Consider the following 288,358-nt stretch of genomic DNA (forward strand, 5'->3'; position numbering starts at 1 on the left):
CAGACTGTGGAAGAACACCATATCCAATTGAAGTGGCAGAGGAATGCAGCAGACAGAATGTAATTACTTGTGTAAGAATTTGCCTAGGAAACTGAAGCTAACACCTCTGCTCCTTTGAAAAAAGTACTTTTTAGCATATAATCGTTTAACTTTAAGCATATAATTGTCTAAGTTTCTTTGCTAGGTGAACATTGCACTGTTAGACTGTTGGCAGTAAAGTTATGGTGAAAAAAACCCCCATATATCATAAACTGTCTAAGGAAAGAAAAATGGACATCAAGGGAAAACAAGGTTTGGTTTGGGCTTCACATATTTCTGAACTTCTGGAAGCCAGGGCCAGAGGCAGAAAGAACCCAGGATACTTCTGACCCAGGAAATGCTAAACTCCATGTGAATGCCTTTTTTTCCATTAGGATTTAAGACCTGGGAATAGACTTACATTTGGAATCTGTTTAAAATGATTTGGCAATTCGTTATGGTTTTGATGGGAGCACTCAAATGTTTAAAAAAATATCCTGGGATCATTTGGATGCCCTTAAGTCCTGGAAGGAAGGTCTTAAGTCTATACACATTAATAAAAGCAAAAGTCTACATCCAGAAAGTGATTCAGGGGCAGCATTGTGAGGATGCCTGGTGTTTAGAAAACCAGCACTAAGCCCTGCGATGCTGGGCTCCTACTGCCAGCCACAGTGCCGGGGGTGGCTGCAGGGAATCACATCCACCTTGTACATTGCTGAGACTAACACTGAACAGAGAGCCTCTCTGGCTAGAAAACATGGAAAACCTGAGGACAGGCACAAATCTTAACTCTGTCCTCAATAGCCCGTGTGTTGTACTAGGAGTTATTGGAAGGTGACTTCCCTTTTTCAAACCAAAGTCCCAGTATGTAGGAAAACAGTCTGAATTACAGCAGAGAGCAGAGGTGTCCAGCCATGCTTTGCAAAAATGACCCCTGGACAGTCTATACTGATCTGGTTGACACTTGGAGTTTCATGGGAAGTGGCTGACTGCTACTCACCTTGGTCCTTCAAAACTGAGAGAAACAGGCTCTGCCCTTCCCTGTTTGTTTGGAAAGCTTCCAAAACCACCGTGCAACAGAAGGACAGATGCTCTTGGACAAAGGGACAGCAAGTGGCAATTTATACACTGTGTGTAGAGGATGAAGAGGGGTAGCTGTCCATGTTAACTTTAATCCCTTGGGCCCTGGAAGCAGCATAGCTAAAAAAAAGCTAATTAGTTGAAGCACAGCACATGCAGAGGAAGCAATATACCCTTTCATCCAGAAGCTAACTTGGGTGTGCAGAGTCTACGTATGCTCTGTAACCAAAGGAGAGAAAGGATAGGGATACTTGGCTTCAATTGCTGCTTTGCTCATCAGTTTGTTATGCTGTCTGATTTTACACAGGTGATAAAAATGGGGTGTTCTGGTATCTGAACCACAATGGTATACAGCTGTAGCAAGAAAGACAAGACACTGGGGAGACAAGCTTGACATATAAAATTAATTTTAATGGCATATTATATTTTAGGCCGTTCTCCCTTCACAATGTTCCAGTCTAATAGAGACATTTACAAGCATGGAGTACATACTTGGAGGAAGCAAAGAGCCCTTTTATTCCAAGAAATTGAGAGAAACTTTCCACACACACATATGCACCCATGTACTCACAAAATCTCAAGTGCAACTTTAAGAGAAGCAGCAGCATTTCTCGGCTCGGATCAGCCAGAACCATTTCATTTTGACTGAAGAGAGGAAAAACAACAACAGTAAAACTCAAACCACTGGGTTCAACAATATCGGCCAAGTCCTAAAAATAGCCATAAGAAACTGCTTTCTTAAGGAAAGAAACACCAAAAAAAAAAAACCCACCCCCAATCCAAAACAAAAAATAAATTAAAAAAACACCTCCCAGAAGATCTGAACTGTTCTCAAAATTGTCTGAATCTGGTGCCAAGCACACAGGGCAGCCTAATACTCAAAAACCCACCTGTGCCAGCTCTGAATCCCTCCAGTAACTAGAGACGGTATATTCAAGACTGGGAAGTGACTATGGAAAAAAATTCTGTTTTCTAGTGGGCAAGCTGTCCAGCCATTTTAACCCTTGCTTGAACTCTTGCCTTGACGCCTGACAGTGCACGGTCTTTCCCCAACAGACGGCCTCCAGCTGCCAGGCCTGGCAGCCTGGCACGGTGCTGCAGCAGGACCAGCCGCTGGCACCCACCCTCCGGCAGTGTGTGGGGTGAAGTGGCAGCTTCACTGCTTGCGAGGAAAGGGTTCAGCTGCACTGGCGAAGCTGGCAGCTCCAGCTTTCCCCACTGCCCCAGCTGGGTGTCCTTGGTAGCATCTGTCTACGAGAAAAGAGGTCATTCAGCCTGAGGCTCCAGCCAGAGGGTGCTTGCTCCCACCATCCCCGTTGGGCACAGACCATCCCTTCTGTGTCCTCCCAGCAGGGAACAGAGCATCACTGCTGGAGAATGGATCTGCTTTTGCACAATAAATCACTGCTGTGAATTATCTGCCTGAAATTATCAACGTGGAGCAAGGCCTTGCAGGGCTTGGCGCTGTACAGATTCAGAAGTGTTTCTGTAGGACTGAAGAGGCACAGGGCTGTGCTGTCAGTGGCATGTGAAATAACATGAAAGGAAAGGCAGTTTCCTGTTTCCCTGCCTGCACTGTTCAGAATGGGCAAAGCACAAACAATGATGTTAAGAAAATAAGTAACAAAGCAGCTTACATTTATCCCCTGTGAGGCTCCCTAGTATCTTACTAAGAACCAGGCAAAAATACAGCTCCTCATGATTTTGCTTTCATACTTTGCCCAATCTCAAAATGTATGCTACTAAGAGAACGCATCTCCTTCAGGGACAGAATATAGAACAAATACTTTCTGCACATCATACTGGCAAGAAATGCAGGTCTTCATTGTCCATGCAGGAAGGTGGGAATCTGGATTGCCGCAAATCACCAGAGAGCTTAATGCTAAAACACCTGCAATGTCACCACTGACATCTGGTAAATGAGTTCTCAACTCTTATTTGCACCTCCTTTTCCTTCTCTCTAGACCCAAGACCTAACAGATGTTTCTCCAAAACACCTGAAGGTGCTGCCTGCAAAGGCTCAGGGAGGGCAGCTCCACTACCTCCCTCTGCAGTCCTTCCCAGACCCTGCTGTTCCTGTAAGGCATTTCAGTTGTGGTCCAAGGCAGTGATTTTGACTTTTGCCTTTGGTATAAAAAGTTATTAATAAAAGGTGTATAAAAACATTCTTAGTAGTACAATGTCACTTAATCTTCATCAGTTTTATTGCTGCTAAACAGGCTCCATTGTAGCTCTACCAGTTTCCACATGACTTCCAGATCCAGTCCTAACTTCAGTTTCCTGAAAACCTTTGTTAGGGTGGCGGGATAAGCTACTTTCTTCCACTCCACGTGGCTGAAATTTGTAGGAGGAAGAGAGGCCAGGACATTTAAGGAAGAAAGGTCACTTTTTTTAATGTAAAAAGGGTTTTTAAGAAGCCAGAATCCCAGCTGCATTTTTGTATGCCAAATACAAGAAATATAGTATGAAAGAAACAGAAGTGCTATTTTGGGTCACATAAGTATCATATTCTGAATAATCCTTTTATTAACAGGCAGCCCTTTCCTGCCTCTTCTTTCTCTCCAGCATTTACAGACCTCAGGCTCATGTATTTCCATTGCTGCTGTGAGGAGGGCATTTGTCAACATCTTGTCCCTCAAAAAAGATAAGTAAATTTGGGCTTGAACTTAGCAAGAAGCATATCACAAAGCACCCAGCAGAAACTCTCACAGTTGTTTAAAAAATGTGTTTTCAAGGAGAAGGTCAATATTTTTTATATTAAATTTATCTTCTTTCTAAACGCCTGACCCAAATAAGTAATCAAAAAGAACGAAAGCCTAAAGCAACCCGTTCAAATTTCATCATGTGATTCTGGCCTGGTGTGTAAGAAAACACTCCATTAGCTTAACAAGCAAAGTGTGCATTGGAAATATTATTCTAAGCATTTAATGGAGTTGCATGACTCATGTGTGTTTAGTAGAGACAGTAAAAGTAGTCAAGAGAAACTTTTTTTTTCCCCCATAAAAGATGTTCTTTTATTTTAAAAAACAAAAGTTACTTATGCTTTTTACAGACATTCAGTATCAAAATGCTTCTGATAAACATTATCAAGGCTCTTCAGGAAACTTGTTTAATAAAAATAGTAATTAAAAAGTAGTTTATTTTGAACATGGTAAAATAAGAATTGAAACTTTTTCTTGCCAAGTTTTCTTTCTGGACAGCTGTCCCAAATACTTTCACTTCAGAGCACAGAGTGGTTAAATTTGTTTATGTTAGAGTCTGAATAATTAGGGTATTTTCTCCCACCCTGTCTTTGTAAGTTCAACCCAATGTATAAGTTTAAAAGCTTTCATATGATTTGGACCAATTACAGAAGCCCCTTGGAACTGAAGTTATGCCTGTACTAGGCATGGCTCCGACACCGAGGTTAACCGAGCGAGTGGAGAAGCATTTTTAATTACAGCACCACCCTATGCATTTATGATTACTTAAGTGCACTTGACCCCACCAGTTGTCTAATCCTTCCTTTTAACTTCTTCACGGTCTATTAAACATCCACATTTACAAGACTCTCTGCTGGAATCAAATCCTTGGTGGCTGCAATGTCTGCCTTTCCTGCTTACAGTGTTCTGACAGGCCTTAACGTATTCCAGTCCAGATCTGACCTCTCAACGGTACATGTCTAAATTGAGTCAATCTCACTGACAAAGATCAAACTGCTACTTAAAGTGTCTCGTGGCTGGATTTCCTTCCCAGCAGACCCACAACTCCAAGCTGAAGTAGACATGAAAGTCTGCACGCAGCTGCAAGCTGTATTAGGTAGGAGAAGAGTGCAAGCCTCACATGATCTGACCAGCAAGTGCTCTGGCGAGGGCGATATGGGGAGAAGGGAGGCTCCTGTCCCTAGAGTAAATCCATGCCTAGAAAGCATGATGGTGATACTCGTCCATGCACACTGGCAATACTCAACCGCCGCACCACTCATGCACAATGATGATGCAGTCAGCACTAGACACAGGTTCTCCGAACAGAAATGAAAGATTTTGTACTACTTCCCTTCTTTGTGGTGTTGCTTGATTAATTTGTACTTATGGCTCAGAACTTTTCACAAATACTATTTGGAAAACCCACTGCCCTACAAGCAGTACAACATGCAGTATAGGTCTTCTGCATGGAAAACAGATTTGCTGCTTTCAAATGCATAAAGTAATTAATGAATGCTGTCCTGAAGGTGATTGCCAGTTGATATTAAAATAAAATAGAGAATACAATTCCTACTGTTTTCCACTGAAAAGTCACAAACACTGTAGACAAAATCACTGCTTTTGCAGGGAGATTAAGAAGCTAAGCAAAGAGCTATAACATCTACAGTTTTATCTGTGTTTTCATTATTAACATATTATCAGGCATTTCATTTTCATTTGAAATTATATCCCCTTCTTTCAGACAAGGATTCTAGCAGGGAGAGAGGAGAAAGCTCATGATTTTACTTTCTTGAAAAGGCTATTTTTCCATTAATATGCTGGAAAAGAGCCAACAACTATCCTCCTGCAGGGCCTATAGAAACAGAACTAGTACCGAAAAAAAGCCTTTGAATTAATTCTTGCAATACCAATGTAAAAGAAAATCACGTGCTTGCCAGACAAGTTCTTTAGGCCTAGTACTGCCAGAATGTGTACTTTGAAAAAGAGAATCTATTTCCCAGATAATAATGTTCTTTGGAAAACATTCCATGCTCCTAGAAATCTGTGAAGTTTATTTTCTGGCTATGTGGGTGGGGGAACACAGATCCAGGAAATACATGCATCATTCTCAGTGGATTAGAAATGTTAATGCCTGTCTCGCACAACTCTTCTAACCTTCCTTGTTCCTCTCCTTATATTCCTAGTTATGTTTTTCCACTTGGTCCTACAGTGACTCTGATCTCACTGAACGCAAACATGTCACTCCTGGATTTCTTCATCTACATCCCACTCTTGAAGAAATGCGTAGAGCTGTTATTCAAAACCTAGCGAGTTCAAGCACCAAGGAAAACAAAACTGGAGGCTTGATAAGGTCTCACTAGGTGATTGTGAGGGGTTGGGACCACTAAGGTTTTCTCAGGTTCAAGTGCTAAAAGAAGATACCTCTTACTGTGCTGGTAATGGAAGGGAGAAATCAATAAAATTGGGGGTTTCAGAAAGCAACCCAAACCAATTACTTTAAATTGTGTACTTATAAAGCAAAAATGAAACCAAGAAGTAAGTAAGATAGCAACTATCCTGGGGTAAATAGGTAAAGAACTGTTCTGTACTATATCCTAGCAGTGAGAAAACTGCTATCTGATTTCAATAAATATATATGTAGGTATATATAGCAACCACTAATATAATATATCTCCTAAGAAATGTTTTCTTCTTCACACACTACACAACAGGCTGAAAAGTTTTTACTACCCCCTCCCAGCTTTGTACTAGCTCTCCTCCCCACCAGGATGAAAAACCTTGTGGCATTTCAATTCCACTCTGCAGTTAAGCATTTTCAATACTTACTGTATGTTTGTTGCCTTGAGTTAACAAAACCAATTTGTTAATTTGGTTGTTAATTCAGGGGGAGAGAGGAGTGCAGTTTCATGGCTTCTGTGCAATTCTCCATCCCTTAGCTATGCCTGGTTTTCTTCCAAATGTACTGCGGGGTTTGGTATTTGTATTAAAGATGAGAAATTATTCTAGGATCAGCTTTTCCTTTCAAAAGGTATATAAATCCAGGTATCTGGCTAATATTTGGCAATTATTACTTAGAGATTAGTTTTTTGTTAAATCCTGCGTTGCACCTGGTGCAATACCCTCAGTCACTGTGCTGAAAATTTCAACACACCCCACGTAACCAGTTCCTAATGTTTCTGAGCTCCGCATTTCAACACCTTTCTTGCCCGCTATAAAATGACAGTGTATAATGGCAGCACCTCCCTTTCTTACACAATAAAAGGTGATGGCATCTGTCTGCAAGCACACACATAAATCTGCTGGAATTGAGTATTATGAAACATTTGAGGCAAGATGTCCAGTATCTCTAGTATGATAATATTATGCTGTAGAAATAAAATGTGTAATAGGATTAACAGTATCTGAGACACTAGCTCAGAATCTAGGCAGAGGCGAAGTAGCATGCAAATTTCTTTGCATTCAGTATGACTAAGTCTTTGACTAATTTAAGCATTTTAAAAGCATTTCGTGTGTATCTCTTAATTCCAGGAACAAAGCAAGCCTTTTGCTGCATTGCTGTTTGGATGTTTTAAGTGCTAAATCCTGCATGCTATGTAAGCATGTGCTTCTATTACAGTTGTTCTGGTTCCCAAGAAACAAAAACCTCTGCTTTTAAAAGTCTCCTCTAGTTTCTTTTAAATTCTTTTAATAAAACTTGTGGAACATATTTCATTTGCATAGGATTACCACATACATTTTCCTGTGACTTGTTTCTGAGAGCATTATTTTTGGCTGTGCAAAAGCAAAATATTTGTATTTTACAATATTAACATAAACTGTCAGAATACCAGTCAGTCTCTGACTTGACCTTCTCCTATCAAAAACAGGACAACAGTAATGTATGACTCGATTACTGAGCTAATCTTCAGGGATTTCATTTATTCTTTGCTGGACTCCTGGGTAGGACAGAAATAATAATTATTACACATCAGAAAAGCTGGTTTGATAGTTTTGACATTTAGACCCACTGAGAGTGGAGTTTCCTGACTTGAACTGACACATCTTATCCGAGCTAGCTTTCACCTATCTGAAGACTGAAGATCCTTCCTGAACCTGTGAGGCAAGGTCTTTGTGCGTACCATTTTTCAGTTCCTCCTTTTAGCTCTCACTTCTTATAATAAACTGTTTCTCGAAAGCTCTATTCAAACCCTTTTTGTTCTTCTCAATAAGTGAGAATTCAATAATGAGACAGTTCTATTTGCTGTCATTGAACTCTAATGCTATTCTTTGCCTGGGTCTTTTCCTCCTTCTAGCCATTTTGTTGGGTTTCAAGGGCCTGTGTTGCTTTGCTCAGTTAGTGTTCTCCTCTGAGGAGCTCAGCTTTACCCCAGCTGCTGAAATACAAAACAAGGCAAACAAAAAGTTGCCTTGGTTCCTTCATATTTTTCTGCAACTCTTCTCATTTTCTCTTCAAGAGCCTTCTTCCATGCCAAGATAACAGAAATATTCTCTTTTCCATGTCATGGATTCCAAGAAGCCCGTTTTCTTCCAACAACCCTTCTCACCGTCTTCCTTTTGGGACAATATACCCCTTTGAGCCTATCTTGTCTATCTGCGCGGCACTGAGACTGGCACACAAAAGTTGCCTCCTGCTCACCTATACAGTATCTCCTGCGCCAGCACAAGTCCTCCTCAGCTCCAGTGCTACTTCTTCCCACAAAACTGCTCAGTTTAACTGGCTGGCCAGGGAAGAAAACTGTCAGGTATATTACCTTCAAGGTGCAGTTTTAGCGTGACAGGCACAGGGGAATCATCAGTCCTGCCTGAAGGATGAACCTTCAATATTCACATTTTCACAGGAACTTTCTTGCATTTTGGAAGTGCTTTTTATATGTGTTCCCTATTCTCATTTCTGTCTAGGTTTCAAGTTTAAGATTTAAGTGAAATAAATCAGATCAAATCAATGAACAATTTGCTAATATGTGTGTCTCAGTCATTCTCAAGAAAAAACAAAATGAAAGTTTTTTCAGTTTGTTTTCTGCAAGCATAGCAAAGTAATTTGGCCTAGGTGATTCATTGTTTATTCCTTTCCAGATTCAGTGCTCACAATGAAAAAATTAAGATCTTTCTTTTAAATGCCCTGCAAAACAACACTAGCTGTTTTCAAAGCCTAAATATTGTACTCTGAAGAAATATTGACACAGGAATTGAATTGTCAAGACTCTTCTCGGTTTCTTGTATCATATGCACAAAATTTTAGCAAGTTCAAAACATGCTATTTACATACAGAATGTTATTTTAAATGAAGCACATGCAGGAAGGAGCTTAACTGACTGAATGAGCAGAAGCACAGCTTCGAGGAAGAATCCTGCTTTAATGGAGATTCTATCTTTCCTAATTATTGCTAAGGCATTAATCACTGCAGCTCGTAAGGGCAAAGCAGAACATTAAGACAGAACATGATCATATTACATTTAGAAATCTTAGGTACCACCCTGACTTTCTTATGTCTAGTTCCACAGGATCCTGATGTTTTTTGTTAATCCTGAATATACCTATAACTGACGTTAGAAGTGGGTCTAACTGGGACAACTTCTCACAGGGGACCTTGGCAGGAAGAATGCAAGAACAAAACCTCCAAAAGAGGTTTCTCACTGTGTATGGGATCGTTACATGAGACTTTCTTCCAAGATGGGATACAGATCTGAAGCAGTCTGGTTCTTAATATCCAGGCTAAAACATCAAGAACAGCACAAACCATGGTATTTAAGAAAAGTAAACAGCAATTTTCAGTCATGTTGTTGCTCTATTCTAACGTGCTGTATGCTATGGCTGAACCATCCAACATCTGGACTGTGAATATGATACTGCCAAAGCTGCACTCGGAGGTTGCCAGACTGCTGAGCCCACGTGTGGCTTCACAGCTTGATATCCAGAGAGCTCAACTATGATTCAAATTCTGAAAAATCACCAGGTCTGTGTTTGCAATATGATTCAGCAGTTTGGAGGAGAGCCTTCTTAAGGAAAAAAAGAAAACAGCAGCAAAAAACCCCACAACTGACCATATATGGCATACAACTCTTAACAATGAAGTAAACACCTTGAACACCTTCACTTCACAGTTGTTCATAACTTGACTGGTTGGTACAAAATATGGTTTATCACAAGCATCAGGGGATAAATTCTGCTCTCCAAACAACTGTGCAAACTCAGATGAACTCCACTAATTTCAATGGTACACCGCCTGTTCAAATAGGAATGTACAGAAGCTCCTTGACATGCCTCTTGCTGGCACCATTTCAGGTAAGCTTGAAATAATTCACCAGGTAGAGAGCAGCTTCCTTACCAAAGAAAGCCTCCCGTGGTATTCCAGGAACATAGCTAGAGAGGTGGACTCAATCCCTAGCACACAAAGATACTTGATTTGTAAATGAATTAAGGCTTGTAAACTGACAAGGTACAAAACCCTGGGTTCTGCACACACACAGAATGCACTGCGAACCTCAGTCTTAACTAATTGCTCTGTGTGCTCCAGGGATGTTTACACACACATAAAAGGTGATCATAGCTTGCCAAAATGAGGTGCCTACTGGCCTTTTATATGGAAGAGTTCAGCTTCTAATTCACATTGCAAAACCTATCCCTCAAACCTGGCTCCTTGCCTTCTTGAAGATAAAAATAGTTAAACTGTGATTTTTTTTTTCTTCATTTAGTGATTGTTCAGATGGGCCAGCACTCCGCCAAGCCATGGGAGTACTCAGCCCTCATGCTGTGCTGCTCAGCCCTGCCCGGTCAGATAGGTCAGACACCGTCCATCCATCTGTACTGCCCTCATTCTTCTGGTGATGATGCCTACACTTCCATTGCCAAGCAGAGTAGCTTAACAAATACTCTCTAGTCCTTACCAAATATGTGCTCAGTCATTTGGGGGAAAAAAAAAAGAAGAAAAAAAAAAAGTGGAATAAATGCAGCTCCAGTTCAAGTTGAAAAATTTGTTCAGCGTTACAAAATGTTGCTTTAAGAAAGATTCCTTTTAATATAGTACACGAGACAAATGGAGCCCCTTTTTCTCATTCCCTTCTCTTTAACGGTAATTGAATGAAGTGGAGATTGTGAGGTAAAATCAAGCACATTTGGGTCAATTAGCATGGAAAGTCAATTCTTTAAAACCTGATGGATGCCTCTGGGAATCGCGCACTTCACAGCACGAATCTCAGTGCAGTGCAGCACTCTCAGCAACTCAACTCAATTAAGCCATTACGTGGCTCTTTAAATCTGGGGATCCAGGGGAATTGGTTAATTGTCTGCTTGTCGTGGTTCCTCCTCAGGGAGCATGTAAACGTCTTCTGTTTCTCCTATACATGTGCAGTGCACATAAGAACAATCCATTTTAGCTGACTTATTCAAAGCTTATTTCTCCCGTGGGAAAATTAATCTTCCTCCTCAAACACTGCCCAGAAGAACAAAGCTCTCCAGTGGAAACAAACCATGCCATCAATACGGAATAGGTTTTCAATGACTACAGTCAAGTTTATATTTCTTTTTCCTTGCAAGGTTCAAGTTTTTCTCCCCGCTTTCACAAGAAAACCCCTCAGGTCTGAGATGGGGTTTCACCGTTCTCTGCAGCTATGAGCAGCTCTGCTACACTCTTGGGCTTACCTAATGCACCGTGAGTCACCCACTGACTTTACAATCAGCAGAGCCTGAGCAAGTCGTCTAAGCATTCATGAAGCACTTCACTCCATGGACAGAGCTGAGCATCTTCAGAGGATTACTCATCCCACATCTGGATAGGTGGGCAGGATGACACATCGGGGGATGCTCATCTGTCCCCACTGAAAGTTGCTCCAGATCCACTGAACCAAGAGAGCCCACTAAAGAGATCTTGAACAACCAGCCTAAGGCAGACATTCCTCTTTCAGACAGTAAAACTAGAGGTTAATCCCACCCACATCTCCCCACTGCTGTGACTGTGACAACCACCCAGGAAAGAGACCGCTGTCCCTGTCTCACCACACCACATCAGTGAGCTTCTCTTCATGTGCATACAAGTGGCTGCTTTCACTCTTCTTTTGCTTCATGTTTCAGAGTGCTGAACACCCAAAATCTCTAGCTGGCCTCGGTGGGAGACAGTTACAGGGTGCTCAAGGATTGTGGAAAACATGTGGCCCCATTTAGCCCCTGAATATGGATTTAGAAGGCTAACTTTAGCTTCAGATTTTTTTTTAAACTTGGCATGGTATTAAAATCCATCCATGGGGCGAGTTAATTTTTTACCATCAAAGAGAAGTAAAACAACTTCTCCAAGGTCATACAGCAGGACGACTAGGATTAGAATGCCACAAATTCCGTGTGCTATAACCAGAAAATTATTCTGTTTCCCAAATGTAACATAATTGGGACATAGTCTGATAAATGGAGACTGAGTAAGCCACACTAAATCTACTGATGTGTTCTGCAATGTCTGGATGTGTCCCCAACCCTAGCTATGAAAGGAAATGTAATTATGGTAATGGGAAAGTGCAGTCCACCCATCATTTGGGTTACCACACACATACGTAACCGATTCCAAACATAGAACTGTAGTAATGTCTTTTACGCTCTTATCTCTCTTAGATCCCTTTTCCTTAAGTTATAAGCTTGCCATCTTTTCCTCTGACAGGAGAAACAATCTACTTTGCTGTATGCACACCAGCTAAAGGGCTGTCATGTCCTTTGGGGCATGGGGAACAGCTACTCAAGCCAGAGTGTTTGCTCAGGCGCAATGCTGGGGATCAAGGAGGGAAGCTAAGCCTGAGCAAGAAAGCTGAAGGAGGAGAGGAAGATCAGGAAGCCAGAAAATTTTATAAAGCACCCTTCTGTTTTGGACCTTATGCCAATTTTAAAAATGAAGCATATGTCTCTGAGTGCAGTCACAGCCATGAATGCAGGGCAGTGTAGAGATTCACAAGCCTTATTTAAACAGCCTAGTTTGGTTCTGGAGAAGCAGAACAGCACAGCACACAGTCCAGGCTAACTTACACAGCCTTGGCAATGGCAGTGTAGACCAGTCAGCTCCTCGGGTGTAAAAAGCTAAATTTACATCTGTGTCCTTAGCACGTATCACTCACTTGGTTTACATCATCTTGAGGACCTGTCTTCAGAAGTTGGGCAATACGTGTGTACCTTAAAAATTTCGGCTGCAGCCCCAGAGTACATGCAAGGCATCCTGATGACAAACTTTCTGGCTCTCCTGCCTGTCTGCAATCCAGGGACACAATGCCAGACACTTTTCCTCCTGCGGTGCACTGGCATGCAATTATTTTTGTGCACCTCAGCTTGGCTTGGTTACAGAAAAGAGAGGAAATATTCTATTAACTTTCATCTCCTAAACCAGAGTGTGGCAGATAGCTAGACTTCCAGTTTCACCAAGTTTTTGTGGGCAAAGGAGAAGTGGCTTATTGCCAGGTGTCTATAAAGGCATTCAGAGGTATCTGAACTTGAAAAAGTTCTGATTCTGACTTGAAAATGTATCTTTAGGCTGTCATGTCCACATGTTTACCATGAGTTACAGAAGTATAATCAGGCAGCAGAGGCAGCAGTGACAAGAACTAGAGAAAAGCATTTGACCCGCAGGTCCCCACACAAGGCTGTCTTCTTGGAAGTGCCTTGCTCTTGCATTGAGCAACAGCATGTCACAGCAACGTAATCCCAGCCATGGAAGGGGCAGCCAGTCCCAGAGTGTTGGTGGCAACTCCTTCAGCATTCAGTGCTTCTGGGCACCGTCACAAATCAGAGCTTTGTGTTGAAGGGACTCTGTTCACTTTCCACCCACAATCAAAGTAACACAATAGCTCTGTTCTCGGTGAAAATAACACTGATGCTCATGTATGTGCACCTGGACCAATCGTCAAGCTGTTGTGGACTCAAGATACTTTAATTCCCTTTTTGGAAAAAAAGGAAAGATAAATCAGCAAACTATCTCTTCTGCCTTCTGCCTTTCTTATTGCCTGGAATTCATCAAGATGGTGCCTGATCAACCATGGCTGGAAGAAAAACAGGGAAGGACTAGAGCCATCACAGTTAATTCAATCCAACCAAGTCAACAGTGGCTTGAAGGCTTTCTGAATGCTTTACAACACCCATGCAAGGAGTTTCCCCAGTCCACTTTCTGCTAAAAATGTATCTGCATCCCAAAGTTAATGCAGATAGAGGCCAGTAACAGCTGAATTACTTCTTTACCATAAGGTACAGTAGCCCCTCCAGTTGAATATACGTCATATACATGTTGAGGAAGGGACAGACTATTGCATGGCAACTGTGTGTAGCATAGCCAATTCCTGACTGCCCTGCATATTCTGTGCCATAGTCTTCTATCCCGGTTCAGAGAATGTGTAAAATGCTGCTACAGTGTTTACATTGGCTTCACTTTGATGCAAGGGACTACATGAAATGTCACAAACACATACAATAAAGACAGGCCTTCTTCCAGAGCTGGCAGCAGCAGAACCTTTGAAATGTTGTATATGTACCTTAAAAAAAAACCAAAAAAACAAAAACAAAACAAAAACAAAACAAAACAAAAAAAAAAAAAACAAAAGAAAAGAAAACAACAAGAAAAGAAAAGAAAAAGAAACTATTTGCAATGAATAAAATCTTGCTTTTCTGACCTCTTTCTTCAGAAACAGCTCTAGCACCCTCCAACACCCAGGGTAACACAAAACTTGGTATGTTCACCTTAGCATTACAAATACATTCACACACACAAACATACATACATATACCTACACAGACCCCAAACCCTCTCTCCCTGGGAACGTGGCCTTCCCTTTTCAGTTACATACCAGCAGGAATGCATACACTGAAGAAACAGAGGCAGAAAACAGTCATGTTTTTCCACACTGTCGTTTTTATTCTGCTTGCAGCAGTTCCTTACTTTTCCAGCCACAGGCGAGGGTCGAATCCAGATGAGCCAAAGGCAGTCTAGGCGGGATGTAAATGAGACCACACCTTCCAAACACCCTCCAATCATGAGGGAAGAGCATGGATGTAAATAAAACCACACCTTTGCTGGACCAGCCTCCTCTTCTTACGTAAAAGTTTCCATGTAAGTAAGACCACTCCCTCAGATGGCCTGCCTGTTTCCACTCCTGATGAGAGGCATGTAAGCAAGGCCAATCCTTCTTACAAACTCTTAAGCAAAACCGAGAGGAGTGTAAGTAACTTTTACCCTTCTCTTGCTCATAGAAAAGCTAATTTCTTCTTTGGAAAGCACTTCCTTGCTATGCGTGGGATATCATGAGCCAGCACAAAATTTTCCTCAGTCCTCCTGTCAGGCATTGAATACTGCTTTACGGAAAAATTGTCTGCCTATAGGAAATGGATACACATTTTAAGATTTAAGTTTTACCTTGCACTGACAAGCCTCCTCAACCTTCACACTGACATTAGATAGGTACCTTCCTTCCAACTGGGAGAATTAAAAAAATACAACAATGGAAACAGAGATCCTCCTGCATTTTCATTTATGTCCTTCTTTCCACATGCACATCCAAAGCTGATTTTGAGATTTCCATGCCAGATCAAATGCAAGAGGCTTGTCCCAAAAGGTAAAGAACTAAACTGCAGCCAGGCTTCAGTATAACTTTTTCCAGATGTCAGAACTCACTACAATCATCTCTAAAATCAATTCTGGTTTGGACCAACAAGCAACATAATTATCAGTAAAACATTACTGTCACTGAGAGTCATTTAACTACTTGGAAACACTTAGGAAGGAAAACAACTTGAAGGCATTATAAGAGGAAAAACACAGCTCTCATCTATGCTCCTCACAGTAAGAAAGTCCTGGAGAAATTAAATGGATAGACTCCAACTTCCTAGAACAAGATACATGAGACAGAATGAATGAAAGTGCTTGCAATGGCACACGCTTTAGCCAGAAAGGTGGTTTTTAATAAAATTGGGAAAGGGTGTACTGCATTCCCGCAGAAATGGTGGAAACACAGATGTTGTCCAAGTTTAGGAAAACAAAATTGTCCACATTTTTGATGTTTGCACCAAAGGCAAAACTACTGCTTTGAACATTTGATGGAAGACTATTAAAGGAAAACATTATTATTATCATAGCTTCCACCAGTGATACAAGGGGCCAGGATCTGTCAACATTTTCCTTACAAATCCACCCTTCAGTAGAGTCTACATTGGCCTGAAATAGCTAGTTGGTACCAAAATCTGGATTGTGAGATCTCTGGAAGCAAAACTGCATCTGGCTGTTTTCAAAATTCTAGTCTAGAGAGACCATGAGAGCGAAAGAGGGAACATTTTCAGTGATTAAAGCTATCTGTCTTGTTTGTGCTGCTTTACAGTGCTCATCAGTGATCAGCAACTAAAAAGGAACTTCAGAATTTGTGCTGATGAGCATCCAGAAGTCTGCATGCACATTCAGCCATCTCCTCATGCATTTTCTTCTGAAACATGCAGCTGCCACATAACACAGCCTGTCTCATGACATATCTGGAGCTCACATTTCCAAGGATGTTCTGGAGAAAACCCAGCAAGGACTGCAGCAGGAAAAGGAAGACTCCCAAACATCCTTGATTTTCAGCAAAGAATAATTTCATGCCTAGGCTTAAAGCTAGGCTTTGTCTAAAGCACGATTATTATACAAATTTAACAACCAAATTAATTAGGCTTGAAGGGTAGCACTCAAACCAAAGGACAGATGCGGTTTTCCTTTTTGAGTCAGCCTGCAAAAGTGCCTACCCCAAATCTCTATGCTTTAATGGAAGACAGAGAGGAAGTAAAATGAGAAATGCAGTCATAGGGCAAGTCAGATTTGGCAGATACTGCATTTTATGGACTGAGAATACTGGTTCCCGTTCACTGCTCCTGCATCATTGCACAGTTCCATGGCCCAGGCCACTCTTACATACATGTCACACACCCCAGCTGTCTGTTTGCTTCTACAGCTTCCTTCCACCCTCCCACTTCCATAGCCGTAAAACTTGAGAGTCAGTTGTGAAGTACATTAATGTTTTTCCTGCACCAAGCTAATTAGGTGTCAGGCAGAACAGCAATGTGCCCTGGTACAAAACCCGCCATGGGCTACTCTTTCAGTCATCCCTCCGTATGTTTTTCTGCTTTGCAGTTTGTTGATCTTTCCCTCAGCATTTTCCTTTCTTGCCATTTCTGCTCCAGTTTATGCCACACACCTCCTCTTCCTCTCTTTTCCTTCTTCATAATGCTCAGCCCCTTTCCAGTCTCTGTGCTCTGGTTGCTACAGTCTTGCCCTTAACATCCACCCTCCTATCAACTGCAACACCCAAAGCACATTACCTGCACTCTCAGGAAATACCCATTCCAGGTTATTGGTTCTCCCCTGTACTTTACCAGATCTTACAAGCTCTTTTATACAAACATGGTCTTAATCTGTGCAGCACAACTGGCAAAATCAGGACCTCAGTGTGGTCTCTTCAACATACAGGCTGTGTTTTACTGTGCATAGCTGCAACACTCTGCACAACTAGTATCCTTTACATACTAGTTTACGCCATCAATTATGTCTTAAACTTACTAGTTCAACAAATTATATAAATCCCTTAAATTTTAATCAGCTAATTAGTTTGATCCTTCATGAAGGTGGTCACTTAAACTCCTAAGCTTACGACAGAATTATTTTGTGAACAAAATCTATATAACAGTATCTGAGAGAAACTTTGAAACAAAATATTACAAGACAGAAAGTGCTGTTAGTAAGAGACCAATAAACACACTGTAAATTCTGAGGATTTGCACAAGAAACACTGAGTCGTGAATGACTATTCCAGAAATGGAAAAATAGAGAGTCTCTTGACATTCAAATAGGGTGAGCAGGCAGTGCTCCAACAAACAAATCAGAAGTGGAAAGAGAAAAACTGCCTTCTTGTATCCAAATATTTTCAAAAATGGAAACAGGGATTAAAAGAGAAGAATTTAAACATGGGAAGCTGAAGCCTATTCCCATATTTTATTGCACCACTTGAAACAAAGCTAAATGCAGGCTCTGTCCTGATGAGAAGCAACATCCTCTGTTTTTCTGCCAGTATAAGATAAGACTCATTGAAAAAGATGGGATGAGATTTAAATTGGTCCACAGAAAGAGAGGTCATGCCACTTCCCCTTCTTTTTCTAAATGCAAGGATGACTCTTCTAACCTGTGCACTTGGGAGGTGGTAGATCAGGTATATAAGGCTGCCACATCAGCTCCTCCCCATGCCAATCTGTAAAGCAGCGAGTCTGAAGGAGCAACTGCTGGTTAACACTGACAAGTGCTGAACGCAACTGCGCCTCGCTACAGAAGGCAGGGAAACCCCTGAAGGAATGACCTGCATCAGCTCTCAGACCTGCAGGCACCAGCAACGCAGCCCACACTTGAGCCCCCTGAAAATGTCCCTGGCACGTCACACTTCTGGAAGACGCTTGAGGGGATATGGCAGAAACCCAACTGTGACTGCTTTGGAGAGCTGTTCAGTGTTAGATACTTTCTGAAGGGGAAGTTAGATGAAACTTGATATAATAGTTATGAAGCAGCTGTGAGGAGAGGTAAGGCCTTTGTGTGCGAGTGCCATCAGAGACCAGTTTTGGTACCCTCAGGTCTCCAAAGGAGCTCTTGCTAGACTCAATCCCTCCCAGCCTGTGTCTCAGAAACTCCCCCTGCAACACCAATAATGAAAAATATGACATACAACTACCGTTTCTTTACAAGTAGCAAAGCTTTAGCCAACACCTCCAACTACAATGCGTACTCAAGCACAGGACTCAAGTAAAAGCACAGAAGATGCAGAATGATGGCTGAAGGTCTCCAAACAAGCCACCAGTGATAGTTCCCTACCTGTTGGACTCACTGGCCTGTTATCCAACACTGAGCCTTTGAACTACCCGGTCCAAGGCTCTATATTGCAGACATTCACAACAATAAGATTTGTTTTAGGAACAACTACAGCGATAGAAAACAGTAAAACTGCATTCACAAATTTGCTTTTACACAATAGGCTTTAATGACTAAACAAATCATAGAATATTTTTAAGTATTCCCTGATGTGGGCCATAAAATGGATTTTCTACTCCTTGAAGGACACTGGATTTTCAAACATCTCTTCAGCCCCACTTGCAGTGATAGACATTAAAAAATGTCCCTCAAAGTGAAAATATTGAAAGTGTTTTTCAGGCCAATGAAGACCAGTAGGTCATTGACACAAAGAGAATTTCAAAATAAACTCCCCTTATGTTTCTCCCTTACAAATCAAACCAGAACATCGACACATTTAAAACAAAAGAATTCCAACTTTTTTCTAAGCTTCATTTGGCTGAAAATTAATGCAAGCAATGCACAGGGTCTATTTCACCAGGATGCCTCTTTCAAATGAAAACAAACTTTGATTAAAGCTTCCCAGTTGCCTAGAAATTTAAGGAGAAAAAACTACAAATGTTCCTGGTGACTTTTTCTCTCAGTTGAGAAAATGATAGGCTGTATAAGTGGTGTAAAAGAGATTAATAGATAGGCAGGCAGGTGCCCCCCACTTTAAACACACACCAAAAATAAAAGTCCTGGAGACCCGAAGGGGATTTTTGTAGCCTCGCTGTAGTTCTGACCCGTTCTCTAAGAGGAAAATAAATATCTGACTTCCTTATATACTCTTGAAAAAAAACCCTGTCATAATTTTAAAGTGTGTTGATCATAGTTTATTTTTAGATCCGACAAACCACAGAAACATCTCCAAAAATATTCTAAAGAAACACAGTGACCTTTCCAGCTTGGAAAGCAGAGATGTTTTAATAACGTTATCCAAGCTACAGTACAGGCTGAACAAATCTGTAAGACCCCTCAAAGAGATACCAAAAAAGCCTCCCACATTCACCTATACATTGCCCCATAAAAACTTCTCACCGAGGCTAGCAAAGGTAGTCTTAACTACTAGCTCACACCCAGAAGCAGATCACCTATCAAAGAGGGGAGCATTGCTCTGAAGGCAGAAAAGGAGGTTCTTGGGAACTCAAGCTGAAGGCAGTGAGGAGTGATGGCTAACTTTACCTCTGTGCTTGAGAGCAAGCAATTCACTTAAGACCCAAGCAAAACAAGGAAAGGTGGTAAAAAGGCACTGAGACTCAGACTGCTCTAGGAATGGGAAATTAATGGCCAGGAAAAGGAGAAAGCTTCCAAAATTAACAGGGATTTGATACACAAATGATGCAAAAGTAAAGTGAATACTTTGCAAAGTGCAACAGGCAGAGGTGGGCAGAGAGGAAAGTTTTACCCCTTGTGCTTTGGTGATCACATGTTACAGCTGTCGATCAGAGTGTCACCACTGTCCTATGGTCAATCTGAAGCCAGCTATAACTGGGTACCGTATCACGTCTAGCAATTATCTCAGCCCCTACACTTACTTCCTTCCAAGCAAGAGCAGTCATTAGGCAAAAGGATCACAGATCTTGGGTCTATTTTCACTAGAAGTTGCCCAGCATCAATACTGTGGCCTCATATCACACAAATTATGGGCATTCTACTGTCTCAACCTTTGAAATGTTTTTCTCTCCACCTCCCTTGTTACTCCCATCTTAGTTCTCCCCAAAAGTCTAATGCATTGGTTGACTTAGTCCGGGACTATCGAATATGCTCTAAGTCCTGCAACTATGTTCCTGCTTGGCTGTCTTGGTAAATATCTGTGGGACAGAACTTCTTGTTACCTTGGCTTTTTTTTATTGCATATTATTTTTTTTTAATAATTAAGTGATAAGAATGTACTGCTCTGTGTTGGTCTGCAGGATAAGCAGGAAAAATGAAGGAATTTTGAGCAAAACCATAACTTTGGCAGGATTTGCTCTGATATCCTTCAAGAAACAAAAATTAGACACCTCATCCATTCATCAAATTATTTGGCTTGAAATACAGCATGTATGGGTTTCTTGCTGGAGTTATATCATAATGAAATAACCTTTTTCAAATGTCAGAAGTGCATTATGGATCAGCTTTGGACATAATGTACAATGAAGTCTCTGGAGGTATGAACCTGTGACCTCTAGCACTAGAAATACACATCTATATTGTTTCAACTAAAAGAATGATTCAATTAAGATGACCGTTCATCCTAAACCATGATGAAGAGTAGAAATAGAAGGGAAAACACATGTAGTCAAAGTGTTGGATGTGTTAAAACCTCAAAAAGGACTGATGTAATTTCCCTAAAACTTAAAAAAAAAATAAAATAACAATCCTGAAAAGAATAAGCCACATGATGCTGGTTTTGGTCTTGGTTTTGTCTTTGTACAGATATTGATTCTTCAAATATTACGAGACACACACCAGGTCCAGAACGAATACCTTGACATTGTACATTGGAAAAGCCTTCTAACCAGGGTCTAGGTTTTCATACTGTTAGGTGCCTGCCTTGTTATTCCCTTCTTTTACATACTCACACTTCATTGCCAATTTCCTCAGCCAATCTTCTAGGAAAAAAGCTTTGACAAACTAAGCTGAAAGCGCTTTAGGAAGAGTGGAACAGAAGTATAGGTATTTTAAAAACTGATTTATTTGACACTGTGACACTGACTCCAGTGACAGTGATCTCCAGATTTTTATTATGGCAAGAGTCCAGGTGAGTGCAATGAACTGTGGTACAACCTTCAGTATGTTTCTGACTTCAGTTCGTTCTATAACTCATGCATCATTGGAATTGAGGGAAAATTTTGAAGTTGCTCAAAATTTATTTATCTTTTCCTGTTTGCATTTTTATCTCTAGTTAACTCCCTGAATTTGTAACAACCACCCCTAAGAAAAACAAGAAACATGACATTTAGGCACAAGTTTGCCAAATGTATAAATGTTCTTGTTATCTTTGATGTTTATTGTTGAACAAAACCAGCTTTGCATTCCTTTGGACTTTCAATATACTTAACATAGTTCCATTCAAACCTAGATACATTACCTCCCAAAAGCAGAAACAAATTCCTTATGTTTTATTTGGAAACTGGACGATGAATTCTCTTTTTCTATGTATGTTAGGCACAAGGTTGTGGAATAGGCATTGAATTAGTCAATATACTATACACAAATAATGTAGATTTCTCCCAGGTTCCTTTTTATGATAGTTCAACAGTCCAGGAATCACAGATGTACAAAAAGCACGATTTCACCCAACAAATTATTTTCCTTCCCATCCTACTTTCACCATTAAAATCAAAAGCAAAGACCCGCTTGCCATATTTTCCTCTGCATTCTAAAGTAACACATTTAGCAAGTAATACACAGCATTGTTATTTCTCACGAGAGGTTACAGAAACATAAATATGATTTTTGCATTCCTTCTTTAATTCTTCCTTTTTCTTCACTTACTCTTTCTCATCACAGGTAGGTGCACTCAGATCTGGAGGATTTTAGAAAAGCAAATGTCCCTGATTCACTCCTTTCAATTGCTTTCCTGATCATTAACTAACTCCTGAAAATTACTTCTGTCTTTCTTTCCCAAAAATTGTTGACTAGGTTGTCCAATGATAAAACTCCCTACCACAAACCCCAAAAGCAAGAAACACATCGTCACTCCATGTGCCCCTTGATGCAGCCTGCTCCTGAGTGCAGCGGAGCAACCAAAACCAGACTGGAATCCAAAGATGCTCAGAACAGAAGCACCCAGACTTCGCTGCAGATGTAACTCCTCTCTTCGGGCAAATGAGTTTGCCGTGGTTGAACAGACCTGAACACTGTTTCTTGGTGGTAAAACGCTGTGAAGGTAGTGGGAAGGAAACTGCCAAGCCCACCTCATCCTTGGCTGGTTCTCTTGCAACGCTCGACACACCATTACCTCCACTTCCTTCTGTGTCCTCCCCCCAGCCCTTCCCACACAGACACATATGTGCACCTCTATCCTCAGCCCTATTTACCCTTTCCCGCTCAGCACCGTGGCTGGTTGTCTCTGGGCACAGGCTCAAACCAGACACGTGGGTGGGAAGCTGATAGCAGGGATAAGCCCCTTTCCACCTTCTTGTCTTACTGCATTACTCCAAAAGCCCAGCCCACTCCTTCCATGCTCACACCTACATCCCTGTCTCTGCCCACATCCCTCCTCCTCAAAACTGCACCAGGCCCACTGGCAGGGCAGGACGGTGGCTGACAGCTGCGCTGCTACCGCAGACTGTGTGCTGAGACCAGCTGTGGTCAGACACAGGCCAAGAGAGTATAACCCAGCAGCAGGGGCCAGGGTGTGAGGAACGCATCCCCACTCCCCATCCTCACAGCACAGGACACTCACGCTTTAAGCAGACAGAGCGGATTTCACCAACACAAACAGTCCCACAAGAGCAACCCTTTCCTACCAAATTGGCAAAACTTTCCTCGCTGTCTCTTCTGCCTGACAAAGATGCCTTGCCTCTGCCGAGCATTTTTTCTTCATTAGCAAATAGTCCCAACATGGGAAAAGCCTTTTGTCAGAATGACAGGGATTTTGCAAGTACTGTACAACTCTCACACGTCTTCTTCCCTCCTGAGGCAGGAAAACAATTCAGTCACATTCCCCTTACATCTGGACAGAAAAGCCGGTTGGAAATGAGTAAGAAAAACAGCGTGGTTTTGCGATGCAGTGAACCATTCAGCTTGTCCCAGCTGCACAAACCCTCCAGCTCCTTCCTCCAACCAACCGTTTCACTACTAGCACATCCACTCTTCTCCTGTGCCCGTTCTTCTCCCCGTGAGGGACTGGCCAGGGTATGCCTGTGGAATACACGCACTTGCCTCGATGGCTTCTTGGGCAGCACAGCCCTTTCCAAACTTCTGCTCCCCCCTGTGGCAGCTTGGTGGCAAAAAAAGAAACAGAAAGCACGCTTCCCACGTCACGGACTCTACCATCATCCTTTGCAGGCCATTTATGAAGGAAAAAAAATTATGTGAAGGCCTTGGGTGAGGTGTCGCGGAATTTAAGGGGGTAAGATAAGAAAGCTGTTCCCAGGGAATCTGAAATTCAACCCTCTGTATCTTGTGAGTGACAAAGGAGAAAGAAAAAGATACGACTAGTTCATACATGCTTTTATAACTCACCTGAAATTTTTCTATTACGAAGTTCCTAACTCACAGGGTGAACACTGGTTAGGACAGTTTTAGGATTTTCAAATATCTTTCAAATCTTAGGTAAGGAAAAAAGGCAATTGATGAACTGTCTTTTCACCCCATGTCATAATTGAATCTTTAAAAATCATACAGATCTACCATGCTATTAAGGTTAGACTTTTCCACCAGGTCCATCACAGGTAACTTCCTCACAAGAAATACACCACAAATAACTTCATAGACTCAATCTTCATAAAGACCCCGTTGTCTAAAACGGTCAACAAACACCAAGGTACAGTAAAAACCTAACCTTGATTTCTATTTAAAACCCCTTAATAAAAGGGTTATAAAAGGAGTAATATGCTCAGAAACACTTGCTGTTAGTGTAAGTCCTACCACGTTTACAACTTCATGCTTATTACTTAAAAGCCATTCATCACCAAGACATCTGTAGCAACATGGTTGTAAACTCTAGACCTGGGACCACTGCTGTTTAAAACAACTAAATTTCCTCAAATAGTTGCTGTAGGAAATCAAAATATCTAAGAAATATCCCCACTTCCTTAACAATGCACATTTCTTGGAGTATTAGCTTTTCTCAGCTCCATGTGAAAAACAGTCTGACAGAGAATTTCCCACCGACACCAGAGAGATTAGCATTGTAAGATGGTTTTCAGACCTGGTCCGGTAGTTGCTAAATTTCACACACATCCACGGGTCAATAAGGAAGCCACCTTGGCTGTTGTAGGTTACATCCTAGTTTCCCCATCTGCGTCACTTGTACAGATGTATTTACACAGGTCACATACCACACATCACTTGCTGAAAAAAACAGCCAGCCAAGCCAACAGCTGAACCATGGGGAACCATTTTCCTTGAACATTGAGCAGGGTCTAAAATCCGATGTTAATACGTTGAGGACATTACATTCCTTCATACATCAGCTGATGCAGTGTGCTTATCAAGCCTTCCAGAGGCATTATAGACCTATAAAATAACCCAACTCCCCTGCTTTTCTCAGGGAGGCCTGTGTAAACCAAAAAGCCCATGCTACACTATACCAAGGACAGTGAACTTGGGTTCCATCAAAAAGCAGGCAAGTTTTACAGACGCTGATCTCTCTCTTTCTCCGCAAATAAAACACTCCATCCGTTACTCAAATGTAAATATCAATTCTACTCTATCAGACAACATGGGCAAGGGTATCCCACAGGATTCTCCACAGGCCTCTACTTCTCTACAGCAGCTACAACATAAATTGAGAGATCCCACAATTTATGGCAGAGCAAACTGCATTTGTTAAGTGAAGTCCCTAATGTGGTCAAGTCTTAATTAAACATCAATGTCTCTCAGCTTGGGGGAAAAACCCCATAAAACCTCAAAATTTACACTGACAGCTCCTGAGAGAAGCAGGTTGAAAAACTGAAAATAAAATCACATGCATTTTAGAATAAGCAGATCAGATTCAGTCATGCCCACACAAGCCATGTCAGAGTGGAAGGAAGCGTTCCTTCAGCTGTTTTCCACATGGTTCCTCTAAGAGTCGGACCTCAGAGGATTTCTGGTGGATGTTCTGAATCAAGTCCCTGGCCACGTTTCCACTCCAGCCAGTGACACTTAACTGTTTATGAATTATTAACTATCTATAGGACAATTATCAAAGGAGTGGTTAGTGACTCGCTGCAGTCCTACACTAGTTGATTTACAATTGCAAGAGGTTGCGAACCTCAGTCAGATCTGAGAAATGTACAGCTGGAAGTCTCTTTCCTCCTTACGCACCTTTGCGAGCGGTGGAAGGGCTCTGCACTTCCCCACAAAAACCTAGGACACAGCCAACCTCTGCACAGATGAATGCTGCTCCCTACAGTGCCAGTAAGATCTACAGCAAATTTTTCAGAACAAAATCAGATAAACTGAACCTGAGGCTTGGTAAGCAAAGAATCTTTGCCTTCATGCTACTTACGTCTTTTGTAAAGCTTTACATGTGCTTCAAATACTTGTTTAGATTATTCTACTTCCATAATCATTTTGCTGCTTTAAGACCACACACATTCATAAAAACTCCAGTTACGTTTTAAAAACAAAACCAATTTAAAACTGTTTTAAAACAGCATTCTCAGTGACTCTAGAAGTAACAAAATATCATCTTAGAGCGTCTAGAACTGAAGTTTAAATAACGACAATTACCGAAAACAGAACTCAGATCTGCTGATGGGAATCACATCTGATGGTTTTACTTTGCTCATACTGCTGAATAGCTTTAGCTCAATGGACTTGAACTTCTCAAGTCCAAGTATTTTAATGGACAACAGTGCATTTCAGTGAATCTGCCCAACTGACCCTAGCAGAGAATCTGACCCAGTATCGTGAGGACCAGGTCCCCCAGTTCAGCGGTGAACATTTCCGTAGGCCCTATGCCATCCACTGCGCCACCCAGCCTTCTTATTCAGGTTCACTTTGGAGAAGAGTTAATGCCTCTCATTGGTAAGACTAGCTGACATGAACTGTCCTGGCTCCAAAGCGGAAGGCTTGCACCACATGCCTCACTCTAACAAAGCAATGCAAATGGCACGATGTAGGTAACTTGCTTGACAGCTTCTGGCAAATGTTGTTTTCTGTTTCAATTTGCCTTTGTTGATTCATGAGCTCACACATCCCTCCCAAACAGGATGAGCAAAAGTTCAGCAAACAGTTTACTTCAGAGCACTTTCTATGCCTACAGATACATAGAATAAGTTACCAGATGACTTCTAAGAAAGACAAATACCAGGCAACCACATTCACAATGGAATAAATCTTTATTTTTATTCTGTGTCTATTTCTGAGCTAGCAGCGTAAGTCTTGCTTGGAATCTGCATTTTAAGCAAAAGCCTGGTAACATAACTTCAACTAAACCTCTTCAGGATTTTGAGATATATTTATTACAATTTTTAAGAAATATTCCGGTGAACATTTTAGGAAAGGAACTAACTGGCATACTAAACCTGAGGCAAGCCAGAAATGTCTGAAGCCAGCTACAAGCCTATCATGATGATAAACAGCCCAGGGTCCAGATGTCCATATATGGCAAGACTTCCTATAAGACTGACAGTACTGTATGTGAATTGCGTATGGTTGTTGGATCAGATCCACATTCCTCAGGTATGTTTCTCTGGGAGCTTTTGATTTCCGCTTTGAGGGCTGGCTCAGACCTCCAGTTGCTCTTACAAAAAAATATCTGTGACTGAAAGTTGAAAATGTGCAAGATTCTTTCTTTAAGTACACAAACACTCCAAGTCTAGCCACTTTCCTGTAGTCTTGCCAGGTTTTCAGTGTGTCTGATACCTGATCAAGTGACTTTTTGGGGGGAAGGAGGAAAAAAAAGAAGGAAAAACACAAGAGAGGAATGCAGCATATCCACACCTGTACATTTTACAAGACTTCACCAAAGGAACTATACCGACTGAAACTGATGTAGACACACACATACCGTATATAGCTGTGTAAACAAGTCTGCAAGGCTGGTGCAGCGAATTCTTAGTTTCAGCAGAAAAAATACACTATCTTAAAAGCATGTGCTGTATAAACACCTGCATGGAAGTCAAAATTAGTGCATTTTAACCATTTTATGCATCAATGCCAAGATGTTTTTCTCCAACCCATGACACCCTGTCATCAGAAAGCATAAGCTGAAGACTGATTGCACTCTACCTTTGCTTCCAGGTTCCCTCTGCCCCTGTGCATACATACACATGCACAAACAAGGTACCCCATGAGTCACATCTAACAGCACAGAAACCGAAGTGACACAAAAGCAAACCTGATGGACCTTGATTCTTACCCACCTTCACGGGCTGGTACAACTTTTAATTCAGTGGGCTAATGCCCGATTCACAATGGTACAAGACCAGAATTAGTTCTCTAGACCAAATGCCTATTTAAGTCCTTTTTTTTGTTTTTTCTCAGGGCAGCAAATGGATGCAGCTTGATGTACTTGGCCTGCAGTGTGAGGACTTAGGACAGATTTATCCTTTAATTTTGGATTTCCGGGCTTTCTGATGGTTTGTTACTTTTAAACATACTTTTTCTGTCAGTGAGATTCTTAGGTTTTGTTTAATAAAATTGTTTCTTTGAAAAAAACTCTTACATGGAAATTTATAAAACATGTCAAGAGCCTCTTTCTCTCTCTCTCTCTCTCTCTCTCTCTCTCTCCCTCTCTGATGTTCTCCTACCATATTTAGGCATTTTAAAAAGGCATTCTGTTTACCTGGTTACATTTGCATTTTGGTATGCATGTCATACATAGTTTGGTACACATTATTTACCCAGTTCTGAGGCCATTCGAGTCCTTCAAGTAAATACAGATTTCAGGAAGCCTCTTAGGTCTGGGAACATATATTATTTACCATATAATATTTAATGTTAACTGTTCCCCTGATATTCTTTTTCTTTATCTTTCAGAGCCAATCTCATTTCTTTTAATAGAGAATTTCAAGTAGAAGAAATGACATCCAAACGACTTTACCAGTTGAAGTAGAGTGCTGGCAGAATATAAATAACAGTTTTACAGTACAATATATCCTATTAGCGCTTTACATGAAAACGTTTCTTTTTCCCCTCAAGAGTCCTGTGCATACATATTGCTGCATCACAGCGTGGAAGAACGCCTGCATATGGAGGGATGGAAAGAAGGAGGGGTATGGCAGCGGGAGAAAGCCTACATGCAAAAGACCGTATCTTTTAAGATAACCATCAGATTTCAGTTTGCCTAATAAGATGCATTAAGCCGGTCTCCCTCACTAAACACCAACATACTTCTATAGGTCAAAAGCCAAAATGCTGGCATTCCTTGCATTAAAGTGGAGGTCAAACAACATGACATCACTGAATATTCAGGTGATTATACATGGGGAGGTCAGGGAAGAACCATCCTCCTGGTTTAAAAAAAAAAAAAGAAAAAGAAAAAAGAAAAGAATTAAAAAGAGAGAGAAAACCATAACAGTTATCTGCAATGATTTAACAAAAGCCACAATGCTTAGGTCTTGGGTTTGGTCAAATACAAACCACAACATTCAGGTTTTGGCCGAGTGTGGTGGCATGCCAGTCTCTTGTTGTAATCCTGGGGTAGACCATCAGCAAGGTTGGGAAGCAGAGATGTGCAAGGAACGTGTGTTGCTCAGAAATGACAGCTGCACACAGGCAGTGGGAAAATAATAGCCACTTCTTCCATGCTTCTGACTCCATCCGCTGTGCCAAATATTTCAGAGTAAATAGGACTCTCTCTATTCATAGAGAGCATCTATTAAGGAAGGAACACATTACAAATATTCAGTATGATTCAGTGGTACACAGAGTCAATTTATACCCGGTAGTGTAATTATACCTTTTTTTGGTAGCACCAAAGGGCCGGGACCGTTCGCCGCCGGGCACCCCGAGGCGAGGGCCCCACCGGCCGCCCCCGGGGCCTCGGCCAGCTCCGAAACCACCTGCCTCCCGTCCCCTCTGCCCGGGCAAGCGACGAGGGGCGAGCGTGGACAGCTGAGGAAAGGAAATAATGGAGCCCCCCGGCCGCCCCCGGCAGCCGCGCCCCGCGCCCCTCGCCGCCGGACCCGCCGCCCCCTCCCAGCAGCGCGCTGCTGGGGGGAGCCGACGGCCGAGGGCTGCTGCAACGGAGGTGACTCACGTTTAAAAAACATCAGGATGAAAAATAAAAAAATGGGGGGGGGGGGCTGCGCGTTGGGGGGGGGGCGCAGACGGAGGAATGCGGGAGTCAGGGGTCAGGGCCGCTCCGGGGCGGCGGTGGCGGCGCGGGGCGGGGCGGGCGGCGCGGCGCGGCGCGCAGGAATGCGCGGAATGTCGCTGTTTGTCCGCGGCCCCATTCAGCCCATTGGCGAGGCCGCGCCGCCGCCGCGTATAAAGGGGCGGCCGCCCCGGCTCTCGGCAGTCAGACAGCCACTCTCCAGCTGCACTCGGAAGGAGCGGAGGAGAGCGGAGCAGCGCAGCACCCCGCAGCCACCCGACGGCCCAGCGCTCACCGCCACAGGCCCGGCCGCGCCGCTGAGGAGAACCGCCCGGCGAGAAACTCTCCTCTCCTCTCCTCTCCTCTCCTCTCCTCCTCACCTCGGTTCACCTCACCGCCCCTCCGCCGTGCAGCCCGGCGCCCCTGCCCGCCCGACGCCGCGTCGCCCACAAGCCGCCGACCGCCGCGGAATGGCCCCAGCCAGCCTCGCCGTAGCCCTTCTCCTCGCCCTCCTCAGCCCGGTAAGTGCCGCCGCCCGCGGCGCCTCCACCCTGCCCCGGCCGGCGGGACCCTGTCCCCGGCCCCGGCGGCCCTAACGCCCCCTCTCTCCCCGCCGCTCGCAGGAGGTGCAGGGCCAGGAGTGCAGCGGGCAGTGCCAGTGCGGCGCGGGGCCCGGCCCCACCTGCCCCGCCGGCGTCTCCCTGGTGCTCGACGGCTGCGGCTGCTGCCGCGTCTGCGCCAAGCAGCTGGGCGAGCTCTGCACCGAGCGCGACCCCTGCGACCACCACAAGGGGCTCTTCTGCGACTTCGGCTCCCCCGCCAACCGCAGGATCGGCGTCTGCACCGGTGAGTGGGGGCCGGGGCTGCCGCCAACCGCGGGGACGGGGACAGGGTCCCGCCGGGCAGGGGGACGGGGAAGGGGGAAGCCGGGGCCGCGACCCGTCCTCGCCGCGCCTGCCGGCCGCCCCCCGCCCCGCCTCACCCTCCGCCTCCTGCCCCTCGCAGCTCGGGACGGCGCCCCGTGCGTCTTCGGCGGCATGGTCTACCGGAGCGGCGAGTCCTTCCAGAGCAGCTGCAAGTACCAGTGCACCTGCCTGGACGGGGCGGTGGGCTGCGTGCCTCTCTGCAGCATGGACGTCCGCCTGCCCAGCCCCGACTGCCCCTACCCACGCCGGGTGAAGCTCCCTGGAAAGTGCTGCGAGGAGTGGGTCTGCGATGAGGCTAAAGAGCAGACCGCTGTGGGACCTGCTCTCGCTGGTGAGTGGGGGTACTTCTGTGGACAGCAGTCTAGGGGTAAGGGACACTCAGCATGGATGCTGAAGGCAGCGGGACAGAGCACCCCGGCAGCTGGAGTGCTGCAGTAAGTAGAGTTGTCCCACAGACTAAGTGTGGCTGCCTGAATTTCTTGGGAAAGAGAAGAGAGCCTTTAGCATGAGGTCAGGCACTGGTCTCATCTTGGTTGTTTGTCTCCTGCAGCTTACAGACTGGAAGAAACTTATGGTCCAGACCCAACGATGATGCGAGCTAATTGCCTGGTGCAGACCACAGAATGGAGTGCTTGCTCCAAGACCTGTGGCATGGGCATCTCAACCAGGGTCACCAACGACAATGCCTTCTGCAGGCTGGAGAAACAGAGTAGACTCTGCATGGTCAGACCTTGTGAAGCAGACCTGGAGGAGAACATCAAGGTAGATACTCATCTTTATGTATGATCTACTAGACTGCTTCAATCCCCTAGCAAAACCCCAGTGTCCTAACAAGAAGTGTCCGGTTCTGACTGGTAGTCTGTTTCAGGTGGTATTTGACTTTTGCCCCAGTGGTGAATAGTTTACAACTAAACGTCATTAATTTTCCCTCATGATGCATTGTGGCACCATGTAAGACACTCTTGTCTAATGAGGATATAATGAGGATTAGCGTGTCTGCTTGCCCTTAGGCTTTCCCACAGCACTAAGCTTGCAAGCTATCTTCTAAACATTTTGTATTCACTTATATCCTAACAGAAAGGAAAAAAATGCATTCGCACCCCCAAAATCTCCAAGCCCATCAAGTTTGAGCTGTCTGGCTGCACCAGTGTGAAGACCTATAGAGCTAAGTTCTGTGGTGTCTGCACTGATGGGCGCTGCTGCACACCCCACAGAACAGCCACCCTCCCCGTGGAGTTCAAGTGTCCTGATGGGGAGATCATGAAAAGGAAAATGATGTTCATCAAGACCTGCGCGTGCCACTACAACTGCCCTGGAGACAATGACATCTTTGAGTCTCTGTACTACAGAAAGATGTATGGAGATATGGCATAAAGCCAGAAGGAGGCACTAACTAGATTCTCAACTTGAACTGATTTGCATCTCATTTTGTAAACATGATTCAATAGCACAAGGTATTTAAATCGAGGTTTTTTTGGTGTTGTTTTTTTTTTTTTTAATTTCAACAAACTGCTTCATGTGACTTAAGACGATTTTTCTACTGACCCCAAATGGTGGTTTGAAGAAGAAGGTAAAATGGACAGTGGGACCACAGCAAGATACAGCTTCAGAACATGTTTTTTGTGAGGTGGTGTGAAGGGGTTAAGGTAAATAGGCAGGAAAAGCAGATTCAAGCAATTGTTACCTTAATGTGGTACAGCGTGCTTCATCTAGTAGTGCAATTGAGAAGGAGACCGTTAGCATGTTTGCTGGCGCTGGTTTAGTGACAGCAACAGCTGGAATGCAAACCCTCACCCAGCAAAGTGCTATGTAGGAGGTGTTCTGTTAGTCAGGACAGTAATGTTTCAGCTCCGACACTCTGATTCATGTACCTTGGTTAACAAGAATCAGAATTATGTCTATTAGACTGGACAGCTTGTGGCAGTTAATTTACCTGTAACAAGCTACTTTTTATTAATATTGTAAATACTGTGTGTATATATATTTGTACAGTTATCTAAATTAATTTAAAGTTTTGTGCCTTTGTTTAATGCTTTGAAATTTCAGTGATAGCCTTTTTTTGGAACAAGATAGGTAGGATTTAAAGCTTGTTTGACAATGCATTCAAAGCATGAAATAGATACTCTAGTGGAAATTGCTCAGATAGGGCCAAACGGTGAGTTGAGATCAAGATGGAGATGTTAGAGGTGCCTGTATCCTTACAAAGCATTCATCTGGCAAAATATGTTCACGTCCACTTTATTGGACAAGTGGCTTTAAGAGAAGTGGCTCTTCTGTAGCTCATCAGTCTTTCCACTGGAGCATTTGTTTCTTTCTTTGACTATGGCTCTTTCTGAACAGTTTATTTGTTGAGAAGTGTGACCAAAAGTTACATGTTTGCACCTTTTTAGTTGAAAATAAAGTATTTATATTTTTTATATAAATGGCTTGGTATTTCATTTACCTTTAGTCTTCCGTATTACTTTACATATTTCTAAAAGGGCTTGGCTTTGTGCACTAGATGAAAACAATGCATGGAGAGTTGGGGTCTCTTTGTCCAGAAGCACGTACGTTTCTGAATAAGCTAATGATTTATGGTTACTTTCTCTGTTACTAGTGAACCCACTGTAGTTTGTTACTTTTCTGAATTCAGAATGGAGGACAGGGCCAGGCTTGTGTTTCCAGGCCTGGTATTGCGCTAGAAAGTGCAGCAGGTTCCTCGTGCATCACATGTGGTGCTTTAAAATAAGCCAGCTGCTCACTATAGTGTTTGACTGCTACAGTAAAACGCCATGCAACGTGCTTAATGTCATTGAAGTGTTCCACTGATTAAGATTTGTTTTCAACTAAGGCAAGGAAAATGTTTTTAAAGTGTCTGTGTTGAGTGGCTTTTGACTAGAGTCAAATCCAGACGTTCAAAATTCAGTAGAATTCTCAGTAAAGAGTTGTATGATGACAAATCACAGACTAATACAGGTTGGAAGTGGCCTCTTAAGACTTCTCTGATTTAACCTTCATGCAGAGTAGAGCTAACTTAGATGTGGTTTTATTTGCATTAAGACCTTACTATGGTAGACAGAGCACTGAATTCAGACAGCAGATACTTGGGTGATATTCCTACTTGATGACCAAGGGCAAATCATCTTACGTGACAGTGTGAAATATTCATTGATTCAAACTCTTTCAGGCCCACAGGTGAGAAGTGTCATAAGAGCTACACATTTTGATAACAGCCTAAATGTTCTCAGATAAGCAAAAAGCAGTATAAGGACAGTTGTGAATCATTTACCCCATCCCCCTAAAGCTAAAAGGAAAGCTTAAGTCCTGTGCTAGGTCTTGCATTAACAGACTTTTTTTTGGCCCTTGATTAAGACAATGGGATTCTTTGAATTTAAAATTAACCTTTGCACTAGAAGCATTAGTTCTCGTTTTCAGAAAAAACACGTACTCTCCAACAAGAATCCTTTTCAGGCAAACAAGTTCAATCTGGAATTTTCTGGTGGCGAAAGAGTGTTAGCTTACAAAAATGTCCATCCTTCCTGAGCACCTTCCAGTCCCATTGATTTCAGCTAGCATTAGCAGCAGATCAGTGTAACACCAGCTTTGACTGATGATGGACAAGAGTGCCCTAAAGTAATGGGAAGTCAATGGGAGTCTTGCCAGTGGCCTCACCAGGCTTTGCACAAGGCCATAGAAGCATTTCCCCTTCCTCCAAAAATACGAGGAATTCTCTTGGCATGAGGAAGTGGCTTTCTGTGTCCCATATGAAATAGTTTTGGGTAGCCTCTGGCTCTTACGTTCCCTGAGACTCTTCAGCATTTTTTCTCTCTCTGTTCCCCCTCCCCCACCCCCAGGTTACGAATATGATGCAGCCATTCAGTTCAACCTGGAAACACTTCAAACACTCAAACCACAAGGACTGGTTGTCTGACTGCTACTGTGGCTCCACCCCCAAAAGAAAATTCATTTCTAGTTCCAGCAAGGACAGGACATACGTGGACTTCATTCATAGCCATCACTATAGAAGCTCTCAGGATCAGAAGAACAGAAAGAAGCACAATACATCTGCCAGGTTGGGATTGATGGTCTTAAGAGATGGGGTGTTTACGATGCTGCTCAAGCCTGTTCCTTTTAACAGCTCTACTGTAGGTGCATTCTTTTACAAGTTGGTATCAGACATTATAATGAATGGCCATTCCTTATAATGTCAACTTCTTGAGCCTCATGGCTGGCTCATGAGAGTCATTCAGGTTCTGCTTCCAGTCTTCTGTGGTGTGGGCTGTCTCCTATCTGTCAGACACCTAAGATGCACAGCACTGTGGCCTCCCCTGGCACTGTCCACCAGCTGTGTCTGGCATACCAGGCTGCAGGGCCAGAGAGCAGCAGCAGTGCTGTAGTTTAGGAAGGGTCATCTGTAACCAGACACCTACAAAGGGGGTCCCCCAAAACAGCTTGGGACCACGAACTATCATCCACCTGGTAACACAATGATGCAGCTGTTTTGCCTGCCATCTGACAAATTATCACACTACTTCACAGGCCAGAAGACACCTCCTGTCAAAATATTTTAAAGGCGGTTTGCTGTTGCCAGTGTGAATTCAGGAAGTATGCTGCATATGCAAATCTGTTTAGCAAGTTGTTGCTCTCCCCTAAGCATATCAAGGATCATAAATCTAAGCTATCACTTCATTATAATGATTTGCACTCCCTTGTTTTTTTCCAGGGACACATGTAGTCTTCTGACAGAAGCATGTATTTCACACCACTTTACAGGTGTTAGAGGGTTTTATCTCTGAAGGTAAGTAAATTTAAATACTTTGTGGTAAGGTCTCCTAGAGGTGTAGCTAGGCATCATACTGTTTGTGAGACTTTCTGTCAAAGATATCCTGGGAAAAAGGAGCCCTTGGGTGGAATTTATGGCATCTTAAATGGTGGTTAAAATGTGGGCCTTTCAACCATAAAGATTTTTCCTGGTTTCATTCTTTGTGCCTAAGATACATAGATGCAAGAATAAAAACTCGAGTTCAAAAGTCCAAAGTCACTTACATGGGAGAGAACATTGGTTCACATTCCTTCCAAAACACCTTGTTTTGGAAGTTTGTTTTTGGATGCTCAGAAAATCTTATTATGCAGGTTTGTTACTGTGCTTTTAAAATATTTTATTCGTATATGAAAACATATACCTTCAAATGACTGGCTTCTTAAAATGGATCTCCAGCAATACTAATAATGCAGTTGGTAAAGAACCACTGTAAAGTCAATACTCATTTAATAAATGATACTCAATTAACCATTAAACAGAAATTCAAGGTGTCTGGAGACCTGAATATCGAATAATTTGTGAAATAACACTAAGCCATCATATTTCAAATTTTTGTGCTATAACACTTTTGTATGGATTTGCAGCTTAGCTTTCTAACACAATACAGATGTGAACAACAGACACAGATTATAGCCCTTTCATATGAAATAGGCTCTACTCTCCAGATGGAAATTTGTCAGATTCCTCAGAGCTAAGGAACATCCAAAAGACACTAGTTAAGAAACTCTTCAAGAATGAGCCACTTTTAGTGATCCGTAACCACACAGGAACAAATAAGTCTTTGAACAGTATCCAGTTGTTTGTCTCAAAAAGACAGGGACCCAGCTGAGAAAACTGACTTTTTGGACACCACTAGAAATAGCATACTCTGAACTAGATTATTTGTATTTTTTTCATGTAGCATCACTTTTTCAGACATCGCAGTTGATGAAAGCATTACACTAAAAGGGACATTAAATGTAAGAAGGAACAGTAATATTCTTACCTAAATGTATAATAATTCAACCATTCTGACTTTGCATCCTACCACCAAAAATTAAGTTGTTTAAAAACGGTGCTTAAATGTGGCTTTAACTGACACTATACTGTGCCTACATATGGAAGTAGTTAGCAAGGAGAAGTTGGGATGAAATACCAGTGTAAGCTTTGCCCAAAACCCAAGAAGAATCTGAGCGAGGAAGTAGCTCAGTTAACTTATTTTTCCTCTAATTTTCCACTTTTTTTCCTCCCTGCAGTTCCTTTGATTCATGCCCATAAATGGACATACCAAAAGCCACCACATTCTCACAGTGTTTTTCAGCCTGCCTGGAACCAGGAAATACCAGGAATTTCTTCAAGGAACCTGTTCCCAAACTATATTAAAGCCCTCAACACATTTAGCGTTTGAATGGTTTAGAAGCATGACTAAGGTCCCATTGCCACTGCACGATCCAGCGACCCAGCATTGCTTCTGCATCAGAGGACAACTGCCTGCAGCCGTTACTGCTAGCCCTGGCTGTTTCAGCTCTTCTCTCTGCTGGTCTGAGCTCACATCCCCAGACAATTCTGAAAAGTTCCCCCAGAAACCTCTGACTGAGTGCTGTGGCAGCATTCCTCAGCTCCTTTCGGTTATTGGGGCAGTGCCAAATGCAGGAGTATTTACGTTTGCTTAATGGTAAGTAAATCCAACCCTAATAGTAGTATAATAGTGTTTATGCTGTGAGGAACAAAGCATCTTACAGCCTCACGAGCAGGACCAAAAGGTTGCTAACGTGCTACTGCAGTCTAAACACAATCCAGCGGTGCCTCCATTCATTACTCAGCCCCATTAATTGGACCGCTGAAAGAAATGCCCAATCTAAAGAAATGTTTGTTGTTTTAAATTAGTCCTATTAAAAAGCAGGTATTTAACAGCTTTCAGCAGCTATAAAATATGTTTTCCGGCTCCTGAGCTAAATGCTAAGAACTAGCTTTTCAGCCAATTCTCAGGACTTAGGTCAGCCTAGGTAATTGACATAACTGCAGTCACACTGGTTTAGACCACCTGTGGCCTAAAGTCCTGAGGCTGTACAATGTTAGGGAACTGCATGGGGCTGTGTGCCTGGGAGGGCTCCCAGGAGGACACAGGCTGACTCCTCTGGCATTTGCTGGGCAATAAGCACTTGCAGGAGCACAAATTTCACAAGAAACTATTCTATAAACAGCTAAAAGGGCAGCCTACTGGGGAAGTAAGCGGTAAGCCAGCGTATCTGCTAAATGAATGTGATGGACAAGGATTCAAAATAGACCTGAAATCCTGTTCAAGCTTTAGACAGTGTAACATCTGGGAAGGCATAAGATATAATCTTAATACACTGTGGTATGGTATGATGTTAATTATGCTTTCTTAATTACATATTTCTTAATGTATGCAATGAAAAAAAACCACAACTCTTTATTCTTAACCAAGGAAGACACCTGATGTCTTCTGATGAGAGAGAATGTCATCATGGACTTTGTAATTTGGCGCAATGCCATGCTCTGAAGGCACTTACTTTGCCCTAACTCTCAGGCTTTGGTTACTTCACATGGGCTGAGCCATTTGCTGATCCAAGAATATGTATGGCCCAGCCAACACGTCTGTAACAGTGCTCTGGTATCACACAGCTCCAGCCCCAGGTGAAGAGCCTGTTGGGAGGAGAGGATTGGTAAAACAGAAAACTGGTGGCCATCCCTCTGGGGTTCAGCTTCACAGCCAACGAGAGCAAGACAGAAAGACTACACTGTGCAAAACTTGCACCTTCGTCTCCGTGAATCAAGAGTGAGAGAGCAATGCCTGTTTGGTGAAAAGCATGAGAATTAGTTGAGGACCACTACACACTGTAAAGCCAGGGAGTAAAAGTAGACAGTCTTGCTCAGAAAATACTTGTGTTCAGATTTCCAGTTTCTGCCACCTTAAGGAAGGTCAGTGTTAGAGTTCATTGATCTCAGTGGAAAAGAGTATTTGTTTTTGACTGAATTCTCAAGAACACCATGTATGCAAGAGAGCAAACACGCAGAGCAATGGAAATACTTAAAGAGTCACATTTGACCTTTTCCATTTATACATATTGTTCTCATTCTAGGTTTGTTCTGAGGTCAAAAAGTCCAAGGTAAGTAAGTTGATCAAGCTTCTGAAATCTAACATGGTAGGAGTTAATGAAGAAGGCCAGCTCATCTTACCTTGGGAATTGCCATGAATGTCTCTCAATGGGTTTTCCCCTCAGTATCTAGCTGTAGTTGCCCATCTAGGGGAATCTGCTCAGCTGAGGTTTTTCTTCTGCTTGTGACTCCAACTATTTTTATAAGATGGCATAGAAATGAAATGTTTCTTTCTTTCCATTGATCCTTCTGGTCACAGCTCCACAGCCAAGAAGTAGCCACTTTGGGAAGTCCTACACAGATCAGAACATGCCCCAGCCAGTGATCCTGAATGGATCACAGCATAGCTAATGCCTCTGAGAAGCCATCTGGGATCAGCATTGCAAGGGAAGGCAACATTTGGCTTTGCTTGCTGTGTCAGAAGCTCAGCGTTGCTGCTCGTCCTTATGTTCCGTAGCAGTAATACACAGCACTGCAGAATTGCTGTTTTATTTTACAGTTATTTGATTAGATACCCAACAAAATGCTGTTAGAGAAGAACTGGCAATATTACCCACTTTAACAGCCAGAGTACTTGACTCTTAGAGCTAGTCAAAATGGGATACATCTAGTTATGTGCATATATGATAAATACATCTTTTATCTCATGAATGCGTTTAGATGAAAACTGATTTTTTGATGAGGCAATTTTGGAGCATGTAATTTCTATGACGCTGTAGGAAGTATGGCAATATATTCTAATATTTAATATAGCTAACACTTAATACACCATCTGAACCACTATCAGACTAACAAGTGCTGAAACAGCAAATACATCCTGTGCTGGGTGCTGCCCAGGCCCTGTCAGGTCCCAGCTGGCACCCAGCTCTGCTGCTGGGGGTTGCCAGACAGAGCCGGGTCCCAGGGAGGAGACCGGGCTCGGCTCTTTCTCTGCTTCACGCTGACACCGTGTGGCTGCTCTCCCACAACAGCAGCCTTGTGCTCCAGGTATACGCTTAGGCCTCCATACAAATGTAAACCAAGCTCATTATGCTCTTTTTGGTGGTAGGTATTTCGTTTCTTACGTGAAACAATCTGTGCTGTTTTGTTAAGAAGGATGGTGTGAATTAAGCATAGACTTGTTTGGAATACAGGTAATCTTTCTGATTTTCTCTAAAGGTGTTTAAAAGTCATAGCTGCACAGGTCTGAACACCATGCATTACTTAGACATATGCTTATACATTTGGCACATTATTGTTCCCTATATTAGAGATGCAGAAAATAAAACACCCAAGTATACCGTTAAGACTCCTCTGGAACCAACTGCAAGTCTCAGGATGAGGTCCCACTGATCCTCTTTCTCTCCTGCTTTGGGCTGTTGCCATGCTTTGAACTGGCAGCAGAACAGAAGCCCCTTGGAGACCCTCCCTGGGCATCCTCTGACTTCCCAATGGCACCCATCCTGGAGGAACAGATCACAATAATATGTTATAATGTCACAATAGTTGTGACCAGCAGATACCTGGAAAGATCATCCAAAAGAGAGGTTTATTTATTAAAGGCAACAATATATAAGAGTATTTTTTAAATGTCTTGCTTTTGATCTTGCATGTTTCTTAAAAACTAATCAACTCTCCAAGGTTCAAGGTTTAGGATGAGCAGAGCTTGCTTCTCCTCCTTAGATGGATACATAGGCGTTGGGCATCTGTCAGAAATCCATGAAATGATTTTATGTAATTGCATCTCTTTTTCCAGTTGACTAATTATGTTACAATAAGCCTTTGAGTTGAATTGTTGAAAGGGAAACTCATTTCCCTCCTGACTTCTTCAACGTGCATAGACAATGAGTCACATTTATTTTGTGTAAGTTTGGTTTGATAAATAGGACTTTGAGTCCGATGCTCTGGCTCTAACTGAAAGCTACTCTAAAGAACCTCTGATCTAGTTCCTTACTTGAGACCCATTTCACAGAAAATGTATGCTTGTACATACAAGGAGGCAAGAGGGCCGCTGTGCCTCGTCCTCTAGATCCTCTCTACTGCACATGGCCCCCCAACCAAATTGTGGAGCAGGGTCTGGTACATGGACAGCTACATTACTTAGAAAGTGGTAAGAAATGACGGGCGTTTGTTAGACGCATACGCTTCCTTCATAATTAAGTTTTTTAGAGCTTATTTGAATAACACCTTTATTCACTAGTAGCAATGATGGACTGGCCATTTTCTGTCACTCAGAACCAGAGATTCACCTGCGATTTGCTTTCATTACTCTGCTCTTTAACAGCACTGTACACTTGGTCTTCTTCCTGACCAAAGAAAAGAGGGTTTTAGAGACAAGTTGCCTCACATCACCTTTGCCAGGTGAACAGCTTCTAGCAAGGAGTCTTCACAGAACTTCAGACCTTTGCCACTGACTTAACTAAACTGGCTGAAAATGCTCAGTAAGCCTCAGACCTGGCACAGGACCCAGAGGCCTTGAGATACCAATACCACTGGGTCAGGCAGGCTTCAAAAAAAATTCTTCACTAGGAGTGCCAGACTCCTTGGAAAGGCGTGTGGACAGCCCAGCTTTGTGCTCACCATCAGCCCAGTCCTAACTGACCAAATTCTTCCGTGTATAAATCTCTACTAAGAGTTACATCCAGTAACTACCTGTGCACAAGTACTCTTAAGTTGCTGGTTTGAGAATCCAGGTTAGCCAAACATTTCCTTACATAGTTTGCTTTACACAGAAATCTCTCTACCCTCTTTTTTCATATTAAAGGTGGTGGCTCAGCTAAGCAGGTCTAAGAAAATAATTCAGGTTAACTTATCTTCTAAGCACTATATTCCCCACATAAATACTTTGTGCTGTGATTTAGCCTTAGCACTGCTGTTCCAGCTGCTTTCAGGATGGCTTTGAATTTCTTATCATCCGTACCACCCAACAAAACCATCATCTGCATAAAGTGTCAGCACTGCCCCTCTTTTGATGCCCTTTCAGTAATGGAGAAGTTGCACTCTTGATGAAATACCTACAGCTCTATGATTTTCGTGGACTCTGATATTAAGATCCACATGGCTTTTTCTTGTAGATAGGTCTTTTTCTTCCAATACTTTGGGTGTGCCATTATGTCTTTGATGGAAAATATGTCCGTATTCCATAATCTTTATTTTGGCATGGATGATGCTTTGGCAAATTGTCATTGCAAAAGAATCATTCTGGATGTTGCAGGTATCTCCACACTTTATTCAAAGAGCTACATGTCAAGAAGATCTGTGAATGTATCTTTCATCAAAAGCTGAACCTGAATGTCTGTCACTGTTTTCCCAGAGCTACAGCTCTCTATGCCCTCAGACAACAAAGCTATTGAGTCTGCAAGTCATTGTAATTCATGGTAAGGACTTAGAGCCAGCTGCTGGGTATGTCTAAGAATTGGTACCTTCTACCTCAAGGTGTTTTCTGATCTTCCCAAGTTTGTTTGCTCTGCCCTTGACACATACTGAGAAGTGTCCAGTCAAATGAAAACTCTCCTCCACGTGAACAGTGTATCAGTCCAAGTCTGGAACTTCAGATCTGCAGACAAATTTTTGGACTTAATGGAAGTACAGACCTTACCACCCAATCCATTAGCTGACTTTCCTCTGAAGCTGTGAGAGTTCATTGCCATACCACCCCACCTCTCATGTTTGAATCAGGCTATTTTGGCTCCAGCATGTTCTGATCTTGCAGTATATGGGGGCAAGGTGTCTGGGGTCATGCTTTTGCTGGTTTTGATTTCCTTTTTTTTGCAGAAAACTATGGACCACCTGGTTTATATTATGTAAACTTTAAGACGACATCCATTTCTGCAAGATATCCCAAGAACAATTATTCACCTCGGTGATGATGTGGTTGTTAAAGAGTGACACTGCATTTCTGCTCTTTCGAACTCAACAGAGGGAGTTAGCAATGTGTGTTTTAGGTGATTTTAGCTCATTTGTACAAGGAGAGAAAATTGTTAACATCTGTGGTGCAGTTAGTTCCACTGGTGTGTCTGATACACAGGATATACAATCATTTATATATAAAAAAACTTCCTCAGTATTAGAAAGTTACAGCATAACCTTCTTCTGCTGATTTTTTTGCCTGTTTGCACCCCAGTAATTCAATCTTCCCAGTGGTCTCATCTCTAAAAATTATAGTAGGAGTGTTAGCTAATAACAGGAATGTGAAGTATTTCCTAAAAAGCCTAGGAAAGCCTATTCTTTTCCAGCTGGTTTGCCTGAATTTCTCCTGTCCCTGGGCCATATTTCCTTAGAAAATGTACTTACTGAGCGCAACAGATCTTTTCCCAGCAATCTCAGACCAGACCAGAAGAGGGCCAGACACCACCACCAAATGCAGCTGCATTCAAAGTAAAATGATACACATGTGATTATCAAACATTGCACTTCCCTAAGCAATTTGTTTTGGACAGCAGAATCAAGTGTACATCATTCCTTTCTCCAGTGTGAAGAGGCTAAATACATTTTTAAACCTAGTTACAGCAATATAATAAAGAGTATAATTAAAATTTTGTAGTGGACTGTTCCATCTTATGCAGCCAACAAGTACAAGATTTCAAAGTGAATTAATCATCTGCGAACAGCACACTTTCTGCCACCGAGAAATTCAAAGCTCTGGTACAGATGCAGGATGACAAAGGTGAAGCTTCCAGCACAGAGATACAGAGACATAAACAAATGCTCTTTCAAGCCCCACAGAGAGGCTTGTGCTGAAGTGCAGTTTTTCCAGAGTGCTGCAAACACAGCGCCTCATACCATGTAGACTGACTTTCAGTCATGTCTATATGCCTTATGGACATGACCAGAGGGCGCTTCTGCTGTCTTCTGGTCAGGGGGAAATCAGTCAGGAGCTTTGGGGTGACTCGAAATGTTTCCATCTTGCTATATTTGTTTTATTTCAGCAGAGAAACTAAAAACAGAAAGGACTAAACCTGCAATAAAAGGCAACACAAATTTAACACATGTTGTGGCTGAGGAGGAATATGATAATTTGCAATGGCATCCTCTAAAATCTGTTGCCAGGCTTCCATAATTATTGCAAGTTTGTCCATGGTCTCCATAGAAGCCTTTCCTGAAGCTTGAGGCCAGTGTGGTGACTCACAGTGGTTCAGTAAGGGCCTTTACTCCTTTCCAAGGGAGTCTGAGTCACAGGATGCCAAACCTGGACTGGTTTCCTGTAATACAGAGGTTCCTGAGTGATGGCAGACATACCACTCATGGTACACAAGCCACCTCAGTGTGGTGCTCCAACACCTCCCAGATATTGCTGCATGGTATACAAGGGTAAGCAGGAGACATTGCTGCTGCTGCCACTGGCAATGGTGGTACCCAAACAAAAATATTTGGAAACTTCGGCTTTAATAAGTTGCTAGGCTCACACTAACTCTGTCCCTGAACTCCTAAAAACAGTTTACCACAGCACAGCAGTAAAAGAGCTGAGTATAGCCCTCGCCTTGAGCCCTGGGATGGTTTCCTGACCTCGTTAGTGGTGCTGCTGTGGGCAGTGTTACAGCAACTGCCCTGTGACCCTGAAGGAGAGGTCCCACACTGTGCTGTCACCCCTGAGCACCATGGGTATGATGGGCAACTTGTTCTGGCACAGGTGCTCCTCAGCAACAGGCTTGCATTTTGTGGCAGATCTTGGAAGAAGGGAGGTCAGAAATGAGATCTTTCCTCCCAGCTGAGCGCCCTAACCACAGAGTCACAGATTTCATCTTTTATATTCCTTTTTGTCTTCTGGTCCCCATGAATCTTGTTTTCCTGGAAAAGTGGGTGCCCTCCCAGGCAGCAGAAGGGTAGCTCCTCCCAGCTTGCCAAGCCTGCTTTAAAACCTTGTATTTAAAGGGATAATTTTGTACTGTGAATCTCCTCAGACTATGGAAAGGCAGAAGCCCAGGCCACCCACTCGCCGGATGAGACAGGGCAGCTCTGGCAGGTGCCGTGAGCAGATAGCTGTTGTGCACTAGGCTGGACACAGTGGTTTATTGGATGCTGGATGTGTCGAGAAGAGATTTGCCAGATGAAGCCAGTCTCAAATACAGGTAGTTAGATATTGCTTCATTTTCTTAAAATAAAGCAATCTGCAGTAGATCCTGAGATAAATAAGACCAAGAAACCTGTAATGCATTAATCAAGTGAATTACCTTGCAGTTACCAATGGGAGCGGCCAGCGATACAAATCTGTACCACCTGAATACCTCTGAAAGCACAATTCTACATGCATTTTTCCAGCAGCAAACCCATCCTGAGATGTCCCCTGCCTCTCCACTGATTCCTACCTTGGCATCCCAGAGCTGTCAGCTTCTTGGGTAGGTTAAGGCTTGCCTGCCCAAAATTGTGTGACAACCCATTTAATTCCTTAAGTAACCAGCCCACCCCACTGCTTAACTTGTCCCACAGTTAGACAGCCCATGCCTTAACCAGATGTCCACTGTTGCATCTTCAGGCCCTTTCTTTCTGAACTCAGCAGCCAGAAGGACTAGATTAGCTCTGCCCACCCTGGAACAATCTTTGACATCTGCGAAGGCTCCTACCACCTCCTTCCTCAGCCATCCTTTCCTTACCCTAAACATATATTGCTGAGGAGACAGACTGGTCAGCATCTTCCCTGTATCAGTGGGCACCAATTGCAGCCTACAGCATCCGCTGGTGCCTTCCCCAAGAATGCCTGGCAACACACAAAACTGCTAGGCACATCCAGTTCAATGGCCTTTAGTCTGCCCCTCCGCTGTCTTTTTTTTGCCTGCAAGAAGGCCAGGCTACACAGCAGCTAACATTAAGAAGCAGTTACACGTAATAATGCTGACAGTCATGTCACAACGGCATTGCTGTTAACAACTTCCAGCTTCATTAACCGAGAACGTTCAGTGGAGCTGCGGCACCATCCATCAGCTGAAACAGAAAATATTTTACACCCAGATAGACAAAGCTGTCAAGTTTTTGCAGAATTACAAGTTTGATGGTGGCTGCAGCATGCTCCTTGGGGCCCACTGGGCTTCAAAACCACAACACAGTATATGTCATCCTGTGTATTACCAGCTACTGGATACCATGACTAGCACCAGCATTTACTCACAACGCTCTAATATCACCCTTACAAATGTCTCTAAAATGCAAGGATGAAGAAATAAAATAAGCAAAACTATTTACACTAAGATCAAATCAGGCTAGCTTTCTTCCCTATCAAGATCACTTCTCAATTTCTGGCAGTCACATTCCAAACCCATCTCAGCCACTACCCTCTCTTTACGACTATAATGGCTTTCACAGCCACTCTCTCTTCCAAAATCCTCCCTAGGTCAGACCAGCAGTCATCTGCTTGAAGCCTACCCTGTTCCTTCTTTACCCAGGAACTAGGGTAGCCCTGCCTCTTAGCTGAAACTAGCATTGCTTCACTTTCTGAAGATGTAAACATCTGCCATTTGAATTCAGGAGACCGTACGAGTTCTAAAAATAAAGAACCTCTTGACCATCTTTCTTCATATCTTCCCCTTCCAATTATGAATGCAACTTCAACATTCCGATTGGAGATGTTATCTTCAACTTAAAGAGCAGGGATTGAAGCGAGCCTCTCCGCACCCCCCAAAAATAATGTGAAATTGTGCTCTATATCTGCACTAGTGTTTAACTAGCCAGTAGCACTTGGTACAGAAAGGATCATGAACAGCACGCTACTAATAATGTTTTTATTGGTCACAGGCAATGGTACAAAGCAGTTACACTGAATAATGCTGTCACAGTCATATCATAATGTGAGGTTGCTACAACACATTTAAATTTCACACAGTGAAACTACTGTAGGAAAAAAAAGTCATGCTTGTAACAGAAGATCAAGAATACATCTGGTTAGAAGAAAAAAAAAATATGGTCCCAGGATTTCAAACCACTCAAACTGAAGTTAATGGAAAAGCTTCCACTGACTTAAGCAGGCTTTGAATCCAGCTTCCAACATCCCCTGACCAAGCTGTAAGGTAAACTGCCTCTCTGCTCAGTCACAGGCTCTTCATTCTTCTAACATACTTGTGCGTGCTGTATTTTCTTCTTTTTAAATGAGAAGAACATAAATGTGTAATTGACTATGTCAAACTTTATACATAACAGAGCCAGTTTTGGCTCATCAGCTTTAGAGAGAGTGGGAGAATTAAAAAAAAATGATAGCATGTGTACTGGAAAAGGAGGGAGTTCCTACACTCCTGAGTGCCTGTAGCAGCTGTTTGTGTAGCCTGAAAGCTTCCAAGAAAGCTCATTACATGCTTCTTCAGAATTTGCATCTGGCAGTGTCTGCATTCCAGATGGGTAACTTCTGTGAGCTGAAATTTGGATGATGTAGCACGAAGAACAGCTACAAATGCAGCTAGGATCTGGTCATTTGCCACCAATGGACAACCAAAGGGGGCTGGAACTAGATGATCTTTAAAGGTCCCTTTCTAACCCGAACCATTCTATGACAGGCCTGTGGGCATTTACAGTAGCAATGAGATGTGCCATTAGAGAAGATCATCTTACCAGTCTAAGGCAACAATCTCACTGCAAAATTACATTTTCTTGACAAAAACGGGATTTCAAAACCATAGCTGACAAAATCATGCACCTAACTGAGAAAGACCTCTTTGGTTCAGGAAAGCAAAATCTTTTTTTATCAAATCTAAGTTTAATTTGAAGCAAGATAATTATTTCTCAGAAGTAATTAATTCAGGAAATCTCTGAGCTCTGATTTGCAGGTGACTTGACACATCCTACATATACCTGCTCATTCTGAGGATGCATAGCAAGCAGGTTGTGCATCACACCCTCCATCAGTGTATCAGAGCACCAGAGACACCAGAGGGCAGCAACATGCCAAGGCTGCCCAGCCAACAGCTGCATTAGCCAGGTGCCTGCTCATTTGGGGGAAGTTTCAGTTAGCAGTCTTACGTACCTCAGCATAGCTTCTTGCACCATAATGCTGCACAATTTTATGAGACCCACAGCTCAGAATGTAATTCATGCTTCAAGGAAAAGTGGAGTTAGAGGTGCTGTTGTTTGTATTTCAGTGGTCACCAAGAATGTAGTTATTTCCCAGAACCGTATTTGCTAGTTACCTAGATTTTTAAAGTAGAATATAGATCGTAACCCATGCTTTATAAACTTCTCCCTCTCCAGTGCATATAAAAAGATAACATTTTTGTTCGTGTCTCAGACTAGGATGATCAAATGCTGTTAGCATTTAATAATGGACATGGTTCTACCACATTCAAGTGGAAATGACAGGAGTTGCCATCCTGTGTTACACACGTAGTCCACCAGGAGTCCCTGAGATACAAATATGGCACCCACTCTCCTCCCTACTGGCATTTTGGTCAGAAGTTCTCAATAAATGTTCCAGCTTATTAAAAAAAGTTTTCATTCTATTTACAAATCAGTTGTGAAATGTATAGCAATATTCCATAGGAAAAAAATCAGACCATTTCAAAAGTTGGTAAATATGTTTTTAACTGTAAAATGTCAGACACAGGCTGTTTTCTTTCTTGATAGAAGCTGAGTCCAGTAATTAATTCTACATCTCTGATCCGAGCTGTATGAAACTTCATTCTCTCTTCAACCCACATAGACTCAGACTTGCCATCCTATTAGGACAGAAGGAAAAAGGGTTTGTAAGACATCTTTTCTTTCTGACGTACATTTAATCAATTAGCAAAAGACATTCTAATGTTTTAGAAAGATCAAAAGCAGTAACTGTTGGCAAACATCTAACAAGCAGTTAGTAGTACAGATAGTTATAAGCTTGCCTGAATTTAGCACTTGCTGTTACTTCTTCAAGGGTACAGAGCTTGCAGCTGCACCAGTGGAAGTTGGTGATAATGGGGAAGGGCAGGTGAGGTTCAGCATTAATCCACCACCCCTATGATTAAACTATTCCTGAAAGCTGTGCCTGACTTGAGCAGTGACTTGCGTAATTCTACCCTACAGGATAGGTCTACACAATCCCCATGTTTTTTTCCTGTTTCTATGGAGTGTAGCTATGTGCATTCCCATCACAAGGCCAAGGTACTTGATCTAGAAGCAACCAATGCTCTTCAGGAACATCTGTGTCTCCTTTTGAGTCCGCCTTTGGCCTAGCACTGACCCTTCTTTGTGGGTGACTCATCTTTTCCTAGAAGCCCTTCATCCTTCTCAGCTGTTGACTGGGTATTTGCTCTACAGAAGCCTATGTACACATCACACTGATGGTCTCAATGTACTCCGACTCTACTTTGCTAGCTGTTAAAAGTTTTGCTCTTCAAAGAGAGAACTTCTGTTTCAACATTTGAGCGTATATACAGACTTCAGTATAATTCTGTTTACAAAAATATTGTCTTCTCTCTCAAGACTACCATGACGGACTGTACTGCTTTTACAGTCTCTTAACTAGTTAATCACTGACATCCAAGCAAAACAAGCTCAAGCCTGACTTCAGGTATTTATGGGGACCGAGCAGACTACTTACTGCACAGCTTTCACTGTTGTCTTCTCTGTGAGGTACGAGGAAAGCCAAGGCATCTAGAGACTCTTCACACTCCAGAGGAGTTTCAGAAGTATTTTTACAACTAGTCAGCACAATGAAGAAGTGAGTTGGAATTGGAACTTCTGAGTTACCAGGGTGTCTGAAACACAAAGGATGTTTCTGTAAATCCACCAAATCATACTTGCACAAAGAATAAGTGACAGCAATCTGCTATATTCTGGCATATCAATTTTAGCAACCCACCTATTTAGCCCAAAGAAATCTTAGGCCTGGAAGGAAAACTCCAGATTACTATTTTGCAAATCAAGTTTGGCTTGTAGGCTGATCTAAGTAACATGTTTGGTGAGGTATAACAACAAACTGATTTATCATAAAAACATGTAAGAATCCAAAGTAGATGGAGAGTTCAGCCTGAGCCCAGAAAACCATCTGCCTGCTGGCCTGAACCAGTTTTGCCAACTTGTGTATTTGTACTCACAACTTTGTAGCGGAACACTACCAGCCTAGGAAGTGCTGACCACACCAGGGATAAGCCCCTGCTCATCCACTCCTAGAGACTGTCATAAGATTTCAGGCTAGTAGACATTCTTCTGCATGCAACATCTTCCGTTACACTTCACTTTCAGGTTTTAAGATCACATATTTTGAGAGTGCATTTTTCCTTTGTGCTTGTTGCTTATTTCTTAGCTTTACACTTCTGTATCTGTTTAGGGCTATTTGACTGTTTCTTTGAACTGATGCAGCCTCCCAAGGCCCCACCTCCACAAGATGCTTTCCTTGATAACAAGGATTGTAATTACTTCTTGACCACTAATAGGGAAAGGAAACAAAGAATTAGGATATGAAAGGTTCCTACCTTTTCACCTTTTCTGGGGTATCATAGAGACCATCAGAATCATAATCAAACACAGGACCACTGACTACATTGACACCACTCCTGGCTGCAACATATTCAGGTAGCAGGTATTGATGGAAGTAGTTCCATAACACTGAAACACAGTAATGGAAGTGGGAAACACAGTGTGCAAGGTAGTAGCTGTTAATATAATTCTGCAGAGTTTTCAGTGGAGTATAAACAGACATGATAAGCTAGAAAAATAAACTGTAAACACTTGTATAATTTGTTAAGAGATTGCATCTAAGTGAGCAGCAGCATGCACTGCAGCATCTCCTGGCATTGTGGTTTCACAGTCACCCTACCACAAACCTGACTGAGGCATACTGATGCTGCTACCCTGTGGCCTTGGGTTTCTTTCCTTGGAAACCAAATAATCTTGGCTACAGGACAGAAGGTGAGAGAAGACCATGCCTGCTTGGGTCTTCACCGCTATCAAGTTGGCCTGGCTAGCTTGTACAGCCACACCTATGATCTGGGAAGTATCTTACCTGTATGATATTTTTAATTACAGTTAAGAGTTGACCACTATTCTATTACAAAACAAGACATATCTTTTGTCCAGAGGAAGTGCCATAGTTAGCCTTCTTTTTGACCAGGAATATGCTTAAAGTCAGTCAACATCTCATGTTCCCTCTCACCTAGGAAAGGCCAGGTCTTCAGATCTTTTCTACTGGAGATGTGACTATTTTCCTGTTTCCTTAGTGATTCAGATCCTAGATTCCTGCCTGGAAACCCATCTGAGTTTAGAATGCATTCCTAAACTGGAAATTAATTGAATTCCCATAATTGTATGTGGTATCTGGATTCTCTAGAGAATATTCAATATAAACCCCTGTTTAGGTAGGGAGGAAGATGTAAACAAAAATGTCACACATTAAATGGAGACACTTGTACTATGCTCCCATGTAATGAGCCAGTTGATTAGGAATCGTAAGCTCACAATGGTGGGCCTTTTCCACATAGGTGATAATCCTACTTTAAGGAACTTTTCACTCAAGTAAGAAACCCACAGTTGGAAAAGGTCTCATTTTATGGAAGCAGCTGAACCAGGGGTCATTTGCATGGTTTGAAGGCAAGCAAAAAAACAAACACAAACCAACCCACAAAAAAAATCAGTAGTCTTTCTTACATTCAGCTGTGCACAAAAAACATGCATACAAATAAAATACCTTTAAAGGCAGGATACATTGGTACAATGTTGCTGGTAAGCAAGGCATCATAGTGATGTTTCTTTGCATCTGTCATAAAATCTAAAACAAAAAAGCAATTCATTACTTGGATTTGTTACTTTAAGCACGAAAACGCAAGTTTAAGGATTGGTGTAGTAAGGTGCAGCTGACCTAACTTCACTTTCCAAAGCTGATGTGGGTCTAAGTGCTAATTTCAGTACATGCTGGATCCATCCCAAATAAATAGTCTTAGCAGCAGCAGCAATTGCTCTTGTCAGATAAAAAGTGGACAAATTTTCATGAGATTAAAAATATCAGCACAGGCTTCTGAGTTGTGGAGAGGGGAATAAAATTCACTTTATGAATGTCTGACCAACTTTTTCTCACTGCAGAACCTAGGCATAAAAATAGGAGCTCTACTGGAGCTTTGCACTTGTTACAGATGTTTAACTAACCTACTACTCAGTACTTTATGCAGTAAATAAATTTAAAATGCTTCTAAATCAGGTCAGCAACACCTCACAAACAATTTAACCATTTGTAAACAGCTAAATATTTTGTAATATGTTTGAGAATCTGAGATATGCTCTTCAGACCAATGCTGAATTGCTTTACTAAAGACTACATATGGCACACAACAGTATATTTCACATAGAAAATAAACTTGTCAAGGCAGCTTTTTTACACAATGAAACATCCCTAAATTTTACTTTGGCTAGTTCCAATTAGCACCTGTCATACACAGTGAATTTGCAATTTACTAACTTGCCAGATTTGGGTCAAGGTTTACATGTTCCTTCCAGTTTCTTCTATGAGATGCCACTTTAGAAACCTTACAAGTTCCAAAGCTTTTGGGGAGTACTACGTGACCTTGGACAACCCCACTAACTGCTGGAAGTGCCTAAAATGTTTTTATTTCTCATATGCCGAACTGAACTGCAACAAATCAGCAACTACTGCTTCATACTCTTAGTTATCAAGAACATCTATAAAAGACTACACCCACCACACCACAAGTTATTTAAATCACATATGCTGTACAATGAAGGCTATGCACATACTTGGAGGAGAAAGGAATCCGTAAGTTAGGCGAGGATGATTGCTGTAGAACAAGCATGTCTGGTTATGATTAAAAGAAATACGAACATCCTTGTGTAAACAGCTGGAGGTAGCTTCTGTAGCAGAAACCCACTTGTCCTATTGAATAAGAAGAAAGTATCACTGGTAAAAGAGATACTTGAGTTACAACAACTCTCTTGGTGAGGGGGACTGCAGAACTCTAAATATTTAGCTGCAACTGCTTTTTATGGTGTGAAGGGACTTAACTAAGATGCAAGAATTGTTCCTTTTATCATCGGAAAACAAGCCATCCCATCCATTTCATATATTTTGGAAATAAAGTGAACAGAGTTGCAGCATTTTAATTGAGTTGAGAATAACATATTCCAAGAGAATTTAAATATGCCCATTAAAGATAACCTGATATACTGTAAAAGTACTTGTTCGTTCAAGCTAGGAATCAGAGGCAGCTAGATGTGGTGTTAGCCATCTTTCTCCACTGGGCCCCTTGTTACAGAAACTGGTTGCTTCATGCCACTAACTTCAAAATATTTTTGAGGAAATCTTGGAAACCTTGCCAGAGTTTAGTATAAATTTAATCGTAATAGTCATTGTTTAAAACCTGATTCTTAGATAATCAAACTAAAAAACATCCTCTACCATCCTAATTCCTTTTAAGGATGATGTGGCTTCTAAATTTTCTCTGAATGGGAAAGGCTAACTTGAAAAGCTCTGCATGAACAGATGTATCTTTCCTGCCCCGAACCCTATCCTTAAAGTGCCTTTTTTTGTTGTTGTTGTTGTTTCCGAATCAGGACAATTTTCTGAGAGAAGGATCAGATCAGGGCATGAATTGTTCAAGATAGTCCATAGATTTTTTCAAAAGGATCCTGCTACATTACAAACACTGCTTTAAGACCACAAAACCCCTGCTGAGATCACACTAAGGACAGCACCAGAAGACTGCTATAGCAGACCTATGCTGCCAAGCAGTAAGCCAGTGCAGACTCATAGGGTCTCTATATCAATGGCAACAGGCTCCTCACCTCCTGGTGGATCTGCTTGCTTTGGAGGCAAAACTGCAGCTCTCCCAGAGAAACAGGAAGAAGTCAAAGCCAATTCTTATTATAGGAAAGTGAAAAAAGCTCATACAAAATTCTTTTTCTCATGTAATTCTATATAGTTCCCTGGGAGATAACATCATAAGCAGATCTCAGAAGCATTCAGGAGTAATTGATATTCAAGCTTTTTACCTTTCAGTATAGCTTCTAACCTTTTTTCATATACTTACGTCTTTGTTAAGAGTATATGCACTCCAGAGAGGCATTCTGTAGTCTTTGCTGTATCCACTCACATAGCGGTAATGGTAGAGGAGGCAGTAATTATGCCTCTTCTGGAGAACCCTGGGCCGTCCATAGGGCAAAGTAAGTTTCTCTGTTTTCTTAACTGCAGCAGAAATAGTGCTTGTTACAATTAAAATCAATATTGGTTTTTAAGTATCTCCCTCTTTTACACACCTAACATTGGCAATTGGAAATTGAAGCAATCAGAGAACTCAGTAACAAGAATGAAAGTTTTTCTTGTTCTGTATCAAAGGTATATTTTCAATGCTAAGGCAATAAATTTGGTGACAAAGCCACTATAAAGCAATATAAAGCTTATACTGTACAAATTAAGTTTATATTTAAAACAAAAAAATTTACATTTCAAAACAGGAGATGGATTAAAGCTGCAAAGTTAAAGTCTTTGTTCACTTTGTATTTCAGTTTAAACACAATGTGGGATCTGCTTCCACATAATATTTAGATGGGACAGTAACCAATTGTGGCAATTTGAAGTCTGCTGAGGGGACTATTTTAGTAGAAACCAAAGTCATATGTAAAAGTGACATTTAAAAGAGAGAGAGATCTAAATACATAATCCAGTGAAGTACTGATTGGATTTTCAGACCTGCAAAGACTTGCTTTGTAATAGTGCGATAGTCACAAAATCTTCATCCTCCCTCTCTCTCATGGGACCACATCTCCTTAGAAACTTTGTATACGGAGAAAGGTATCTCCAAACCTTTAATACATGATACTGCAAAGGTTTTTTGCAGAGCTTTGCCAAAGGCATTGCCTGTTTATTGGCCAACTAGTATATCCAATGGAAGAGTGAAAGCTTTCCTTTAAAATTGTATCAGGAAGAACCCACGTGGGATCACCAAAGTGTGAAAAGCAAAGCAGAATTAGCAACAGAATTACTGTAGAGACAACTACCTTAAAGAACAAAAATTATCAAAACAAAGTAACAAAACATGTTTTGCCATCATTAGCGCAGTCAAATGTCAGTAGAAAGTTTCAGGGTTTAACTCCTAAGGTAAACTTGAATTTCATCAAAACTTTGAATATTTAAATTTTTGCCAAACTGGAAAAAAAGAAAAATAAGATTTTCACATTTTGAGTTCTCTGATGCAAAATAAAAATTGAGGAAAACTAGCACATCATTGAAATATTTTAAAATAAAAATATTACTTTGCCTTTGAAAATGCAAGTATTTTCAACCATTATATGACTGGAATTATAAAGATGACATCAGTATATTTTCCATTAAGGATGTCAAAACCATCCACAAATTATGCAGAACCATGATTTCAAAGTAACTGTTTTATATGGGGAAAGAATGTGAGCAATGAATGAATGCTGCAGTTGTTTTCCACAGTAATTCTACAACACACACACAAAAGACAAGATTGTGACGTTTATTTCTCCACCCATGAGGGAAAAGGCAAACCATTCTTTTTTCCATAAAACTAAAAATGCAGTTAATATTTTGTTGTTCTTATAGGCTATGAACTTAGGACAATCAATGAGAGAATATGAAAACCGAGGTAACTAATAAAGCCTGAAGAGTCATAAGGAGCATCTGGGCTGGTTACTAGAATTCTGTAATGTGTGATAATGCTTTTTGTATCTAATTAATAAGTGCTTAATTAATAAAATTTACAAGGAAATTACTGCTATTAAGACCAGTGCTAAGCCAGCTCTCACTGATAATCCAAGCAAAATCCTGCAGTGGCAAAAAGATAGGTTTAGAGCCTTAGGCTCCTACTCCTACAAAACAGAACTGAGACAGGCTATGCAGCTGGCCTTGCAATATTTCTTTAAAGCCCAGTTCAGCAAGGCATTCAGGCATCCACTTACAAATTAGCAGAGTCTGTTTCTATGCAACCGCTTGCACACTTAGGGGAAAGCACACCGTATCATACTAACTGGATTTAATTTTGTTTCATAAATGTTACAATAGTGATAGAGTTATTTTAAAAGGGTTCTGGGACACATTTTTAAAAGATGCCCTGGTTGTTAGCGGAAAAGAATCAAGAAAGCTCTATCTGCTTTTTGTGCCAGAACAAACTATACAAATTAACATAAGCATTAAATTAGCTCTGAATAAGCAGCAAATACTGGTTCCTGCCTGTAACTGGCATTTAAGTCCAGATCCTAATAGCGAGCTACAGTGGAGTATTGCCAAATACAGTTTATTTGCATAAGAAACAAGTTTTCATGAACATACATGAGGCAAAGTCTTTATCAACCTATTTCTGTGATAGCCTATCATCTTGATTTCATCTTTGAAAGTATTAGCACCAAGGGTTACATTTCATTTTGGACTTATGGCTTTCATTATTTACTTACTGTCCTACTTGCTTCATGCTCAAAATAGTTAATTTTGTTTTACAAATCATCAGCACATCTATAGCCTTGCAAACTGCAGCTCAAACACGGCGTGTAAACATCCAAAGAATGGAAATAAAGCATAAGTAAAAAAGGCAACATCTTAAGACCGTGTAGAATACACCTTACACTTCATTAAAAGTATTTTGCCACCGTGATGCTGGTATTTCCAGGGATTTCTTATCAGGTACTTTCCCATATCATGCTTTTGCTTCCCATTCTAGAATGGTCATTACTTCAGTGCTAGAAAAGTCAAAAGTATCACATAATACATGTGCCATAAAGACACATGCATAAGGTTAGACATTTATTTCAGAACAAATTGTTCCATAGGACTGTATTTGAAAAACTCAGAACTGTAGTCCCAGCAAGTATTTCAAAGAATATTTACCTCATGTACTTGAGTTACTCAGAAGCTTAAATATAGAACATTTTATTTTTTTAATAATTTTTGTTACCCTTCTATATTACTATCAAAAGTTCTTACCTTCTGTTTCAGTGAGATTTAAACGCTGATGGAAATCCCTTATTGGCAAACCCTACAATTATAAAGCAAAATCAATGAGATTCTGTTGTGTTCTACAAAGCATACTATAAGCCACTACTACATTTAACACACCAAACGTAACATCTGCCTTGCAAGTTATCCCTATACAGAACTCACTAATATCTACAGAGTAGGGCCACAGAGTTTTCAGAAACAAATAGTTTTTACCACAAACAGATCTACAGCCTTGAAAACCACAGCCCAAAACACAACATTCACAGAATGGAAAATTCAACATAATTAAGAGAAGCAAGCAAGAACTGAAAGCTTTCCCCATCAAAGCTTGCTTCTCTGGCATTTACTAGGTTTTTCAGAGCTGAATATGACTTAACATAAGAAAACTGCAAAATGAATATATTAACACAGGCTAGTACCCGCTAACTCCATGTGAGATTTGATTTGGAAACCAGTAGTAGGGGACTGCAAAACTAGTAGGAAAACACTGGAAAAGCCAGAGTTTCATTCTTTAAATACAACACAGATGTCTGCCTCCACAGCTTTAACCTTTTTCAGTACTTACCTCTGTCCTGCAGGAGCAGCCAAGGCTCACTGAAAAGGCTCTTTGTCCCACCACAGAGCAATCAGAAGGATGGCTTGTTTCTTTGGGATGGTGGGGGGTGTAAACAGGGTTCCTTAAAAGATGGTTTAGGCGTCCATGGGTTCCATTGTTTGGGGCTGGTTTCAAATCAAGCAAATCTATGAAAGAATTCAAGTGATATTAACAGGAGCACTGCTGCTTGTATTGCAGTTACAAGTATGGGTGAGTCAATAAAGCTGCACTGCTTGCTGCTCATAACACCAAAAAGGGAAAGCAATATAACCCTTTTAAAAGGGAGCATACATGTTCTTAGCTAGGGCTCAGGATGGTATTAGTCTGCTTGTAAAGAGGGACAGAACAGCACACACACAAAAAAAATAACAAATGAAATGAGAAGTGAGCTTGCAGCATCCAAACTTGCAGTGGGGAACAGAATGGCAAATCTCAAACACATGAAGCTAGTCGCCACCTAACATTGAAGCTTTGTGAGAATAAGTTTGGGGTCTTTTTGTTGTTTTGGGTTTTTTTTATTACCTGGAAATTAAATGCATAAGCTTCAGCTAATAAGTATCACTAAAGGGTAAAGCCACAGAAGAACCTAGACAGAACACTGTTTCTTTCTGCTTGTCACTTAGGTCTAAAATGTTAAGCTTCAGAAATCTCAAAGTAATCTAATCACAAAACCATCTCTGCCATTAAAGTAATTTAAACAACTAAAAGCTGCTTACCAGTAATGCTCAGAGACACTTCAGACACCTTCAAAATACTGAATAGATCAAGACCTGTGTCATGCTTAATCCTCACTAGCACTCATAGATCTATTGTTCTTCCACTTAACTCATACTGAATCTATGAAATCAGGTATTTTCAAAACATAACAGGTGATGAGACATGCGTCTCCAAATGCTTGGTGTCTAGATCACTCACCTAGAGCACAAGAATTAGAGCTGAACTTCCCTTCCTATGTGGGGAACTGAACACAATTCTCCCTGTACTGTGCCACTCAGATATGTTAATGGAATTCCCTCCAGATTAAGCTGTTTTGGTTTGGAAAGAATAAAACAACTTTTCCAATCCTAGCAGTCCCAGTTTCAATGAATACTTCACACAAAGCAGTGATAAAGCAAATCGCAACCAGTCCCAGAACTCTGATCCCCACTTCAACAGACAAATTACATTGTTACGTTACAATTACTTGAAGTGGAGCATCCAGGATTTCACAGTGCCCCAGAAAACCTGGTAATTTGGACACCTTGGAGAACATGAGTTGAAATCCCCCTATTCAGACAAGGCAGTTAGTGATACATATCTGGTGCTTACGCTTTAAGTGCTGAGATGTTGGACAAACAGGAGAGAGTATCTCTTCTCTGGCTGCACTTTGCAAGAAGGTGCAGTCAGGCACCTCTGAGAGAAACACTAGAGCCCCAAACAAGTGAAAGAAGATGCCTTTCTGCAGTCCAGATGGCACTTAGCCCTGGGTAAGAAAAAAGGTGAGTAAATCACCTCACATCATTTTCTATCTGAAAGTTAGTGTGCTGGCTTTTGCACATCCTATTCTTTTAATTCTTTCTACACAGGATGGAGGAAATATAGACCCCAATGACTGCACTTAAAATGTCTGATCTGTCACTGAACTTGCTTTACTGAGATGCCAGTAAGGACTACCTCTCCCATGCAGTGTACACAGAACAGATCAGGGGATTGCAAGAAGGTGGTTCAAGATCAAACATGACATAAGACAGCAAAGTACAAAAGGCTGAGAGCCACGCTTCCTGACAACGACTTCTTTCCTGTTCCAGCAAATTTAAACACATGGTTTAAATGTGGTATACCTGAATATCACCACTGATTTCGAGCGTGTGCTGTGCTCCTGTTAAGTGTTTTCTGGATCAGACCCTTTGGTAATACTTTGTCTCTCACAGATGCAGATGTTCGAGCAAGTATAGGTCCTGGCAAGAGAGAAATAGGCAGGAAATAATGGAAAACAGGTGAAGACCTCAAGGGGAATAAATGAATAGAAAGCAGTAGAACTACTGACAGACTTCTGGAGAAACCATGAAATACAGAATGAAAAAAAGGACAAAGGAGACACAGTAACATTGTGTTTGAAATGGAGGGGGGTGGGGGAAGGGGCCACAAGGCATTGAATTTTCCAGAAAGAAACACCACTTCTCTGGTGCAGTGTACTGTACTATGTCAGAAAATAAAGCTAAGAATACCTATGGAGTGGGCTGTCTGTGATCCTCAGATGCAGAAGCAGACTGCACGGAACAGAAATCAATCATGAATTCAAGAGTGACACCATAGGAGGTGTGAGAAATGGGAATTCCGACTATTGCAGATACAACTAGGTCTAGAGCAAGACTCCAAAGCAACAGGACTACAGACTCACAAGACTGTTGCAGTCCATTGAAAAAACAAAAAAAGCATATTTGGAACACCTGTTGCATTAGACAATGACAATGGACAAGGAAACATCCCAATCTAGTATTAAAAGATATAATACATAAGTTGAACAAGTGACACATGCAATGATGAATTTGGGAGGAACTGTATTACATGAATCAAGTAAAAAATAAGAGTAGTCTAAATTTTATCTGAACTAAAAACCTATTTATATTTAGTAATAAAATCAAAAATATGGTAAAGGAAAACAACAAATAAGAAAGCACATGACAAAATACAAGGAACTGTTCAAGTACATAGAAGGCAGAGGGGCTGACTGATTCAGGCTTTCTGGAAACGTGCTGCCTGGCACCTGCACCCATACCATTATAATGCTTGTTTATATACAGTTCTGCCTGGATAAGGTCACCCGAGCAACTGATCTGATAAAGCTTCTAGTTAGATAGAAAAGAAATATCCCCTCTTCTCAACAGTAAAGAGATTGTCAAGTAGTCACTTTTAGTAGGTGAGTCAAAGCACCAGCTCTGGAGCAGCCAAAGGAACACACCAAGTGACCAGTAGAGAGGAGAGATACAAGGTGGCCTGACCAGTAGATCCTAAACAGCTGTTACGCATTTAGAAGCTGGACCTTTCTGAGAAAGACAAACAGCCTTTTATTTGTGAGTATCAGCAGCAAGCCTTAAGGACAAATTTCTAAGGACACTTAAAAATCTGTTATTAGAAGACTTACAATGCCCATAAGACATTATATTTTATTGAACACAGATGACCCCCCATCAACTGTACTTACCACACATTAAATTATAGACTTCAATGTTTTCAAATGGGTCAACTTGAGTACGAAACTTGAATCCTGGTCCAAACCCAATAAAGATAGCCTAGGATTTACAGAGAAAAAATAAAGTGGAATCCTCTTTAAGATAAGTTAAAATGGAAAATATCTTGAAAGAAAATACCCTCTGTATATGAAGAACTTAACCTTTACTTCATCAACATAGTTTGGATCAAGTCAAAAGCATGTTTTTCCCCCCCAAAAAAAGGAGATGTGTAAGAATAATTTTAAGCAGTGAATGAGTATTAGAAAACCCAATTTGTCTCATTGTTGCCTTCAAAAAGTTGCCTTCAGCTATTTATGAAGTCCCTTGCTCTTTTCTGCCTTTGAAGAAGTTAAATTCATTTTCTTAAAGGCTTTAAGAGATTTAATGGAAATGTTGAGCCAAAGTAACCATCAAATTTCATGCCCTGTAACCAATTTAGAAGCTTTTAACTTCAGGCTATAAAAACATCTGTTGTTAATAATGTTTTAAATGGCTTAAGCAATGGCAAGATGCTAAGCGTCTGTGCCTGGTTTGCAGCTGTTCTTTCTTCTTGCACCACTTCCTGAGCTGTACTGGCACAAGCTATTGTGTAGCCATACAGTGAACCTGATCCAGGAATGCAGCCAACTTGAAAAAATTTTCTTTTTTTCCTGTTGGCTCTTTTCCTTCTGGTTCAGTTCCCCGACCTACTTAATGCTGCAGTCATGCAGAGCTTACACTAGCATAGAGCAGGGTTGGCTGCACGAGTAAGAACAGGGAGGCAAGGGAAGCAAATGCTTAAAAGCAACTGCTATCAAAAAGATTTTTTTTAAATTTATTGTGAGATATTTAGCTTATTTTTAAAGTAAGTGAAAAAGATTGCACCCATCTGCGGTATCAAGATACTGAGCGAGTGTTGGATAGCATCTTCCTGATCTCAAAGCTCTTTGCAAACAATGCAATTCTCAGATTTCATAGCTGTGTGGCAAAAACAGAGGCTAAAAACTCAACTCCAACTTCTTTCTCTAAAATTAAAGTATGAGGCAGGCTGTCATTCCATAACTGTTGATACTAAAATCTGTAGGCTAATGATTTACTCAACATGCCTAATTTGAACCAGATGAGGCAAGAACATGCCACCCCCTCTGTTGAATGAGGTGACTACAGAGTATGAAATTTAGGCTGCTGTAACATTAGTCACAAAAGGTTAAATTATATCTGTTTTAAGACCAACTAAGGATGCTATGAACTGACTATCTCAAGTCTGGCGTAAAGTTTGAATACAGTCAGCCTACTAAAATAAAAATTTAAAGTCAAACTGTAGCAGAGAGAGAATATACTAAACTGGCATTTGGCATCATGTGGCCTTGCTGGTTGTAACCCATTACCAGTTACCCTATCCACAGGTTTCCCATTGTCAAATCGGGGAAGAAAAGTAGGCCTGGAAGGGTAAACCAGTGAAAATTATCACAGGTTTTGGCTGACAGTTTTTTAATAAACAGTTTGATGCCAACACTACATAATTCTACAAAACACGAAAATAAGACTTTTAAGATAAATCTATGCTTAACACTATGTAGGTCTTTTCATAAAGCTTGTTTTCAGTAACTTTTTTTAATACAAGATTCTCTCTCTACAAATGTGTTTACACAAATTCACTGTAATAGTACCAAGCACCTCATGACTGTTAGTGAATTTTATCCTGAAAATAGCCTTTTGAAAAGTATTGCCTTTCGTTTTATTAATAGCAGAAACTCAAGCACAAGGATAGGTTAAGTGAATTCCTCAAATTAGATGGGGCTGACTAGGGAAATGTGGAATCATATCCTTCAGATCTCTTCCCATTTCTCATTAAAGAGAAGAATTTTGGGACTCTTATTTTGAACATGACTAACATGCTTTCTTGTGAACAGACTACCTCAACATATACATATTCTAATCATGACACTATAAAATTACAGAGTTGGGAAGATCATTTAGTCAACTTTCAGAAAAGACAGAATCAAAAGTAATTGTTATTTCTGACAGATACTTGTCTGACAAGTCACTGGCAATTCCTGTGGTGGAAACTCCACAGACTTCCAGGGAAAATTGTTGAACTCATGTTCTTTTTAAAAAAAGCTTCTCAAGAATCAAATCAATATTTCTTTATTGCAGTTTAAGCATTACTTCTGTTCTTAGGCAACCCAGAAAAAAAACAAGAAAAAAAACAGATTAGCCTTACAGACCTGGCTGGCAAGGGAACAGCTTTGCTTGTAAGAGCCTGGGTGACACAGTGGACAGCAAGCCAAACATGAGCCAGCAGCACACCCTGGCAGCAAAGGCGGCCAACAGCATCCCATGCTGTATAAACAGAAGCTCAAGGAGCAAATTGAGGGAAGGGATTATCCCTCTCTACTCAGCATTTCTTTAGGCCACATCAGGATACAGTAGCACCTCCAACATAAATTGGAGACACCAGTAAACAATCATCACAGATTCAGTGGAGGGCCCCCAAGGTGTTTGTGGGCGGATGCTCTTGCCCCATGAAGGGGAACAAGGCTTGTTCAGCATGGAGAAGAGACTACTTCAGGTGGATCAAACTGCAGTCCCCTAGTACCTAAAAAAGTCATCAAGGAGATAGAGCCGTGCTCTTCAGTACTCCATAGCAGGAGGCAGAGAGAAACACTGAATCGACAGCAGAAACTGAAACAAGAAAGGCTCTGGCTGGCTATAACTAAACACATTTATACCAACAGGACAGTCAGGTAGTAGAATCGGTTGGTTAGAAGCTGTGGAGCCTCTGACCTTAGCAGTTTCAAAGATGTAACTGCATAAAGCCCTAAGTAACATGATCTGGTCACACAGCTGACAGTTTTGAGTTGGAGGTGGGACTAGAGACCTCCTGAAGTCCCTCCCAATTTGAATTCTCTTAATACCTATAGTGGCTGTATTAGAGGATTTGATGTTTCCTCTTTTCCTGCTTTTAATGTTACAACAAAAGAACTTGGCACATTACAGTCTTACCAGCACAGTGAAATCTCTAGGGCAAGTCCTGTAGTACTTTTGCCCAACTCTTACATCAACAGAATCCCACCCTGTGTGGGTTACCCAGCACATCACAATAGCAATCCTACAAATACTTGATTTCCTTAATTGCCGATGGAATAATGTCACAGGTCTTAAAATAAAATAAAAATCAGCACCCAGCAAAGACAACGTTCAGAAACAGAAGGAGATAAAAATAAGACCTAACATATGTTTAAGTCTCACCTGCATACTGGTGAAGCGATTGTCTGAGCCATGGAATCCACCTGTGCAACTTTTAATCTCAAGTGGTTTCCTATTAAAAATGCAAAGTTTATATAACTCACATTTTACAAATCATGTCAGCATAAGAAACAGGTAGTGATGTATTGTTCATTTGTTAGAGTATTATTAGAGGTTTGTCTGTAGGGACTAAAAGGTCTTTAAGCTCTGGAAGAGAACGCCTTTAAAATCAGAATGATAGTTTTCTCTGCAAATGTTATCCCTTTGGAATTCTCAAGTATCTAGAGTAATTTAAAGTCAAATATCAGATGACACATGAACCAGATGTTTGTTCTCAGAATAACAGATTTTTCACATTACTGTCATTTGGGTAATAGACTTTTACAGTACTTTACATCCTTTTTTTTTATTATTAAAAAAAATAATTCTAATTTAAAGCATTAAAGCATTCAGCTGGGCATCTTAAAGTAATAAAAACAAATCTCCAACATATGCCAGGTCCATGCATATTATTTGAATCTGTACAGTTCTAGTAACCCAAACCTGATTTGCCTATGTTACTGGTGTTACACAACAGAACTTACTGAACATGTGGAGCGAGAAACTTTCATGATGAAAGCCCTGGCATACAACAGAGGTGTTTAAAATTATATTATTATAGCAGATACCACTATTCTGGGAGTTTTAAATTCATTGGTCAGAACATGTAAGGTCATTAACAACAGTGAGCTCAGTAAGTTCAATGTATGCCAGTGGATCACCTCCGAGACTGGTTCAGCCAAGTAGTTATGCATGTGAAGTCTGAGGAGACTCCTCAGGCCAGCAAGAACTGCAGAGAAAAGCATGCATCTCTTTGCTATGACAAGCAGGAATACCACACTCCAATAGCTGTCATTGAACTCTAAGCATCTTGAAGAGAAAAGTTATGAGAAAACAAGAAATTGTTTTTTTCTGTATAATCAAGTACTGAAAAATTTAACTTACCTAGCAAGCTGCCATTGGGAGTCTAAATAGAAGTGCAATGGTTCAATCCGGTCATTATAGGAATAATGGAAACGCTTGGGTAGCAGCTGTTTCATATAAGCTTTGAAAGGCTGATGTGGTTCTATGCACTGAAATGTTTAAATATAAAATGTAAATTTCACCAAAATTTTGCTCATGTCATGCACATTTCCTATAAAGCATCTCAATTGCAAAGGGTCTGCAACAACTTCCACTAAGGACAATGGAACTCCATCAGGTTTGGAATCATATGGCCTAGGATGTAAACATTAGTAACTATTTAAGTAAAAAAATATGACTGGTTTTCTGTTCAATAGTTATTAAGAGTATTTATATTGCATCACGGACATGACTAACTTTTTCTTACAGCCTACAACTGTACAAAAAAACCCCAGTACTCCTTAGAATTAGTAAATAATTACACCGACACATGAACATCATGACGCATGAACATCATGCCACTTTCACAAGTGGTAGGAGGCTACCCAGTGTAATAATTCTACAGCTATGTAATATGGAAAGTAACAGACATTCAAAGGGTTTTTAGAGTAGTCACTCAAAGACAAACAAATTTTTCACCAACTCAGGTCCATTAATGATTTTAAAATAACGCAAAAAAAAAATAAAATCAAACCACCAAAAAAATTCAACTAAGCGAAAAACCCTCTACTGTAATATTTTGAATAGTGAAGTCATCCAGACAAACAGCATAGCTCTCACCAACAGTAGTGTCTGCACAACTGAGGGGCAAACAGATTGTGGTGCAGGGATGAGAACAGAAGCCATGTACAGAGCAGAAAAGCAAATTCCTTAAGCTGGAACTGACAAAAAATATAAAATCAATATCCTCTCTCAAAGCTGTTTGTCAAAAAGGTGTGAGCAAGAAGATCTTATGCTTGTCCAGGAAATGGCACTGAGCTTTACACTGACTTGGCCCTCAGCCAGTATGATCCAGATACACAAGTTCCCCGTTTCGAAGAGCAACATAATATAGGTAGTGAAAAGAAATGAACACAAACACTTAGTTAACACACAACCACAGCCATATGATACCATACTCAACTTTGACCTTCCCTTCCCCTGCGCAGAACTACTTTTGTTGTTGTTACCTGTCTAGCAAATAGAAGGCCACTGATTCAAAGTCCAGATGCTACGTAAGTAAGCTCAACAAACAGCTGATGCTATAAAATACCTGTAAGTGTCAGTAGAAATTAAACTAGAACAGATACGACAACACTTACTGTGAGGTTTCTGACAACGCCTTCATAATTAACTGGAAGAATCATATGTAAGAATTAGTCACCTAAGTTAAAAAAATCAGATTTAAAATTAAAGCACTCCCATCACACAATATAATCAGCTTATTTTCAAGAAAACTCTGGACATCAATTATTTTTCCAGAATGAAGACCATATGAAGTAAAGCAATGACTAAGCTGTCAAGCTATTGCTTTTATTAAATTTTAGTTCACAGTCTCTCCTTCCTTTACTTATTTACAGCTTAAAATTTTTAAGCTGTATTAACCACAGTTTGAAAAACAATCTGAGAAATAAGTTTTCACAAAAGAGGCAACTAAATGCTGTGCTAATCAAGCTGGATTTCTCCTGCTTGCTAATACACTTCTAAGGAAAAAGAAACAAAACCAACTATCAGGACAGCAGTTTTATCTGGCAAGCATCCTTAGAAAGATAGCCAAGTGCAAGCTGGCTAAGATTCAGATGCTTAGACTCAAGCCAAAACGGACCATTACATCATTTAGTTTGACATTTTGTGTAACGCAGGCCCGTTACATTTCACACAGTTACTTTGTCCTGAGTCTTGATATCCAGTGCTTGACTAAAACACATAATGATTACAGTGGCAAGGGAACCATTAATAATTCCTGCATAGATATATGCAGTGCTACAGAGACAACAATGCTACTTCATGAAAACTGTGCATGTGTCAAAAGCAGGGGATACTCTGCTTTTCTTCTTCCTGAATTTGTTTCTCCAGGGAGAACCTGGAACTGCAGTTGACTCCATGTTCTCAAAGGAAGCATTTAAAAAGAGTTTAAATTAGCATCGAGCAATGAAGTAAACAGGACTTAAAGTCATTGGGGTCAAGGCCTACAAGCTTTTAAGGGCATGGAGAACAATAATCTAGATAGAAAAAAACCCCAAAACTATGAAATATGAAGGAAATGCCTGCATTCAACATTAAGTAGTAACAAAAACAGCAGACAGCGTTCACCTAAAATGTGACTGCATAATGCATCAAACTAGAAAATTTGTAAGCATGGATTTTTACTTGTTTATTAACTTTGCAGTTTACTCAACTGCTTCAAGCCATTAAGCCATTTTTCAATAACTAAGAATATAATATTTCTAAAATAATATGTAAATATAGTAACAGTCTAACATTTAAGACAGAAATATAGCAAATTTATACATAAACTGGTAAATCAGGAAATGAGTGGAGATGTGAGAGGAGGAGGATTTTGGGGCTGTCTTGAGCACCAAATACCCAAATCAAAGGACTTACTTTCACAAGGCAAGAGCATCTGCAGTTAGTCACTCTGAGGCAGCCCACAACAGCAATCTGTAGGATTCAGATATGCTTTCAGGCCTTAAAGTTAAATGGTCTTTAAAACCACAGGTACACTAGTCAGTATTTCTTCAGCATCCAGGTTGTCCCTAGCTGACCTTCACTCTGGTTTACCAATAGAATATATGGATCTTAAGTTTGTATTCATAAAGTACGAAAGCATGTAACTGAGTAATAAAAATTAGTTTAGCAATTACATACAAGAGAAATACTCATCTGGAACATTATTAGGTCTTAGGCGAGCTGCAGGACCAGGTACTACTATGAAATCTTGAACATTGTCCAGATAGCTGTTGAGATATGCTGTTTTTCTGCAGCTCCCTGCTTCCATCCCTGCAAAAGGAAACAAATTTTAATTAAAAAATGGGAATGTTAGTGTAGATTAGCCTTGTTACGGAGACATGTAACTGAAGTTGTAGAAGTCAGAAATTTAAGTTCTCAGATCTTTTTATCAGAATCCCCAAGATAACTAAACCAAGGAGACCACAACATGTATGGAAGAAACAAAAAACTGCATAGATATACAGTGTCAGCCATTTCCCTCAGCTGAGAAAGACACTCCAATTGAATAGACTTTTTTTTTCTCTGAAAGGAAGAAATCTTATAAGCCTAAGAACAGCAGCAATGCTTAGACCAGATATTGATTTAGTCCAATATCCTACCAGTATCCTACTGAACTAGTGTTCATAACATGTCTAGAGAAATACTCAATAAACCCAGCAATTATGGACTGATCTTCCTCCTATAAATGTTACTTATCAGTTTCCAGAAGTACATAGAAGTACATGCATTTGAACTCTTACTTTTAATAATTCTTGTGAGGTTTACCCTCAATTTATTCCATAAATATTTTTTAAAGCTGTATAGATGCTTGTCTTGGATCATTCCCACTGACAATGAATTCTGCTAGTCAATTTTGTGCTGCATGGAAGTGCACTTATATTTTTTTTGTCAGGAAAAGCAGCAGAAATAGATTATTGGTAAAATACATAACTTTTTACAAAAAATTAACTCCAGAAATAAAGAAAAGCTATTACAGGAATAAATCAAAGTTTCATGTTAACAACCCCCTAATAATGGATAAGGGAACTGATAACTCAAAGGAAGCTATGACTTATATTTTCACTTCAGCCATTTGCAAACAATTGCTGTGCAGTGTAGTTAAAAGACAGAATAAAATGAAATCTATTTTTACCAGCTCACATTTTATTTCTGTTATCAGCTGGTAATGATCACAAAAGGAATTAGAAATAAAATATGAAAATCATTTAATCTCCCCTTATTTCTCCACTTCTCCCCCCGCCCCCCCCCCCCCAAGTCTGATTCTCACCTACACTGCTTAGATCTTACACCATCTTGATAATACAAAATATAAATTCTAGGTATTAGCTGCTTTGTTAACTTTGTAGAAACATGCAAGTATAAAATCAGAATATTACTGTATGAAAATAGCTCTTCAAAATGCTGTTATACTTTATAAAATCAAGTTTACCATGATCTGATATAAAAATAATGTTCAGGCATTTATGCAAGTTCATTTGCTTGAGACCATCCATCAGCATTCCTACTATGCTGTCCACTCTCTGTAATGCTATAATGACCTGCAGGACAAAAACAGGAATGTAAAGTAAGTGCTAACTACTTCAATTAAAAATTTGGATTTATTTCTAGGGAGAGTGAATAAGTTTAAACTGTAACAGTATATGGTAATAAAGATTAAGAAGCAACTCACACACCATTCAAGGCTCGTTGCAATCCAGACATAAATGAAGGACACAGGGGACATACAACTGCGCAGTAACCCCCAAACTTATGAGTGGGAACACATATAGTGTGCAGCAACAGGAGGTACTGTGAGGACAGGATACTTGGAGCATTCTCAATAGACCATCAAACCTGCTTTTTGCCTATTCCTACTTCTCTCAGTTGCACACTCTTTAGATGCATTGTCTTTACATCTACTGAGAATGGACTCAACAGGTACGCCTGTACTGAGAATTAAAAATGGGAGCCTGCAGATTGCCTAGCACCTGCACTGCTCAGGGCTACCTCCATCTACAGAAAACCGGCTATATCTACACTACACAGCTCATTGCCCCATTTTTTTCTGGGCCCTACACCATACTAAGACATACTAAGATATTTCTGAGGAGATTATGTACAAACCCTCAGGGTCTTTCTCTCCAGAACATTCCTGACATACAGAACTTTAGATCCACTTATTAACCAAAGAAAAGGATAATCAAATTAAATGTTCCCTATACTGCAGTTCCAATTAGTTGTGTGCTACTGTACTTGGCACTTACATCCATCTGCCTGTTCCTTACAGTAGCAGTAACTACTCACACCTCCAGAGAAATTAGCAAGAGCTTTTTAATGTTGTCACCACTGAGGTCAACCACCCATTTAATATGCCCAAACATCCTGACCGTTCAAAATGGCAGAATTTTGTTCCTGAATGTCCAAGAGGTTTTTTTTCCTTCGCATTTTTCATTTTGGTTTGTTAAAATGTAAAGCTGCTTAATACTTTTGAGAACAGCAGCAGTCCCAAAGACTTCTTATTTATACAATAGGTACATAACAGATTATGACAGGGCAAATGTCCCTTTCATCACCCTTTTTACAAGCCACCATAAAATCTAACTGCAGGGAGATAAGACCAGTATTCATCTAACCTTTGCATAGAGACTGGGGGAAAATGAAGGACAATTATGACATAAATACTTAACCACCAAAGCTTGGACTACTGCTACAAAAAAAAAAAAAAAAAAAAAATAAAAATAATCATCTCTGTTCTTGCTAAATGGAAAGTATACCTTTCTGTCCCCTTCCTCCTCACTAAAATTAACACAATGAATTAGAAGACACAAACCATACAGAAGACATATCCAAACCTGCTTTGGCAATTTAAAAGTTACCAAAATAAAGAAAATAAAAGTTAGGCTTAAACAGCCTATTTAGTACATGCTTTGTATCAACGTTAATTAAGGATGGGCTGCCTATTCACAACTTATTTCCTAATAAGCATACTGAACATGGTGTTTATTAATCTAACATGAATTTTGGAAGTTCATTACAGAGTCAGAGAAAACCTTCAAATCTAAGAAGAAAAAAACTACTTACTCCACTGCTTACTGGTCCAAACTTATGGCCCGAGGAATCTGGTTCTTCTAAATACAGAGTGTAAAAGTGTGGTCTATATCAAACAGTACCAAAAATGTAATATTTTACATACACGTTTAAACAGTTTGAAAAGATTATATTTCAACAATGGATATCAAATATTGGAAACAACACTGTCATTCAGAGGAAGAACACATTAAAGGGAAATAGAGAATGTAACTTAAATAAAAAAAAAGTTTCAGTCATACAATCAGGATTGCATTAAATAGTACTTTAACATCATTAGAATAATGCATAAGATACTGTTTAAAAAGGAAGTAATATTTACAAAGTAATTCATTGCAATACCACTTGAACAGGAAGTTACACTTGCAATTGTATACCTACCTTTCATCTTCAGGTAACTGCAGCCAGCGAAGAACAGTTACCACCCTTTCTTCAAAGGGAATTGAGCTGTATCAGAACAGTATAAGATCAACCAACCCCATATTTTCAAGAGCTAAAAAATTTTAAGTCACATATTACAAAAATTAATGTACTTTAGCAGAGAAAACTGAGTTCAGCTGGATGCCATTAAGAGCTATTTAGTAGGATGCAAGTTTATCTATGCTAAGTGCTGTAACTCTACAGGAATTAACGGGAACTTTAGATTGGGCATTGGATATTGTCCCTATTGATTGCAATGTGATTATAATAAAGCTCCCAGTATTGCTTGTGTTTATTATACAAAGAGAATAACTTGGCTTCGAGGTGCAAAATGATGTACAGGTCTTCATTCCTGTACTATGTTTTGAAAAAGCTTTGGTTTGGTGGTAGGTTGGGTTTTTTTTAATGTTTAAACAGTTTGAATACAAGTTATCATACTATGTCACAAAGTAGATGCTCTGTATCAATTACTGAAGTAGACCAACAATAAGCATGTTGACATGTAATAACATAAGGCACCCATAAAGTTATTAATTCAGCTACTTAACACAAGTAACAATGTAGAAGTTCATGGGGGGGGGGGGGGGTGGGGGTGGGAAGTAGTAAGTCAAGAATCAGACTTTCCATGCTATATGAAGAACTTAAGAAAATAAAATGATCCTAGGAAGATAGAAATGGAAAAAAACTGATTTCTTGGGCAGGGTTTGAGGTTATTAAATAAATACCGATAAACAGATTTATGTAGAATTTTCATTAGGCAGAAAGTGTTACTTGCAGTGAAAAGCAATCACTAACTAAAATATGACTGCCTTAATGTGAAATATTTTAAAAAAATTACAAGGAAAATAGTTTTATGTTAGAACAATTTACCACAGTCAACAGTAAATTTTAGTTTTCATGGACAATACTGCACCAAGACCTGGTCCATTCACTGTTTGAGAGGTTTGGATTGAATGAACCAACACAAGATTTTTATAAATAGAAACAGAAAAGTACTAAAGCTTCAAAGCTGGCTGCTCTTAAAGATGATTTTTCCACATCTTTCCCTTACAATGTTTGCTGAGGAATGGCAGAACGATTAGACAAAGAATCTACACTGTAGTGAAACAAAGTTAATTGCATCCTATTTTGGTTTTTTCCTCATGTTGTGTACAACAACTTAGAAAAACAGGGAAAAAAATTATGCTTTCTCTGACATCTGTCCCATTACAACAGTTAAAGTAAAATATTAATCCAAGACACAGGAGTTTACATACCTATTGTATTTTTCATACAGGTTTGGGAAGGTTCCATTAACTGCCACATCTGACCCAGGCCAAAAGAATGTACCTGCTTTTAGACCTTGGTACATAGCCGTTAACCAGATCTGCAGGAGAACAATCAGCATCAGTAGTGCAAGTCACTGAATTAGCTGAGTAACTGCCAGATCTGCCGCCACCCCCACCAACTCTGCACCTTCCAGCAAGATCAAAACCTGAAAATATAAGTCGAGCACTCTGGACAGTCAATCTTACATGTCATGGCTATCTACAGTCCTTACCGCAAACAGAATTATAGAAACACTCACATCCCTTCTGCTACTACATCAGGGGGAGCCTGGACAGAAATAGGAACCATTAGCTTCCATGGATGGAGTGCTAATGCAATGGTAGAACCGTATCTGAAAACTAGGAAGAGGAAATGTCTCAAGAACAGCGAAGTAAGAAGGGATAGGAATGTCTGAGGACCTACGTCCCATATAAGCTGAAATATGGGACCAAGACTTCAGTTGACTCTTCCAATTTTACTGCTGATGTCATGATTTGCAGATTTCTGTCTGCTTTCTGCATGTTTTCCTGCCTGACTTGTACACCATGTTCTTCTCAGTGGTCTGCAAAGTCTACACTTGTGTGTTCCTTCCTCAAACAAAAAAACACCAACCCCAAAAAAAGCAAGCCACCACACACACAAAAAAACAGTCGTCTTCACATTACTAAATAGTTGCATCTGTTGCCTTGTTATTCTTCAGGCTAGCACTCACCAAAACTTCCCTATGCCACTTCATTTTGATAGTAGTCTCAACAAATTTGCCATAGCTATAGAATTAAACCTAGACATTTTCTTTAAAACTACATCTTTAGACTTAGCAGTAACTTGGGCAGAGTGTAAACCTTTACTATTGCTTATTATTAAAATTAACTGGTCTGTTGATTTCCTCAAAAAAGTTAACCACAAGCCTACTTCATGTTAAAAACAAAACAAAATCTGGTATCTCTATTAGTTATTTTAAGCTAGCTTTCTCCCTAGAGAAAATTCCATTTACATTCAACAAAATCTGTTACACTTAGTTACATTTGTCATTTTGCAGCTCTAGTATGGCAGTTCCTAATCATGCTGACTAATTCTCCTTGGCTGACTTAGAAGTACCCTCTGTACTCTTTCAACATCACTATGCATCCAAGTGATATTAGGTAACATAACAGGCTGATGTACATTCTCAGCAGTGTATTAATACTTACAGGCTGTCCTTGGTACCACAGTGGATTAAACTTCTCTTCACTTTTAAGGGTGAAGGATGCATTTCTTTTGGGGTCATACATCTTGTTATCAATTATACCATGAGATTCAGGATACAGCCCCTGTAATTGAAAGCATAACTTGTGGCAACACTATAAAGAAAAAGAACCTTCCAGCTACACAAACCGAAGTCCACTAGACAAGTATGTCCAGTGGATAAACTTCTACTCCACCGCTACCTCAAGACCCAAGTTTAACAGCATCACCAACCATTACTACCAAGCCCTACTTTAAAAGTCTTAATTGCTTCTCAGCAAAATTGGGGAAAAAAAAAAACAAACAAAAAACCAAAGGCAAGCAACTTGCTCTGGAATCAAGCTGAAAGACACTGTCTCAGTTGATGCATTTCTTTTATCTTTAGTACCAATGACAAAGCAATAACCTATGCTGGACCTCCATCACATCACCAAAACCTGAGGATTTCAAAGGAGAATTGCACATCATCAGGTAAAAGCTCTAGCTAAGAATCATGATTACATAAGCTGTTAAAGAAGTGCTCAGAGGCACCAGCTGTTAGGTGGTTTTAAGAGACTTTGTGCTCTGCCTTCAAATAGGCCAGCTCCTTTTTACATTAAAGGTATAACACCACCACCAGTAGGACCCTGATAAACACCACACCTGCTACTTTTCACAAGAGACAAAGCTCTGTACTGCACTTGGGGACACTCACATGGTTGCAGGGCACGATTAATGCCTCTCAGTTGAGTATACAATCATGGATATTTGTGAGGATTAAACAATTAAACTTCTCATTCCTGAACCTGTGTTCCTCAGTGACCAAAAGTCCTGACAAACTGCAAAGGGAAGAAGGAAGTGCAGATCCTCAAATATTTGATTGAATTTTAGTTCTGACATGAATAAACTAAGAAGGATCTGCTCAATTCCGACCCTGCATTCAGTGTTGAAAATCTCAATTATTTTTTTTTCCTCCTATACACAGGAGGCGATAAATTTACAAGATCAGCTTTGTGACATTCCTATCCAGGTTTGGGTAAAATCCATCACGGAGTCAACATCAACATGAAGTTCAAATGTTTCTTTTCATATGCTTCTTTACATCATGCCAAGCTACCTTAAAGTGTAACAAGGCTAGCAGTTTAAAAGAGCCACGTGGCTCTCGCTCTGAGAGCAAGCGAGCTGCTATTCAGTGGAAATTTCTACATAAAGGAGGAGTTGTAAAGTGATGTGACCTTCCACCTGTATGGGAATTCTTGCAGCTAGTCTTGGAAAGATTAGATTACTTAATCAGATTAGATCTGACCAATTAGCTGTAGTGTTATAACTGTTAATCTAAATTAGGTAGAGAGCATAATATATATATTTTCCTATTCTGAAGGGAAATCCTATTATTTTAACAATCCAGAGAACTACACTACTCCCTTGGAGACAACTTGATAATCAACATTCTTTTCAGTAGTGGAAACATAGTATACAGGAATTCTTACTGTGACAATGGAGTAATGATTAGGAAAGGTTTTTGAAGGATACACTGGTCTCATACTGGAAGTGTATGTTCCACATTTCTCTAGAGGGAGGAAGAAAGAAAATCAGCAAAGTTACAGAAATAAAACCCTTGCAAGCTTCTCTCATGAAGATATATACCTATTTAAAAAGAGAAAATCAAAAGCTATTTCCAGAAAGTTTTTGTTCTTCACAATTGTGGAGTTAATACTCCATATTTCTTCCCACATTCATTTACAAGCAACTGAATGGCTATTAAAAATTGTATGTACTCATAATGACTGCAATGGTCACATGAGCAAAACCTATAGCCCTTATGAAAAGCAAGCATAGATAAGAATTAATAATCAAAGAAATCACACCCTCCAAAGTTGCCCTGGTATGCTGTAAGTGACTCCTGCAGCTTGAGACCAACTAGCTACTTCGCCATGGGCCCTCCTAGAGATGAAATGGCCACTGGCAGTGGTGCCCCAGCTCTTTCAGTCACCTGTGAAGTCACTATTTTTCAGTCTCCTTTTTGGTTTTGGCTTGTTGTTCTGTATTGGGTTTGTTGGGTTGTTTTTTTTTAAAATAAAAATAAGCTCTTATTTTATTTATCTTAGCATATTTTTTTAAAAATACCAGTCTTTAAGAAGATTAGTGCACAGTATTTGCTAGTATCAAGAGTCATTAGCCAGGCCAAAGCACTTAAGCAAACCTTACTTAAGTTAGATGCCTAAATTTCACAGGCAAACAGATGGGCGGCGATTTAAAAAAGAAAAAAAAAAAAGCAAAAAAAAATGCCTTCATTAATTTCATAATTACTATGCAATAACCAAAACCACTTCAACTGATATTAAAGAGCCAAAAGCAATGACCCTATAGAAAGGCCACCACTAGGATGTTTATTGGCCCTCTGAGTCATTATATATAATAAAAATAAAATAGAAATGGAAGGTTTGATAACTCAAGAAGTGTTGTGTCAAGGCACTTTGAACTCATTGGATTGGGCATTTGGATTCGATCTCAGTCAAAACCCCCTAAACAACAGTTTGAGCTAATTAAGACAAAAAGACATCAAGACAGAAAAATAAATCCTCTCAAATTACATAAACATCCCCTCCCACATTTGCATTCTGTAGTAACAAATCATCAGTTATGCATTTTTTGCTACTGCAACACACTTGACATATTTCAACCATTGTTGAGGCCACTTTCCAAAATTGCAGGGTTTTGGTGGAGGTAGGTGGGGAGGTTGGGGTATTTTTTCTTGCTTTGTTTTTGAAGTAAAGAGAAAAAAATACACTAAAAAGCTTTCATTTTGTCCAAAATCATAGGATGTTTTGCTGGGACTTCTCCATTACAGTTATTTTTCTTTCTGTTTAGCTTGTTGCCTTCAAGGCAATTTAAGACAAAATGAGGATTTATCTAAAACTTACAATATTACAACATGCATACTTGAAAATGTCTTCTCTGAACCCCCTATGCACACGTGTCTATGCCAGGGTTCACAGAAAACCCTTAGTTCCATGCTGAACTGCCCACCTTTCAGCAAACAGCAGAGAGAGTGAGTGTGTAATAAAACTTGCTAGAAGTGTAATTAAGGTATTGTCTTACAGGCATCCGATCCAACATACTTCTTCAAGGAGACATCAGAATTTCATTGTAGGCATGGCTGAATTAACAGGACTAGATAATGGGAATACTTTTATCTAACAGAACGCTGCACTTGCCATCAATTCTTTTTAAAGTGGAAAATCCAGGGATTTTATGTTGCTCTAATTTAATAAAGAACTAAGCAGTCCAATAAGTTACTTAATGCAAGTAACTGTTCACTGCTTTGTAAATGCAGTCATTCATAAATGTTCAAAAAGAGACACAGTTTACTAGTCCTTTAATTGGCTAACTATGAACTTCAAAAGGATTCAATACAATTTTTCAGCAATAGTCAAGTAATTTATCAATTATTGTTACTTGTCTACCACAGAGGAATATATTTCATCACCCTTTCCTGCACAGTAAAATACTGTAGTAGTATTTACACTCATAGAAACATTTATCTTTACAATATAACTGCTTCCACCATTTTCAGTGCTTAGACGCATGGGATATGAAGTACATGGAGATTTGAAGCCACAAGCCCCCAGAGTGTCACATGATACATACCCCAGTGACACTAATTTTCATTCATAAGACTATTTTTCTCTTGCCGAAGAAAGTTTGCCTTATATGAGCTTTTCACCCACCATTTTACTATGAGGTGGGAAAAAAGCCTAGAAAGCAAGGTTTTGTAACAAGACAAAGCTGAAGATCCTGTAGTATATTGTATCACAGAAGGTTTCTACAAGATTACAAAAAACACCCCACAGTAATGTAGAACTGCAAACATAATGCAAAAATAATTTTTCATCCAGACTGTTGCTTATTTTGCTGTGTCTCAACAATGTGTTATTAAACATTCTGATTTTAGAATCCTTTAGAAACTTAAGTTTAGACCATCAAAACCTCCATGGTTCTGGAGAAGTAAAGTGACTTTGATGAAGATATCAAGATATTTCTTAGTGGTCTGAATCTATTATGGGAACAGTGGAAAGAGAAATACAATTTTATAATAGAAGTCAATGAGGGAAGTTGCACTGTAGCCTATCCTGACCAAAGAATGAAGAAACTTTACATGTGGAAGTGGATGTCACAGCCTAGAAGTCCTGCAGACGCTTTGTGGCACTGTTATCTTCCATCTCGGCCACCGCTATAACCATTTATTATAGCCAGCCTCTCCTCACAATGCCCAAGAAGTCTTCAGTTAAAATGCTTATAACTGCATTTAATGAAATTGTTTCAAATGCGTCATTTTATTCTAATGTGAAACAAAACCTCAAGTACATCTGTGAATTGTTATCCTCTGGAACAGATCAAGTTGTAAAAACCACTGTACAAAACAGCAAGTATTTTTACTGATTTATGTTTAGTCAAATTGAAGAGAGCCACCCCAGGTAGTAATTTATGAACAACAAGATTGGCAAATTTTTCAGACAAGAAACTCCATCAGTTCTTTACAGACCACAGCCAGAACAGTGATATGAAAAGTAACTGAAGTTACTTAGATGCTACAAAGTAAGACATTATAAAAGCTAGGGGCGGGGGAGGGAATAAAATGTGTTTATGAGGCTCTCATTTCATCTGAATTTTTTGTTAAATGAAGAATCTCTGAGATTCAACATATTTCTACCAGCCATTCTGTATCATCTGTTCCTAATCTCTTCCTTCTCTACCTTCTTTTTCAAATATGATCAAATGCTTTCTACCTTGCTTTCCATTTTGCAAAACTATTCTACCTAAATATTAGACAATATACAACACAGAATAAAAAGCATGTCTACTTCTATTTTGAAGCAATGAAGTACGCTCACAGCTAAAAGCATCCACCTCCTAAACATGGGAATGGCTACTTAATTTTTAAGGTTTCAATGAATATTACCAGCGCCCTTTCCCCATGCCCTCCCCTGGCTTTGCCCTTCTGCCCTCCCATACCTCAAGTTCTCTGTGCACAGTTGTTACTTAGAACAACAACTACAATTTCCATGGGGGAAGAGTGAGGATTTTAAAGGGTAAGCATAGCTACATCTATGTGGTTTTTTTTAGGTAAGACATCATGATATTTCTTAGACAAAGACTACTCACGTAATTTGCTAATAACGGGTAGAAGTCCACCCCAAGTCTGCAAATACTCTGCTCTGAAGCCATCCAATGAAAACAGTAACACTGGAGATTTGGTAAATCTGAACAAACAGAGATTCAAGTATTAAAAGACAGACTCTGAGAAATAATTTCCTACCAGCTATTTCCAGAAAGTTTCCCCCAAATCACGGGGATGTTCATTATGGGACTATAAACCAGGCCAAAGAAGTAAAGTCTTCCTAAGCAGGACGGTGTGCAGGCTGGCGCAGCCGTCAGAGCAGCTGTTTGCTCCCCTCGCTGGTAGGCTGGCACAGCAACCCTGCCCAAAGAGGCTGAGGGTTGCAGTAGGCCACGCACAGGGAAATCATGACAAGGCCTGATTTCACAAACACCCATAAAATAAAAAAACAAGCCAAGATGCTCATGTAATCCATCTGGTACTCCTTATCTTGACATCAGCTCCACCGGAACAACGCTCAGCCCCTCCAACCCCCCACCCCAAGGTAAGCAGGCAAAGAGAAAAGGCAGTGTGAAGTCATGGCTTTCCTTTATTCACTTAGTTCCTGAACTACTTGTAATCCAGCTGAAAAAAAAGGAATTTTCCTTTTTACATATACATGCACAAAACCGTAAGAAAGTCTGACATACAGGATATGTTAAATCAGCAATTGTAACATTTTCCCTTTCATCTTATAAAGATTATTTACCCAAGAAGAATTTGTTTACTGTACAAGAAGTACTAACAGTTTCCAAACTAAAAGATGTGGCCTACAACAGGAACACTGTAACAGTATTTCTGACTGGAACTTGACATGTAAATTAAGAATGTGATTTCACAGGAACCAGCAAAAATAAATTCTTCCCTTCCCTTCTCCACAGGGCCTGTGTTTTCCAGCCTTATCCCTGTTCAAACAATTTTCCTCCAAGTACTTAAAACATTGCATCACAGGCAGTAACAGTCATCAGTAACTTCTTCCTTAAGAAAAAAATATTCTATGTTTGACCTATAGGTATAACAACATGTGAGACTGCAAAAAAATCACTGCAGTGCAGCAACAACCACTGAAAATACAGATTGGCATAGAAGAATCAAATATATTTTACATGCCAATTACAAGTTTATTTTTCTTTTTTATGTTTACAAATTGTAAAATGAAAACGTTTTTCTAGAACTTTGTTGCACTTTGATTTCCCAAAATAAATGGGTGAAGACAGAAGACAAAAATTATTTACAAAGCGTTGACAATTTCTTTAGTGAGGTACACAAAAAAATCCAAATACTCACAACTGAAACATTTATAAGCCTTATTTCAGTCAAACAAACGTGACTGTATTAAGCTGAAGATCAGTTAGGCAACCAAAACATGTCTATTCAAGAAAATGTTAATTGACAATTTGGACAATGCTTCAGCCAAAATGATTTCACTAGTCAGAACCATTACATAGCCTACTCTGCACCCCAGGCAAAATAAAACATGATCAGAGGGCTGGAGCGCCTCTCCTATGAGCACAGTCTGAGAGAGTTGGGGTTGTTCAGCCTGAAAAAGAGAAAGTCCTGGAGAAATCTTATAGCAGCCTTCTAGTACCTAAAGGGGGCCTACAAGAAAGCTGGAGAGGGGCTTTTTACAAGGGTATGTCGTGATAAGACAAGAGGGAGTGGCTTTATAAACTGGAAGAAAGCAGATTTAGATTAGATGTTCGGAAGAAATTCTTTACTGTGAGGGTGGTGAGACATTGGAACAGGCTGCCCAGAGGAGCTGTGGGTGCCCCATCCCTGGAAGTGTTTCAAGGCCAGGCTGGATGGGGCTTTGAGCAACCCACCCAGCTGAAAGAGCTGCTGCCAATGGCAGAGGGGTTGGAACCATCTGGTTCTCTTCCAAGCAAAACCATTCTATGATTCTACGTATTTATAAAAATGTGGTTTTGTCACCCGGTTTTTATTTATATGGTATATTTATTACCATCTTTTGAAAATCTTAGTAGGGACAGTTAGGTGGGAACAAGTAGTGAATGATCCTTCAGACTGAAACTAAAGTCCTTTGGCAGAACAGAGTAGGGAAACTTTCATGTACTACTTTTGTCCATATTACAAGTATTTTTTTGCCCCACCAATTCTGATTTCTGTAACTTTTGCAAATACCTTCTCTGCCCGCCTGTCCCGCCCCCAACAAATGGATTCCCTCCAGTGCAGAGGTCTAAAAGTCTTCACTGCAAATTTTCCTGCAATAAAATATGAAATTTGAGGCAAAGACTGTTCAATATTGCTTACCAACAAGTCTAACCGGGAAAAAAAACCAAACACAAAAAACAACCAACCAAAAAAAATAATTTAAGACAACTCCTTAGAAGGGGACTTTACGCAACTGTTTCTGGTTTGGCATTTACAAGTAAACCAACTGTTAAGTACATGTTTTTATTGTCTGCAAATCTAGCTGCTGATCCCCTTGCACATGTAAAATTAAACCTGGCAAAACAGACCATTGCCACAACCAGGGAGACTGGCTGTTTCGCTTCTATATACTTTACACTGAGTGTGCTGAAACTCATAACTGCCCCGTGCTCAGGGAAGCAAAGCATGACAGACCACATTAAACTGCACTCTCTTTGGAACAGCTCCAGTAAAACCCCCAAACTGATCTGAGCTCAGTTCCAACATATATCAGCAATTTCACTACTCCTTCTGGTCAGTAGCCAAGGTTACACTACTTCAAAAATGTGCTACCATCAGTGAGCAAGCAAGCCTAGGAGGCTCAAGTTTTGGCCCTGCCAGTGATTCATGCTGGCTGTGTCCAAACAGTATGACAAGGGTGTTTCACAGCTCTTGGATAAATATGTATGCCACAGTCACATCCTGACTCCAAACTGAAGGAAATGCCATGGTAATTATCCCCTCCTATAAACTGGTTTCTATGGAAACAATGTAGGCAACACAGGCTTGCTGTGGTCTAGCAGGTTCACCAGTCTAGATGGTCAAGAGCTCAGAACCACAGACCACAATTAAAGGAAAAAAAAGTAGAAGAAAGAAAGGAAAAGAGAAAAAGCCCCCTTGAAAAGCTAAACATACTACACCAAAAACATCCTATCCCACACACACTACTGCTTATATACAGCCACAAAGCACAGGAAGTAAAGATTTCTTTTCCGCTAAACATACATAAAGGCTCAACGGGAGACATAATAGCAATCTTCAAATATACAGGAGAGATCTGCAAAGAGGAATGGAATCAGCTGCTCTTCCAGCTCAATGAAGATAGAACAAATAGTAATAGGCTTAAAAGTACAGCAACAGATAGTAAGACATCAGGAAAACCATCTAGCTAAGCACTGGGATAAACTGGTTAAGTGTGTTTGAATTTGCTCCTAGAACAGTGGGAAAGACTAGCTTACTCCTGAAATCTTACAGCCCTTTAGCTTTATGGTCCTATTAAACAACATAGAACTCAGTATTGGAAAGACTTAGGTGCATACTTCATTTTAAGCATTTGACCAGTCTCGTTGATTTCAGTGGGATTTCTCAAATTAAGCACCTCATTTAACACTGCAATGTCTTTTGTCTCTTCTGTACCACAAGAGCAAACCCAACCAAAACAGAGTAAAACCAGCAATATGAACCCACAAAACATTCTGTATTAATATGCACAGAATCAGAACTGTTATCTTGAGACCTCAAAATGAGCACTCTGCTGAAGTCACTGGCACTCCTGTCTACTTCACCATAGGAAAAAGTGAATTGTTTACAGAGTTATTAGTTATGGGAAAGGCTTGTGTGCTAATAGGCTGAGATGAGCCTTCAGTCAACACTTTGATTCAACTCTGACCACACATCACCCTTTCCTGGGCTGGGTTTTATTGCAATATTTTTGGTTTTGCCAGGATTAAAGCAGTTTTAGTAAACTACATATCCCTTTCATACAAACAAAAATAAAAAAGCTGAAACCAAGTTAACCAATAGGAGTTGCCATAGGGCATTCTACAAGGTTAATGGCATGATGTGCCCAAGGCTCTTGCTTGTTTATCCACCCTTTGGGGTTAACACTTCCTGATCTTTCATTAGTGAAATCAGCATCCTAAAGTCAGTTCCCAGCACACAGTCCTGAATGGCCCCTGACCTCAGAACAGGAGTTAGAGATAAAAGCTCCCAGAACCACCTGGCTACCACACTCCTACATGTGGGTTTATCAGGAGCTTTGACTTCAAGCTGGACAGCAGCTCCTATTCGTCTTGATGAAGGTTCTGAAATGTAACTATGTTTGTTGATGCTTGGAATCAGAATGAAAAGTGCTTATTTGGTATACAAATATTCCAAAAGGAAATGTATTTTGTCAACAGTATTATAACTCCAATGAACATAGCAATATATAAATTTTCTAGTGTAAGTCACAAAAAGTAGTGACATAAAAAATGAGAATTTTTTACTTTCTAGAAACATTTCAGCACGCCATAATTTCAAAATCATCAAGCTGAAGATAGTTTTGATTTTTTTCAAACCCTTTTCAGATAAAAACACAATTGAATTCAATTCATCCCCACAACATATCTACAAACTATTTTCCAGTGGAAGACTTTTCAATCAAGAATGTTTAAGTCATTTCTATTGATAACTTAGACATACAATCATAGTTTACAATGAACTTTAGCTTTAAAGTTAACTTGAAGATCCCACAGCAAAAACAGCACAAGGAATGCAGGCTTTTTTCCTGACTGGAAGCTTTGCTGTCCTATTTGAGCCTGAGTGCTGATGCCATAAACTACACGAGTCATCATTCCTCACAGAGTATACATAAATTGCAGGAGTGGGACCAACATGGAGCTGAGCTAGAAAATACAAGGATCACATGACAGTTTACACCTTTTAAAGAAAGTAGTTCAGACAGCTTGCAAATAACGGCTGTCCCACTGCTGGTGGAACTCGGACAGTGATTTGCCCACATTTTGCAGCTCTGGGGCTAGAACAGACAAGGGAGTGGAAAGGTCTTTAGAAGTGACTGGGGAGGGAAACAGTCTTAGGAGCCTGAGATTGCTGGATGAGTCCCACAATATTTAGGACAGTGGGTATTGGAGCACATGTAGGACAGTGAGGCTGGTACAAGGCAGAGCTGCCCAGAGTATACACATCTGTGAGAGACAGCAGGGTTCAGGAACAGGCATGTCTTGCAAGTCAAGCAAGTGCTGGAATATACAAGTGCTGCTGTGATCAGCAACCTGATCTGTTATGTAGTGTTAGTAAGCATTACCAAATGCTGGCTGAACAGGTGTTCTTCTCTGTCTAGTAGCTCTCTTGTAGTGGATAGGAAAGGCAAGCAGGTCCCAGAAAAGCACAGTAGGAAAAATAATCTCAAAAATGAAACATAAGCAAAGAGCAGAGCTAGGCAAATATACAATGTCCTCACCCTTTCGGACACTGAGGTTCAGTAATGTCCTCACATTCTTCTTCAACCCAGCTTGCCTCTCCTTAAAACAAATGAGTGCACTTTATTTTTTAAGACAGTACATTCTTATCGATAAATGCAAGGGTTTTTTTCATTTTAAAGTTGTATTATCCTTGCTCCTTTCATACAAATATGGGTACACATATGAGAGACCATAGGAACTTGTTGACGATATTTACCTTTACAAACAGCATGATAATTCACACAGCAATCTTTATTTTCCACACAATCATCCGAACAGGAACAATGATATTCTGGTCTCCTCTTCTCTCCACACCTGAATTTATTGCATGTCCATATATGGGCTAAAACACAGATGAGAGAAGGACAGCACAGTGATTAATACCAGAATAAACTGAGTGTTAAGTTCTGTCTCAATTACATACTACCTTGGAACTGTTTTTCAGGTATCTCATGCGTGCATAATATTGCTAGCTTTGGCACTTTAGAAAACAGAAACACCCATGGCTGAATAATCCAAGTGTACAGCCACCTGAATAAGATTATGCAGCATATGGTTATAAATATCAGAAAGAGTCCTTTCTACAGGCCTCCTTCAGATAAGGTAATTTATGTGAGTTTTATCTGGTAAATCCAAACAACTCCCCCAGAAAAGCCCCAAGTGTGACATTGAATTTGGAATGCCTTGAAAACACTGAGCAGCAGTAACTTAATCTAACTTGCACTGAAGTCACAATGGATTTTACCGGTCACCAACAGGCACTCCAGCTTCTTTCAGCATCTCTTAGGCACCGACATCACTGTCACTATTTGAGACTATATTCATAAGCTCACAGGAAGACCTACTGCTTTCAACTTCATTGTTGTTTTTATTTTTCCCGAGTCATATTGATTTTTCTGAACGGAATACTCCAATACATCATATCATTTTGTTATCAAGTGTAAACACAAGTAGATCCTTTGTAGCCAATGAGAATAAACATGAACTAACTGACCAGCTGAGTGAATACTTAAGTGAAGGTCTTAACAGAGACATGGAAGCCAAGTCTCAATGTTTGATTACAAGACAAATCAGCAATCTTTGTATGCTACTAGAAATCCCTAAAAACATTCTCAGGTTAATCTCAGAAATACTGAGCTTCAGTAACTTCACCAATATCAGTAGATCTTTACTTTTGTGAGACAGAAGAATCTATTATGGGTTTAGTTACATGATACTATTTGGAATTTGATTTTCCACTGATCTTAAGACTAATCTAAAAAAAAAACAAAAAAAAACCCACACACACCACCAAGCAATGATTCCCACTCTTAGTGCCAAGACAGATTCTCCAGTTTACTTCTAAATAATTCTTTAAACTGAGGCGAGTAGTGTAATGAAACTAAGTGAAAGATTAAAACCCATGCAACTGTTCTACAAGAGAAAGCTTTATGCAATTCAGAGGACCTTTTAATAACAGTTGATTGAAGCAGGGATCTAAGCTTAGTTTAATCATTTGGTTTTAAAAGTCAACATTGAATTTTTAATTTCAGGGCAAGACCACATTGATAAACTTAATAAATACACATAACTACTTTTCTTCTCACTTCTCTTTAACTGAAAGAAATGCTGCACATGAAGCATGAAGTTTAAATTAGAGAAAACAGTCAAGTTCTGTCCTTAGTGTTACTACCCACACTAGCACCTTTCCCTGTAAAATTTCTCCACAGTACTTTTCACACCTTTGCCTACCTGGCCTTTGCTTTCTGGCAAATCATGAGAACTGCTTCTCACTTTGCAATCACTCTCCACCTCTACAATCTGTTTTTTCATCCTGCCTTGTCCCAAAGGCCAGAACATGACCCTTGCTTCACACTTAAGCTAGGGAGTAGCAAGGCAGAGGGTCTGAATAGCTGTGTAAGGAGAGACAGCAGCTTTCACAGAGCTGCTCTGTCCTTCCCCTTTTTCACGTGGGTGATGACCAAAAGATGCAATATACAGAATGTTCTCCTATTCCTGGCTTTCTTGAGAATGTAGGAGTTGTCCCTGACCCCAAGGACAATGCAGGTCACTGTTCTCTCACTCCCATACAGAGAACAAAAGGCTGGCTGAGGCCATGAGTTGCAGTTTTTCATCCTCTTTCCAAGGGGGAGGGCAGCAGCACAGTCCTCCAAAGCCTCTCCCCCCACAGGAGCTATCGGAAAGCCAGCCTACTGGCTATGTCAGCTCCTATGTAGTCCAGCTGGGTGAAATACAAGCTTTGTGTACAACACGGCAGCTGCACCAGAACCATGAAGTTTCTACATGAGTTCCCAGTATCACCATCACCACTGAAAGTCCACCTCTGGTTGCAAGCAAGGGAGCACAAAGAGGGGGAGACTGCTGGCATCAACCACCCTGCTGTTCAGCAGCCCCCCTTTGCACTCAGAGCCCATCTGAAAGAAGTCAGGTATTACAGCCACCTGATCACAACTGTACTCACATATGTCACAGACCAGAGAGTTCGACCCCACAGCTTTTTTTCCATCCTTACCTGGTTGTATACATGTTTCCTGGTAATCTAAGCAGCAGTTTCCAAGCTTGACACAATCTCTATCACAACGACAGCTTCCAAAGGTCCTTTCAAAGCAACGACCTTTGCAGGTTTTCACTGTAATATTGGATAGTGTTAGATGTCAGTGGCTGAGCCCAAATCAGTCAACATGCAAAAGAAATGATTAAGGTCAGCATATGGAATGACATAGCTAGTCATTCCACAACTTAGAAAATGGCTGCAAACAGTGACAGCCAAAGGAAAAGTCTTGCTCTGACTAAATGTTTATTTTCCTATTGGACAAAAATATTTTTTCATGATGAACAAAGGGTTCTGTTCTGTTTTAGCAGGAACATGATGTTTCATTATTGGCAAAAACAAGTGAAATAAAAGACTACGATTCTAGTTGTGAGCACCCCACTTTCTGTATCACCAGAAGATACGAGTACAGTCATGCAGAATACAGATCTCTCTGAGGAAATCTGAACCTAGGTTTTCATTAAGGGTGCTCTAAACAGTGATTATTTTTTTTTGCAGAGAACATTAATCTTCATTTTCACATCTGAACATTCCACCTTCTTTAAATAATTAAACATTAATTAGAATCCAGACTGCATTGGCTACGCTTGCAACTCTCCCATGCTCATGCCCTGTTTGAATGACTGTTTTCATACAAATCAAAGGAACTGAAGGAAGCCCCAGTTTCACATCCCGCTGTACCATGGTTAAGGTACTATCTCAAGACACAGGAAGGGCTGTTCCAAACCAGACACAGGAGACACATAATTGAGTGTACTGCTCACTAGCTTAGTTTCTGTTCAGTTTTAATATACAAAAAAATCCCCAAACGTAGCATTCTTCCACTAGACTGGGGTTGCCTGGGAAAAAACAACTTGTGATGCGAAGCATTAACAGCACTTCAGTAGTTGGTCAGTCTGTTTCATCCTGTTCAATCACCAGAAGGGAGTGAGGCAAATCCTTCATCATTTGCCTTCTCTTCTCAAGAATCTTGAGGGGTGTGATATTAGGAAAATGAGATAGTGAACTAATATTGCAAAGTTGTAATAAAATAAGAAAAAACCTAAACAGATTCTGTGGGGAAACTAAGAATTCGAAATGTAGTTAAAAGTAATTTCAGGACTATTTGTTAAGCCGATCAACTTTGAAATTACTCTAGACAGCTGTTCCCGAAGTAAAGCTTGATTTCTTTAAATATCTTTCATAACCTTCTACCTGAAGAAACTTCACCACTGAAAAAAACACTTATTTTTCAGGACAGAAAACAGCCAGAGGAATTCCACAAGGAACATTTTCAGACTACAGTTCTAACCAATAAAAAAAAAAAAAAACCACACACCAACTTTTTTCCTCCCCCTAATTGACTGGAAAAGATGAAAAACATGTTCCAGGACAACATGAAATACAAATTGTTGGTTTAGAGGTTTTTTTTGTTGTTTGTTGAGGGGTTTTTTGTTAATGGTGAACTGAGAAAAGCCAGCCATGTGACATCACCACAGTGACAGTTGGGATACATGGAAGCTGCCAGCCCAGACACTGACTGCTAGGATCAGTTTACCTCTCAAGTACACACACGTAGAGTACACCTAAGGTTTGCTTCTCAGTATTTTCATTTCCCTCTAACTGAAACTGCTTCAAGTAATGCATGAAGTCTTCTTCCCACAGCAAGAAAGGATGGTGTTCGGATACTATCAAAATTAATTTACAAAAAGAAACAAAAAGGAATTTCTTAGAAATATTACTAAAAGGCGTATTAGTTACCATCTTTTGAACAGCTAGGCTTCAGGCCAAATATACATCCTAGGATTGTCGTTAACATGCAGACACAGAGTACCTGTGGGACAGGAAGGAAAAGAAAGTAATCTTAAATGACCACTGAATGGTTTTGAAAGACCTCATTTTCTCTATAATGTTATACAATTGCACTGAAATTGATAAACATGCAGACTAGGATGTCAATTTCACTGTCTTCACAGTTTTCACTCACACAATTAGTTACATTGTTTGCAACTAGTTACTGGTACATGACCATTCTTAAATAACTTGGTAAAAAGGAAATATGCAGGACCAGTCTTAACATAGACATGATGATGTATTTCTTTCTCTGAACAAAAAAAAAAAAAAAGATATTCATGGTTACACATATATCAATTTTATAGAAAACTTTCTTTGCTCCACTTCTTCCTTCCTCCTAGTTTGTTCTAAGAAGGTGAAGCGAAGTTTTGCCATTGACCACAGACTACAAACAGAAGGCATGGCCCTTAAGTGATACTTATAATTTTCTCAGGCAGGAAAACCTTTTCCCACTTCCTAGTATCCAGTTTGTACTAGATGTTGGTCCATACCATGGTAAGCAACTGTGGCGTGTCATATTAGACTGACCACAGTGTCTTACACAGACCAGAAACTATGGCCATGTTTATTTTGGATTCTGAAAGTTATCAAACAAGCACCGTATTGTACTTGCCCAGCATTTCAGGGGAAGACCTAATGCCTACTTAAATACACCAAAAGATTCCTTTTAACCTCATTAAATACTGAAATTGGTCCATAAACTCTTTAGGAAAAGTGTATATATTATGAATGCATATACAGTAATTAAAGAGCCCAGGAAAGCCAACAATGCACTTATGATGTCCATTCTATTCAAGTGTAGAATGTAATAAGGCAGTCTGCCAAGAGTCCTGAAAGAGAAGGGACTGTAATAATGCAGATTTTCTCATTCAAAAGCAATTGGGGTGGTATAGGTAGGAGAGAACGTACATGTTGCCTTTCCAGTCATTGTTTTCTGAGGAAAAACTGCTTTCAAGCAATATTTCAATAACTTCACATGCATGTCTATACAGTATCTCCCCTTCTTCACTCCTTCCCCATCAGCAAAAGCTGCCAAATCAGTCTTGAGTATGATGCCCGAGTCATTTTGTAATGTGGCAATAATTCATCCCATTTTAAAATGCACCTGATTATCAAGCTCACGTTTTTAAAGACTGAGTACTTGAGTAAATACAAAGTAACTGTGTTTTTAACAAATATATAGTTCACTGTACAATTTTGTTCACCGAGCAGTTAATAAAGACAGTAAAGCAATTTCTAGAATGTGTAGCATTGAAATTCAGATACTATTCAGGACTTGTGAAATGTAAGCTATCATACACCACATTAATCGATATAAAAATATTCCATATATAGCATTCATGAAAAAAAGGAATTATAGACTGGATCTGATGAAACTCTGGCCTAGAATTCTGAACGAGGCAAGTCTGGAATGTTAGATTATTCAGCGCAAAGTCTAGCAGAGAAGTAAGTACTTTGAGTTCAAATCTGTCTTTGAATTTACATGGAAAGAATGAAAATAAAAAATAATGAGGGAAAAAAATGGCATTATCAATGCACCCAGATATGCCACAACTGATAGAAAGGTGCAATTCTCCATCAACCCATCAGTCAAAAATGAACACAACTGCAGAGCTTTGTACTTATTTTCTAAAGAGTATACCAATATGTGCAGTATCAATTATATTTTCTGTTAAATTGGTATTAGCAGTAGTACTTTCCATATAAATTCATCTAGACCTTTGAAATCTTCCATGTGAAAGAAACACCTAATAAGAGCACGTGCACAGTCAAGTAGGTAGCATGTCAGATGCAAGATGTCAAAGCTCAGCAAAATCAGTGTACAGTGCAAAACCTGATATTGTCCTTTTAACTTCTTTATTATTTGGAAGTTACAAATTGATTGATTTGTTTTTAAAAAGCCAACTTGAGAACAGTTTTTCAGAGTGACAATATATTGCTTCTCTACTCCCACCAGGCCTTGCTACAAGGGTCAAAGAATAGAATGTCCTCTGACGTGACCACAAACATGCTTTAAAACAAACACCACCCACACCTACTCTATCTGGAAGAGCTTTATTCCCGTATCTTCAAATAGCTACATGACCTATGGGACTTACACCACCTAAGGCACCCTTGTAACAAAAACCCATTGCAGTGCCTCTAAATGGACTATTAATATTCCCTTATGGAGCTTCAGTGTAGGTAATGCATGGTCAAAACCCAGGAATTTAATTGTGACGCCAAATTAACATAAAAATTAAATCTAAATAAAATTAATTCCAATGTGGATCCCAACTAAAACTGGTAGATCCTCATTAAAGTTCTCACAAACAATTCCTGATGCTTTGGCACCAAATGTTCCTAAATCACAGTTCTGTATTGTATTCCAGATTTTCAGTGTTATACTTCTATGAACATAATTAATTCCAACAAGCAAAAACATGAAAGGATTATGTTCACTGAGGCATACAAGTGTTCTTTTGGGTAGGAAATACTACCAAGTGGTAATGCTACTTGATGCAGTAATGCAACTTGTTTCCTACAAGCAATACCCTGGAAACTTCACAGCATACTACAAATGCTCGCTGCATCTCTACTACAAACCAATTCTGCTCTCAAATTTCTTATATACACACACATCACGAAAAACATTGCCCATGTCCTTACCTGGTATACTATGTGTCCATCTACAACAAATGAAGATCTAGGAACTTCTATTGACTCATCACATTCAAGTCTTTGCTTTCTTAACATTTGTCCCACTAGCTTAAATTTTAGTCTTAAAAATGTCTTACTGCAATATACTAAAGCTTCCCCCACACACACTTCTTTTCTTTCTTTCACACTTAATAAAGAAGCTTCACAAAACTGGTAAGCTTAGAGGTAAAGCATTTCACAATGTTCAGGGACAGCCAACTAATCCAGCAGACTATACCATGCAATTGCAGCTTAGTGTAAAGGCTCTGAATCAAAGCTTTATCTTGAGCCTGAATGACTTCATTCATGTGCATATTATCCACACAAATGGCACAAATGTTCAGCTGGAACAATGTAAAGCAATTAATACTAGCCAACAGCAGCAGTACTCGACTAGGCACAACAAGAGGGGTTACACTAGCAGTTGACCTGTTGTTAGTTGAAAGGCTCTAAGACTACCAGCTCTTCAGATGACAAGGAATATTAAAGCTAGCCCTAAAGGTCACCCAGGCACAGAAAGTCATCTCACTGCTGCAGTCCAAGTGCAGAATAATTTACTTTGTCTCTTGCTATATGGGACCTTGCTGCAGCAGGCAGGTTACCAATATTACCTGAACTATTTTACATACAGGTAGCCCAGTTTTGCGGTGCTGCAGTCTGTATGAAGATTATGTATTCTTTAAATCTATATAAGAACAAGAAGTTGCACACAGTTTAAAATTTAGTATCAAGAACCCTGTTAGAACCCTGCAGCAAGTACCAGACTCAAAACTCTAGTTACCACCACACAGTCAACCTTACACCTGCCATCATGGTTTAGTCTGTCTTTTTAAACAAAAGGAGAAAAAAATCCTACCTGTCGTCTCTCCCATATTCTTCCCCTCAAAAAAGAGAAAGCAAGAAATAAGAAAAAGATGCGATTAAGAAAGAATATGGGAATCCAACATTTAGTAGGAAGACAAATAAAGAATCTGGCTTTTCTATACACAAAAGTAGCACATGAACACTTCATGATCTGTAACTTGGGAGATTGCGAGGACAAAATGTTAGGTTTGGTTTTAATACAGTATCTGAGAAAATTCTTTAAACCAACACTTAACAATTGCAGTGAAGAAAGTGTCCTTTTTAGTTTGAAAAATATTTTTTTTTAAAAGTTTGCTTTGGAATTAAAAAACATTGTCATCTAGGGATGAATCTCTCTCCCATCACCACTTCCTTTATGTAGGAGGAAGCAATAAAAGCTTTGCTTTGTAAACATTATAGCGGTCAGGAATAGGTGGTTAAGTGGAAAACTGCAATCCCCAAAAACATTTCAAAAGCCTTTTATTTTGAGCTGGGCAGATGCAAATATGATAACATGGTTAGAGAGCACAATCATTTCCATCACTCATCTCTAGAACTGCAGCTCAGGAAAATTTCTCAGCAGTGATTTTGGGGAGTTGGCAGAACAGCCACAAAACCAACAAGCATGCAGGCTGCAGACATCAAATCCTAAAGGGACTGGTCAACTGTACAGGTCTTAGCGACACAGAAAGAAATCTCTCACCAGCCTTAGATACCATCACCTTTTCTTTGCTATCATATTTTACTCTTCCTTTACAGTCAATGCTACTGTCCCTTTCTCTTCACTCTTCCCTAGCTCCACCTACCTCCCCTACTCATCTGTTCTGCATTTTCTTTGGCAAAGAATGCATTGATATTCCTTAAAAGAAATAATGATTCTGAATTAAGTTTATTTCTGTGTTGATCTTCCTTACTCTTTGCCTACCATGTACTCAGTTGCTTTCTGTCTTCCTTTCTTCATCCCTGGTACTCCATAGCCAACAAAATGCATCACTCCAAGGTTTAAGGTACTTTCATTAACAACTATGCAATTAAAGTAGTGGGAAGTAGTGGTTTTCCATTCTGATCACCATGATTGACTCTCACAGTTGTGTCACGTCTGTCCATGAAGGGAGAACGTCTAGCCTGGGTCTGTAATGCCAATATTAAAAAAAAAAAAACCATGGAATTTTCCAAAACTACTTGGATCTGTGAAGAACATACCATGTTTTCACCATTTTGTGTGCCTAGAATAGATGACTAATGATCTGGACCTTAAAACTGAGATGTCTTTGAGAAAGAATTTCATCTGAAAAGTGTAAAGAACAGAGTAATAAATAATGAATTTAAAGTAAGAACAGAGTCACCTTCTGTCTTAAAAGGTCATTGTTAGAAGTGCAGCAAGCATACTGTACAGAGAAAAAAACCAACTCATCTACACTTGTCAGGGGCAGTGGAACACTTACTTATGTTTCTGAAAGATTTTTAAACAGGGATAACCCCTCAACAGCTCAGTTTTATTCAGAAGAAGGGGATACTTAATGAAGTTTACTATACTGAAAGGAGGTAGATACTTCACTCATTCCAGCACAACTACATACTTAAAATAAGTCATCTAAATAAATAAATAAAAAATAAAGCAGCTATCAGTACTGAAACAAGTGCACCACCTCCTTCTTGCACCACTCATCTCTTCTTTCGATCTTTGTAAATATTTTTGTGCTCTTCAAAGACTTGCTTCTGTTGATCCACATTCCACACCTAGAGCCCAGGAGGAAGAGGAAAGCCACTGAGCCTCACAGGTCCTGGTTGTCTTGAAACACTGAAGGTGACTGAACTATCCTTAAGTCAGTGGAAGGAAAAGCTGGAGCTTCCACCCAAAATCTAAAGAGCTAAAGATTTACTCTAAAAATACATAGGTATTATTGTTTTTCTTCTCAAAGCAGCGCGCAGATCTATTCTCGCTGTTTCTATTGAATGTTCTTAAGACTACTATATACTATTGCAACCTATGGTCATTCAAAGGACAAGAATATTTTAGAGGTACCTTGAACTATTGTAAGATACCATAAAAAGCCCTCACAGAGCTTACCAAAGAGTGATTAACAGTTCATTTGCAGGAAGTTATCAGCAGAAGATATTATACTATAGCTCTCTAAATACCTTCCAAACCTATTAAAGTGTCTGGTTTTTAACAGGAAACAAACAAAAAGACAGGACCTAAAATATTTTTATTTGTTGCTCGTCCAACTGTATAGGTACGTTATTGTCTTAGAAGGCATTAACACACGAGCTGTTACTAAAGCACACACATTTTATCCCCTGGCTGTTTTGTTTCTCAATGCATTTAGTCATGGGAGACTTTACAGAGAAACTGAAGTGCAACTATACACTACCCAAAAAGATGAGGAAATATAACTTCTGGTTAAAGTCCCAGAAAACAGATAGCAGCTGACTGCTGTTTAACCAGCAGGTAGGTTTTTGTAAAAATCTAAGGATAAACAGGACTGAAAACCGATCTTGGTTTATGAGAAAGTAAGTAAATATTGTACTTTCAAAACAATTACTTTATTCAGCACAGCAGACCATGAACACCAAATAAACACCAACACATGCCACCTACCTTAGTGGCAACCACATATGAATGTGTCATTACACAGAAAGAGAAGAAACTGTCAGTATTATGCCAGCTCAAACCTGTCATCCAAACAAGCAGCACTTGACCCATGAATAAAAGCAAAACTGGAGAAGGAAAATATGGCCTTGAGCCATGTTCATGGTCTCCCTATTCCAAAAGTCCCTTTTCAAGAATAGCAGTGTCATGAGAGTTGTAACAAGAACAGTGTAAAAAGGAGACTGCTTCTACTGGTACTGATAGTACCACCAAATACACCAATTAAACTTATACTCGCCTCCATTTTCCTGTGGCAGATGCTGATGCTGCTGCCACCACGACAGCAACATTAGGCTGCACAGGAAGACACAGTGACCTTAAAAAGCAAGTAAAGAAATCCTGTAAAACACTAAGAAAATAAGGAGTGTCAAAAAATTGCAGAACCAAAATGGTATGGGAAGATGTGACAAATAAGCTTTCAAAGATATTTACTATGGGTCTTTACTTTTTAAGTTAATAGCTATCTCTACAGAGAGTCTAACCATTTAAAGTACTAATGTCTTCCTTATTTTAGCATCCAAGAGCCTTGCAGAACTGCATGGAGGTGCTGTTTGGACCTCCCTACTCCCAGCAGTTTGGCTGCCTTTGCTTGGGACCAGTTCTCCAATACTGTTTCAGCTGTTGAGAGCACTGTCTGGGAAACCTCAACAAGCCTTGAAGGCAGCTCTTCAACAAAAAGCTAAAAGAAGTCTCAGCAGAGTCACCTCTTACCTTGTGTAGCCAGCTCTTGCCTCCACCCCCTGCCTGAGCCATCCTACAGCCACACTGCAGTCATGCCCATCCTGGCCAAGCACTCTTGATCCTGACCCCAGTCACTCACCTGTTTTGCCTGAATCGACCAAATGGCTGATCCTAGCACACTACAGGCTAATCCATCAGCAGATACTCTACACTCAGATTCCTAGGCACAACGTGGATGTTTTCAGGCAGGCAAGCAGCCAGTGGTGTTGACAGAAGCACACAAGTCATACAGCTGGGTGTACTTCAGCCTGTTCCAAGCTTTGCAGTCCAGCTGGAATTTAGGAAGCCAGAAGCACTCATACACTGCACTGAGGGATGACCAAAACCTCCCAGATGGCTTAAATACTCCAGCTCAGCTACATAAGAGTATCTTGCAGCCTGTCCTAAACTCTATGCTGTTTTGCATATGCTGAAAGCAATACCTAAACTACCCACCCTAAAGTGAGCTTATTCTTAGAGAAGAAGTATTCTTAGAGAAGTATTCTTAGCAAAGTTGCAATCACACTTTTGGATGCAGCTAGGCCACAGTCAAAGTCAACCTAGTTTGGCAATAAAATTTAAAATGAGTTCTGAGTTCAATTATAAACAGAGATAGTTCCTACTCTCCATTGGTGAGGATTTTCATATAATTGGACTTTTTTTTTTTCAGTACAAAGGCAGCCTCAATTCCTGCAAGTGTTTCTTTGAAGAATATTTTTTACTTCATATCAGCTTTGTCATCTAGGATAGGATATGCCGATTAGCTCTGTGAAATAAAGTGCAATTAAAGCAAGAATACAAGTTAACCCTGGAAGCCCTACAGAGTTAAAATGGACTTGATCATCTTAAAAATCTTTTCCAACCTAAAAGGTTCTAAATATTTCTTAGCTTTTTACGGTGTGAGAGCGACATTATGCTTTTTTCTTCAATGCCCAGCATGAAGGCACCCACCTGAAGAGTAAAGAAATTTTGCATTTACAAGTTCCTGTGTATAATGAGAATTATTTGCAAATTCTTCCTTGAAAAATGAACTGACTGAAGACAAACATGAAGAGTTAAAATGGTCTTAAAATTCACCAAATGCCAAATTTTCTTTTGATAAGTTAAATTGGATAAAAATATAGTTATTGTATTTATAGCTACAATTACATTGTAATTCAATTCATTTAAGCAAGATAAACAGCAAATGCAATTAGTAAAAATTGGTGTTTAATAAAAGGTATTTTTTTGTGTGTCTTCTGAATTCAAAATAAGCCACTACTGGACCTAAAGAGCTGTAATGTTAACTGAAGACAGCTAAGACACTTACTGTAGAAAATCCTTGTTTCCAAACACTGGAATAGATTTTCCTACAAAATATTAAGATATTGGAGACTGGCCAAGAACTGATTTAATAATTTTGAACCAAAAGCACTTCAAAGTATTTAAACTATGGCCATCCTGTCACTGCCATTTTTTACTTTATATTACAAAGGAAGTTTGATGCTAAATGAAGTTAAATAGCCTAACAGTCAGGAACTGTAATATTACTGTTAAGATGCGTCAAATTACTTGGAACACAAAAGTCCCATCTAAGCTCAATCCAGCACTCTCACAGGAACAAGTAATTTCAGCAAAGACTACTTTTCCTTACTGAAAAAGGAAAAAAAAAGGCTAGGCACAAAGCAAAACAGTACAAAAATGGCTGAAATTGAATGATATGCCAAGGGCCAAAAAAGACTAGAGGAAAGACTGAATGTGTCACCCAGGCCTCCCAGACTCATGCAAAGTACAATATTATTGAATCCAGTGCTTAAGAACTGACTGATACCCACGAAAATACCCATGCTGAAGTTGGCTGAAGTCAATAACCATGTTCCAAACCACAGGGTTTGGGCACAAACACTTTGCTATCATTCTCTTTCCTCACATGAGTTATGTTAATTTCCAAGCCTGTATGATGAGCACAATGGGAAAATTCATGAATGCAGTCCTTACCCATGAATTAAGACTATGTTGCAGCAACACAGCAGCAATGGCAGAAGACAGAAGTCCATTCTGTTACTACACCCCTTTCAGAAGCCCAAACCCAAGAGCAGAACAAGCTGTTGAAGCAGCGTGTTGGCCCAGACCCTTCAACAGGTCCAACTCATTTCCCACTTGCTCTCTCACTAACTACTCCCTATCTCTACTTCTTCAACAGCACATGTAGAAGAGAAAGTAAGATTAAGTTGACAAAATTAAACGGGTATTTTCCATCTTTTCTGGAGAAAGAATATGGAAATGCATTATTCTGAATAACTACTAACCTATACAAAGGTTTAGGTAACCTCAGACATATTTAGGAGGAAAACCAGCAGCATTAGAACAACCAAACATGCAATCTTTCAGACAGATACGCAAGAAAATGTTGTTTCCACACCATCTCTGTGGGGGAAGAACAATCAAACCTACAGCTGTCTCCATAATCCTGACACAGCACACCCATCTCTCCCTGTATAAGCAGAAAGTCAACAGCTATGGGTAATTTTGGAAGAAAGTGAGGAAAAACTTCCAGGACTCTTATATAAGGTATCTTTATAGACAACAGATCTCTCTTCCATAGTTAAGACTCTCTCCTGACTGCAGCAACAGCAGATATTGCCAAGAGATATTCTCCCTTGGGCCTAAACTGTCTCACTTAACATAAATGGGGGTTTATGATTCAGATCTTACACATGAAACTTAATATAGAGACCAACGGGAAACTGGAAGCAGATTTATAGAATCATAAGGCTAGAAGGTACTTTAAGAGGTCTTCAGTACAATCTCCTGCCCAAAGTTGGGTCAAAACTGACTTCAGACCTGGTTGCTCAGGGCTTTATGCTGTTGAGTCTTGAAAAGTTCCAAGGGTGGAGACAACACAATCACTCTGTGCAATCTGTTCCACCACTTAAGTATCCTCATAGCAATTGCTCCCTGACCCACATCCAGTACCAATTTCTCCTGTTTCAATTTATTGCCATTGTCTCATTCTCTCACTGTGCGCGTCAGCATTCATCACACATCAACACACATAGGTGTTCATCACTCAAGCCATCTCTTCCCCAGGCTGAACCAATCCAGGTCCCTTGGCCTCTCCTTACAGGGGAAGGGCTCCGGCACCAGACCACCTTGGTGGCACTCTGCTGAACTCACTCCAGTTGAATTGATCTTTCCTGTACTGGAGGGCCCCAGGCCAAACAGAGTATTCCAGGTAGGATCTAACAAGTGTCAAGTATAGGGGAAGAAAAAACTTGGTTTACCAGCCCCTGGATACAGCCCAGCGCACTTAACTTCCACTGCTAGATAAAAGGGCAACTGAGATCAGCGCAGACGCTCCCAAGGTTACCATCTTTATTGTGGTGCCCTTCACTGGCTTCAGTTTGCAGATTACACCACCTTGTCCCACCCACTGCCTCAGTCTGATAAAGAGTCCACTAACCATCCAAAAGAAGAAGTAGCTAAACCTACACAGGAGTACAACCACATACCCTGAGGATTGCTTCTCACTGTATCTGCAGCTTTCCTGGCATATACACAGAGTTACACTGTCTCAATTCACTACCTAAAACTGTTTTAATTCACAGGTATTATAGAAGTTCTAGCTACCTTCTCAGTGAATTTCAGAAGGCAATTGAATAGAAGAAAGTTTCAGAAGATTTAGTTTGGCACATGCATAAAACACTAGTCTTAAAAAAAAAAAGAAAACTGGACTGCCTTAAAGGAACAAATAATCCCAGACAAATATTTTGTAGGTGTATTTCCACACCATTTTTTAAAACTTCACAATTTATTATCTTTACGCACTCTGAAATGCTCGAGTTACTCTTTAGAGGAGATTAACACACTTTCAATGTTTCAGTGTGGACTTTATCTGGAATTCTGATGATTACTTTTTTTTTTATAATCAGGAATTCTCAAGTTGCAAAAACTCCTTAAGAAATTTTTAGCAAAAGCATCTAAATGAGTTTTCCAGTTCTGACAAAGAAAGCCTGAAATACTCAAAAAAGAAACATTGTCTATTTTGTTACTTTTTTCCCCTCAATGTTTCAGCTGTTACAAACGCATGGAAAATTTTATTTTAATGGAATGAGTGAATCAGACCAAAATGCAATGCCTGAGAGTCACTGGCAAGCTGGAATAGAAAACCTCAAACCTAAGCAAGACCTACACTAGTCTCAGGCAGCAGCATGCTGCTCAGTCACACAACAGCAGCAAGCAGCTCATTGGACTTCGAGGGACAAAGGTACGAGCTCAGGTAATCGGCAAGATGCTAAAAGAAAATGTATGCACAGAAGCTGCACTGGATAAAAGGATCGCTGTCTGTCACAACTACTCAAAGCTGGATGTTTTCATTCTGTTGCCTTAGAGAAACACCATGAGTTAGTAAACCCTTGTAGGCCTGTCCCACTGTTTGCAGAATCCCCCCTGTACAGCAAGAAACAGAAGAGCTACCTGCATTGTATTCTGAACTTAATTAAAATGCTTCCCACAACACACACTGCTAGAAGTGGAGGTGACTACCACTTCTTTATCTACCTACACCCTCCCTCAACCAATGTACATTCAGTTAACAACTATGTACTGCCATGTAACACAGAAGCTTCTGGAGCAACCAGCAAAACTCATGGGTACGGTTCACATGGTACAACCTTTCATACATGGGAACTCTGCAGCTCATGTATGGAAGCCAGGAATATCAAAGTTCCATTCATGAACTGTACAAGCATCTACAAGTGGCAGGCACATGGATAAGAAGAAGGGAATGCAAGTAAGTTTGTTTTGGGTTTGGTGGTTGGTTTTTTTTCTTTTTTTCTGGAAAGCACAGTAATTCAAGTATTCTCTAATCACCAGAAACACACTTTTACCGTTTCTCATTGTCCAATCCAAAATGCCAAGCAGATAGGTCTCCTTTTTTACATCGGGGTGTTATCATAAATGCATTGGGCTTGTGAGAAAGTACAAACTGTCACTGCCAGCACCAATTTTCCACTTTCTAACATATTTCAGTTACATATATTCTTGTTTCACTCAATCCACTATCACCTGCAGCATACAGAAAGTTTTTCAAGTTCTCAGAATACTCTTAAGTTGTCTCAGTATCTGCATTAGCCAAAACCAATACCACATGGTCATTTATATTTAGAAATTTTTAATTATTTCTGTAGAGATGCCATATTTCACTCTGACACTTTAGTCAGCACAGGACGAATGTTTCTCCAGTTCTCAGGGAACAGCAGTTTGGAAAATAAGGCCTTATTTCAGAAGAGTAAGTACCTGCAAACATTTTAGCTTGTGCTCAAATCCAGTCTTAAAATGGCTATGTATCTCTAATAATTCTGTTGTATTAGAGCATAAAAAGCTCACAGTAACAACATTAGGTTATTTTCTACTATTACTACCAATTTCTAAGCCTGAAAAAAAGCTGAGCTGTTTTCACCAGCCAGCTGCAATGGCTTTTATGGCGCAACCTAACCTTCCTAGAAGACAGTGAAATAATGGAACAAGATACCTTTATTTAAGGGGACTTTTCATCAGAACAGTTGCCAAAAAAGCTTCTACATAGGAACTACCATAGACCCTTACATGAATTTTGATATTTTTCTTATCATGTTCTGACAAGCTTGGAAACGCAACTTACCACCCGTTACGTCAGGAAGTACGACCAACATGTAATCGCTGCAATATGGTGGATGGTTCAATTGAAAGAGTAACCAGATTACTAGGCTATCGGTAAATCTGTAAAGGCATCTTGATCCTTACACTTTAATGCACTGAAAGAGGACTACTTATGGATAAATATATATATGTAATAGAGTCTGTCACAGCTCTACTGAAGCTTCCACAAATGCTGCAGTTCTTTCACCTTTATAATGATTTTAGCCTCATAATGATCGCTCCAGGCAGTCTGGAAGGTCTTATTTTCCCATCTCTACAGGGAGGATAATTATAATTCAGAAGCATGGCTAAAACTGGAAAGTGACCTACCTGCTAACGATGGCTTTGGCCACCAGGGCCTCCGGACCAGCGCTGAAAGTGCCTCCAAGCAGCACTTGGCGACAATTTCAGTGCACGGTACTTCAAATTCAGTAAAAGCTAGTTATTGTACTTCCTCTGTCCTTTCAGCTCTTGACATTTTCAGCTTTTCTAGCTATATTTTCCTGGTTTAACTTGGTTTTGTCTTCCCTGGTGTCCCCCCTACACCAAACAGCTAAACCCACATGATGACAGATGGGACCACCATTAACGCTACGGAAGAATCAAGACAATCCAACCCTGAGCGCTATCAGAAGAATAAGATAGATCAAGTGAAAAATTACGACTCCCCGCCCCATGCAGGTCGCTGTCTACAGGAAAGAGCGTACGACAAGCACCGCGCCGCTGCCCGCAGCTGGCTCCTGAGGCGGGCGGGCGCCGTCCGCAGCACGGCGGGCGCCCTGAGGAGCCGCGGGTGCCCAGGGCGGTTTCCCTCTCCCAACGCCGCTCCAGGCCGGCCGGACAGATCCCCGGAGGCTCTGAAGGGCCCGCCATGGGCTACTCTCGCCCTCGTCCCCGAGCAGAGGCTTGTCCATCCCCAGCCCCGCGGGGAGAAGCACCTGCCCCCCGCCGCACCACTCCCCCCGCCGGCCGCCGGCGAGGCGAGCCCCGGGGAAGGCCCCCCGGCCCTTACCAGGGAGAGCACTTTGTAGGTGTTGGGGTCCTTGCTCTTGCCGCCCGGAGCTTTCTCCGGCTCCTCGGCCACCTCCATGGCCGGCAGCATGGGCACGGCCGCAGGCTGCAGCCCGCCGTCGGCCGCCCCTATCCCACCGAAGTGGTCTTCGTGGCCCTTCGCCGCCGCTCCTTGCCCGTTACCCTGCATCGTCCCCACCGCTCTACCCTCCGCCTGCCGCGGCCGCGGCTATTAATAGCGTGGCTGCCCGGCTCCGCCCCGCCCGAGAGCGCGGCTGCCGGCGGCCCCCGCTCCCCCGCCGGCCCCCGCTCCCCCGCCGGCTTCCCCGCCGGCCGCGGTACGGGGGAGGCGGCGGGCTGTTCCTCTCCCTCCCCGCCCGCCCCGCTCGGCCGCCCCACGCTTGTCGCCCCCTCCCCGCAGGTGAGGGCGGGCCGCGGCCACCCCTCCCTGCGGGCAGGGCGGCGGGGAGACGGGGCCGCGGAGGTGCGGCGGCAGCTCGCCGTGACATCACGGCGCTCCAAAATAGCGTCCGGGGGAGGGCGCCGGGCCGTGTTTATGAGGGAGCGCGGAGAAAGTTTCCGCCGCCCGACCCCCGCCGCGGGAAGCGGGCGGAGGCGCGGCCTTCCCCGAAGCCGCCCGGCGGCGGCGCAGGTGTGCGCGGCCCCGGGGAGGCGGGGGGTGCTGGTCCCGGCGCCTTTTTTTGCAGCCCGATCTCTGCTCGCCGGAGCTTTATTATGTCTTCCCTGGTGATCTCTCCCGCAGGCTGAGGGTGCTCTTCTCCCTGCCTGCTGGCCTTCGCCCCTTCCCGGGCGGCGGCTCCCAATGCCGGCCACGCAGTGCCCGCGGGGCGCCCAGGCAAGCCCCCCAGGCGGGGCAGCAGCAGCCGGGTGCTCGCACAGCCGGAGCGGCAGCTCGGCAGGGCGCCCTCAGTGCCCTCCGGGGGACATTTCTTCTCGTTTGGGGGTGACTTGGGGCTGACTGCCTTCCGGCCGGCCCGCGCTCAGGAGGTGCAGCCGTGAAACTCCGGTCTGGGTACCCTGCTGGGTCTTGGTTCTGGGCAGGCACCGTGTCGCTCCGTGGTGCCGCCTCCCGCCGATTCCCACTGAATTCAGCGCTGCCGGTGGTTGCCGAGGGGTCGGGGCGCTGCTGGCGCCGTTACCGGCCCTGCCTGCCGCTGGGGCGAGCCAGCGGGGCAGCCTGTCACCGCAGGGGCTGCGGGGGGGCCGCGCGCCTGCTGGCCCCGGCAATAGCTGAGCTGCTCCTCGTTTCTCTAAGAGATGGGCGAGTGTTCAGTAGTGTCAAGATTCACAAAGTATGCCTAAAATTGCTGCAACTATCTCGTTCTCCATTACTGCTTAAGTTGTAGCATGCATCGTTATGTGTATTGACATTAGACAGTCTTTCAGTTCTAACGTGCTGATGGTTTTGATTTCTTAGGGCTTGAGGAGTCTATGGTAGGTGTATTTTAACTGTCAGTGCACTCTGAAGAGTGGCACTTGCATAATTTGTGACAAAATCCTCCATGTTTTCTGAAAAATCGCAGTGGTGAAGTGAAAACTCCTGCTGGAAATTATTTTGATAGCTGTCAAAATGTTGTTGCTATGTTTTCTGTTTCAGCTGAGTTGCGCAGTCAGGCTGCCACTACAATTTTCCTTTAAAAACAGTTGTAATGATAGAGCATTTACTAACCGCTGCTGCTCCGTAGTACTGCTGCAGCTTACAGCATACTGAAGGTTACTGCAGAGCTGCCCTCAGGGGCCTGTTGTCATCTAATGAGGTTCCATAGGTGCAGTCTTGAGAATTTCTACACTGACGTTTCATTTGATCACAAAGGAAAAAAAATTAAAAAAAGGCAATAGAGTCTGTAAGAACTAAGCTCTTGAGTCTAAAGTCTCCTTTGTTCCATTAATGTTGCATTTCAAACAACTGTCCAACTGAGCAGTGAATTTATTATACCTTCAAGGATTTTGACATTTGAACAACTAAAAAAATGTAAATTGAACACTGATTTTCTAATATTTTTAAAATACTCATGAAAACTGACATAGCCAAATTGGTGAGGTTTTTTTCAGTGAGTGTGGTTTTAATAACTAGTGCAACAAGAGGCAGTAGCAACCTCACTTTTTTTTTTTTTCTCCTAAAAATGAAAAGATACTGCAATCACATTGGTTTAGGTTAAAATTTTCTTTTTCTTTCTGTTTTCAGTCACACTGGCAGGAAAGAAAATGCCCCCCCCCCCCCCCCCAAAAAAAATAATAATCAGGGAAAATTAGAAGCTTACAGGTGTTGTTGTTTTTTACAAATAATGAAAATCTCATTTTTTCATTTTCATGTTTTTGTATGTAGAAGGATATTTTCTGATAAATTTTAAGAATAAGTCAGGTGGAAATCTCTTTTCTTGTCCTGTGTAAATCATCCACTCAAAAGTTTGAATAGCACATGCTGTGTCCTGATGATTAGTGGAAGCTGTGTATAACTACATTACAGACAAAAATGTATCTTTTTTCCACAGAAAGAAAGGATATTCTGCAGCTGGAGCTAACTTCTGTTGTTAGTTGTTCATTCAGTAATTGTTAGTAACAGTTACTTTCCTATGTACGAGTATTCATAAAATACCCTCAATTTTATAATTTCTTTCTGTGTAAATACAAACAGTTAAGGTGCTTCAGGCTAGGTATAGAAAATAATTAACCAGCATGGAAAATAATTAACCTGCCAGTGAGGAACACTCATTTCAACTGACTGACAGGGTGTCAAGGTACTCTAGGCAGAAGGAGGGTGGAAAACCAGAAAGGATTGTTTTGATGCTGAATAACTCAGGTGAAGAGTCTTTTCTGTTGAATACTGGGGGAAGAGACAAAACATTTCCCATATTAAACCTTTAGAAATCTACAGTTACTTGATCTCTTTGGAATGAGATTGTTAAATAGCAGTCAATACCATTTTAACAAATCTGTGACAAAAGATGTCATTGCGCAATGAATTAATTGCGGGGATTACTGAGTTTGCAAATCCAAATTCCAAAAAATTGGCTATAGTCATTTCAACAGAGGCTGAGGAAGCTTTTGAGGAAGCCAGGGCTGCTGCCAGTGCAGCTGCCAGCTCCAGCTGTGTCTGAATTGAGCTGCCTCACCAAACGTCAAGGGAGAACAGCAGCAACACCAGCTTCGTGTTTCCAAGCCTTATCCATAAAGGGAGTCACCAGAGATTTTAATTTGTCATTCAGCCATTAGCGACTGCAGGATGGCAAACAAACATAAATGATGTAGTAGCAGAAAAAGGTAAACAGTGTTTTCCACGCATAGTGCTTTCACTTGTTTGGGTTTTTTTTTTTTTCCTTGATAAAATCTCCACCATATGTCTTGTTTCTTAGAAAGACCAGAACAAACACCAGCTACCCTTCTCTGACCGCCAGTTTGTAAGGTGGCTATGGCAAAAATAGGAACTATGGGCTAGCAAAAGGGGGTGTACATTGCACCTTGTTGCATGAGCAGACTAGCTACTCACTCCAGCCACAATGTGGAGACCCTTGCTAACCTGGGAGTAGGGAGACAGACTCAGCTTGCAGGCAGAGTAGTATAGTCATGATTTAACCCCATCCTACGAGACTGCCTATGATAAATCAACTCCAGACTGGCTGGGTCTTGACCCTGAAATTACAACATAAACCTCCTGGTGCCTGGTGGTTTTGGCAATTATTTTGTGTTGCATTGTCTCTAACCCTCAGCAAAATTTCCATACCCATTAAAAAAAACAGGAGCTCCACACTAAAATCCTGAAGCTGCTTGTTGAAGAACATTGCTGTTCAGCGTAACACTGGACTCTGTACCTTACAGGAACTAATGAAGTTGTTTCTCAGCTTCTGTGAGGACCTCTCTGGTGTTATTGCATGAGAGCTGCATTGTAAACTATTCTAAACATCCATGAAATATTAGGAATTACCTTAGTTTCTGAGATAGCCTTAGAGGGAGTTCTATTTATTGCTCAAAGTATGTCTGAAACTTTATAAAAATTGAAGAAATTCTTAATAAAAGGGACAAATGAAACTGGAGGTATATCTGAGACTATTGTGTCTGGCAGTAATGCCTAAGATGAAGGCAGAAATCATCACATTTATGGGCACATCAAACTGTGTGGACTGAACTGTGGTTTTCAGATTTCTATCTGTAAAACCAGCATGAAGGGATGGTACATAGCTGAGCAAAGATCCAAGACACAAGGGCAATGTGAAGTTTCAGGAGACAACATTGCAAGACAGGTTCTAAACTGTACATCACGATGTCTCTTTGGAAAAAAATTACTTTGTCCTCTACAACTACTTGTTTCAGAATGTGTTAGTTTTACTCACCAGCATGCACCCCTTTTAATAAATACAAAAAAAAAAAATACCCATTTTTTGGCTGTTATATCCGTTCTCAAGAAAAATACAACGTGATAATATACTGACCACCTAATATTTCCTGTGTCATTGAAAAATGGCATAATCCTGCCTGCTTTCAGTTTTAGTTTGCCATATATTATTGCAAATTTAAAAACTGTTACTTTAATAGCTGTTAGGTTGCTGGCAATAATACAAGCAAACGATGAAAAGCCTTTACATTAGCAATAGGAAATACTTGCTTGACAGTAATTGTCTTTCCAAGCTACACAATAATACCTTTATTTGATTTCAGAAAAAAAAAAATGCCTAAACACCTTTAAACTATAAAATCCTGACATGATGACAATGTATCGGCAGTATTTGCTTGGAAGCACATTGTAAGATGTTTGAATACTTTAATGCTACCCAAGAAAACACACATTATGCTGTTATCAGTATAATCTTTCCAGCAATACCAATTTTAATACCTAATCCAGAAACCATATCTAAGTGGTCTGCACAAGCAAGTCTATTACCAGGAAGAATACTTCTGTACCTATGGATGGCGGAAAAATTGTAGGATGTTCACCAATAAGAAGAAAAACAAAAAGAAAAATGCTGTAGTAGAGTAACTAGTCCAGTTGTTTCTTGAAGACCAGAAATGTTAATTCAATGCTGCTTCCAGTGAGATTAAAAGCAGTGCTCATCAATCTGAGAGGCATCTAGAACAATGCAATACTGTAGGTACTGTAACATCCGCTGCAGCTAGCTGGTGATTTGAAGAAGATAAATCTTTCGTTCACAAGTTAAATGATGTGTTGCAATTTAAACTAGAAATATAAATAGCAAGTATGTTTGTGTTCTCATCCATTTTAGTCTCTGCATCATGTAGACATGCTACAACAAACTCCTCTTTCAGTTCCTGCCTTAAAACCCATTTCTTCTGAGACATCTATAACAACTTGGTGGTCCAGAGGGTAACATAGAAAGGTTGCTGTGAAATTACATCGACTAACTCTCCTCTGAATCTGTTAGATGAATTCCTAAGGCCCAGGCTCACCATCCTAAATCACATTGAGAAATCCTCTTACATCTCATAGATTTTTGACAACTCAGAGTGAACAAGATTCAACACAAACAGGGATGGAGGGGAAAAAAAAAAGGCTTTGAAAATAGATGGTCAACTAGGGGCAGAAATTTAAAAAAAATGTGTAAGGAATTTTGCAATGTACATCCTGCATCTCCAGACAGATTTATATTCCTAAATCATACAAACAGTTTTGTAATCCACCTTTATTTCATGTTTAAGAGTACAACAACTGCAGTGTTAAATCAGGTTAAAGAGCGGTCAAAGATCGCAGCTGAGAACATTTTTAAGCCGGAGGCTGCAAAACACTGTTTGAAGTAATTTTTCATCATGTCTAACCACTTTTTGGACACACGGACACTTTTAGCATCTACTCCATTCTGCAGTAAGAAGTTTTGCAGTTTAATTCTTGGTGTCTGAAGAAATACCTCTTTAAATTTTAGTATTTATTGTCATCATGTAAAATATGTAGGTCAGCGTAATCTGAGAAAGTCCTGTGCCCTGTATAGTAGCGCTACCATCCAGATGCTGCATGTCTCCATTTCAACAGCTACAGGCATTGGCATTCACTGCCTTTTTACTGGAAGCAAGTGCATGGTATGCCAAGCTTTTATTTCACTGTTAGAACAACGTCTATTTCATATGAACATACTAAAATGTCATCAAAACAAAATTCTGGAAAATTCTTTTGAAAAGTACCCAGAATGATGTTTAAGGCTGACTGCACTGAATTATCACAGGGGGAAAAAATCGTGATTTTCACAATGCAAGTTATTTCTTCCAGTGTTCTAACAGACCATGAATGATCCAGGAACTTGTTGCACACTTAAGGAAACATCTGGTATTGTAAAATATGATATTACTCAATAAAATCCACACAAAATTAAAATACTATGTGTAGGGATAATGAGTACCATTTGTTATTCCTTTCAGAAAAAAAATAATGAAGGCATAAGACAGGAGTAAACATTATTAACGTTAATGTTATACTTGGCAAGTGTAACATTAAGACCAAGTGGAAAACTCAAGAGATAACACTCAAAGATCTCCAGAAGGGAGGGAGAGGAGCACACAGGAGGAAAGAGAGGGCAAGTTCTGTCTTTGGTTTTTAATGCTGCAGATGCAGTTTCTCATTCATCTGAATTTCAGTGCTGTATATGCAAGCATTGTAAGTTTAGGAGACGATCAGATTCAATAGAACAAACACCTAATGAAAACGTTTAGTTGTTCAGATCAAATTCCCCCTCCGTAAAAGGATATCTGTAAAGCCTCCAAGTAAATGGAATAGCTGTGGTATTTCTGTGCTTCAGAGTAATGACCAGAACAAATACTCCATGTTTCTGGTCTTGACCTTCACAGCCTTCACTAGACATCTGGTTCTGCAATCCTGACAGGTCTGTGCACAAACACTTTTGAAAGCTTAAACATCTTTTAAGAACATCTGTATATATATTTTTTATCGACCAAGTGTCTGAGAGCTCTCTGCTCACTCGTTTTACTTCTGTGCTGCTTTTGGCTTGATGTGAGCATGTACATATAGAAAATTCACCAAGCCGGGAAACCCTGTCTCCTGGTTGGAAATGTTCACACTCTTATCTCCAAACAGTGTGAGTAGATGTGACCAGTACCTGAGCTCACCCCAATCCTCCTTCAACTCTAGAGTCTTCAGCTCTGCCTTGTCACCCAGCTAACCTGTGCCACTTCCTCTTAGATCCCACAACAAAAAACTACCCAGGGAAATTCCAGGAAAACATTTTAGTTATGATTCTTTTGGGCTTCATAGTTTGCCTCCTCTGCATTTATGAAAACCGGTGTCCAGAAGTATTTATAAAAGTACAAGAGGATGCACAACATTGCTTCTGTTAAAGCTGCTTCAGAGTGATAAAATGAAATAATTTTCTAGGACATGGCCCAGGCAGGAAGCCCATCGGGAAAGGGAAACAATGCATGTTTATATGATTGTTTTAAAATAAACCGAAACAGGATGACATCTCAAGGATGCAGTAGGTGTTTTGGGGCAGGGCACTGCATTTACCCCTTTTTCCAAGAACCAGCAAGAAGCCTTTAGCAGACATGGCTGAATCTCTTCTACTTTAGGACCTGCACATATTATATCTGACCAAGGTATCATCAAAATACTCTTCAGAGATTCACCAGAGATAAGTGTTGGTAACAACAGCTAATTCAGGCTGTGGGGAACGCCAGGAATTGCATTATTCCAAGTTTGATTCAAGGTCTATACAAGGTGACCTAGGCATGATCTTCAGGAGCCCAGAAGATCACAAGGGATATCTTGCCACCCAAACTCAACCCACCGCCCCACTTTCAGAGCAGAACTCAAGTATGTTGTTATGAATCATAATATTGTTGGTGGACAAAGAGGTGGTGGACAAAGACAACTGAAGTCTGCAGGTGAGGCTGACAGACCCCATCTAGGGAACATGCTAAACCAGTCCTAAAGGGACACATAGTGCATTAGTCAATACTGGCTTCACAATCAGTTTAAAGAGATAGTGAAAATAAGTCTTCCAGTTCCTACTGCCTTCCTTTCATACCTTCCTGTAGCCCATAAATGAAGTGGAAGGCAATAATCTTGAATCTGTTCAGGAAGTGGAATAACAAAAAGAAGGTCTTTTACAAAGAGAGCAGCCACTCCTCTGCTGACTCCAAGCCTGCACTGAGTATTACAGCCAGCCAACTGTCAGCCCATTCCCTGCTCAATCCACCCTATGTTCCAGCTTAATTTGTGAATGAATCTTCTGAGAAGTTTATATCTTTTAAAAAAAATCTCCTATATCATTTGTCATTTGTTAGCAAACTTTTTTTTTTTTTTTTCAGATTTCTACATAAACTTAACCAGCAATGCCTACAAGAAATTCCTACAAGAAAAAAAGGCCTACACGAAAACTGGAGAGGGACTTTTTACAAGGACATGTAGTGATAGGTCAAGGGGGAATGACTTTAAACTGAAAGTGGGTAGAGATAGATTAGATATTAGGAAGAAAATCTTCACGGTGAGGGTGGTGAGATATTGGAACAGGTTGCCCAGAGCATCTGTGGATGCCCCATCCCTGGCAGTGTTCCAGGCCAGGCTGGATGGGGCTTTAAGCAACCTGGTCTAGTGGAAGGTGTCCCTGCCCGTGGCAGGAGCTTGGAACTAGACGATCTGTAGGGTCCCTTCCAACCCAAACCATTCTGTGATTCTGTGAATTCCCTTTTGTGGACATGACACAACCAGATTGTCTTCAGATGTCAGACAGATCTGCATATTCCATATTTGCTTCCCTTGCTTAAACTTGTTTGTCTCCAGTTTCTCAGTAGTCCATCACTCATGAGAAAGTCTGTATTACTCAGTAAATCTTGACTAAGAATCACTCACTGTAGGATATGTAATGCAAACTCTGTGCTAGTGTTGCCTTCTCACATATGAGGTCTTCCTGCTAGGACTAAGAAGCTGGAATAAAGGAAACTATCTGAAAAGATGAGTGTATGGAATTCACATGACAAAGCACTCTCCTAGAGAGAAACCTAAAAGCTCATTTTTTATATTTTTTTTATCCATTTGTATTTTTGTAAGATAGAAGGAAAAATTCCCCAGTTTTATTGCCGGCTCTTGTAGGGATGTTTCTTTAGAATGTCGCCATTTAAAAACCAGTATGTTCCACCAAATCCAACTATGTATTTTAAGGGAGGTTGAATTGACTGAACCAGGATGTTAATGGTGTCTAAAAGTCATTTTATTCTCACCCCAGAAGGAAACATGATGTATTTTTAGTAAATTTATTTCTGTCTGGGGTTCCTTTTTCATGTAAAGTTCAAAGAGTTCTATGTACCAGATATCTTGGCCACATACTTTACAAGTTATTGGTAAATCAGTTTGTCTCAACCTAGCTGTTTAAGCTTCTGAAGAATTGCTTGTCTTTGGAAGGTATCCTCCTATTATACTTTCAGGGTATTAACTCACCATGGGGTTGTTGCACTTTAGTCACCCTGGTACTTACTCTTACCTTCTGAATTGCAGCATAATTCACAGAGAAAGCATCTGAACAGTAGCAATAGCTGACATTTTGAAGATGGAAAAGCATTTGTGCTAAGGTACTTCTTTGTTAGTTACTCCTGTAGATTTGTTCAGCATCAATAATCATGGTAGTATTCATCGACAGCAAGTTGCCTCATTTTGTTGCCCTATGACACATGGCTAGAACTGTTAATCAAACAGCTAGACAAGATCTTATATTTTGAATCTCAAATCATGCTTTTCATTGAGCCTATTTAGAAAAAGGTCCAGAGTTTACTTTTAATTGCTCTCCATGGAGGAGAGGGATAGGGCAAGCAATTCCTTAAGGTTAAATAATTGTTTGACACTCAGAGGTCATTGCCTATATTCTTCTGGCTTAACCATCCACCATGCCCACGGGCTTTCAGAGCATGTACAAACAATTATGGAACAAGGAAAATTCTGGACATAGCTCCATGTTCTTGGCATTCTTGGAGGGCAATGGGAGTGTCTAAGAAGATTCTGTAAATACAGATTAGCTTTTCCACAGAAACAACACTGACTATTTCTCCATGTAGGCAAGCTATAGCTTCTTCATCTGATACCTCACAGAGACATTTCCTCTGGCTTTTGTCACAGACCTCTTCACTAGCAGCAATTTATAGCACAGGAGCCCCAAGCCTGTCTCTTTCCATGACTCGCATCTCTCACATGAGGAAATCCAACTCAACAACTCTGAGATCAATCAGGAAGCCTGACATGATAAGGACGCCTACTTACAGAGGATCAGCGCATGGGGGTCCCACTGTGGTCTGGTCTCTCACCACAACCAGCAGTCCCCAAAATGAGCTAGTCAGTTGGCACCAGGGAATAAGGTGGGATGAATCCCCAACACTGGTGGCCAGTCCCAGCAATGCCACTGCCCTTGTACTCCATTCAATCTATACTTTGTCTATAAACAAAAGCCTACATATTAGCAAATATTATTATTGTTTAGCTTCTCCACCATTTATTGGAAGTCAGATACCAATGGAATGGGTTTTGAGGATGCAAGGAAAATATAACTGTTCTCCTTTCTGTGTGTGAGCTTAAAGCTTCAAAGTACATGCCAGTAATCTATCTTTTTAGAAGTTTTATGTGAAGAGCAGAGATAAGTAAGCATTAATTGTACCCTGTGAACTACATAAATACTGGATCCTTGCAAGGCTTACATGAAAAACATTTGGAATAACCTTTTTATAAAAGCTACAAGGCAGTAAATCTGTTTATTCTTCCCCTTTGCAGTACAAAAATCCAAAGCGCCAGCATATCAGTTTTAGCTCATGTGCCAGCTGAAGCATATCAAACAATTTCCTTCTGATTTTCTTTCTGAGGTTATTTCTCAGCTATTGGTGTCTGTCATATACATTGTGTGTCCCCTAGATAATTGAACAGAGAACAGAAAAGTAGAATTTTTTTTTCCCCAACTACTCTGGAAGTCTGCAAACAATAGGACAGGCAGGACTTTCCACTGTCCAGCACCCTAGGGTAAGAGCTGAGCAGTCTTTTGTCACTAATGAAATAATGATAATGATGAATAGCGATCAACAGTTGCATCCTGTATCCTAAACAATAAAGAGGCAGGGATACAGCTATTATGATAGCCATGTAATAGTCACTCAGTCAATGAGCTCTCACTTCTAGATAATTTAATATATTTAATTGCCTTTGGCCTCCTGCATTTCTTCTCCATCTTCTGACTGAGTGCTCTCCATGGATATAAATGGAATGACTTGCAAGGCAGCTTCTCTGCAGTGAAAGCTTCTGAGCAGATCCAGTAACTACCATATCCTCCTTCATGTGTCTGGGCTTTTTTGTGCCTGGCTGCCCTGCCCCAGTCTCTGTATATGTTCCAACTAAAATTCACATACCTTTTTCTTATGAGGAGTTGGAATAGGATTTTGGCAAAGAAAGCAAGGACAACAGCATGCATTTTGGATGTGCTGAAGAGGAGAGCCATGGCAGAAATGCTGTGCTGGAAAAGTTTCCTGTCCTCGGGGAATTTTTAGGGCTTCAGAAACTCACATTCTGCACCACGTCTGAGCCATCTTTCAGTCAGACAGAAAAGCAACAAAACAAGTAGCAGGTTAACTGTTAAGACACTCAGTCAAGTTGTACAAAATCCAGCATCAAACTTATGTGTGCAAGCTGCTCCAATTATGGATTTTGACTGCTCAGCCAGCCATGGAGCAATATGGCTGTTAGCCAGAACTCAGTGAGTTCAGGTTGTTTGTCAGCTCAGAAGTCTGAAATGGAAATTCATGGGGATGATGTGCTGGCATCTAACCTTGTTCATAGAATCAATCATAGAATCATAGAATCATAGAATCATAGAATCAGAATCATAGAATCAGAATCATGGAATCATGGAATCATAGAATCATAGAATGGTTTGGGTTGGAAGAGACCTTAAAAAACATCTAGTTCCACTCCTGCTGCCATGGGCAGGGACACCTTCCACTTTGAGCAGGTTGCTCAAAGCCCCATCCAGCCTGGCCTGGAACACTGCCAGGGATGGGACATCCACAGCTTCTCCAGGAAACTTGTTCCAATATCTTACCACCCTCACAGTAAAGAATTTCTTCCTAATATCTAATCTATCTCTACCCACTTTCAGTTTAAAGCCATTCCCCCTTGTCCTATCACTACATGCCCTTGTAAAAAGCCCCTCTGCAGCTTTCCTGTAGGCCCCCTTTAGGTACTGGAAGGCTGCTATAAGGTCTCCCTGGATGCTTCTCTTCTTCAGGCTGAACAACCCCAACTCTCTCAGACTGTGCTCATAGGGGAGGTGCTCCAGCCCTTTGATCATTTTTTTGGCCCTCCTCTGGACTCGCTCCAACAGGTCCATATCCTTTTTATGTTGGGGGCCCCACAGGTGAATGCAGTACTTCAGGTGGGGTCTCATGAGAGAAGAGTAGAGGTAGAGAATCACCTCCCTTGACCTGCTGTCCACACTTCTTTTCATGCAACCCAAGATACATTTGGCTTTCTGGGCTGCAAGTACACATTGCTGGGCCATGTTGAGCTTCTTGTCAGCCAACACCCCCAGGTTCTGAAAACTGTTTTGCTGACAAAGTTGTGTCTGAAAGCAAATTCAGACTCTTCAAAATGATTTCATCTCAGTGGGCTGACTAATTCATACCAAAAAAAAATCCAAAAACCCCAACTAAGTTTTATTAAGCTTTTTCTGACCAACTCTATCCATGCCCTTTTTTTCCCTAAGTAGTAAAAGGCACTTTATACAAACATTTTCTGGCTCAGCATGATGTCTTCTGTCATTACCTTTCATAGAGGCTCTCTCTCACATACATTCTTGCAGATGCTGTGCAAAACAGTCAACAAAGTCAATACAGGAGGGAGGTATTGATGAGTTGCATTACAACTCCACCCTTGGAATAAAGACCCCTCCAAGCCCCCACCACCTTTTCCTTCAGTCGTTCATACACATACTTCCCATCCTCACAAACACAGCTGGAATTAAAGGAGGTAGGAAACAGTTTCCCTATCCAAGTGTTCAGGAAAATGATTCAAAAGCAGTGAAAGTGGAGTGGGAGCTCGGACTGCTGAAATGGCAGCACAAGCAGTGCTAATACAAATCCTGGCAACACAGATACTTTTTATTGCAACAAACCCAGGTAACCATAAAGACTTCTGGTGTTAATTTCCATTAAATATCCTTGAGCACTGTCTCAATAAAACAGATCATGCATTACCTTTTACAGTAAAGATGCTTTATTTTTTTCTTTCATTTAAATTTCATTCATTGATGCAAAGAACACAGATCCAAGTGAGTCACTGAGGCAGTTCCCTGTTATCATGGGTAACTGTAATTCAGGCTGATTCATAGGTTGCCCAAGCTCTTTCTTAAAAGTATTTTTGTTTATCCCTGCAATTTCCATTGAGTAGCTGTTCCAGAAATTTACTGTGAGAATCTGTCTTTCGTTTTCCAGCTGGAGTCTACTGGTAGCAAATATATATATCATTCTAACTATTTGGTGCCAATATTTTTCTATACCATAGATAGCTCTTTTTTTTCTTCCTCTACTGTTCGTCACTACTATCAATCCTAGCAATACAACTAGAAAGAGTGGTTTATCTCCTTTCAGGTTCTGGGTTCGCTGCGGTAAACAAGGTAACCTTTTAACATTTCTTATTGTTTAGGAAGAGATTCAAGTATCTAAGAATTTAGGGACCTAATTTTCCATATCATAGCAGAAGCCTTCCTCTGCTACTGCTCCAGATTGAAATCACCTCTTCAGTAACTGGAATTACAGTGTTCCCTTACAGTTTGAAGTCCCTTTCACGTACTGAACAGGAACAAAAATGTATCATCAATGTGCATCTTAAATCAGATCTACTCTGTCTCTACTTACACCAATACTACCTCTGGAGACCATGTGAACAACTATTTGACAAGCTGCTTAGCTGCTGACAACTAGCAAACCAAGACAGGGAGGTGTTGCCAGTGACATTCACATTCTTTTTCACTTTGAAGCAAGCTTTTTGTTGGTAAGAGACTGCTGCAGCTCTGGGTGAACTCTGTACAGGCTTCAGGATGACTAAGGCCACTTTCTTGGAATTTTCACGGCCACTGACGGTCATTCCAGGCCTACAACAGAATCCTTGTGCTATCTAATCTGAGCTGGCCAAACCTGTAAGTAGCTATATGAGAAAATTACTATCTAAAGAAGAAATTGTGCCATTCTTTGTTTCCTTCTCTACTTGGCCATTAGGACATTACTACAGTTGTTACTCAGTCCAGCCAAGCCCATCTGGCTATATAAACAGCAATACACATCTAATACCTCATTTGCATTCAAAGTGATACGCAGAAGTTAGAGCAGTTCACAAATGACACCAAGTAGTTAAAAAGCAGACGGATTATCAGAGACCAGGAGGAAATCATTGTTTTCTTCAGTTTAACCTCAAACCTCAGTAAACTATCCAACATGTCAGACAGGAAAATCCCCGAGCATAAACAACGCACTGGTGCATGATGTCCCACATGTCATTATCCCATGCTATAGCTGTCCAGAATGCTCTGCAGCTTTGTTGGACAAGAAGTAGACTGTGGATCCGGTGATTCATGAAGCAGAAGCTTTAATCAGACATCCAGAGTTCGTTATTGCTATTTTTCTCTGCAGTTATTCTGCCTTAATCACAGTATAGAAGCTTACAATAGAAAACAGAAAATCAATTCCTATGAAGGAATATAATCTTTCTTACAGCAGGTTTCATAAAGTTCCTGAGATACTCCAGAAATCAGACAACTTTCCTTTTGTCTTCATGTCATGCATTAATTGTGTTTCACCAGGACCTGTTTTTCACAGCACCCAATCAACAGATCTGTCAAGAAATATTACAGCCATCTGTCCATGGTTGTATTAGGCTGTTCATGACTGGAAAAGAGGGAGCTTTCCACAACTGCATTAACAGCAGATAACAATTTCTGCTACTTTGAAATATACACTGCTTGTCCTTGTGTGAGATACAAAAATATTTCATTCTGTTTTATTTCTATTTCTAGATTTCTTTCACACTGCTTTTATGCACATCTTTTAACGTTTGGTTAATAATAGCTTTTAATGCCTAGAACATTCGGCAGTGCTACTGACAAAATTTCAGCTGAGTTATTTCTCTTAAACATTTTCCATGTGAGGAAGATATTGAATGAAAGACTATACATACTTCTGCAATTCATACAGCTTTATAGCATTTCTCATACAATGATATTTACTTAGAAGTTCTTACCCACAAGTCATTCAGACCAACAGAAATTTTCTATCTAGGGGTCTTTACACCAGTACATTAAATTAAATCTGTACCTCAGAGGACAGTAACAATGACATATGTTATCATAAAATGTTGAAGTCTTTTGTTACTGAAAATGCTTATTTCTGGACTTCTCATAACTCATCATATTCCTTTGGCAGAAGCCATGTGATTGTATGACTAAATTCATCACTTTTACATTAAGCTTTCTGGAAGTCCTGAGTTGTAGAAGCAGCATGATCTGTGGTCTGAGGAAGCATGGTTGGCAGTGATCACAGTCCCAAAGACTGAGTAGGGAAATAGTTTACATACTGGTTTTATACCAGTTTAATTGTTTGGGGAGTAAGGTTGGCACATGAACAGTTGCGCCAAATGCTAAGGGACAAGTTGGACAAAGGAACAGGGACTCCTTTCATTGCCAGTGGCAACAGCTGGAGAAGCCAAAGATCAATGGAGCCACAAGTGTGGGGGAGAAACACGACTGGGAAGACAAAAAGACACATATTGGAGTAAGACAAATGATAAGCAGGAGCCATGGCAAAAGGAAGATGCTGCTCAGCAGATACAGCCCGTGACACACTGCACAAAGAATAGAAAGTGATGTGGTTGCTTCTTATACCCAGTGTTTTGGGTCAGCTACAAAGAGGGGTCACTGGCCAGTTCTTGTGCTCTCCACAGCCCACAGCCTCCTAGGGAAATGTTACCCGTCCTTTTTGAAACATGCTTCACTGCCATCTCCTTCTCTTTTCTCATTCCTCTGCTTTCCCACCAGACAGCATCCTGTTTGCTGTCGCTCCATCTGACTGTGCCTTTAGGAACCAGGATTACAGGGAATTATTTGCTGCCAAACCACCAGAAGCATGTTTTATAATGACAAAGAGAGCCTCAAAATTATTAACAATGTTCATAAATAAAATTTTACTAAAAAAATATACAAGATCATATCATGTGCGTTTCCTAAGTCTATGCATATAAACTGTTTCCAAAACTATGTACTACTCATAAGATTAAGTTGCGTACCACATAAAATGTGATCTAACTCATAACTGAGGAAAGGAAATGAGGCAAGTTTTCTCATTCTGTGGAAAGAATTAGAGTGAGCAACAGTTTGAACTCACCTTTCCCATAAGTCTGTAGTTAAGCTTTTAAAAATGCCAAGGAAGAAAAAGGAATATTTTGGGGTTTTCTGCCTTCAGACAGTGCTTTTTTTCTGCCTTTCTTCCTCCTTGTAACTGAAGACTGATCTGAAATGCTTAATGGTGCTAGGGAGATAGATATTCAGCATCCGTAATCTGAACAAAAAATTTAGAATATAAACCAGTGAGATGAAAAGATGTGGACAATGCCCCTTAGGGAAGACTGGAAAGGAGGGCTGCAAACTAATCTGTTTGGAATCTGCTGCTGCATGAGTATGTGCTCCCAGATAAAAGGCATCTTTTTGCCAAAATGGAAGAGAAATTCATAAGGAGAAATGAAAACCAACTATCATTTCTGAAGCATGTTTTGCATTCTTGGCTGATGGGCATAATCTTCAAATGTTCTAGAGATGATAGAAATGGTATTCACAAATCTGTCAGCTTACATCTGAAAACAAATAGAAATGGGATAAACCCCCAAACCAGAACAGCTGAATAGATGGAAATTACATTCACTGGCTTGCCTGCAAAGCAAAAGGAGCATTCCTTTCCAAAATGCTTTTTCTCAGCCATCCCCTGTCAGTCCTCTTTCTTCCCCTGGAGAGCTCGTTACTGCTGAGATTTGAGAAAGAATTATGTGGCATGTCCTGCATATGATAATAAGAGAAGGACAGAAAGATTTTTAGTTCCATAGTTACTGGGGAGAGGCTTTTTGGTTGATCAGATTGTGTGGTTTATGTTTACAGCTGACTGATACAGCTTCCATATGTGCTGATAAGTATTAAGCTGCTCATACAAAAAAGTCTGGCATATCTGAAACGCAGGACTTTGAGAAACATTTTACCCTGCCTACAGAATAACAAGCATGTATTCTGCCACTACGAAAATTTCATAACTATAAATAAAACCACTGGCTTCAAAAAGCATTCCTGATAAAGCACGACAATTAGCCTTGCAACTTTTGAGGCATTCCCATTGCTGAGTAGTCACTAGTGATCTATATCTGGCCTAATAGTATTCAACATCTTTATTCATCATCCACATGATAAGGCTGAGTGTACTGTCAGCAAGTTTGTTGATGACACCAAACTGGGAAGAGTGGCACACCAGAGGGTTGTGCTGCTGTTCAGAGAGACCTCGACAAGCTGGAGAAATGGGCTGAACCTCATGAAGTTCAGTGAGAAGTGCAAAGTCCTGCACCTGGCTAGGACCAACCCCATGCACCAGCATATGCTGGGGGCCAGCCAGATGGAAAGCAGCTTGGCAGAAAAGAACCTGGGTGTCCTGGTGGACACCAAGATGAACACAAACCAGCAGTGTGCCCTTGTGAGAAAGGCAGACAATGGTACCCTGGGCTGCATTAGGAGGAGTGTTGCCAGCAGGCTGAGGGAAGTGATCCTTCTCTTCTACTCAGCACTTGCGATGACATACCTGGACTGCTGGGTCAAGGTCTGGGCTCACTGCAGGAATGACATGGACATACTGGAGAAAGTCCAATGAAGGGCTACTACAGTGATAAGGGGCTGCAGCATCTATCCTGCAAGGAAAGGCTGAGACAGCTGGGACTGGTCAGTCTGGAGATGTCTTGGGGGATCTTATTGATGTGTACAAATACCTGAAGGGAGGGTGCAAAGAGGGCAAAGCCAGGCCCTTTTCAGTGGTGCCCAGTGCCAGGACAAGACGCAAAGGGCACAAACTAAACCACAGGAAATTCAACTGAAATGTAAGAAAAAATCTTCTTTGGTGTATTCAGATCCGCTGTGTTTTAAATTACCTAGAAAATGCATCTAGAATACCTTAAAGGTACAGGCCTTTTCAGGTTTTTCTTCCATCTTGCTCTATAAGTGGTCCTTGTAAGCACTCAGAGATCCTCCTGAATTACTGTGGATATAACCTGCTTAGGAGAACACAGGTTGCTAAATGACAGAGAAAAAAAAGGTGGGGGTTTCATTTTTAAGGGGATGAAAGAACTTTGTCTTACTACACCTTTGTCAAAGGGTAGAGCCTAACCAACAGTTCATTTCTCTTTCAGCTATGCGGCGCTACAGACAGTCATATAAATTATTAAAAAGCTCTCAGATGCCTTTTTTGTATGCCTTGTAAGTGCACGGAAGTTGGTATGGTTGGTATATATGTTTGTGAACTGTTGATCTCTCTGAAGTCACACTGTGGTCAAAATTCACTTGTCCAGCCATGGCTTTCCAAAGAAAGTGGCTTCTCAATCATCACCTGCTGTCATTGTAACTGTGAACATCTGTGAATAACATCTCTTGTTGAGGTACAACCAGCCAGAGAAATCACAGAATCACAGAACCACAGAATGGTCAGGGTTGAAAAGCACTCCAGCGCGCTGCTAAAGCAGCTTCACCTGCAGCAGGTTGCACAGGTTTGCACCCAGGCAGGTTTTGAATGTCTCTGGAGAAGGAGACTCCACAGCCTCTCTGGGCAGCCTGTGCCAGGGCTCTGTCACCCTCAAAGTAAAGAAGGTTTTCCTCCTGTTCAGGTGGAACTTCTTGTGCTGCTGTTTGTGCCCGTTGCCCCTTGTCCTGTCGCTGGGCACCACTGAAAAGAGCCCGGCCCTGGGCCCTGTCATCTTGATACTCACCCTTAAGATATTTGTGTGCATTGATAAGGTCCCCTCTCAATCTTCTCCAAGCTAAACAGGCCCAGCTCCCTCAGCCTTTCCTCGTGAGGGAGATACTCCAGTCACCTAATCCTCTTTGTAGAAATGGCTTCCTTACTGCCAAATATCAGATTAGTTGAGCCTCTTGTTTGGTAAATGTACCCACCATCTGCCCAGATGAAACCACCCTGCCTCTTAGCTTCTGACACCACCCTCTACAGTCCCTAATCTTGAGCGAAACCACACATGCCTTCAGTGAGTTGTTCCATCCATTAGGCAGCAATCTTACTCAGTGATAAGAGGCAGCGATAAGAAGCAAGCTAGACAACAAACAAAACTGCAAGTTTGCCTTTCCTTGGAGAGCCCCTGGAAAACTCCAGTCCTCTTCTCCCTAGCCATGTTTCTTTCACACGGAGTAAGACCTGGAGACCTGCCCTTCCTTGCAGCTAGTCTTGGGAAGCACTTGGTCTCCTTCCAACTTCCAGCCATTACAGGCAAAGCAGGCTGTGGCTGAGCCTCACGGGCAGTGGGCAGTCTGGTTTATGTGCCACATCTTTTGCCGGGTGTCCTTAATATAGGTTCATAAGTAATTTGAGTCCTTGGCAAAAGAATCCTCCCATTTTATGTCTGGTTGATCTCAAACACAAAGCTGTCCTAAGCCCTGACCCTGGCTGATGCTAAAACATGTTCCTCCCACCACTTTTCATCCTTCTGAGGACACTCCTGTTCTTTGTTTCCTGCTGTAGGGCCTGGGAAGGATTCAAATTTCCTGCTACTTCCAAACTGTGGGAAAGGAAGCAATTCCAGCAGTCTTCACTTCCCCTTCCCCAGGGGAAATGTGATGGGACAGGGAGGTGCTGCTTGATTAAGAGGACACTTCTGAACCTCCACTTTTGCCAAGACATCAGGGCCAGAGGCATGACAGATTTGCCTGCCTCTGGATTGACAGCCCTTCACCTGGGGGCAGGAACACTCTGCCCTGCACAGAAATGGCACAGTTAGGGTAGAAAAAAAATTGTACTTACACAAGTGCACATTTTGCATATGAAAAATCCCAACATCCTATTTGAAAAAAACAGCCTTTTCTATATCTATTAATACTATTTTCCTTAAGGAACAATGCCCAAGGTAGGAGTCAAGGGTATTCTGTGCCATTTAAGTGTTTGTGCTCAGCTTGAAGGGTAGCCTTCAGTGAGGTATTGGCAAAAAGCCAGTGGTCTCTATAATAAATATTAAGGAAAAAAAAAAAAAAGTCGCAGAACCAGGGTGTGGTGTTAGGGAAACAGTAACACTTGCTAAAAGCCAGTGAAGCTTTTCCTTGCTCTGGCTGTAGGATTTTCTGGAGAAGGGTAGGCTGCTTCCTTTGCCTGCTCTCTTTCATTATTACTCTGCCTTGCTACAGAGACAAGACTAGCTATAGGTAGCGCCAAATTTTTGTATTTGCTTACAGGTTTGGTTCTAATACTCTAAAACTCAAAAAGAAAAAGAAAAAACACAAACCAAACCCAGGCGTAAGAGAGGGAAACAGCCAGGTCCTCCTGAGTCCAAATTTTCAACGGCTACAGGAGTACTCAGTTTCTCAGCTTCAATAGAGGTCTATGGAAAATCACATTTTAAAAGATTTACATTTTTAATTCTCACACATGAGGTGGCTGTGAGAGCTGGGACTCAGCAACATCTATTTTTACAGTGAGCAGATTGATTTATGCCTATTCCATTCCTGCTTTATACTTAGGGATCCCAAAACCGGCTGAAAAACATAGAAAAAAAAGGACTTGCCATTTATGGGAAGTTATACCCACGTGTCCTAGGAAACAGGAGAAATTTGAAACTTTGAGAAACAGCATTTCTTAGTTCTCAGGACAAAGCAGAGTGGTGATCAAAGGAGTAGTATGTTTTTAAATTAAATATTTTCCATATGCTGGGTTTACTATGTGTTATTGTCTATTTGTTGTTACTTATGCTGTTTCTTCATTTTAACTTCTGAATTTCTCAGCATTTCAGAGTAAAAAAAATAATACATTTTATGCATTCAGTGAACTGTTCTTTATCCTGCTTTTCTATAGTAAGGAATGTATCCCAAGTAGACTTCTTACAATGTCACATAGAGTTTCACTGCCTTTCAACTGCAAGCTAGATCCTATTCCCCTCCTACTCACCTCTACATACCAGAACTTTTCTATATTTGATAACTTTAATGAAGAATAAGTATTCTTTGCTCTTGAAATGCAAACCAGGACAACCAGTTGAGAGTCTTGAAATGTAAGTGGCTGAAATGTTCCAAATCAATGTTATCGGAATTAAATAAATTTCTTAAATTCTTGGAATGACTGTGCTGCAGTTTGTAGCTTGGTGGCACATGAATTCTCTTTGAAGCTGTTTATTTCCATCTCCATGCAAACTGCAGAAGTTACTCTGTTTCAAGGAAAAGGTCTGTATAAATGTCTTAGGGAACTGCGTAAGTTTCAGGCTATATCCATACTGGTAATGCAACCATATGTACACAGTATTGAGTGTATTCTCATGAACTGGAAAGATTTTTCCTTCCTTTTTTCTCTAAATGGATAAATTTATTTCCAAATTTAAACAAAAATGGTTGCGCAAGCCTATGAACCTATTAAAAATTTTATATAAGATCACCAAAGGCCAAACACTAATCATTTACCCTTGCTTAAATCTCCAGGGTTTGAGAACTGCACTTCCTCCCAATTATGTGACACAAGGGCGGTACACAGAGCCAAATCTGTCCCCTAATCATCATTCTATTAACTTCACTACTAGTTCTACCAATTGCCAATGCAGGCACTGGCTCATGTAACTAGGGAAGGGAAAGCAAGAAAACTTGGCCCACAGTTTTCTACCAAATCAGTCTGAAATCCAGATGTGTTCTAAAGCAGTCAATGACTAGGGTCCCTGGTTGAGCTTAGTAGTGATGGGGAAAAAACTTCCCGTGATTGTTCCTGTAAGTAACAAAAAAACGCAACGGGTTTAAGGATGTCTGTGAAACCACAAGATCAACTAACAGATGGACATTACAGCCTCTGGGGTGAAGGAGAGGGAACACAGTGCTGCCAGAAGCAATTTATAGCAAAGTCTATGTCATGGCACGTGACAGATGCTGTATGATCCTGCACAGAGAATCAGCAATGAGAAAGCTGGAGATTCTGCAACATGAAGAGAGTACCCAGGCACCAGCACCAAGGGTAGAATAAAGGGCTAAGAACCAAGTCCTTTATTCACACAAAATTTTCAGTGAGCAATCTACATACTTTTATCTGTAAATGACCCACTACACTTTTGAACACTAGATATTACGATAGCTGAACAAATAGTGGGGGAAATAAACATGACTATAGCAAAACCACTTTCATATTTGCTTTCTCAGAGTAAACGTCAGACTCCATTACCACAAAAGTCTGTGTAAAACCCAAATATGATCAAGATCCTCTTGTGTTGGATGCTATACAAATATTGAATGAGAAATACAGTTTTTGTCAGCCTGATAGGCAGGGATCCTTACACAGAAGGGGCCAGCTTTCATCAGCAGGGTGAGGTGCTTTTGGAGAGGGAGGCTACAATCTTTATAAAGAACAATATTAAAGAATCTTGTGAAGGAGGACATTGAATTAATTTTGCTGCTATTTAACTCTGGTACCTGTCATGTGTGACAGCATGGATGAAATTAATTTTCAGAAGTCTGGGCAAACCTCAAAAACATTATTTCATCATGCAGGTACTCAGAAATGCACATAATTCAAACATGAGTGTAACTGTTCACAAAGGCATATCTACACCAGAAATTTGCTTTCATAATTGAACTAGAGTATTGGCCTGAAGCCTGTATTGCTGCCATGGTTGGTGATACAGGGGTTAATTCAAATTTAAAAATATCAAGTCATGACAACATCACAGCAGTCAAGCTAGTTCTACTTTAAATTGCTAATGTAGACATACCAAATATACTCTTCAGAAACTGTTTCTTCTTATCTCTGCAATTAATTTTATGATTCTAGACTAGTTAATTTACATGCTTAAACTAGTATGTGTTATGTAGATTCATTGTCTAGAATTAAGAGTATGATTTACTATGCAGAAAATCAGTTGCATTCTTAATTGAAGCAGTTTAGCAGAAGTCTCCGATTTAGATGAACAGACTTTGATGCCCCAGTGTTGCTAGATGAAGTACAATTCCATGTTCAAGGAGGTGGTGTAATGGTTTAATCAAAGATAAAAACCTTGGCATTCAGCTTGGTTCCACATCTTGATCTAAGATAAATATTGCTGATCTACATTGGGAGTGTATGTGCATACACTGATCATCTAAGACATAGGAAAAAAAATGTCCTGGGGTGGTTTTGGTTTTTATAGCTTCCTTTTTTAAACAGAGATATGTCCTTCAGTCCACAATTAGTTACAGACTGAAATACTCTTAGACTCTAAGACTCTGTCTCTTTAAAACTCTCCCACTCTGCCTATAAATCAGACAAATGGTCAATTGTCTGCTGTAATTCATACCTGCGCTTAGCATCATTTTCAGTGGAGAAAATCAGCTCAACACTCAATTAACGCGTCACATTTCTGTAATAGCCGGATCTGGGGATTTCCACTGCCTTGCCCCACTTACCTGCCCTCAGTAGTAGTGTACAGCACACTGTGATTTAAGAGTCTCTGTGTATAAAGTCTCTATGGAAAGGAACACCGACTATTTTTTTGATTTCACTGCCAATTTTGTGCTCTAATCTCAGGTTTAACTACTTAAAAATAGACACAAACATTTAGGTAGTGCCAGGCATTTGGAATTGCAAATACAGGTATATATCCAGAAAAGATTATTCTGGCTAGAGTGTTTCTTTTACCTCTTCACGTTCAGAATGCTTTACAATTTCTGAAGGGTACAGAATAGACCTCGTTTACTCTAATTTCACTTCATTTGTTACTAGCATAATAAATTAACCCAACAGGGCATGATCATAGAAGACACTTGCATTATATACTATATTTTTGTGAGTCTAAGTAAGTTTTTTAAATAGATAGAAGTTTCCATGTGAACTAATAGGTGAGAAAGAGAAATTCAAAACATTTCAGGACTACTAGTATTAGATAACCATAACCTCTCTGATAAACACAAGGGAGAAAACACACACACTCCTCACAAACTGTTTCACTTTCCAACTCCATTACAGAAATATTTTCTATACAGTTTACAACACTGCAGTCTCTACTATGAAACATGTTCCTTTTGTAAGTTTTCTCAAACCACTCCCAATAAAATACTCTTTATTTTGAAAGCCTGGCTCAGCAATGATGGTTTAATTTTTTTTAGATAATTTTTATTCAGTTGGCACAAAACACTTGACCAAAGAACCTGAACTTGAGAAAAGAAATTAGCTCCTCTAAGTGTGTTTTCCTATAGAAGAGCTGTAGTCATGTTTCCTACATACTTCAGCAACGAAAAAATTTAAATCACTTAAATTTGCCTTCTTCCAAGCACTGACACATTTTTAACAGATACTCAGTTAATTTCAGTCTCAAATACTGGCAAAAACGTCTTCAGTTGTAAGATATCGGAGATGGGTTCCTTTATTTCCTGGTAGAAGTCAAGCCCAGTTAGCAGTTCCACATCCCGAACACGTGCAGAATGAGCATGAATTCTTTCTTCAACCCATTCAGAAAGTGTCTTATTTTCCTGCCAAAACAAACAAGAACAATGTTTAAACGCATAAAAGGCACTCTGTTGTTTGGTGGTGATATTAGACAATAACTAGTGTTTGAACTGGTTTGACAGACTAACAGCTTCCAATTGGTAAAACTTCTTTCAGGTTTTCCTAAGCATCTTTTACAGACTTGCATTTAGGGATCTCATTTAAATAGAATCAAATGGATGTCCTCTCCTCCCCACCTCCCCACCTTCAAAATATCAGAGAAGCAAAATGAAATGGCAAATGTACAGTTGAGTCATGTTTTAAACACACACGTAAGGATAGTTTTAGTTACAATATCAATTAGCTGCAGTGCTCAGGCTAGCCAAACAACAGGCATCTGACAACCTGAACAAAGCCCTTACAGCAACTCAGTCTTGATTGTTGGACAGCCATAACAATTGCCAGATAGACAGGGAAAACAATGGAAATGTAAGCACTAATCAATCAAAAATGTTATTGGTCAATATTTTTACTACAAAGTTTTTTTGCAAAAAGTAATTTGCATTTCTATTCACAGCCTCTCCTGACACAAATGGTTCATTAAATTTACATCACTGCAAGACACAATGAATATAGTGCAATGATAATTGTGATTTGTTGTTAAACTAACAGATAATTTATAAAGTATAAAGACTAACTAATTCTAATTGTTTATTTTGTATATTTAGTCAGCTCTCAACTACCAAAAAGATCACTGGGAAGTTACAGATTTTCCACACCACAAATGAGGAGACACCCAAGTTGTTTCTAAGCAGTGTAAGCTCACACCTGCCTGCAGTTATGAGTTCAAAGTTATAAATAAACTAAATAAACACAATTGTACTGCTTTGAAAGCCCGTTCAAGTCTGTGCAGCTATACCTGTGTGTGTGGACACTCTTTTAATACACACACTGAACTAAATAACTTTGCATCCCAGACTTTATGGACTAGACATTCAGCTGGCTCAGCAATACATATTACATTCAGCTAATTTATTTTGTTTGCTACAAAACGCCAGCTTTATACTGTTAGTGGTAAGCATAGATTTTATTTAATTTTATTTAATTCAAGTATGAATTTCAACTGCAGAATCATCCAAATGTCTAATTTTTGATAAATGTGGAAAAAAGGATTGAAGGAATTCTTCTAGCTATACTTCTAGCTATGCACCGTTCCATAAAGCTACCTCATCACCTTGTTGGCTGTGCTGCTGTTCTCACCTCTTCTCAGGTGACAGCATTTCCAAGCCCTCTTGTCAAAGCCTCCTTTCTTCTTCTTCCTTGCTTCCTATCAGCTCATTAGTTTACAGCTACCTGTCCTGGAGCTTCTTGGTCTCCTAGTCATACACTTAAGCTCTCAAGTCACTCTCAACTCATGGAGAATGAATTCATTAAACACATGGACTTCTAAAGATTGTCCAGATGAGTGGATTACACTGGGAATTTGTTCAGAAAGTTCACTGACACACAGGAGCATAGAATTATACTTACAGCACAGCTTTCAGTGTTGTCAGGTCGATGAGGAATGATAAAAGACAAAGCATCCAAGGAGCCTAAACAGTTCAGTGGAGTAAAGGTCTTGTTCTTGCAACTAGTCAGAACCACAAAGTAATGGGTTGGGACAGGGATTTCTGTATTGCCTACGTGCCTGCAAAACAAACATTAATTAAGATGTATCTAGATACCAAGTATTAAAACTACTGATACCACTAGTAACTTGCAGAACTTGCGCCAGCACAGATCTTTCACTACTGTATGACTTTGATTTATTTTATAACTGAAATAAATTCTTGATGGGATATACAGCCTCATTATGTTTCACAAACAGCCAAACACACATGGATTAGTCCTTTTGCTACAAGCGGTCCCATTGAAACCGAGAGGATTACCTACACAGTCAACACACTATTTTACCAAAGCCAGAGATCTGTACATCCTGAAGAGGCAGAATAGACCACCATATTTGCCCCTCATTACATTAAGAATTTCAATCACATGAAACTGAATTGGAGAAGAATGACAAGAAAATTAGCTTCTGTTTCCTTGCCAGCAAGAAATGCCAGAATGATTACTTGTGGCCATGTGGTATAGAAACCAATTCAGGATACCTGATTGAAAATATCTTTGCCTCCTTTTCCTGTCTATTCTGTAAACATGGTCACTTTTGTGTGTAAACTTGTGAGGAGCTTAATGCTCCCCAAATTTGCTGTACATCTCCAGTATCCAAAAACTACCATCACTGAAGTCATTATACTGCTTCGTATGACTGACTAACCGCGTTGAACAAAACATGCTTATTCCAAACTGTAGACAACATTCTGTGGTCAACTGGCTATTACAGCACTCTGCTTGGAAGGAAGTTCTAGTCTCTCCTCCCTTCCACCCTCCTACTTCGTGGCAGAGCTGATTTTCCTATTCTCAAACCATTTTTGACAGATGTGGTATTAAGTCTAGCCTCGAATAAAACATCTCCAGTGACAGACTCAGCTATGCAGATTTCCCAGCACTTTTCTACTACATAAGTGTTCTTACGGCCACAAGGCATTTTCCCTATATTTGGAACAATCTGTTTGTTCTTATTCTGTTTTTAACTCCTCCTGCCCTCATTCACTAACATAAATAATTGCTCTTTATATTTTATTTTTTCTATTTTATAGATTTTTTTTAATGTAAGTCTCCTCATACATCTGTTTCTACACACAGATGAATTTTTAAATGTATTTTGTTATGCTACCAGAGCTTGCTTAAATGTGGCTGGTGTAAGCCATAGCTATGCAAAGATACCACTCAGGAGCATTACATTTTACTTTCCTGGTTATATGATTCAGTGAAGGCAAACACAGAAACCTGATCTTTGATAAAACACATTCATTTGAGACAACAGGGAGGAACAACAAACAGGTGAGTGAGCACAGCATGAAAGTGAGAAAATTATGCTTAAGCACATCTGCATATTTAGATGTCACATGTTCTCCCAGTATTTCTATTACAGAGGCCCAGAAATCTAGGCATACGTTTTGGGAAACAAATTACTGGTCTGTATCTGTGCATACAGATAGATACACATGCAACTGCAAAGCTTTTTCCTCTTTACTGGAACTTCAAGTTCTTCAGTACTGTATCTGTTTGCAAGATTATTTGCTGTTGTATGAGCGACGGTGGATGCAGTATTATAAAGGGAATACTTCATTCTCCATGATACTGGTTTCTTATTCTTTTTGCATAGAAGTTTTTTTCTGTGGAAATGCAGTGGGAAATAATCTGAAGTTTGACTTCTGGCTTTTCCATGTACTTACTGCTTAATTTCACCAAGAGTATCAAAATGGCCATCATAATTGTAATCAAACACCGGTCCACTGATAACATTTACTCCATTCCTTTCTCTAGCATACACCTGAAGAAGCACATTATGGAAATAGTCCCATATGTCTGTCATTAAAAGAAAATATAAGCATATTTTACATAAATTTGAAGTTATTTCACCTCTAAAGAAAAAGAACATATTTTCTTTTCTGCTATAGATGAATAATAAAAAGTTTCAAACTGAACCACCTGCAAAATTAGCTCTTTGTTACACAAAATTTGCATTTCATCAGAAGGAACATACTCACCACTGAAGAGGCATGGTAAATGTTATTATAGCTCTGCAAGGCCCATTGCACTTCTGGAGAAAATGCATTCAATTTGAAGCTGAAACTACAATTATTGAACTGAGAGGTCATTCATTTCCGGCTTATCTGCTAGCACTTGCAACTGTGCCAATTAGTAGGAACTGAGATAATGGCTTTGTAAGAGGAATATTCACTACCTGAGAGTCAGTCTAAGTCTACAGAACTCTTGTCAAATGTCACTAGACAATTTGGCTTATTTCACAGATGATATTTGAGAAAATACAGTTTGTAGGATATAAGCTAGTGAGACTATTCAGATATTTACAGCCATTATGGAAAAAAAAAACTCCAAAAAACAGGTGGGTTTTGGGGATTGAGGGCATCTCCGTCTTGCTTATGGTCTAGAGTAACTTTTTGTAAGTTTAATTATCTTGTAGAGTTTTCCTTGAAAAAATGGATTTTTCATCATGTCTGATGTACTTGGATGATTAAAGCCACTTAGCCTTTTTTGGATCTCTGTTTTTATACGACATGAGTGAATGAATTAATGAGATCTGAATGCATTAGAAGGGTAATTACACCAGTGCTTTTCCTCCAGCTTTTTCTTTACGCATTACCTCTTTCTTATCAGTGATTATAAACGAATGTGTGTCAGGCTGGATGAAAAGAGTTAAGGTAGCTGTCCTGGGTTCAGCTGGGACAGAGTTAATTTTCTTTAGTAGCTGGTGCAGTGCTGTGTTTTGGATTTGGTGAGAGAACAATGTTGATAGCACACTGATGGTTTTAATTGTTGCTGGGTAATATTTATACTAAGTCAAGGACTTTTCAGTTTCTCAGGCCCTGCCAGCGAGAGGGCTGGAGGGGCACAAGAAATTGGGAGTTAACACAGCCAGGACAGATGACCTGAACTAGCCAAAGAGGTATTCCATACTATATGATGTCATGCTGAGTATATAAACTGGGGGAAGAAGAAGGAAGGGGGGACATCTGGCATTATGGCATTTGTCTTCCTGAGTAACTGTTACGCATGCTGGAGCCTGGCTTTCCTGGGGATGGCCGAACACATGCCTGCTGATGGAAAGTAGTGAATTAATTTCTTGATTTGCTTTGCTTGCATGAGTGGGTTTTGCTTTACCTATTAATTTGTTCTTATCTCAACCCTCAAGTTTTACATTCCTCTCCAATTCTCCTCCCCATTCCTCTGGGTGAAGGGGAATGAGTGAGTGGCTGTGTGGGGCTTGGTTGCTGGCCAGGGTTAAACCATGGCAGTAGCTTAATAGAAACACCTGCCTGAAATTAATATTCCAAGATTAATATTTTCTAGTTTGAGTTCTTGTTTGATGAAACAGCCACTGTATCAGAGTTTTTATTGTTTACAAACTTCCTTTTGTCTTCTCTTGAGACCTTGCAAGAGGAAAGAAAAAATGTATTTTCATTCACTTTAAGCATTTCCCCAAGGGGATATTTTCATGAGAGGTTCATAGCTAGCTTTTAATGTTAGGTCAGCACACAGAAGATGAAGAGAAAATTCAAATGTGAACAGGTACACCTAAGCAGAGGTCAGACAGGACTATACAAAAAAAATTAATTAACTTACATAAATGCATTTTGAAATTTCAGACATCTACTTTTAAAAAGTTTAAAATATATTTACATAAGATCCGGATATACTGCAGGCCATGCATTAATGTTTCTAAGTCTTTGTCATAACTTTATCAAATCCAGAAATATAATTACAGAAAATTAATCAAAACTTTGCAACCTACCTCTGAAAGCTCCATACATGGGAACAATATTGCTGGTGAGTAAGGCATCATACTGTTCAAGAGCAGATGAATTGTAGTCTGCATAAAAGAACAAAGTGTAAATTAATGAAATACTATACAAAGACAAATTTGATTCATGTCACTATACATTGCAGGTACATGTAATTCAATTACATTTTACATTTGAGCTTGAGTGTATGTTCCCACTGCAAACATAACTCCACATTTGTTTGTAGAATCTCTTCAATAAAGTAATTATCAAAATTGACAATAGGAAATGAATATTCATACAGAGAAAGAGCCACTCACTCCAACCCTTTACATCTTTCCAACTAGTTTTCGTCTCAGTCAAGTTATTCCATTTTTTAACAAAAAACTTGAATGTTCTAAACTGAAAATATTTAGATACAAGTTGCCCTGCTTTTGGTCAGTCTACAAACACTGGAAAGCTTTTTCTGCCCAACACGCTGATCCAAAGAAGTTTGTTTTGGTGTTTGGGTATATGTTTAAACATAAACCCACATCCAGCTGATTAAGACTTTCTAAGCTCTAGCTATAAAAAGAACCATGCTCACTGGGAGGATAGAGGAAACTGCGGGTGAAGGTCAGCCCTGCTGGGTAGTCGGAACAATTTTGGCTCTGAGCAACAGGGATTCTAACATCAGCCCGCAGACAGTCTGAAACAGTGGGAGGAAGAGATGTGTTTTCCTGTGAAAAGGGAAAAAAAAAAAAATATTACACCCACGGCTGTGGCTAACCCAATGCTTTGTACGGTTATAACTTTCTAGAACAGACTTCATTGAATCTTCTATTTTCATAGTGAATCAGGTCAATGCAAGTAATAGACACTGATGTTTTCTGCCTAGTGTTTTTCCTCTACTTCTGTTTTTAGGTAATTCAGGGAAATCCTTATGCAGCATGTAAAATTGTAGTAGCAAAATAAGGTTATACCTTAGGCAAAAACAGGTGACAAGTTTGGCTCATTCACCAATTTTACATATTTCTGGAAACACAAACTTGATGTCACATCCTCCTGAAAAGCAGCTAGCCTATAAAGATGACACTATCACCTCATCTTAGCATCTGAGGACGCTGTCTCCATAATAAGAGTGTGTGCTGCTAAAGAGTGAAGGTTAAACAAATTCATAATAAATTCAGTACATTTTACTGGTCAGCTTCACTAACTTCAATGAAACATGTTAACATGCACACTAGCTAAAATCAAGCCAAAAGTGATTCTAATTCATATAATTTTTTCTATAACCTTTACTTTTTTCTCTATAACATTTTCTGTAACCTTTACCATAATTTTTACGATAACATTAACTGAAACATCAGAATATGCTTTTCCATGTTTAACTGCATTTTCCTTTTCATACTTATTTACATGTAATTTATTTTCATTTTGGTAAGAACGGAATGTATTTATTTGCTTTATACCTTTATAAATGATAGTTAAACATTGATTTTTGGTACATTGTTTATTTTGATTGGTTAAAATTGAGCAGAAATAAAGAACTGGAACTTTCTTCTCATGCATCTTCATACCCCTTGATTTAATTTCTTTACTTACTTTTATAAAAATTCTTGTAAATGCCCATATTATGGTCAGGTTGTATATTAATGGAAAATATATATACACCACATAGAATGAAATATAGAAGACAAAAGACTGCCTTTGCCACCTAAGCAGATAAGCTGTCATTGTCAGCCACATGTAAATCCCAATACAAAACTGACATCCAATTCATTTGAGCAATTTGTCCTTTCTAGTGTCCAAATCAATAAGGCAAGATTAATGGATGAGGGTCACTGAAGGAACCAATATTTTAAACTTAGTAATTGAGCTGTGATTTTCAACAATGAATGGCTTCAACTTCTTTATGGTCTCTGAAGGGAAACCTGAATCAAAGTAACAAAGGTCTGAGTAAATATGCCAAGAATTGTCCTGAAGAAAGCTTCATTATTCTCAGTAAATACCACGGTCACACTTAATGTTATCCAAATACAGCAGGGAATCTATTTTTGGCTTATATAATGAATCTGGGTTATTAATAGCATTCACATTTTCTTCAATATGAAGTGATGAGGACAACATTCAACTGTCTTATTACATCACGTTTCCTGAAACGAAGTACATGATCTATGAGCTCTAATCCAACTGTCAAGGCCAGAGGGGACAGTGTTTTAGAGCTGGCTGTCCATCACGTATGTAATACATCATATAACCTGTATTTTCACAAACACTCCCATATGTTTAGGAGATGAAGGCTGCTCATGGCTATTTCCATTGGACATTACAGGAAAAAAATCTCAAAGTGAAGAAATAAGAATTCATAATGAACCTACGAACTCTCAAAATAATGAAAAAGCAACAACTCAAGACTATTTCAGCTTGTTTTTTCAAGAAAGTAAACAATATCAAAAGCTGTTGAGAGATGAGAATGGCTGTCGGTGTCATCTTGCAATACAATGAGATCAACAGTTAATGCAACCCCAGATTGAAAGACATATTGCTAATGCTCTGTGAACACTCACTGCTACAGCCTCTCTTTGTTTCTTTTCCTCAAAATAGAGGGATAAGATATTTTTGTTTGTCAACAAGAATAGAATGATTCTCAAAGAAGGTGTTGAAAGTGCTCATTTATTAAGAAATGAGATCCTGACAGTGATAGCAACTGCCTCAAAACATCAGTCAGAAAAAAACATTCATCAGCAATTCAACAGTTTTAGCCCTTTGTCTCCTTGTCTTTCAGGTCAAAGAACCATAATGTCTTTTGAAAGAAACAGTTACAACTAAAAAATGGCTTTGCCTATCACATCATGCGTGACCTTTTCTGATGCAAGTTATTGTCTTTTGATGAGCTAGTAATTAATGTCAAGAAGCACAAACTATTTGCATTACAGACTTTCAGCACCTGCCGTTGTCTGTCATGTCAACTTCAGCCACCTCCAGGAATCTTTTTTCAGTAGTCAAGAAGAAAAAATACTAAACCGCAAAAAACAAAACTCCCATAATCTCCAGTGCACTGAGCTTTAGTTCCAAAAATCCCAGTGTTTTATACAAGTCTCATTGCTGTTTTCATCCCATTGCAGGATAGATTGGATTGTTACACATTTTAATATATTTTTACAGTAAACTTTAGTGATTCTACACAGCAAAACTGTTTAAATTCCACAAGTGTCTGCAGGCAGGTGGAGGGACTATCTTTTTGCAAGATGATCTGCCTTCCTCCCTGGCAGATGAATATAGAACCTCAAGAAAATAAATGTCCTTTAATCTTAAATTTTTCTTTGACTGAGAATACTAAGTAACCAAAACTCTACCTGACATCATTTATTTAAGAACTGTAACTATATACTATTCATAATAACCCTGATTCTGATATCACATGCAGATACAATAAGTCTGTGTGGGCTTGAATGGCCAGCCCAGTTTCAGAACTTTGAAATCACACAAAACCAGCAGAACTCCAGCCTGCATGATCGATTTTATTGTTTAAGCCTTTCTTTATAGCTACCTAATGACAATAAATGCCCCACCTTACAAATTGTGTAAATCACTGCACCAACTTTATTCACATCATAAATACCTAGGATGCAATAAAAATTCTGTAGAAATTGCAATCTTCTGTCATTCCCAAGTATTGTAGCCAGCTCTATCCCTCCGTACTTCCACTGCTGTTATAATTTATAAAGCTTTTTTCTCCTGATTAGTACATGCTGTAATAAAAAATCATTATGTCAGCTTACTCTATAAGGTATTATGTCAGCTGACTCTATAAGGTAAGTCAGTGAGTGAGCTCTGACACTGACGGCCTTTCACCATTGTGACTGTGAGAGTATTACAGAGGAAATTTATTCTTTCCTATCCCTTCTATAGAAAACATACATCATTGTGTTAGAGTCTGCTGTGAAATATATGCTCTAATACTTTAGTTTCAATCATTTGCTGCTTCCCACAATGTTGCATAAACCACTATAAGAAACTCCCACAAATACGTATTTCTGTTGATTTAGATGTTATATCAGGCAAGAACTTTCTTTATACACTTCTTTTCCAGTTAAGAATTTGGTTTCCAACAAAGGAAAATGTCTGAAAAGTTATTTGCTTTTATTGAGATTTTTTCTGCTGGTGCTGAAATATTAGAAAGACTCCATCTCTAGCGAGACTTTTTAATCCTTTTAAAGCAAAATCAGAAAAAAATCTGCCTACAATTACCTGGTTTTCATTATGGTAATTCACTTTCATAGTAAGCTATAAGAACAGATCTTCAAACATGACGAAGTAAAACAAATCTTTGTTGACATGGACATTTGTTTCACATGACTAGGAGCCTTCTTAGGGCTGGATTCATGATCTTTCACTCAGATTGTGAAAAATCAGTAGAAAGGATGGAATAAAACTTTCTGAAATATTGACATTCTAGCAGCATATATGTGATTAAAATAATTTCCCCATATTTATAGCAATAAAATAAGAAATTATGTAGACATCAATAACAGTTCCTTTCAGACAGAAAAATCAATGTAAAAGTTATTTCCTCAGGGCGACTTAGAAAAAAGGTCAAAATTATAGGAGGAATTAAACCCATGAATGTCCACTAGTTTACTGACCCTGAAAATTCTGTGTGTTTCAGAGCCACATACTTGTGCACTCTCAGAGGTTCATTCAGCTATAATTATATTTTTCAGAAATTATATAGCATGATAGGGAGCAAATAAACAGAACACAGAGAAATATGCATTAGTACAAACTGTCTTGGAGAGCTGTACAAAGGTTTGTTAAGTGCAGAAAGATCATGATATTCATATAAAAGCTTAAAAGTTGCTGATTTTGGAAATCACAGCCTGCTTTTCCTCAGGAATGACAGACAAGTTGGAGTACTGCCCTGACAGCTTATCCCATTTACAGAACTTAATGGAACTATTACAGGCTTAATGGAACCAGCTCACCAGTAAGTAGCTCTAATTCTTCTATATTTTTTGTGTCGGTAACAGGTGGCCATTCCTATTTTTTAAACAATATATTAAGATAGTTGAAATTAAAAACATATCAAAGACATTTTTTCTTTTTCAGATATAAGGGCCTTAGTCACATGATATCAATCAGTCCTTAACCAGAATTCCTGATGAATGAACCACATTTTCAATTCATTATATTACATATTTAAGAATAGTATGGGTATTTGATAACCTACAGGCTTATTCACAGTGTATGCAGTCCACAGTGGCATCCAGATATCATAGCTGTATCCGCTCACATACTGATGATGAGAAAGGAGGCAGTAGATATTGTCCTCCTGAAGAACTTTGGGTCTCCCATATGGCAAATGATATGAGTTTGCCTTCTGTACTAGAATTTAAACAATAATTATTAATTCATTCCTCTATAACATCCTGGGTGGCACAAAGGTTTAAAGGAGTAGAGAAAAAATGTAAATTAAAACATTAACAAATACAAATAAACCCTACAGTAAACATGGATGTATGTTTCTTTAAGATTTTAGTTTGAATGAAATAAAAAAATGTAGAAAATAGTTTTTATGTTGTTTAACGTAAAAAAGTCAGTGTAAGTATCAGACTTGCAAATTCTTGGTTTTATGCAATTTGATACCCATATAAATCTTTTTAACTTATCTTGCCAGTAAAGTGAAATTTACATCTTATTTGGCTAGGAAGCATTATAACACTTGCTAAGATTTCCAGAAAGCCCATAAAAAAGCACACAAGGCAAAGTTATGGTTACAAGGTGGGGAACAAGTGTTATTCTATATAGCCTGTAAGTGCTCAAGTTTTTTCCAAAGACCACTGAAACCTGTATGGTTTTTTCTGAGATTTTAATGGGAATCAGATCCAATTCCTATGCATAAATGTTGCTATAACAGTATCAGTTAGCAATTTTTAAAGAAATGCAAAGAAAAAAGAAAAAAAGTTATGCTTCTGACTTGGTCTTCCTACTTCACTTTAAATTGTAATTAACATTGCAAAAATTCCCACTGAAACCAATAATGTAAAATCTAAACTGGGCATAGATTTTAAAATATTGTTGTTCATTTAATTCCTTGCTACTTACTTTCTTCTGTGGTCAGATTTAACCTCTCGTTTAGCGCTGACTCATCTATCTGTAAAACATGACAGTCATTCAGAATGAAATCATAGTTTAGAAAACCAAAGAAAAGACAATACACTTGACAAAGACGATTAAAAAAACCCAGAAGCCCCTACTTACACCCAGGCATGTGCATCCCAGGTCATGTACGGGAATCAGATGGGAAACTGGACATGAAGAAGGAGATGAGTTTTCTTTTGCATGTGAAGGAATGTAAAAAGGTTTTTTTAAGAGGTGATTCAAGCTGCCATGTGTTCCATTGTTTGGTGCTGGTGTTATATGAAGCAAATCTGTTTAAACATTTGAAATTGAAAACATATTTTAAGACTAAAATGGCATTTTTAAAAGTCATTATCTTTGCAATTCTATGCATTCATTCTAACTATAGAAGAAATAGCTTATTCCATTATCTAAACCATTATGGTAACTGCTACCATCAACTTGCAATTTTCTAGGTATGAAAGTTCATTTCTATCTTCCACTGCATCAAGATTTGGTAATTATGTATTTGAATATCAACAGTATTTTTTTTTTATACAAGGCCATAATATTCATAAGTTTAGATGATTTAATGCAGAGTACAAATGTGACTACAAATGCATCACATTGTGAAGCGTATTAGCCTGTTGCATTTTTGTGCAATGCCTTAATCCATATTTTCTGAGGCGCATGCTTCCTAAATGCTCACTGCTGGGACTGCAATGGTCCATCTTAAGTTATGAACAAGAATGATAACTCTCTACGAGATTCTTATCCCACAGGTATCATTTCAACAGCAAGCCCATGGGGCAGGAGCACTTTTCTCTGTTTCTTTAGTGGAATACTTTTGCAATCAGAAACAACCTTCAAATCAGAATAATTTTTGGCAGTTAAACTTTTAGCACTGTACAGAAGACAAAAGCACAGAGCTTCAGTGTTCTGTGTGAAAAACCTAGCTTCTGAATGAATTCACTCAATTTTTTGTTACTCTTAGCTCACTGGTATTTGAAAACACCATTGGTTTAATATCTAAAGTACTGGATTGTTTCTACTCACCACACATAAGGTTGTAAACCTCAATGTTTTCAAAAGCATCCACTTCTGTTTTCTCTTTAAAGCTTGGGCCATATGCTAAGAATATAGCCTAGATTGTAATAAAACAAAAGTTGTTATCTAAAGGAATAAAAAAAAAAAAAAAAATCAGTTGCACTTTACAGAAACAGGGACCCTGGTACAAAAAAGTATTTTCACAGTCATAAAAGCTAAAATACAGGATTGTTCTGGTAAAGAAGGAAAATTTTGCCATTGCATATAATTTGAAGAAAAATGCAAAACAAAGTAATTTCTCAGGATACTTTGAACTATTAGAATGAATCTGGGAGGGGATATGTTCTTTAATACTTTGATGCCTACTTACAAAAATTGTTTGTTATGTTTCAAATTCACACATTTTTATGTTTTCATTGCAACAGCTAGTAGCAATGCCATTTCAAGCAGTGAAGAGTTATGACACAGGCAGATCCTATCTAAAGGCTAATATTGAGACAGAAATATAAGCAATGGTGGCGGTGGGTGGAGTTTTTTTTAATACATGTTGCATTTTCAAAAGTCTTTGGGTCGCTGAAAAGCCTATAGCCATGGCTAAAGCAAGGAGCAGGGAACTGCAGAGACCCATCCCAAGCTCAGCAGAGACCTGCATCAGTACCATCAATGGTACAATGTAGTGCTGGGCAGGCCTTGCTGGGGTCTGCAAGCACTGTGGCAGAACACTGATAACTACTTACAGTCCTACATTATTTCTACTACTTTATAAGCCTCCTGAGCTGCTGTAAGATACAGGAAACACAACAAAGCACGACAATGATCTGTTCTAAAAGAATATTCTTATATTCTCATAATAGAAAAAGAATTTTTAATTTATTTTAAGAGGACAACATTAAGATATTTTGCTCCTTTATAAAGAAAAAAAATCTTCCTCAGTCATTGTGCCACCAGCATAAAGTTATTTATGATTAAGGTTTCTATGGTAACCAAAATTTACCTTTTCTTTGCATACAAATATTCAGCACCATTCTAATCAGTATATTGACATATGGTTTTAATATACTTGTGAAGATCTAGAAGAATCTGATTCTCAGGCACAGAATAGGGGACTAGTAGTGGCATGCTTGACCTTACTTACAGGTTCACATCACAAAGTATACGAAAAACCAAACGCTCAAGACCTCATAATACTCTCATTGTAACCAGAAGTGAAAATGAGATGAAACTGCAATACAGGCTATACTAACATTCAGGTTATACTAATGACTTCTTTTCTCTGATGAAAAGAATAAGTCTTGTAAGAGAAGCAGAGACAGTGAGATTGAGTTTATTTGAGCACACAGGCTTTCAGGTGCAAAACTGAACTCCCAGAGCCTACGGAAATTTTTCATTCATTGCTTCAGTAGAAGAATGAAAGAATGAAATAATTCAGCGTCTCATAGCTAAACATACTATCCTGTTTACTGTGGTCTATGTGGCTCCATGGAGCTAAAGTGAGTCCAAACAAGTTTTACTACAGGATCTCAAGGAAGCAGGCCTCATACACATCAATGAAAGGAAATATGCATATGTGGGCCCAGTATTTGTCCACAGTTTATGTCTGGGTGACACAGAAGAAATATTACACTGCAATAAGTATAATCTATTCTGTTCTGGTGGTTTACCTAGCACATCATGATTCTCTATATAAGAAGGTGCAAGACTTGAATCAAAATCATCTTACCTCCATACTTTTAAATTCATTGTTATAGCCGTGGTTACCCCTATCACAAAATGTGTACCTTCCATCCCTAAGGAAAAACCATGAAATAGTGTAAATAAAAATGGCACAAATAGAACCAGTTAATAATAGTCATCCTGACTCACTGGACTTGGGATCATGTCTTAAGAACTGACTCTGGCATTATACTGTAGTACTTTTTGCTCATCCAGTGTTCACATATATGAAGACCTCTTCTCCTGTAACAGATACCTATGGACAGAAATAAATAGTTCTAGGTAGCTACTGAGTGTACAGTGAATCGATGTTTAAAAAATAAATTGAAAAAATCATGATTTTTGAACTGAAGCTTTCACCTAGCTAGAATTTGCAGAATAAGTGTAATTTGTTTAGGAAGATTTCCTCAGTTATGTTCTGTGGCATCTGCTTTTTAATAGAAAACTTCTAATGGGAGACCTCCGCTGTTAGCCTCTGTGGAACAATATAAATAAGACTGCAAGTGATTTTGCCTTACAAGACAGTGCATTTTCATCACGGGTTCTAAAGGGTGAAGGAGAGATGTGGATGTGTGTGTTATAGAACTAACAACATGTCAGAATAGTCTGACTTATAATGACTAACACTTGTTTTAATTTACCCGTTGCTGAGATACATGGAAAGACAAAGAGATAGTCATCCCATACTGATCCAATGCACAGCTGTTCAAGCACATGTATCCTGTTTTCAGAGGCACAAGAACATCTAAGCACAATTTTTAAAAGCGTGAATATGAGATTTTTCAGTGGGCATCTATTTTTATATGTCCAGGACAATTATTTGGTTGCATCAAAACAGTCAAGTCATATACTGATCCGGCATTTTCTATTATTTGAATAGTCTTGAAATTCCAAGTCAGCCCATGCTCCTCCTACTGCAATGCTGTAGCTCAGTATATACAGTATTGCTACTAACACCACAGGCTTCGCATTGAGTTTTCAAAGCCTCAGAGGACTAAGACTTCTCTGAACTCCTCTTGACCTGCTATTTTTTTATTGGTTAGCTCTTACAGCAATTTTTTTAATGACAAGGTGGTTATGTCTAACTTGTTATCAGCTTATCTTTGCACAGCAAAGACATCGTTGTTGTACAGGCAGCAGTAACGACTAGTTATTCTGTGAGAGCCCAAGGCTAAAAACAGCTCACTTATGATCAATTAAGGAAATACAGATCTGGAACTGAGCAAAGCCAGACTTAGAGGTAAAAAAGAGAATAAAGAACAAATATCTAACACGTGCAGAATGCATCATATCTAGTGAACTGAGGTGTAATGCTAACTTGCAGGCCAGTGAAGAATAAGCAAGTTGTAGTGTTAGCATACATATAGGAAGGACTCCATTCAGATCACAGAGCAAGGAAGAAGAAACATCATAATATTCTCCCGATGAAGGACTCATAATGATGATTACTGCCATATCCACACATACACCACATTGAAGCCATCAACCTTAGGACCCAGAAGTGGTGGAAGAGTGACTGTAACACCAGGAAAAGGGCGAGATACTGGGAAGGCTTTGTATAACAATTTTAATTGCAATATTTTTGAGACTTTTTGTGTGTAGTATTCATTTATTTTCTTTTTTTCTTCCTTTTTTTTCTGTAAAACTTTGATCTGGAGTGATGATGATTCGTTTATTAGACTTAAGATTTGAATCACACTAATAATGCATTCTTTTTACATATAATAAGATTTTAAACATAAGTACATGGAAATGTAACAAGTCTAAAACAAAATATGAAATGAGGCATCTGAAGGAAATTAAAAGGATGAGAATGGGATGAAAAAGATAAGGTAACAGTCACATAAATTAAGTTACCTCACAGCCAGCCACTGTCGATCCACCAAAAGATGAACTTTATCAATACGAATATTGTTAGCATAGTGGAATCGTTTTGGCAAGTCAGGCGTCAGATAAGGCTTGAAGTGCTGAGGGGATCTTTTGCACTGTGCAAAAGGAAAGAGCTCAGACATGAGCTTTGCTCAGCATAAAAATAAACCCAACATTCAACATTATCACAAGCATCTTAGTGACAGGAATATAAGCAGAAAGCATATTATTCACAGATAGCTTCTTGGATAACCTGCAGATCTCATTTTTGGCCCAAGAAGCAATGGAGGGAAAAAGCAGCTTTTTTTGGAACAGTTTGAAAATATACTGCTATAACGTGTATAGCAAGTTCACAAATACTGTGGTAAAATACTCCTAAGGGTGAAAGATATTTAGTAGTAGCGTTTAGTCTGTATGTCCATACTAAGGTCACTGGCATCTAGTATATAAGATTACACTTTACAAGAGAAATTTCCTGAGCAGCTTATTTCTGTCACCTTCTATACTTTACCATTCACAAAATAACAAAGAAAACAAAGTACACTTAACGTAGCACAGTCTAGGGTTTTCGTTTCAAGGCTGAACATGTACTCTTATGCCATGTAAATGTCCAGTGCTCAGCTGTTAGCTAAAAGCCTTAGATTTCACATCCACATTTAATGTGTTATTGTAACTATTGTGTTAGCAGGCATGCCATGAATGAGTTTGGCATTGAGAGCCTAATGACAACCATATGAGATACTGCAAAGATTAACTACATGTGGCCATCAGTAGCCATTCCAGCTGGCTGCAAGCATCATGGCAATGTTTCAGAAGTGTTGCTCCTGATCAGGAATCCAGCACTGGGACAACACAGAACATCTAAAATGCTGAGGGAAGAGCTGCTACGAAGCTGGGTAAACCACCCCCCAAAAAAAAAGTTTTACCACACCAACTGTCCAAACTATAGCATACTTGGAGTCTGATCTGACATTTTCACCTCTAAGTACTAGAATTGTATATTCTATACAGAATGACATTAATGTGAAATGAGAGTAAGTGTGCCTGAACAGTCACCAAAGAAGCATAGTGGAATCCAGGAACATGAAAAATAAGGATTCAATGGGTTTGCTAGCCCAGGAGAGGTCATTCTACAAAGGATAATCTAATTAAAAGGAAAATCAACGTACATTATGACTTTATGTCCATTGATTAGCAATTAATATACGATATACAACTCCCTTCTCTGCCCAAAACTCTTGTTCTAAGAACATGAAAGGGACAAAATACACTATTTATGAACAGAAAGGGGAAGCGGAAGTATCCTGATATTAGGCTATTCCTGTAAGACACAGATGTTACTGTTGTAACTATTAGCAGTTGCAGTTTCAACTAGAGTTGAGAACATGCAAATTGTGCTGTTCCCCTCACATACACTCTTGAACATGACAGGCTCCACATCACACGATGGGGTAGGGGATGTAACACTGAAAAAGCTCCTTCTGCTATTCCCAACCACGGATATAGTACTCTCACCTCTGCTTTGGATGCTGGGGAATAAGGGACGTGTTCTTAGGTATTCATAATCAAGAAAAAAAAAATAAAAAAAGTAAAAAATCACTGCCGTTTGGACTTCAGTGGCAGGCAAAAGCTACCTGCAATATTGCACAACTGAGCTGTTCAACAGTTTAAAGGAAGACCTCTAGTGGTGGTTTATCAGAAATATACACAGCTGAAACAGCTCAGAATTTTTCCAAGCTGATAGAATTTATTCTAAAACTACCAGAACATCTGTCCACTGCTTGAACTAGGACTAGTCACAGAATAGAAAAAAAACTGGCAATGAAGGAAAGAAGGGAAAACTATGACAATACACAGAGAGCAAGCAGTTTAAATGTTTAACTCACTGTAAATCATAAACGCAAATAAATAAAAAAAGACAGCTTTCCTACAAGCATTTTAGTTTGCCCACCACATTCATCCTACAAGTAATAATGTATATCTTGAACACTAAAAAAGAAAAAAAAAAAAAAAAAGAAAAAAAGAGCCAGCGAATTATCTATCTAAAAAAGTATAAGAAAAAATGCATTATCACCTTTCCTTAATAAAATAGGCTTGGTCTTCCATGTTTTGCCCTCTGTTCTGTACTCTCTTGTTTGCACCCTTCGGAGCTCAGATGTCACGGAGTGTACCCACAAGGAGCAATGGTCTACACAGGAGACACCAACAAGCTTGCACCTGCCCTGAAGTCTACATCCATACAGCATGGCAGAGATCCAAGCAGAACTACTGGTATGAGGCCCAGTGGTAGTACAGCATACCTGAAAGTTCTGTGGTTACCTAAGTGAAATGTCATAAAAGATCCTCAAATAGCCATACTGCCTCATGCCAAAGGTTAATCTTGCCTAGTATTCTGTTTCCATTCAGATCTCCAGAATTTCTAGAATCAGATACTTAAAGTTTGTAAGAACAACTGAAGTATTGAATGAACCTTCTTTCTTGTACCTGCTCAGTTTTCTCTAGGCTTCTTAAGTTAGAGGTTGCTTGTGGATCACATTTAATAGCCCTTACAGGCCTGTCCCCCATTAATTTGTCTAAAATCCTTCCTTCCTATTTATATTTCTAGCCTCTACAACACCCTGTGGCAATGTGCTCTACAGTGTCATTATCTGTTTTGTGGTAAAGTTGCTTTAACGTAGTGTGGGTGCAACACTTGTGGTCCAGAGCTAACAGATGCCTATTACCTAAAGCATCTCTGTGTTGTATTCTGTTCTATAATAAAGATACACTCTTCTTTCTCCACGTGAAGTCAGCCACTTTTTTCAAAGTGAAGTACAGAAGACTCTTTTTCTCTGAACAGAGATTCCCCATGGCAAACTTTTGTGCACCATCTTTGAATAACTTCCAGAACTGCTTGCAATTGTACACTGGAATCAAGACACTATTTAAACTGGCACTGTAGCCTCAGTTTTGCACAAATTGTGCTTTCTGATCAGATTCATACTAAGAGGAACTACATGGAAAAATTATGAAAATATTACTCACTGTGAGGTTTTTAACAGTTCCTTCCGAGTCAACTGTTAAAAAGAAAAGAGAAATTTACATACATTTAAACAGCAGAAGGTCCAAAGCCTCATGAGAAAAATTTCAACATGTTTTTTGTCTGTAAAATTGAATTTCTTCATTATCCTGTGAAGATTATGGTAACCATAACCTTCCAGGGGTAGGAATGGTATGTTTCCAAGGGTAACTGTCTGTCAGTGTGATACCCTGTGGAAATACCTAGTACTTTGGGTACATCAAGACAGACTGTAGAAAGCTGTCATGGTACTGACTGCCTACACCTAAAGCTGACACATGATCAGAACCAAATTTTCTTCTCCCACCTAACCTCTGTTGGAAGTATAAGCTTTTTTACATTAAACTGGACCTGGAGCACTTGTCCTGTATTCCACTTCCAGTGGCAGTCACAGAGACAAATCCAGTCTGTCTTAGTACTTTCACCTTCTACATTTTCAAAGAGTGACTTTAACCTTTTGACATTAGCTTTTTAAAAAACAAATCTGAGCACTTTACAGAAGGAAAAATCCTTCAGAAAAAGTAAGACTGTTAGAAGAAATGAGGCAACAATTATGTTAAGACATATACAAAATATCATTGTTCTTTCCACTGCTTATTACTCTGCTCCTGTCTGACTTAGACTGTCTTCTATGTAAAACAAGGAAAGTCTGCTTTATGCTTTATAAATATTGTGCCTACAAATATAAATACAATTAGAAAAGATAAGTAAAACACACAATGGGATCCTATCTCTTATTTGAGATCTGCAGAAATTATACCTTTTAGAATACTCTATGAATTATATATATGCTCACTAAATAGAGAGCTTTCATGCTTTACCTCTTTCCATTTACTTCCTTGATACAGGAAGTTTGGGGATGTTTTGGTTTTGTTTTTTTTTTTTTTTCTCAGTCTGGTACCACAGTATCTGTTCTGAGTCAGAGTCAGCTCACATGGTTTCAATTTTCTGTTCTTTTGAGATACCAGCCAAAGGGCTCAACTAACTCTTGGATTCCACTGTGCTAAGATTCAGATTTTGTAACTTTGTACAGAGTTAGAAATAGTCATTGCTTCAAAAAGACTGATTCTGTCAATGTTGCACAAGGAATTTATGAAGAGCAATGCACTTACAAAAGACCTGAAGTTCCAGTTCAAAACAATAAAACTAGCTTTACCTCAACTTTCCACATGCCAAGAAAATGTCAGCATCTGCAACAAATTTTTCTAATCTTCAATGTCATCTAAAGAGGTCATCCTTGCAAAAAACCTCCCAACTTCCATGGATGTTTAAGCCAGGTTAAGGGAAATGGAAAGCTGTTCACTCTGTTGATTATTACTGATTATCCATTTTCCGTATTTATTTATTTCCTGTTATACTGAGTTTACACTCCCAGAATTGGTCCACACTTACAGGTAAAATAGTCCTTTGGAACATTTCTTGCTCGAATGCGAGCTGCAGGCCCAGCATATATGTAGAAATCAATCTGTTTGAAGTAATTAGTCATATATTCTAACTGTCTGCAGTAGGTCATCTCCATCCCTAAAGGGCAACATAGAAACAGTTATTTTTTATATACGGCAAGGAAGATGCAGTGAATTACAAAATAGATTAAAACTAGTAAGCACACATATTACACAGAGGAAGAAAATAATGACTCAGTAAAATTAGATTGAAAAAATAACTATATACCATGATCAGCTACAACAATGAGGTTTACACATTTGTGCAGGTTTCTTTGTTTAAGTCCATCCATTAGCATCCCCAGTGCTTGATCTGCTATCTGTAAGGCTTTGATTACCTGTGAAATAAACCAGTTTCATTAGAATTTTTCTTATTTCAAGTTCTTGCTTAAATACAATCATAAAAGTCTAAAAAAGTGAGCTTTTCTGTCAGTTTTCAGTTTCTTAATATTGTTTCTTCTTTTCTTTTTCCATCACTACTAGAATATAGATGCACAGAATTCCACTACTCTACCACAGAATATGTAACTTAAAGAGTGACAAATAGTTTTTTTTCTATTACCTTAGAAAAATTGAGCTTCAAAAAATGTTTATTGAAACAAAAAAAAAATAATCAACACATTCAGATCAAATTTGTTCCTCACTCCAAAATTTATATAAAATATCAGATTTATAACATTCAATACAATTTTTATTATAGTATGAACAAGTCATTTTATGAACAATAAGCAGTGCTTCAAAAATATTTACAGGCATGTATTGCCTGTAAGACCAGGGAGGCATCCAAGAAAGCATGGTGCCCTTCTCTCATGTATACATTCTCCTTAACTTCCTACAGAAAACCATTAACCACCACTTAAGTAATACAGGAGAAATTCAGCACAACCCACCCTACAGCCACTCACAGAGGATGGCTATTCCCTTAGATGGCACAGCTGTAAGTCCTACAGCAAGAACAACAGCTGACTGAATCTGAGGACTCCATGTCTGAGCACCTGCACCCTTCTTGTCCCCCTAACTCTGCTGCATTCTCTTGAATGTTTTGTGTGCAAATAATACAATTGCATATACAGTAATGAGGTTTTAAGTCCTTTATGTACCAAGAGACATGGAGCTCCCTTTCCAATCAGGGAGCCTAAAGCTATCCAATAAAGATAGTTTTTCTGTCCTTGTCCACTGCAACAAGGTCTTTTGCTGAAGACCATTTTCAAATACATTAAACAAGATCATTCCAGGAAGGAGGTGAGGTGATATGAGGAGTCCTAAGCTCCTTAAATACTGATTTTTTTCCTACATGCAAGAACAAAATGTACTATTTTTGAGTTACAAATTAACAAACATTGAAGTACAGTGTTAGGAATAAATAAAAGAGAGTTTTAAGGATTTGCCAGGCCACAGGTTTCCAAATACCTCTTGGCAATAACCTTGAAGTTCAGTCTAAATATAATCATTAATATTATTGCTAATCATATCCTCTGAAATTATTCTCTGCCGGCCTGTTTGGTTTACACCTCTTTTGATTCACACACAGTGTTGGAATCATAAAAATGGGCTCAACCACAAGCAAGAGTTCTTAATAAAACTTCATAAAACAGTCACAGTAATTTTTAATCTACTCTCCAAATGTTTAAGTTGGTTAAGTTCACAGTACAGCACCATTTTTAGGGCAATTTAGGCTAAGAAAAACACAAAACCTACTTACACCCCCACTAACTGGTCCAAATGAATGTCCAGAAGAATCTGGTTCATCAATATATAAAGTATAGAAATCAGGCCTGAAGTTAGAAATAAATAAGAATGGGATATTATGAGAATTTGGAGATAACATTTCAAAAGAACACTTTCATTAGAAAAAAAAAAAAAATGAGACTTAAAAGGGAATTATGAATAACTTCTTTAAAACTTAAGAAAAGCCCATACAGAAAATATAATAATTCAGTTTCCTCTGTGTTTTGTAAGTAATCAACATGGACTATTTGAAGCTACAATTTCAGAAACAGTATCCAGTGACTTTATTTGGTATTCAGAAATCACTGAAAAACTTCAAGACCTCAGCAGAGCAAGCTGTTCCTTTCTGAGATGTAAGCAGAACTACCACCTAAAGGATCTCTTCCTGATTAAGCAGTGAGATTCTAAAGAGCATCTCCTAATTGTAAATACATTAGGAAATTGTTAACAAATCACCATATAAAAGATTTCACTTGATAACATCACAAATTTCAGCACCACAGTCAGTGGTGACATCTACCTTTCATCCTGAATTACTGCCTGCAATTACTTTCAGATATTTAACCTTTCTTGTGCAATATCTTTCATATAAAGTCTCTCATTCATACATTTAAACTAGAAACCGAACGTTCTGTTCCTCTAGACCATGCACCATGAAAAAAGACACACCAATAAAACTTATACAACAGTACATCCCATTCAGATACTTGCTCACTTTTTCATCTTTTGTATCTACAATCCTATCTTACAACTGGTTAGCTATACTTATACAACAGGCTTAAGTTCAGCAAATTACCATTTGAGATGGTGAGGAAGATTCCATATTTCACAAACACCAATAGACATTTCAGTGGCTAAGCATTAAAACCTTTCTAAGTGATAGTCTTACAACCAGTGTTACCTCTCAGATTTGGTATAATCAAGCCATTTCAATATTTCTGAAATTCTCTCTTCATACGTAACCGAACTGGGGGGGGAAAAAAAGATAACGATGTTAACAAGGCTTTTCTGATAAGCCCTTCTAATTCCAAGATACATAGAAAGTGTCCACTCTAGTCATACAGTAAAGTCACAGACTGGGATTTCATGAATGGTGCATCTAAAAAAGGTACCAGCAATCAATTTTATTACTCTCATTTTTTATCAAATGTAACTCACTTTTAATGTTAGATTAGACAGATCCTTATTTTGCAAACACAAATGTGATGTTGGTGGCATACTCATATATTTATAATGAAATGCATGCAAAAAAGATTTCAAGTTCTGGACATAAACCTGAAGTACAAGTCTGAATAATTTTTATTCTTTCCAGCAAGTATAAACCTTGGACTTTTATAGTTTAAAAGCAAGTAATGTCTTCAGCAAAATCTTCGTGACACCATGCTTTGTCTCCTATGAAGGAATTCACCCATTAATAACTTTGCTTCCCCCCAAGTCATGCATAAGCTTTATGTTAATAACCTACACTACTCACATGTTTTCTGAGTACCAATCCCACACATCAGTGCAAATCCTTTGTTAACTATAAAGACTTACAGTTACACAATTGCTTTAGATTATTTTTGTAAATGTGAAGAATCATGGACCTTTACTAAAAATCATCGTGAAAATGTAGAAATAATTTACTAATATCAATGCTGTCCATAAGAAAAAAAAATACTATGAAGGTAATTGCTATATTTTCATGTGTGACCTGTGAATTAACTAGAGAAAACATACAGAACTATGATTCAGCAGCAGTGTGCACATTATCACACACCCAAGCAAGACCAGAGGGAATTGATCTAGAGCCTATCTTCCTTCAGTCTTCAGAGGCTTCCCTGTCCTGCATCCTCTTTGCCATTAGTTTCTGCCTCTTATATCCTCTTGCCATGGCTTCCAAGTTTGTGTTCATTATCTTAGGGTATATGTTATCTGAAATCTTATTCTCAGGTACAAGTATTTTTAAAGGGCTATATAGTAAGTGTAGATTTTATGTGTGGAAATATGGTAATCCTTGGTACAGCTTAGCAGTGGCTACTAATCAGTTATAGGATGCTTTCCTAGTGGGAGATGAGAGGTTTGCAGTTGGCTGAAACTTTCAGAACTGTCTAGGAGAGCAGAATATACAGTACCCTTTGACTTTTTCATTGTGAATCCCCTAAATGGTTTTGAAAAATTCAACTAATATTGGTAGTTCTGTGGCATAACCAGGATGATGTGACATGGCACGTATCTCTCAGACTGTTGTTTAAAAACCTTAAATTTCATTTCCTTCAACTGTCGTACAGCAATTTGGATTTTAGGAGTAATTTTCAGGAATCTACTACAAGCCCTGTAAAAACTTACCTGTTGAATACCCTGTACAAGTTGGGGTATGTTTCATTAATCGGAACATCAGAGCCTGGCCAAAAGAAGGTGCCTGCTTTCAAATTTTGGTACATTGCTGTCAGCCAGATCTAGAGTAAAGATATAAACAAATGATTTTATGGCATTTACGCTGCTGGAGGGCCTCAGATCACCAAAGTAAAAACACATAATTGCATCAGAAATATGGGCTGCAGGCGTGCATTTCTCTTTCTTTCACACATCACACAGTTGCTTAATGACCATATGTCATTAGCGGTTTGTTTTCTACACACACATTCTGAAGAAAAATCAGTAGCAATGAAGCCAGTATGTTGCCATTTCTTGGGTATTCTCAGCATAGGAAAAAATCATATAGGTATTTCCGTAATTGGCAAGGAGTAGTAATCTTTCTTCCTGTAGCAAATGCCAGTGAAATGGATCATGAAGATGGAAAAATGGTTCAAAGCTGTGTCAGGGATGTTCAGACTTGACATTAGGAAATATTTCTTTATGAAGAGGGTAAAGGAACCAGCTTCCTAGAGAGGTGGCCAATGTCCCAAGCTTGTCAATTTTTAAGAAGCATTTGGACAATGCCCTTAATGACATGCATTAACTTTTGGTCAGCCCTGAATTGGTCAGGCAATTGGACTAGATGATCATTGTAGGTCCCTTCCAACTGAAATTATTCTATTCTATTCTAAAGATATGGATTCTAGTTATATGACTTTATTATAAGAGGGAATATTTCTATTCATTTTAAAGAGTGCAGCTGTGGTTCTCTTACAAACCTGATGAAATCCTTCATGAAACAATAGCACCAAAACCTGGGTACTTGAGTATACTGTAAACATGACTACATGGACACACAGCGATACATACGCATACAGACACATGTAAATAAATATATAAATGTAAACTAAGTAAATATACTATATACTAAATGTGTATTTTTTATATTTTGTACTGTTATCACAGCTTGATATTTCTAGTAAATAAATAATATTAATCATTATTATAGGTACAATCAGGGTAGGGGTTTTTTTATGAAATGTGCCATACATTATCTATGAGTGTTAATTCTGCTGGAAATTAAGATCTTTGCTATTCTTTTCATTGCTTTTATATGCCTGGACTTTGTAAGTGTATTTGTAAATGGATATAATCTGGAAGTAGATTTTCAGATTTAGTTTTGTAGCTAGTTGTCAAAAGAGAAGCAAAAAATTACCCCACAATAAAAGCCTGTCAAAAATTTACTGTGGCTTCCTGTGGCAAGAGATCCATCCCTATACTAGGCAGAATATCTAAGCCTTTTTTACTAACCGCAACATTAAGTGACATTTTTAAGTCTTGGAATTATCATTTTAAGAGTTCTTTTACTTTGATAAAAAGCAAACTGGTTTTGTAGGCAGCCTATAATACAAAACCTACAGGATATTTAGCACATACTGCAAATATATCACACAGCTTTGCATTTTATTCTATTTTTGTTTTTTTTAATAACATAGTACATGAGCCACTCTAGACATAAAGCAATACCATGATGAGAAATAAACCTACTGGCTGCCCCTTCCACCATGAAGGTTTGAATTTTTCTGTTCCCGAAAGTGAGAAATGCTCGTTCAAGTGTACATCATACATGTTGTTATCAATAATGCCATGAGATTCTGGATACAGTCCCTGCAAAAAGAAAATGAACAAAAAAACCCTGCTGAGTCTTGAAATCAAATGGAGCCTAAACTATGTTGCAAAGCAACTATTGCAGTGTTGTAACTATTTTTAGGGCTGTTTTATCACAGAAACTGAACATGCTTTCCTAACTCACACAGATCATCAGATTCCTGTCAATGAATTGAGTGCCTGTCAAGATCCCTTGATTTTCTCCATTTGCTCCCCAGCCCAATTAAAACCTGATGTGCTATAGATTAAGTACCATATGTGTCATGTGGCTATATATCAGCTCCCAAACCCATCCTAAGCCACACTTCTATCAAATGGCTGTGTCCTTACACGTGCTCACTTATATCCAATTAAACTGTCAAAGATCAGGAATAACTGTTTCACAGGCCGGAATCAGATAGCATACATATATAGCCACATAGATCACACCTGTATGTACTATCTCAGCATATTCCTTTCGTTTTTTACTCCTATAGCTTAAATTCCCATGTCCCACAAAAAGATTGGCACCACAAAATTATTTCTGTCATCCAGGTAATGAAACGAAAAAATTGAAAATTCTCACTTACTGTTACAATAGTATAGTGGTTTGGGAAGGTTTTGGTGGGGTAAACAGCTCTCATATATTTTGAATGCGTGCCACATGTTTCTGCAACAAATCATGGAATTCATATAAATTTGCTTTTTTTTTTTTAATTTAGAACTAACAGTCTTAAAAACAAACAAACAAACAAATCACCACAGTTAGTTGCTGTGGTATTAGAGGAGAAGTGTGACTCCAAATGAAGACGCATACATTCTGGTGTCTGTGACCCAGACCTACCATCCCACTGCAGTCAGTGGACCCTGGACACTCAATTCAGCTGCCTAAAGCCTAGATGCTTAGAGACATTTGTGACATTTTTAATGACCCTGCGTGGCCTTCAGATGCTGCTCCTAAATCCTGTCTGCCAACCCAAATGAGTGTCTCAGATATTTCTGAGATCCAAAATGGCACTAGACATATATGTTTATGCAATAAGACGGAAGCCTCAGGTCACCCCAGGCAAGATATTCTGCAGAGCTGTGCAACGACCAGAGGCATGGGAAGGACTCAGTTGCTCAAGCACCAAGTCCAGTGCCACTTAAGATACTCTCAGATATCCAAGACATCTGCATGAAAGTTGGCGGTTTTGATGCAAGATCACTGAGAGATCTGTGTCCTCCTGACAGCTGCTGAAGGCCACCTAGGACGCCATAGCAGTCTGAAGTGTTAGAAACATAGTGTTGGAAGAAGGGTTTGCCGGAGTCAAGAAGATGCTCAATATGAGTTATGCATCTTGCTCAACTTTATTAGTTTCTAACACTACTTATATAGAACCAATACACATGCATATTCGTAAAGCAGAAATAAAATTGGTTAGTAGTCTCTAAAACGTGCGCGGTTCTCACACCCCTAATTATCATGACTAAAATAAGCGTTCTATCCATGTAGCTAATTGTGTTGCTGTGCTTCAGCCTTGTAGTTTGTTACTCCCTATTTTCCCATACCGGTCCCTATCTTTCTTGGCCCTGCACCTGCTTTCCCAGCAGCTGTAGCTTGTTACAGCCACGGCCTGTTGGCACAACAGAATTACTTGGTCTCAGGATTCAAGAATAGCTCAAGGCTACCTTTCTTGTTAACTTCAGCACAGCAACTTCAGTACAATTCTGATTACAGGCCTATGCTAATACCACGCCTGGATTGTGCAGATCTTCAGAGATTCTAAGGCCATGCTTCTGCAGCCATTCTCCTACAACATAGGTTAATGCAACAATCTGTCCTGTAGCACCCTCTGTCTGTCGGTTGAGCTGGCTTGTTCTCTGAGCTCATGCACTGCACTGCACAGACTGTACTAACCATAAACACACACTGACTACAATGAACGTGAACACATCTCATATGCAGTCACCTCCAAGAATGTATCTAAATGTAGGTGTCCTGCTCTGGAGTGAATCCCACCCCAGGTGTCCTACCTTTATCTCCATACACTGTACCACTTTTCAGCAATCCAAGGCACTTACCATGCCCAAACACCTGTAACATCTAAATCCAGTGTAATATCCAACTTACTCAACCACAAAACCAAGGTGTGAAGACTGGAAGATGTCTTAATGCCATTTTTAATCTAACTTGTGTGGAAAAACAGTTCTGTATTAAGCTGAGTCAGATGACTACGCTCAAACACACTTTATACTTTGATGTACAGCATTTCAATCAAAGAACAGAAACTGATTTTAACTAAGGAAGCTCAACTACACAATGAAAGGCCGAAATTTCGTTCAACAAAACTGTTCTGGTGTAGTATAGAAAAAAAGGCTTAAAGAGTGTTTAAAGACGGGCTGGAAAATGGACAAATAAATGAGAAAATCAACATAATTTTTGATGGATTTCTCTTAAAGGGTAAAGGAGCTGCATTCATAATGTACATATTCTAGAACAACTAGCTTGATTAGCTCTACTGAAAATCCTAGGTTAATGGACTTAATAGAGAGAAAATATTTTATGCTACAAATCAATGTCACTTTTTTTTTCTTTTGCAAACAGAGGAATTTCCCTTTCCTTTCCACTACCAATTTCTGAGAATAATTAGCATGAATATGTATAATCAACTGTTAAAATTGACTACAAATATAAGTAATGCTGAATTACACTTCTTTGTGTTTGAAAGGATTTCCTGGATAAATAAACATAGCATGATTTTCATGCCTTTTGTCAATTTGGCACTTCCTTTTAAGTTGTTTCAAAAGACTGGAACTTAACACTGACTTCTGTGAACATGATTTCTTCACTGACTCAAGTTTCTTCCAAAGTCAGAATGACATCAAAGAATAAAATCTTTGCACAAGAAGTCAGGTTTGCACACTGCTTCAAGTTCAGGCTTATGGACACTCTCATTATCCACAAACAAGATTGTTAGTTATTCAGTAAAATGTAGTACTTCATGTGAAGTTTTCAAATGAGCACAATAGAAACACAATATGATATATTCAGAACAGATACAAACACTGTCAATTTAAACTATTACTGCTGAGAAGAAAAAAATAAATATGCAGACATTTTGTCCAGGTACAAAGTATCTTGAGAGCTGAGCTCTAAATTATTCAGGACATTTTAACAGTGTGCAATAATTGGTCTCACTTTTTAGAGCCCTTTACAATACAAGCTAAAGATCTTCAACTTACTGTTTCTCCCAAGATTCAGAAATACTTAGAAACAGTTACTTGTACCTTACTGCAATCATATCAATATATTAAATTCCACCAATATGTAAATTACATTGCATTGAAGTCTAATGTAATAATATTCACAGATAAAACTGTAGCTTCTCTTTAATATCTTATTAATATGTATTATTTGATATCTAATATAGATATTAGGAAGAAATTATTTACTGTGAGGGTGGTGAGACACTGGAACAGGTTGCCCAGAGAAATTGTGGATGCCCCATCCCTGGCAGTGTTCCAGGCCAGGCTGGATGGGGCTTTGAGCAACCTGGTCTAGTGGAAGGTGTCCCTGCCCATGGCAGAGGGGTTGGAACTAGATGATCCCTTCCAACCCAAACCATTCTGTGATTCTATGACTCTATGTTCTTAAAATATTTGACTTTGACAAAGTGCATCTTTGAGGAAAATTTCCCAATACCCAATGCATTTTTTCTTTGTATTATACTTTAATGATGATCTCCTTATCATCTAGAATTTTTCAATGGAGTACAGAGAATGCAGGAAATCCTTCTCTGGAAGTTTTTTCCAGTCTTAAATTGTATTTGAATGCATATTTCGAACTATTTATTTAATGAAAAGCTGATGACCAGTATTAGAGGTCTTTTTTTAAAAAGTCATGTTTGCTGTGCACTCAAATACAAGAATTAATGTCAACATATAATAATGAAAATACACAACTGATGAGGGAGACGTGATTTGTGATTTTTCTTATTGCTGAGCAACACATATGCACGAACACACAAAAGGGACCGGAGAGGTTGCATGCAGACTTTTAAAGAAAATAGTCAAAGCACTCTTGGTAACTTACTGAGTTTTTGAATATTTGGCAGCAAAGAGCTCCAAGTTTGCAAGTATTCTGCTCTAAACCCATCCATTGAAAAAAGGATAAGTGGTGGCAGATCAAACCTACAAGAAAATATGAGTTTGTCACTGTAAAGGAGTTTAGACAGTTGGTGACTTGTTAAGATCTTTAACAATATAAATTCTATTTTTAAAAGCAGGATCCAGACATTTAATGTACTTCCCAGAATTAATATCACAGTGTGAGATAAACAAATAGTTCAATTTTGAGAGCAAATACACAATACTCCTGGAAAAAAAAAAATACTGGAGAAATAGAATACAAGCTAGTCAGTATATCCATAACCTACAAAAGAAATTGGATTTGTTAATCTTTTAATAAAAATACAAATAAATACAAATGCTGCTGACTAGTATCCAAATACAGACCCAGAGTTCAGGGCAGCCAAAGTGCCTCTGTACATAGCAATGGGTTGAATTCTGTCTCTTATTCCTTAGTTCATCTTAAAAAGTCTTTCAGGGCAGCTGCACAATGACTGTAAAAGTACAGCAGTCACCCAGCAAGCAGTTAGGGCCAATTAGCCTCAGCTGAGAAACATAATCTATTTGCAATGCCAGGTTTCGGCTAATCCCTTACTTTACCACATTTCCTCTGTGAAGACATCACTAAGCAGTCCATGTTCTTTGCAGATTATACCTCTCATGTCACCCAGCTCTCATTGAGCTGGAGAACACTTCTTTTCCTCAAGGACCCTGACAAACTGAACTCAAAGCTACGAAAAGAATGCAGCAACTGCTAGTTTGCTTACGGTAAGACTTCATGTATATAAGGATAAAAGCCTCAGATCTGACTTCATATAGTAGATATGATAAAATAGGCACAAGCTGCAGCTGATCTCTAGAACAGTATTTAAATTCTTGTTATAAAAATTATAACTAGGAGGTGCCAGCTGTGCAAATAAACTTCAAAGTTATTAAACATACTTTCTCTTAAGCAACCTAAAAGGACTCTTAAAGAAAAATGCATCAGCAGTTATGAAGTGCTGGTGCTATAGCACCTTTTTTTCATAACACCAAGTGACAAAATCAGTGGGATCAAGTAATCTGATTTTTCAAATTCAGTCTTTTAGTTAACCATCGTTATATATTTCATAATCTCCTCAGAAACATACAAAGAAACATAAAAATGGTAAACCTAAAATTAAATTTAAAATATAGTTTGAAGTAGGTTTCGCTACATGTAGTACCAAAAAAAAAAAACATCTGTTTGTAATTTATAGGAATTATAAGCCTGGAAAATACTGGGGGAGAAAATGGTTGATAAAATGCAATTACTGATAACTGACTCCATTTTTTCAAGTAATACTTCAAGTGTTAACTATGAAAAAAGAAATTATATATTCACATCAGACAATAATCACCATCCCAGTTTGTTTCTTTCACAGTGGTCTTTCCAAAACATGGAAGTACACTGGCATTAATGTTTGTATAAAAACAGTTTGTATAAAACAACTTCCTGATTTGAATCTGAAATCAAATGGAGCTTTATATAGCAATTATGTTTACAGCCCTTAAAGAAGGTCTTCTCCACTAATTTCCAAGTTGTAGCCTATGAAACTGTGTTAACTCAGCAAGTTATTTGTTAACTTAAAAAGTGTATTTCTATAGCTATGTTGAGAGGCTCATGCAGGAACCCATGAAGAGGCCACAATACTACAGCTACTATTGTTATAATGAAACTAAATTTGCAGTAAAATAGATAGAATAATGGATAACATCACAAATACCATAAATGAACCAGAAAAGAATTTCTTTTTTTGAGAACAACTTTTAAACTATGTTTCTGCAATACTGCACAAATAGCAAAATATCTATAGGTAGATGTCAGAATTACCATGTTACAGTGTTTGTAGACATACGGCTAATTTCATAGCTTCCTTCTTCCACACCTTTCTTTTGGCAGATAATTCAAGTAAAAAAAAACCAACCTGTTAGTTAGATAAAGGACTGCAATCACAGATTCTAACAGTTATTAAAGTTTGCATAAGGTGATTTATCCGAATTGTCACAGATACAATATGGTAACATAAAATGGACTATGAACATTTTGTGATACATGAACCTTGAGATCACTCCCACAATTTTTCTAGATCTTTGCAAGCTGACTTTTAGTCTGGATTTGTACTCTGCTCTAAACCGTAAGTGATAAATTAATGTGCAACGAAATGAAAAAGGTTTTAGAAACAAAAAACATTGCTAGCCACAAACTGCTACTATAGAATATTCCTCAGGGCAGGAACCTTATTCTCAGTAAATATGAACACCTCATGAAGACCTGCTTAAAGCCACTGGAGTATTTCTGACCATCACAATGATTTTATTTGCTAAGAAGACAAAATTGTTTTATCCTACCCAGCTGGACACTGAGGAGTTTCAAGTGATATACATGATTCTTCTGCCCAAGGTATTTCATCTAAAAGAACAAAAGAAAATACTGAGTCAGCATTAAAAAAACCCAAACAAACAACAAAGTTTTCTAGTTGATCTTTTTAGAGTTGTTCTTGGTACATTTTCTGCTTCAATACAGAATTATAGAAACACAGGGCTAAAGATCCCTTTAGAAATCATTTAGTGTAACCTATTAGTTAATCAAACCTGTAAATGGCTAATGCTTACAATATTAAGTTAAAAATAAAGCACATATACTAGACAGACAAGCAAACAAGTGAAAGAAGGAATCACTATGAAACCTTAGCCTAATTTTTAGCTGGTTTTAAATGGAAAACATTTAAACTGTATTCTGTCCACACTGGATTACTGCCTTCTTTATTTGCAGATACCACTTATGCATGTAAAGATGATTGCCAGCGCTCTTTTTAGCCTTTTTTTTTTTTTTTTTTTTTCTGTAAAGAGCCCAAACTCCTTCAATCTTTCCTTGTTGACCATGGCTTTCAAATTTCAAGTAATTCTTTCTGTTCTCCTTTGAATATTCTCCATCTGCTTCACAGCTATACTCATTTATGATGTTTGCCCATCTCTTTGGAAGAAACAAAGGAGATCAATAAGAGAGGAAAGAAGGAAAACATCTGAAAAGGAAAAAATACAAAGAGAAGCAGTGGCTGTTCAAGTTCTTAGCTCACACAGAAAGCTTCTCTCCCACGAAGCAGCCAAAGGCAGGGATGTACAGTGACCTTAACTACAGATAAATTCAATCAGCTTAGCACCTAATCAAACTCGAATGCTTTTTAATTTGCATTTAGGTGACAAACACAATTTTGCAGGAGCTGTCTTAAATCTCTGCCACCTCACCAGATAAAGGAATTCTGATAACAGAGACCATGTTTTATGCCACTGGTATGCTCCTCGTGTGTCATTCCTGTAATCTGATTTTACCAGTGCTAGTCTTTGAGTGTTTAGCCGGAGTCTGTATGAAACACAAAGATATTCACACATACATAAGATATAAGAAACACCGTCTGAAAATTAATTTCTAATAAAAAGGATGTGATATTTTAAATTAGGAATGATTACTACGATATGTACTTTGGATCCCATGAACTTTGAAGCAGAAAACATGTCTCCATCTATTAAAAAAAAAAAAGGAAAAAAGGAAACAATCCAAAAGCCCCACATTTAGTATACTGCAGCAATATTCAAACATTCTGTGTTTCTTAGGAATGACACACATTCACATTGTTCTCCAGAAACTATTTTTTCCCAGTCAAAAGTACCAAAAAGCTTCACCTTAAAATATCTTCATTCTCAAAAATGTCACTGTAAAACTCTAATCTTGAGAAACAAATGCATCTACCTTTATATTTGCCATGTTTACCCATCTATTTATTTCACAGGAAAGTTTATATATATAAATCTTTTTGTCTTTTGATTTACCTTTGCAAACACTGTTGTAGTTTACACAGCAGTCTTTTTTCTGCAAGCAATCATCCGAACAAGAACAGTAACTTCCAGGTATCCGTGTCTCACCACAACGGAAATTAGTGCACCTCCAAGACTGGGCTGAAAATTGGAAGAAAAGGGTTATGATTTGGCTCATAGAACCTCATGTAAACTCCTTTGTGTGGAAATCTCCCAAACAAGTAAAGAAAACAAACAAACAAACAAACAAAAAACCAAAACAAAACCCAAGAGTTTTTGTTGAACTATAATTTTATATGTCCTGCTTGAGTTGCTTTAGCAGTTTTGTCTGAAAGGAAAGCTCAAGATTTTCTTTAACACATGAAGTCTATTTCTGTGGCCATGGAATGGTAACGCAGAGTCATAGAATAATTTACTTTATTCCCCTTCAATCTTCAATGCCTTCCACCTTTCTAGGAAGATTTAAAAAAAAATAATAATCAAACCATCAAACCCATATTTTTCCTAAAGAAGAGAAAGAGAAGGAAGCAGATCTTTTTCCTGCTCTTGCACATGATTCCCAGCAGACAGCAAAAAAAGAGATTTAAGGGCTGAAGCAGGCAGAAAAAGCGATAAAGGTGAAGAAATATCCAAGCAGCTGCTGGGAAAGCAGAGTAACTGGAGAGGTGTCTGGCCTTGATGCAGAGCCAGGCTGCTCCCCTGGAAGATGAGTGCACTACTCCAGCCCCAGGCACCCACCAAGCACTGCATGAGGCTGGAGAGTGCACCTGACCAGGAATCACCCATTTGTTTTTGAGAGGGAAGAGGTGCTGGCACAGCAGCATTGTTTCAGGGCCCTGGTCAAAGGTAGCCTGTGATTTCTGCTCACGCTTATCCACAGCTTTATCTGGGCCAGGAAATATGTACGGCAAATGCTTTGGTTATCCACGAGGGAAAAATGTACAGGGATCTGATTTGAGAAATACATAGGAAGATTTTGTGTCCTGCCAGGTCACCACCACCACATCCTTCTCTCCCTGAGGGAATGTGACATAGCTTCCGTACGTCTGCATAAATACAAGAATGTATCCTTTTCGTATTAATATCACATGAAAAAAACAAACTCAAAATAAAATGGAAACTAGTGAGCACTTCCAGTAGGGGAACATACTTGGCTCCACGCAGGTGTCTTCATAGTCCCAGCAGCAGTCCCCACGCTCCTTGCAGCCGCTGTCACACTGGCAGCCAGGTACCTCTCTCCTGTGTGGCTCATTGCACTTGTGCCTGCAGCTGACTGTAAGGAGAAGGCAATGATTCTGCGTGGTTGGATAGCTCTGTCCCAGAGAGGTCAACCAAATGGATCACGGACACAGGCTGCAGCAAGAAATGTGCTGAAACATTTCCCAAATCTGTTTCCTAAGTCGTTTTCCAATGCCCACTAGCACACGGGTCAGCAAGGTGAAATGAAAGCTGTAGGAAGTCCTCTGGACATTGAAGGTCCTGGTGGCTGTTTGGGCCACACTTGCCCAGAGCCTGTGGCAGGGCTGTTCCTGTAGCAGATCTCCCTAGGACCAGTGGCACAGGAGACAATGCCTAGGTGTCTCCCCTTCCAAGCATGAGGAGCAGGAAGCTGGCACGTCCCCTGCTCATTTCTGGGTCCAGGATGCAAGAGGAAGAATAACTCCCACTTTGGATGCTCCCTAATATACATGGCAGGGAGCTGTGTGGGATGGGGGTTCCCTCAGGGCTGGGCACCCAGAGCCATGGGGGCTCCCCAGGGGTGGCTGGGCATAGCCTGGGAGCCAGGGCACATCCCACCGCAGTGGGGCAGCCAGCTGGGGGGACCAGGGCAGCCCACCCCAGGCACTGGGCACTACCCTGGGGACAGGGACAGGCCAAGGCCAGGCTGTTGGCCTGTGGGTGGGCCTGGCTCAGTGGGACCCATGGCCATGCAGGGCATGGCTGTGTGGACCTGGAGACCCGCCCTGCTGCAGCATTTCTGGGGCAGGGACTGATGGCCCCAGGGGGCTGAAACAGGGTCCTGGGCCATGGGGGCAGCCCTGGGGGGTTGGGCAAGGCCCATAATATGCCTTACTAGTCCACTTCGGACTCTGACCATATCTCTCCCACTTAATCATTACAAGGTCCATTAGAAATCTGCAGGTTTGGTTGTTTTGATCAAAAGAAAGAAAAGGCTCCAAATGAGGGGCCTTGTGCTGGAAATGGAGACGTGTTTCCTCACCACAGTTCTGACACATTCATGCAAGGCAAAGGGAGAGCTCTGGCCCTCTGAGGACAGCTGAGGACACCTTAGGAAAATGCCAAATCTCCAAAGATCACGCACAGCTCCACACCAGCCTCCACCAGGATGAGCCTTGTGTCTGCATTCTCTGTACTGCAGAAATACCGTTTGAACCACCCTGAGCACCTACATTTCCGGTTTATTTGTCCACTCACACCACTAGACAAGGATAGGTATAACTATTCATGTTTGCTGGTGCAATTTATTAAAGTTGCCAAAAGGTTCATGCTTTTGTAGGCTGTACTGGCTACAAAATTTGGGCTTTAATATCCACTGTGTAGAAACCATGTAGAGCTAAAATTAGTTTTTTCAAGAAAGCCAGTTTGTTTCACAGGTAGAAAGTTCTCATGTTGAACTTTGCGCTCTCAAGTGCTTACAGCAACTATTGTTCAATGCAAGAAAGCTTTGCAAATAATTAGAATAACAAACAATATATGTAATGAGCATAAATGGATCTGTCAAAAGTAGAGATGAAGAGAACTAATTGAGGGCTACAGATTTTATGACTGGAGTCTGTTCTGTCAAGAAAGAGCTACAATTTTTCAGAAATGTACCTAAACATAGGCAAAGAGCTTTTCTGTGCTTCTATGGCTGAAGTTTAATTAAATTTTTCCTCTATCCATTGGCGTTTGAACAACTCAGAGTTGTTAAGATGGTCTACCTGATATTAAATGATACAGAATGGTGAGTTTGAGTCAGAAAAAATACAAAAATATTAACCTTTTCCTCTGACTGTATTGGAACTGTTCACACCCTTCATAATTTGCAACCCATACTTTTAATTTCTTTACAATATTTATATAACTGTGCAAGGTCAGGAATTTAGTATTTCATTAACTTTTATTTGGAGTAGTTAGTACTACTACAGGAGCTATAAAGAAATTCACATTGAGTATATAAACAGAATCAATTGCACTATAGGCCAGGCCCTCCTGACTCCTATCCAGGCCCCTTCTCCTGAGACCACAAGCCTCCAGCACCTGTCTTGACCGCAACTCCTTTTGCTCCTGAACACCACCACTCTTTCCCACTGCCCTCGCAGCAAATGCAACTGCACAAAGGTGCACGCTGCTAAGGGCTGACGCTTCACTTCCCACTCTGCAGTGTATGTTTGGCTAATTCATCTTTCCCAAGTAGGTCTGGTTATGAAAGCAGCAAATAATGTTAGTCAGTCCCTATTTAGGGTTGCTCTGCAGCACCTGCAGAGGCACCAAAATGCTAACACACTGATTTGTTTCCATCTTTCACTTACTACAACTATGACCAAGTTCCTCAGGTAAATGTCAGTGAAGACTCGAAGTTGTGGGTATCTACATATTTTACACAGGAAGTTGTAATAAAACATATGTAATCAACAACTACAATTCTATCTCACTTTATTTGCTAGGCCCATAGTATTGAAAAATCTCAGGAACTAAGACTTGATGAATAAGTAAGTGAATAAGTTCAATGTGTTGATATATGTGTTGATTAGGAATGAGAAAGAAACTGTTTCCTTGAACTCCTCCACTATGACATTACTATTGTTTTGCTTCTAAAGGGAGTGTTTTATTTAATTCATCATGTGGTGTGTTTGTTCTCATTTGACTTGACTCCCTAACAACAAAATGCTACTTTGTTTCTCTAACTAAAAAATAACATTCCACCAAATCAAACCATTATCCCCTTTATATCATAGCTTTATTGAACTGAAGTTTTCAGAGAAAATTCATAATCAGTTTTAACAGTAGCCACCGGAACTATGCCAAATGTACCCACAGCATGAGTCCCGAAGATAGTCCGATGATATTTCTTCTACAAAACATACTGGTTAAATAATTGCAGGATATTATATGTAATAAGATAACTCCTATCTCAAATTTTCCTAAAAGTTTCCTTAAAAAAAAAAAAAAAAACACACCAAAACAAAACAAGATTTCCATACCTGTTGTGGACGAAGTTTGACACTTCTAGAAGGAGAAGCAAGGCATTCAGTACTTTAGGACAGGTTTTTCCAAGTATAGATTGTGAGTGTACAGTTTCTATCCAATCCAACTTCAAGAATGCAAGAAATTTATTTTCAAGGCTGGTAAGTTTTCACAGAGCATTTACATGCTCTGTGAAATAGCTGCTGAAGACGTTTACCAGATCTAGCTTCGGTGATAATTATGCTGAAAGTATCATAAACATACCTTGCTCCTGGTCTCCACGGTTCAGTCCTAGTCCTAAACCTAGTCCCAGGGATACAACCACCAAAGCACAAAGCAGAACCTGTCACATAGACACAGGAAAATTAAAGTTCACAACTGTGATAAACTATTATGTCTATTGGAAATTAACTGTGTGATTATCATTTCTATGAACGTATGATTTCTTATGAACTAATAATTTCTCTGAACTTGTTCATCAAAAAATTGGAGACATTCTGTGCCTGAAGATAGAGGAGGCACAAGAATGATAATCTTGTGAACTCCTTACAAGCCAACACCTCAATATTGCACTTTTAACCTGTGGCCAGTCCCGTGTTGTAATCAGGGAAGTCTTTGCTCGGGAAAAAACAGGAAGCAGTCAATATATTTACCTGTTTTGCAAATTCTTTATCTGTGTAAAGAGATGGTAATTCATTTTACTTAGCTTTCCCTGAAATGCTCACAGGGATTTCTTAAGAGACTCAGCTGGACTGAGGCTGCAAGTGTCACATTTCCATCCACATGCCAGTTTCTCATAAGTCACCCCATTAGCAACGTTAAAGGAAACTGGAAAGAGACAAATAACCCAAGGAAACCTCGTAACAGAAAGTAACATAACCTTTGAGAGACTGGGGAAGAGCTGAGGAGGCCTCTATCAGCTTAACAGACACTCAAGATGAATGGCGATGTATGCTGGCTGAAAGGTGCAGTGAAAAGTGACAACCCTCTCAGAGTATTTCACAGTGTATGTACTTTTCACTAAGGCAACAATGGGACAGAAAATGCTTATCACAGAAAACCACCATAAACCACCCCAGTTTACTTCCCATTTTTCCCTCAGAGCCTTCTTTTGTCTCCTGCCATTTCCAGGAACCACCAGGCACTAGCAAATACTAAGATTCAAAATAAAGTAGAAATAAGAGAGGCTTACTCTTATGCTCAGTATTACTGTATTGGAGCCTCGTAACTGAGACTACAGCAATTACAAGGAGCTAAGAAAAACTGCATGTGTGAGTAGGATATAAACAAGTGTACATACACTGTCCTGTTACTTTTTGCCTGTCCTTGCTCACAAAAACACCCTATTCTCCTTGCTACCACCCAACCTGTCTTGCAGGTGCTGGGCAGAAGTGTAGCAGAACAGGGGGGACTGCTCAGTTCTGAGGTACGGGTGTACAGCTTAGCCATGGAGCAGCTCCACACTGGGACAGTCCAAGTGCACAGTATTCCTTCCCATAGGCCAGGAAGCCAGAAAGCATACGAGCCAGAAAGTCAGGAATGTGGCACACTCCCAACTAGCCCTCTAACAGGGACAACCGAGACCTAACTGTGGGCCTGGCATAGCACATACCACTTCCTCCAGACAGATACAGTCAGAGGGGCTCCTTCCAGACCCCCCACTTTCTCCTCCTGCTGCTATCCTCCTTGCGACTGTGCTCAAGAATTTCCTGTCTCCCCTTGCTTCCCACCCTCTCCAGCTCTGTCACTGATTTTTCCCCAAGCAACACCAAACACCAGCAATGCCAAAGTTACTTCCTTCGCACCTTCTCTCTCTCAGTTTTACTTTCTTCCAGCTGCTCATTCCCTGATTTTTGTGCTAGAGAAATACCCCAAAAGTAGGAATGGAAATGGAACTGCTGAAAGAAGTGGGTAAGAGACAGATGGAATAAGTACGTAGGGAAAGATTGTCCAAAGTGGCAGAAATGCTGAAGACCCCTGAAGAAAGACCCCAGATGTGATGGCAGCAGTTTAATCCTATGTCCAGTCAGCAAGGACAGAATCAGGAGGTGCATTTGGGCTAGAATAGTGGCCATTCTTTCTGGGCAGGGAGGATAACACTGCCACCATGGTGACCTAACAGGTCTTGTCACTGAGTACAGATAAGCCAAATCACCATGGCATGCACTCTTCACCTGGAAGTTCACTATGGCTTTACCCTTCATTTTCATTAAAATTCACATTTGTAAATTAAAATAAACAGAAAATGCTAAATTGAAAGTACAGCTATTACAGCAGGAAACGTTTCCACCACTGCAAGCAAAGAGGGAGATGAAGTAAAACCCAAAAACTTATAACAGGTATACAGATGAGATGCTGCCTTTATTATAGCATTTACAGAAAGACTCTGGAATTTGGAACATACATCCTTGAGGTGAAATAACATTGGTAGCACCTACTGAAATCCTAAGACTTTCCACAGCTAACTTCTATGTATCAATTCAGGACTATGGATACTTATTCATTAAAAAATTCTTCCTAATGGATATGCTCTGCTCTCTAGAGGACTTACTAGACAGTGTGATTACTATTTGTACTTGTACATAATTCTCTGCCTAAGCTTTCAGGAAAAAAGTTGCCAAGGAAGTACTTCATGCATATTGTTTATCAAAAATGGTGTAAAATACTAAGTTTACACCTACAATGTTTAAATTTTGTTTTTTCATATAGACAGAAAGAATTAATATGTTTTAGGATACTTATGTTTCTCACTTTATTCTTCCAAGTGCCTCTTGAAACTATAATTTACTTTCCTTCCTAGTTAGGCCTTTTTCCCACATTGTTTCTCATGATTAATTTATTTTTACTGAAGACTTAAGGAAAAATGTCTTTAATTTATCTTCTCTTTTGTTCTCAGCTTCCAGCATTTCCCTCATATTTTATGAATCCTTGCACAATGCAGCATTAAATAGGAAGTTCTACTATGTGAAATTGTTCTGATGACCTAAAGCTGAAGAGTGTCATAATCTAACTCGCTTTTTCATAGGGCTGTTCTGAAAATTAAGTTTTGAGTCTTTCTAAAACCAGTACCTGTCATTTTCTTTAAATTCCAATTTACAGAGGCAGTATCTCATGCAAACATATACACATACATATATTATATGTAATTTGTTTCTTTCGTAGTCACAAACAGAAGCCTAAAACTGTGTTATTTGCTACAACAAAAGATTTAAAAAACATAACAAAACCCCTACACATTATTATTTACAGGGACTCTTAAAGCCGTGGGGAAGAAGGAAAGAGTTAACCATGATTATTTGACTTGTGGACTGACAATACTGTACGAAATGGTTCATTAGTCTTTTCCCATGCCTTGCTTCCCAAATGTTCTTCACCAACACCTTTCCTACATGTCTGTTTTGTTTATGATTAATCCAAAGATAAATAGTAATCAAAAAGGAATCATGGCTGCTTTGGCCACAAGTACATCAATTTAAAACAAATGCATAAAATAAAAGATTGAAGCAATGTCTTTGCTGTGCAAAAGAACTGTCAGGTTGTTATAGTAAAACAAAAAGCACAGTTAACTGCCAGAAACAAACATATTTGCTTGATAAGTACCAGAAGAACTTTAGAAAACTGCCAGTGAGGGTAGTACATTCATGCAGTAAAACTCTGAGCACCAATTACTAAGCTACCATGGATGATCATATTAATACAATGAAACTTCTAAAAGTCTTGCAGATTTGAGAATTGTTAAACTAGCAGCCCTGAAGAACAGCATCTACTTACAGCACAGGTAGCTTTGTATTTCAGCAGGGTTTTTTTCTTCACATACTCTGTTTGTTTTAAAGGCACTTCATTCAAACAACTGCTTTGATACTTAGTAATATCATCCTGAAGCTCCATTTTGCCAAGATCTGCCTCTCAGCTGCATGTACGCTGCGTTCTTCAGCCTCCCCTGCTGGGTTAGCTGTGACTAAGCTGCTGCTCCTGCTTCAAATATGTATGTACTTTGTTCATGCACTTTTTATGAGATCCTAGCTTTTGCATCAGTGATAGGTTTGCAGGAAGCCAAAGTAATCAGGAAAATTACTCAGAAAGGTCAAAGGCTAGAAAGCATTATCTGTGTAGAGAGAAACTTGTCATGTTTCAAGATAAGGACTGCATTAGTTGAACTCTTAACTGAGATTATGTAATACATTGCTACACAATAAAATGCAAAAATGACACAAATTCAGGTACTCAACTATTTGGTTAAAAGCTTGTCATCCAAAGTATTTGTTATCTTCAAAGAAAGCGCTAAATATATTAAACAAAACCAATATGAAAGTAGACAGTTTCTTAACTTCTGCTCTGTGTCATGTCTGTGTTTTTAGGTCCCTTCCCTTATTTAGCAATAGAAGATTCCTCCTGTTGAGTTTCAATCCATATTTGTCACCTATTTCTTTCATTCAGCTTGTTACATGTTTTTTTCACTAGTGATAGATGTAGTCATTAAAAACAAATGGTATACAGCCAAATCAAATTCAATATTTTTTCTTGTACGTAGAATTTAAATCTGTTTGGTTTTCAGTTTGGTGGTTAATTGAACAATTGTTATGAAAATGTACCTTCATAGCCTACCAGGGCTATGCAAGTGTAACTACTCAAATATTGACCTGATTCTAAAATTGAGTACCATGTGAGATGTAATTTATGATAAATAAAATCATAATATTTATAATTATTAAAAAAAATCCAAACCATGCTACTATATGAGCTGGTATGAAGAAATTTAACTCCATTGCAGCCCAAACCAGTACAATCTCTACCTTTTATTCTATAACATTGTGTCATGCTTAGGTCCTGTATTATTCAATACATCCCCATCAATAACCCCCCTGTCCACCCTCCCCGCACTCCACCCACCCTTGCTATATAGAGAAATATAATTGCCTCGGTCTATTTACCTCTGTAAAATGTCCAAAAAATGTCCACTGAATTCACCAGGGTTCCATCTGTTATGGTGGTTCCTCAGGACAGGAGAGGCAGTATTTGGTGTGGAGTTACTGGCTGCCAAAACCTGTTCAGATCGGGTCACACTCGCAGGGCTTCTTGTGAGCCTTGTCTTCTGTTCAGGAAGCTTCTGTTGTATCGTTTACTATAATGCACAACTCTACTTGTTACAACATTTTAAGGTTATATCTGTTACAAATTCCATGCCTGGTCCCTTTGAACCAGGCTATAAGGTTTAATAGTACAATGAACGATTCACCCTGCCCATAAGTATAGACTTATCCATGGGCTCCAGTCCTTACCCTTGGCTGGAAAGCTGACCAGCCGTAAAAGACCTGGGGCCACAGGCTAAATATAAGCTTGCAGTGTACGCAGGTGGCCAAGAAGGCCAACAGCATCCTGACTTATATCTGAAATAGTGTGGCCAGTAGAACAAGAGAAGGTATTGTCCCCTGTACTCAGCACTGGTGAGGCCGCACCTCAAGTACTGGTTTCAGTTTTGGGCACCTCACTGCAAGAGGGATGCAGAGGTGCTGGAGCGTGTCCAGAGAAGGGCAATGAAGCTGATGAAGGGTCTAGAGCACAAGTCTTCTGAGAAGCATCTGAGGAAACTGGGGCTCTTTAGCCTCAAGAGGAGGAGGCTCAGGGTTGATCAGGGGTCCTCAAACTGTTTAACCAGGGGTCGGCGCACGGATGCAGTGTCAGGCAGCCATCTGCGGCTGCTTAGTTTCCCCCCCCAACCCCCAGCGGGAGAGGGGCAGGGGGGTTCTGTAAATACCGGGGGGCGGATTGAGAACCCTGGGGGGCCGTATCCAGCCCGTGGGCTGTAGTTTGAGGACCCCTGGGGTAGAGGAATGAAGGCAGTGGGTTGATCAGCATTGATAACATGCAGCTGTGGCCTTGCCTCAGAGGCAGTAGGTTGATTGACATGGATGATGGGCAGCGGTAGCTCGTTCCTAGTAAGTGGTTAAATAGCCCTGAGGACTGGGGGAGGGGTGTTGGATGGAGGAGGAGCAGTGTAGTTTGACTTCTGGAGGAAGGTGATACAGTACAGGCAGTAGAACCTGACCAATGATAAAGCTTCGTTGCAGCCTACTAGTTCGTGCTGCAACAATTGGTGCTACGTGTAAGGCTGACTGAGTTGGACTCTGACTGCAACAGCTCAGGGGGAACCTTATCACTCCCTACAACTACCTGAAAGGAGGATGGAGCAAGGTGGGTGTTGGTCTCTTCTGCTAAGTAACAAGTGATAGCTGGGGGAGGTTTACATTAGATTTTAGGAAAACTTTCTTCATCAGAAGGGCTGTCAAGCATTGGAACAGGCTGTCCAGGGGAGTGGTTGAGTCACTATCCCTGGAGGTATTTAAAAGATATATAGGTGTGGCACTTAGGGCTGCGGTTTAGTGGTGGACTTGGCAGTGTTAGGTTTCTGGTTGTACTCTATGATCTTAAAGCTTTTTTCTGGCCTAAATGATTCTATGATTCAGGGGTGTACCTGCTTCACTGTGCACCTGTACACACACATGCTCATGTGTAACTTAAAGGTCACAGTCCTTTTCAATTGGAGTGCAGACTGTAGTTACAGCATGCCTACTACAGCAGTACAGGAACAGCAGCAATGCCCTGGCCATATGCCAGCCTAGGCACATGGTCAGTGCTGGTATTGAAATGTCCCCTGGCACAGCAAAGCAAGATGGTAGGCACTAGCAAACAGCAGCCACTAACAATCACTAGAAGCAATTGCCATAGGAAGCACAGGAAGTAATCAGCTGGACCAGCTATAAATCCAGTCTAGTACATTCTGATCAAATCTGTCATCTCAAACTCCTCTGGCCCCACACTGGGTGCCAAAAACCACTCTTGTGGGTTAACCCTAGTAGGCAGCTCCTGCAGTGGGGTGCTGGGGAGAATCAGAATGCTAAAAGTGAGAAAATTTGTGAGTTGAGATAAGACAGTTTTATAGGCAGAGCAAAGGTGTTCATGCAAGCAAAACAAAATCAGGAATTCATCACCACTTTCCATCAGCAGGCAGGTGTTCAACGATTTGCAGGAAAGCAGGACTCCACCATACATAATGGTTACTTGGGAAGACAAACACTATCACTCTGACTGTCCCCCCCCCTTTCTCCTTTTCCCCTGCCAAGATTTTACTGGTGAGCACAATGTCATATGGTGTGGACAATGTCATATGGTGTGGGACATCTCTTTGGTCAGTTTGGGTCAGCTGTGTCCTCTCAACCTTTTGTGCACTCCCAGCTTATTCTCAGAGAAAGCCTTGAGGCTGTGTAAGCTCTGCTCTTCGTGGGGTGGGGTGGAAGTTATCAATGCTGTTTTCAGAACAAATCCAAAATATATCACCATACAAGCTACTATGAAGACAGTTAACTCCATCTAAGCCAAAACAAATACATAAATTTCTAGAAATAGCAAATATGACCTTTGAGAGAGTGAATCATCAGTGTAGGCACCCAGGATGAATTTCTGCTCTCATGGATATTAAAAAAAATCATTTAGCAAGTGGAACAGCATGTGAACTCATATATTTGATTTTGATAATTTTACCTAATCATTGCTATAATTTCACAAACATTACTGCCCACATGATGAATTCCTGTGAAATTTCTCACTGATGAAATAAAAATATTAAACTTCATGAACACTGACCAAGAACCCAGACCTTTCTGTTTAAAGATCTGTTTAAAGATTTAACATGTTTAAAATACTTCGTTTCATCCCTACCAAAAGACAGTTCACATTTAAAAAAAAAAAAAAAAAAAAAAAAAAAAAAAAGCAATCCATATGATCAGTCCTTAAGGGTAAAGAAAACAACAGGGAAGAAGGAAATAATTACAATTTATCCTTTCTGTTCTCAGTTACTGAATTGTAAATATAAGTGATCACTTTGCATACAGTCTGACACTGTACAAATGCAGGGCTAAGGTACAGACAAAGCCATTCCCCTATACTCAAATTGCAGTCCTCGGTTAACCTGGAACTTCCAGAAATGGAAAGACATTTTTGAAGAACATGGGCAAGACAGACATCTCTGACATAGATGTTAACAAGCACCTTGGGAAAACTGGGAGAGAACATTTCTGCATAGCAATGTATTATAGCAGCTGAAAGTCCTCTAAGGCCAACAAGAACTAGACAGGCCTTACATATCACCTGTTAAAAGACACCTTTATACTCATTTACCATCTATCTTCTAAAATGAATGGCACTCATTTAGGGAAAAAAATCCCAAAGCTTAACCATTTTTCTCAGAAATGTTTATCATCCCTAAACAAATGGTCATTTTGATGAAGGTTTTTTTTCAGAGTAAATGATGTTTACAGTTATTTTGAAAAATGAATTTCCTTTTCTGTCTCTAGATGAAGAGGTATTTCTTCATCTAGAAATTTTCTGGAATAAATTTTCATTTCTTTCTCATGCAAATGCTGCTTTTCTTCCTTGTTTGTCTTGCGATTTTGTGTTACTTAATACACGGAGTCTGACACGGCTTCGTGCCTTGGCAGAGACACCTGGGTTCAGTCCTTGTGTGTAAGATCTGTATTGTTCCTCCTCTTGGACACTTGGTTCCCTTAGGGAAAGCAGGGTGACCATGACTTAGGCCTGGCCTGCTCTGGCACCCCTGGCCCTCAGCTCCACACCAGTGACCAGATTCACTGCCCAAGGTATGATCATAGGTTGTTCACTTTGGGTAGATGAGGGGTTAATTTAGGAGATAAATCACTGTTGTGACGTCTTAGGGAGTTCAAGGCTATCACATGGTCCAGTTTTAAAACTCAAAACTGGGCATAGTATTTGGGCCAAGCTGTCAACCAGGACTCAAGTTACGGTTAGACCAACTCTGTCTAATAAAGGTAACCAGTTATATTTGGCCTGGCATGGTAAGTACAGTTTTGAATTAATGTTGGTTAATGACATAAAAACAATATAAAGTTGTATTAGGCATGGAGTTGTGGACAGATTGTGGTTTGGTACGTACTGAGGCTGGATCAAGATCTGGAGCCCAAGGCACAGTTAGGAATGGCTCTTAGCCTGTGAGTGTGACAGAGCAGTAAGGCAGGAAAAAGAAAGAATAGTAGACTGGACCTGAAAATAAGGATAAAACATAATGATGACTAAAACAACCTCTTTCAGGCTCATTTTCCAGTCCCATTATGGGTCACTATGGGAATGGATTAGGAGCTTGGCATAGAATTAGAGTAGATACCTATCCTGAGCATTGCCATTTTGATAAAATATGAGGTGGTCCACCCAGGGTGGGCAAATACTGACACTACACGTTGACGGGACATCCAAGGGCATGTTCGATCATACTGCAACACACTTTAAATAAGCACACAGGGAGGAGTATAATGAACATTTCTTACACAATAAATAGCTTTGCACTAAGACTGATGGCAACCCAATTCTAAGAGCAACACAAGCATGTACAAACAGACCTCCAGCTATATCCTCTCTGTTTCCAATGATCATTCAGACATGTATATGTATGTAAATAAGATATAGGTAGCCATTATTTGTTTCCCAACCAGGTATTTCCCGTTACTGACAAGAATACACTGACTTTGGCAATGTATAGGGCTGCCTGTTGGCTACAGCATGTACCCCCACTGCCTGTGCAGGTGCTGGCACTCCACATACCACAATTTCCTGGAGTACTTTTTAAATTTATTGATAACATTTCTCATTGTTTGTTATGTATTCTTCTAGGCTTGTTTACACAAAAGCTGTTTGTTTACAACAAATAATCTCTATCCAATTTCACCTGAGCTTTTCCCCTGTGGATACACCCAGTCATTTTCCACTCGTCTCCAAGACTGGAAATGTTAATTTCCTGATGCTCGGAGGCTTTCATCTATCAACTAGAATTTGGGATGATCAGCTTTGTTTTTCTGCTGTACACCTAAGTTTGTACCTAGTTGCCAGCACTCACTGAACTTCGGTTCATGGCCAAACAGCCACAGCCAGCTCAGAAACTACAGTGCCAGCATCACAAGAGCCACAAAATTGTAAAACTCTTTTGAGTTTACATTTTACATTTACTTATCACTTAAAAACAACTGCACATGTGTGAAGTACCCTCAGATGTTTTCAGACAAATGCCTTTTCAGTTTACTCCACCTTTATGACTTTTTATGGGAATAATACTGACTCTATAGTAATTACAGCAAACTATAGTCCCATAATAAGTAAGGGATCCTTACTGTAAGAACTAGAACATTTATTTTTTCAAATTATTCTAAGAATAGATTATTCAAAACCCAAAGAAGCCTAAACACGTAAATAATCCCTCCCAAATTTAACAGGGCTGCCGCTTTTCCCCTTCGGATTCAGCTCCCTCTTCGCCCCGCCGCCGGCAGCGCCTAGGGGCGGCCAGGCGCAGGCGGAGCGGCCGAGCCCCGCGCCGGGCGGGCAGGGGCGGGCGTTGCCGCCCGGAACGCTTCCGCCGCCGGAACGGCCGGGCTGAGCAGCCGCTTCCCGGGGAGCGGCACCGGGGACGGAGCTTCCGGCGGGGGAGGGAGCGTCGCGCCGCCGTCTCCGCCTGACAAAGGGCCCGGCGGGGGCCGGCGCTCGGTGGCGGGGCGCGGCGCGGCCTGGCCTGGCATTATGGCGATCCCCATGGTGCCTATGGAGACGCAGTTACAGAGCATCTTCGAGGAGGTGGTGGTGAGTCTGTCCCCGGAGCGCCGCCGCGGGGACGAGGGGGAGCGGTGTGGACAGGCCGGGGCCTGGCGCCCTCCCGTGCTGTACCGTCGGCGGGCCCGTCGCGACGTGTGCCCGGGGGATGCGTGGGGGAGGTGGTTTGTCAGAGCCGAAATCCTCGCTCGGCTCAGTTTCTATGAAGAAGCTGACGCAGAGTAGAACTGGGAGTAAAACAGTGCGAGGCAGATTGCTTACCCAAAGCCAAATTATAGTGTGCTGGCTTATTCTGTAGAATAAGCAGTTTAAGGAGGTGCTTCGAGGGAGGCTATGAGAAGATGAATGTCTTGAGGAGGCAGCATAATGAGCAGGTCATGGAAATACACCCATACCATGCTATCTGCAAAATGAAGCATAGTTCAGTAGGTTATTAGAGTACTTCAGTTGGAATGGACCTACAACAATCATCAGTCCAACTGCCTGACCAGTTCAGGGCTGACCAAAAATTAAAGCCTGTTATTAAGTCCAAACACTGATGAGGGCATCGACCACCTCTAGGAAGCCTTCTCCAGTGTTTGACCACTCTCTTAGTAAAGAAATGCTTCCTAATGTCCAGTCTAAACCTCCCCTGTCGCAGCTTTGAACTGTTCCCATGTGTCCTGTCACTGGATGCCAGGGAGAAGAGATCAGCATCGCCCTCTCCACTTCCCTTCCTTGGGAAGCAGCAAAGAGCAATGAGATCGCCCTTCAGCCTCCTTCTTTCTAAACTAGACAAACCCAGAGACCTCATCTGCACCTCACAGTACATTCCTTCCAGCCCTGTCAACAACTTTGTTGCCTTCCTCTGGCTTCACTCAGGGACCTTCACATCCATCTTAAATGGTGGGGCCCAGAACTGCACACAGTACTCGGTGAGAGGCTGCACCAATGCTGAATGCAGCAGGATAATCACTTCTCTTGATCTGCTGGTTATACTGTATTTGATGCACCCCAGGATGTGGTTTGTCCTCTTGGGTGCCAGGGCACACTGCTGACTCACACTGAGCCTGCTGTTGACCAGCATCCCCAGTTCGCTTTCTGCAGGGCTGCTCTCCAGCTACTCTGTTCCTCTCCTGCTTTGTACTTTTACCTGTCATTACTCTGTCCTAGGAGCAGGATCCAGCACTTGTTCTTACTAAATTTCATGCCACTGATGATTGCTTAGTGCTTCAGTCTGTCTAGATCCCTCTGCAAGGCATCTTGTCCTTTGAGAAAGTCAACAGCACCTCCCAGTTTAGTATCGTCAGCAAACTTGCTAATGGTTCATTCAACCTCTTCATCCAGATCATCAATAAAGATGTTGAACAGGACTGGCCCTAGAATTGAGCCCAGAGGAACACCACTGGTGACTGGTTGCCAGCCAGATGCAGCCCCATTCACTACAATTCTTTGAGCTTTGCCCTTCAGGCAGTTGTGCACACAGTGGTCATCCCATGGCTGGACAGCTTGTCTAGAAAGGTGCTGTGAGGGACAGTATCAAAAGCCTTACTAAAATCCAGAAAAACTATATCCACTGTTTTCCCTTTATCCTCGAGGCAGGTGACCTTATCATAGGATATCAGATTAGTTAAGCAGGACTTTCCCCTTGTGAACCTGAGTCATTGGGTAATTAGATCATTGTTTTATAGAGCACAAATGAGTGAACTTATTGGTAGATTTGAGCACTTCATGGTCAGAAACAGTGGGGTGACAGTAGCTGATAAAGTCCTGACTGACACTTCAGATAGAAGAGGCCAATCAAATTACCTGAACTGTAAAGAATATGTAGGTCTTGTAGAGAAGTGTAATTGAAAAAGATGTCCATATGATGAATTTCAGTAGAGGGAAGGTTGTTTTTTTCTTTCTGTTTTATGTTTGTATTAAAAAATGCATGATGTACTTTTCTTTGAATGGTGTTAAGTTGCTTGTAGTATATTAATTGCCCATACCAGATTGGTTTCTTGTTTTGGCACTGTCATTTGGATTATGTTTTCACGTGTTTAACATTGTGATTTGAGTGTGCTGTCACATTGCCTGTATTTAAGCAATGTTATTTGCCTAGATTTTTTATGTAACACCCCCCCCAAAAAAAAAAAAATATAAAACAAATCCTTACAAAATTTCATGGAATTTTTGAAGCCAGAATTGAGGAAATAGTGAGTACTTAGTTTCACTGCTGCTGTTACCAACTTGGTGGACAGCAGCTAACTTTTGACGAACAGTTGACGATTTCTCTTTTGCTTCGTGAGAAAGCTGTGCATAGCAGTGACAGGCAGTTCTAGGATGTATGATTGAAAAGGATACCAGAAAGATTATTTTGTTAACATGCTGATATTTCTACAATATAAAAATGAAAATACATAGTGGTCAATTGTTATAATATATATTATTATCTACAATATTGTAGATGTTATCTACAATATAAAAATGAAAATACATAGTGGTAAGTTATAGATCACATCTGAGTATAATACAAAATACTTACAGAAGGTAGAAAAAGATGTAGGGTAGTATTTTCCAGAACCTGTTTGCTGATGTATTAGAATAATGATGTAGAAGCCTTTGACCAAATTGCAGTTTTAAAAAAGGAATGTTTTATAAGGGGGAAATTGGATATTCATATATAATCTTTCACCTAGTACAAGACTGTCTAATCACTCAATGGAATTTAAAAAGCAATGCTTCTAACTCAGATAAGAAAGTATGTGATTGATTTATGTGAGTGTCATGGAACATAACTAGAATAAAAACAATGATATTCAAAAACATTAATTTTTTTCAAAGTATGAAAAAAGAGCTGCAATAAAAGAATCTAACAGTTTATCCAATTTTACAAAGTAAATTTATCTCTTGGTGTTTAGAAGAAAAAGAAACAAACCACAAAACAAAGAGCCTTAATCTGGATGCACAAGGTATATTGTTTATATGAAAACAAAGCAACCTCAGCTTTGAAAGAGTCTAGCATAGCAGAAGAAATACATCTTTCTCTGATACAGTCCTGTAAAAGTGCAACTTATTCTGTTGCGCTTCATCCTAGTGGTGTGATACTCAAAGAAAACCTTTTTACATTAGCTCACTTGGGGTTTTTGTCTTACAGAAAACAGAAGTAATTGAAGAAGCTTTTCCTGGGTGAGTTTAATACTGGTTTATTTGTGCAAGAATTTCTGTATAAATGAATTTTTCCGCTTGTGCTTTTTCATTAGGTACTGCTAATAACTAATGTTCTTTTTACATTAGTATGTTTATGGACACTCCTGAAGATGAGAGAACCAAACTGATCAGCTGCCTGGGTGCTTTTAGACAGTTCTGGAGCAGTCTTTCCCAGGTTAGCATTTAATTTGTTGCTTATGTGTACTTTAGGTACTTCTTTTAATATAGCGATACCTTGTCCAGTAGACAAACACTCAAGCTGAGGTCTGTGTCCAGTCATTCAGAATCTAGTTTCAGATGTGCTGCAATAAAGAATATAGGAAGACTTTGCAAGAAAAAGGATTGGTTTTGACATTTACAAAATTATATAATTGTTCATCAGAGGTTGGTGTACAGTGCAAATAAATATAAGCAAATGGAAGTATAATAGTAAAGAAATAAACAAAAAAAAGTAGTTGTTTCAAGATTTCTGGTAGAACTGAGTAGGTAGGGGGAAAAAAATCATTGTTTATGTTCAAAAATTACCTTCTAAAAGTTAGGTATCTCTAGGCACTGTTCTGTAATTGGAGACCTGGTCATCTTGGTTTTCATTGAATTTGATTGTAACTGTGAAAAGGAAAGGATAATGTAGAAAAGTTCTATTTTGTTCTATTCTGTGCTAACTTATATGTGAAAACCAAAGTTGACTATAGAAATCGATGTTTCACTAGGAGGTGTTACCAGTACTGGATGGCTGGACTTGTTAAAAATCAGACCAAAAGACTTGTAGAAATAACTGTATGTGGGACAGCTGGACAACTTCTGTCATTATAATCTTGTTCTTGTATTTGTTTCATTTCTTCATGGTAGGATACTGTACAAATTATGCAGTTTGTTTCACTACCTGTATTCTTCCCTCTACTGCTTTTTCAGGAATCCCATGAACAGTGTGTCCAGTGGATTGTAAGATTCATTCATAGCCAGCATAGTCCTAAAAGAATCTCTTTTCTTTATGACTGTTTAGCTATGGCAGTAGAAACTGGACTTTTGCCACCCAGGTAAGCTGCGTCAGAGTGAATCGATGGGATGCATACAAATTGTAATATTGGATGGTATTTTGCGAAGGCATTGTAAAATTATTGCTGCATAATATGTGTTTATTATCTACCATTCATTCTTGCGTTGTCTCCTTTTGCTAGGATGGTTTGTGAATCTCTGATAAACTCTGATACGCTTGAGTGGGAAAGGACACAGTTGTGGGCACTAACATTTAAATTGGTCCGGAAGATTATTGGTGGTGTAGACTACAAGGTATCTTCCACCCATTCCTTTCTTTGTGCTAAGACATGGTATTTTCTGGCTTTGTTTTTATGATTTTGTCAGACACAGTCAGTGTTTCAAAGTCTGCTTTGATTATGAAAGAAAAATAATTCGCTGAGACCACTTTTAATGCTTTTTCATAGTTGAGCTTTACCTTGATGGGTAATTCTGTATGAACAATGTAATTCTTCCTACTCTTTTCTGTATTACACAGTCGTCTTTCATCCCTCATTTCAGTTACAAGCTAAGTAACCCTAACGCAGTTGCAGAAGTAGCACACATGGGAAAGTACTACTATGAAGCATTAAGGCTGAAGTTCTGTCATCTGCTCTGACCCCTCTTGCTACATAGGAAAAAGGTCCTGAAAGCCCAGTCTTTGGCAGGCTACAGCTCTTAACAGAAAGAGTATGAAAGCGTGTATGTCTTGCAGAGAATCATCTCACCAGCATTGGTGAGCATGTTAGAGCGAAAAACGTAAACTACAGCATTGTACGTTGGTCAGCACAAGTAGGCTGGATTGTAGGTTGGGTGTCTCTGGATGCACATCAAAATTTTGACAGTTACTTTCTCATCTGTGGTATCCTAAAATGGAGAAGTTCTGTAAGGAGTTTAAAGTCATTAGCATTTACATTCTCAGTGGAAGCCTGTCTTCTGACACTAAGCAACAAACAACTAATTTGTCTGTCAAAATATTGTCTGACTATTTCTTGTGTAACGTTTCTGCCAGAAATAAAGAGGATCTGGGAACATTAATTTTGAGTGCTTTCTTTTAGGGTGTGCGTGATCTGTTGAAAGTGATCCTAGAGAAAATCTTAACAATTCCAAACACTGTGAGCTCAGCTGTTGTACAGCAACTTTTAGCAGCAAGAGAGGTAACTATCTGAACTTTGAATATTATCCCTGCAGAGGAAGATAGGCCTCATTCTTTTGTTATTGGTGAATTTCTGGTAGCTGGGATGGCTGTCTTTCAGAGTCGGTACAGTTCAATGCAAAGACTTACTGTTTGTGCTCTTTAATTCTTTTCTGTAGTTCTATTTTATACAGTAAACGGAGATTTTTGGGGATATTGTAGATCAGCACTAAAATCTCTAACAGGAGAGTCAGGCCCAGTGTTTGACTGACCTAAGTTAAGATGTATGAGATATAGTATCAAGATTAATTTCTTTATTTTTGTCCTTAGAGACTAAAAATAGTAATTGTTTTCAATACTTTGTAGGCAGACATAAGGCATAGTTTTACTTAGGCTTAAACAATATAACTTACACCTGTACAATGGAAAACAGGTTTGAAACTAATGTAGTATTATCAGAATACAACTTAAGAAAGAGTATTTTAACTCTCTTTCATGGGCTGCTACAGACTGGTAGACAGGCTACACCTTTGTTTACTTTATCCAAAGTCTTTTACACTGATGTATTTTTTTATTTATAGGTGGTAGCCTACATTTTGGAAAGAAATGCATGTTTGTTACCTGCCTACTTTGCAGTAACAGAAATCAGAAAACTGTACCCTGAAGGAAAACTTCCCCATTGGGTAATGAAATCAGATCATGTAATCTGAGTTTTGTTCCACACAAAACAAAATTACTTTCATTTTTTAAAAACAAAGTTTAAATGAAGATTTTAGTTCTCCTATGTAACAGTAAGCGTTGTGTTTAGGCATGTAAATTAAGATACAGACTTGATGTGATTGCAGCAGTAGCTCCCTGTGTTCTTGCATGAAATTGATGACATAGTTTTGACTTATGGCCTGATGTTTGAAACTCTTGAAGCACTCAGTTGGTTTTGTTGAATATATTTGGAAATGCAGGTCATGCTGACCTATAAGTTTGTGCTTTCTCTGTCACTTTAAATAGCTGACCAGTGTTTTCTTTTTGTTAAATTCAGTTACAAAAATACTTGGGGCTCTGGTGCAATGAAAATGGTCATTGTTTCCAGAAAGAATGTAATGTTGATACAGTTATTAGTTTTGTATTCTGTTGAAATAACTAGGTGTTGGCAAAAGGATAAAATTTCGACTCCCTGGAATTAATGGGAAGACTGTTACCGGCTTTTTGAGCCATCCAGAGTGTGCTAATCTGGGTCCTTTGTTTTTGTGGAATTGTTATTCAGACACAAACAGAGATTTGTTGTGAACAGAAATTCTAAAGTTTTTCTTAAATCATCTGTTACTAAATGGTGTGCACTGAAATAATACAGTATGTATGGGAGAAACAGTTATTATATAAACTTTTACTCAGGTGCAAACTAAGAGTGCTTCCTGTCCCTTCTTTACAAAGTCACATTTTTCCTTTTGTGGTTTTAGGTTCTGGATGATTTTTTCCAGCATATTGAAATGTGTAGGAAGCTAGTTATTGTAGTAGATTCCTGTATGTTTTATTAAAATGTATAAACTATTTTTAAGTCTTAAATAGTCTTTATCAGTATCTGGAACTTAAACCTTTAACTTATTTTTTCCTCTCTCCTCACCCAGTTACTAGGTAATTTAGTATCGGATTTTGTGGATACCTTCAGACCTACAGCAAGAATAAATTCCATTTGTGGTAAGCGAATGACTTCATTAATTTCTTCAAAATAAATTATTTGGACTATTTTGGTTCTTATACCCTTTGGGGCATATATTTGCCTAAGCAAAATGATTCAGAGTTTATGTTTCACGTAGTATCTTTACTCGTGTCGGCTTGTTCTCAGACTTGCTTCTCTTATTTTTTTTTTTTGCTTTGAAGAGATTAATTCATTGTGATGAGATCAAAATAATTTTTTACTACAAGTTGGTAGTAGAAGTGTACTGCTTGTTACATGGCCGTGTAGTTTCTAACTACAGTAGACATTAAGGAAATTGTAGGTTTTCTTTGCTCAAGGATTTTGAGTTAATACGGATCCACTAGTGTGTTAGTCACAGAGTGTTTTCTGACTTCAGTTTCCATTGGAGCTTTTGTAGCTGCTCAGTCTTATCCCTGTTGTCGCAGGCTTCTGTGTGAACATTTCCTAGCTCTAGAGAGTACTGGTTCTCCTTTTCTGTGAAAGGAATACTCCTTTATTTATTGCTAGAAAACTGAAGAATCAAATTTGACTGTTCTAATATGATGCCCATTGCATTTTTCTTCAAAAATGTCTTCTGTTTTCTTTGAGATTAAACAGCTGCAGTATTTCTTAGGTCTGAGCAAGGATTATTGCAACTGAGCTTCTTCAGTGCAGACGTTAAGAGTGTAAATTCATCTGTAGAACTCCAAAGAATTTTGTCTTTCGGAAGCAGTGGTTATTCTTCTATTGAAAGGGTGGCATAGCTCTAATGCGTATGAGTCACAGGGATCATGCACAAATTTTTACACGTCTTGGGTGTGTAAATGACCTGTATGCACCTAAATTTAGATGCTGGTATGCAGGTGTGCTAAGGGCTCATATCAAATGTTTAGGTTTAAGCAGCTGAAATAAATCCCAGGTGCCTAATCTACACTGACCAACAAGTCCTAAGTTTACCCTGCAAAAAACTTGTCATGTGTGATCAGCTGAATCACATTGGCCTACATTGACTGAATTGACTAGATCTCCACTGACTAACTGGGGTACAGACACTTGTATTTGACTAGTTTGCTGAACTGTTTCCTGCCCACAGTTTATCTTCCGTGGTGGATGAAGGAAAATCAAAAGAGTTGATTATATACTTAGGTTAGTAATACCATTTTCATTGCAGGAAGGGTCAGTGAAGCAAAATTAAATCCCTAGGTCAAGCGACGGCAATGGAACAGTCTTTTGGTAACCTAAAAAGGCACTGTTAGGTGAATATTTGCAAATACTTTTGGTTTTGGATACCCAATCTAAATAAATGGGGATTTTACTCCTTAGATATTTCATTAGTTGAAAATTAGGAAAATAAAGTCAGCCTGAAGCATTCCTATGGTAAAAAGCTTTAAACTGGAAATTTAAGGAGAGCATAAAAGTGACTGAGGCTAGTTTTTGTATCAGAATGATTAAATAATAGGCCAGTTTCACTGTTTTAGGATTTATGTTTCATTGCATGTAGGTCGCTGTAGTCTTCTTCCTGTGGTAAATAACTCAGGTGCCATGTGCAACTCATGGAAGCTGGATCCTACAACCCTTCGCTTTCCTTTGAAAGGTCTCTTACCATATGATAAGGTATGCCTTATTAAGTTTCTTAAGCATGTTATATTCAATAAATACAAAACTTTTATGTCATTAGAGGGAAAAAAATAATTTAAACTGTTAATATCTAGTTGTTCCAGCTAGGCTGACATTGAAGCCATAGAAGTTTTCACTGTATTAAATACTTCAGTGATTGCAAGCTATATGCAAAGGACCTTTGAAGTAGTGTGTGGTATAACCCGTGCCCAGAATGCAGAAGAACATGAGATTTTTAATGTGCTTTGCGGGTGTGTGCATGTGAAAGAGCAAGTGAGAGCGAAGAGTTGACTGGAAAATTAGTTTAGCAATGGGAAGATGTAAGAGAATGGGAAGGTAATTTCTTCTTTTCTGTGAACTTTGTTATTCTATAGGAAATGAATTTCACAATTCAAACTTAAATATTTAAGTTATCTTATTTAAACTCAAAACTTTGAATGTGAAATAGTGCTGTACCAAAAGAATTTTAAAATTGTAAAGGATCAGGACAAAAGTCCACGTTGTCCAGCATCACATATTCTGGTATGCTAGGTATCTAAGGAAGAATATAGATAGTATATCTAATGACATATATAGTGTTCACACTGTATAGCCATTATCATTTTGGGTGTTCCCTGCAGCAGATTTGCTTTCTGTATATTTACTAAACCTTCCTCTTCCAAATATTTGTTCAGTCTCCTCTTCGGCCCGTGTAAGCTTTTAGCATCCTCCACATCCCTTTGACAAGGGGTTCCGCATTTCAACTTTTATGTTGCATAAGGAATCGGCTCCTTCTGTTTGTTTTGAACCTAGCTTCAGATAGCATTTTTCTTTAAACTTATTCAGCTATTGGAAGATACAGTGAGCAGTTGTTCCGTATCTGCTGTCTTCATGCTACTCATGATTTTTATGCTTCTTGGTCATGTGCTTCCCAGTTGTCTTTCCTGGCTTCCTTTGAGTTCTCGACGGTCTTCTAGTATTTCAAGTCTGTTTCAAAACATGTGCCGTTCTTTTATTGGATGAAGAATGTTCTTCTGCTTGGTCTCCATAAAATCTGTCACTTCTTAAGAGCTGTGATTATTTCCTCCATACTTTTGGGTATCAGAGACCAAAAAGATCTGCCAGATAATACCTATCAGCATAAATTAAACATTCATTCTTGCATTGTTTAACTCAGTTAAACGTAAACTCAATATTAAACGTAATCTAGAGGCAATATATGTTTGTGTGTGATTGCTTTTTTTTTTTCAAGGATCTGTTTGAGCCACAGACTGCTTTGTTGCGATATGTGCTGGAACAACCGTATTCAAGGGATATGGTCTGCAATATGCTAGGTCTGAATAAGCAGGTACTGTACTATGCTGTAACACATGATTTAATTCTGCACAGAATCTGCACTATTCTTTTTCTCTTTTCTTTGCTATAGCTAACTAAGCAAAACAGTTTAGGTCCAGAGAGTGATTTTTTTTTTTATGTTATTTTATTTTTTTATGAGATCACATTAGGCTAATTGGACACTGTTGTTCCTATCATTTGTATATTGCTTTACGAATGTTAAATTGAAAAGTGGAGATTTAAAATATGATTTTTTTTTGGCATTGCTTTTTTTTCCTATAAGGCCAGCCTCAAGTACACCTTTGACAGACAGTAGGAGACTGCTAGCTCAAACAATAAAAATGGTTATTGTTCATCAGTTTTTAAAGCATTGTTGTACTCTGTTATATTGGCATGTTGTAGTATTAAAACAGTGAGAAGCTGGGTTTTGGTGTTTTGTTTGTTTGTTTTTTCTTTTTATACCTTAGAATGGGAGGGCTTAGTCTGACTTGGGGAACCTTGAGGCTGGCCTCATAGTCACTGTTTTGTCTTTTCTTTTTTTCTTCCTTTATTTTTGTTCTGTCCTGTCTTGTCCTGCCCATCCTCCAATGCTCTAGACCTTGAACATTGCTCAGGTATGTTCACAACCTTACTGTTGTATTGTGACTAACGATACGCTGGCCGCTTTGTAGCCACTGATTCTAGTTAGAGAATACATGTACAGTCAGGGCTTGAAATTGGCAGGACCATTAGTCAAGGACAAATTCTTACTACAAATCTCTAGAGATATGAGAGATGTAGTATAAAGCTGACAGTCAGTGGTCCTTTGGTCCTAAAATTTTTGTTAGAATGGACTGCTGCCATTTACCTTACCAGTCATAAGAACTTTTACCTTATCTGCTGGAATTTTCAGATCAGGAGAGATTCTTAGTTCAAAATTTCTTTCCTTATGCAGGTGGAAAAACATCCACTGCACGTGATTGTAAAATTAAGCTGCAAATACATGTTTACATAAAAAATCCAAAAAACTTTACTAGTGGAATTTTCTTATCAGCAGGAAGCCTCTGTAAACAAACTTCCCAACAGGCAATTCTAATATTCTCCAGGCTAGGTGAAAGAAATGTAGTGCAGAATACCATGTGAAAAGTAGTACCTTAAAATTTGACTACTTGTGTAAACAAATTAATAAACACCTGAGCAAATCAACCAAGTGGATTTCCACTTGAAATTTGAATTATGTGTATTATATTTACAGTTGATCCCTTGTTACAATAATCAATTCCACACCTACTTTAAAAAAAACATGTTCAAGATTTATAAAATAGCGTTGCTGTTTGCAATACTATAGTGAAGGTTGTGTCAGTGTTTCCATTCAAGAAACTTTTTTCAGATTTGTAACTTGACTATAAAATTTACATGATCCTGAAACCTTGTGTATATTTCCCATTGTAAGTGAAATACACCAGTGCTCTTTCTGGATTGGGACAATGTTTTTGAATGCGCAGATTCCTACATCTTGGCAAACAGTACTCCGTGTTGTATATGACAGTCTTTTGTATTTGAGACTTAAAGCAGCTGGAATGTTAAACCTTGGAAACGAGCTGCTAGGGTTAGTGTTGAAATGAGTAGTATTTGTATTCTGTGTCTATTTCTGTGTCTACATTCAGTTAATTAACTACTGCATCTTGTATCTATGCATCTTGTAGCTGGTAAATTATACAAGATCTAGAAAAAAATATATTGAACCCATTTTAGTCTTCTAACTACATATGTATGGTCTGTGCCTTCAGGTCAAAAAACATTGATATTAAAAATGCTGGTTTTTAACTCTACTGTTCTCTAAAAGTAACAAGAAAATCTAAACGAAATAATGAAATAAATTAAACTATACTTCTTAAAATTTGTTTACTAGTATAGCAATTCCTACACAAAGTTTCAACCTGGCATGAATTTTTATGGCCAAGGAACAAACTTGAAGAATGTAGCTTATAAAGGAAATGCTGACAGAACATGAACTATAGCTGTGTTACTACAGTTACACCAGCATAAAGATGTTTGGGCTGTTGAAAATTTGTTAGTTAAAAATATAAATACAGAGTAGGGTGGTGTAGTGGTATAGAACAGGAAGTTAATGTTCCATTTAAACATTAATATACTCTGTTTAAATCTGTGTAAAACATTAAAATTTTACTCACTTTTAGGTACAAATTAACTTCATGCTATAAATTAATTTGTTATTGTAGCCACCTGACAAAAAGTAGTAGCATGCTTTTCACAAGTTGTGTAACTATATCGATGCTTTCAGTAAAATGGCTGATTATTCTGTATTTTTATTATTAGAACTGAACTAACCTGCAGAAATGAATTGTCAGTATAATAGAAGACACTTAGAAATGCAAATAGTGCCAGGTTTCTTTCAAAATAAATACAGAAACACCTCAAAGCAATGATCATTATATATTTATGATCATTAATGATTTATGTGAAGCTGCTTGTATGCCCTGTCAACTATTTATACAGATCCAGTTGCAGGATTGGAGCCTTCATTTGAATCTTTTGGCATCACAAACTAGGTATGGTTCGGCCAAATTTGTCCTAGTTCTCAAATATTCTTGAAGATGAACAATGAAATCTTCTGCTTCAATCTTAACTAAACAGATCTGTTAGAAAACTCTTCACTTAAGCCATCTCATGAGTTGTGTAAATAAAAAAAAATAAAAAAAAGAGTACAAATCCAGCTGTCCTGTGAACTTTGCAGAGAGAAAAATGAAGAGAGTAAACTTTGATAAGTTTATAGATACCTATGTTCCTTTAGGTTTCTAAGTTTTACTGTGGGATTTTGTTGTGGGATGGAGTTTTCTTACACCTTCATCAAACTTATAGCTATAAGTCCAAATGTAGTAATATGGACTTGAAAACGTTTCTTCTGTTGGAGTCTGGGGATTTTTATTTTTTGCTGCTGTTAACTTCTGTGTGGGACAGTACCTTCTCTTGTATACCTTTTTGAACTGGTCTGTGGGAAGCAGAGATTTAAATTGTATTCTATCGTGTATGTTATTACAGTTTATGGTTGGACTCTTATCTTAAGGGTCTTTTCCAACCTAAAGGATTCTGTGTCAATTTATATTCTGCTGTTAGATCTGGGGTGATAGTCCCAATACTTAATTATCTTTTAAATAATTTGTTAAGATATGTGACAGTCTGGTTTTTTTGGAAAGTGATAAACACTTCAAAGTGTCTTAATGCACCGATGCCAAAGTACGATTCAATTTAGGAATCCTACAGTTGGTTCTTAAAATTGAGCTTTAGTAATGTCTTAAGGACACAAAGTCCCTTTGAACATTTTGGTTTATATCTTTACCTTTGCTGTATGTACAGACTTACATGAAGATAAAATGCCATTTTTGCTTGCATAATTGCAGTCAGGATTGTATTGCAGTCCTCTAAATGATGAAAAACTTTGTTAAACTTTGATTTCTTTGGGTTGGGAAATATTTGAAAGAGGAGGTAATTTTCAGTTGTCTGGTTTCTATAAGGTATAAAACCTTTTAATTAGCAGCGATAGTATTTAAAGAAAAAAATGATTAATACAATATTTGGCTGATCACCTTTTAAACCAGCAGTGGTGATCTGCAGTTTGAGTAGGAAATTATTTATGCCATACTCTGTTCAGGTGGATGTGTAGTTGTATTCCCTCCTAGTTACAAACCAGGATAGTTTCCTTGGGGAAGACGTTATTTCATGTCTGTCCATGTGTGGTGTAAGCAGAATCATTAAGTGAGAGGAATGACATAGTGCAATATTCAAAAACTGACTTTCCCTTTGATTTTTAAAATATCTTAAGTTGATGCTGGAAACTTAACATCCAGTATTACTAGTGTTAACGCAACAATGCACTTTAATTAAAGGGCTGTGGTTATTTTTTATATACTTCTGATAGTAAGAGTGTGTGTTGAGAACACTTGAGTGCAATCTCCTTGTTGAAACTTACTCCGTATCTTTTTTTTTTTTAGTGAAGAAAGCTTGAGAGTGCCCACTGAATTTGGTAGGAATAGAATCAGGCATAATATAAACAGCAAGCTTTAATGTTTTGTGTCTTGGTAGCATACAGTTTTGGAAAATGGAAGTGAGGGAGCAGGTATAGTTCTGTCTTGTATTAACTACTTCAAGCATTTAACTTACACATTTTGAATTGGACTTTTTGAGACTGTTTATTCTTGCAGGGATCTTGGGCTCTGCAGTTTGGTCTTATGAATCCATTTCTTAAGTTAGATATTGATTAAATATTTTTGAGCTAAATGTTCTTTACTTAAAATATTCAAAAACTATAATAGCTTGCAGCTAGCCTTACTGACTTCTTAAGATACTTTTCTTTCAGGGAACACTTTTAACGTGTTAAATACTTCCCCCAAAATACCTCAACCAACCAAAAAAACCCCACTCCAAACCCAATTGAAGCGTTGATCCACTTAAAAAAGTACCACTAGTCCATCAGAGGGCTGGTCTCAAAAAATTTTAGTTTCAAGTTTTCATGGTAGCAGTTCCCCTTCCCTACCCCATGCCCCTTTATTACTGTATGGATTAAAAATGTTTTCAGTGAGATTATGTATTTGTCAGATGTTTAAATATTATTTTCAGGGCAAAATGGAGAATATGTATTTATATAATCAAATTACAAAAATTTGAATAATGTTCTCTTTAGGAAAAAAAGAGTAGTAGTTTTGAATGCTATATGTTTTAATATATAATCCAAAACAGTGTTTGGGTTTTTTTTGTTGTTTGTTTTTGTTTTGTTTAAAAAATACCAAAACATGAGCTCCTGCTTGTTTGTGAGGGGAATCAGCTCTCACCTAATTTTTATTAATCTCGGTATACGCTGAGATGTTCTTTCAGTTATGAGCAGTTAATAAAACAAGGCCCCAATCCTGCAAATTCTTATGCAGCACAGTATTCTGCTCCAAAACTATAGCTACAAAATTTATGCAAAAATGTATATTCACTGAAAATACAGAAAAAAAAAATGCCAGAAAGTTAAATTAATGAAGATGGAATGTGAAGTACTGCTATATTTCCTTTTGAAAATTGTTTTTATAGCAATAAAAGGCTGATTTTCAGAATTAAAGATGAATATTTTTTTTTTCATTTCCTGGCTCCTAAACATTTTTCAATCTTAGAATTACTCAGAATAGTGAAAATTCCTACTGGAAATTCTGGCTTTCTTTTTAACAGTAATATTTTCCTGTTGTATTCTTTGAATAACTTTATTCTAAATTAATATAGCCTAACATGATTAGGCTTTTGGACATTAACCCATTGCTTAGCAAACCTAAATTTCAAGCCCTGTACGTGGTAGTTTTGCATGCTGGATTATAAACTAGTCTGTAGTGTTGTCTGTTGCACCCTGCTCTGCTTCATAATTAATTGCTTTGGGAGGGGGAAAAAAACGAACCACAAAAAACCCAAAGTATTCTCAACTGGTGTTGTTAATACTGCTCTCTGTAAGCCTGTAATGTGGTTGATCTGTGATAATGGCGTTGTGTACTGGAAGAGAAGGTGAGACTGTAATGTAATCAATGCATTCTGGTTTAGTTAGAGGTTTGTGTTAAGCATGTGTCAAGAAAGCACAGCTGGAATTGTAGCTTTCTGCAGTTTTGAGCTGGCAAACAGCATGCAACAGGGGATGCTGTTCACTATATTTTGTCAACTCTTCCCATTCTTGCGTTTTATTTTTAATTGAAGAGAATCTCTTTTTTTTCATAGCAAAAGACTACCATCGATGAAGGTAGAACAAGCATCTCCTTTCAGCATCTCTTTCTTCTATTATTTCTTTCTTTATTAATTAAAAGGATTTTTTTAGGCTGCCTGGCTAGTAAGTCAAAGAACTCATCTAAGGCATCCCTAAAATGTTATATGAGCATTTGGGCAATCTTTTTAAACCTTTTTACATGCAACTTTTTGCCTCTAGAAAGGGATACTGCATTTCCATGATTAGTGTTTGAGCAGCTCAGTTCCTTTTCTTTTGTATCATTAAAGTAATAATGTTTTCTTTAAGGTTGCATTATGTTACAGGCATCAGGTGTAAAAAACCAAACCAAACCAAAATAAAATACACCAACCTCACACTAAAGAACTTGTGATATATGACGTACTTCATGGTCTTAAATTAAAGATTTATAATCTGAGTTTCAAATCACTGGTAGCAGGCCTGCTTTACATACATCTGTACTAACTTACGTATCTGAATATAGAATGCATTCCTTACTTGACCGTTATTAAAAGTCATCATGGAAGGCGTGTATTTTAAATGATTCCTGTGTTTCCATATCTCTCTGTGGAGATTGTGGCAGTCTAAATCTAACCTCTGAAGAGCTCGTCACTATGATATGTAATTTTTGTTCTATTCACAGGCTGTAGAACATACCACTTCTATCAGATTAATTTTGAAGTCTGTGATCTTGTACCAGGTGGCACTGTGTCAGGAGGACAGCACCTAACTGTAGGGGTATTAACCAAATCTTGATTCTGCTGCTGGTTGTAGGGGAGCCCAAAATGAGAGTGAAAAAGAGAATAGTCATTGAACACCTCTATCATGTATTGGGATGTTGCCTCTGGGTTTGGTGGTGTAATTGATATATCTTCTGTATGGTGATCCCTACTTTTGAAATTGACTTAAAGGAGAAAAGAAGGAAGGGGGAAAAAAACCCAACAAATAAACCCCAAAACAAATGAAAGAACCCCCACCAGTGCATTAAAAGAATGGACTTTGTTTTCCATGAATGTAAGATCAGAGAAATAACATTCTGCTTGAATTTATTAAAAAAACAAAAGCAAAATCCTCAGATTTTATTTGCGCGTTGACGATCTGTGTTTTGGAACTGAATAGAGAATTATGTAGTGTGTGATAAAATGTAAAAATCATTGTGACCTGTAACATAGTGCAGCTTTAATACACTGGCTTATCCTTAACTTAAGTTCAGACTTCATTTCATGCTTCCCAGCCTTCTGTCAAAATACTGTACTGTAACTGCAACTGTAGAAATTCTGAAGTTAGTGGCAAGGCTTTTGGAATACTGTATCTGATCTCTGCCTTACAGCACAAGCAGCGCTGCCCTGTGCTGGAGGACCAGCTGGTGGATCTTGTGGTGTATGCCATGGAACGGTCTGAGACTGAAGAGAAGTTTGATGATGGTGGAACCAGTCAGCTTCTGTGGCAGCATCTCTCCAGCCAGCTCATTTTCTTTGTGCTCTTTCAGTTTGCAAGTTTTCCTCATATGGTCCTGTCACTCCATCAAAAGGTAAATTGTTTGTATCACTCCCAGGTGGTAAGAGAGATTTTAAAAACAAAACAAAAGACGTTTTTAAAAAAGGCACTTACACCTGCGATAAGTACCTTATACGTAAGAATTAAATTTTTGATTGTTGTGCTTTGTAGAAATAAGTCAAATTCTCAAGTTGCATTGCTGGTGAGCTAGGTCTGTTTCTAGTATATTCAGTTACAGGATGTTACATTACATTTTGATTCAAAATGTGCTAGTGACTAGAATAAGGAGATAAACTGGCATAATTCAGAAGATCAGGGTACTGTGCTGTTGCATTCGGTTTACAGCCAAGCTTCAAACAGACCAAATGCCCTGTTCAGTTTTTGAGCTAATGAAACATGTAAATGGATGCAAGAACTTGTTTCTCTAATCAGTTTACTCAAAGATCATGTGTCCAATTACAGTCATACTGGAAGTCACAGTCCAAAGTTATTATTACTTCCTAATAATTCCATTAAAACTATACACTTCCTAGCATTTACCCTTTTCTCTGGTGTTCAGTGTTTTTGACTTCTAAGGGTGGTGGTGCCAGTCCTCCATAAGAAAGGCGAGGAGGGGCTACAGTAAGTCAGGAACATCCTAAGCCCTTCACTGAAAGTATGGCATCGATGGTAGGAAAGGGGTGTTCTTTCTCTTCACTATAGGATCAGCTTGTAGCTATTTAGATACAATTTCTAACATGGACTACACATTGTTCCATCTTCATTTGTCCACAGTTCCATGTTACATCAGAATTTACTATATATGTTACGTTTCACTTGTGAGGCATTCTAATTCTCTGCTTGTTTAGTTATCCCTGAAATTAGTTTTACCAGGGTTGCATTCCTTTAATTACTGTTAAGGAACTATTGAACCAATAGATGCTATACAACACAGTTGCATAAATATGATCTAAACCTAAAGCAAGATAGATAAGATTAGAGTACTGGTTAATAGAGAATTGTTACAGATAAAGAGGTTAACTACAAAAAAATAAACCCAGGTGGGCCCAGATGAAGCAAGCCCAAGTTGTTCTGATTGAGACTTTCTTTATAGAGCTAGTATAGAACCTGGCCGCCTGCTAGCAATGACAATACTGTACTGGGCTACAAGGTGACAATTTAAGTCCGATATTTAAGAGTTGGTACTTTTTCAAAATGGTGATCCTCAAGAGGTAAACACATTTTAAATCTTACCAGTAATTGTTGTGGCCCTCCTGGAGTCTGTTTCTCTGTTTCAACTAATGTACCTGTTTGCCATCTTTCTGAAAATACAACATGCATTTCTGCCTAAGCCCTGTTACACAATTCCCAGTAGTCTTGACTGGAACTCTTTTAGTCTGCCCTTCTACTTTCATAGGAATCTTTGCAGCGATTTTTCTTCTGCATGCAATATTTGTCTGTTACTGAGTGTTTTTGACAGTTGGCAGGCCGTGGTCTCATTAAAGGAAGAGACCATCTGATGTGGGTGCTACTCCAGTTCATCTCTGGCAGCATTCAGAAGAATGCACTGGCAGATTTCCTCCCAGTTATGAAGCTTTTTGACCTCCTGTATCCTGAGAAAGAAGTAAGTTTTCTCTCTGAAATTAAAAGTTTTATTTTTAATGCAACTTGAGACCCATATGCCAATAGGAGTTGCTGCATAGTTGGACAGAGACTTCATAATTAAATGAAGACTTTCAGGATTTTCTAGCTGTGTTTTTCCAGTAACCACATTTGTGCAATGGTTTTAGGGGCAAAAAAGACTTCTGTTAACATCTTTTCCTTGATTTTGGTTTGACTAAGGTTTGGAAGAGCTTGTTAAAGCACTGAGGATACTATTAAAGAATAGTACAGAATTGTATTGTTAAATCTGTAACTGTAACAGAATAATACACTGTGACACGCTTTAAGGTGCAAAGAACTGACCAAGACACTTTAAATCGGTTTTGTATTCATGGTTCCTTAAAATTCATTCTGTGGTAGCAAATCAAATGCTAGTCGTGCTTTGTACATTCCTCTAGAACACAGGTTCCTGAGGAAGAGGGAGTTAGAGGAAGTTCTTAAACTTCCATTGTGACAGCATTGTCAGCATGAAGTCCTGGTTGCTTGCTGTTGTCATATTGCCTTCTCTTTTGGGTCAGTAGATATATAAACACAAATGTTTGGTGTACCAAACTGATATGTAGCAATTTGTTCCGCCTCTTAAGTTAGTTTTGACCCACAGAAATTCTTCAGTACAGTTTGTTTCATGAGCTTGTAATTCCTTTTCTCAGCACAAAATATGGGAAGAGTGACAGGACTATTTAACTGTAGTGGTGGGCTCTGAGTTACACTTGTTTAAAATGTCTGTGGGACTAGGGCATTTCTGAGGATTCAATTAAATAAGCAGTTTAAATGTTATCTATGGCTCTTGTTCTTAAGAGGATCTGTCTTGCTGTTCCCTTGATTATGTGTTGCTGCTGTCTCACTTGTGCTGCCAGTGGTGCCTGTGCAGTAGTAACTGTACCAAAGGGAAAGAAAAGTGGATGCTGGCCAAAGGAGAGAGCCAGTGTACCTTTTCCAGTGGCAGTAACATATCTGACTCTGTAGCCAAAACCTTTTGAGTTTTGGGGTGTATCTGTTCCTTTTCATAGGAAGTGTATTAATCTTTTAAGTGTGATGGTGATGCTTGACAAGTTAGATTTTTCAGAAAATACTGGCGAACCGCTGACTACCTACTATAGAAGCACATACCATAACTGATTTTGGCATAATGTGTAAGTGTGAGGCTGAGAGTAAAAGTATATGCTTCGCAACTATGTATGTCTTCAATTTGGATACTCTAAGGGTGAGCTTCCATTTTCTGAGGTCTTAATTTTTTTGTTTTGTTTTTTTTTCCAAATTACTGAGGTCCAGGTGTCTTCCAGAGCTCTTGATTTAGAGTTGCACACACAGATGAGGGTAGAATCTGTTCTTTAAATACTTTGCTTATGGTGTTGCAAGTCAGAAAAAAGGAAACTTGACTTTGTGAATTCTGGCTATCTGAGTTGGGGTTTTGTTCATTAATATATGCAATATGTCACATTCATGTGTTCTTTCTTTAGTGTATTCCTGTACCTGATATTAACAAACCCCAGTCAACTCATGCTTTTGCAATGACCTGTATTTGGATTCATCTGAATCGGAAGGCCCATAGTGACAACTCCAAGTTACAGATTCCCATTCCTCATTCTCTTAAACTTCATCATGAGTGAGTTTTGGGGGTTTCATTGTGGTTTTATTTGTCTCAAGACATAATGGAATAGAAAGCTCCAAGTCTGTCTGTATTCAGAATGTATTGTGTGATCACAAACTGTCTAAGGGTTATCAAAGGAATAAAGTAATTCAAAAAGAAAGCTCAAAGTCAAAATATTTCATAAAAAGTGAAATGCTGTTATCGTACAGATAATGGAAGTAATATATTACATCTCAGACTAATAAATCTTTTTTACTGAGGGAGCACCTGAAAGTAATTTGACAGTTTTGTTTTATGATGCTGCTGTATGGAAATGTGGGTAAGCAGCACATTGGGTAAAATTTTGTCTGGAAATGTGATTTTTAAAGTACATTTTTCTGCTGAGGTGTTTCTCTGATATAGGAAAATTGTAACATAGTGAAACTGTGGCATAGGATGTAGTCATTTTGATGTGGTGCAATTAATAAATATTTGGGGTTTTCTACTATATTACAATGGATTTTTGAGTGGGGTTACTGTGGCTGTACTCCTGGAATGCGTGTGTGTTTTTTTTTCTTGTTTCTTTCTACCTAATGTTTAATCTCTTTGTCACTCAGGTTTTTGCAACAGAGTTTAAGAAATAAAAGCTTACAGATGAATGACTACAAGATTGCCTTGTTGTGCAATGCTTACTCAACCAATTCAGAGTGTTTCACTTTGCCAATGGGTGTACTCGTAGAGACTATTTATGGAAATGGCAACATGAGAATACCTCTTCCAGGGACTAATTGTATGGCATCAGGGTCTATTACCCCCTTGCCAATGAACCTATTGGACTCACTCACTGTTCATGCCAAAATGAGGTACAGTATGCAGCTAGCTTTTTTATTTAACCTGTGAATCTGTGTGTAGATAATTATCATCAGGAAACCTTTTCTGTCTCTGGACATGTCATGTATAGATCTATTGTACTTAATAAATTTCTTACCTTTCAAGTTATTGTTTTTAATTGAAAAATACTTTTTCTCCTCAGCCTGATTCATAGCATAGCTACAAGGGTAATCAAGTTGGCACATGCAAAATCTAGTGTGGCCTTGGCTCCTGCTCTTGTGGAAACCTATAGTCGCCTCTTGGTTTATATGGAAATAGAGTCCTTGGGCATCAAAGGCTTTATCAGTAAGGAAGAAAACCTTGGTTTTTTCTTCTCTTTTTTTCCCACTTCCTTTTGTTCAGTAGCATTTTCTTTCAGTAGCAACTAGAGTCCGTAGTAAAAATTAAGATCTAATGATGCAACATGTTGAATACATGTATAAATTATTTTAATATAAAAGACATTGTAATCATTATCATAATGCTACAATAATTTTCAGATGAGTGTGCTGCTCTCCCTTTATGCCTTCACTTCTATTGTCAGGACCTTCCTAGTTATGCTGTGTTGCGCAAAAATGTGCTTTTAAAGGAAAATCATAAGCGAAGTTACTTAATGAGATGCAAATGATACTTAATTGCACTTGTTAAAATAATTTGCGTGGCTGCTGTATATGTTCATGTAAGAAGTTACTGAGCTCTACATGTTCACAGCATCTTCAGACAGCACTTGCACACACCCTTTTTGGAGTTAACACAGTTTTCAAATCAGATATCTATGTTGCAGCCTAATATAACTGTCTATCCACAGTGTATTCTGTACAAAACTTTATTTAAAAAACTTTGTATTTTAAAGTGTAATCACTTGGAAAACTTACTTTACAAACTCATTTTCATAAGGTCAGCTCCTGCCAACAGTGTTCAAGTCTCATGCATGGGGTATTTTGCATACTCTGCTGGAAATGTTTAGCTATCGGATGCACCACATCCAGCCTCATTACAGAGTTCAGCTGCTCAGCCATCTTCATTCCTTGGCTGCTGTGCCACAAACTAATCAGAACCAGCTTCATCTGTGGTGAGTGATGATTACTATATTTAACTGTAGTATCAGATTCCTTCTTCCTCATATGTGGAAAGCTGTGTGAGAACTACGTTTAATTGGGACCTAAGTACTTCTCGGTTATGTGGCTCAATTGTTTTTTGGCTAAATTGTATCTCAGCAGGTCACATTTCAGATAGTAGTGGTAGTACTCCGCAGAGTTGCATGAGGCAGCCTCTTCCACAGACATGGCAGCAGTGTCATGGGTCAAAACACAGGAATGCACACCAGAACAGTCATGTCAGGAAGTGTCGGAAAATTCTTGAGCTTCTTGCACTGGAGATAAAGGGAATGTCTGCTACTTGTAGTCACAGTGATTGGCTTGTCTGCCAGTCAGACTGCACTTAATTACTCCTGTAGAGGATGTTTAATTCAATTTCAAGAGTTAAGCGGGTTCCACTTAATTCTTTAGTGAAGTTAAATTTCAGTAAGATCAGAGAAATAATCTGATTTATCCTGTAGCTTTAAAGGAGTTGGAGCAAACCTATGGTGGCTATACGTGTACCTGAATGGAGAAAAAAGTATTTCTGCTTCCATCGTATGGTCTTAGATCAGTATAAACCATGCATAAAACCATGACTAATTTGGATACAAGAAAGACAGAAAAGCTGATTAAAGAAGATCTAGAGTTGATATGCAGAAAATTGTAGGGAAGAGCTTTGACTTTAGCTTACTGTTAACAAAGTTGAAGGGTATGAGATTCAGTTTGTATGTAGAATCTGTGGCTGGTTGTAGAAAAGTTGAGGATAAGTGCATCCAGTCACTCACAAGAGCAGAATACTTCTTGTGAGGGTATGTGTTGGAGATAGAGCAACCTCATTATTATCAGTTCATGTCAAGAAAGTCTTAATTACATAGTAATTTTTTAGTCCAAATTCAAATTGCTCAGCTGGTTATCCTTTATCAAGAATAGAGAGAACAAGTAAAGACAAGTTTCTCCTTAAATTCAAGGTCTTGCTCTTTTTGTTCACCTAAGTCTTTTTCTGTCATCTTAGTCTGTGAAATATGGATGTTAAGCAGTGACTTTTGGTAAGCACTGCAAGCAGCTAGATTGGAGTAAATTTAACCTATGGCTCTGGCATTTCAAAACCACAATATTATGAAAGTCTTTGAAATTACTTCAAACTACCTGGTGTAAAAAGCACTTCCAACTAGAGCACTAGAAAATAAACTGCTTTTAATCAAAAGCAGTACTTCCTCACTTCTTTAATGAGGACAATTTAGCGCTGTCTGCTTCAAGGTGATAGTTAGCTTTGACACTTCCCATGCATTATTTGTGCCTTTTTAATCTGTTGCATACATACCTGTGTATCCTTGTTTAGATGACGATGTTCAAAAGATAGCAAAAAGGTGGGGGCTCTAAATTGGAGAGACTCAAGGCCCTTTTTCAGGGGCCCTGCACCTGGAATTTTCACTAAATCAACTTTTGAGAGGTTTATTTGAAAATAAAGTACTTTTAATAAATTTGTTATCAACTATTTAACAGTGGAAAAAGTAAACTTTTCAAAACAGTTAAGAGCATCGCTTTCAAAAAAAAATATTTTTGTATTATTTAAAGCAGAAGATAAAGGAAAAATAGGTATTTTTTTTAATCTTAGAAGCAGCAATATGAGCATTATTTGCTAACTGGACTGTTTCCTTCTTTCAGTGTTGAGAGTACTGCTCTAAGGCTAATCACAGCGTTGGGCAGCTCAGAAGTCCAACCACAGTTTACACGATTCCTCAGTGATCCCAAAACAGTTCTTTCAGCAGAATCAGAGGAACTCAACAGGGCTTTGATCTTAACTCTAGCAAGGGCAACACATGTGACAGGTAATAGCAGTACTGTGAGATAATGTCTAAGTGAAATCTGTGGTCAAGCCATTTCTCTAAAATACTGTTTAAGAGAATATCATGGAAATGACCAAGTCATAAACCACATGCCATATTCTTCTGGTTTTGAAAAAAGTGTAAATTTAATTTCCAATTACTTATTTTTAGGCAAAAAGCTATTATTATAGCAATAGTGAAATCAGACGTTGTTTAGAAATTTATTTTTACACAAAGATACAGTGTGACTAGTTTTTTTTTTATTACTGTTGTAGTTTGTTTCATTATTTTAAATTTAAATGTTTGGATTGATTACTGATACATGCCATTAAAAAAAAAGCCTTAAAAAAAAAAAAGGAATGTTCACAGCAAGTATGTTGCTCATGTGGAATCCACCCCCTATAGAGAATACCTTTAAGAAAAATTTGTGTGATTGTTGGATTGCTTTCTTGGGGAAGGGAGAGGGGGAAGCTTTTGGTGGGTGTTCAAATGTTTTAACAATGTGCAATGACATGGGTCAGGTTTTTATTAGCTTTGAGGGTGATGTTGTCTCTCCTTTTTTATGGTTCTAGTCTGGAGCCTTGCTGGAGGGTTAAAACAACTGAAAACTGGTGGAGGTGGTTTGAAAGGGAAAGGGCTTCTTTGTTTTAGATTTTTTGTTAACCTTTGCTCAACCTTTAACATTGTCGACACTGTGGTTAGGGGGATGAGGCTTCTGTTTTATTTCCACAGCTTAATTGGGAAAGGTACTGCTGAGCAGACTTTTTAAAGCAATATAAAATGGCATCTGGCAATTTCATCATCATTATCTTCCTGAGGATTTTTTTTTAAAGTCTGATCAGTTAATCAGCAAAAGCTTGTCTTACTGTCATGATAGGAAATTAAATATAAAATTTTAAATCACGATTGCTTTATTTCTAGCTCAGAACCTAAAAATATTTTTTTATTGTTAATAGCATAAAAAGGAATACCAATAAGAAATGTTTTTTAAATGTGAAATTGTAATATCGTTAATCCATTTTCTAGACTTTTTTACAGGCTCTGATTCAATTCAGGGAACTTGGTGCAAGGATATATTGCAGACTATCATGAGTTTTACTCCCCATAACTGGGCATCACATACACTAAGCTGTTTTCCAGCTCCTCTGCAGGTAATAGTTTCAAACTGATGATTTTATAATTGGAAGTACAAAGAATATATTCTCTTAATGAGATCCTTTGCCTTTTGGTAGTTGATGAGATTCTTGTCCTGTCCAGACTACATTAATCTCAAGTCCCTAAAAAAATGCAGCATGATTGTAACATTGCTATTTCTTCAGAAATGTATTAACTTTGAGTATTCTAAGGCCAGGTTTGGCCAACTGATAATTCTGGTGGAAGGTAAATCGGATCTTTTAAAAAAACTACAAAAGTCAGAGGAGCCTTTTTTCTTGTGGCAGTTTGTCATGTAGCTTTGTTAGTGACAAATCACTGTGGTGTCATGGTGAAGCAACAGCACTGTCTAGTAGGTTGTATTGTAACAGGGAAGTAGGAACTCATAAGGCAAAAGTTTGCTTGTTCAAATGTTTTTTTCTAGGCACTCAGTCACAGAAAAGCCTACTTTATTTCAGGTATTCTTCAAGCAGAATAATGTACCTCAGGAAAGCCGTTTTAACTTGAAGAAGAATGTGGAAGAAGAATACCGAAAGTGGAAGTCTATGACCAATGAGAATGATATAATCACACACTTTTCTATGCAAGGTTCACCCCCACTTTTCCTTTGTCTTCTGTGGAAGATGTTGTTAGACACTGATCACATTAATCAAATTGGCTACAGGTGAGCTTAAAAGATGTGCTGTTTCAAAGTTACTACAGCAACATGCCGTGTTCTGAGACATACGCTTTGTGCATTAACAGCTTGATTTGTACATTTTTTTATTAATGCAAAACATGGGAAAAAGGAGTGGAGCTAGGTATTAGCAAGCATATCATCATAACTGTGCAGTGTTGAAGACTGGTTGCACCACACAGTGATCTGCAGTGTATATTCTTCCTGGTAAAAGACAAGGATATGAGGTGATTTAAGCATGTTACTTGTAATGGCAGTGTTTCAGGCAATGTGAAATAGTAAACAGAAAATATAAAGTGTTTATTTATTTCACCTTGTAGATGAATAAAGGCCAAATAATTGGTTTTTTAAAACAAATGTTGGATTAAGATGAAAACTTAATACAGAATTAGTAGTCCTACAGTATTTTTACTTGTTCTCAGTAGTAACAGCATCACCTCCAGCCGTGTTAGATGCTTTGTTTTCAGTCCTTCTTAGGTCTTTAAAACAATATTTATGATAACGTGTTACTTCTCTGTGCAATAAGGAAATACCATTATTTTAATGCTATGGAAAGTTGAGTTGCAGAAGATTGTCCTAAGAGGTGTATAATTAAAAACGCATAACTAAAGCATGGGTTCTGGGCAGAATATGATACATAAGAATTGGTGTGCTTGAAGCATTTCTTTTGATTAGTAACCAGACTGGAATTCTGTTGCTCTAAGGACTTTTTGCTTTGCTTTGGAATTTTCTTCAGGTCATTTAATAAAGGGAGGGGGGTTGTCGGGGGTTTTTTTAGTTTGTTTTTTTCTTTTTTTAAAAAAAAGACAATTGTATTAAAACCCACTAACTAAAAATAGACCAGCTAAAAATGTAGTAAGAACAGTAACAATTGCTTGTTGCTTTTTTTTTTCTTCCTTGTTAGAGTGTTAGAAAGAATTGGGGCCAGAGCTCTGGTGGCGCATGTCAGGACATTTGCAGATTTCTTGGTGTATGAATTCTCTACCTCTGCAGGAGGCCAGCAGCTCAATAAATGTATTGAGATTCTCAATGACATGGTGTGGAAATACAACATTGTAACACTGGATAGGTTGATACTGTGTTTGGTAAGTATTGCCTTAGAAGATAAGATGCCAGTTTTTCACACAGAGTCTGCTGAGTCACCTTTGTAGGAGCAATCTTTTTTAAAAATGCGTTAGTTTTAAATAGTGACTCTTTACTCACTGAATAATGAAGTAAAATAATAGTTTTCTGTAAGCAACATAAAACTTGAAGACTTACAGTTCTCTCAGTCCTTCAGCGGAAGCTTTTTGGTTATTTAATGACAGCCATTTAATTGGTGTCATTAAATGTTGTTATTAGTGCTTTGGGTCTCTGACCTCAGAGCTGTGCAATTATTTAGGCTCTAGAGAGGGATCTGGACTGATGGGCCAAGGCCAGTTGTAATGAGGTTCAACAAGGCTGAGTGAAGGGTCCTGCACTTGGGTCACAACAATCCCAAGCAATGCTAGTGGCTGGAAAGCTGCCCAGCAGAAAAGGACCTGGGGCTGTTGGTCAACAGCTGGCTGAAAATGAGCCAGCAGTGTGCCCAGGTGGCCAAGAAGGCCAACAGCATCCTGGCCTGTATCAGAAATCCTGTGACCAGCAGGACTAGGGAAATGTTTGTCCCCCTGTACTCGGCACTGGTGAGGCCGCACCTCAAATCCTGTGTTCAGTTTTGGGCCCCTCACTGCAAGACAGACACTGAGGTGCTGGAGCGTGTCCAGAGAAGGGCAATGAAGCTGATGAAGGGTCTAGAGCACAAGTCTTCTGAGGAGCGGCTGAGGGCGCTGGGGTTCTTCAGCCTGGAGAGGAGGAGGCTCAGGGGGGACCTTATTGCTCTCTACAGCTGCCTGTAAGGAGGTTGTAGGCAGGTGGGGGTGGGTCTCTTCTCCCAGATAACTAGCGCCAGGACAAGAGGAAACGGCCTCTAGTTGCACCAGGAGGTTTAGATTGGATATTAGGAACATTTCTTCACGGAAAAGGTGGTCAAGCACTGGAACAGGCCGTCCAGGGAGGTGGTGGAATCACCATCCCTGGAGGTGTAGATGTGGCACTTAGGGCCAAGGTTTAGTGGTGAACTTGGCAGTGCTGTGTTAACAGATGGACTCTGTGATCTTAAAGGTCTTTTCCAACCGAAACAATTCTGTGATTTTACAATTTCTGACCATGATTCAGAAGCAAATGGAAAATCTTGTATCCATTAGAGTATGCATCCTTTGCTTAGAATTCAGCCTGTTGCATCAGAAAAATAAGAGAAATGGTATTCTTTGTCTTTCCAGGTTATCCTACGATATAAAGCAGAGTTTACCTAGAGAGAATTAAGGTTTCCTTCAGTAATTATACTTTACATACATTAAAATGAGATTTTAAAATATATGGCTCGTTGGTTGAATTTTAGTTTGGTTTTCAAACTGAAGTCTAAACATGTCAGATGGCCAGAATTTTGAAGCAACCTTAACTTAATTATCATTAATCAGTTATTTTCAGTAAAAGATCTGACAGCTAAAAGCCTGAATTCTTGAAGAATGTGCTATCGCTGGGGAGTTTGTAAGACTTTCTGCCTACGGAGTAAAAAAATATGATTATGGATACTTTTCATAGATGATTGAACCTGCCTCTGTTCTGTGACTTCACTTGAAACATAGAGTTGAAAGACTGAATGTTCAGTGTGAATTTGCGTGTGGCTGTACCAGATGCGCAGCCAAGTTTGCTAGCCAAAAAGGTTATAAAGTTGACAGCAGCATCAACTGTAATTCCATGTTTTCTGATCCATTTTGTTTAAGGCTATGCGTAGTCATGAAGGAAATGAAGCTCAAGTCTGTTACTTCATAATTCAATTACTGTTACTGAAGCCTAACGATTTTCGAAACAGAGTGAGTGATTTTGTGAAGGAGAATTCTCCGGAGCACTGGCTGCAGAATGACTGGCATACGAAGCATATGAGTTATCACAAGGTAACAAAGCTAAGAAAATTCCTTTACTCTAATACTTTCTGTGGTGTTGATCAGCCACAGAGTCTTTTATCTTGTAAATGACAAGACAGCTCTGTCAATTTTTGAAGTTACTTAGTAAGTTGTAATTTACTTGGGCTGATATCTATTAAAAAAATAATCACTGATTATGTAATAATGTTAAAATTATAATGCAGTGATATTCGAAGACAGAAGCAGCTGAAAAGTTGTCTGGAGATTCATTCTTCCTCATCTAAATCTCATCTTTCTGAAATTTCTTAGGTTTGCTGAAATTCATTTAGAACAGTTTTTGTGCATCAGGGAGTGGGTATTTCCTTCTGTTGTTTTATGGCTATAACAATAGTTAAACTGACATTTTCTTGTAATTATTAAAGCTTCTTCCATGTCCTGTGTGGCAAGAACATGATATTCTGTTACGTTAGGGAAGTGAAGTGCTGAGATTTTAATGCTGCTGTAAACATGGTGGCTTCTGCTGCCTGGAAAAGGATGTACCTACCAATGGAGTGTTCTGTCAAAAGATAAATAATCACTGAGATGAAACAGGTAGAAGCAAACTCTCATGTAGCTGAACACATACGATCTAGTTCTGATCCAGAAGCTCTTCGGTCTGTATTAGCCCTCTGCTGTAGCTGTACAGTGTCTCGAAGTGTAAGGGTAGCAGGGAGGCAGATTATATTAGGCTGGGAAGTGCTCTGGCATGGCTGCACAGTTACTAGAGACACTGTGGCATATAGAAATTTCAGTCACAGGTAAAACATTGTAAGTTCAGCCTTCAGCTGTAATCATCTGGCATTTGCGTGCACTGCAATTCATTCCCAGGGAGTTATTACATGCATATTATTTCTCAGTGTTCTGATTCAGTATATGATGAATGATGAACTTTCAGTAGTGCTGATTTCCCCTAAGTTTTCTCTTAAAGTTGTTGACAAGGACACTTAAGCACTGGCTGCTTTCAGCTTTGCTTTGGGATGCTTAATGTTCTCTTACACCTGCTTTGAGTGGTGGTGAAACTTTGTTTTTCTTTTTTTCTGAAAAAGTTATCTACTAGTCTAATAACTAAATAATTTCACTTAGAGTTGAATTTTCTTCAGTAAACTTTACAGTGAACTGGTCTCACTGCATTCATATATGATAATGAGGGTTATGAAGTGTCTTTTTAAAGTAATGTAGATGCTGAATGTTTAATGCACTGCTTTTAAGGAGAGAGCTTTTGATTTTCTTGGATTTCTTTCCCTCCAGAAATATCCTGAAAAGCTGTATTTTGAAGGCTTGGCAGAGCAAGTCAACCCCCCAGTTCAGATCCAGCCCCAATACCTACCAATTTATTTTGGAAATGTATGCCTGCGCTTTTTGCCAGTGTTTGACATTGTAATCCATAGATTCCTGGAATTGCTTCCAGTGTCCAAATCACTAGAAACTTTATTGGATCATCTGGGAGGTTTATACAAATTCCATGGTAAGTTATTTGTGAATGTATACTTTTATTCCTGTTGTGATCATTCTCTTCTTCATGATAATCATCTACTAGCTCAGCAGTTTTTAATCCTTTCCTATTTTCTAAGCCCTGCATATAGAGAAGTACATTAGCTTCACAATAGTGAATTTCAGCCTACCAACAGTGAATTTGCTTTTATTCAGGTAGCTTTTACTAATTCATGCTTCCTTCACAAATTTCCCTTTCATTTCCTTCTAGTAGTAAGTATGTGGACCTGTGTCCTAACAATCTTTCTGATACCAAGACTGAAACAGCTAAAAAGCTGTTCCTTCATCTATTCTTGTTTAAGATTCAAATAACCTGATTTTTTTAACACTTCTGTAACTGCACTTATTATAATAAGTTTTCGTATAGATGTCATTGCTTTGTTACGCCCAGACAATTTACAATGTTCTTTCCTTATTGTGAATTCATTCCTGGATTCTTCCTATTTACTAACTTTTATATGAAGAGAAGATTTAGACTGTTTAATTTACAGATATATTAGTATTATCATTAGGATATGATCTGTTAGTAATACTTTCTTTGCTTGACTTCTACCCTTCTGCATACACATTAAAGTGTATGTACAAGATGAAGGAAAATTAGTGTTGTATAGTGAAATAATGAACATGAATCAACTCCATGTGCAGTTTTTAAATACATGCAGTGTAATCCTGTAGAGCTCTTATTTTAATTGCCACCATAAACAGTGCTGCTAGAAGTTATTTCTGTTTTTTGTTGTTTTCCTTTTCTTGGCAGACCGTCCAGTGACTTACCTGTACAACACTCTTCACTATTATGAGAGGCATCTCAGAGAGCGCACAAACCTCAAGAGAAAACTTGTTCATGCCATAATTGGCTCTCTCAAAGATAATCGCCCATTAGGCTGGTGTCTAAGTGATACTTACCTCAAATGTGCTATGAATGCCCGAGAAGACAATCCATGGATTCCTGATGACACTTACTATTGCAAGCTCATTGGAAGACTAGTAGACAATATCCTTCTTCAAGTTCACGTTAAGCTGTGCCAATGTCATATAGCTTCATTTCATCAAAATACAAAGCTCTCAATTTCTGTCTGTTCAGATGTGAAATAAAGCTTGGAGTCCGTCTTTAGCAGCATATATCAGTCTAAGTTCATATTAGATGACTTCAGTGTACTTTATTTTCTACACAAGGACTGTGCAGCCCTAGTAAAAACATCTTAAAAGATATTGCAAAAGCAAAGTACAGTACAGCTATATAAATATTTCACTTTTAATGCATCACTTACAAGTACAAATACTGATGTTTATGCATTCTGAATTGAATTCTGATTGCCACATAAAATCAGCTTGATACAAAGTATGAGTATTACAAACATGTAGAAAATTAGGTTACTTTTTTCTAATGCCATTATCAATATTACTAAGAAAAAAAATATTGTAAGCAGTGCCACGTTTAAGATGGTATATAACTAGCTGTGTCTAGTTGAAGGTCGGTATATGTGCTGTTAGCAGCTGCTGAGATTCTAGTTTTTAGAAGGGAGAAACTAGAAGTTATATTTCTGACACAAACTTACATTTTCTTAATTGCTGCCTTCCTTTTAGTTTTTACAGTTATGACTACAGCTGATGTCATTTCCTGTGTAAATAGCTGGTGAACCCATGCAGCTATATTCTAGAGAACAGCACTAGTGGAATCTCCCTGGATGTTGTCTTCTTTCTGGGTCAGTGTTATGGGAGTTGACCAACTTTCTCGATATGTCTTTCTTCACTCCACTTCCTGAATTTGCCTTTCTTTTATTTGTAACTTCAAAGAAGTTTTTTAGGTCTCTCTAAAGAAAGCTAAAATTATATAAATCCCTGCTTTTGTGGGGTTGCAGGGTTGCTTATGCAAATGTTAACTGTGTTTTGAGATCACTTCTATCTGTAGCTCACATGAATTAGTCTTGGTTGGCAAAGTGGAATATTTTCAGAGACAAAGCAGGTGCTCATTTTGCTTGAACTGTCACCCTCGAAGTCTGCTAGATGACCTTATACTAAAGCAAATTAATCGTTTCAGATTATGCAAAATAGAAAATTCTTGTTATCTTTATTTTCTTGTCTTGGAAGCAGATGGTGAGTGAGGTGGTTGGTGGTGTTTTGTTCCACCTCTTAACTGGTGAAATTTATCCTCTGCATGACCTTGTGTGTGTAGTATATTTATAGCTATGTATGCATGCAATCCTTCAGTGATTCAGTGTCTTGTATTTTATATATACGTTGCCTTGTATTCATACTTTTGTCCATATGTCTCTAGTTGTATGAAATGCGGTTGTTTTATTTGCTCTTGGTAACTTACCTTTCAATTTTACTTAGTATGAGTGATATATATACATATATTTTTAAGCAGTGTGCTGCTTACACTAGTCTATGTTGGGGCAGCTTTTTTTTTCCTTAATCAGTCACCTATGGCAGGCAAATCACCCGGTCCGTTTCCAAATTGTGACTGGAGGTTCAACGAGTTTCCTAACCCAGCTGCCCATGCTCTCCATGTTACGTGTGTTGAGCTTATGGCACTGGCTGTTCCAGGGAAGGATGTAGGCAATGCACTACTGAATGTTGTGCTGAAGAGGTATGTGGCTCTCTGAAATTGTTTTCTACAATATATGATACATAATTAGAGATTGCTAAGGTACTCTGTGATACTCATTTTCTTAGGGTTTTTTTAAGGTTTTAATTAAGTATAAATACTTTTAAGTTTATAGAGAAAAGTGGTTTTTAAGGACAAACAAGGCTATAGGGATCAAGCAGAAAAATTGTGTTGGATTTCAGTGCTGTAGTGGATTGTGTGCTTCAGGAGCAGTTGATTTGGCTTGATCACCTTAGAAGATAGAGGGAAGACCTCACATACACTAAGAACTTACCCAGTGGGTTCAGTGGCAGAGAGGCTGGAAATAGTCTGTTGTCCTTTCAGCTGTGCTGGGAGGAGGACATTTCATCAGTTAATATCACAGCATCTTTGAATGCAAAGGAAGGGGCAGGAAGCATTGGCAGGACTCTGAATCCTCCTGATGCTAATGTAAAATGAGAGGTACTTTGAAACAGAGTGGTGTGCCAAGGCTAGCCTTTTGTCAGGATGCATTTATTTGACCTGTTTCTTGCTCAGCCACTGTGAAAAGAACTGAAGTGAAAGAACCTAATATTCTTGCAGTGATCAAATGCCATCTTTGAGCAATGACAAACTGAAATTTGATTTTGGCTTCATTTGGCTTAGTAATGTATTATTGCTAGCTCTATTTGGAGCACATGGAGGGAGGAAGTCAATAAAGGGACAAGCCACCCTCAGGCACTGAAGCCTGTTTGGCAGGAAGAACAATGTGATAACAGCTTTTGAAGAAAACATGCTACTAACAGAAAATCATGCCTGAACAAAGTTTTGAAAGCAACATCAGAGTGGCATTTATACTGTCTGTTTGCTCTCCTAAGTACCTGTATGTGGTTTTATGGTTATCTCAACTTGAGAAGTATTCTTTGCATTGGGTCTTTAGGTGCACCAGAAGCACAAAGTGCAATTGTGAATTTCAGAGCATTTCTTTTTTTTTTCTCTGTCTCTAGTCAGCCCCTGGTGCCAAGAGAGAATATCACAGCTTGGATGAATGCAATTGGACTAATTATCACAGCCCTACCAGTGAGTCAATATGTTGTATTTTAACACTAAAAAAAAATATCTCCTCTTCCATATAAGGTCTATCATCTTTATACAGTATATTGTAAGAACTTATAGCCAACGTCTGTAGAATCTGCATAGAGCTATATATCAGAAGGCTGCTTGCATGTCTGAGAAACTTCTACCCCTCCAGCATAGAAAAACTGACCAGATTTTCTGTTACGTTTTGAGGCTAGAATCAAAAGAGGTAAATCACTCCTATTTAAAAACATAGTTAAATGCCAAGTTTGTAGTATTGAGAACTGGATCTATGAAGTAAAAAGATCTGTAAGGGTTCTGTTGCAAAGCTAATTTTCTATTAATGCTTGCACTTGCACATCGTGTATCTCTTAAATCACATCAGTGAGATGTGCTTAAGAGTTCAAAAGCAAAACTGTGCAGTATTAGAGTTTGTGTATCACTTGGTACCGGACTAGGACTGCCTGAGTAATTTTGATCCTGTTACCTGTTGCTTTTATGTGCAACAGTTATCCTTTCTTCGTGACTTCTCTTCTGCAACAAAATGATTCCTTTTCTTGGAAGAAACCCAACATGGAAAAAAAAACAATAAGGATTTAATCCTTATTATTTTTATAATACTACTGACTATCATTCTTGTTTCCTTGCATCTTCATCTCTGTTCTTTGGCTTTTGTATCTTTTTGTTGTTTCCTTTTTCCATGTTGGATTTTCCATCTACCTTTTTCCATCACATCTGTTTGTGCCTTCACTCAGAAAATTATCAGTCTCCTTTCATTAAGGTTTTTTGCCTCTGCTCTGCTTCTTTTGGAGACCTTTATGTTAACTACCTTTATGTTAGCTACCTAAATAATTAAATTAGTGAAGCATGTCTTGATAGTGCCACACGTTTGAGTGTGCTACATCCACTACCACGGATGCTTTCTGTATTGTGCTTCTTAATTTTTATGTTTGTCAGACAGGGTTATAAGCCACCATGTAGTTTAAAACATTTTAAAAATGAAATAGTAGTATTGAAAAAAGATAGTAAAAAAATTGGAAAAAAATAGTAAAAAAAGAGTTGAGGAAGCATTGTCTTAGGTGGTGTTCTTTTCAGAAGCATTTCCAACTTTCTGTTTTTTCCAGGAGCCATACTGGATTGTTCTTCATGATCGCATTGTGAGCGTTATCAACAGTCCCAGCTTGACGTCAGAGACAGAGTGGGTTGGTTACCCATTCCAGCTGTTTGACTTCACAGCATGTCACCAGTCTTATTCTGAGATGAGTTGTAGCTACACTTTGGCTTTGGCACATGCTGTCTGGCATCATTCTAGCATTGGACAGCTTTCTCTCATTCCTAAGTAGGTGTAATGGTATTTGATGATTTACTTTTTCTTTTAAATTCCATGCATATTATAGATAACAAAGCTGTACCTGTAGCATTAGACCAGCAAATATGTACAGGGGAGCTCCAGAACTCACCAGATGGATTCACAAGTTCTTTTCCAGCTCGCTCTTCCACTGACATAATTCTTGTTACCTGTAAAGTTTGGGGCTTTTATCTAGAGTGTGACTAACTTTAATGAGCCTTTTTAATCTTTATTAGCTTTTATGCTTTTATTAATTTAAAATTTTCTTAAATGGTTGACTGTAGCATATTTCTAAAGCATCAACTATAATCAGTAAACGTATCCTTAATTCTAGCAAGTACCCTGTACTGCAAGTTGAGATGCTTTGCTGACTGAAGGATGTGGTAGTGGTCCACTTAATGATTAAAGCAAGCAAAAAATACCACTACATTAGAAGATTAGACTTTTGCCAGGGCTGTGTTAGTGACAGAACTTACAGACTTCAGTTACTAAGTTTTAAAATAACTGAACAAAAATGAAGGTGGTTTGATGTATTCCTCAATTAATCCTGAACCTTGATTTAAGGCTAGTGTTAAAATGTCAGAGGACAGCTTTTTAACTGTGCGTAGTGTTCTACTGAGCTCAGAATCATTGCCTGGAAATGTTCTGAAGCTTCACTGAAATAAATAATATTTGAAATAACTGATATTTGCAGAGCTACATGGTATTTTCTAAAATGAAGGCCCAAATCTGTGAAAGAGAATGTGATGTTTTGGCTAGAATTTGGGGTAGGGGAAAAAGTCCATTTGAAGTATTAAGTGTCCTGAAATACTGCAGGTTCCTCACAGAAGTGTTGATACCCATAGTGAAAACAGAGTTCCAGTTACTCTACGTTTACCACCTTGTTGGTCCTTTTCTACAACGGTTTCAGCAGGAGAGGACACGATGCATGATAGAGGTAAAGTGTAGCTCTTGGCATACTTTATACAGTATATATTATTTTAGCTTTGCAATTATATTACAAAGCAGAATCTGATAGAGGTCTTTGATAAACATTCAGAATTAAATTCTATAGAAATTAAACAGTATTTTCAAGGATCTGAATTGCTGCGTTGGTATCCAGCTACCCAGTTAACTGCTATCTTGTCAGCTTGGTTCAAGGATAAAATAGATTTCTCTTTTTACCAAAAAAGAAATACAGCCTCAAAAATAGCAAGCAGTGCATGCTTTCTTTGGCTGTCAGACTGCATGCATCAGACTTTCTGTTTTAAAAGCTTCTCTGCAGAGGAAGGAAGTATGCAAGAGGTGAATTGTGAGGGTGGAGGACCACAGGCTGTTTCTTACATACCTATCAATGTGGATAAGGTTAGGAGAGAAGAAGAGAGATGGCCAGTAGGCAGATGAGCTGAAGAACGGCATGTAGCAGAGACCCTTCTGGAAAAAAGAGCTTAACTTGGAATTCTGTCTTTAAATATCTATGCTGTTGGTAAATATACGTAAAGCATGCTTGTCAAGTATGCAACTTGTCTCCCTCCAGATTCTGACCAACATAACATACAGGTCTATTGCCACTACTGATTACTCTTTCATTCCCAGTTACCAATGTCTGTACAGGGGACTTCGCTATTAATTTTCTTGGGTCCCCATGAGTTCCCGTGCTGCAACTCTCCCCACCCTCCAGTTCTTTCTAAAATACTTGGTTTGAATACATTGTTTTGTGAAGAAGTAAAAAAGTGTAGGGATGCATACACAGTGGGAGAAGTCTTTGTTCCCGTGTTTTTGGATATATCATGAACGCAGGATACTGTATGAAACTGATCAGCTAGTTAAGTAATCTTATGGCAGTGTTTCTGTTTACTTGTTTACATATTTCCTCGAGTTTTGTCCAAGTTACAGCCTTTTCTAGTTCTTTGTAAGTATACTTTGGAAGTAGGAAACAGAAAATATGTATCTAATTGTTTAGAAATCTTGTTTTCTGTGGTGGTTTTTTTCTATGGGTTTTGTCTGGGTTTTTTGGTCTTAAAGCTACAATAAAAGGAACTGCAAAAAGGTTTTTTTCTTAAAGCAGTGCTTGAATAAAAGTATTGGTAAGCAACAGAAAGTACTGTTGGGGCTTTATAGATTCCTTTATAGTACTATAAATTGCTAGTAACTATTGCTTTGACTGGTTTCTTCCTTCCTCTGTCAGCAATGATTTTTTTCTGTGCCTGCATTGAACCAAAATACAAAAAAAAGTTAAAAAGCTGTCATCTTTCCATGCTTCTTAACATTCCCATACCACTCCTTTTTCTTTGCAAGGAATTGATTTTGGTGTGAGGAAATCACAAGAAGTTGCTACCTTCAGAGTAGACAGCAGCTATCCTGTGACTTAAGTGACCAGCCACAAAATTCAGGTTTTCACAGTGCCATCTTTAAATGGTCATAGGCATACATATGTTTGCACACAACGCTTCCTTAAGTATGTTTGAATGCTCTAGTGGTAAGCTCTTCGTAGAGAGTGCATTGTATGCATTTGTAGAAGACCTTGCTGGAGTCTAGATACAAGCTGAATGCAGTAAACTGTAATGTCTGCTCTCTAAAAGACTCAAATCTTGTGCTAAACTTTCTTCTAGTTATTTACTAAGATGCACTTTTGTGAAATTGGTAGGCACTTGCTTTAAACCATATTGCAGTCAATGACATTTAAGCACTAATTACGTAGCATGTACCAAAATACCATCATTGCACTCACCAGAAGTTAACTTGGGAAAATGGGATCATTTAATTGGGCATAATGGGATGAGTTAGACCTGCCTATTTGTCCTTGTAAGAAAATAGTTAGGAATCACAGATACTTAAAAAGCAGTATTTGTTGCACTGTTTAACTGTATTTCTGCGCTAAAGAATTTTAAAACCTGTTTTCATTTGGGGTGCTTTTTGTGTCTGTGCAAACAGATCGGAGTGGCATTTTATGAGATGCTCCTGAATGCAGATCAGTACAGCTCACACCTGAACTACATGAATCCTATATGTGACTTCTTGTATCATATGAAGTATATGTTTACAGGTGACAGTGTGAAAGACCAAGTAAGTAAACAGTAGATATTGATAGTTTAATATCTTTCCTCCCACGTAGCAGTTTAATCTTTGTACAAACTATTCTCGTAGGTAGCAGTCCAACAAAATGCTTAACGGTTGACTAGTCATTATATGCAAATTAGGAAGTTGGTGCACTTCTACACATTTAAAAACTTCAGATTCAGTAGACTAGTAGGTATCTCAGATTTCAAGATTAATTTCTGTAGTCTGAAATTTAAAATGTAGCTTGAGGGTGCTTTAAGTACTATTATTAAAGCAATTGCTAGAAATAAAGCTATGGTATGTTTCATAACTTTTCCTCATTTCAATCTACATAATTTAAGCTTTACCTCATATCTGATCCATTAATATAACTTGACATATGACAAAAGTAAGAATGCATCCATGCTCAGTGAAAAATCATTCACCCAATTTAAGTTTATAACAGTATGTGCTTTTCAAAGTGTCAGTTTTGTGAATTGTTTTGCAAAGCTTTGGTATATAAATGTAACACCAGAGAGGTGTTTTTTTAAGGTTAGTTATCAGAAGAGGTCCAAAGGTTAACATGGTAAATAAATTATTGACATAAATATTACTATTTGCTATGTATTTTCTTTTTTTCACTGTGCTGTGATGTTTGTGTACAGTAGTGACATAAGTCAAAATACTTCTGTTTTACCAAGTGCATTTCTTTCTTTATTTCTTTATGCATTTTTTTAATCAGGTTGAGAAAATAATTTGTAATTTAAGACCAGCCTTGAAGCTTCGGTTACGCTTCATAACACACATCAGCAAAATGGAACCAGCTGCTGTTCCACAACAACCTCTCAGTAACGGGTCACCAGCACAACAGCCTAGCCAAGTGCCTGTTAATGTTGCTTTGCCAGTAACACAGTGAAATGAAGTGTTCGGCTGGCCTTGATGTGAAGGCTCCCTTCTGTTGCTGATCAAGGTGAAACAGCATCTGATCTGAAATCTCATATGCTGTATAAAAGGAAGGAGAACCACATACAGATCTCTGCTTCATTTTCTTTTGTGTAATGAAGCTAACTCTATACCTACGCCAGTCTTCTTACACTAGATGAGGTATATATTGCCTTTCTCTGAAAGCACCGAGTAAAGGTTCTCTGCAAGCAAAATACGTAGATTTCTGAAGATTTTACAATGTCCTGCTCCCTGTCCTGATTTGAGTCCTCTGGATTCTTCCTGTTTGTGATATGAAAGGACACTCCATGTATGGCCTTTTTAAATTTGGGTTCAGCCTTATTAAAAATTTCTGATCTTTTTGTCCCGCAGAAGAATTTGAATTCTTTTTCTCTTCTGGACAGACAAGTTACACCCTTATACAGAAAAGCTCCTAGACAGAGAGATTGCATCAACTGTATTGAATTAATTATAACATATTTCCAAAGACTAAGAATGAGCTTTTGAAAATATTTGTAAATTTTGTATGTACAGTTTACGTTCAACAGATGACCAATGGGTTTGATCTAGCATCAATTACTAGTCTGTTAGATTACTACTCAGAGACTGTCTCTAATGAATCTATTGGAAGTTTGCATATCCAGTTCAAGCTCTGCTGGTTCGTATTTTATCTTTCTTGTTTGGGAAATGGGGTCGTTTTTAAGTCAATCACATGAATTTTATTGATATCTTATTTTAGATTTGTAGAATATTCTACTTTAAGTTTTATGTGTTCTATGTTCAGCAGGTTTTGATAACAGAATTGAAAGGCTCAATGTTTTGTAAATACTTACCTTGTTTGACAAAATTTTTAAATTAAAAAAAACCACTTTAAAAGACTGCATTAGTATTGTTAAGCATATTTGTTTTCTACGCCCATTACCTTAAGAATAAGGATTGACCATAGCAAGTATACTTCCATGTCCCAAGTTCTCCATCAGATTTACAATAATGCCAATTTTAACCTGTTACAAATAGAGTCCAGATTAGTAAGGGTCAGATCTGATTTACATCTCTAAAAATTTTAAGTTATGAAAAGGAGTTGTTGATTCAATGGGTGGAAGTTTTTTTCTCTGTTTCTTTTTGAAGGACAGCAAACCTGGATTGCTAGAAACTGCTGTCATTTGTATTGTACTTGGATCCTAAACTCCACCAAATGTGATCTGAGTAACAGAGAACTGAGTGCTTTTCAATGAGTGTAGTCTGACAGAAAAACATGTTTGCATGTCATATGCTGTATGTTTGCTTTAAAAGGTCTTGTATTCCATTCCAGAGTCATGTGACTCGAATACATTGGCTTGATGAACATAGTTGGTCCCCAAAGATCCAGTGACCTTTCTGTACAGGCCTTCCCATAGGCTTTCTGGGGCAGACCTGAGAAGCAGAAGTCTGGTTATGGCTTTGCCGACTTCTGTCAGCAGTGAAACTCTGTTAAGACTACTTAAATAGTTTTTGGAGTACACGAATAGAAAAGCCTGTAGAAACGGCATGTTTCGTAGCGGTTCTGCCTGTATGTTCTGAGCTCATCCTAACACCACAGCTATTTTTCTAAATTGTTTTATTTCATATTTAAGTAGGTTTGGTGTTGATGTGGGACCCAGAGCATCCCTTTTAATAATCTAGTACCTGGTTTTAGTCGCTGGAAGTTCATTGATAGTATTGAGGAAGTTAGATACCTGTCTTGAGAAGCAAATCGTGAGAGTTATTGGACTTCTTTAAAGCTTTGGGTGGTTTTAGTATTGGTTTGTTTTTTTCTTTTCTTTAGTAGGGCTGGGAAATTAACTTCTTTAGTGCAATGGCAGGCAACAATGTTGTACAGAAACAGCTGTCTCATTCAGCTTTGTGTCTTTACCACTCATGCAGTTAAGAAGTTGATTGCAATACACTGGCCTTGGATTATGTGGAGTTGATTTGCCACAGCTGGGCTGGCAATAGTAAATCATTGAAAAACGTGTTCCATCAGTACTGGACTACATTTGAACTTTTGACTCGGAGCTCTAAGGCTCTATATCCCACCAACAGTGCTGTGAATCAGGACCGAGCCCTTGCGTAGCTGGTAGAGTTAGTGATTTACGTGGTTTATGTATTACAGAATGCAAAGGGAAGTCTGTCTCTTCCTCTGAGCATGCATGCTTGTTCTCTGCAAAACTCACCTCGGTTCTGGAGGTGCTTAACTCTGATTTGGAGGAGGTTACCTTGGAACAAGGTATTTCTTCTGCTAAAATCTATGCTTGCATCTTCAGCAGTACTGGTCTAAAAATTAATTCTTAACAATGCTTTGAGTGAAATAATATGCCCTTTAAAATTCACTTAACCAAATTCACTTTCTAAAGTACTAGCACAGTAAGACAAAAGTCCAGTGTAATTTCAGATGTGTTTGTAATTGATTATGACTGTCATATGGCTGGTTTTCACAATGTAAAGTACTGCATTTGGCACTCTGCTGGAACTTGCAGCACCGTGAATAGTGAGGGGTTTGGGTTTTGGCTTTTGTTTTGTTTTGTGGTCATTGGTGGTTTGGGTTTTTTGGTATTCTAAATTGCGGGTAGCCAGAATAGACACAATATAACAGGCTTCCTCCACCTCATCTGACTTTTACAGACAATATTTATTAAGACTTGAACAGCCTATTAAGCTAAAAATAATTGAATATTCTACCTGGGCATAGCAAGAGATTAGCATAGCAAGCCAAATTTCTGGACAACAGCTAACTTTAGAGCAAAACATACTGGTTGCTGTTGTTGTCCATGTTTCTAACAGAACTATGCTCAGGTGTTTTCTTTTGTTCATGACGAACCCTTCAGTTTCCTGTACTGCTATTGTCCTGTTAACAGTCCTGGGTTAACAGTTGGACTTGATCTCAAAAGTCTTTTCCAGCCTAAATTACTATGATTCTATAATACGGCTGGCTGATTCAACAGATGATTAGAAAGAAATTTGAATTCCCTCTTCAACACCAGAGGGAGATTTCTTAAAAAAAATTAATCTGATCTTCAGCTGATTCTGTGTATAATGGAAGATCCTGAACACTCCGATCTTCCTTGGATCTGCCAACACTTTGATCCAAGATTTAACAACTTAGAAGCTACATTACACGTTGACTTGATGTTTAAAATATGCTTTGTTATTTCTCTTCCTCATAAATAAGTTTACTGGAGGACTCCCTAGAGCTAGGGATTTGCAAAATCTTCCAAACAAATACAAAGATTTTAAATCCTTCAAAATTGTCATAGATTTCTTTAAAAAAAAAAAAAAAAAGCCAATCACTTGATGCATGTAACACAGTTGATGAGAGATTTTTGTACTTGATCACCTCAGAAAATAAGCAATAGATAAGAACAGCGTATTTTACTTTGATTTTTAGTACTAAGACATTTTAGGACACAAGTGAGTACTTGCGGCTTGGCAGGCTATACATAAAATCATGCAGCCTTTTTGAAGGTGCACCAAACAAGGATATCATTGTGAATGGCTGCTTTGACTGCTGAATTCACTTATTCCTGTGACTCTGCAAGACAAGTGTACCTCCACCATGCCTACTGCTGAAAATAATCTTACAACAATGAATGAATAGCAAAGTAAAATAATCATGCAATACTTAATTTACAGTGTCTTCTCTAACTCCAAAAGCTGGTGAATGTTTTTTGGCTTCCACTGTGCCTTTGTTCCTTCAGCAAATTTACGTGCAGTAAGGCACAAACTTCTTTTTCTGGTTTAGGATCCAGAAACCTAACATGGAAGGGTTCCCATTCAAACACCCTGTTTCTTCACTTATACTGCTGTGAGCCATGGTCAGAAAGACAGCAGTGTGCTTTGCATCTTTTCTTCTAATGATTTGAATTAAAGCAAAGGTCTTTTTCTTTTTGGTCTGTGCTCCACCTCCCCAGCACCTTTTTCCTTCCTTCCCTTGTATATCTGTTCTGTATAAGAGCTTGTGAACTGTGGTGCTGTGTAGGTCTGGTCCTTCATCTCATTAGTGTTCCACACAGACTGCTTTGTGACTCACTGGTGTGCATCTGATGTCAGATTTAATAGGAGTGAGTTGTTTTAAAGGTAAGAGGGCACTTCTAATGTTTTTCTCCTGCAATGTGAGGGAATCCTGTCTGTTCTGCTAAGAGGAGCATGGTGGGTTCCTATCAGCAATCAAAGGCAGAGGATCTGTAGTTCTCCCCTAACCCTGTTAGAGCACTGAGTGGGCCCAAAATGCCTTATAGTATAACTTTTAATTATAATTAAAAGGCTGAAATGTCTCTGCATCTAATTACCCCCCCCCCCATCAGTGCTGCATGGGACGTTTTTAAAGCTGAGCTGCATGAAGAAGGAGAGACTAAGGGAGGCCATGCAGGCACAGGGAAAAAACTCAACCTTATTTAATACTTCCTAGGTATATAATTTCATCCACATTGTGCAGGTCTCTGATCATTTCGTATCATTGTTCTTAAATAAATTGGAAGTTTGATGTTCCAGATTTAAGGTGCTACTCCTTTAATGACTTTTGCTCACGAGAAGAGCTATGTACAGGAACGTAAAGCTTTGTGTCAGAATTGTTTATTTTGTGATGAAGGCTTAAGGGGATGAGATTTATGTTTGGAAAGTGAAAGCAGAAATATTGATGTGATAGCAAATTGCACTTGGGTGACATTAGGGTTCAAGAAAGAAATTTAAAAAGGAAAGAATCTTGTCACGGTAGTAAAGCTACTGGTTTTTGTTAGGCTTGCATCTGTAAAAATATTAAATTGCAGTAAGCCCTGCCTGTGGACTTAAACACAGCTGCTGTGCTGTAAGCCCACAAATGCAAGGTGATCCTCTTTCACTGCAGGCTGAGCCAAGGCAAATCAGCCTGCACGTCAACAAAGAGCCATTCTCACAGTTACTGTCTCTCAGAGACACTTTCTTCATCATACGTTTGAACCAAGATTCATGTGCTTTATATTTTTGTGGTCCCCCCTCCACCTCCTTCATGCATGTCTCTGTAATGTGGAGGGGGACTGGGGAGTACTTTGTTCTATCTGTGGCAGGATAGGTTAGGGCTTGCATTGCATTCCCTGGAAAATACGTGATAAAACAAGGCTGCAGGTGACCTCACTCTTGGATTAGCCATTACAGCATCCGTTCATCCTCTCCAGTACTGGACATAAGGGGCAAGACAGACAAATGAGAATGAATTGGTTAGTTGGCTGGTATTCTATTGGAGGCAGTCAGGAAGGCAAGTAATGTTGGTTGCAAGCCTCTGTGGTTTGGTTCTTGCTCTCAACTGGCCTCTGGGAAAGAGCCTGCCACTTTCCATTTACTGCTCATCAAGGCAAGGGAGACTGGCTGGCCACACTAGGTGCTGGATGCTGGATTGTATGAATACCATCCAGGCTAGTGCAGATGGAATGTAATACCCAGTGATCTCTAGGACGTGTTAAATACAGCAAAACAAGCAAGGAGAGGACATACAAATGTCAGTGAGTTCCATGATTCACATCATTACGTATAGATGGCTACAAACAGTGACAAATGAGCTGACAGAACAGTTTGATAGTCCTTCTGTATAATACTTGTACTGAGATGCAAGACTTGCAGAGGCCTATTCCACACTAATGTGAAGAATGTAACTGTTGTGACATCTCTGCCTTTTTTTTTTTTTTTAAGCACATTTTCCCAATGCTGCTCTTGAAAGCAGTGGCAGGTGTATTTCAAAATAGTAAAGTTCTACCAAAAGTTGTAAAAAATATCATTAGCATGTTCAACGTGAAATGACAGCATAGCAATAACTGTATGATTGCAATGGAGTTGAGAAATTTGGTTGATTCCCACTGCAGCTATAACATAGGCATGCCATTATTTATTAAATACCATCTAAGTAAAGAGCACAAAATGCGCTTCTGAATGAGCCAGTCCCTGCACTGAAGAACTTAGAACCTATAAATGAAGGTATGCAGAAAGAGAAAAATAGTATAGCTGAGAAAAAAAAAAAAATGATGATTTGTTGGGTTTTCTTATTAGCATATCAATTTTCCTGTAAGTGCTGCAAAAGCAGGATGCATGTGTACTATCTTTGAATGACCTTATGGTGGTGTTTGGCAAATGGAGGAGGACCTTAAGGGGTGAGAATGAGATAAACAGATGGGAACGGAAACTGTTGATGTTCTCAGAAGGGTTGAGAGGTTGAATTCTCTTAAGAAAATCCCTGTAGGCTCCTTCCTTCCTTGACGCTATTTCTAAGACATAATTTAGCGGAAAGGAGACCTGGACGTAGCTTATCATGTCAGTATCTTTTCTGTTGCTTTATTTGTATTATCAAGCCCCAGTGAACCAACCTTTAAGGACCCTTACAGGACTAAATTCCCCTCTTTTTTTTACTTGCTTTCTTTAAAAGGGCAGATGAAATGATTAAAGGAGTGCAGATTGACTCCATGCATGGCAGTAGACGCAGATTGTCATCTGCCTTAGTGCTCTGACTGTGGATAAAAAGGGGAAAGAGAGAGAATGTATCCCCTCTACCACTGCAGAATTAGCATTGCTTTGGGAGCAAAAGCCACGTTAAAATACATCACAAAAGAGTTCAGCAGCAATACTGTCTTCCACTTCTCCCTTCCCACCTTTTCTACTTGTTCGTGCCCCCACTGAGTCCCCTGCTCCCTAATTGCAGAAATACCTCATGAAGATTAAAAAACCTTTTCCCCTATGGGAGCAGATCCCAACTGGGACCCCGCATGGGAGAGTCTGGGCAGGCACCAGGGCCTGGAGGAGGATCAGCATTGTGAGCGTCTCCCAGCCTCCACGCTGCAGGCAGCTGATGCAGCTTGTGTTGAACATGCTAGTGTGGGGCTATCAGCACAAAATGAAGTGTTGAATGGCTGCCTTTGGGCTACTTAGTAGCTTTAGAACTAGATCAGTGATGGGGAAAACTCTGTGATGTTAAAAAGAAAGATTTAAGGTGCAGTTGTCATCTAACTAAGCCCTGGCACAGACTGGTGTTGCTGGTTGAGTTGCAAAGGACCAAGCCCATGCTGGTAATGAGTCTCTAGGTCTGGATGCACCCACGCTGTGGAACTGCAGGTCACACAGCAGCCATGTCATCTCCTCTTTGATGGCTTTGTACCTACTTTCCTAATGAGAGCTTGGCTGGACAAGCACCTTTTTTCTACAGAAATGCCTTTTTCAGAGATGTTGAGTGCAAATGCTTAGAGCAGCTGAAAACAGGGTCCGTACGGTGTTTCCTACCTGTGATCTCAGATTAAGGCCTGTGACGCCTGGAAGTATCCTGGCCCTCTTGAGGACAGGATGGAGGATTTCACCTCTCCTGCTACTTCCTGGCTGTTGGCCTGTCCCCTGCTTGTCCCAGAGGCCCCTCGCTCTTGGTGCAGGCAGGAGGGTGCTGAGGTCTCACATGTTGCAGGTCAAGCTGAATTTTGACAGTGTGCGAATCAACATGCACAATAAAGGCTTTCTGAGCCTTCCAGCTCTATAATTAAAAGAACAAATGAGGAAGTCTGAACAGCACCTAGACATTGACATTATGGTCTGGAGTCCTGAGGGCCTCAAATTTAACATGACAGAAGCACTGTATGTGCTGTATCTAGTTAAAGAAGGAACCTCAAATAGTTTTATTTCATTATGTTGTCAGCTGTGTGCCAGTCTCCACATTTCAAGATAGCATTAGGATGAGTAAAGCTCCCATGCTACAGATGCAAGAGAACAACAACTGTAGTAATTTCATCTTAACTCCCCCCTTTTTTCATAATAAAAAGTCAGATTTTAATATTTAGACTCAGTTTTACACATTTTAACAGCTGGTTTTGAGCTTTGCAAAATTTGCAGTTTGGAGAAATAGGCCAAAGGAGGGGGGTGAGCTAAGACACTACTGTGGGGCACAATCGCTCCAAACACTGGACAAAATTAACTTCTGTGTGTCCAAAAACACCTTCTGTGTTAAGTTCAAAACCAAGACAACAAATGTCAATCCTTAAAGCAACATTTATGGAAAGTCCTTTTCCTCCCAATTAGAAAAAATGTGGCTAAGAGTTTTTCATATTTTCCATGAAGCTCCTTTTTTCGCATGAAAAGAATGAACAGCTGTAAAGAAAGGTCACAGTCAGTGGCAACTTCCATCATTTATAACCTTGCACAGTCTGAACAAAAGTGTTTCTAGATTGATCTGACAAAATCCAGAGATGATGGTTACCTGTCCCTTTGAAAGAGGAGCTCAAATTATTCCAGCTCACAGCTTCAAGTTGATGCTCATTATGACACCTGAAACAGGATGAAGTTACTGTAAGGAGGAATTTATTTTTCTTTCCACCCACAGGAAAAAACAAATGCAGAAACGCAGCAGCAGCAGTTACTGCTTTCTTGTCCTTGAGCCTCTTGCAAGGCAGTAATTGTTTTACTGTTTTCTTAGACTGTTAATTCACAGTCTTTCATATGACCAAAATGATACTTCAGCAGTATTTAAGAAATACGTGTTTCCATTATGTACAATGCTGGGGGCAGCTGAGTATCATTGAAGGACAAGACTTAGAGAATGCATCCTATCTCATGTTGCTATTTATAATTTAGGTCAATTCTTTCCCGCCTGCCCCGCAGCACCCCCCCCCCCCCCCCCGCCCCGCTTCATTTTACTGTAGACAAAGGCATTTGCTTTAAAAGGATGGATAACCCTTGACCAATAAAAACTCTGTCACGTCTGCACTCTGCAACTACTTCAAATTCTTTTTGAGATTTCCTTGGGGATTTTTCTATCATCTTTTTTTTTTCCACTTAGCGTTTTCTGAAGGAAAAGACAGACTGTCCTGGTTTTAGCTGGGATATAGTTAATTTTTTTCTTAGTAGTTAGTACAGTGCTGTGTTTTGGCTATGACATGAGAAAAATGGTGATTATGTGCTTATGTTTTTAGTTGTTGCTGGGTGATATTTATACTAAATTAAGGACTTTTCAGTTTCTTGGGCCCTGCCAGCAAGAGAGCTGAAGGGGCACAGGAAACTGGGAGGGGACACGGCCAGGACAGGTGACTCAAGCTAAGTCAAAGGGATATTCCATACCATATGACATCATGCTGACTGTATAAACTGGGGGAAGAAGAAGGAAGGGGGGGACATTTGGCATTATGGTGCTTGTCTTCCCGAGTAACCGTTACACATGACGGAGCCCTGCTTCCCTGAGGATGGCTGAACACCTGCCTGCCCATGGGAGCAGTGAATGAATTCCTTCTTTTGCTTTGCTTGTGTGTGTGGCTTTTGCTTTACCTATTAAATTGTTCTTATCTCAACCCTTGAGTTTTACACTCCTTTCTGATCCTCCTTCCCACCCCTCTGGGTGAGGGGGAGTGAGCGAGTGGATGCATGGTGCTTGGTTGCTGGCCAGGGTTAAACCATGACACAGACAAATCAAAACCAGAGGATTTTCATTATTCCCCACACTGCATTGCCATATTTCAGAGAAAAATTCCTGTGCCTCAGTGTTTATGAGAAGCTCCACCCCAGGTGCAGAGCACAACTGAACAAGCCCATGGGGGGAGGGCGATGCAGAGTGGGGACACAGAGAGCACCTTTCCATGCCTGCCTTCCTGAGCTCCACTGCGTTTGGCTGCCGCACCTCTGAAGTTTCTCCTCTCTCACCCAGAGAGGAAACTGAGAGATTTCAGACCAGCCCATGACGAGTTGCCCTGTTGTGAACTGGTGCAATGTAGTTTCTTTATCTTCCACAGTCTCTGTGCTGGCATTATCCCATTTCTGTCACTTTTCCATGCTCCCACTTCCACTGATGTCATCACAGGTCTCATCTGCATAACCTCAGTGGCCACTGGCCATGACTTCTACCAGATTCAGCCTCCCCCTGTTGTGAGCTACTCATCCCTGAAAGCATGTGAGGCAGCCAAGAGCTGAGCATGCTTATTGCAAATAGAAGTAACCATTCAATGAAGACGTGGGACTTTTTGTCTTTAAAAGAGAACAAGAGAAATTACAATAATCAAGAAAATAATAAGCACATTCACTATAATATCTCATTGTTATTTTCAGAGGAAATCTGAAAAAACCCTTGAGAATGCTGGAAAATGCAATGAACCATATTTGCCCCGTAGCTTGGATAGAAATTTAGGTGGTTGGTTTTTTTTTCCTCAGTCGCCCTAACATATAAGTGTGATAAGGATATTTGCCACCTGCAAAGGAATGTCACCATGTAATTTTATTTTCCATAGCTTTCTGAGAGATGGGCTTTCACATCAGCTGTGGCAACAGCCCAACCTCCCAGCCTGCAAAGAGTTTTATTGTGCTTGTTGATGGTGCTCTCACCTCTTTCAGAGGCAGTTTGGGCCATCAATTTCTTCTTTTCAAAATGAGTACTCTAGCCAAAATAAAAATAGCAGGGTGCTATAATTATATTCTCTTTTTCTCTTGGTGCATGAAAACAACACTCAAGAAGATGTTGGCTTGATAATATTCCCAGCCAGTGTGCAAGCAGAATCTGTAGTACTGCAAGCTGTGAAACAGATTTTTATACACATATTCTCATCTGGACATTATTTACATTAGAGATTGTATGAAGTGTATTCAAGCTGTCATGCACAGGAGGAACTGCTACTGTTTTATCCCAAAATAATGGTATAGCCCTTAGAAGAGACCCTGCTCTATGCACCTTCCCAACATTTTGGCTCGTGTAAGGAAATCTTAAAACAGAATGGTTATTCAGAGATGTACCTTTCTGTCCTCTGTCAAATCATAGTGCAGACCAGGGAAACTTTGCCATCATTGCATGTATTTGGTTTGCCTGGCAAGGTTTCAGTAGATGAAATTGGTACAGGAGTAGCTTCTGTAAGAAGATACCAGAGTGTTCCCCCACGTCCAGCAGGGCCAAAGCCAGCCAGCTCCGAAACAGACCTGCTGCCAGCAAAGGCCAATTCCATTAATGATTGTGGTAGCACATCTGGGATAAAATATTAAGAAGGGGAAAAAAATATCTGTGCCAGCAGAAGAGAGGAGTGAGAATCTGTGAGAGCAACAGCTTTGCGGACACCGAGGTATGTGAAAACAGAAAGGGAGGAGGTGCTCCAGGCACCGGAGCAGAGATTCCCCTTGCAGTCTGTGGTGAAGGCCATGGTGAGGCAGGCTGTCGCCCTCAGCACATGGAGGTTAATGGTGGAGCAGATAGCCACCTGCAGCCCATGGAGGACCCCATGCCAGAGCAGTGTCTTCCTGAAGGACTGCGCCCCGTAGAAGGGGCCCACGCTGGAGCAGTGTGTGAAGAAGTGCAGCCCATGGGAAGGACTCATGCTGGAGAAGTTCATGGAGAGATATATCCCATGGGAAGGACCCCACGCTGGAGCAGGGGAAGAGTGCGAGGAGGAAGGAGCAGCAGAAACGATGACGTGTGATGAACCAACCGACCACAACCCCCTTCCCCACCCCCCTGTGCTGCTTGGGGAAAGAGACAGAGAAATTAGGAATTAAGTGAAGCCCAGGAAGAAGGGAGGGGTGGGAGGGAAGTGTTTTTCTGATTTGAACGGTAATCCATTAAACTAATTTCCTCAAGTCAAGTCTGTTTTGCCCATGACGGTAACTGCTGTGTGATCTCCCCATCCTTATCTCAACCCATGAGCCTTTCATTACATTTTCTCTCCTCTGTGCGGTTGAGGAGTGTTATTGATTTGTTAATAAGTTAAGATTGATTGACTTTATTTGATTGATTAATTGATTTTATAAAATCATTTTATAGAATAGAAAAATAGAAGGATAAGAAATATTTTTAATGAAACTTATAGTTGCACAGTAAAAGCTGCTATGAGATCTTCTGTACGTGCTGTACCAAGGCTAGAAGAAGGGGCTGGAACCATTGTTAAAACTTAGGTAATAACTTTAGGGTTGAAAGGTTTCTTTGTATCTGAGCAGTCTTCTGTATGTAGAAGTGTATTGAAATGTCAGAATATGAGATTAATGGAAACTGGGGAGAGTCGACTGGAACAGCTTGTAGTTACCTGCCAAGAAACCGTGAACTTTAGTAAAAGGTAATTCCGGCAGGGGGAGATCGCGACCACCGACTCATATACCACCTACCCAAATCGTACCCCAGACCCATTTCTAGACCTTTCTAAGCTCTACTGCACAGAATCGGATATAGGAGGAGAATATGTTAATGATTTACGGGAAATATCATGGTTATGCATGAATACTTAATGAATATGTATGAATAAGTTCTATATATGGTGTCTGGTTTTGAGACCTGGCGTGCGTTGATCGTGAGAAGACTCGCTCACGCACCCGGCCGTTAATAAAGAAGCGTCTGCTTATCTACATCACACTGGTGTCAATAAGTTCTTCATTCCGAGATTTCGGTAACAGGAGGGGAGTGATAGAGTGGTTTTGGTGGGCGCCTGGCTTTCAGCCAGGGTCAAACCACCACAGGCATGACATTTGATTCATTAAAGCAGGGAGCAACTGTCCTCTTTGAGGAAGGCAGAGGAACCTGGGAGACCTGATGGGTGCTTCTGCCAACTAAAGAGGTCATGAGGAAGGGAAGGAAGTATAGAGGGTCCAAAAGAGAACTCAGTGGCCGCACTTTGTCCTTCTGTCCTTGGCTGCTGTGACCGGGAAGACATGAGGTCTGGACATGGCCAGAACTGGTAGTGCTCTGCAGGGGGATTGCGATGTAAGCTCTGAGGCACTCCTGAGCAACGGAGCATGCATGGAGCTGGCCAAAGAGCTGTGGTCGTGCAACACCCCGCTGTGAACCAAGCTCCTTGTTCCCTGGCGCCATTCACTTCTGTCGGCATCTAGCTAACAGAGCTCTGTAATGGCCTGGTGTCGGAAGGCCGAGCAAAACCTCGGAAAACCTGGTGAGAAGGAAACCCTGAGCACCAGAGTTTGGTTTGGAAGGTGGCTGGTAGAAGAGGATGGCTGAGGACACTCGCAAAGCAGGCACTGAAGGAGGCAGCCTGCGAAGCCTCTACTCTCTCAGCAGTGTCAGCCAGCTAGTATTGTAGACGGGCTTCTTGGCGGTTCAGGTTTCTATTTGGTCCTGAATTCTCCAAGACTGGGTTTTGCATTCCTTTCTTCCCACTCGGGTTGTGCCTGAGACACTGTCTGGTTTTTGTCCTCGCAGTTTTCGTGGCAGACTCGGTGGTGCTTGGTGAGGAAATGTCCCTGCTGCCTGGGCACTCGCCTCAGCCCACAGCCTGGACTGACTTCTGGGGAATCCTCCTGCCTCTGGGTCGAAGTTTGTCCTGCAGCACTGTTGCCAAAGACCCCCAGGGACTGATGAAACATCTCTCTCGGCTGAGTGTAGCTAGCCCGTGTACAGTAGTTTCTGAGGGCAAATGGCGCCTCTGCTCTATGCTTCCCTTGTGGTGCTTTGGGTGTTTCTTTCCTCCACAAGACAGCCTCACAGGCGTTCAAGGGGGTGGCTAGCAAGGGGAGGTTTCTGTCTTCCCTACCCTGCCTGCTCCTTCCTAGACTCTTGCAGAATCTTTCCCTCGCAGAAGGATGGGAAGCGCAGGTGTGTTAGATGACTGTGAGCGTTGGTAGAGGTGAATGGTCGGCAGTTGAGAGGCTCGTGCAAGTCTCTCCTGCTGAGAGTGCCTCCTTGTTTCTTTCAGGTAAACCAGAGTTTTAATGGCAAGTCAATGACTGGAGAAACACACCGCTGAGAGAAGAAAGATGAAAACTGCCTTGTCTTGACAGGGACAAATTAGGGGGCAGAAGATCAAAAAGCAAATAAGCAAAGTACTGAGTAGATGAGGATGTACTTTTTCTGAAGCTCTGTTCTTGTTTTTTTCTCTGTGCCTTCTGAATTCTGAGTCATGTTTTCATTTTGGTTTTTTTCCTGTCTTCAGAATTCATTTTGCATTACAGAAGTTTGAGGACAGATGCCAACAGCATCCTGGCTTGTATCTGAAATAGTGTGGCCCGCAGGACAAGGGAAGCGATTGTCCCCCTGTACTCGGCACTGGTGAGGCCGCACCTCAAATCCTGCGTTCAGTTTTGGGGTCCTCACTGCAAGAGGGACGCAGAGGTGCCCGAGTGTGTCCACAGAAGAACAATGAAGCTGCCGAAGGGTCTGGAGCACAAGTCTTCTGAGGAGCGGCTGAGGGCGCTGGGGTTCTTCAGCCTGGAGAAGAGGAGGCTCAGGGGGGACCTTATTGCTCTCTACAGCTGCCTGTAAGGAGGTTGTAGGCAGGTGGGGGTGGGTCTCTTCTCCCAGATAACTAGCGCCAGGACAAGAGGAAACGGCCTCTAGTTGCACCAGGGGAGGTTTAGATTGGATATTAGGAACATTTCTTCACAGAAAGGGTGGTCAAGCGTTGGAACAGGCTGTCCAGGGAGGTGGTGGAATCACCGTTCCTGGAGGTGTTTAAAAGACGCGTAGATGTGGTGCTTAGGGACATGGTTTAGTGGTGGACTGTGCAGTCCTGGGTTGACGGTTGACCTAGATGATCTTAAAGGTCTTTTCCAACCTAAATTATTCTGTGGTTCTACAAAGGGTTTCCTGGCTTCTACTGCATGAAGGAAGCTTCAGTTATTACAGAGCAGTCATGCTGAGGAACTGGGGAACATCCTTTGGCTACTGGACCAATACTGTACAGGGGTTCCCGCTGAGGAACTGTCTTGACCGCGGGGCCTGGCTGATCATGTGGCAGAGATGTGCGGAGAGGGCACAGGCCTCACAGCAGGTACATGCCAGACCCAAACACAGCAGCCCATGGCTCAGCTCCACTCTGCTCATGGTGATGCCCCATATCTGCTTCCCAGAAGAAGCCACCAGCTGCCTCAGTGCTTTCCCACTTTTTGTGTGCCCCACACACTGCCCTTCCCCTCCCCTCCCCTGCTTCCTCTGCCCTATCTCTCCAGCCACCACCCTGCCTGCTGGTCCTCCTGCAGCAACACGGTGGCATCCCAGGGGGGCCAGAGTCTTGCCTGGCCCTAGCCCACCCGAGGGACAAGCCATGGTGTTCATGGCAACATGGCAATGCGCCCTTGGCCTCTGCCTCCTCTGCCTGGTGTGAGCAGCTTAGGGGTAGGGGATGCTGAGGGTGTTGAGTGAGGGCATCACTGGCCCTCAAGGAGTGTTGGTGGGCTGCAGCAGCTCTTGCCAGCCTCCTGCATGGGCTCCTCCACACTTCAGTAAAATATGGATTTAGGATTTGGCTGCCTTCTGGCATTGGCTCATGCACCCCTGCCACCACTTTTTTCAATAGCCAGCTGCAGGTAAGCAAATGCCCAAAGCAGGTTGCATGACACAAATGCAACTTTTTAAACTTTTCAAATGTGCATCACATCACCCCTTAACATTTAACTTATGTTTGTGTATATACCTATTTTTTTCAGATTGTTTGGAGCATATGGTTTTCAGCTATCTTCAGGAAAGTACAGGATGGATAGTTGCATGAATTAAAAACAGAGATGGTCTTTAGGAGCATGTGGTGCTTCTTGAAGTGGTATCCTATGTCAACCCTGGCAGAGAAAAGAAAACCCTTTGAAATGGATGGGACACCATAAAAATCCAACTTCTGTGATCTGTCAGCAAATTATTTCTTACGCTCCAGTAGATGACAAGCTGACAAAGCTTGTTTTAAAGAACATTTTGAACTTACTTAATAAATCATAAAAGGCAGCTTGAAATGGCATATTTCATTTGCAGTGACATAAATCCCAAACAGATTTTTCAGTACTGTTACGAGTTATATAAAGTGATTTATAGGTTTCCTTGCCATAAATTGTCTTTCTCTCTGAAATTAGACAAGCTAAAAGACAGAAAAGTAGGACAGCATTAAGAAAGCATTAGGATGAAACATCACAGAGTAGGAGTATTTAAGAAATGATAATATAAAATGCTGACAAAACTACCAAGGAATGATGGGCTCATGGCTGAGGTACAAGAAGGGACTGCAAGAACCTAGATTCATTCTTCTTCTCTGACACAGTCTTCCCAAGTGACCTTAGACAAAGCTCTGAGATTCACTGTGGTTTTATTGTCCATCAGTAAAATGTGGGAAATAAGGCTTTCCTACCTCCTGGCTGGGGTACAGAGGCTGTGAAGTATGCACTTATACACAGCAACAAGTAAGACCATGTGATGGCCATAGGGAAATAACAGGAAAAATCATGAACTAAACTACTAAAAGCATCCTTTCCCTTGAGCCTGACACTGTCCATGTTGTCTTCTGCAGTGGTTCCCAAACTTGTGTTGCTGTGCCGTCACTTTTGTCACTGTCATCAGTGCCCTGGTTTCTGTGTGTTACAGAAAAGTCTCAGTTGTTTGGTCAGCAGCTGTAAGATCTGAAATAATACTTCATGTGCCTCATACCAAATCTGCCACAATTCAGGAATCCCGGGTCAGAATATAGAATGATTGTTAAGGTGGAGGTGGGTTTTGTTTTCCCCAGAGGAAAGAGGATAGAAAAGGAAGTTTCAGATAGAGACATAAGCATTCAAGGGACAGGATCATATTCATCCTTCAGATATATATAGGTTTTTAAGAGCTGTTCCACACACCCCTTGTTTCTCAGAGTGGGTCGTGTTTCCTGATGAATCACTGTCCACAATCTTAGTTATCACCCCATGACATGTGCCACCTTCCCTGGACGTGGGCTATGACATGACAAGGAGCCTCCCTCAGCAAGAAGAGCAGCACGATGGCTCTTTTACTCTGGAGTTCATCCTGTAGCCAGGTGACACAGGGAGGACAAAAAAAAAAAAAAACATTAACAAAGGCATGGGAAGACTATTGACAATCTCCCTACAGCCAAACAATTAAATTCATCCCTGTAGTAAATTAGTCAAGCTCCTCAATTTGAAACTGTCAGGAGATATTAGTCCACAAGAGAACTAAGAACTTGTTTATAGCAGAGCTTGTATTGTTCAGCCAGGCGTGTGCATTAGAGTGGTGCAACTCCATAGCTTATACAGTGGCTGATACATGGTGCCCCTCATTAAGCTCTTCCACCTCGCAGCGAGGTTTCTGTGCTTGTCCTTCCACGTCTTGTGCCAAGGCGTTTTTAAACTTCTGCCACCTCCTTGTTTACAAAGTAGTGAAGCAACATCACAGCTGTAAATGAGGAAAAAATGGACTCTTATCATTTACTCAGCTGTATATCAAACTGTTTGCCTTGTAAACTGTACTCATGTGATATTACCAGGAGTCCAGTGACTAGGACAGACAAGTGATCAGGTATGACTATAAGCACAGGTAGGCTGTGACTTAACACGTCGCTGTAATCCCTGCCTGGTATCAAGCATAGGGACGTGGTGTGACAGCTCCTGCTGCCACCAAACCAGGCACATGGACATGTAGTTTTCTTTCAACATGAAAATACACTTTTATGGATAATAATAGTCCTTCTTGATTTCTCATTGTAAACATATGTTGTGGAAGAAGCTATGCAGGGGAGGATTACTCCACCTGAACATAAGACGTAGCAGGGATAACTTGTTAGGTTGCACTGTCACTGTTTCTTAAGACAGCATTTTTTCTGAGCAAGTATTTGCCAGCTGAGCCCTAGAGAAAGAGAAGGCAAACTTATGCAGTTACTCCTTCAAGTGAAAGGTGGGATGAGGGCTCTTCCCCATCCCTTTCCCCTTGTCCTTCCCTTTCCCCTTCCCTTTCCCTTCTCTTTCTCCTTCCCCCTCTCCACTGCCCCATGAGGTGTGTCAGTCCCTGGGCTGAACACTGATGGCTCCATCCTGGTCCCCAGGCAGCCACAGACAGCTGCTGCAGTACTGCTTGCACTCCATGCACTGAATATTGGGATGCCACTCCGTGTCACCATCATGACCCTTGCCAGTCCAACAGGCCTCATGCAGGTCTGGAAAGGGTGTGACGAGGAGGCTAGGACAGGGTGCCCATGCCCAGCATCGCCTGCAACAGTGGTGCCCTGAGCTCTTCTTTCAGGAGCCTGATGCTCTGAGGACACAACAATCCAGACAAATAGGTGACAGCAGGAATACAGCCTTTACTTTAGTGGTTACAAGAAGGTTTTTGTGGAATAAATTGAAAGCTGAGATGTTCCTCCAGCCCTGCTAGGTCCCAAGGGTGCTGAAAGCAGCACCCTGCTGAGATGTGGGGAACCCAGGCTTTCACTTAGAAGTGTGTGTAAATCCAATTACCATAGGTTTATACATACAGATTCTAAGCTTGCAGTAGTGTGCTTAACTTAATATACTACAGCTAATCTCATCAACACTTCAGATTAACAGATTGAGTTTATGCAGCCATAACCGAGAACCAGAAGCAACAGTTGTGTCAGTAACAGCAAACATCAAATCCTTCAGGCCGCTAGAGCCTGTGTTTTTCCCACATGCAAATATGCAAGACCACAGTGACCTGATAAACTTCTCTTCTGATTGCGTGAAGAGGTAGGACTTGATTTTCCCAGTGTTTGCAAATTGCCTTCTCATCTCACTGTTACCAGTTGTTCAGAAACAGGTATTGATGGGAATTTGTTACCAGAAACTGATGCAGAGAAATTTTCTCTTCTGTCATGTTAGCACTCCTTTTCCTCCTTTCCTCCCCTCCCTTTCATAACAAAGACTTCCATTTTTCTTCTGAATATTCAGAAGAAGAGCTCGTTTGCTGAGTGCAGCAGAGTCTTGCCGAAGTTACTGCTTTCAAACCAGCAGCTGCTTTTATCAGCAGGCAGTGAAGGGGAAAAAGGTTTGAGTGGTGTCACGCAAACTTTGCGTGGAGGTTCAGGAGTGTATGAAGGAAGACAGATAACATACTGATGCTTTAGAAGTTCCAGTAGTCACACAGAAAAAATTACACTCAGCTTTGCTATTCCCCTCAGTTTTCAAGTGAGATATTAAACTATCTTTCAGCTTCAGCTGATGCTCATACTAAATGTGATTATTTTACATTGGCCAAATTCCCTGTGTGTTTAGTGTGTTTGTTTTTCTATTGTGCTTCATCACATAAGAGGCCTAAAGTTCTCTGGGACAGAAACTATCTTGCTTAATGTATCTGTTCTCAGTAACTTATAAAACAGAGCTTTAATTCCCCTCAGCAGGGCTTTTAGGCACAACAACACCGCTGCATTAGGTGCTCTGAAGCCCCAGATCTTCAAAGATACAGAAATCTGCAGATTATGACATTTACTTTTCCTTGAGATGTCTACACAGCACCTCTCAAGACCTTTGCTTGTGCTGCTGGGAATGCTGTAAAATAGTCCACAGCTGTTCACGCTTTTGGCTAAAATCCTTGAAACCAAATCAATGAATAGCAATTGTAGAAGAGTGATTTGTAACTTCCTGAGAAGGGGGAATCTAAATGTAGTTACTTGTACTAGTATTACAACCTTCATCATAATTATGATGCTGCTACTTCAATAAAAATTCCTGGCTTCCAGGTGAACTGGATTTTGCCTCATTAAGAGTATTTTAAAAGAATGCAACTGGGTACAGGCTCCATTTCAGAATGCATGCTCTTTCCAAGTGCTGTACCACTCATATAAACTCCCAGCAGACTATAGATGGTTATTTAGTCATGTTTTCATTTTATACGTTCCAAAGATCACTCATTCAGGCTTGAGCATTCACCTTTTACACCAAGTAGTGCTGTAGCCAAGGAATTGAGTCTAGCAAAGCAGAAGTGTTGCAAGGTATTCAGTAATATGCAGAATTGTAATTTTGTGTATTAGAGTAAATCATACTCTAGAGAGAATTAATTAAATAATTAAAAAAAAAAAAAAAACCAAACACGAAAGTAACAAATGCAAACCTGGAGTTTGTTCAGACAACCCAATTACAAAGGAAGAAATTCAGACACATGTATTGAACAGCACTGAAATTGTGACACAGATGCAAATTCTACGTTAAAGATAAAGTGTACCACATGCAAGATTTTATACTAATCAGTTGGTTTTCTTGGTTTCATTTAGCAATAAAGATCAGTGATGTTCCTTCATTACTTGTCAGCTAGGGAAAGACTATCATAATTTTTCCAGCTCCTAAAATTCTGCAATAGCACTGGGAGGGATTCACAAGTACTTTGATTAGGACATAAAATCACAATGAAATAAAAAAAAAAGAAAAATAAAAAGCAGAAGATAGCTTTTTGTAAGTGTGGTTTAAAATGAAAGAGACAGGAAGGTAAGATGCACTCTGGTGTTTTCTTGCTGTGCAGAGACCTTCCCTGTGGTGGCTGGGGGTCAGGACAGCAATGTGAGTACAGCAGACCTTGCAGTGCACTGGAGATGCTGTGGGTCAGTCTGCAGCTACCTGAACAATGTTTAGTCTGCGTAGCCTAAATAATTTCTCAGGCCCAACGGGCTGTTATCAGGCAGAAACACATCTATAAGTGACACAAGCAGAGGGATAGGCAGTGACTACCAGTCTCCCCAACCTAAGACAAGCCCGGTGAGATGGCACCAGGGGATCTGGTGTGACAGCCCACCTCAGGGAGGCTTAAAAAGAGCCAGGTTTGGTGCTGGCTGCCCACCCACTGCTGTTCCTCACAGATCTAACCCTGAGGGGCAGGCTGAAACTCCGTGTCACCATGGTAGTACAGGACAGGCAAAAGTGTGCTTCAGCAAATGCAGAGGCAGTGTCTGTTCATGTCCCCGTCATCTGCTACACTTAGGGTCAGTTACTGTATGCTTAGGGTCGGTCATTGCCTAATCCTGCAGAGCAGCACAGCCATGGTGCTGCACGCAGCCTATATTATCCAAGTTTAGCCTAGCACCTCTTTCCTGTGATATCCCCTATGTGAACTAAGACCTTTTACCTTTCGCTCTGACAAATGCAATATGGCTTTGTCAAGAGCCTTTTCCGCTACAGCTGCATTTCCCACTTCTGCAAACACTTCAGTTCCTGGTCAACAGAAAAGCTGTGGGAGGCAGATTAAAGATTTTGGAAGGCAAGAGAAATTTCTGGATTTTGAAGATCTTGTGGTAATATAGCATGCCACAAGATGGTGCCAAAATAGCGAAAGCAATCTCTGGAAGGGTGGCTTTTTTCCCCACTAACAGATGGACCAAAGTCTGAGGTTTTAATGTAGGCTTCTAACAGGGGGAAACAAATCATAAACTTAGTAGAACTGAAATCCTATTTAAATATTTCATAGTTGTATTTAAATAATGTAGTAATAATAATAATGGTAATGATAATAATAATAATAATAACAACAACATTTAATAATTTGATAAGTGTCAATAATTTAATATATAAATACAAGATCCTTAAAATCTGTATATTCTACAGTGTTGTGCAGAAGGACAGTATGAATAGATAAATACATGTTTACATTTTTTATATATTTTTTAATATATTAGTACTGGACTTGTGAGGGTATTTACCTGTGTTGTCTTGTCCAGGACTGCTGCCGGCTCATCACAGAAACAGAAACTTAGAACCAGACTTTAAGAAACAATAAAACAAATCATGCTCTTTTCCTTGCTATATCCTCTCAGCGTTCATCATCTACACGTTATGAATTTGCGGTTGAAAGCTGTGTTCATAGGGTCCTATATACTAATGATTAATGAATCTTGTCTAGTTCCTTTCCGAATCTGTTTGGATGGCATATATACACATCTATATAGCACTCAGTGCTATAGCATAGTAGCACCTTCAGAAACAACCCCAGATGAACCTCAGAAGACTGATAGATAAATGGATTGGTTCTGCTCATACTCTCTCCACTCGCAATACAGATCTGTAAAATGCCTCCACAGTAAAAAAAGGAACATGGAAATAAATCCTTGGTTTGAAAATACCAGTGTGCTTCATGTTAATGCTGTTGGACTAGAATAGTTTGATGTTTCATTAAAAATAATAGGGTTTGGTATAGAAAGGAAGCAAAAGTAGAAAATGAATTTTTTAGGAGTTTAATTATGCACAACATGTTTTGTTTTAGTTGAACGAATCATCAAATTGTTTAGGTTGTTTTCATCTGAGAGGATATTTGTTCTGGCTTAATTAAAGCTGTTTGTTTCCACGAGTAGGGGAGGACAGGTAGCTCCTAACTGTTCACCTGTAGACCTAAATCCCTGCATTTGTACACCTGGTCCACTCTCACTCTGTGCCCTTTCTGAAACCCTTCCAAAAAGCCTGGTTTTGGCCTCCTGAGCCTCTGGATTCCAATACCTCCCTGTGATCCCTTCCTTTGCTTTGATTCTGCCACATGTCCCATGAGTCTTGAACCTTACCAGCATGTTTCCCACAGCCTTGCCTTTGGCTAATGGGCAATTACAAACATGGCAAGTGTCCTTGGACTAGTTAATGGTTACTATCTATGTGGTTTGAGAACAAGCTGAAGAGTTTAACAAGTTTGTTTACACAAAACTCATTCTTTAACAATGATTTCTGTGCATTTCCCTCATCTGAGCAAGGTCAACCCCTCTTAAACCTGCCTGGGGAGATCATTTTGCCATGCAACGTTCTTTGTGATGCAACATTTTTTCAGTAGAAGCCTTTGGCTTTTGGTAAGGAGGAGTAGGACAAAAAAAGCACTGCTACCAGATCAGTTTTAAGAAAATGTAAGTAGGAAACTGCTTTATTTTTATCCTTGAATAATTTAGATCACAATCAGAGCAAATTATGTCAACAAGCAGCTACCTAGTAAGTTAATTAGCTGTAAATTTTCTAGTTTGAATTCATCAGGAATCATATCACCATGAGCCAAAGATGGGAATCAATCTTTTATGTTATTGTCCTAATACTCACAGCTTTCACCTCAAATGAGAGAAAGAGATTGATTGACTGACTGACTGCACCACAATCTGGTGGTGAGGAAAAGCTGTGAGGCTTTTTTCGCTGCTTGGGAGTTGACAGCAAATGCTCTGATGGTGTCATTCCTGTTTGTGCTGGAAAACCCCATCACTTCATGCACACAGGTACAGAGGGGCAGAATTCCACCTATGTATTCATAAGGTCCAGCAAAGGCAGATGACATTGGAGCTGTGAGTGTGAAAACATGTAACATGCTAGGGAAGTAAAGCTTTAGTGACCCAAGTGTCTCTATAAGTACTGTATCTGAATAAAGAAAAAGGAATTGATGAGGAATGTCCCCCACACGATCCTCATAACAGCTCTTCTTTCTAAATAAATATTTTTAACTGTTCTAAAGGGACCCAATAATGTATAAGACTTGCTTTTTTGCAGGGAGCATATATATGTATTTTTAAAGGCCGTTCAAAAGGCTCTGCTTGTTTAAGAGGCTGCTCTGTCAACAAGATACACAGTGTTAGGGTTTTTTTAGTTTTCAAAGATTCAATAAGACCAAAGGCTAGTTATGAAAAGAGATTTTTCTATGGAAGTTCAGACAGAATTGAGTGATAAAAAGTGATTTACCCTTTCTTACGGTAACCCCCCCTATACATATATATATATCTGTTTACTCAGTACCTTGAGATCAGTGAGATCAGGTTCTCGCTTTTTGCTTGCCTTCTTCCCCAAAGGGCTTTAATTCTCTAGTGCCTTCAGTTGAAAGCATCACGGGAATTTTTATTGCATTAACCTTACATGCATAAAATGCTAAGGATCTCCTTCAATATCTGGGTGGTAAGACTATTTCATGCTTTTCCAGTGGTGTGCATCTAAATGGCATCAAGTCTAATAGGAAGACAGTAGCTTCACTGTGAAAGCTTTTGTGCTACAGATTGGAGGAGGTGGATCATCTTGCATTAAGGCACTAGATGAAAACTCAGAAGAGATAGCTTACAGTGTTTACTCTTTCTCTGAAGCTGTGATCTTGTCTCATACATCCCTGTTCTACAAGGGTGTTGTCAAAGGGATGCTTTGCATGTTTGACCAAATACTGCGTAAGGACTATGAGTTAAACTGAGTAAAAATTGTAACTTCAGCTAATTGTCCTAGGAAATTCAAGGGGATCTTCCTATAATCTTTCATTGCACCTTCTACTCCAGGCCAACCAAAAATAATGAAGACAGAGGAATTCTAATTTATGTGCTGATATTCTTCCAAAACTGAGAGGCTAAACTACTTTTTTCATTTCTTGCAGGAGAAACATTCAGCAGTGTCAATCCTGACCTATTTCCACTACATTTCTTTTATACTTATGTTAGCTAAATAGAGAGCTTCTGTCTTCATCATTTTCAAGGTAGGTGCTTGTCACAGCACTCTTCAAACTAGCCAGCTGCAACAAGGTCTTTTACCATCTCATACCAACATACGCTTCATGCCAGTCCCTCCGCTGCCTTCTCCTACTCTCCCCTCATCCAGAGCCCGCTCTCCCCTCTCCCTCTCTCTGCTCCTTCCTCCTCTCTTCCTCGGCTGCTCCCTCTTCCTTGGCTGCCCAAGCTCTTCACAGAACCAGCCACAGCTGCACCTTGTCTACATCGGTCAACCCACCGCCCCCAAAGCCAGCCCACAGCTGTACATTATCAATGATAATTAACCCAGCTTCATTCCTCTACAGGTCCTCAGTAAAGACACAATCTGATAACTAATGAAGTTCATAGGAGTCTTTCTACTGACTCTGATAAGAGATAGTGTTTGAAATTAAAAACATGTTAAAAGGTTTCTGTATCCTCCAGCTCAATAACCTTAGTCATGGGCAACCTGTCTTGCTGTCTCGGCTTGGGGTCAAAATAAGGAGATTTCAATGGGAGAAGACATGTATGAGAAGTCTAGCACAGTGTCCAAAATATAGCAGCAGAGGGTAAAACCAAAAATACAATCTGAAATAAGTAACTGGTAATGAGCAGTACTCAGAATGGCAAATTGATGGGGGCAACGTATACAGAGTCTGAAATTAATCCAACCTGTTATAAAATGCAAGATTTACTTTTCAGGCTAGATTTGCTTTTCTTACTTTAAGGTTCAATTTTAAATGAGTTGGAAAACACAAGAAAAGGAAAGCAGTCAGCATTTATACCTGGTGTGCTTTGTGAGTAGACTGGAAATGCACTTCTCTGAAATTCTTGTGCACGCTTTACAAAGAGATGCTGAATGTATTTCTCAAATTGTTGTGTGTATACCCTCCTTCCAGAGCAACAGCAACTTGCAGTCCTTCCTTCTAGGCACATATCAGATCTGTGGTTGCAAATGCAATGGTTCCTTCCCTGAAACTCCCACACATCCCTCTTCCTTCTCCTCAAACTACTCCTTTCCCTTGAAGGGTGTATGTGGCACAGAGCTTGGGGAACACCAGAGCGGTGCTATGGCTACCACTTATATTCGTTTTTGCCTTGACACTGAGTGTCTCTGTACTTTCAGTGTTTAATGTGAGACTCCTTTTGCACCTTGCTATCAATGATTTCTTGCCAATCTACCTATAGAACTAATAACAAGCAAACCAAATGGTAAAAGTTAGTCAGCTCTACACTGATACGTGGTTTTGTTTCACATCCACCGTCTGCCTTGACAGTAAGACAAGGTGCCAGTACCTGTCAGTTGTACTCACCACAGCCTGAAGAAAGAAAACTTCAAAATTGAGAGGAGGATTATCTGGGACTCTTGCAATCTGAAACCAATACTCTTCTCCTTTTTATAAAAGATAAGATTATTGCAAAAATTTATACCTATATTGTAGTAAAACCCCAAGAACATCAAGATTGGGATACCTTGTTCCAGTCATTAAAGTTTGGCAATACTGATATGTAAGTGGGTAATTCCTCCAAAGTTTCTGCTGTAGCTTATTTCCTTGCTTGCCCCATATAATCTTTAGATACATTATTCAACTGAGAACTTTATATTTTCATTTTATAGAGGGTTAGACTCCTTTCTAATTGTGTAACTGTTCCCCTCTGCAGATGAGAAGAAAATGCAGCAGAATTTATTATTTATGGAGAACATACATTAATAGTACATGATGGATTTGGTACGATGGTTGCAACAGGAAGGTATCTGGGTAAAAGCTACCTTACAACACACCTTCTGTTGTGAATGCTTTCACTGCTTAACATTCATTGTATGACTTATACTCGACAGGAGACAAGGAGGTTGGTTTCATTTTGACACCAGCAGTGACTGCTAACACACTGATTAACTAAAAGCAATAGCATCATTACTGAATGAGTCATTAGCATCCTCAGAGAAAAGCATTAATGAGGAGGCAAAAAAAGCCAATTGCTTAGAAAAAAGCACAAAGCACATGATGGAGTATTTTAATTTGTTCAAAAATAGTTACAGCTCCCCTGCTCCTATAACTAAGGTTTTATTAATTTAGAATGGGAACAGATGAGAGCATGAAGCTTTGTGTTTCATCTGCATCATCTTGGCTGCGGCTCATAACCATGAAGAGAGACCTCAGTGAAGCACAAGTACCACAGCCACTTTCAGAGGCAGGGAGTCCTTCATGGTACAGGCTGTGGGAGAAATGAGTACAAGCCTTCTCTGTATTGATGCCTACTTCCATATCAGTTTTTTGCAGCATGCCTATATGGACAATAAGCAGACCTCAAAAGTCTGACAGCTTTATCATGTTGAGTATAGTTTATTTTCTGTAGGCTCCTAACAACAACCTACAAGTAACGTGCAAAAGAGGCGAAATCCTATACCACTGCATGTAAATGGGAATGGATATTGGAGTATAACCAGGAATTTTTTCATAATGTAACGATCTCCCATCACCATTTTAAGTACATGTGTTGAAATTACCTCCAGAAAGTCCTAAGACAAAAAGCCACTGAAATTAAGGAGAAACCCAACGTATTGTGATTAATGAGATATGTATCAGGCTCCAGGTCTGGGTCTGGCAAAGGGATTTATTTTCTTTTCCCCCTCAAAAAAAAAAAAAAAAAAAAAAGTCTGGATTGACATCCTAAGGTTCTCTGTAGGAGCACTGTACAAAAGTTCATAAATACAGGTTTTTCCTGGTTAATTCCACTGACCATATTTAAAAGAAATAAAGTATGACCTTGTCTAGATTGTCTGTTTATACGTGTGGACATTGAAAATTACTTGTGTGTTCAAAATACTCAGAGAGGGATCATAACAATGAGTGAACAAAGACTGAAGGCTCATCCCTGCCAGATTCTGCATCTTCAGTCACAAATTCAGAAAATCACAGAATAATTTAGGTGGGGTCTCCTGAGGTTCCATCTACTCTGACCATCTGCTAGAGCAGGTCTAGTCAGATCACCTTTCTCACGGCTGTGTCCAATCAGGTCTCCAGGGATGGAGGTTCCCCAACATCCTTGGGACCTATTCTACTATAGGACTACCCTCATGACAAAAATGGTTTTACTAATACCTGACAGGAATTTCTCATGTCTTCTGTCTTCTCAGATCCTCTGACCAGGCAGCTGCAGACAGCCACAGCATCTCTGTTGAGCCTTCCCCTTTTCATAGGCTTTTGAAGAGAGGTACAGTGCATTCAGCACCTACAGATTCAGGCTCTGCACTGCTGCTTAATATCAGGCAGCAATCCTGGTTGTGGGTAGCCAGACTGTGACATTACTCATTTCTACCCACTTTTCTCCTCTGTTTGTACCAGATACCCTGTCTCTTTTAGAAATACTATTTTAAGGGAATCATGACTTTTAATGTAGTTTCTGATATACCTCCCTCTACCCACAGGAAAGCATAGCAGCAAGTAAGACAGGCACAGGAAAGCTGTATCCGTTCTTCTCATCCTATATTCCCTGGCGTGATGGTGGTCCACTCCTGTGCACCTGGGGTTAACCTCTGCAGAAAGATTCCTGTGAACCAAGGTGGGATTTGAATCCAGCACTTCAGGTACAGATTTAAGAAGCCTCAGGTCCATGTAAATCCCCAGTCAAGTGTTTCTAATAGGAAAACTCTGCACTCTCAAGACAAATATTAGATATGGGGATTTGCCTGAATATAAGGTGTGATTTAGGATTTTGGTCTTTTTGTGGCTACAGCTTGTTATGGGCTGTCCTGTTCTGCTCAGTATTGGGACTTGCATTTTAGCAGCCAGAAATGGGAATGCTTTGGGTAAAATCTCAAAATTCCTGCTTATTAGCTACCGTGCTATGTAAATTCACATGTGTTGAAATCTCAGCACTAGGATGTATTACAATATTTTTTGAGGATACAACACAAAACAAAAATGAGAGAAAAATAGGAAGAACAACGAATAGCTGGAGGCTATTTATTTTTCATTCTCTTTACTAAACAACAGCTGGAGCCAGTCGGATAGCCCAACTATTTCCTCACCAATCTTTAACATAAATCCATTTTTACTCAATATTGTATTCCATTTTAATACTTTAATACCAACTTCAAGGTGATTTGCAGGTGAGTCCAGGCAGAGCTCTTTTTAGGGCCTGTGGGCTTGGTTATAAAAAGTAGTAGAGTAACATGGCAAGTAGGATTCATGCAGACTACCCAGGTGGGGCCCTAAAGCGCTATTGCTGATGCTAGAATGACACAGAATCCAAGCATCATTTCAATGCTTCAGGACTAGGCCAACACAGGTAAATCGGATGGCTGGTCCATGTGAGTACAGCAGCAACCGAGGGACCTCCAGACTTCACTGTGAAGGATAGGTATGCCTTAGGATCTTCTTCCTGGTGCTGGTGTTGCAATTACATGACAAATAGCTAGGCTTTGTGCAGGAGATTGGACTAGATGACCTCCAACCTAATTTTTTCTGTAAATCTGTGAATTACAAGACTAAATTTTGAGATTTTTCCCTGCCCTCTAGCTGAGGTTTTCTGTAACTCATCATTGCAAGGGCTGATGATTCAAGGGTGTTGGAGGAATGTTTTAAGCCAAACCCCTCCTGAAATTCTTGAGGCTTTCACGTCTGATCCAACATTCAGATTCATGCGGCTTTCATGAGCCTTTAGGAAAGAAGCAGTATCATACTTTTAAGAGCAGCTCTGCGTAAGAACCCAAGTCAGCAGAGGTGGGCACTTTACAAGTATTCCTGAGCAACAGGACATTGCAACACCTAATTTTCAGTCATGTTTCTCTCTAGGACATGTAATTCCTTATTAAATTCACAGGGATAATTAAATATCTAAGGCCTAGTTCAATAAAATACAGCAAATAAGAAGGGAGGTATCTAGAAGAGCTGATGAGTCATACTTATTGTTCCTTATCCAGTGCAAAATTGTACAGTTCAAACCAGAAGGCTTGAGGAGCTTTACCCCAGAGTATCACGCAGCTGTGTTATCCATTGGACACGTAGGTCTAACACCAGGCAAACAACAAAGAGAATACCTCTGGTCTTCCTGTCTCAGGTGAGACTTCTAATCAGTGGCTGAGGTATTATAAATAGAACAGGATCGCAGCTGTGCCATTGCTTTTGTTCACCAGATGTGACAGTGTGATGGGCACTCTGTACCAACTCCAGCAGGACCCAGAGCAGAAGCAAGGAAGGAAGTGACCTGCCTGAGAAAAGGATTTTGTGGGGCTTCAAGGCTGCAAGCAGGAACCTGAGAAGCTTGTTAGAGGGAGCACCAAAACCTAGGAATGTGAAGTACTTTGAAAGTTGCAGTGATGAGGGATTTTAAGAGCATATACATTTTGGGGACAAGGAGGTAGGTAAATCTATCTGTGAAGTTGATCTCCTTGTTTGGAATGTGCCCTCTATTATATAAATCTGCAGATAAGTAAACAGAATATTATTCTTATACCACAATACACATAGGGCTCTTAGGGTAGAAAATAATAATCTATCTCAGAGTCTTTAAAACTTGTGTAATTCTAATTGAATCACATTTAAAATCCATTAATCATTTAATTGCATGTTTGTCTTTTAAACTGATGGACATTTTCCAACATGTTGTCATGTTTTACTTTTTTATATTTTTGATAGAAGAAAGCTTAAGTACTAAAAACAATGATTTTAGAATGAAAGAAAAAAAAAAAGAAATAGTAAAACCATCTCATCACTTCTCTCTCTGAACACGAAAGTAGTTCAAACTGATAATCATTTTTTTCCTGAAAGTGTTGTTAAGACTTCTGGTTACCGTGAACCTTGGAAACCCTGCGCATTTGCACTTCAGTTTAGCAAACAGAAGCCTTGCCGTTCTCTTTGTTCAGAAAGGTTTAGGTCAGAATTAACAAGCTGATAAAATACTTTGCTATGAATTTTTATAAGAATCTATGATGGGTCACATCACTATGTTGTCATGGTGATGAGACGTGCAGAAGTCAAATGCAAACTAGAAAGTGGTATATACGATGGTTTGATTTTGAAAAATATTTTATCAAAGCAGCTTTCAGGGGGCTCAGATGTTCTTCCAACAGATTAATCAGACTTCGGTAGCTAGAGGCTTAATCCAGAGACTACCACACTCAGTAGCCCTCAGGCTGTTGGTTTCAGTGGACTGTGGGCATGGCCACTAGGAAGGTATTATGTGAGACAAATACATTGATTTCCTCTTTGCAGAGACAAATCTCTCCTACAGGCTGAGGGCCTACAGCTGTTTGAAGTACATGTAAACTTAATGAGGATTATTTTTAGATTGTTGTGTTTGTAAATGGGTGTTACTCTTAGTAAAGCTTGCTGTTATCTGAAGGGTACTTTAGAATTAAATTTGAATTAATATTCTAATTTACTTAATCCAAGTGTAGAGTAAAAATATAACTTCACATATAAATTGCCAACATATAGTACAAAACATGGTGAGTGGCAATTTAAACAGCAACATTGACTCTACTTGAAGGCAAGGGAGTCTGGCTGCAGGTAAGTAGCGGCACAGATCGAGTTCTTAACAAGGACAACAATACTGAAGTTGTTCCTTACTGTTCTGCCTTTGTTCACATTTTGTAGTGCCTTCTTGTTTTTTCCTTTGTGCTCACACCACAGAGGGATGCTTTCATACATGCGTTTGGTATATGTTCTCTGTTTCCTCTGTTGTGACCTAAAACTTGTTCTATTCACCACTAAAGACAAGGAGCATGTATTTCTCGGCAGAAATCTCAGAGATAAAGAGCACAGTTGAAAAGTTGTTACAACAGGCTATATGAGCCAGAGGCACATGGTTTGCATTAACCTGTGCTGCTGTGAAAAAACAAGTGGCCAGAGCCTTTCCAGAAGCCCACAGAGATACCTGCAGGGCCAGCCCAAACCCAGCCAGGCTGATGTTTGGACAAAAAAACATTTCAGTGACTGAAAAAAATCTGATTGGGCAGGTGCACCAAAAGGAACTGAAATGGGCTTTAGAGGTCAGAGTCAGTAAGTGGAAATCTCGTGCATTAATTCAAGTATATTGGCCTCTGCCACATTATTTCCAGGTAAATAGAAATCTGACTCATTTCCAAAATATAAAATTCATTTGGTAGAATGGCAAAGGGAAAAAAAAAAAAAACACAAAAAACCAGCTTAACTCTAAGTGCTCTGAGAGCATTATTCAAAACATATTTAATTGACAATCTGAATGAACTTCTCTGTATACACAATGACATACTACTACATTCAAACACTACCTTTAATAACATGGCATTTTGCCTAGCCCTTTCAGATGACATTTGGTCAAAAGCCTTAAATGAAACAATGATAACAGGGATTTCAGTTTAAATTATTTCACCATTTAGGGGATACTAGTAACGCTGTAATTATTCATTAGCTATTGGGTGATTCTTAGCTTCCAAAATGAAGGGAAACCTTTGGCTGAGAGCAGAGGCACTGCATGGAATTAGCAGTGATGTGATGTGGCCTTCATTTTCTGTAATTGTCACAGCTGCTGCTACCACAATTATTCCATCAGATGTTATGGAAGGAAAGGGGGAAATGTTTGGCTAATCATTTGGTGATAGCTAAACTGTGGAGACTTTTTCAGAGGTCACAAGTTCAGTTGCAGCTCTGATACTTCTTCTGCTGGGTGAAAATTGTTATTCAACCGCTCACATCTGTTAACATTTTGTGTGAAAGAGTTGTTGTTCAAAACCTGTTTTGCAATGGATTTTTGCATGCATATTTTAGGATTCAGTGCCTTTGTTGGAGGGATTAGCAGAAAGGAACATGAAGACCTGCTAAGGGCTATACTCTGGAAGGTGCAAGAGACTTTCACTGAGGTCTGTGGAAATTTAAAGCAGCAAATCCTTCAGCTTCTTGAAGGCTTTTGGTTCTTAAGAAACAGTTTGAGTTTTACACCCAGTGTAAACATAAGAAGAAGAAATCAATACTTAAAGCAAGTATGCTACATTGAATAATACCACCCAACTCACCCATAATAATGTGTTTTATGAATAACCAAAGATACATCTGCAATACAATGTATTCACTGCATTAGAAAACAGACAAAAATCAAGTTCCTGAGTAGCTGTACTACCAACTTCAGCTGTACAGAATCTGATTTTTAACTGCAAAATTCAATGGTATTCCAATTTTACAGGAAAATACTTTTTTAAAAAGGCATATAGTGAGAACTAACTCAAGTTACAAGTCTGTCAAAGGGGTTTGGTCTGTAAGAAGCATCTCAAAAATATTAATACAGACATGCAGAGAGCAGGAGTACTTTTTATTGATATCTTCAGGGTTCAGGTGTGCTCCCAGACTACATTATCACAGCAGAGAACATTCCAACCTAGCATGAGCTACAGAATCACAGAATCTCAAAAGGGTTGAGGTTTGAAGGGACCTTGAAGTTTATCTGGTCCAACTCCCTGCTCAGGCAGGGTCACCTAGAGCTGGTTGCCCAGGACTATGTCCAGACAGCTTTTGAATATCTTCAATGATGGAGTTTCCACAACCTTTCTGGATAACCTATGCCAGTGTTTGGTCACCCTCACAGTAAAAAAAGCACTTCCTGAAGTTCACATGAAATCTCTTGTGTTTCAGTTTGTTTTCCTTGTGCCTCTTGTCCTGTCACTGGGCACCAGTGAGAAGAGCCTGGCTCTGTCCTTTTTGCATCCTCCCTTCAGGTACTTGTACACATTGGTAAGATCCCCCTGAGACTTCTCCAGGCTGACCAGTCCCACCTCTCTCAGCCTTTCCTTGCTGAAGAGATATTCCAGACCCTTAACCATCTTTGTGGCCATTCACTGGACTGGCTCCAGTACTGGCTCCATGTCTCTCTAGTACTGGGGAGCCCAGAATTGGATCCAGCAGTCCAGGTGTGGCTTCACAAGGTACCATGTAGAGGGGAAGGATCACCTCCCTTGACCTGCTGACAACACTCCTCCTAATGCAGTTCAGAATACCATTAGCTTTCTTGGCCCCAAGGACGCACTGCTGGCTGGTGTTCAACTTGTTGTCCACCAGGACCCCGAGGTCCTTTTTTCTGCCAAGCTGATTTCCAGCTGGGTGGCCCCCAGCATATGCTTGTGCGTGGGGCTGATACTACCCAGGTGCAGGACTTTGTACTTCCATTTGCTGAACTTCATGAGGTTCCTGTCAGGCCATTTCTCCAGTTTGTAGAGGTCCCTCTGGATGGCAGCACAACCTTCTGATGTTATCAGCTACTCCTCCCAATTTTGTGTCATCAGCAAACTTGCTGAGGGTGCACTCTGCCCCATCATCCAGATCATAAATGTAGATGTCGAATGGATTTGACCCAGTATTGACCCATATATCAACAGCTTCTCTAGACAATCTTATGGAAAACAGTGTCAAAAGCCTTACTGAAGTCCAGGTAGACAATATCCGCCGCTCTCCCCCCATCTATCAGGCCAGTCATGTCATCATAGAAGTTTATGAAGTTGGTCAAGTATGACTTCTCCTTGGTGAATTCAGGCTGACTACTACTGATGATTTTCTTGTCCTTAATGTGCCTGGAAACGGTTTCCAGGGTTAGCTGTTCCATGACCTTCTCAGAGACTGAGGTGAAGTTGACCAGCCTGTAGTTCCCTGGGTCCTCCTTCTTACCCTTCTTGAAGATAAGATTGCCCTTTACTTTCCTCCAGTCTTCAGGCACTTTTCCCTGTCACCATGATTTATCAACGATTATCAAGAGTAGCCTTGAGATGACATCGGCCAGCTTCCTCAGCTGGGTGCATCCCATCAGATCCTGTGAACTTATGTTTGTCCAGTTTGCTTAAGTATTTTCTGACCCAAGCCTCTACTACCAAGGGTACATCTTCCTTGCTCCAGACTTTCTCCCTTTGGCTCCTTAGTTACCCAAAAGCTGGTCTTAGTAGCAACAACTTAGGTGAAAAAGGCATCAGCCTTTTCCATGTCCTTTGTCACCAGGGCCCCTGTCTGATTCAGCGGTGGACCCACATTTTTCCTCTACTTCCTTTTACCACTTATGTACTTAACGAAGCTTTTTTTGTTGTCTTTGACATCCCTCACCCGGTTTAATTCCAGCTGGGCTTTGGCTTTCCTAACCAGATCTCTGCAGGCTCAGACAGTGTGTCTGTATTCCTCCCAGGTTACCTGTACCTGCTCCCAACTTCCACCTGCTTCCCCTTCTACAAAAAAGGGTTGCTTCCTCTCAGTTCCTGCGTTAACAGCTTTCAACTTAGTCTGTACAGCAATTCAGAGGCACCTCCCAAGCCCTCTGAATAGCTAGGAAAATAGGTTCAGGAGTGCTGGTTTTTGTGAAAGTCAAGTACACAGGTTTTTAGACTTTCCACCCCCAAAGAAAGGCACGCTCTGGAATTAGACATTCCAGCCACATCAGTAGGGAGGAATTAAAGGTCAAAGTATCTACTTACTTTAAGACAGAATTTAAAAACAAGGTAAAGCATTGAGCTGTGCAATTATATTTTGCAAAAGTGATATTCTCTGATGCTCAGGTATCGCAGCTTGTGAGCAAGGTAACTAGCCTATACAACTTTCTTCAGTGCTAGCCTGTCTAAAGTGTCTTTAAAGTTTCAGCTTTCCTGGTCTATAACACTTGTCCTATGAAAAGCATCCTCTGCCCTCAGAGACTGAAAGATTTTTCCTCTCTCTTCCAGTATGGATGGACACTAGATACCATATGGTACTGCAGAGCAGTGTCATTTCATATTTTACTCCTTTGTAAACTTAGAAATTAACATTTAAAACTCATTTGATATATTGTTTGTCTCAGTTAACATTTCAAACCTGGAATTCCATGCTGATTTCTCTTTTCTGATGTCCAGCAAAACACAGTGATATCTGCAAATTGTATGTCATAAAAAATAGTTAAGGTTCAAGCTTCCTTTATTATTCATAGTGCATAGTCTTGTGCAGGCTTTGCACAGGGCTTGCAAATAATATATGAAGAGGACAAAAGCTTGCTTTAAGGATGGATTTGCTGGCTGAACACAGCCTACTCTTCCTGCTTTGCAATACTGCTGAGATGCATTCATGGAGAAGCCACATTTCTTTATCAGCTGACTGCTATCCCTTTTTCACCTAATACCCTCCTTAAGATCTACATCTTCCAGAGAGTCCTCAAAACACAATAGGGTATTTAAGGATCCTTTCCTCATGAAGAATATTTTTCCTTCTCTAGAAGGGAAACATAGTCTTTCTGGGATCACTTGTGTTAACTGCTGTCACTTCAGATTCAGCTCCCTGCTGTCTCATAAAGTCATGCCTTCATCACTTGCAAGCTCTGCAGAATGTGAGACACGAATGTGCCCCAGCTGCTAGCACTGCTGGTGGCATGGTCCTGCTGGCTTTGCTGAGGCCAGTGCACTGCTTCAATAGCACTTTCTTGGGTTGCCTTGTTTCCTTATTGCTGCTTGTGCAAGGCCAGGGCTTTTGAAATCAGAGTACAGTCTGCAACATGAGCAAAATTTGTGGGCTACTTCCTACCCAGACCAGCTAGGTTTCTAGAACCTGTACTTGCAAAATTATTTGTGGTGGACAGGTAGCTATGCTGGGTTTCACAGAAAAAGATGAGACCTTGCTTTATGAGGTACATAAGAAGTCAGGTTCAAAAAGAAGCTGGGCTATCTGGGTGACCTTCTTCACCGACTGCTGCTGCTGAAGCGTGTGTATTTCGTGTGTGCAGGCTCCTAAGATAATAGCGGGCACTGCTCAGCTCTTTCTCCAGAGGGGAATGGCTTTGGTCAAGCCTGGTCGCTCTTGGAAAGGTCTCCATTTTCTAGCTCAGATGGGCACTGTGTGTTCAGCACAGAGCCCAGGATGGGGGTTGTGCCTCCTGTAATCCCCAGGACCATGAGGGTCTTCTGTGCCTCTGCATCCTGGGTGGTCTCAGGGAATATCATCCGGTGACATCCATGCTGGTTCTATCACATTTGTATTATTTCAGGTCACTGGCAACTAGGAAATATTGATTGTAACAGAGGGCTCCTGAATTTTTAAAGCCACAGTTTAATCACAAAAAGCAGCTGCAGCTAAGCTGAGATTTAAAAACAAAGCAAACCACATCATAATGGGAGGATCCTCAGTCTATTCTGACCTAGTATACAGTTCTGCCAACATAGATTAATAGCTGCCTCTTTCACAGACATGTAACAATGAAGGTATTTCCCTCTTTTTCCAGACTTTGGCTTCAAAGGTGTTAATTTTCTTTACACAGTAAGCAAATTACTCACTTCACTGAATTGTTCTTGGCGATACCTTTAAGAACAGTGGCAACATTAGCAGTGGCATGCCATATGTGTCTGTGTCTGCATAGTCTGTGGATGCACATTTAACAAAATCAGCGCGGTGGCAAGGAACAGCAAGGAGAGCATCTCACTGTAAGAATTTCACTGCTGTGATGTAGCTTCACCTAGTTACATAGTGAAGGGTAGCACTAAGTCCTCAGAAACAGGTGACCATTTCTTCTGTCGGTATGATTAGTCTTAGTATACCTGTCAGTGGAATGGATGGGAAGTAATCTTCCAGAAGAAATTTTGAGACCTGTTGCCTGTAAATGAGAGCATATAGTACAGATATGAGTGAGAAATACTACCATATCAATTTCAGAGCTTCACAATCCTTATTTGATGCTTTAATGCTGATCTTTTGTGTCCTGGACACAATTTACTACTTGTCTTCTCTGCAGTGAATGTTGTGAGCAAATTATTGCCTTTCCTCTAGCAGCTGCTCTTCTGAAGTACATGAAGACTTGTGTCATATCCTTTTTGCTTCTTTTATTATCAAGGACAAACAATTTTTGTTCCTTCCAACTTTATTTGCAGGTTGTGCTTTGTAGACCATTGATAATTCATGTTATTCTTTGGTGGACTTTCTCCCTTTGCTCAGTAGCTTTTCTGAAGTACCAGAATTGGACTTGGTTCTACAGTTGGGTCTCACCAGTACTGAGTAAATCAAAATAATTATGTATTATTACAGTGTAATTGATACTCCCTTTTTTACATTCTGGAATTATATTCCTTTTCTTTCCTAAGGGTTATGATTATTTTTTTAACTTGCCATCAGGCTATGATCAACTCTAGGACGTTGTGTTTTCTGCAGGACAGCTGCTAACCAATGTCTTCTACCCTGTACTTGTGCAGTTACATTCTTGTGTGCAATTTTTCACTTGTTAAATTGTAGTTGGCTTTGGTTTTCTAAAATGTATCCAATTTGTAGAGTTTATTTCTATTCTCTTCTTGTACTTCAGTGTGTTTCAGCTCTCCCTGTGCTGGAATTACTATCTCTATCCCCTCATCTAGTCAGTTTTACTCACCTGAAGCTTCCTGTGACAGTGGAGAGCACAGGGGCACTTTGCAGGTATCCAGAAAACTAAAAAATGACTGAGTTTTCAGGGGGGAGGTCTGCTTAGCTTCCCACACATAAGAAAGCTGATGCAGATGCCAACACAGAAAGGTCAGCTTCAACAAGACAAAACTAATTACCCTCCTTTCCTATACTGTGGAAACCAGAACATTACAGGTGTCCATCCCCCTTCTCTGTGTGAAACCACCTTTACCTTCTCTGGGCCTTTACCTTCTGTGAGGTGGAACTGAGCTGCTTGCCAAGTCCCAGATCAGGAGCTGGGTGTCATTTCTAGCCATAAGCTACACCGGCAATACCAAAAGGGTTCAGTGGGGCTAAGAAAATGGTTAAAGTGACTCAGAGGACTTTCCATAGGAGGAATACAACGCCCTTCCAGGACTCCCAGACATATAGAGCCCTTACATAAAGTTAGGTATATCTCCTTAAGTGTAAGCTCTACACAACAGCCCAGGCATGCTCACCCCATCTGCAAGGAGCAGGCTGCACTGCCACAAGATCCTCCACTTCCCCTGTGCTGATCTTCCCTCATCTGTCGGTGTTCTCATTGATGCACCCTTGGTGACCTCTCAGCTCTTAGAAGTTTTAGGTCTCCTTCGATCTTGCAATTACCCTTGGGTAGTGTATTCAGTCCTAGCTGGCTGGAACCAGCTGTTGTCATCTTAACACCTTTGAAGCTACTTACCTGAGAAAATTTCCTTATTCTTCTTTTTTTGCTTCTTGTTCTTCTCCAGCCTTTCACAGCCCCTGTGGACTCATTTCTAGGCATTCAGCCAGGAAATGGTGCAGAACTAGGGAAGAAAACAGAACTGCAAGTACATTTAGACAAAAATACTACAGAAGTGCCAATCTGACACCCACTACTTGCCACTACTGTGACTACCAAGGGTTTATAAGGCATGAAGAGTTTGAAGCTTTGGGCATTTAGTGAGCAGAAGACTGTAGCTAAGCCTAAGAAAGTAAAGGCCGCTGAAGAACTTCCAAAGGAAGGGGAAGCTGAGACGAACATTTTCTTCTGCACTTAGCCTCCAAAAATAACTCTTGATCCTTTTCTGAGGCTCCAGCAGGAGTTGCCGAGTCCACACCTGCACCTCCCAGAGAAGTTCATGGTGTTCCTACTAGCTTAATCTACTCCAGAATGAAATCTCATGAGCTGAAACTCTCCAATCTGCAGTTCAGTGGCTTGTATCTACTACCGTTCCCTGAAGATTAATATGCCAGAAACTGCAATCTGGTATTCACTGCTTCCGTTGAAGGTTGCATATATCCTGCTGTGAAACTCAAGCACGGAGCATCATAGGTTGAAGCATAGGATATATGATCTTCTGCCTCCATATTTTGTTACTGAAAAAATCCAAACACCAAACCTTTGTCTTCACTGTCACCTTAAATATTTCTGTGGAGAACAGCTGCTTTTAATGTAGTTCATCAATTTCACAGAAGGCCATGTCAGAAGGGGTGTCTACATTTACTTGATGACTTTCTGCAGATCACAACCCCTAAAGATCACTCTATTTCCCTCCAAGGAGCTTGGAGACATGACATGATACTACAGTCTTTCAAAAATAAAATGGCATGTACTAAGTTGAGAGCCAGAGACACCAGATGATACCATTGCCTAAAGCCACCTATAATTGCAGGGATTTGCTGTGTCCAGAGATCCCGCAGACAACGTGCCATGCTGTAGAGATTAAATGTGTCAATGTGATCTAGAGAAAAATGTGACACTAGAGCCATGGGCAGCTGTTTATAAGTAAGGACAGGTTTTGTGCATCACCTCAGAGAGTTTGTCCACAGAAGGATGTTCCTATAGTCAGCATGCATTTGCTGTCACCTTGACAGTAGAGATGCTGTGTGTGAGATGGGCTGCAGAAATGCATGGTACCCAGCAGGATTTAAGCAGGAGATCACAGCCAATTGCAGTCAGACAGCTATGAAGAAGGTTGCTTCTCCATCAGAAGTCAATAATTTCTCAAATGTATTTTGCATTGCATTGGTTTAAAAAAAAAAGAAAAGAAATTATTCACCATAAATTTTTTTTTCCTTTCAAAATGAGTGTTTGTTACAGTTTTGAAAATGTTGTGTACCTAAAATAAAATTGGAATATTTTTAAAAAAACAAAATGAAATTACTGATAATCTTAGTTTTTTGAAAATTAATTTATTGGGAAATTTTGATTGCTTGGAGTTTATTCTACCTCTGGTTAGACTTGTGTTCTGATTTTGTGGCAATCTTTGTAAAATTGGAAATCCATTTACTATTCATCCTTGAACTGAACAGCTGACCAGGCCTTGTTCCTGGTTTGTCTATAAAACTTAACTAATTTTTGTTTCTATATGTTTCCATATTTTTCTAAATTTTTCTATATTTTTTTTAAAAATGCATGAATTTTTTTTTCTGAAACTTAGAACTTTGATGTGCTCTTACTCTTTGTTTCTGGTATGTTTTATATTTGCAAAGCTAACAAAACCATCTATTTGAGAATTCTTCAGTATCATTTAAAAATTACTTCCAAGAAAAAGAAGAAAAATAATGTATTGTGTCATGCATCATTTAATTTGGATAATAGCATAAGTAAATGAAGTCATAATGGTTTTTTTGGTGGAATGTTCAATGAAGTACAAGAAGGTAAGAGAACATGAAAGTGGGGCTTTTAAAGTGATTATGCTGTCTTTGGCGATGGTTGTGTTATGGAGATTGGCACTTCCCACCATGCAAGTAATACATGCAGACCAGAGTTTTGAAATAAAATCACTGCATCTCTGGTCCAAGACCCGTTATTCCTTTTCTCAGAACTGATAAAGCTGTGTTTGGTGAGCTGGCTGGGGATTAGAAGTGACTCTTCAAGAAGGTTAGATCTTTCAAAAATTGAATCAAAACAGTGAATTGACCTCGAGTTTCCTTGTAAAGGGGCAATTTTGTAAAAGACATGGTGATGTGCTCGTGCAGTATGTCCTGAGAGCAGAACTGAGCTGTCAGAGTGTCTTTCCATTTTTCTTTGTAGCTTTCTTTTCCCTTTGAATCTATTTTAGGTGCTCCAGTGCACAGTTCCCACTCTGTGACAGTAAAGGAGTCTTTATGTGGTATAGGCTAGAACAGACTGCAGTGTGGGAGGACGGTGGATTACTGTAGCCTCATATTACAAGCAAATTTAGCAAGTGCTTTAAAAAGCCAACATAAGGAATAACATCCATAAGACCATTACAAAAAAAAAAAAAAAAAGTCTAGAAATACAAATAGGGGCTTATTTTATTCTAAGAGCATATCTAAGTGGAGAGAAAGGTGCTGGGAATGCAGGAAGAACTCACTATTAGAATAGGAGGAAAGAAGGTCAACCCAAATGAGTGCTTTCCTGGCTGACTCAGAATCTATTACATTAATAGGATCATTGAGTAATCTTAACTAAATCCTCTTTTGCCTGTGTTTTTATTTTAAACTGTTTTAAAAGATTAATGAGTTATGTTAGCTAGATAAACATGTCGTTAATAGACAGCAGGGTGAAGGAAGGATTCAGACATTATTTATGGCTATTGTGAATATCAGAGTTTAGGAAGGGCTTCAAGGTTTGAGAGGGATATAAGCCTTTCCTTTCCCTGATATGATCCAGCCAATTGTTAATGCAGGTTTAGTAACTTTCCCAGTGACCCATAACTCCCCAGTAATTGCTGGGTTGCCTGTGAATGAGCAACCTCTACTGAAAGAGTAAGAAAAGCAAAATCTGCCTTTGCCATTCAGTAGATGGTGCTCTTCCCTTCTCCTGAAGTTATGGCTCATGCTGCTGATGCTGTTAGGTGCCATACTTCAGAAATTATGCTACAGTTCTTCTACCTTTTGTACCACCACTACTTGCTATGTATTTTGCCAAGATTTGAATGTTAACTGTTAGATTGTCAGATTTTATCTTGCTTACTGCGTTTATCTAAAACATCCCATCTTCTCACCTGAAAAGGACTAGTTAACAATATATAAGGCTTGTGTCTGCCATCTTTCTGCTGTCAGTCACCAGGAAAGAAACCGTATATGCACTGTGCATAGGCTTGATATCTCCCCAGAAGTGGACTTGCTGGTTTTCCATTGAGGTACAGTGCTGTCCTGGAATCTCCCTCCCACTCAGGTACCAGTACAGAATTTTCTCAGCTATCTGGCTTTACAGGACCTACATCTACATTGGTAGACTCCAAAGGGTCCAGACAGTGAGCACCCATGTGCCAAGAACTGGGCATGCTCTAGCCTCCACCTGCCATCCTACACCTTGGTTCCCATGAGAAGAAAACCTGATGATAGCTGTTCCTTTCAAGTCCTTGACTTGGATTATGCAGAAACGCTGAAGACATGCAAAAGGATGCATCACATTCTCAGTCTGGAGACAGCCTGAGGGGTGAGGTTTAAAGAGTCAGACAAGTTGCAAACAAAACACCAAGCTGGAATATTAAGCTCAAGGATCAGAATGTGGCTGGTACTGCTAACAGGGCTTCCCAATAGTGGACAAAGTGGTTTCCTAGAAGGCTTTATTAGAAAAAGGAAGAGACAAATACTCCCTGTGGAAGGAAGAGTTATATTGTAAGCTTATGTAATTTTTGAACACATTTCTGGGCACATGGAAGAGAAGATAACTGGGAAAAGCCAGCATGGATTTACCAATGATAAATCATGCCTGAGCATCTTGATTGCCTTGCAGATGAAGCAAGAGCAAAGAATGTCATTTGCTTTGACTTTAGCAAGACTTTCAACTCTGTCTCCCACAATGGCCTTGCATCCGAGTTAGGCTGTGAATGTCTGGATGGACCGAAAACTAACTGAGTAAAAAAGCAGTTGGATGATTGTGCTCAAATGGTAGGAGGTAACAGGTTATATTTTACCTGGATGTAGGTTACAAGTGGAGAATTGCAGAAATTTATCCTGGAACCTGTCCTGTTTAACAGCTTTATCACCTGGAAGAGGTCACTGAGTGTACTGTAATATCTGCAGGGGGCACCATCATGTCCTGGGTTCAGCTGGGACAGAGTTAATTTTCTTCTTAGTAGCTGGTGCAGTGCTGTGTTTTGGATTTGATGCAAGACTAGTGTTGATAGCACACTAATGTTTTTGGTTGTTGCTGGGTGATGTTTATATAAACTCAAGGACTCTTCAGTTTCTCGGGCCCTGCTAGCGAGAGGGCTGGAGGGGCACGGGAAACTGGGAGGGGACACAGCCAGGACAGATGACCTGAACTAGCCAAAGGGATGTTCCATGCCATATGACGTCATGCTGAGTATATAAGCTGGAGGAAGAAGAAGGAAGGGGGCGGGGGGGGGGGGGATGGGACACACATTCAACTTTACGGCATTTGTCTTCCCAAGTAACCGTTACACATGACAGAGCCCTGCCTTCCTGGGGATGGCTGAACACCCGCCTGCCCATGGGAAGTGGTGAATCAATTCCTTGTTTTGCTTTGCTTGCGTGCACGGCTTTGGCTTTAACTATTAAACTGTCTTTATCTCAGCCCACGAGTTTTCTCACTTTTACTCTTCTGATCCTCTCCCCCATCCCACTGTGGAGGGAGGGAGTGAACAGCTGTGTGGTGCTTAGTCACTTGGGGTTAAACCACAACACATCAATACCTACAAGAGGAGGTCTGCCACCCAGAGACACCTAGACATGCAGGAAAAACAGGCTGACAGCAACCTTATGAAATTCATCAAGGACAAACACAAAGTCTGCACCTGGAAAGGAAGGGCCCTTGGCAATGGTGTAGGCTAGGGACAGACTGGCTGGGGAGAAGCTCCATGGGGAAGGCCCTGGTGTCCTGGTGGCACTGAGCTCAACACAAGCCAGCAGTGTGCCCTAGCAGGAAAGGAGATTAAGAGAAGGGTTTAAGAGAGATTAAGAAGCTCTCTCTACTTAGCATTTACTGACCCACCTCTAGGTACAGTGTCTGGTTTTGGACTTATGATGACAAAAAAGACATCAATAAAGTGGAGTTCAAGGTCGAGGGACCCCTGTGTGGGGTAGGTTAGGGATGGAGTTGGCTAAGCCTGAGGAAGAGATGCCTTTTGAGGGGGGCCTAACAGCAGCCCTCCCAGTATCTATGGGGGATGGGTGAGAGGCTGTTCCCAGTGGTGGATGGCAAGAGCTTGAGAGAAAATGGGCATATCCTGAAAATAGTTTCACCATGACGACAGTCATGCAGATGTGCAGCTTGCTCAGACAGGCTGGACCAGAGATCTGCTGTGGTCCCTTCCAGCCATAACTGTCCTGTCACTTTATGTTATCATCTTTCCCTGTTACATTACAGTTTGCTTGGAAAGCAGAAGCAATCCTAAAAGATTACTGTGGGTATGAGTGACCTAAAGTGGGATTTTATTTGTCTGCTTCAAAGAGTCAGGAGATGCTCAGAGAAATGTGCACGTAGGAGGCCTGGCTCATTTGCTCTCTGCTTAGGGACAAAGAGCTTGGAGACTTGCATTTGGGCCAGGGTTGGGCCTCACACGGGGAGTAGTGAACCTGAGGGACCTCCCTTGTTCACAGGTCAGCTCTGGCTTCATTTACTTTGTTGCATTACTCAGAGATGCAAGGATCCACCAGTGAATTCATTATGAAGATAAAAGATGGGTGCGTTAGGGAAAGGAGAAAGATCAGTCTGGGCTGATGCAAACTTCAGAAGTAGACCTTGGGTTTTCCTTTGAGAAGCCATTACATAGCATGTAGCTGGAAAAGCCCATTGTAAAAACTGAAAATAGCTGTAAGTATATAAAATGCTAATGGGATGCTTCAGCTGTGATCAAATGCTGCTGGTTGTTTATTTCCCCACCCACCCACCCACCCACCCCCCAAAAAAAAATGGCTGCACCTTGTAATAAGGAAGGTATTATGCACATTCAAATTATGAGCAAATTTTCTAAAGTATGGGGAATCAAGTCTGATAAAAGAAACCGTATCTCCCAGTCAGCTTATTATATATTAATATCTGTTTAGGCAGACTAAAGATACTGCTCCATTACACATGACGATGTCACACCATGAAGAGATGGATGGTTTAATAAGTAATAACTACATGGTTTAGCAGTATTGCTAGGAAATTAAAGTGGTGCTTATGCTTGTAAAAATGCAAAATATATTAGCTTAGTTTTATTTAAAGTTACTTGGAAAAAGCAGTTCTTTTTACCTTCCCACTGGATTTCCCAGCTTGCTGCTGATTTCTGCCACTGAGTTTCTGTTGGTGGCACCTACTCCCAGTTGGACCTGCAGAAATGTTTCTGATGTATGCTTATAACATGTCACAACCTGTTTGGGGTTTGCACAACAAGCCAAGGGAGGCCCCCTCCAGTCTTCACTGCAGGAAAAAAAACCCAAAAAATCCATGACAACGATTTTGGAGTGATTGTCTTGCAAAAGTAATCATGGAATGATATATTTGCACTCTTCTGTCTTTGATGCATTGCACAACACTGCAATAAAGAATAATCACGCTGAAGGTGTGGTGCCTTCATCATCATTACAGAGGAGACAATAGATGCTAGAACTATCCCATCCCAATCTCTAAAGACATATTTACACATTTATCACACCCTGCAGCACCATCTAGTTTACAGGCAGAGGACTCACCTTTATTGTAGCATAGCACACTATTAGTGAAAGGGCCACCATGCCAGAAGAGACATGGATCTAGTTTATATGGGAACTAAACCAGAAGCTCCCATGGATGCTGAAGTTCAGACTCTCAGGCTGGATGCAGTTTGAGTTTCATCCTGCAAATGGACGAGGATTCAGAGAATGCTTGGAGCAGCAAACACATCTTTTTCCAAGCTGGTTTGCTCATCTTTATTCAGAGGTGAACATTGAATACAGTTCTTAGTCTGGCAAAAATAGCAAAAATAGTCAACAAAATCTATATTCATTATGAGCTATTTCATACTCAAAATGAAGAATTGATTTTCTACTGATTCCTTAAATTAATCACTTTTTATTTTTACTTTTTCTTTGCCTCTTATTTGACATGTTGTACCATTCTTTATTGGTTGGATTTAACAGATCAGGATTTTTAAGAGCTCTGACTAATCTTTATAGCATGGGGAAAAGTTCTTCTGTGAACAAGGGGAAAGCAGGCAGCACTAATTATCTCCAGCACAGAACAACTCTATGTCAAAGAAATCCAAGCCTTGAAATATATTTTATTGTCAAAGCTTGGATCATTAATACAGTTATCAGTACATATTCAAACTATGTGTCAAATAATAGAAATCTGAATGCATCAGTATCATGTGGATGAAATATACAATGCTTTTTTTTTTTTTTTTTTTTTTAATTAAGAGCCTTTCAGAAATGTATTTATGTTGTTGTGTGGCTGTTCTATGTGTCTCCCTCTCCTGCCAAACCAGCAGGTGGGGGAGGGCTTTCTGCACAATACAAGGTTCTGGTCTTTCTAGCAGGAAAACTTAAGCAACTAATAATTTTTTTGATCCTGAGCTCAAAGCTCAGCAATGGCTGATGTTCATCTCTGTAGACAAAAAGACTCAGCGTTAAGATATTTCCCCTTTTTTTCCTTCCCCTCCCTTGTCTTTTCATGTAAATGTTCAGAAATCAGACACCATAAACCATCTCAGAAGACCAGCTATTTGAAATAAACATTTTCTTAATGTGTATACTTGTGCCAGCTCAGTGCACCTTCAGGCAGAACCTTTGCTGTGGTCTGGACCAGGACCACCTACACAGTTCCTGCAGCAAAGCAGCAACATGTGCCTTGCCCACAGGTCTCTGACGTCCATCTCCTATTTCTCTCCCTGCCACAGAACAGCGAGGGCTGATGCAGCTGAAGGATCTGATTGTGGCTAGCAAGCTGTCCTGTCCCTGGGTGGGCCAGCACACACGTCCAACACACTTCTCATGCATGCTGAAGGGGTTGGTGGCCTGAGGACCTTGGCAATAGGAAAGGCTCTTGGACATCTGGAAGTAAGTGTCACCCCTTACCTCACATCTGCTATCAGGACCTCCACAGGCACACCCCAAACAGCATATCCATGGGAAACCTTCTCCTCCAACATGTAGAGAAGAGCACCAGCCAGGCTCCTACCACCATCAGAAGGTTCTTGAGCAGATGGAGGGCACTGATTCCTCTTTGAAAGCTGAAGAAAATGAGCAGCTCTGTTTGGTGTTTTTTTAAAGGACTGTAACATGGTTAATTTTTTTCTTTATGGTCTCTCTTTGCCAGCCCCCATACATGACGGCTATCACCTAAATGCTATGTTATGGCATCAGGTCAGTTTGTACAAAAAGGAGTGAAGTTTTGCCTGATGCCACCAAGATTCTCCCAGGTGGTCTTGCAGCAGTGGGTCAGCAAATACATCTGTCAAAGGTGCCAAACAGGGAACGCAGGTTTGTGTAGCCTAAGTCACATCTGTCCCAGAGGACAGAGGGCAGAACTAGCAGCACATTTCCCCTGAAGGCTCCTGCTCGTGGAGCTCTCCTTATACCTGAAGAATGAATATATTTTGCAGACGAACAAAACAGGGAAAATGTGGGTTTCCTCATGCTTGTCCTTGTGACATGATTGAACGCTATTTGACAAGCACAGGTCAGGATTACTTGAAATTAACTGAACTGCAGATACTTCAGCTTTTGCACAGATTAGTAAAAACTTGATTAAAGTCATGCTCATATAAACATCAGTAGTTTAGTTCCCTCTCTTCTTCTGCTTTCTTACAGTGAAGGAGTACAGTCAATATTGAAAATTCTGTGGAGATGTTTTTTTAACAAAAATACATTGAGCTAGAGCACGTTATTTTAATATTACATGCTTTCTCCGATTTCATATCATTTTCTCACAGTGAAGCAATTTATCACCATGTTGAAAGTAGAAGGTTTGTTAGTTTGAGCCTACATTTCTGCAAACATTTGACTTGTACCTTCTAACTTGTAGCTCCTTGGGTTTAGCCTCCATACCCCAGGTAAAGCAGTCCTCATGCAAAGACTGGTGATATCTTCCACCCTTTGTGTGGCCTCTCCATCTGCTTTGCTTTCTGTGCAAGGCCTCAAACCTAAAGTGGACTAATTTGTTACCCTGACAACTTACTTCTGGTACAGGGCTTTTTTTGTCCTCCTTATTGTTACAGTTACTTACCAGAACACATATGTACTCTTTGCTCTAGCTGCTGCCTGAACAGGTGTAATTTCCTGTCAAGGGCAGTGTCTACACTGAGAGTACAAGGGCTACACAGTTTTAATTAGACGCTATTTAAAAATATGTTAGCAGCCATGAAAGGCAGATGTTACAACACCAATGGGTATTTGAGAACTATGGTCACCCCTATGGCCCACCTCACTGATTTACTTCTTAGTGTTTTAGGTGGGTAACATTAAAAACTAAGACAACACTTACTTAAAATGCACAAAATTTCATTCTTTCTGATTTGGACAAACTCTAATCCAGTAATCAATAAGGGTTCATGTTAAGACAACTGCTCTTCCATCACTCCTGGTTCTGAATATGCAATTTTCAGACTACTTGAAGTTGAAATATCCTGAAATCCAAGCTTTCAAGACAAAACAACACCTTTTTTTTTTATTTTCAGCTACGTAAATTAGTTACAAGGGACATACTGATAAATACACTTCCTCTTCCCTCCTGAATTCCTGACTTCTCAACACAAAATGAATCTGACTAAACTTTTTGTTTGAATTAAGAGACTTGACACTCATGCTGTGTGTTTTTCACACTTTTCTTTCACATATTAGCTTTCAATATTCCAGGCCCTACTTCCCTTGAATTCCCTGGATTTACAGTTACAAGTACAGAAGAAACCCCCTTCTTTTCACATTTAGACCAAACTTTGGCAGTGCAGGTCAGGATCCTGGATTGCTTTTTAAATCTGTGTTTAACTTGCACTGAACTGAGACCAGAAGCTTGTTTGGGAGGTGAAAGTGGGGAATATCCTGCTGGCAACACTCAAATCTCAGCCACCCACAGCAAGCCCAAGCCCTGGGGTGAGTTATCCTGGGTGGTCGGTGGAAACGGCCATGTGCCCTCGGTGGGACATGGCATGTGACTGCGCTGCTTCCCCAGCTAGCCTGTGCACAGCGGTGCAGGAGGTCATCCCATCAAACACTGGGCTAAGCCCTCGCTACAGCAAACTGAGCCAGGAGACACTTATCAGGTGCTGCTTTGGTGTCCTTGCCACACAAGTCACACTGAGTTTTTAATCACTTGGGCTGTTTCAACCTTTAATTACCCTGAGTAAAAGGGAACTGAGGGTATGTAGCATATTAGAAAAGAGATTTCTGAGCCTGGGTGATTGAACAGCTATAGTAGACATCAGTGTCCCTTAGAACAGAGGAGTCAATGATTGAATCATATCACAGATTACTAAATACATAGGCTACTTGGTTCCCTCTGGGAAAGAAGTCAGCAGCATGTCCCTCACAGAGAGTGTTGCACTGACAGGTGGCAGGGATGGTTTTGTTATGTAATATTTAATCATAAAAATGTTTCTTAAGGCACTGTCAGAGCAGAAGTTGAAATCTATGTAATGTCATGTTAACTTTAAATTGAGAGAGAAAAAACTTTGCATTCATTTAAGTTCACAATTTGAAGTCTAGCAATGTCTGACTTTGGTGAAGAAGGATATATAATTTTTCAACAGAAAGGTAAATGAGCACTGTTTCAGGATATAACCAAAGAAGACTCATTCTCATGACTGGTTTGGATGGTATAGAGACAGCTTTTGAAGTTGGGTTGTTTTGGTGGTTGGTTGGGGTTTTTTAATACCCTTTGGATTACGCACATCTTGCATAATCCAACCCCATGTACTACTACCTTAAACTACTGATCCTTCAGAAAGAGAAAATGGTATAAATAGCTGTCAGGAGGGCAGGACAGATAAGTGTGCTATCTGGAATTTACACAGATCTTAATGTCAGGCCAATCCTGCAGCACTGATTCAAGGGGAAAAAAATCCCGTTGGTTTCAAAATGTTTTTTTATTCAGTAAATTCTAGTCTGACTGTATTTTCAAACCTATGAAATCAACTTAGCCATCAAAAAGGGAAAAAAACCAAAACAAAAAAAACAAACATGCCACTTCAAAGACCTTGACATAATAATTAGTTCTATGCTCCTCACTCTGACAAAATCCATGCAGGGTTTTATGCAAAGATGTCCTTAACTCTGATCTCTCATGACAAATTACTAAACTAGAAGGATTGGGACAGGGGTACAATAGAGGTGCCAGTGATGGACTCCAAGGCCAGAGGACTTGTCTGCTTGTCATTTATGGATAGATTGCAAAGTCCCTGGCGCCCCAAGAGTGATGCAATGTAAGTTGTGATACAGTTAAAAATTCTGTCTCATTACAGCAAACATGAAGGCTTGTTTGGTAAGAAACCCTCATTAGTACATACTGGGGTTCCTTATCGTCCACATTCTCAGCTGATGTTAAGTCTGATCTTTAATATACAATTCTGCATCAAAAAAGAGTGGAGTTCACGATGAATTGCTGACCATTAATAGCACAAGTTCCACTTGAATTTCTTAATGAGTACAACTGTTACCTGATGCAGTATTTTAAATTAAAAACTGGAACCTCAATGGGGTACACAGCTTTTGCACTGAGAATCTGAGGAGTCTTCATTTTCTTGGGTACAGAGATATTTTTTTTATGGATTTTTAGTTAATATGTTTTGTTAGAGTTTAATGCATTTCTATGTCCTAATGATTCTTGCAGAGATCTCTTGGGTTTGATTCTTTTTATATATTTATTCTCCATCTTCCTCCTCCTTTGTATCTGCTGTTTCTTAATCTTTAACTTTGCTGCTGCTGTTGTTACTGGTAGGGAGATTTTGGAAGGGCACATCCATAATGTGATAGAAGGATAGAAGAAATGCAAACAGACTTAAATAGAAGGGTACATTGTCTATGAAATACTCAGACTGGAAGAGGAAATGCAAATGAAGTCAGGCAAGAAAAATTATCATTTTCAGGTGGAGGAGTCTTAATAAAATAGGGCATAAAATTGCATGATACCATATGGTATTTAAAACTAATTGTGTGCATTTTGAGATGTCTTACCCCAAAAGCATTGACAGAACACTCATTACTTAGTACCAAAATGTTACTCCTACTATTCAGCTTCACAAGTTTAAAGCTGATAATATAAGTTTCCACTGTATGTTACCATTAACAAAGCCAAGACCTGGGTGCATTCATTACTCGTGGCTATGAGATATTGACATGATATAGCCATGAAAGGAGTTACTGAAGCTAAAGGACGGTGTTGTCACAAAAATATACAGATAGGAACCAGCTATTTATAGCTGTGACCTGAAAACTAGGAGATTTCTAAGCATCAAAGCTGTGAAGTGCTGCTTTGCCTTCCTGCAGAATAGTGAGGGATAAGATTTGAATTCCACTTAAAGGCAGCAGTTGAATACTTTGAGGGAGGCATTGCACAGAAATAGCAGAGCCTACACAACGTAGCCCAGGAAGATCCTCATGTCCTGTGCACCCTGGAGAAGTGGAGATGTAAGTCCATGGGACACAGGAGACACAGAACAAATTCCTGCTCTTTTTTGCTTTCATCTTTCTCATCTTTCCTTTTTCTCCATTTCTTTTCACCCCAGTCTGACCTTTCATCGCTTCTACCGCCTCTTTCCTTCTCTATGAAGCAGGAATATGCCTGGCTTGAGGAAAGTGAGAAAGTCAGCACCAGGAGAAAAAATAGAAAGGTGGAAAGATGAACAACAAACTTAATGAAAGTGATCAAGGGCTGTATCTCAGTGTTCTTGGTGTTTGCTTTTTTGTCTTTCAGTCTCAAAGTTTTGGGGTTTGATTTTTTTATTTTTCAGTCTCAAAACTACACTAAGAAACCTTGGGATCAATTCTCTTCCCGCTCTCCACCCCCCACCCCCCCCCAAAAAAAAAAGGAAAAAAATAGTTTGAGAGTTTCTGAGCTTTAAAAGTTGAGTTTACATGGCAAGAATTTACTTGGGGAACCCCATAAATCTCTTCCAGTCACTAAAGTCATCCTTTCCCTCCAAGAAAGAAAGACTTTTTCCCCTCCTGCAAACACTTTCTAAGAATTATGTGTGAAGAATGTTCACAGAAGTGTCTGCAAGACTCTGTCTCCCAGCTTTGGCTGTAAATGCCATCCCTGAATGTCGTTACCTTTCTGTTGTGGAGCCTGCTGTCCTCCATGAGGGACTGCAGAGCCACTGGAAGCAGTGGCAAGCGTAGCAGTGTCAGAAGATTTCACAGACTGCTTATAATTCCTTAAAGAAAAATTTTGCTCCGACGTAGCCAATACAATCTGTCAGAAACTCGTGACTTGCCTTTGCACACCAGCAGCAGTTGGTATTTATGGATTTAATGGTGCCGTATGTATGGATGTCTGGCACAGTGACATGCCCCAGAGTGCCCCGAAAGCACTGATCGATGCAGCATTCAGCCGCACGGCTGCACCAGCGCTGGGCTCTCTCTGTTCTTTCTTTCCTGGGTGGCAAGGAGCCATGCCCTACCACAATGTCTTCATTGTTGAAACATAAAGAACAAAACATGTACGTTTAGCCTGACCAGTACTGGAACAAATCACTTGTGCTTATCAGATTGCAAGGCCTTTTCTGGGAACAGAAATTTGGAGTCCTCAATCTCAAACAAAAAAATCTCAAAGTAAAAAGCAACAGTCAGGCAAGTCAAAATACAGTGAGATACCTCCACTTTTGAGTCACGGTGTTTCACCAGTTGCTCATTTGTGTATCTTAGTATTACAGACCTAGGGTGGCAGACATCCAGAGATCCGAACTGGAGGAAAGCGACTTTCTTATCATTAAATACTTACCTGAAATACTAATCCTTACTGCCTAAAACCAAATTTCTCCCAGGCAGATATGAACTACAAATTAAGAATTGCAAAGGGCAAGACCGGTTCAATGTCTTCTTTTGCACCATTCCATGCCTGAGAAGTTGTCAAAAGGCCATTTGTGAGCAAATACTCACCAGGAAGCTTCTTCCCCTCCCAGCACTTCAGATACGATGCTGATGTCACATGCTTCAAGACAAAATAACCTAGTATGTCAACCTGACACAAATAAAAATCAAATGTATGTCATCTTTGTAAATGGATGTCCCTTGCTTAAATTTTGCCTGATAGGGAATGGCTGGTGTGTGTATCAGTCCTGAACCCAACCAGGCTTAAAGCAAAGCACTTAAAAAGAGGATCACCTGATCCAGTTGCTGGGATCTGTGGTTCTGTGACTTTGGCAGTCTCCTTCGGTCTTGTATTATTTCCAGGTCTCTGTAAACATCTGTTTGATTGTTACTAACCATCTGCATCTGTAAGCTATTATTTTTTATGCCCCTAAGTTTTAATAATACTGAGTTTGGTGCCAAAGAGCAGTCATGGGCAGACCTTGTCCAAACAATGTTTTGCTTTTCTTGGAGTATAGTTTACTTAGTGTAACAAGTTCCTTAGAGTGAGCCAAGACTTTATAGCCTTTTTCCTAGTGATATCTTTCCAACTCTGCCTTTTCCAGACTGACAACTCTGCCTTTATGCTTAGGGCCTCCTTTCCCTTCCCTTCCCTTCCCTTCCCTTCCCTTCCCTTCCCTTCCCTTCCCTTCCCTTCCCTTCCCTTCCCTTCCCTTCCCTTCCCTTCCCTTCCCTTCCCTTCCCTTCCCTTCCCTTCCCTTCCCTTCCCTTCCCTTCCCTTCCCTTCCCTTCCCTTCCCTTCCTCCAGAAATGGCTTGTTCTAAGTCATTCAGCCAGCCCTAATCTTGGCTTTTCTCTTTCCAGGTAAATCAGAAGATCCTAAATGCCTGACTTTTTTTTTAGCTGGGAGAGAGGAAATTTTGTTTTCCTACTCCATGCTAATTAATGCTCAGATACCTTAATGCAAACAGGTCACTACATTTGGAATGCATATTTTGGTATGATCTGTACTGTTCACAAAAAAACTTTTCAGTAAATACATCTATTTTTGCTCTTCAGCTGACAAAAGAAATAAGTAAAATAAACCAGTGATTATTTTCTGTTCTTATTTCTATTTTCTATTCTTTTTATTATTGCTAGATCTCTTTTGTAATAATTCAGTGAAATTTCTCCAGTGCAATTCACAGCCTCCCTTCAGCGTACAAAAAAAATGTGGTGTTTGGCTATTTAGGGCATAATCACAGTTTCTATTGACATACACATGAAGAGTGTCGTTCCCCTGGCTCCCTAATGACTGTGTAAGGTTCCACAGGCAGCAGCTCCCTCTGGTTGTGATGTCAAAAAGACATCTTACCTTTTTTACCATCTTTTTCCTTGAGGCCTTTCTTCTGTGATTCACAGTGGTAACGTAGCACCAGTGATGCAAAATAGTTGTTATTAATTTGTAGAAGATACAAAGTCATTTTGCATCTGCAGCTTAATTCTCGCTTCTTTTCCTTTAATGTGCGAAAGATATCTTTTATGCATCTACCAATCCTTCATAAAAAAAAAAAAAAAAGGCATAACTGGACAGAATAGGTGTTGATTTCACCACCTGCACCTGACCCTTTGTCAATGTTTTCCTCATCGGCACAGAAGTGCTGGGGCTGGAGGAAACGTTTAAGGACTCACAGACGATGTAAGCCATGTGGTTTGATGAAGGAGCCCCGTGCAGTACCTGTGCTCCCCTTCTGCTTTTATCAGTACACACACCTGCCTGGAGTACAGGAGAAACAGAAAAAGCCATTTTGCAGCACACTGGCCCGTTCGTGGGGTCTGTATTGCAACAGATCTTAGCACGATGCAACCCTTTCCAGCACCCCAGTTTACAGGGCAGGGAAAAAAAAAAAAAAAAAAAGGCTGAAGGAAATGAGAAGCCCATCAGGGATGCCGGGGTGCTGGGATGCTGCTGCAAAGCTGTGCCTTGGGCAGCTCCTCTCATCTCCATGTCCTTTCCAGTGTCCTTTGACTGCATCCATGTGGGACATGAGGGCTGTGGGAGCCAGCCTGGGAGCATTAAGATGAGACATCTGGGATTTTGATGGATCAAAATGTTGGGGGTGAACAACAGAGGCAGTGGGACTGATTATGTTCAATATCTGAAAGCTAGGAAGGAAAAAAAGTGTTTGGCCAGTTTGATGGAAGAGCCAGGGATGACAGTAAGAGAACAGTATGCTATAGTCAGGGAACTGGTGAAAGAAATGTGACCCTTGTAGCAGTTAGAGAATTGAAGAGACCAGAGAAATTAGGATGGAAGAGCTGAAAAAGGCAAAGGGGCAGAGTAAGCATAGGGAAGAATGGAAGAAAGGAAGCATGGAATGGTATGTCTTAGTAAAATTACTTGGAAAAATACTGAAAAAAATGGGCACAGCTAGTCTATACAAGATCTACCAAGCAATGATAAAGGGTCAAAAATAGGCTTTCTGTACTGGTTAAGACAACATCAAGCCTGGTAGTTTTTTCAACAGTGAAGATTCACAGCTCCAGAAAAAAATGCGTTTTGAAGTTCTGCTGATATTAGTTTATGTTAAAATCTCCCTTGACAGAAGCATGTTTTTTATTATCTGTAAGCTAGCTGAGGTTAGTGGTTCCTTTACAGCTGGAGGTAGTGGGGAAGGTTTTGAAAGAATGTAAAGGCACAGGAGTGCAAGGTCCAAGCTAGGGCATGGGCTCAAGTGCAGGTGTTGAGAGAAAGGTGATTCAGCAGTTCTTATATTCCAGGCCCTTTTCTATTTTCCCCTGAGTCTTTGTGCTTATTGTGCCACTACTGCCCACAGCGATGTAGGTGTCTGGGGTGAATTTTCAGCTGCAGCAACAAATTCTGCTCCCTACTAACCTGATTCATGTTTGATCCAGTAACCCAGAGCTGGGAGGCTGCCTAGCTCATTAAAAATTCCCTGAGCGAGTTTTCTGACCCAGTTCCAAAACAGCAGAAAAAGCTTTTTAAGTTGTTTTTTGGAATTCATGTCATAAAAGATTCAGGCAACATATGGATTATTTATTCATGTAGTGAATTTAAAATTGCTGCTTTTTTTAAAAAAATACATTCCAGTACTGTCTTTGTTTTACAGCTATTCAGGCAACTACTAAAGGAGTGGGTAGAGGGGGAAAGGAGGAAACTGAGACAAGGTCTTAGGCATGACTATAAGGACCCAGCAAATCCAGTTCTAGTGCCAAATTGTTTTAATGAAAAAGCTGATTTTACTTTCTACTTGGCTGTGAAGTGCAAAAGGGCACATTTATTATCTCAGCAATTTTATTTAATTCTTTCTGTATAAAGGACCTACCCCATTCATTCCCCATGTATTTTGGTAATCAGAAAAAAATAATTTCTCCTATATTTGCTTGTGCAAGCATGTCCTTCATTTCAGAGTCAGACCCACAACAGATGTCATCAGTGACAGGTCCATTGAAAACATACCAGCTGTCCTGATTCATACCAGCTTCAGCTCTACTCCACAGTCAGTTAGTGAAATGAATACAGGCTTGCAGCTTCACCAAAGTTATTGCCTTCAAGTGAAGCTTCCTCCTGTTGCAGTTGTGATGAACATCAAAATCCTTTTGAGGAAACCAAAGGTAAAAATAGAAAAGTAATATTGTCATTGCAGACAAATCTCAAGCAGGCAACAACCACTCTCTGCCTTCAGGCAGAGAAAGGGTTTTTTTCAGGAAATCTGAGTAGCGCTTGTACTCTTCTGCAGATGGAAGTTCTCTTCCGTAAAGCCAGATGAAGAAACAGAAGCACAGCAAGCTGTAGTTTCTATCCCTTCCAGCAGTGGTTAATGAAAAACTAAGGTGGGACAGAAAGGAACAGAGTATAGAGATACACACAATACTTTTACACCTCCCAAAAGAAGTTGGAAGCCTAAAGGATAGACACGCAGGGAAACAGCAGTGATGAGCATGACACAAGGAATTTGGGTCCTGCACAGGGACCCCAAAAGCGACACTGCCACTCTGGGGCCCCCAGCTGCGTTTCCCATGGGCTAGCAGCCTCCCCACATGCTCTCACCCTGCTCTCCTGGCATCAGGCCTGAGGATCCCCCCACTCTGTTCCTTCTGGGTAAGACTTGTCTGACCTTGGAGGCTGAAACATTTCTAAAATTTTTCAGCCCAGGAAAGGCAAAGAAGCTATGCAGTGGACCAGAACCCAGCAGCCAAAAAAAGGCTGATGTCTCACGCGTTCATCTTGTATTTCAAAGAGTCCCAAAACAGTTCAGCTGAGGTCACACTATAACCTGGATAAACATCTATTGTTGCACCCATGGACAAAACCAAGTAATCAGCCTTATCGTGCCAATTTTCTCAAGCCAGACAAACAGAAGAGTTCATGTAATTACAAGCCTGATAGCCTGAAACTAATCCCAGGTAAAATGCTCTTTAGCAGATCTGGGAGTCAACTAATAATTAAAAGAAAGCAGTATATTTAATGATGAACAAAGTGCAATTATGAAAAGTAGCTTGTTATCGGTTGATAATGTTACAAGATTGCAAAAGCTAACTGTGGCTGTTGTAATAGACTCTGCAGGGTGTGTGATGTGGTATGGCATGGCATTTTGATTAAGACACAAAGTGGATTAATGGCTGGTAGGTCTCAAAATGTAATGGGGATTTCTGTTTTAATGGTTGTATTTCTGCTAGTTCCCACAGAGATCAATTTTTAGCACTATGCCATTTAAAACTTTTCATTAACAGCCTAGAGACATGCAGGAGTTTGCAAATGTTAAAAAAACCAAACCAAACCAAAACAAAACAAAACATGAAAGGGGCACTAAAGTTATGAAGAAAACAGGTCCCTGATACAGAGCAACATGTATCTGTCAGTAAATGAGATTCAGATAAACAATGCATATTTGCGTGTGGCCTATAATGAAAGTATGCCTCTATCAAGACTGCAAGTTAAGTCCTGGGGAGGACTGTAGTGGAAGCTAGAAGTCCTCATGCATCATCTGCTGAACATGAGCTTCAGAATGCTGATAGCAAAACCTCTGGCTGTCATCTTTGCTATATCCTGATTATAAAAGCACAAAGCGAAAGAAATGGAGAGATTGATGTCATGTCCACAGGGAGGCTGCTGCTGAGATGTTTGGCCCATCTGATGACTACAAATTCAAGGAAGATGCTGATTAAATTGGATAAGATTCAGGAAGGAGCCGCAGAAATTACTGAGGGACTGGAAAACATGTCTCTTGAGAAAGAAATAAAGGGATTTAACTTATTTAGTTTATTCAAAAGTATGTTGGCCAGGGAGCTGTTAACTATTTAAACATGGGGAACAGAGATATGATAGTTCACCTTCAAGCCAACAAGAAAATTCAAAAGCTGGAAACAAAGCTGGCCAAGTACAGGGTATTTTTCATGTGATTTCCTAGGGATAGCAAAGTCAATGCAATTGAGCTATCCGTTCATCTTTCAGTTCCACCCCTTGTTTTTCTTTCTCCTTTCCCACACAGACAAATTTAAAAGACCTTTAGCATGTTCGCCCAGTTACAACCAAAGTTACTGGGATGAAGCAGTGGGAAAAGAGAAATCTCAAGGATATGACAAGTCCGTAAGTGTCCTAACAAGCGGCTGGGCAGAGCACTGTGTGGATTCTTCTTATGCAGAGGAAGGCAGCTGTGACAACACCTCATACTGTCTAGCACAGATGCCAGCTGGCTGGTCAGTGCACACACACACACACATACTGCCCTGTTAGTCAGTTCATGCCCCATTTGGCTTATACCAGATTTTCCTTAAAGCCTGACCAAGAGTGTAATGAAGACTGAATCACAGTAGTCGTGTGGTTTGTATATTACAGAAGATCAAGGTAGACATCCATGGTAGCCTTTCTGGTCTTACTGTCTCTGACTCCATGACCATTTAAATGAAAACAATTAAGAAAGCAAAAGGAAAAAAAGAGGTTAACCAGTCAGCTTGTCCAAGGGAAACAGTCATGTCAGAGAGCAAAGAGGAGTTAAATGTCCCACTTGAGTTTAACAAGTGCCACTAGGTTTGACTTGGTCCTGCTCTCCACAAGGATGTCTCAGAGCCATGTGAGTGTGACTACCAGGGAAGTCAGAGAGGTGGCCACGACACTCGTCTGTGGCAAACTTTAGCTGTCCAAGGCGGAAATGGTGGTTGCCCTGGCTGCTGTCCTGGCCCTCTACTGCACAGATGGCACAGGCAGTTCAGCAGGACATCCTTCCCTCACCAGCATCTTGGCCCTACATCCCAGCACAGTCATGGACTGTCAGTTGCTCCAATTTACATGTAATTACCTGGGCTGGAAACCGCACCATCCCCTGCACCATTCGGGCAGTTTGTGTGTGGGCAGCTGGGGCATTAACCATTGCACCTCTGGCTGTGACTGCACAGTCAGCACAAAGTTGCCCTGCTCCCCCTTCCGCTACACCAAGGCATGCACTCACCGGGCATGGCTACCCGCTGCTCCCGCTGAGAAGCAGCACGGTGAGGAAACTTCCAGCTTGCTTATTCTTCAGCTGGACCTGGGTCACCATGCAACTGCAGAAGCATCAGTGCCAGCACCAAACAGTAGGTGATGCCAGGGTAGGAGCAAGCAGTTGGGGTATGCAGGAAGTAAAGGAGCTTGAGCCAGGCATGAAACACCTGCACAGCAACACTGTCAGCCAAACCCAGAAGCAAATGCAGTTGGCAGCCCCCAGGCAGTGAGCCCAGGCTGAACCCGCTGCTTCAGTGACGCTAGTCTTTGAGCTGCCCCGTTTAACACTAACTCAGGTATAACTACAGAAACTGCAGTTACATCTTACAGTGTCATAAAGGGCATGTTCTGTGAGAGTCTCATATACTGCAAACAAGCTGATTTTTCCTAGTGCGTTCCATTTATCCCGATACATTTCACTTGCAAAGCAGTCTCCACGAGAGGAAGGAAGCACCCCAGGTGCTGGGGCTCAGGGGTGAGCTGGTGAGGTGAGGAGCAGAGCCCCACCAGGTGTTCTCCAGCCAGGTGCCTGCAGCCTTTGAGAAAGGCAAAGCGTCAGTTTTCACAGCCTCCTTCACTGGGGAACAGCATCCAGCACTTGCTCAGAACATCCTGAGAGGTAATGTAAGACTGACAGATTTGTACCTATTTCCTTTTCAGATAAGCTCTTGGTAAATAGGGGTCACGGTGCTGGGGCTGTTGTAGGTGCACTGACAGATTGGCTTTACTGGAGCACACGTGTGACTGAGGTGTTCAGGCTGATTACAGCCATTCAAAAACCTTGCTTTGAAGCAGTGTATTACCTCACATATTTTCAGTATTAGAAATGGAGAAGCTGTGGGTTCGAGCTGGCCTGTTCCACCTTTCATCTCCCAGCTTGAGCCATGCATTGGAATTCAAAGGTGTTATCTGACGCCATGGGGCTCTACTCCAGACAATGATGGAAAAAACTGGACGATGCAGGTATTTCTGCTTTTGATCTCAAGGTGGCACCTACACTTCTGTACTTTGCAATCCAGACTTACACTGCTCCACAAGGAAAAGCAAGGTATGTCCTGGCTGCCCAGAAGATGCAGTCCTGGGTGGGCTGGTGCAGGACTAGCCCAGTGCAACAAGCTATCAGCTCAGGCTCAGATTAAGGTGTAAACTGTCCAGTTTTGTATGGTGTAGCACCGCTGCTAATAAGGCAGCCCTTACTGCCAGCCTCTAAGTGAAAAACCAGCTGAGCCCTGGAGAATGGCAGGCTTATTGTGTGTGAGCTATTTTCTCTAGTATTTTTTGGAGGGGGACATAATTAATTTCCTATAAAAGTACACAAATGAATAGGAATTAGGAACCTTGCAAAAAGTTGTTTATTGCACTTGAAGCACAGGAAACTAGCAGGCAGCTTCTCCAGGTTTCCCATGTGACCAGCTGAGCTCCACCAGTGTAGGTACCTGCAGGCTGCTGGGGCCACCTTCGGGATGAACCCTGGGTGCAGCTCGAATTCTCCCTCTTGGTGCTGCAGTGCAATGACATTGCCGTTCTGCTGTTTCGGTAACACTCCAGGTCCCAAATACTTTGCAATGGCTCTGAGCCACAGCGTAGCCAAGGCTTGTTTCAAAAGCTCACCAGCCTAAAACGTGGGCGCCATCAGATGCCTTACAGAAGACTTGTGGGTACCTCTCCTGCTGCTGTTTGCTTCTCTCACTCTGCCTGTCTGCAGACACCAAAGAGAAGGGGCTGCTGACTCCAGAAGAAACTGCAGTTCAAAAGGCCTTACGCCAGCCTAGAACACATAAGATAAAGAGTGCAGTATTTGTGCACGAAGAAGAGAATGTTTACAGGGATTGTTCCAGGCAAGAAAGAAAAAAGCACTGGGGGATGGTGCACGGACATCTCTAAACATTAAAAGATGTTTTAACAGCAGTGTATCTGCCTAAATCAACCCAGTCAACCAACAGTGTTACAGAGTTAAATATCACACTAACTTCCTTCATATCTTCCTCCCTATAGTCCTGACCTTTACTCTTCCATCTTTGCTATCTGCCTTCTGTGTTTTCCATCTTCTTTCTTTTTCTGAGCCTGTTCTGCCTTCCCTGCCAAATACCCACATATTCTCCAGGAGTAAATACCAGTTGCGCATTGGAAGTCAGTGATAGTTTGGGAAAAAAAAAAAGCTGAAGCCAAATTTTCTGTGGTTGTTAAAAGGCACTAAAGTTGACCCTGGAGGCTCACCAGTTTGAAACCCCAGGGCTCTCTTGTCAAAGCTGTCAGCCAAGGAAAACTTGTGTGTGGAGGAGGAAAGGCTGGGGGTCTGCACATCACTCACAGCCGGGCTGGCACAAGGCTCTCTGTTAACTGAACAAAGCAGGAGGCAGGACTGAAATTTTGCCCCACTGTTCTCTCACAGGAATAAGTGAAGACTTGCTTTGACAGCAGTCATGCTTCCCTGCGGACAGCCCGAAGGATGCATCTGTTTCTGCCCCAGGAGGTGTGTTAGTGAGGGATGGGACCAGGGCTTCCAGGTCTTTGCCTGAGTTTGCACCTGATTAACGACATGGCCTTGTGAAATTTCCTTAGCTTGAGCAACACAATGTCTGTAATGGGCCTCAGAAGGGCTTTGAGGAGGAGGCTTTGAGGGGGATTAAGCTGAGCAGCATAAAGGAGTTGCTTTTCACTTTGGCAGCATGGACAATCTTAGTTGGTATTCCACTCAGCAAGAAGTCCTGTCAGTATTTAAGGTTTCAGATACTCAATTGGGATTTATTATTTAGTCAAAAGCAGAAACAAAATTAGCAGGAATAAAAGAGAATTTACTACAGCTATGTGTAAATCTCCATCAAACACCCTTTTTTGCTCAGAGCTTAACCTACAAATATGCCACGTAGTCATCCTTTTCATTGCAGAACAAGCGTGTGGTATCTTTATAGTGGCAAGATCTAGCATAAGAATAAAGTCTTCTTTACATTCATCTTCAATCACACTGATGCAAACATGCAGAGGTGTCTGTAACTGTGCTTTAAGTGAAGAGCTAAGAAAACTGCCATGCATATATTTTTTTCCAGACTCCCAGGAGCTGTGAGTCAATCACAGCTGAATATGCATAGAAAGTCCCAGATAACCTTGTTGGAATTTCATTATAGACACTGTGTAAAAACTGTGCAGACGTGCAGAAGTTCAGGTAGCATATAGAAATCACAATACAATACTTTAAATCTTTAAAAACTGCTGGTAAATGCAAAGGCATTCCCCAGTCAGCCTCTATTAGTGTAAAAGATGGTTTTCTCCTGCTATTATTATGTTTTGCTTTTCCATCTTCATTTCCTCTAATTGTTTCAGTGTTATATTTAACACCACCAGCAGCAAAACCAGTCTTCCCTTGCCTTCCTCAGGGCTCACAGAGTGTGTGGTCCTTGAGACCTGGCACACATGGGTACATGAGAGTGATGGTCCCTCTGGGCTCCCCTGCCCTTGTGGGTGCTAGTCACCTGCTGTTGCAGAGCTGTGGTGCCACAGCTCCTCCTGGGCAGCTCTGCCTTCTCCCATGGTGCAGACAGATGTGCAAAACCAGGCCATGGCAAAAAATTGGATGACATTAAGTTAGATCATGACTTCACCATCCACAGGGTGGGAAGGTGTGGAAAGAAAAAGGCTTGCACCATCAGCTTCCCAAATGGGGCAAGCAGAGATTCAGCCCCTTGCTCAGCTGCTCTGGAGCTGGGTTACAAGGCTGCATGGTGGCTGCCCAAAGCTGTAACCAAAGACAAAGGCACTCAGAAATAGTCTGCCTTTTAGGCTGCTTGGATGATTTTCTCTTTTTTGCTTTTCCTTGATGCTAAATACCATCCCTAAATAGATTAATGAAGCAGAGTCCATAAACTCTGCTATTAATTTAGTTGAAAATGTGCCAGCTTGAAAAGCCAATAGTATATTAATTGAATAAGTTATTTGGATAGCAAGGCATGTGGATGAATAATGTTATTACTGAGCAAGAATGTAGAAGATTCATTTTTCATTATGTTCTGTTTATAGATATTTCTCCTAGCATATTACATCCATAGATATGTGTATCTATTATAGTTAACTCTTACATATTTTGATATTTGTCCACATGTATATAATTGGGGAGAAAACAAATGCGGGCAAGTTTTTCAGATATTAAGTATGCACTCACTGTAGGTATTCTGCAACACCTTTTCCATCAAAAGTATTGTGATTTTACATACTCAGAACGAAAGGCATGAGTATTTGGCCTATGGTTTTCTGTGCTTGAATAGCCTAACAAGGATAGTGTTCTTGAAGGAATAAATATAATTTCTTGATATTATTTTTATCATGGAAAAATAAAACCCAAACAGTTCCTGGTTTAGTTCTTTTGAAATTGGACATTGAAATTCAAAATTTGGCAAGAATACCATTTAATTATTTATTGAGGACTGACATGTTTATAAACAGCATCATCATAATAATAGCAATAGTAGTAGCAATAAATAATAATAACAACAACAATAAAAAAATAATAATGCAGAGGGGGCCTGGGCATCCTGGGGATCCCCTGCAGTGCAATGGAGGGTGCTGTATCTCACTGCCAAGGGGCAACATCCCCTGTTGTGTGGCTGCTCTGCAAAAGGAAAGGAGCCAGTGGCAATCTGCTTCACCAGGACTTCCTCCTCCAACTTTACCTTTGAGAGAAAAGTTTCTGGTTAATCTCAGTGGTTTTTTGACAAGCTGTGAGATTCCTACCTTGTGTTGTCCATGTTCACACCACTACTTCAAGCAGAGATGTAAACCTGACTCTGCCTTGGTACCTTCCATAGGCTGTGAGACATCCAGGATTTTGCTACTTAATTTTTAAGTTTCCCCACCTTGAGATTTTGAATCAAAGACTAGAGAGAACAGTGGCACTATTTTACAATTTCGGTATTTCATTAATGGTGTTTTCTTCTCTTGCTATATTCAAGATGAGTGATTGCCTGGGTTAGCTCAGACACCTATTACAACCTGTTGTCTAGGAAATAACCCAGTGCAAGCCACAGCTTTAAAAGGGAAGCTCCATGACTGCACTTACGTTGCTTAGCTAAAGATTCTGCTCTGCCATCTCTTAAAGCTGATTTAAGGGTGGGCTAGTGTCAAAAGAGGTGGGTTTATCTTCCCTCAGCCACATTTCAGCCTGCCACTGGCCACACATTGTTGTGGTGTCCTTCAAACTGGTACCAGTGTTCACAAGGCCCTGCAATGAGCTGGATCCCACAGCTTGTATGGCTCAAAGCTAATCTTTACTTTTCTAACAACCATTGACAGGTTAATTTTCAGCAGCTGGCTGGGTGAAAGTAGTGTTGGCTCAAGGGAGGCAGTAAGAAGAGTCAGGAGAAGGTAGTGAGGTCTACAGAACCAATCATTTTAGTAAAACACAGCTCACATTGATTTTAAGTGACCAAGAGACAGTAACACCCTTGCAGAGCATCACTTGCAATAGGTATTTCCTCCCCTGCCCTCTGTTAAATTTTCACTTGCAAAATACGCTATTACATAGACAACTAAACATACTATAAAATCATTGAGTCTGTCTTTTTATGCTTCACTGTTCTTCGGTTGTCAAAAAAAGCACAAAAGAGGAGGCAGTGGGGAACTAAGGAAAAGAAAGAGAAGATAAGGGAATTTAAAAATGGGTCTTTGACCTGCAAAATATTGATGAGAATTTTCTCTTTAGTTTATGGAAATTACAGTCTGGTGCCTAGATAGAGATAATTCTGAAATGCAACTTCATTCTTGCTGAGCTTTTCTTTCCTTTAATCCTGCTGACTAGAAACAGTCTATTTCTGTACTGTAAGCATCATCTACTTCAACCGAAAAGCTTTAATTTAATTTTTCTAGACAGGACTGTGAGATGTTCCTGTGGTTGCTATTATGAACAGAAGAAAGCTATGTAAAAAAAATACTTATTTCTCAAATTAAATATAGTGACTGAAGATTTCTGCCCTATGAAATTGGGCAGCACATTTTTTATTCTTCTGTATCATCTTGAGAGATTCATGTATATGACTACTCTTCTGGCTCCATGGAGAAAATAAAATGTATAAATCAGGTACTGAAGTACATCTGCATTTTATCTGCTGAGAAAGGGATAAGACAGGGATGCCTTGTGGAGATTCATCTGATAAAAAAATTATAAACAACATGCTTGCATCGTGGCAGCAGCTGTGTGATGAAAAGTGTAATGTGGAATATAAAACGGCATAGCTAGCTCATGAAATAGTCATAGCTGGCTTAATTTCATTGAAGTTGCTGGAATTGCACCTGTATATTTTTTCAGGCAAAGAGCAGAAAAGTGAAGAGCATTCATCAGAACCAGTCAAAAATATATTCACAGAGGCTTAAATATTGGGCTGATAGGCATGAAAGAAGCAAAAGAGAAGTCTGTAGATAGTTTTTCTCATTTGGGAGAGAAATACTGACACAGGCTGACACACCACAGACAACTGAATTAATCCTTTCATTATCACCATAGGAAAAGATGGAAGAATTAGTAACAGTGGTGAAAGGGCCAGAAAGACAAAATGTTCCAATACTGCAAGAAGCACTTCATTATGCAGCCCTACTGCCATGGTCATCCATACAGATATAAAAAGTTGGTTGCTTTTCCACTGGCACTGTGGATTTGCAAAGGCTCTGACCATAGCTTCCCAGTCCACGAGCAGGTCCCAGCAGCTGAGGTCTCCCTGCTGCAGCTCCCACAGCTGCAGTTTGTGTACATCCATCGCCCACAGAAATATACTGATGCTTACTGTACAGAGTGTCCTGCTCCCCCAACGATACATTTATAAATTTTTCATCTCTGGTTAGCTAGAATTTTTCGCAAATGTTTTTCAAGTTTTGACATGTGGTTTTTGTCATTGTAGTTGTCTTTCCTGTATTCCTTACATACCGGCAGTGTCCCTTCAGTCTCTGCAGCACCTGGTGAAGAGCTTTCAGAGGGTATCAATCACGGAAATAGCGACTTATTGCAATACCAGTTACGGATATTATGGATTTGTCAGCAGTAGGTCACATGTCTATTTCTATAACATCTGTTGTAAAATATGGATGCTGCTTATGCCATCCCAGGAGCCTCATATTTTGTTTTCTGTCAGGGTTGTTTTTATGAGTGAGAAAGTGGAGCAGCCAGCCAGGAGCTCCCACCTGCACCCACACTGCCAAGGTGGGAAGCCTCACAGGGGAACCGAAGTGAGTAGAGGATGATGTCCTCACTTTAGGCCATTTGTAAACTTTTACATAGAATGAAACAGAAGGTGGTATCTTAAGAGAGGTCATTTGACCAGAAGTAGAGTGGCAGATGTAGCCACAGCAGCAAAGCTAGGACCCGAAGAATGATAGGGGTTTCCACCTCATGTAAGCTGCTAGTGCATGGCTTAAGTTAGATGAGAAGAAGTATTTTAGGACCTCCCTCCCCTAGTATTTTCTTTGGTAGGAAATTAGACCAGTGGTGTTCAAGCTTTTTTGATTGTGCAGTAAAAGAATTTTGAGCACACACCCCTAATATATTTATATTTACTTATTTATAAATCAAATACTTGTGCAACTGTAGTAATATAGTATGAATATTATAAAACATACACAAAAATAGAAATTAAAATAGGATGAGATAAATATTTTATTTTAAAAATTAATCAGTTAATGGTACAAAAAATATTTTCTTCCCACACCCTAATGGCTTGTCTTGTGCAGCTTTGGTGGGTGCACACCCAGCTTTGGAGTCCACCGCTTCAAACAGCCCCTATACTCCATTTTTCCATCTCCTAACCCTAAGGCCAACAGAACCTCAGTGACAGCCTGGACAGACCAGATGCCTGGCCACGGCCCAGCCTGCAGCATCACCCACCTTTTTCTTTGCTCTTGGAGGGTATTTTTTGTGTAAGTTTCATTGGAAATCTAAGCACAGTTATTCTCTCTGCAAGATGCTAAAAGTGTTTGGTTCTGCTTTGTGGAAGGGCTGTCCATCACCCACCAGGCCCTGGAGGAGGTAGCCTCTGCCATGGCTTGGAGGTGCAGTCTTCCATGCCCAGGGGGTGGGAAGCAGCTGGTTATCTTAGCAGAAAAGGGCTTTGCTTTTCTTTCTTAGTAGAGTTTGTGCCAAGTTATGGTTTCTGTGAGGGTTATAAAAAAATGGCAAAAAGCCCAGAAATTTTTCATGAATTTAGTAGGACTTTGACCACCACCAGGAGCGTGGCTGATGGTAATAACTGAGGGGGTTTGTTGCATGTGACTTTGGGTGGGTGTGTAGGCTGTCATTCAGCTTAAGGCTGGGGTTTTATCTGGTGTTTGAATGAGGCAATCCAAAGCTTCCAGTCCCTCAGCTGGGGACCTCACTACACGGGAGGCTGAGCTAGAAAGAAGGCTGGCTTGGCCTGGCCTGGCTTGGCTTGGCGCCAAAGCCTTTCTTCAGCTTTTGCAGACTGATTCCTGTGTTGTACCTCAGGGATGATTCTGTAAGCTGATCACAGATTTAGGGTTGAACCCCAAGAGGACTAATGGCCTCACTGAATATCCACACTTGCACTCTTCATAGTCGTTCATGTCTTCTGAAATCTGATAAATAACTGAGGGTGTTTGCTCAAGTCGGCAGCACCTGAGGGGTTATGAAGGTGGCTGCCTTCAATTACAGCCCATCTTTTCTCTCTTTTCTCAAGTGTAATTCTCTGCCTGGATGGATTTAAATGCAGGATACTGATTAGTGCTGGAAAATCAATAGCCTCAGGAACAAAAGTCATTGCTGGCATTTAGATAAACTGGAGTTTACAGGAGGAAAGGAGCTGGCAGCATTAACCAAGTTTTTGTTCTCTTTTCTCACTGTTCCTCAGTGTGTTTGTTACTCAGGCTAGGTTAGGATTTCTTCTGACTGGGGGTCAGGAATCCTGCATCCATAGGAAGCCAGATTGTTCCTGGGCAGGACTGGCCTAGGGAAGATTCCCAGCCTACCCGTGGGAGCCAGAATCCTTCATCTGCTGGAGCAAGGACCAGTTCCCTCATTAATCATTCCAGGTTAGTGTTGGAGTTATTTGTTTTGCCCTAGAGTCAGGCAAACCTGGAAACATTACAGAACAACCAAGTCCTTCATACATGACCTCTTTAAAACAATTTTTGTACCAAGACGAAGCTAACAGCTGTGCCACTTACGCTATTAGGAAACAAAAAAGCGAAGTAAGACCACTGCTGTCAATTCTGAGGTTCAGAAAACATGCCTTGAAACAATTTTCCAGGAAAGTTTTCATTTTTCCTTCCTGAGAATTATTTATGACAGGAGTTAGATTTGTAAAAAGACAAACATCGATCTCTGGCAGAGCTGTATTCTTTCAGTATTGTAGAAAAGCAGTTTCAAAAGAAGACATTTATTTAAAGAAACAGTGTGTCGGAATACTTTCCTGAGTACTCATGTTAATTTCTTGGTCATGACAGTAAAATGATAAATTTTGTCATTAGTACATAAGAAGCAAGCATGTCTCAGTCTCTTTGGGCATTTCTTACAGCTACTTACAGGTAATTGTAAGAAAGTAAAACTCTTTCTGTTTCACAGCTTTTATAGCTGGTTTTATTTTAATAGCTGTATCATTGAAGAGGGTGGGGGTTTTTTTGCTTTCTAGGTGAAAACATAAAACTCTGAAATTCTCTCAGTGTCCTGTTTGTCCTCTGCTTATAACACTTTTATGGCATACATTAATAATTCATGGAGAAAAAAATAATCGTGGTTAAAATTCTACTCCTAGCTGCATAAAAGCAGTTTATTGACCTTTCTAAAGGCTTTTCTTTTAATTTTTTTTATTGGATTATCCATATGTTTCATTGAAAGTTGAGCTTCAGAGGTTCCTGACGCAAAGTACAACCTCTTGTTTGCATGACTCTGGGTAACCTTGAAGTGCCCTGCTCCAACTGAAAATTCCAGAGGGAAAAAAACAAATAACAAATTGAATGGCATATAATTTCTCAGGTGCATAAAATATGCCTGGACCAGCAAGTTGGGTAGTACATAGTAGAGTATGCTCTGCTATCAAGGATGCTGTGGGGCCATTTTCATTATGCAGAAGAAGCCTGTCATCAGAAAAAAAGGATGAGTGCTGATTGTGAATACTGTCAAGAAATGTGTTCTCAATGGCACTTTATATCCAGAAATGCACAAATACTTTACTGGCTTTAGTTCTTATACTACTACCTTGAAGCAGAAGTATTTTACCTAGCTGCACATAAAGATGGATAAACTGAGGCATTGAAGAGCTTCCTTGCTTTACACTAAGGCCATTGCCCTGAGCCCCCTGCTCTGAATTCCAGTTTCTGCTCACCCCTTCAGATGTCAAAAAGGCAAATAGAGAAGACAGCTTGCAGGCACACAAACAGCATCCTGGGTTTGACAACTGCCACGTGCTGCCAGGCACACAGTCTGATGCATTTTCAACCATCTGATGTGTGTGACACAATGCCAGTTTTGCAGGTCTGCTCCTGAAGTTATATCACTAGTCTCTGGAGCTTTTAAACTTATGGGTTATTTGTGACAACACACAGGGACACAAGGCACCAGAAATCTCAGTGAGTTTTCTGAACTTCTTTGAGGGTAGGAGATGGGAAGAACGGAGAACAAAGTAGTGATAATCTGCAATAGTTTTTTCCTTCGAACAATTTGCATCCTATGTAAGATCTAAGGTAATTTTCAACACTGCATCCAGGATTAATTGTGTCGATGGTAAACAAGGACATCCTGTACCTTTCTTTATTTCTTTGCTTTGGCCTGCACCTTAAAATGGAATAGTTTCTGGACTGACTGTATGGAACTGGAGCCTAGGGAAAAAATGTGGGGTTTTTTTTCCAGAAAAATTCTAACTCCACTTCCACATTATTATTCAGCTCTGTGATTGAATCTAGCCCGCAGTAAACAAGAACTTACTGTAAAGCAATCAATATCCTGTTCTAGCTGGGTCTGGAGGAAGGAAAGGTCCTGATGAGACATTAATATCCATGGTGCCAGCAGAATTTACACTATCTGATGATCTATCGTCTATAGTCTGCTTTCAGTACTGTTTGATTTCTTATCCTTCCTTTCATTTCCCGTGTTATTGAAACCTTTCTTGGAAGAGGTCCAGGTCTGCTCTGGGAAGTCAGCTTTATTGTACCAGGTACACCAACACAGGCTTCAGGCTTCTGTGGATTCAAGTTTTGCATGTAATGAAGCTTCTTCCAGTGTTGCATTCGTAACACATAACAAGGACCCCCCTGGCCATGCTGACTGCAAACTGCTGACACCTGGAGAGTAAATAAAAGCACCATGTGCCTCCCCAGTCTATAGGTGCAGTCGGTTGTTTTCATCACATTCAGTATCTCTTGTTAAAAGAAAAATCACACACACACTGCCCCAGGGAATTCAGTTTAATTTGTAAGTCTGGGGATTAGCCCATTTTAAATACACTAGACACAGCAGTCAAGCTAAATGCTGAAAGGCAATGCTGTACCATCACTGCATTAATTCACCCAGCTCATCAGTATTTTAATCACAAGATCCAGGTGGCTTTTCTGAACCATGGGATTATTAAAGCACAGAGGGATTTTTAGTATCTATTGCCACTTCATTCAGGAAGCAAATATTCTGCAGCAACAATTTTACTTCCTACAGCTGTCAAACGTTGCCAGCAACACATACTAATGTTTCTCAGGAGAAGCTAATCGTCCTAGCTGGAGCATGTCAGACCACAGGGTTGTAACTGCAACAGACATCTAAGATCTGCAGCTTGCTGTCCAGCAAGGCTAAAAAGTAGATTCTGATACTAAGAAATTAAAAACAAAGTAATATTTTCTCATGGACTGGGAAAAAAGGCTTCACAGTTCAGTTTCAATTTCAGCCTCCCTTTGCACTGAATCTGCTAGTTGAAACAGCTCATCTTAGCACAGGAACATGGGGAGAAAATAATGTACCATCAGACTGAGAAGAAGGACAGCAAACAGTGAAGATGCTCCAGGGTGCCAACATTACACAGGGGCTTGTCCAAGCCCTGGGCTACAGGAACACAGAGGAAAAGTAAAACACACTAATGTAATGCTACACATCACACAAAGTCATGGGAACAGGCAGAGTGTAGCTGAGGGCAAATGATAAATAACAACACAAAATTTTACCTAGTCCTCTTTAGATTCAGATTGTCAGCCTGTTGCAGAAAAGGGTTGTGGACTCCCCATCCTTGGAGATACTCACGACTAGACTACACAAAGCTCTGAACAACCTAATCTAAGTTACACTGCTCCAGGAACCCTTGCCACCTTAATTTATTCTATAACTCAATATCTCAGGATAATAAGTACACAGCAGATAAAAATAGATAAAATATTTGTAAGGAGACATTGTTATGGTCTTTATGGTCACAGATATTGATGTGAACCCTGAAAGGTGACAGTGTTCCTACTACCACAAAGGAGCTGTCAATTAGCAACACCATTAAAAGGAAAGCTTCATGGTATGCCTTTCTAAAAAGACGTATCCCATACTGTATTTTCCTCTAAGAGGACAAGCCCTTGTTCACATCTTTCTGTGTATGTATTTTACAACTCTTCAGAGATACAATAGTGAGTACTATTATACCACATTAAGTAAATGTGAATTAGTATTTTGGCAGGACAATAGCAAATCAGTAACACTTGGATTTGCTGGAAGTCTTTTCTTAGGGGGAAAGCAACAGCTTTACTGAGTCTAATTAAGCAATAGATGTGAACAGACTAGAATTCGTTCACTTGTTTTGACAAAAAAAAAGTCATGATTTTCCTTCTGTGCTACTAAGGACAGTTCATGGCTTGGTTACAGACAAGCATCACCAAGCTCTACCAGGTTCATGGTAGATTCCTGAAGTGCTTTTCTGTTATGTGTCAAAAGTTGTATTACATATCTTATATATTCCAACTTCTCCTACTGTTCCTCTTTTAGAACATATCTGTACCTTTAGCCTTAGGGTATTTACAGACCTAAAAATTTTTAATTGACTTTTGCACAGAAGAAAATCACTGTAAGTCGATTGCATGACCACAGGCTGAGCTGGCAAACTGCACTGGTAGACCCAATGCTTTTGTGGACCGATGTGTAGGAACAAGCCCTTTGAAGCCAAAACTTAGTATAAGTCCTATTGTTGCTTCTGAAACTCAGCTAATCAATGATCAGGTATCTTTGTGTATATGAGAAGTATTTTTCCCACCTAAGATATTTGCAGACCTACTCAGTTGCACTTTAGAATAGAATGTAACTTCAGTGACATTTATTACTCGCCTCCAACAAGATGAATAAATGTCTGACCTGCCTAAAAACAAACAAAAAAAAAAACCAAAACAAACCCCCCCAAAAACAAAAAAAAACTCCAAAATATTTCCTCTCCTGTTCTGTTTCTGGTATTAAAGTATTCCATTTTATACAAGTTTAAGATCCAGAAATCTCATTTCTCCCTTTACTGCACTTTTTTTTTTTTTTCTTTTTTTTTTCCTGTCCTGGAATATCAAATGACAAGTTTGTTTAGAAGTAGAGAAGCTGAAAATTGGTTGTTTCATTTCTCTCTTCTGGCACCAAGAATGGCCCCCTAAAATTCCAACCTCATCATTGCTGTAAGATTCATCTGGCTTAGGCTTTAAAGTGGTGCAAAACAAAGTCCGTCAGTGCTGTACTCAAAATCTTACTCTGATCCTCAGCACCACACAGTTTCTCAGCAGAGACAGCTGCACTGTGAGAGGACCTAGGCAAACAGTCACAGTGGTGGTCTTTGCATGTAAGGGGAAAGAGAAGCCAAAAGGCAGCAATGACAGCTCAGTTTCCCGAAAACACTACTGGGAAGGTGCAGCCAGCAGCAGTGAGTGGCAGCCAGGAAGGTTGCTCAAGTATCTAAGGACTGTAAAAGTGCTTTATTGTTACAGTACAAAACTATTTATATAGTTCCAACTATATCTTTGAATGCATTCCATGCTTGTTTCCTCCCACTTTCCCATGCCATGTGGAGGTCCCACAGAGTCATTCTGCATCCTCTTCATTGCAAGGTTTGTGACAGCAGCAGCTTCTTAAATCCCCCCAAAACAAGGCAGACAAGGGCAGAGGGGAAGGAGAGGAATAAGTGGTGCATTATCATCATGGTAAAAAATGTTTAAAAGAAAACAACAGTAAAAGTTTCTTTAAAAAAATGTTTTCTCTGATCACATCTATTTAAAAGATAATGGGAACTGAGCTCCTGCTCATTTTTCTGCCCCATTCTAATCCCTCCAAGAATTACAGAAGCCTCCATAGTGCATGTGCCAATCTCCCACACACCTGTTTCCAGAGCAAGGCAGGATGAAAAAAGGTACCGCTGTGGTTCTGCTTTGGTACCTTCCTGCAGTTTATGTGAGATCATAAAATTGATTTCTTTTAATGTGGACTTTTCAGTTAGTGTAAACAAGGCTAAACTGACCTCAGTCTATTCAGTATGCCAATATAAGGAACGTAATTGTCCTGAGACAGACTGATTAAGGAAGTACCCATAACTGTTTTTTCAGTAAGGTCAGATCTGCTACTGCTTTGAACATCCTTCACTGGAATTAAGTTTTGGTAGAAAAGAAACCCATTCTCCCTGTTTCACAGCTTGGCACAACCTGCCATATGATTCCACGAGTTTAGAAATATCCAGCAGCCACCCTAAATCACTGAATTGTATGGAAAGGGTTGAAATTAAAAAGAAATACTTCAGTCATCATTTTCTTTTGATTGATATGAGAAGATTAATTAAAACATCAAACTTATTTTAGGTTTGTGTTTATGTTAAAAATCTTGCCAGTCTGTTAACAATGAAGTTTGTTGTTTTCAGTCAAAATATTGTTTCAAAAAGGAAGGAAGCAGTAAAAGACAGAAAACTTCCCTCCACGAAAAACTGGTGACTTTCAAACAGGAACAATTTAGAGAAGAGTCATATCATAAAAAGAAGTTGTTTACTCTTAGGCATGTTGATAAAACAATGTTTGTAGGTAAGAGTTAATTTTTTTTTAC

The 288,358-nt window shown here is 39.9% G+C and overlaps 4 protein-coding genes and 1 long non-coding RNA gene across 8 annotated transcripts; 2 read left to right on the forward strand and 3 right to left on the reverse strand.

Annotated features, from left to right (window-relative positions):
• Positions 1-26,593: 26,593 nt before the first annotated feature.
• On the reverse strand, positions 26,594-29,517 carry LOC308065021. Its single transcript, XR_013928623.1, has 2 exons — positions 29,177-29,517; positions 26,594-29,092 (listed from the first exon to the last, which is right to left on the reverse strand). It is a non-coding gene; the product is annotated as an uncharacterized lncRNA (long non-coding RNA).
• A 114-nt stretch (positions 29,518-29,631) lies between these two features.
• CCN2 (cellular communication network factor 2) lies at positions 29,632-32,882 on the forward strand. The gene is made up of 5 exons (XM_080390437.1): positions 29,632-30,054; positions 30,157-30,379; positions 30,539-30,790; positions 31,010-31,221; positions 31,537-32,882. The coding sequence occupies exons 1-5, from the start codon at positions 29,638-29,640 to the stop codon at positions 31,831-31,833; spliced, it is 1,401 nt and encodes a 466-aa protein (XP_080246563.1). The 5' UTR covers positions 29,632-29,637; the 3' UTR covers positions 31,834-32,882.
• Positions 32,883-46,036: 13,154 nt separating this feature from the next.
• Positions 46,037-105,705, reverse strand: LOC308065005 (ectonucleotide pyrophosphatase/phosphodiesterase family member 1-like). 2 transcript variants are annotated; one of them, XM_080390398.1, is made up of 25 exons: positions 101,376-105,705; positions 87,718-87,790; positions 85,939-86,055; positions 83,644-83,769; positions 83,426-83,486; positions 78,039-78,136; positions 74,363-74,442; positions 72,860-72,979; positions 71,618-71,727; positions 70,323-70,388; positions 69,936-70,008; positions 68,305-68,413; positions 67,014-67,145; positions 65,468-65,499; positions 64,209-64,336; positions 63,228-63,297; positions 59,969-60,056; positions 56,755-56,930; positions 56,175-56,226; positions 53,266-53,420; positions 51,977-52,112; positions 50,916-50,996; positions 49,705-49,837; positions 48,831-48,987; positions 46,037-47,970 (listed from the first exon to the last, which is right to left on the reverse strand). In XM_080390398.1, exons 1-25 carry the CDS (start codon positions 101,562-101,564, stop codon positions 47,803-47,805), a joined length of 2,730 nt encoding a protein of 909 aa, XP_080246524.1. In that variant the 5' UTR covers positions 101,565-105,705; the 3' UTR covers positions 46,037-47,802. The 2 variants fall into 2 exon arrangements, with proteins under 2 accessions (XP_080246524.1, XP_080246525.1); XM_080390399.1 differs by lacking the exon at positions 85,939-86,055.
• A 50-nt stretch (positions 105,706-105,755) lies between these two features.
• Positions 105,756-171,660, reverse strand: LOC308065020 (venom phosphodiesterase 1-like). Its single transcript, XM_080390456.1, has 25 exons — positions 168,283-171,660; positions 164,776-164,854; positions 161,474-161,596; positions 160,339-160,464; positions 158,860-158,920; positions 156,455-156,552; positions 152,970-153,049; positions 152,281-152,400; positions 150,724-150,833; positions 149,297-149,362; positions 148,370-148,442; positions 146,897-147,005; positions 146,618-146,746; positions 145,192-145,223; positions 142,156-142,283; positions 140,306-140,372; positions 138,595-138,682; positions 137,680-137,849; positions 137,524-137,572; positions 136,649-136,803; positions 132,023-132,155; positions 131,448-131,525; positions 129,367-129,499; positions 127,562-127,718; positions 105,756-126,075 (listed from the first exon to the last, which is right to left on the reverse strand). The coding sequence occupies exons 1-25, from the start codon at positions 168,397-168,399 to the stop codon at positions 125,902-125,904; spliced, it is 2,655 nt and encodes an 884-aa protein (XP_080246582.1). The 5' UTR covers positions 168,400-171,660; the 3' UTR covers positions 105,756-125,901.
• A 3,302-nt stretch (positions 171,661-174,962) lies between these two features.
• On the forward strand, positions 174,963-215,423 carry MED23 (mediator complex subunit 23). Of its 3 annotated transcripts, XM_080390377.1 has the most exons (30): positions 174,963-175,167; positions 178,256-178,287; positions 178,396-178,483; positions 179,221-179,345; positions 179,487-179,598; positions 180,381-180,479; positions 181,039-181,140; positions 182,080-182,149; positions 183,631-183,743; positions 184,978-185,073; positions 185,657-185,674; positions 192,134-192,334; positions 193,760-193,903; positions 195,402-195,547; positions 196,129-196,374; positions 196,545-196,687; positions 197,279-197,453; positions 199,126-199,289; positions 200,313-200,437; positions 200,897-201,102; positions 202,019-202,199; positions 203,919-204,089; positions 205,347-205,563; positions 206,344-206,580; positions 208,014-208,179; positions 209,163-209,235; positions 210,357-210,571; positions 211,397-211,517; positions 213,494-213,625; positions 214,341-215,423. In XM_080390377.1, the coding sequence occupies exons 1-30, from the start codon at positions 175,108-175,110 to the stop codon at positions 214,512-214,514; spliced, it is 4,152 nt and encodes a 1,383-aa protein (XP_080246503.1). In that variant the 5' UTR covers positions 174,963-175,107; the 3' UTR covers positions 214,515-215,423. The 3 variants fall into 3 exon arrangements, with proteins under 3 accessions (XP_080246503.1, XP_080246504.1, XP_080246505.1); XM_080390378.1 differs by lacking the exon at positions 185,657-185,674 and having other exon boundaries at positions 174,964-175,167; XM_080390379.1 differs by lacking the exons at positions 184,978-185,073; positions 185,657-185,674 and having other exon boundaries at positions 174,964-175,167.
• The last annotated feature ends 72,935 nt before the right edge of the window (positions 215,424-288,358 follow it).

This window comes from Falco punctatus (genome assembly GCF_963210335.1).
Source record: "Falco punctatus genome assembly, chromosome: 5".
In the NCBI taxonomy this organism is placed as follows: Eukaryota; Metazoa; Chordata; class Aves; order Falconiformes; family Falconidae; genus Falco; species Falco punctatus.

Bases quoted from the DNA above. Each gene is read 5' to 3' on its own strand.
- CCN2 (XM_080390437.1), top strand. From the start codon at position 29,638: ATGCGCGGAATGTCGCTGTTTGTCCGCGGCCCCATTCAGCCCATTGGC. The intron at 30,055-30,156 runs GTAAGTGCCGCC...CGCCGCTCGCAG, and splicing joins TCCTCGCCCTCCTCAGCCCG to GAGGTGCAGGGCCAGGAGTG. The intron at 31,222-31,536 runs GTAGATACTCAT...ATATCCTAACAG, and splicing joins ACCTGGAGGAGAACATCAAG to AAAGGAAAAAAATGCATTCG.
- LOC308065005 (XM_080390398.1), bottom strand. From the start codon at position 101,564: ATGCAGGGTAACGGGCAAGGAGCGGCGGCGAAGGGCCACGAAGACCAC. The intron at 56,931-59,968 runs GTAAGTACAGTT...ATTCTTTCATAG, and splicing joins AGTCTATAATTTAATGTGTG to ATTTGCTTGATTTGAAACCA. The intron at 50,997-51,976 runs GTATGTGCATAG...TTTTTGTTTTAG, and splicing joins CGGATTCCTTTCTCCTCCAA to ATTTTATGACAGATGCAAAG.
- LOC308065020 (XM_080390456.1), bottom strand. From the start codon at position 168,399: ATGGAGCTTCAGGATGATATTACTAAGTATCAAAGCAGTTGTTTGAAT. The intron at 150,834-152,280 runs GTAGGTTTATTT...TCTTTACTCTAG, and splicing joins CATGGTGGAAGGGGCAGCCA to ATCTGGCTGACAGCAATGTA. The intron at 142,284-145,191 runs GTGAGTAATATT...CCTTTTGCACAG, and splicing joins GAACTGTTAAAAACCTCACA to TGCAAAAGATCCCCTCAGCA.
- MED23 (XM_080390377.1), top strand. From the start codon at position 175,108: ATGGCGATCCCCATGGTGCCTATGGAGACGCAGTTACAGAGCATCTTC. The intron at 178,484-179,220 runs GTTAGCATTTAA...CTGCTTTTTCAG, and splicing joins TCTGGAGCAGTCTTTCCCAG to GAATCCCATGAACAGTGTGT. The intron at 204,090-205,346 runs GTAACAAAGCTA...CTTTCCCTCCAG, and splicing joins AGCATATGAGTTATCACAAG to AAATATCCTGAAAAGCTGTA.